At 41.5% G+C, this 262,043-nt stretch overlaps 10 protein-coding genes and 1 pseudogene across 21 annotated transcripts in view; 3 read left to right on the forward strand and 8 right to left on the reverse strand.

Annotated features, from left to right (window-relative positions):
• Positions 1 to 342, reverse strand: part of LOC148101610 (uncharacterized) — an 11,208-nt gene extending 10,866 nt beyond the window's left edge. For both annotated transcript variants that reach the window (XM_087846509.1, XM_087846508.1), the window contains exon 1: positions 64 to 342. The gene's annotated coding sequence lies outside the window, so the exon portion shown is untranslated. The remainder of the gene's footprint in view (positions 1 to 63) is intronic.
• A 4,745-nt stretch (positions 343 to 5,087) lies between these two features.
• On the reverse strand, positions 5,088 to 23,566 carry LOC102798894 (uncharacterized). 3 transcript variants are annotated; one of them, XM_087846518.1, is made up of 5 exons: positions 23,301 to 23,566; positions 19,145 to 19,909; positions 17,873 to 18,340; positions 7,485 to 8,273; positions 5,088 to 5,936 (listed from the first exon to the last, which is right to left on the reverse strand). In XM_087846518.1, the coding sequence occupies exons 1-5, from the start codon at positions 23,316 to 23,318 to the stop codon at positions 5,271 to 5,273; spliced, it is 2,706 nt and encodes a 901-aa protein (XP_087702644.1). In that variant the 5' UTR covers positions 23,319 to 23,566; the 3' UTR covers positions 5,088 to 5,270. The 3 variants fall into 3 exon arrangements, with proteins under 3 accessions (XP_087702644.1, XP_087702642.1, XP_087702643.1); XM_087846516.1 differs by lacking the exons at positions 17,873 to 18,340; positions 19,145 to 19,909; positions 23,301 to 23,566 and adding exons at positions 9,206 to 9,311; positions 12,213 to 12,460 and having other exon boundaries at positions 7,485 to 8,333; XM_087846517.1 differs by lacking the exons at positions 5,088 to 5,936; positions 17,873 to 18,340; positions 19,145 to 19,909; positions 23,301 to 23,566 and adding exons at positions 6,820 to 7,113; positions 9,206 to 9,311; positions 12,213 to 12,460 and having other exon boundaries at positions 7,485 to 8,333.
• A 2,505-nt stretch (positions 23,567 to 26,071) lies between these two features.
• Positions 26,072 to 35,116, forward strand: LOC102778281 (uncharacterized). The gene is made up of 3 exons (XM_087846523.1): positions 26,072 to 26,224; positions 26,515 to 26,700; positions 32,754 to 35,116. The coding sequence occupies exon 3, from the start codon at positions 32,789 to 32,791 to the stop codon at positions 34,262 to 34,264; it is 1,476 nt and encodes a 491-aa protein (XP_087702649.1). The 5' UTR covers positions 26,072 to 26,224; positions 26,515 to 26,700; positions 32,754 to 32,788; the 3' UTR covers positions 34,265 to 35,116.
• Positions 35,117 to 38,786: 3,670 nt separating this feature from the next.
• On the forward strand, positions 38,787 to 42,032 carry LOC148101611 (uncharacterized). Its single transcript, XM_087846536.1, has 3 exons — positions 38,787 to 39,018; positions 39,312 to 39,497; positions 40,657 to 42,032. Exon 3 carries the CDS (start codon positions 40,692 to 40,694, stop codon positions 41,970 to 41,972), a length of 1,281 nt encoding a protein of 426 aa, XP_087702662.1. The 5' UTR covers positions 38,787 to 39,018; positions 39,312 to 39,497; positions 40,657 to 40,691; the 3' UTR covers positions 41,973 to 42,032.
• Positions 42,033 to 56,681: 14,649 nt separating this feature from the next.
• On the forward strand, positions 56,682 to 83,979 carry LOC148101612 (uncharacterized). 3 transcript variants are annotated; one of them, XR_015719668.1, is made up of 3 exons: positions 58,489 to 58,574; positions 58,865 to 59,039; positions 83,937 to 83,979. XR_015719668.1 is itself a non-coding variant. In XM_087846511.1 (3 exons), exons 2-3 carry the CDS (start codon positions 59,033 to 59,035, stop codon positions 68,393 to 68,395), a joined length of 1,728 nt encoding a protein of 575 aa, XP_087702637.1. In that variant the 5' UTR covers positions 58,489 to 58,574; positions 58,865 to 59,032; the 3' UTR covers positions 68,396 to 69,406. The 3 variants fall into 3 exon arrangements, 2 of the variants coding, with proteins under 2 accessions (XP_087702638.1, XP_087702637.1); XM_087846511.1 differs by lacking the exon at positions 83,937 to 83,979 and adding an exon at positions 66,675 to 69,406; XM_087846512.1 differs by lacking the exons at positions 58,489 to 58,574; positions 58,865 to 59,039; positions 83,937 to 83,979 and adding exons at positions 56,682 to 56,722; positions 66,675 to 69,406.
• Positions 78,594 to 91,361, reverse strand: LOC102799385 (uncharacterized). Its single transcript, XM_087846519.1, has 3 exons — positions 91,260 to 91,361; positions 86,960 to 87,018; positions 78,594 to 80,187 (listed from the first exon to the last, which is right to left on the reverse strand). Exon 3 carries the CDS (start codon positions 80,180 to 80,182, stop codon positions 78,680 to 78,682), a length of 1,503 nt encoding a protein of 500 aa, XP_087702645.1. The 5' UTR covers positions 80,183 to 80,187; positions 86,960 to 87,018; positions 91,260 to 91,361; the 3' UTR covers positions 78,594 to 78,679.
• A 2,417-nt stretch (positions 91,362 to 93,778) lies between these two features.
• On the reverse strand, positions 93,779 to 103,419 carry ssr1 (signal sequence receptor, alpha). The gene is made up of 9 exons (XM_087846548.1): positions 103,268 to 103,419; positions 100,891 to 101,018; positions 100,671 to 100,767; positions 100,468 to 100,571; positions 100,231 to 100,389; positions 99,987 to 100,063; positions 99,812 to 99,890; positions 99,251 to 99,344; positions 93,779 to 96,543 (listed from the first exon to the last, which is right to left on the reverse strand). Exons 1-9 carry the CDS (start codon positions 103,335 to 103,337, stop codon positions 96,476 to 96,478), a joined length of 876 nt encoding a protein of 291 aa, XP_087702674.1. The 5' UTR covers positions 103,338 to 103,419; the 3' UTR covers positions 93,779 to 96,475.
• A 2,104-nt stretch (positions 103,420 to 105,523) lies between these two features.
• LOC102778859 (uncharacterized) lies at positions 105,524 to 184,953 on the reverse strand. 7 transcript variants are annotated; one of them, XM_087846549.1, is made up of 77 exons: positions 184,382 to 184,951; positions 181,843 to 182,138; positions 179,086 to 179,157; positions 174,597 to 174,698; positions 174,312 to 174,422; positions 174,118 to 174,228; positions 173,888 to 173,998; positions 173,589 to 173,699; positions 172,316 to 172,429; positions 171,917 to 172,027; positions 170,153 to 170,263; positions 169,853 to 169,963; positions 169,627 to 169,737; positions 167,899 to 168,009; positions 167,694 to 167,804; positions 164,961 to 165,071; positions 164,312 to 164,419; positions 163,897 to 164,007; positions 163,707 to 163,817; positions 163,250 to 163,360; positions 162,478 to 162,588; positions 162,287 to 162,397; positions 160,075 to 160,185; positions 159,665 to 159,775; positions 158,292 to 158,399; positions 157,929 to 158,036; positions 157,004 to 157,114; positions 156,722 to 156,832; positions 154,751 to 154,858; positions 154,401 to 154,511; positions 152,664 to 152,774; positions 151,907 to 152,017; positions 151,697 to 151,804; positions 150,721 to 150,831; positions 147,417 to 147,527; positions 146,589 to 146,699; positions 146,390 to 146,500; positions 146,194 to 146,304; positions 145,987 to 146,094; positions 145,700 to 145,807; positions 144,446 to 144,556; positions 142,623 to 142,733; positions 141,907 to 142,017; positions 141,708 to 141,818; positions 141,512 to 141,622; positions 141,302 to 141,412; positions 141,038 to 141,145; positions 140,362 to 140,472; positions 137,243 to 137,353; positions 136,994 to 137,104; positions 135,809 to 135,919; positions 133,867 to 133,974; positions 133,609 to 133,719; positions 133,298 to 133,405; positions 132,779 to 132,889; positions 131,909 to 132,019; positions 128,217 to 128,327; positions 125,136 to 125,237; positions 123,372 to 123,476; positions 123,136 to 123,240; positions 119,530 to 119,634; positions 117,932 to 118,036; positions 117,674 to 117,781; positions 116,797 to 116,907; positions 116,240 to 116,356; positions 116,049 to 116,159; positions 115,852 to 115,956; positions 115,669 to 115,773; positions 114,031 to 114,135; positions 113,836 to 113,928; positions 113,470 to 113,562; positions 112,988 to 113,092; positions 112,428 to 112,605; positions 111,754 to 111,846; positions 109,678 to 109,797; positions 109,283 to 109,410; positions 105,524 to 109,198 (listed from the first exon to the last, which is right to left on the reverse strand). In XM_087846549.1, the coding sequence occupies exons 1-77, from the start codon at positions 184,404 to 184,406 to the stop codon at positions 109,022 to 109,024; spliced, it is 8,622 nt and encodes a 2,873-aa protein (XP_087702675.1). In that variant the 5' UTR covers positions 184,407 to 184,951; the 3' UTR covers positions 105,524 to 109,021. The 7 variants fall into 7 exon arrangements, with proteins under 7 accessions (XP_087702675.1, XP_087702676.1, XP_087702677.1 ...); XM_087846550.1 differs by lacking the exon at positions 169,853 to 169,963; XM_087846551.1 differs by lacking the exons at positions 109,678 to 109,797; positions 111,754 to 111,846.
• Positions 182,037 to 241,848, reverse strand: LOC102779135 (LIM zinc-binding domain-containing Nebulette-like). The gene is made up of 5 exons (XM_087846557.1): positions 241,545 to 241,848; positions 236,483 to 236,577; positions 207,239 to 207,323; positions 194,458 to 195,330; positions 182,037 to 182,138 (listed from the first exon to the last, which is right to left on the reverse strand). Exons 1-4 carry the CDS (start codon positions 241,611 to 241,613, stop codon positions 195,217 to 195,219), a joined length of 363 nt encoding a protein of 120 aa, XP_087702683.1. The 5' UTR covers positions 241,614 to 241,848; the 3' UTR covers positions 182,037 to 182,138; positions 194,458 to 195,216.
• Positions 241,849 to 246,671: 4,823 nt separating this feature from the next.
• LOC148101613 (caspase recruitment domain-containing protein 8-like) lies at positions 246,672 to 247,629 on the reverse strand (annotated as a pseudogene).
• A 12,743-nt stretch (positions 247,630 to 260,372) lies between these two features.
• Positions 260,373 to 262,043, reverse strand: part of LOC102799844 (NACHT, LRR and PYD domains-containing protein 1b allele 3-like) — a 6,577-nt gene continuing 4,906 nt past the window's right edge. Inside the window, exon 2 of the mRNA XM_006807442.3 lies at positions 260,373 to 262,043. This exon is cut by the window's right edge and continues 356 nt beyond it. Coding sequence (XP_006807505.2) covers positions 260,549 to 262,043 — 1,495 coding nt within the window. The 3' untranslated portion in view covers positions 260,373 to 260,548.

Genomic DNA, 262,043 nt, shown 5'->3' on the forward strand with positions numbered 1-262,043 from the left:
ACCTCATTCAGGAGCTAAACTCAACATGAACTGAACTCACAATAAAGTTAGCTCGGTGCTTACCTTTAGATGAGCCCACAAACCGAGAGAAACTCCGTGATGAAGCTGGAACTCTTTCCAAACACAGGAAACAGATCAGGGAGCAGAGACCCACGTGGTTCACGCTGATCTCAGCTACGATCCAGGAGACAAGGGTGGGCAGATCGATGCAGATATCGATCCAAACGTTGGTAGTGGTTTATGATCGATACTTTGTTTGTTTCTCTTCTCTGGGTTCACTATTTTACTCGCTGCGGATGAAGAAGCAGCTCTGTCTGTGCGAACACCTCTTCTTATGCAGCAGACTCACTTTGCTCCGCCCCCTTCTTCTGCCCTGCTGGGATTTGATACTGTGCCGTCACGTGACTCGGCTACACACGGAAAACACATTTGGACTGAAGAGAGAGAGAGATACAGGAGCAACATGTGGAGATATTTTACGGCTGTAAATGAAAATGCTGGAGAACAGAAGGAAAGCTTGTCAGCACCTAAAGCCACAGGGCACCACACAAGCTGTAGAGTTCAGCTTATTTTTTCACACCCCAGTTAAATGCTTTGACTGAATTCTCACTGCACACACTCAAACTTAGTGTTTGTGTACACTGTGGACATTATAACCTGACACTGATCAGTGCTGCTCTGACAATCACAATCACATCCATGTAATCATTTAACTGGGATGATCTGGATTTACTGCACAATGCTGAATGTGTCCTTACAGTACAGGGAATAACTCTGTCTGTGTTCCTGTAGAGAAACTCTGGGTTTGTGTGCTGACGAGCATCACTCACAGTACGTTACGAAAGCTCACTCATACCTTTCCAGATGTGACAAATTCAAAAAGATGCTGAAACCTTTGGAACATCATAAACTACACATTGTTGTACTCTTTTAGGATGGACAGGTTTCACATTTATTTACTCTTAAAAGAATAAAAGATCTTTTTAAGAAATTTGCATTCAAGAGGAGAATGTTTAAATAAGTCATGTAAATGAGAATTACAAAGTTGGTGGCTGCAGTATAAACAAATTGGTGTATCTTAAAAATAAAACTATGAAGACACTCAAAATGAATTTCGTCTGGTTGGAAACTGTTTTATGCAACTTTTTTACATTTACAATTTTGAGGGATGAACCTCTGAAATGTCTTTAACTAGAAATGTGTGTAAAAATACCACTTTTGCAATTCATGTAGTTACTGTTGACTTAATGCATACATATGATTAAAATTTGGGATATAATGGTTGTATTGATGTATAGCAACTTGAAATGCTCCCAAAAATGGAAGTACAACATGTAAAAATATAAAGATAAGCTCAGGCAGACTTGGTTCTGTGGTAGGTCTAAAGGGTTAAACTGCTTCCTCACATCTGCTTCATGAATATGAAGGGTTGTAGTGGAAGATGGTGGTGTGAAATCCTCATAGCTGTGGAGTGAGGAGGGGGCTCCTGTGGCTCTGTGCTGGTGGGAGTGGGGGGGGATGATGGACTAAAGTGTCTCTATTGTTGGGGAAGGTGGAGATGTCAAGGCTGCTTGATGGCTCATCAAACCGGCAGTAAAAGTCGTTGAGGGTGTTGGCCAACAGCAAGTCGTCAGTGGAGTGGGGCTGTGTGCTTATATACTTACTCTCATTTCCCTTATCGTATCTGTAACATGCAACTTCTGTCGGTGCTGTGCTACTGGAAACTGAATTTCCCGGAGGAACCAACCCGAGGGATTAATAAAGTTCCATCCATCCATCGGACATTTGCACACGTGCTTAAGAATTGCATTGACCCCATTTCCTCCAAAGTAAAATTCTAGCTGCACATGCCCATGAAAATTTCTCCCACTGAAATCAGAGCCAGCACTGTTTTGCAGTATGTTTTAAATTACATTGTTTTGAGTTTGTCATACATATTTACTGCACAGTTTAAAGCATTTCTGAATATTGAGTCTTTTTGTGGTGAATTGTTTGTACCAAAATAATTGATTCTGTTTATCTGGACGTGGCGTTTTCAACAGCCACGTCCAGATAAACAGCCCACTGAATGAACAATGAGCTGTAAGATAAGTTTCTTCATCATTAATATGCAAATCATGACCATTGATCAACAGCCACTGATCAAATTCCATGAGTACCATTCACAGAGAGTTGGGGAATGGCTGCAATCCCAGCTTTGTAAGATGGTGAAAGATGTACCCTTAGGGTTAGTGGCTCCAGATTGGATCATGGACGTAGTGGACCCCCTGCCCTGCAATAATACATACAAAACCCAACAATCCCTTTGGTGACAGTGGGAAGGAAAAACTCCCTTTTAATAGGAAGAAACCTCCAGCAGAACCAGGCTCAGGGAGGGGCGGCCATCCGCCACAGGCGGTTGGGGTGAGAGAAGGAAAACAGGAGAGACATGCTGTGGAAGACAGACAGAGATTAATAACAAGTATGATTCAATGCAGAGAGCTCTATTAACACATAGTGAGTGAGAAAGCTGACTGAGGAAGAAATACTCAATACATCATGGGAATCCCCCAGCAGCCTACACCCATTGCAGCATAAATAAGGGAGAATTCAGGGTCACCTGATCCAGCCCTAACTATATATTTTAGTAAAAGGGAAAGTTTGAAGCCTAATCTTAAAAGTAGAGATAGTGTCTGCCTCACCAATCCCAACTGGAAGCTGGTTCCACAGAAGAGGGACCTGAAAACTCAAGGCTCTGCCTCTCACTCTACTTTTAAACAACAAGTAAGCCCTGTCAGTACTCTTGCTGCAGCATTTTGGATTACCTGCAGGCTTCTCTGGGAGTTTTTAGGACATCCTGATAATAGCAAATTACAGTAGTCCAGTCTAGAAATAATAAATGCATGGAGTAGTTTTTGAGTGTCACTCTGACAGGATGCAGGACAGTATCTGGTTAGATACCATATTTCTAGGTATTGTAGGGCCAAGTATAATCAGCAGCAGAAAGTTAGAGGTCACCCAGGTCTTTATATGTGTGTTATCTGGCTTCATTCTATTATTGTAAATTTAAACGTTATTAGCAAAAGATCAGACCAGAGAGGGTTTACAGGAAACACTGTTAAATGTTCAGTTTCTATGTCATATGTTAAAACAAGTTCTAGAGTGTGATTAACGTGATGGGTGGGTTACTTTACATTCGAGATCAACAAAAGTGGACAAGAAAAGATTGAAAAATGTTGACTGGACTGATGGGTCTCAATCTCTGCAACTTTCAGATTGTAGGGGCAGAATTTGTCTTAAACAACATAAAGCATGGATCCATCCTGCTGCTGGTGTAATAGCGTGGAGATGTTTGGTTGGCACAATTTGGGTCCCTTAGTACCAACTGACATCATTTACAGACCACAGCCTACCTGAGTCTCAGTCCAATAGAGCACCTTTGGGATGTGGTGAAATAAGATTCACATCATGGACGTCCAGCTGAAAAATGTCAATATAGACCAACAACTTCTGAAGAGAGGCAGTGCCAACAAAGGAAACTCTGATAAACTGAGCAAATCAAACCACAACGTTAAAAGATCATTTTCCAAAATTTATCTTTTTTTATATCTCAAACAAAAGTCAGAATTTTTAGTACCTACAGTAACTTTGTTAAAATATAAAAGATTTTAAAGATCTTTTTTTTTTTTTTTTTTTTTTTTTTTAAATAAATTTCAGGTCAGAATTTTCAGTAAGCTGCAGGAACCCTGTTCAGTGTCAGAACAGCCAAGTCTCCTCTGATAAACCTCCATCTGTGTCACTGAGAACATTTGTCACATCAGTTTTTGGTTTGATATACAGGAAATGACATCATGGATCAAACTTTTTGTCATTAAACTATTTCTTTATTTAACATTTCAAATTTCGGTTTAACTGTTGACAAGGTTATTGTCGTTAACAAAATAACGAAAACTAGAAGTGAAAAAACATTTTCGTTAACGGAAATAAAAATAAAAACAAAAACAAAAAAAGGAAAACTAACTAAAACTATAATGAGTGTTCACAAAACTAACTAAAATTAACTGAATTTATAGCAAAAATGTGTTTAGTTTTCATTGATGTGTGCGTGTCATACAATAGTCAAGGGTGAAAATGAAGTTTAGTTTCCAGGTTTTTTTCTTGCTGTGTCTCATTATGCCAGCAGGTGGCAGTACGTTAGTCGAGTCGTCTGTGTCGCTGCTCCGTCCACGCGCAGAATCATGTCAGGAAAAGTCGGAAGAAAGCGCCAGAGTCCAATTTGGGATTACTTTGAATATGACTGTGTTTTGGATAAAGCAAGTGTCTTGTAGTGGAAACAGACAAATTATGAGGGACATTTCTAAAGGGAAAAAAATCCCACAAACCTTAAAGTGCACTTGAAAAGCTCACACAAGAAGGCTAACCTAGCTTAGCTTGAGAAGGTAAGGGAGCACACTCAACCCTCATCCCCAGAAAACAAAAGCTAACCCCAGGCAAGGCAGCGTGATGCATCCCGAGACAACAGGATGGGGATATCTACACAACTGTGTGAGTCAATTACCTTCAAAAAGTTTATCAATTCACTTGAACCAAAATTACGAACACCCGGTGCTGCGAGAGTTAATAGTCTCATTGGGGCCAAGATATACATTTTATAGTTGCCTGGTATCAATGGTTGTTCATCTGCCTTTATTTATTTATTTAAAGAACCCATAGGTGGGAATGTGAGTTGTCCGTCTCTGCGTGTTAGCCCTGCGACAGACAGGCGACCAGTCCAGGGTGCAGGGTATGGTAGGTGGAATAGCAACATGCCCAAGGATAAGCAGAATGACTGATATGATGAAACTGGGATTTTGTTACACTTAATTATTGCAAACACAACTAAAACTATAACTGAAACTAATCAAAACTAAACTGAAACTAAGGATTTTCAAAAAAATAAAAACTAAACTAAACTAGCAAACAATTGGTAAAAACTAATTAAAACTGATATAAAATTGAAAATCTGAAGTCAAAACTAAATAAAAATAAAAACTAATGAAAATTGTGAAACTATTAAAACCCTGACTGTTGAACACAAACACAAACAACACAAACAACCTGACAAAAAAAAAAAAAAAAAAAAAAAAAAAACTGCAGAACACATGGATCAAAATAATTTCAATAAAAACATAAGAGGAAACAGATTTTTTGATTCAACTGCTGGAACAAAGCTAACCACTGAACACCAACACTACAGTAGAACAGTTTAGAAAGCTTAAAATGTAACAAGAGGCACATTCATAGCTGCCTCATCAGATCTTTATAGGAGATTCACTCTGAACTCTGTGGAGCCTGATCTCAAGGGTTTTAAGTCTGACCCTGAAACCAGACGAGGATCTTTCTGTCTCTGCAGTTTCACAGAGATGGGAGTGATCACGCTGATGTTTGCATAGAGCAGACAATGAGGTGAATATTTTGACACATTGGTAACAGTGAAAGAGCTTATTAGTAACATGGGATCGTTTGTGTTTGGAGTATGAAGTGAAATTCCTGAAGCTCTTGTCACACTGATCACAGCTGTAGTTTCCTTCCATGTGTGTACGTTCATGGCAGTTACGACTACCTGAATGTGAGAAGCTTTTGTCACAGTGTCTGCACTTGTATGGTTTCTCTCCTGTGTGGACACATTTGTGTCTTTTAAACTGACCTGCAGTGGTGAAGGATGACCCACACTGATCACAGAGATGCTTTTTGACCCCACTGTGAAAGAGTTCATGTTGTTTTAAGTCACGTTTTGTGGGGAAGCCTTTCCCACATTCTTTGCAGTAGTTCATTTTGTCTCCAGTGTGTCTACGTTGATGTCTTTTTAGGGTGATTTGATGTCTGAAACTTTTCCCACAAAGGTCACAGCGAAAGTCTTTCCCACCACCACAGTGATGACAGGGTTGAGAACTGGATCCATCTGTGTCGCTCTGCTTCTAAACAAAGACACAAAGACAGTGCAAGTCAGTCCTTCAACATTTTCATCCTGAACGTCGCCTGAAATAAAGAGAATCTCTGCAGACGTCCCATTACATTTTACTCCTTCAGTTAACAGTTTACTGGGCTATACAAACACACACTGTGGTACCACACCCTTGTGAGCATCAGTTGAACAGTATTGTATCTAAGCAGATTCTTACTCTCGGTGGCATTACCATGGCCTCCAGTAACACTGTGAGGAACTTTGGACTCATTTTGGACCAGGACAAATTCTGTCGCCTCTTTGGTGACATCTGCTGTTCAAAATATGTAGAGCAGCTTGAATCTACAAATTATGAAGTGCTTCCTTGTAATTACCCACGCTACAGAGCTCAGTCCCGTCGACTGAGTTTTATAGAGTGGGTAATTATAAGGAAACACTTCAGTAACCTCGAGTAACGCTGTGAACGAACCTTGGAGTGATTTGGACCAGGATATGTCCTTCAATGCACATTAAACAATTCATTATTATCAGGAAGTCCTAAAAACTCGCTGAAAAGCCTTCAGCTAATCTGAAATGCTGCAGCAAGAGTCCTGACAGGGACTAGAAAGAGAGAGCAGATTTCTCCTATATTGGCTTCCCTTCATTGGCTTCCTGTTAAATCCAGAATTGGAATTCAAAATCCCGGTCTTGAATAATCAGGCCCAATCTTATTTTAAGGACCTCGTAGTACCATATCACCCTATTAGAGCACCGCAGCCTTACTTGTTGTTCCTAGAGTATTTAAAAGTAGAATGGGAGGCAGAGCCTTCAGTTTTCAGGCCCCTCTTCTGTGTAACCAGCTTCCAGTTTGGATTCAGGAGACAGACACTATCTCTACTTTTAAGATTAGGCTTAAAACTTTCCTTTTTGCTAAAGCATATAGTTAGGGCTGGACCAGGTGACCCTGAATCCTCCCTTAGTTATGCTGCAATAGATGTAGGCTGCCGGGGGATTCCCATGATGCATTGAGTTTTTCCTTTCCAGTCACCTTTCTCACTCACTATGTGTTAACAGACCTCTCTGTATTGAATCATATCTGTCATTAATCTCTGTCTCTCTTCCACAGCATGTCTTTATCCTTCTCTAACACCAACTGGTCGCAGCAGATGGCTCCGCCCCTCCCTGAGCCTGGTTCTGCCGGAGGTTTCTTCCTGTTAAAAGCAGTGGTGGGCAAGTTACTTTGAAAAAGTAATTAATTATAGTTACTAGTTACTTATTCAAAATGTAACTGAGTTAGTAACTGAGTTACAATATTCTAAAAGTAATTAACTACTTGAAAAGTAACTATTGTGTTACTTTAAAAAAACGTTTAACCCTCTGGGGTCCAGGGTATAATTGGCCATTTGTAACTACATTTGATTTTCCCACCACATTTCACCTTTAAAAACTACACAACACCGTCTCTCCATTCTGTAGAACTCTGCTTATTAAATTGTGATAGCAACATGCTAACACAATTTAATAAGCAGAGTTGTTCCAAACAGTCAGGCTAAAATGACAAGATAAAAATATAAATACATACCTCACAGTAACTGCACTTGGAGAGTCTCTTTCTGGTGTGGATCTTTTGGTGTCGTCTCAGGTCATGTGGAGATTTAAAAGTCTTCTCACACAGGTCACATTTATAAGGTCTCTCCTCAGAGTGGGAAAACATGTGATGTCGCAGATCTACATCTCTAGCAAAGTGTTTACCACACTGACCACAGCTGTACACATCATGTCTGGTGTGAATGCGTAGGTGTGTATTTCGGCTGTCTATCCGGCTGAAAGATTTTCCACAAATGTCACAGCTGTATGCTTTAATTCCAGAGTGGGTAACTAGATGATTCTGTAAGATGCTACTTTGAGTAAAAGCTCTGCCACACTGATCACAGCTGTACGCTTTTACTCCACTGTGGATGAGTTGGTGTTTTTTTAAGCTTCCAGACCGGGTAAAAGACTTTCCACAGTCTCCACAGCTGAACGGTCTCTCTCCAGTGTGGATGAGTTGGTGTGTTTTTAAGCTTCCAGACTGGGTAAAAGACTTTCCACAGTCGTCACAGCTGAACGGTCTCTCTCCAGTGTGGATGAGTTGGTGTGTTTTTAAGCTTCCAGACTGGGTAAAAGACTTTCCACACTCATCACAGCTGTACGCTTTAACTCCACTTTGGACGAGTTGGTGGTTTTTTAGACCACCCTTCCAGGAAAAACTCTGTCCACACTTGTCACAGCTGAACGGTCTCTCTCCAGTGTGGATGACCTGATGGATTTGTAGTGAAGCCTTCCTAGTAAAATCTTTCCCACACTCATCACAGGTGTATTTCTTCTCTCCCTTTCTTCTGTGAGGTTTGTCGGCCTCCTGAGAGCGCTGACTTCTCGCTCTATGTTGGTCCTGAAGTGACAGAGATACAAACACAGGCAGTGAGTGAAATGTAGGGCTGGGCATCATCACTGATTTCGATTCGGGGAAATTTTGCCTCAGACAGTCAGAAATATTAGAATTCTGATCACTATGTACTTATCAGTACATATCCGTATTTTATATTTCTAAAATGAAAAAAACACAAAGAGCGGACTGGCGAACGCATCAGAATCAGTGAGATGTCGGCTTTCTCACAAGACGTCGAGTCCATGTCATGTACCTGCTCTCATTTACAGTTTTAGCTGTTTGGTGAAATTTTCTGAGGTTTAACCTGAGATTCTAGCATTTTGGGCAAATTTTATTTATATTTAAAAATCAATTCAGGATTTTAATGAATTGATATCATGATATCATGATATCATCCAAGCTACAATCAATTTTAATTGATAATCAAAACCCTCCCCCAGTGAAATGCAGTCGTGAAACAAACTTTCATTACTTGAAGCTTTTCAACACAGTCCTCTTTGGTGACATCTGCTGGTCAAAATATGAAGAGCAGCTTGAATCTACAAATTATAATGAAGCGCTTCATTATGTTTAGTATCATGTGACAGTTCTGTGTGATATCAGGCTACTGTTGTGTTGCTTTGCACATGTATTTTTTGTGTGATTAAAAAGGTTTTGAAATTTGATTAATAAATAATTTTGATAAATATCCTTATTTAAACATGTGCTGTGGTGTGGTTTCTCTTTGCTTGTGACTTCTTGATGTTTGTAAACATAATAGATATAAAATAAAAACATAATATATAATAAAATACAACACAGTCATATAACAGGTTGGGAGGATGAGAGTTTTAGACGTGACTGATTATTTGGTGAAACTGTGATATTTTCCTCACCTTCTGTGTTGAGCTCATTGTTTCCTCTGTAGTGACTCAGCTGAGTCCAGATGGCTGAAAATGTTCCTCTGCTGCTCCGTCAGACTCTTCTCCTCCTGCTGATCAGCTGGGACACAAAACAGATCTTTGTTAGGCTCCACACTGCACTGAAGAGTCAAAGTGTCTCATATGTTCATCTGACAACACAAAGTACAAATTTCACTCTGATTGCTTGTAGAAATCTTGTGAGACGTGTTGTGCTGCAAAGTGAGGAAACTCTCTCACTCACTTATACTTCAGGAGGAACTTTGTGACATTGGCTCTAATATTCTAAGCAGCCCTTTACTATGACAGGGCCAGAAAGTCCTATTTGAAGGTTTGGGAGAAGGACCATGTTAAAGGTGGATTGGGGTTTATACACTTTGTTATGATACAGGTAAGGCTGTAAGAGCCTGAGAAGGTGTCCTGAATGAACCTCTAAAACCAGTTTTCAGCTAACGACTCTGCTTCAGTCTGGAAAACAGCAACTACAAGTTTAAAGACTCCATCAACAATTCACACCCAGCAACAGCCTGAACAGCTCCTCCTGTGGTTTCCACAAACAGGGACAGACCTGTTACTCCCCCACGCCACACTTTTAACTCCTTCAGGCCCCCACTCCCACCACCTCCACTATGTAAACAGACTCTTTAACATACAGATCTCAACAAAGCAGCTGAACCAGACTCAGTGTCTCCATCATAAACCATACAGTGGATCACAATATGAAGCAGTTTAAGATGACTGTTGCTGTGAACTTTCACTATGGAAAAACTTGTCTATGCATTCATCTTCAGTAGGCTTGATTGCTATAAAAGCATTTTTACAGGTCTACCTAAAAGAATAATAATAATAATAATTAAAATAAATAATCAGAAAACTACAGCTCATTTTAAGACCATCAGAGGATAGACTTTAAAGTTCTTTTGCTGGTCTATAAAGCTCTCAATGGTTTAGCACCAAAATACATCAGTGACCTCCTGACCCAGTATGAATCTTCCAGATCTCTAAGGTCATCTGGATCCGGTCTTTTATCAGTTCCCAGAGTCAGAACTAGACATGGAGAAGCTGCATTCAGCTTTTATGCTCCTTATATCTGGAACAAACTCCCAGAAAGCCTCAGACCAGCTGAAACACTCAGTTTATTTAAATCCAGGTTGCAGACTCACCTGTTCTCAGCTGCATTTGAATAAAACACCAAATCTGCACTGTTTTACTTTTGAGCTTAAATTTAAAAACCTACATTTTAACTACTGATTTTATCTACGGTTCCCCCCCCCCCCTTTTTTTTTTTAAAATCATGCTTTTTATTTATTTCTTTGTTTTTTAATGTCTCTGAAAACCACTTTGAATGAACTTGCTGTTGAATTGTGCTATATAAATAAACTTGCCTTGCCTATAGAAAGAACACTGAACAGAACATCTGAATTCACTTGATGCTAAACATTCATGTCATAGACTAGTTTTTGTTAACATCTTCCTGTGCATCACTTTACAGCAGCCAGACTCATTAAAATGAGACTTTGTAGGAGTTCACTTCCTCTCATGTGTTCATCCACAGCAGCTGGACAATAAAGTTTATTGTGACCCTGATACTGCAGCAGATCGCTCTCATCCATTTCCTGTTATCACTTCAAATAGAAATGAGGCTGTAGAGCATAGGTGTCAAACTCTGGCCCGCGCGCCAAATTTGGCCCGCAAAGCCATAGGCTTTGGAGCGTGATGTCATGGGAGGGGGCGTGACCATGATTTTTGGTCGAGCCGCCATCTTAGTAGGCGAAACAAACGGCTACAGGAGTGAAAGCACACGGAAACATCAGCTATGGCTCACACTTGCTGTGTTGTCAGTTGCAATGTTAGATCCCAAGATCGGGAAGGGAATAACCTGGAAAATGGGCCCCTCCTGGAAGCAACGTGAGGGATCTCATGTATCTGATGTAACCAAACGAAGACATCAAGCTTGGATAGCAGCGGTGAGACGAGCTGATATCGGGTTCTCTGCCATCGTTTTTTGTTGGTGTGCTCTCGACATTTTCATTCCGGTAAGTTCTAAAGAAATTCATATTGCTTTTCGAGGCCCGAACACGGAGGAGCTTAGCGATTCTGATGTGTCGACTCCGCTCTGTGTTTACGTCTTTTTTGCGCCGATTCTGAACTGCAAGTTTTGTCTCTCTCCAACCAAGATTCCCCGAGCCAGCAGCAAAAGAAGCAGCAAACTGCGCTTCACATTTGATCAATGTCATCATGAACTCCCTCTGACTTTTGCTGTTTTGCTTCCACCACGATAAAAATCACACTTCCTGCACAGCTCTCTCTCTGATGAAGTCTCACATGTATCAGTACTGATAAATGATCAGAATTATAATATTTCTGACTGTCTGAGGCTAAATTGAATTGAATCAGGACTTTGAGAACCAGAATCGAATGGATTATAGAAATCAGTGATGATACCCAGCCCTACTGAGCAGCCTAGGCCTGAGAGAAGTGGATGTAGCTGTGAGTAATAAGAAAAGATGAAAAGAACTATTGATAACTTTTTTGTTAAGTTAAGGCCTGATCCTTCTGAAATTCATAGCCAGTGCTCTGACACGGAAAAAGCACAGTGTATCCAGGAAACACATTATATGCTGCAATAAATGCACTGCCCAAGTGTCCCCTCTCCCCACTGCCTTTCAGCAGCAGACAGCAGCAAACAGGTCGTCAGAGGAGCCGAAATGATGATTAAGTTTAACATTTTCTACAATATTGACAAAGCACTTTAAGCACAAGTTTGTTAGTTAATAATTTAGAAATGAATATTGTCTGTATGGACTCTCCCCCCCAAAGAAAGTGCACATGTAAAACTGCGGTGTTAAGCGATGCGGTTGAAAAATTTGAGTGTGCCTAACTTTTGTGCCGGTAAGCCTAAATTTTTAAAGTTAGGCGTACCGATGCACCCATGTCAGAAAGTTAGTCTAGAGCCCTGCAGTAAAGTTAGCTCGGTGCTTACCTTTAGATGAGCCCACAAACCGAGAGAAATTCCGTGATGAAGCTGTGGCTATGTCCACACGTACACGGGTATTTTGAAAACGGAGATTTTCCGTTTTCGTTGAAAAAAAAATCCTGTCCACACTTAAACGCAAAATTAAAGGAAAACGCTGCTAGGAACATGCCAAAGCAACAGGTGGCCATATATTCCTAACCGTGTAGAAATGTTGGCCAATCAGAGTTCTAGAAGCCTGGGTGGGAAAGAGTAACCAAACGCTCCGGTGCGTGTGTCAAAAAAAATTCAACACACTGCTTCAGAAGCACTGTGTCGAAGCTTGATTCGTTTGGCCAGAGTCACGTGATCAGTGACGTCCGAAGCTAAATTTAGAACGTGACTGCTTCGGAGTCTGATTCGATGGTTTATAAGGAAGTGAGTCATTCGCAGGATTTGTGGAATGTTTTGATGGTGACAGATAGCAAACCACTGATATTTCTACTGAGAGACATGGAGCCAGCGAGGAAGAGAGGAGGTTCTGTTGTGTGGGAGTATTTTGAGTAGATTTTGGTCATTCGGGTGGGTTTTCCAGCTTTGTGTTCTGGCTGTTTGCTTTTGTTTTGTGCGTGTTTATTTTATATGAAAACGGGAAAAACTCAAAATGTCAAAAATCTGTTTTTCATAATATAAATATCATCAAATATCTTTAGAAAAACTTCCATTTGACTCGTTACATTTAATGTTAAAATATATATTTTTTATTTTTCAATTAATCTTAAAATGTTAGTCTGCCAAATGTGCAGCAATTTAATGTATTTATTCTCTTTAGCTGATAGTTTGTGGGGCCCAGGTAGACTGTATAGCTGCATCTCTACCAGTTTCTCTGCACTCCAGCCTCCTCTGTTCCACGTGAAGGGATTTTCCTTAATGCAGGAGAAATTATCTCCACGAAAAGGAACAGGTTCGGCCATCGCACAGTGGAACAAATTCTCCTCTTAAATAAAAATGAAAAAGGGTTACCTTAAATGCATCATGTTTTTAATTTGCAAGTTCATAAGCATTTTCCATTTCACAATCAATTCTACCCCCAGGTCAGAAATATTTATAGGAAAATTTCCCCAATATAATATTATTGATAAATACACCCATCTTGTGATTAATTTCACAAGTGCATGGAGGCAGGACCTCACAGCAGAAGCATACTTCATAATGTGTTGTACATTATTATATGTATATTATATGTAACGTGGTGTTTTCCAATTACTGTATTTACCAACATCAAGAAGTGAAAAGCAAAGAAAGACCACACAATGGTGCATGTTTAAACAAGGAAAATTTGCTGGTCGAAATTATTTATTAAACAAATAAACCACATTTTTTAACCCCAAAAAATACACGTTCAAAGCAACACAACAGTGGCCCAATATCAGACAAAATTCCAATCATAATGAAGCAGTTGGTTTTATTTTGTAGATTCAAGCTGCTCTTCGTATTTTTGGCCACCAGATGTCACCAGAGAGGACTGTGTTGAAAAGCTTAGAGTAATGAACCGTTTTTCAATACAAGCTTCAGAAAGCTTCATTTGGCCATCACTAATAGTTTGTTTCGCTCCTCTGAGTTCACTACTTTACTCGCTGTGGATGAAAAATTGATATGATTATTAGTGTTAGTAGGACAGAGATTAAGATTAGAATACGGCATAAAATGAAGGAACGCTGGCAAAAGCAATGGGAGGAAGAGAGGAAAGGGTGATGGTTTTACAAAATCCAAAGGAAAGTGGGAGACAACTTCTCCATCATCAAAGTAGATGGAGCTTGGAAAGAAAGCGAATGGACTTCTTTAGGTTTCATGAAGATGTTTCATCTCTCACCCCACTGTTGGCAGTCACCCATCTCCAATGCAGTTTTGAGATGGGTGACTTTGAAAGCTCAGAGCAGGTGGCAGACCAGCATGCACAAGCGCAAACAATGTGCGGTAAATGCGGGAAGCTTGCACCAGCCTGTAGGCTGTACGGAAAGTCAAAGAGGGACATCATTCTTCTTCTGCTCTTCTGCGGCGGTTGCCAGCTTAAATTTTGGTGTTTTGTCACCACCTGCTTGGAAGGAGTGTCTTCACAGCTCACAGAGTATTTGAGCGCTCACAGTTTATTTTTCTTCATATCTATTCAAAAAAGGCTGAAAGTGGAGTCCTGGCACTGCAGAAATCCCCCTGCACGAAAATATTGAAACACACACTACACACTCTTTTACTTCTGTATTTTTAACTAGGGTTTCTCCTGCTTGTGCATCACCTTCCTCCCTCAAAATGCATCACTGCATTTAATCCTGCTTGTTCCGTCTTTAACTTTGAAACCACTTCCCTTTTATGTTCACAAGCCATATGATACATGGAAATCCAAACAGTTATTATGACTGACATGAGTTTTTAATAACTGCATATTGTATGCCAAAAACATTAAAGTAATCAGTTCATTAGTGATTCTATTATATATATACTGTAGGGTATTTACCTCATTATAAAAGCTTTGATGTTGTAATTAAAATTAAATTGAGCACTTGATAAGAACCATATTTGACATTTATAAGATACTGAGCAGTAAGTACCAGAGTCAAAACTGCATGTAAGCTAACTTCGTGTATATTTTATTATTTACAGGATCAATAAAAACCTTTTTTTGTATTTTTTTCTCCTCATGCAGCAAAACAAACTCAAATTTTAAAACAACAAAGACATTTATAGGACATTTCACATGAGTAAACTAGAACAGAAATGGCGCAGCACCAACTCCACTGACAAGAATCAGGAGGTTCTGACTGAATTCTGCTGCTTTTTATTGCACAGTTTAAGTAAAATCAGAAGACCTAATAAATAAATAAATAACAACAATTCAAGGGAAGTCTCTGCAAATGCTGGCTGCCAGCTTCAGACAGGTGTGTTTTTTCACCTCCATTATTCAATGGGAGACATGGATATTTCAAAATCTGTTAAGTTCTGACAGGCAGTTAGCAAACACATACAACTTCAGCTCATTACAAAGATAAAAGGTTCCACCTAGTGGAGAAAATACACATTGCTGTAACAATAAAGCTTTAGCACTTTTTCTAATTGTTACACTTCATATCCTTTATTACAAACAACTGTTTTTAGAATACTTACAGAATTAAGCACTGCTATATGAACATGTACATGCTGCTAAAAGGTTTTGTTAAAGCAACATTTAGACAAGCCGCAAGATAAGTGTTCATACACAGCTAGCAAAGCTTAACTGGTTGTGCTTTTGCCAAAACCAGAGACAACAAAAATGCATGCAGTCAATTAAATGCATGAAAGGAAATAAAAAGTATGTACTAGGTTAACCAACTACATCTGCTGAGGTTCTGGAATCTCAAAGGCTTTAAGCACAAATATTTAAAATTAGGTACACTAGAATAAAGTTTCTTGCAGGAAAAAAGTTTCTTGTTGTTAATTTTAAGTAATGTGTAAGTAAATTCAGAGAATGCATGAGTGACTTTAAGTATTGCATAATTTTAGGTATTTTATCGGGATGGAGACAAATTATACTCTGAGTAATTTTGATTTCTTGGTATGTAGCTTATAAATGTATAAGGTGACTATAAACATCTGATTATGTAAAACAAAGCCTCAGATTAGCATACAGTCTACGTATTCATTTCTTTGAAGCATCCAGTACAACACGGTGTAAATGCAGCTGTTATCAGAAAGTAACTAGTTTATGGGGTAAATTTTATTGTCTGTACTTGTCTGTACTCAAAGCAAACATCACATCTGTAGTCTTTTTATTTACTTGATAATCCTAACAGTCCCGGTACTTTTCTGATACTTAGTTTAATACTTTAAAAGTTTACCAATACTTGCTTGCACCAGACAGCACGTCTAAGGTCATAACTGATCTGATGGACTTTCTCGCAGTAACACTAAACAGGAGATTAAAGCTTACATCACAATAATACTTACATCTGCAGTTTGCATTATTATTATTCAGTTCATGTGCGGTTATAGTGTTAACGTCATTTTAACGAGATTAACGCTAACAGCACTATTTTTTTACATGATAAAAACTACCAAAGAACTTTCCACTCTGAGCACAACTTAAAGGTTTAATTCCAGCTTAAATAAGCTTATGCAAATTTAAGATGCTAATCTGACCAAAGGACTTGCAATATTGATGGCAGTTGAAAGGTTTCACTCCAGCGTGGATGATCTGATGTTCTCCTCACTCGGCACAGCTACATCTTTCACCACGGCTGTCTTCCTCTGCTAACGGCTGTCTTCCACCTGGATGACCTAATCATCCAGGTGGGTCTCTTTACATTGCTCTCACGTCCTTTTACGTCAACACCTTGCAGTCTAGTGGTCATAGCCACAGTGCCAACACTTCTTATTAGCCTGCACCCACGTGCACTTCTGACCTGTAGTCAGTTGACTGAAGTAGGTGCACTGAAACAGATAGTGCTCAGAGTTGGAGCGGTACGAACAATACACCTGTCACTCCTCTGACTTGCTGCTTGACGGTGAAGGGAACTCTGGTGCGGTGTCATGTTCTGGCGCATCAGAAACTGCTTGTCAAATAGAATTTACTACAGCACAGAGTAGGAGCGTCAAAGCCAGAATGTGGTGTGAAGAAAACGGGAGGCATAGATGCTCTGTATGTTTTGTTGTTCCCTGCATGTTTGATGAAAAAAGATGTCAAAGTAACTCCAACTCCATCTGATGTCCCTTGATTTCCTCACTGTTTACAATCCAGTACAGTACAGTGAGCTTAGTAGAAAAGTCTTACAGATCAATTTCTTGGATGGCATTTGTTTGGTGATGGTTAATCCTCTTGCACTCTGCTTTATAATCCAACTACAAATCCTTAGTATAATCCCATCTTCCAGGTGTGTCTGCTCCGCACAGAGTTCGGAGGAAGTACGATTGAATCGTCTCGAAACATTGATTATTGGACTATCTCCATGGATCCCTATCACTCACCCTCCCTCTATGAGCAAGTCTGAACATGCCAGTATACATGCTGTGAGACTTACACTTCCTTTTAGTATTCACCACATGTTGAATATTTAAAATCAATGCAGAATTAGTTCTCAGTCATACAATGTATCTATTACAACTTAACCCCATTTCTTCAAGTGGCTTTTCCTTCTGCAAGCCACCAATGCAAATAAGAATGTGTTCTTCAGTCTAATTAAATAATGGCTACATAGGCACGCTCACTGACTCACAAGAGGTATTTCTGCAACTTTATAACACAAGTACTACTACCACCAAATACTACTGTTTTGAAGGGAAGAGACTAAAATGTAACTGGGACATTTTGGAGCATGAAGAGCTTCTAGGAAAAATACTTGTTATATATATGCTGTATATGCAGATTCTTACATTTGAACTCTATTACTCACTGCAAACCCAGAAACACTACCTCATCAGATCTAACTGTGATATTAGCTGACACCCTTTACAGGAGATTTCATCTGAACTCTGTGGAGCCTGATCTCAAGGCTTTTAAGTCTGTCCCTGCAACCAGAAGAGGAGATTTTCATCTCTTCGGATTCACTGTGACCAAATGATGGGAGTGATTTCAGCCCTGTATGATCATGTTGATGTTTGCACAGAGCAGATAATGAAGTGAATGTTTTTGCACATTGGTCACACTGAAACTGTTTATTTACAGCGTGGGATCGTTTGTGTCTGGAGTATGAACTGAGATTCTTGAAGCTTTTGTCACACTGGTCACAGCTGTAGTTTCCTTCAGTGTGTGTACGTTCATGAAGTATACGGCTATTTGAATGAGAGAAGCTTTTGTCACAGTATGTGCACTTGTATGGTTTCTCTCCTGTGTGGACTCGTTTATGTGCTTTAAGCTGACCTGCAGTGGTGAAGGATGACCCACACTGGTCACAGACGTGCTTTTTAACCCCACTGTGAATGAGTTCATGGCGTTTTAATGCACTAGGTGTGGGGAAGCCTCTTCCACATTCTTTGCAGTAGTTCAACTTTTGTCCAGTATGTCCACGTTGATGTATTTTTAGATTTCTTTGATGATAGAAAGTTTTTCCACAAAGGTCACAGTGAAATACTTTCCCACCACCACAGTGATGACAGGGTTGAGAACTGGATCCATCTGTGTCGCTCTGCTTCTAAACAAAGACACAAAGACAGTGTAAGTCAGTCCTTCACCATTTTTATCCTGAACGTCACTTAAAAAAAAAAAAGAAAAAGAAAGAAAAAGAAAGAAAGAAAAGAGTACCTACATAATTTTTATGGTTTCAATTATAACATAGGTTATGTTACAGATCACTACCAAAACTGGAGACTCCTCAACTTCCTGGCACTGGTACCCTCATTCACTGGTGACGCCACCAGGGTCAACAGAACGACTGAACGTTCAAGCAAATTGCCCAATCCTATACCATGATAATAACAATGTAATAATACAGTGGTACCACAATAAGTAACAGTAATTCCACAATAATATCACTCTAATACTGACACAATTCTGCAGCAATACAGCAATAAGGCCACTGTAATGAAAAGTTTAAAGTAAATCTGAGTGCAAAAGTACATCTGACAAGAAGGATGGGAATATGGTACTGTTGGAATCCTACTACACACACAGACACATAAATTCCATCCATTGCATCCTTAAACAACAGTCTATATTACCGGCAACAAGTCAGACTCGCTCCCGGTGGGTGTTGGACTCACTGCCCTTTGTCACAAATTCTACCAGTAGTAATAGTAGACATAACGATGACCAGGACAACAAAATGCAATTTTTATTTTGATAATGTAAGCAAATTCACAACTGAAACTAAATTGGATGACTCAACCAGTGTCCCATTTAAATGCAGTAGAATTGCTAACATGCAAACACAATGTAATGAGCAGAGTTGTTCCAAACAGTCAGGCTAAAATGACAAGATACAAATAAAAATACATACCTCACAGTAACTGCACTTGTAGAGTCTCTTTCTGGTGTGGATCTGTTGGTGTTCTTTCAGGGAATGTGGATATTTAAAAGCCTTCTCACACAGGTCACATTTATAGGATCTCTCTTCGGTGTGGGTAATTTTGTGGATTTGTAAGTGTGCATATGTTGTAAACCATTTGTCACACTGATCACAGCAGTACACATCCTCTCCAGTGTGAATGCGTTGGTGTTTATTTCGGCGTCCAAGGTTGTTAAAGGTTTTCCCACAAAAGTCACAGCTGTACGCCTTAATTCCAGAGTGGGAAACTTGATGAGTCTGTAAGGCATCATTGCGAGTATAAGATTTACCGCACTGATCACACTTGTAAGCCTTAACTCCACTGTGGATGAGTTGGTGATTTTTTAGCCCACTCTTCTGTCTAAAATGTTTTCCACACAAGTCACAGCTGAATGGTTTCTCTCCAGTGTGGATGAGCGTATGACTATTTAGGTTATTCTTTAGAGTAAAACACTTTCCACACAGGTTACACTTGAATGGTTTAACTCCACTGTGAATGCGTTTGTGTGTCTTTAAGGTATTCCTCAAACTAAAAGATTTTCCACACAAGTCACAGCTGAACGGTTTCTCTCCTGTGTGGATCACTTGATGTCTTCTTAGGTTAGACTTTACAGTAAAATCCTTCCCACACTCCTCACAGCTGTATGTTTTCTCTCTCTTTCTTCTGTGAGGTTTGTCGGCCTCCTGAGAGCGCTGACTTCTCTGTCCATGTTGGTCCTGCAGTGACAGAGATACAAACAGATGCAGTGAGTGAAATGCAGTCGTGGAACAAACTGAAACTTCAAACTCCTTCAAACTAGTTTTAAACCTGAAGGTTGAAACAAAATCAAGGCTGTCAAAAACAATGTTTACAGTAAGGCGAGGTTCAGTACAGATGAGAATTCAAGCAGAAATTCTGTGAACTATTTGAATATCTTTCAGAGATCGTCCTGGTTATATATCAAATCAAATCAAATCACTTTTATTGTCACATCACATGTGCAGGTACACTGGTACAGGACATGTGAGTGAAATTCTTGTGTGCGAGCTTCACAAGCAACAGAGGTGTGCAAAGTACAATAACATAAGAACAAGCATAATATAAGAATGGCTAAATCTGAGAATTATATGAATAAATATATGTACAATATATGAGTGTATGCATATTACTGAATGTGTATACTAAATATGTATGTCTACGTGTGTGTATATGTGTCTGTGTGTATACATATTTAGTAAAACAATAAAATAAATATATAAAATATACAGAGGTTGGTAGTTGGATATTGTGTAAAACAAGTGGCATTAATGTACAGTATGTAGTGCATAATGTTGAAGTTCCAGTAGTAAGGGTGAGGTGTCTATGAAGTGTTCAGCAGTCTGATGGCCTGGTGGAAAAAGCTGTCTCTCAGTCTGCTGGTTCGGGACCGGATGCTGCAGAACCTCCTTCCTGATGGAAGTAGTCTGAACAGTTCATGGCTGGGGTGACTGGAGTCCTTGATGATGCTCCCCGCTTTCCTCAGGCACCGCTTCCTGCAGATGTCCTGGAGGGAGGGAAGCTCACGTCCAATTATCCGTTCAGAGCACCGCACTACTCTCTGGAGAGCTTTGTGGTTGTAGGCGGTGCTGTTGTCATACCAGGTGATGATGCATCCAGTGAGGATGCTCTCAATGGCACAGTGATAGAAGGTCCTGAGGATGCGGGGGCTCATGCCAAATCTTTTCAGTCTCCTGAGAAAGAAGAGGCGCTGCTGCGCCTTCTTCACTGTTTTGTTTGTGTGTCCTGACCACGTAAGATCCTCAGCCAGATGTACACCAAGGAAGCGGAAGCTGCTCACTCTCTCCACAGCAGCGCCGTTGATGGTGTACTTCTCTGCACCTCCGGAAGTCCACTATCAACTCCTTTGTCTTTGCGACGTTGAGGGTGAGATGGTTGTCTTGACACCAGTGGGTCAGGGCGCTGACCTCCTCCCTGTAAGCCGTCTCATCACCGTTGGTGATAAGACCCACCACTGTAGTGTCGTCCGCAAACTTCACAATGATGTTGGAGTTGTTAGTGGCCGTGCAGTCGTAGGTGTAGAGTGAGTACAGGAGAGGGCTCAGTACACACCCCTGTGGAGCGCCAGTGTTCAGTGTGATGGGGGATGAGGTTATGCTGCCCAGTCTGACCACTTGGCGTCTGTCAGACAGGAAGTTAAGGATCCAGCTGCAGAGGGAGCTGCTCAGTCCTAGATCCTGCAGTTTCCTGTCCAGCTTCGAGGGAACGATGGTATATCAGGATTGTGAAGTATTAGATGAGCCCAGTGAAATATAGAGCATTCCCAGCGTATTTTAATTTAACAAAACACCAGCACTTGGTGTCCCTGTATCAGTTTACTCACGCAGATTTGACTGCAGGTGCCATGTAGCTACAGCAACAACTGTGACTGGCCTCTCTAGTACAGTTAATTCACGGTCTCAATATAAGAAATGTTAATCTCGGCATCAATAAAAGGACACATTCATTGAGAAAAGTACTGAACACACGGGAATGTCCAAAGAAGACAAATATCGTTTCTCCTAAAAAAAAAAATGGCCACAACAAACAGGATACAGGAGGGGGATAAAACACCAGGACACCCACAAACATAAATGCTGGCAACGACGTAGACTGCTTATGTAGAGCTTATAATTTAACATACGAAGATTGACCACATAAGTCTAAGTCAGCCAACACTCTGTCATGTTGGAAATAACTCTTTATTTTTCAGTATTTTCCATATTTTATAATTACAATAAATAATCATAACAAGAGAACAACATCAACTGAGTCCTTCCTGTGACTCAGAGGAAGTTCAGCTTCACCATTTACTTTACTTTGTTATTGAGCTGCTGATTGTTCGTCTATACTAAAAAAATATTTAGAGATCATCTCACTTCCAAACATCACTGATGCTCTGTTATAAATTCATTTGTTAGAAAAAGGTTTGTCTTTCAAAATATGTTAATTTATACCGAATTTAGCACAATGACTTGTTTACCATGTAGAATAGTCTAAAGCAGCGGTCCCCAACCCCCGGGCCGCGAGAGTTGAGGCTCAGGTGTGAAATGTATAGTTTTCAGGGTTTTTAGCAGTTTTCAGCGTTATTTTGTTATCGTTTTTATCGTTAACTCTGTTTTCCTTGGTCTTTTCACGTGTGTTATGAATAAATCTTCTTTTTTTCTGTACCGCTACTAGTTTTATTTTGTTGTATTTATCCGCGACACCTTAAAGGCCGGTCCGGAAAAAAATTGTCGGGCATAAACCGGTCCGTGGCGCAAAAAAGGTTGGGGACCACTGGTCTAAAGGTTTTTGTTTGTTTCTGTTTGTGCATCATAGGTTTTAAATAAGCAGATAGTGACAAACATGCATGCTGCGCCCAAACTTTAAAGAGCCACTTTACATCATTTCTGCCAATAAACAACAAAGCAGTCTCTCCATGGTATTTCTCATTCAACGGACAGAGAGCACAAAGACGACTGCCGCCAGCTGCAGTGAGTCTGTTGACCCACAGAAAAGTGAGATACTTTCCATGTGAAGGGGCGTGGCCTGCAGTGCCGTGCAGGTGCGTCTGCCTTCCCTACACGGCATCCGTAATCACGCCCGCCGACTTAAATATTGTACTGTGGGCCTGTGGTTGTGGTAATGTTGAGCTGGCAGCGGAAGAGCTGCAGCTCTGTGTGCATTGTGAACATCAACCATGTGTGTGCTAATAAAGAATGCTGCAAAGCACGGCAGACCCAGGACTGGGCCAGCAGAGGGAGGGGCCGATGCAAATGGTGGCCGACCTGGTGTCACCAGTGTGACTTCAACATGATCTCCTTTTATCTAAATTACATATGAGCAGAAATGCAGGACAAGAGAGCCATACTTAAAAAATGCTTTAAAAATTATTGTTTAATTGATTGATGTTTTTGTTCCCGTGTATTATCAAAGTCTGATCGTTTTTCTTGTTTTAATTTCAGAGATTCTCTATGTGTGAATATACTGAGGTTGAGAAAGAATAACAACACTAAGCCTGATGTTACCTGAGACCGTAATAAAACCAACAGCAGCCAATAAAGTGCACATAGTTATATCACTATAGCTTAGCAGTGATATTGTGCTGACCTTTTGTGTTGAGCTCATTGTTTCCTCTGTAGTGGCTGACCTGAGTACAGGTGGGTGAAAATGTTCCTCTGCTGCTCCGTCAGACTCTTCTCCTCCTGCTGAACAGCTGGGACACAAAACAGATCTTTGTTAGGCAACCATTTTGATCCTTGAAAAAAAAAAGAACCTACACAAATTAACATTAAGAAGATTAATAATAATGGATTGCATTTATATAGCGCTTTTCAAGGCACCCAAAGCGCTTTACAATTCCACTATTCATTCACTCTCACATTCACACACTGGTGGAAGCAAGCAGGTTGTAGCTACAGCTGCCCTGGGGCAGACTGACAGAAGCGAGGCTGCCATATCGCGCCATCGGCCCCTCTGGCCAACACCAGTAGGCGGTAGGGTAAAGTGTCTTGCCCAAGGACACAACGACCAGGACAGAGAGCCCGGGGATCGAACCAGCGACCTTCCTATTACAGATGCTTCCCAACCCCCTGAGCCACGGTCGCCCAAAGATTGACTTGTTCCAGCAGCTGCAGGATGGTTTCTGCAGGCCGAAGAACAGCAGTCACTGCAGGAATAAACATCTGCACATTGATTGTCTATTAGAGGAACAAAGTGAATGCAGACACACACAGACTCTCTCCAAACCCGCAGAATAAAAGCTGTCCAGCTCTGTGTGTCCATCAAAATGTTTTTTTACAAATCCTGCTGGAATCAATGTTGTTACAGCTGCAGTCAAAGCAAGATGGAAATATTTGAGAAGGAAATGTTTAATCCAATCAAACCAAAAGTCTTAACAGGCATACACAGAATAACTGCAGTTTGGTTCCCCATTATAGCTTCAGAATTGACGTTTGTGACAGCTGGTGCACAAACAAGGTGATCAGTTTATCCCTACCAAGTCAAAACAAACTATTCTAAAATAATTAAAGAGTGAGGAAGTCAAAGTTATTAAGAGAAAATCAATTTCTCTTCCCCTTCCTCTTTAAGTAAAAGAAGAAAACTTCAAAAGTCATATATGAGATCTGCCCAACTGATCACACAACTGAAGTGTAATCTGGATGTGCTGTGTATTTTGTGAAAACAAACCTGAAAGCCTGAATCACTCCTGGCTGCAGTCCAGTGGGATTCAGTTACCACGCTTAATAACCTCCTGAAAACCAGCCTATTATTTTATGTGTTTAGTAGCCATATACATGTAGAAACGTGTCTGTACAGCAATACCACATAACCTGTGCTATATTTTATAATCTAAGCATCGAAGTCTTTAAAAGGAATAAAAAAAGAGATGAGAGTGTTTATGATAACACATTTCTCCTACTTGCCTCCACACAATGAGCCGTACATAACGATGTAGATGCGCAGACCTTTTTAGAGAGTCGGCCTTTAAAAAGAGCTGCAGTGATCGCGGTCAGCGCTCCTTTCGTCTCCTCTGCTCCTCAGTTTGTTCTCCTTCAGCGTGTAAACCATAAACGGCAGGAGACCTGCAGCAGTGAGCAGCGTCCAGCTTCCGAAGCGTGGATCGCGACACCCAGGTCACGTGACCAGGACTTAAACCTTTGACGTAATCAAGTCAAAATGATATAAATATATTTGAATGGCTACTGTCACATGACAGAAAGCGAGAGACAAAGAGCGCACGGTGAGCTCCATTGACTCCCATCAGCAGAGAGAGGGAGAGAGAGCCACACACTGCGCTGTAAATTCATTCAAATCTCTCAATAAACGCGCCTCTGCTTTCAAACAACACAGGATGAAATCTTCAGCTTGGCCTCCATCCGCTCTTTTTTCTACTTTCACCTGAAAAGAAATTGCCGAATCGTTTGACGTCATTGTCACGCTAACCCGTTACTCACGCGCTGCGCAGCCGTGACGAATATGCGCTTCCGGTGTGGATATCTCATAAACAAAAGGACACAGATTCACTGTGGAAGATCCACAGCAGTGTGAAGTACAGGTACGTGTTCAGAGGCTGCTGAGCAGAGGAGGATTTAAAGATGTGCGTGAAATTGACGATCTGTCGGAATTATCTAGGCCAGCGTCTGGCTTTTATTGGCAGCGTGTAGAACAAACCCGATGACACAAACTGACAGAAAGCTAAAAGTCAACCAAACACATGCAACGTTGCAAAACCAGCTCTAAACCTGTGTGCTTATTACAGTAAACACAGCAGTCCTTTCTCTGTGTTTCGCATCATAAACTGACTTCTAAATAGATTTATTCTGAGCAACACAAACGATAAAAGATGGAATATTTTGCTGAAGCACAAAGTTTACTGTCTTTAACCGTCTCAGTATTTTTCTTTCTTGCGCGGCATCTAATAACCAACTCGCAAAATAAAAACAAACCAACAAACACGAAAACACCAGACATCATGATACAGACATAATTTGCACCAATGTTTTTTCGAAATTCTATACACGTTAAGTGAGCGCGAGAGCCCTCGGTGCACCTGCTTGCTGCTGAAGTCAAAGTAAACTTCCGCTACATACAGACCAGCATAGAGAGAAACGAGACGACGAGGCTCCAGTTACAACTGTGCAAGCTATAAAAACTATGGTTGTGTGTAAAAAAAAAATGAAGGTCCTTCAATCACTTTACTCTTTGCTTTAATCAGTTAAACTTTTCCCCCTGTAGGTTCTGAATAATGTTTATTTGTTTGTTTATTGTATACATTTTTTGTAAGCATAACACCTATAATATGGTACTGTTTAATTCTAGTTTGTATTGTACTGATGTTTAAATAAAGGTTTGTAAAAAAAAAAAGAAGAAGAAGAAGAAGCAGGGGGAGGAGACGAAGAAGGGGTGTGCGTACTGTGCTCTTTGCTGTGTCTTGCCGCCGTTTTAAAAATGGGCACTTTTTGAAGAACTCGTATCAAAGTATTGTGGCGAAGCGTCGTGTTAAATCTAATCGATGAACGGCTTTTTGTGAGGTATGTATTGCAGCTGCGAAGACGAACGTACGTTCTCCTGTTAGGTTACAGCTGGTAGGAAGGTGCGTTCAGTGTGTCTTTGTAATTTTAACTTTCCATGTCAAACGAGATAAAACAGTTATTTCTGGATGCGCAATTGTTTGCTGAGTTTGGTAACAATGTGTTTTTGTAAACCACGTGATGATTTAAGTCATTTAATCTTTACAGAATATGTGAGCGAGGCTAAAAGAGCAATATTTTTATGTTTAGTAAACTGACGTTTCTAAATGTAACTGCTTTTATTTTATTAGTTCTGACGAGGACAGCTGAGTGATGTTGTTGGTGAGCTTGGATTAAATCATCTCTAAACAAAGAACTTGTCCTCGTGGTGACTGACTTGGGGAGTGGAGGTCAGTGAGCCCATTGTCTCTGCTGGTCCGACTCCAACTACAAAGCCGGCCCGCTCGCCCCCTCCTGAGTCTGAGAGGAGATCCAGAGTAAGTCAATTATAACTACATTGTTTGCTTAACTTTATCATTTTCTACAGGGTCTCTCTCTCTCTTAGCTCATTTTGGTTTGATTTCTGCCTTCTGTTTAGCCTCTCTGTTTGTCTGCCTCAGTACCTTAATGTTTTATCATTTGAGTTAAACTCTTTGTTTCCCTTCATATGAAGGTGATGTCTGTGGAGATTGTGGGAAATATACATGTAGCAGTATTTCAGTAAGTGTCAGTCAGTAAAGAAGCAAAAGAATATTTAAACTTAAACACATTAAAAGAAGCGTTTTGCTTGTAACTGCATACGTTCCTGCACAGGGGCGGTTAGAACAGGATGTACTCAGGATGTGGCATACACGATCACGAGCCTCATAACGAACAACAGGAAACAGCTGGGGGTGAAAGGGTCTCGAAACTGCATTCTAAGTGTTGTAAAAAGGAGTTGCAGCTAACTGTTGCTGATGCATGATATGTAACTTGCTCATGCATCTTGGGTGTGTACAACCCTTTAAATAAAGAAGTTCTCGTGCTTCCTCTTTTTCTCAGGGTTCCTGGGCCGTTGACCTGGTATTTTCAGTTCGTGTTCATTGTTTATCCTCTGCATGTTCTACTTCCTGTTTTATTGTGTTAGCCTCACTCTGTGCATTATGTTCTAGCTCCCTTCCCATTTGTCATTAGTTCATTATGCTCAGCTGTTCTCTCACCTGTCTCTAATCACTCATTTTTCAGCCTGTGTATTTATGTTCCTCAGTTCCACCCGTCCAGTGTCGTGTCATTGATGTTATGTTGTCGTTCCCGTCTGTGTTCAGTTATTCAGCCAGCCACTCAGTCTTTCAGTCAGCTAGTCAGTCTTGCCGTTGCTGCTTTGTCCATTCACTCGTTTCAATAAATCCTCTTTGTTCTGCACCGTCACCATCTTCTTTCATATTCTTTCTGACGTCTTTTCTTGTGTAAGCTGCTAACTCTTGTGATGGACATTTCTTTATTTTATGTGTTGATTATATGTTTTGACAATATGACTTTAGTAATATCTATAGTACATTTTTGTGATTTGTTCTACATATAGGAAAACATCAAATATGTATTTCACAGGTTATTCCACACACGCAGATGGGTATTGTGAGTGAGTTGGACTGACACTCCCAGGCACCATGAGACATTAGGCAGATAGTGAGACTCCTTCTCGTTATCTCCAGGAAGGAGGTGTTGAGATGAAAATATTTGAAGTGCCTCAATTCTATGCTTTATATTAACTAAAATGCCATATAACCGTATAGTGTAGTATTAAGTGGACATGAAAAATAAAGACATTAGACTACGTGTCCTTGGGGGGTAGAATGCTGTAGACCAGCGGTCCCCAACCTTTTTTGCACCACGGACCGGGTTATGCCCGACAATATTTTCACGGACCGGCCTTTAAGGTGTTGCAGATAAATACAACACAGTACTATTTAGATACAGAAAAGTTTATATAATTATTTAGCCTTGTTGCGCAAACAAGCCTGCATAACTTAATAAATATAGAATTTGAAAAGTAACAAATGGTATCTAAAAAGATACACTAGCTACTAGATACATGTTCTGAAGAGTTTCGGCAAACAACCATTTGACAAGAGTGTCTCACCTGCTCTTGTTCCATCTCTCTCTCTGTTCCTCTCTCTCCCTCTTTGTGCTGACAATCAAGCCAAACACTAACATCATCAAATATACAGTAGAAACCAGATATTTACATACCCCTCAGATAAAAAAATATACTTTTTTAATTGTAACATCAAATCAGACTAAATGTTTATTTTTATAGATCGATAAATATAAAAAATGTAAGAGTAAAGAGAGTAATTGTCTGTTTTTCTTAATTGCAAATGGCATCTAAATTGTATTCAAAATTGAGCCACACTAATGGAGCTCCACAATTCTTTTCCTGGTGTTTTGGTTGACATCGCTTGATTTTCCCATGTCAAAGAAACAGGCTCTGTGTTTTGCCTTATATGCATCCACAGGTGTGCCACCAATTTTCTCACATGGACTCTACTAACTTATCAGAAGCTTCTTAAGCTCAGAATGGAATCGTCTGGAGTTTTCTTATTAATTAACAATAAACTTAGTGTATATGTACTCCTAAATTTGATGTCTGTGAAGGTTCTCGGTCATCCAGGTCATCGTAGTCAAAGGAGCTTGCAAAGAAAAGCGTCTGGACTTCTTTAAGTTACTTGAAGACGTTTCACCTCTCATCCGAGAAGCTTCTTCAGTTCTAAGGTCAAATGGTGGAGAGTCCCAGATATAACCCTAGTGGGAGTTTCCCCCCCACAGAGGGACAAAAGGACCCCCTGATGATCCTCTAATCGCCTGAGCTAAGGTGTGAAACTGGGTGTAGGTCCCAATCAGCCAGAGTTTCGGGTGAGTTCATTGTGAAACCTGGCCCCACCTTATCATGCGAATTCCTGAGGTCAGATGGCCCAGGATGTGAGTGGGCGTTAAGGCGTCTGGGAAGGGATCTCAAAACTGGATTATAGATGGCAGAGAGTTGGTGTCGTAAACCACCGCCTCTGTTCAAAGATGGTCGCTCACAGTGGACATAGATGGCTTCTTTCACTCCTCTTTCAAACCATCTGTCCTCTCTGTCCAAAATGTGAACATTGGCATGGAGGACAGGACCAACTTTACACCCGATCAGATTTGCACACTGTTAGACCTCTGCCTCACCACTACATATTTCAAATACAACGAAGGCTATTACAGACAAAAACATGGCTGTGCCATGGGCTCCCCCGTGTCACCTATTGTAGCCAACCTTTACATGGAGGAAGTGGAAAGGAAGGCTCTTGGCTCTTTCAAAGGAAGAGTACCCAGCCACTGGTACAGATATGTAGACGACACCTGGGTCAAAATCAAGACACAAGAAGTGGAATCCTTCACTGCGCACATCAACGCTGTGGATAAAAACATCAAGTTCACCAGGGAAGACACAAAGGACGACTGTTTGCCTTTCCTGGACTGCGCTGTGCACATTGAAGAGAATGGCAACCTCAACATCGAAGTTTACCGGAAGCCCCCACACACGGACCAGTACCTCCTGTTTGACTCCCATCACCCTCTGGAACACAAACTTGGAGTAATTAGGACCCTACACCACCAGGCAGAACATGTTCCCTCTAAGCCTGAAGGGAAAAAGAAGGAACACACACATGTAAAGGTCATGTCAAAACGTGCGGCTATCCTAAATGGGCATTCTTAAAGTCAGCAAAGAGGCACAGAAAAGAAGATCAGACACCAGCGAGGGAGGATAAGAAGGACAGACGCAACAACATTGTCATCCCCTATGTAGCCGGTGTATCAGAGAAACTCAGGAGGGTTTTCTTCAAGCATGACATCCCGGTGTACTTCAGACCCAGCAACACACTCAGACAAAAACTGGTTCACCCGAAAGACAAAACGCCAAAACACAGACTTAACAATGTGGTGTATGCCGTACAGTGCAGCGAGGAATGCCCAGACCTCTACATTGGAGAGACCAAACAGCCACTTCACAAGCGCATGGCACAACACAGAAGAGCCACCTCCACAGGACAAGACTCAGCTGTCCATCTGCATCTTAAGGATAAAGGTCACTCTTTCGAGGATGCCAATGTTCACATTTTGGACAGAGAGGACAGATGGTTTGAAAGAGGAGTGAAAGAAGCCATCTATGTCCACTGTGAGCGACCATCTTTGAACAGAGGCGGTGGTTTACGACACCAACTCTCTGCCATCTATAATCCAGTTTTGAGATCCCTTCCCAGACGCCTTAACGCCCACTCACACCCTGGGCCATCTGACCTCAGGAATTCGCATGATAAGGTGGGGCCAGGTTTCACAATGAACTCACCCGAAACTCTGGCTGATTGGGACCCACACCCAGTTCCACACCTTAGCTCAGGTGATTAGAGGATCATCAGGGGGTCCTTTTGTCCCTCTGTGGGGGACTCTCCACCATTTGACCTTAGAACTGAAGAAGCTTCTCGGATGAGAGGTGAAACGTCTTCAAGTAACTTAAAGAAGTCCAGACGCTTTTCTTTGCAAGCTCCTTTGACTCCTAAATTTGATGAAAGTGATAAAAAAACAGACAGCGCTCTCTCTCTCTCTCTCTCTCTCTCTCTCTCTCTCTCTCTCTCTCTCTCTCTCTCTCTCTCTCTCTCTCTCTCTCTCTCTCTCTCTCTCTCTCTCTCTCTCTCTCTCTCTCTCTCTCTCTCTCTCTCTCTCTCTCTCTATTCTGACATTTAACTAATTTAAAAGATATTACAACATTTATTTATCTAAAAGAAAACAAGTTTACTCTAAATTGATTTTTAACAGTAAAAAAATGTTTTTATGTTTTCTCCCTAAAGTGTATGTAAATATCTGGTTTAAACTGTGAATATACTGCTGTGTATTGAAATTCCTCTTGTTTGGCATAGAAATATATTGAATGACATACAAAGCATAATCAATAAAATAACATCTACCTGAGTTTTTTTCTTTGAAAGACGCCCCTTATGTCCATTGTTGTGTTCATCTGTACATAACTGAAAACGATTTAGAGTTATTTATTTAGCCGTGGAGGGTAACAACTAAAAATATGGAATAAACACACATGAAAGCTAAGACTATCTAAAAAGAAAAACAGCATAGTTGTTGTTCTGCTTTTCATTTTGCCATTTGTTAATTCACTTGAAGAGCGAGTAGCGTAATATGGGCCAAGTAATCATTTTGATATCAATCTTTGGTGATACACCGTCATATTTACATTATTTGTACAATACGAGCGATTTGCTTTGGTACCTGGTCAAACTTAAACTTTGCTCTGTCTGCAGCAAACTTGGAGGCAGCAGCTTCTCCCCCCTCGCTCACATGCGTAACTGCTGTGCTCAGTCGCCTAGTGCCTGAGCTCGGATCGTACCAAAATTAGGGGGAATTTACGACGGTGCGCAATGTGCTTCGAATATTGTGTGTTGTTTTTGACAAGACCAATAAAAAAAAAGTCAGTCGAGACCAAGACGAGACCAGGACCACGTAAAAGTCGTCTCGAGACATCCAACTCTACTGGTACCTAAAATAATAATAATAATGGATTGGATTTATATGGCGCTTTTCAAGGCACCCAAAGCGCTTTACAATGCCATTATTCATTCACTCTCACACACTGGTGGAGGCAAGCTACGGTTGCAGACTGACAGAAGCGAGGCTGCCATATCGCGCCATCGGCCCCTCTGGCCAACACCAGTAGGCGGTAGGGTAAAGTCTCTTGCCCAAGGACACAACAACCAGGACAGACAGCCCGGGGATCGAACCGGCGACCTTCCGATTACAGATACGCTTCCCAACCCCCTGAGCCACGGTCGCCCCGAAAAGATTTATTCATGACACACGTGAAAAGACCTAGGAAAACCGAGTTGGCAATAAAAACGATAACAAAATGATGCTGAAAACCGATAAAAAACCCTGAAACCCATGCATTTCACACCCGAGCATCAACTCTCGCGACCCGGTACCAAACAACTCACGGACCAGTACTGGTCCGGGGGTTGGGGACCGCTGCTGTAGACTCTCGCCCACGCTTGCCTGTGAAAAAGTAGATAACAGGGGACCATCTTCTAGTGGAGATGCATTATAACTCACCTGTGCATTATAATAAAAGGTGTTGATTGCAGCTGACAGTGTCTGCAGACTTTGATAACTGTGTGACACCCTCGTGGTTAATCAGAGGGAAATCTGAGTCAGTGTGGATTTGGTTGTACAGCTCTCACACTTACAACCTGAACTGCACATTGTAAGTGTGATGTTCTTCAAATTTGAACAAAGTAAAAACTAAAAAACTTTGAAGTCACACAAGCCAAAATTTTATTCTCAAGTTTAACTTTTACTACTTTTATCTCCAAAATGAACTCACTTCGAATGTTTACCACAGCATAGCGTCCCCAGGCACCTGAGACATTTGGCAGATGGTGAAACTGTTTATCTTTGTGAGGTAAGACGGGCACTTGTGGATGAGCTGAAGGTATAGAGTTGATGTCACTGTTTGGGTTCTTTGTCATTACAGGAGAAAGAAGTGAAAGCAGGCCGAAACCTCAGAACATGGATGATATCAACCAAAAACATCCAGCACCAGCAAGTAAAGATGAGCCAGCGGCGATCCCTGTGGAAAAGAAAACGCCCAGAAAACGCAAGCGCGCCAACAGGGAGGACAGAAGCTTGAGCTGTGATCAGTGTGGAAAGACCTTTACTCAGATTGGTAGCTTAAAATCACATCAGCTGATCCACACCGGTGGGAAACCATTCAGCTGTGATCAGTGTGGAAGGTCTTTTACTCAGATTGGTCACTTGAAATCACATCAATTGATCCACACCGGTGTGAAACCGTTCAACTGTGATCAGTGTGGGAAGTCTTTTACTCAAATTGGTAGCTTGAAATCACATCAGCTAATCCACACCGGTGTGAAACCATTCAGCTGTGATCAGTGTGAAAAGTCTTTTACTCAGATTGGTAGCTTGAAATCACATCTGCGGATCCACACCGGTGTGAAACCATTCAGCTGTGATCAGTGTGGAAAGTCTTTTACTCAGATTGGTAACTTGAAATCACATCAGCGGATCCACACCAGTGTGAAACCATTCAGCTGTGATCAGTGTGGAAAGACCTTTACTCAGATTTGTAACATGAAATCACATCAGCTGATCCACACTGGTGTGAAACCATTCAGCTGTGATCAGTGTGGAAAGACCTTTACTCATAGATCCAGCTTAAAAGAACATCAGGTTGTCCACAGCAAAGTTAAACCATTCAGCTGTGATCAGTGTGGGAAGACCTTTGCTCTGAGATGCACCTTAAAACAACATCAGGTTGTCCACACTGAATTTAAAGCTTTCAACTGTGATCAGTGTGGGAAGTCTTTTACTCAGATTGGTAGCTTGAAATCACATCAGCTGATCCACACCGGTGTGAAACCATTCAGCTGTGATCAGTGTGGAAAGACCTTTACTCATATGTGTAACTTGAAATCACATCAGCTGATCCATACCGGTGTGAAACCATTCAGCTGTGATCAGTGTGGAAAGTCTTTTACTCAGATTAGTAGCTTGAAATCACATCAGCTGATCCATACCGGTGTGAAACCATTCAGCTGTGATCAGTGTGGAAAGTCTTTTACTCAGAATGGTAACTTGAAATCTCATCAGCTGATCCACACCGGTGTGAAACCATTCAGCTGTGATCAGTGTGGAAAGTCTTTTACTCAGATTGGTAGCTTGAAATCACATCAGCTGATCCACACTGGTGTGAAACCATTCAGCTGTGATCAGTGTGGAAAGACCTTTACTCATAGATCCAGCTTAAAAACACATCAGGTCGTCCACACTGAATTTAAAGGTTTCAACTGTGATCAGTGTGGAAAGTCTTTTACTCAAAAAGGTCACTTAGAGAGACATTATATGATCCATGTTGGAGTTAAATCATTTATCTGTGATCAGTGTGGAAAGTCTTTTACTGGGATTGATAGGTTAAAAATGCACCAGCGCATCCACAATGGAGAGAAACCTTTCAGCTGTGAGTAGTGCGGGAAATCTTTTACTGACATTTGTCACTTAAAATCACATCAACTCATCCACTCTGGTACTAAACAGTTTGTATGTGGTCACCGTGGAAAGGCTTAAACTCAAAAGAAGGGCTTAAAATCACATCGGCTCATCCAGTATGGAGTTAAATCATTTGTATGTGGTCAGTGTGGAAAGTCTTTCATCCATAACAAAAGTCTATTGAGGCATCAAAAGACCCACAAAGTGTCCTTCTGTGCGAAAAGGGGCAGACCAATGGGACATTACCCTTACAGGGTTCATTTGAACACAGTGGGAGAAACAGGAGTTTGAACAAAAGCTCTTCTGGATGCTGCGTCAAACTTAAAAAGCTTGAGATCAGGCTTCACAGTATCGCAGCTTGTGTTCCATTTTGTTTCATGCATTTAATTGACTGGTGCATCTTTGTTGTCTTATATTTTGGCAAAAGTTTAGCAAGTTAAACTTCACTGGCTGTGTCCACAAACAGCATACAGACTTAACATTATTCCCATCTTCTGATAACAAGAAAAGGCAAAATGTCAGAACAGTTCACCTTCTGGGTCAAACTATCAGACCCATTACTGTTTATTTGGCCGTTCATCGTGAGGTAATTATCAGTGTCACTGCTGTGCCACTTCTGTTGCAGCTTACCAATGTGCAATGTGTTTTCAATGGTCCCTGTTGTCTTACAGGATGTGAGTCTGTTTTGCTTCATGAAGAGTCAAACCTTGTTTTTTTTTTTTATGTTGCACTGAAAATATTATTACTGTAAGTCGTAAATGTGTGTCATTTAACCAGGCAATATGTAAACACATTTACTTTATCCTATGAATAAAATGTATTAAAATGTAACGCATCTTTCTTATTGTCTGAAAAATTGCAGACTGCGGTCCCAGCTGACTGTAACTAAGGTTTGGTGCCACCTTCTGGCGAAAAGAGGAAGTTTAGTGCAGAGCTGCACTGGAAATCTGACACAAAGAAAGAGGAACTGAGTAAACTGAGGGTGTGTGTGTGTGTGGCGTAGCCGAACTAGACACATACAGATTCATCTTATGATTTTTTTCAGAGCTGTGGTTGCATGATAGCGCCTAACAGCTCCCCATTCCCGGGAATGCAAAATAAAGATAATTTTTTGAGTTAGACCACTTTGAGCCCACCAAAAGAATGCAAGGAACCGAAATTAATACAGCCTTGCTGCCCTTTTATTGTTGGACCTGTCAGCAGCTTTTGACATGGTCAACCATGACATCCTGTAATCACAGCTAGAATTTCATCCTGGACTAACAGGATGTGCCCTCCAGTGGTTTCTGCCCTACTTGTCAGGAAGGTCTTTTTACATTAATATTGGCCTGGGGGAGATATAGGAGAGGTGGAGGAAGATCTCAGCCTTGGTGTCTATTGTCTTGTGTAGTCTGGAAGATGAGTGGATGACAGGTTGGGTGCAGTTTTCTCTGTGGTGGGGTCGGGTGGGCTGTCCCGGGCTCTGTGGGGCTGGGCGGTGCTGCTGAACTTGGCCCCGGTCCAGATGGGCCTGGGCCCCCTTGTCCTGGTGGGTTGCAGAGTATGGATACCATACACTGCAACCCACCAGGGGGGTGCCTACTGTGTTCAGTGGGGGTGCTGGCCCCAGGGAGGGGCCACTTGCCCCTTCCTTCCCTCCCCATCTCCAGCTGCCTCCCTGTTCTCGCTCCACCACAATCACCCACACATGCCGGGCCTTGGGGTAAAGTTGTGTCACCAGGGTGCAGGGGAGGCATCCCCCCCTCTGTCCCTTTCTGGCTGCCTGTGCCTCAATTTTATCCCACAACTTAATAATAATAATAATAATGGATTGGATTGAACTTACACTCTCATAACACATACATATAGGAGATTGGGGGTGGGCACGCTATACGGCATCCAGAACACCATCAGGGTGTACAACCTCACCCCTGGCGCCATTGCCCACCTGTCAACTTTAAATACACGTAGACATTGAGGGCTATCAGGAGGGGCTGTGCACTTACCTGCTGCTTTCTGACAGGTAGCTCAATGCCCTCTTGGGTTTTAAATGCACCTTAGTTCTCTGTTGCCTGTTGGGGCGGGCTGGCTGGGAGGATGAGTGCTGCTTCACCAAAGGGAAGAGGGTGACACCACCTGGGTCTGCGTGCAGTTTCCACCTCCAAGGCAAGGGTACCTAGACCTGGGGTATAGAGTACGCTTGGGGAGTGTGATTGTGTGTACAGTGTCTATTTATGTCTGTCTTCTGTATGGGGAACCGGAGTTGGAGAAAGAAGATGTGCGCTCAAAGACGACTGACATATGCCAAACGATTCTGCCAGCAGAAAAGGAAAAGCTTCCCAAGAGCTTAGACATTGCTCATCGAGTGGGGAAACCTAAACAAAATTACCGGAAACCCTTAGGGATCATCATCCAGTTCATGGATTGAAAGCTGCCAAGAACAATCCTTTCCTTCAAAATAATCATCTGCGGTTCACTGAAAACCTGACGAGAGAGGACAAAGAAAACAGACTGAAGCTGTGGCCCATTATAAAGAAAGCACGTGAAGAAGGGAAATCTGCTTACTTTGTTCAAGCAATGTAAAAGGTATATCGCTAATTGGCAAAGATTTACTCATAACACAGGTAGCGGATGACACTACATTATTCCTAAAAGATGAGTATCGAATTTCTATTGCTATTGAAACAATCTCCACATGTCTTAAAGTTTCTGGATTGTACTTGAATATTCCTAAATGTGAACTTATGGCGATAAAAGAATGTTTGAAAACAGCTTTGTGTAACCTTCTAATAAAACAAGAAGTTCGTTATTTAGGTATTTGAATAACCAAAAACCAGGAAAGAAGAATTGATCAAAATTTCTATCTTATTCTAGAGAAACTCAAACACAGATTTAATCAGTGGCTCTCAAGAGATTTATTGTTAAAAGGCAGAGTATTAATAACTAAAGCAGATGGCATCTCTCGTCTTATTATGCTGCATTGGCATTGCACCTTGATAATAAAATCATAAAAGAGGTTGATAAGTTACTTTTCAACTTTATTTGGAAAAATAGGACACACTACTTTAAAAAAAACTGTTCTTATGAACTCCTGTGTCAATGGAGGACTTACTGTGTTAGATCCTGACACTTGTGGGATTATAATATTACCTTAAGCCATGTTAGACTCCTAATTAAAGATTGTGAATTATTATGTAGCTTTAGTTTGCATTATTCTCCTGAATTAGAAGAAGGTGAAAACTATTACATTTGGTAAACTGATTTGCATTACACTAGACTGTTGATTTATTGTGAATGAATGATATTGTTTTATGACGCATTATACTGCTGAGTTATAAGAAATACTGTTCGCAGAAAGTCATCGCCTTATTTGTCTGGTTAGAAGAGAACAGAGCATACTGCCCCATCTCAACAGGAGCAGATAAACAGGGAGCCAAGGTCGTAGCTTAGGCGCCATGTGAGAGAAAGAATGTGAATGTTTAGGCTTTATGATTAGGTGGGGGCCACTAGAGGCTATAACAGTTTGATCAATGCTCCACCATTTTGAGATCTGATGTTGTCTGCTGTATGGTGTCCATCTCCCACGCGTGTGTTCATTAAAATCATCGTTTGACTCAACCCGGCCGGACCAGTGTTGTTATTTTGGTTTTCCTCTTGTATCCATCTCCAATACTTTGAACCCGTAACACACTCTAAATAACACATTCAAAAAAAATTGATTAAAAAATCTAATTACTAATTCTACATCCATTTGGAATACTAGATATACCTATGTACATGTTTTCTAAGTTAGGTGGCATTGATTTTTTCCTTACTTGTAATTTTAATATTCATAAAATCCCCATAAAAACCTCTGTTTTTCATCGCCAAGCTTTTTTTTTTTTTTTAGCAGGGACTCTTATTTAGAAGCAGAACTTTAGTCCACACAGTTATTATATGTAGAATAACAAGGATATCTTATATAAAAGAAAATCTCTCTTCTTAGGGAGTTGGTTTAGGAATAATATTGTTTTAGTCAACCAATTATTCAATTCCAATGGTATGCTTTTTTCCTATGAAACATTTTGTCTATATTTAATAATTTAGCTGTAAATCGTGATGATTATACAAAAATATTTTACTCATGTTTTTATCTCAGAAAATGTATTTAAAGGATTTGTACTGTTTTGGAACTATGTATTATTTGGTCTACAAAAACACCAAAGACATTTCAACATTGACAACAGATGTGTGATTAACTTGTTAATCTTAATGGCTAAATGTCATATTCACAAATCCAAACGTTTTGGAAGACATCCGTCTTTTTACGTATGTTCCTATGAGCTTGTGCAGTATCTTAATTCAATTAAGAACTCTACTAACCCAAAGCTATAAAAACTATGGTTGTGTGTAAAAAAAAGAAGATCCTTCAATCACTTTACTCTTTGCTTTAATCAGTTAAACTTTTCCCCCTAGCAGGTTCTGTATAATGTTTATTTGTTTGTTTATTATATCCAATGTTTTGTAAGCATAACACCTTTAGTATAGTACTGTTTAATTCTAGTTTGTATTGTACTGATGTTTGAATAAAGGTTTGTTAATAAAAAAAGAAGAAGAAGAAGCAGGGGAGGAGACGAAGAAGAAGGGGTGTGCGTACTGTGCTCTTTGCTGTGTCTTGCCGCAGTTTTAAAAATGGGCACTTTTTGAAGAACTGGTATCAAAGTATTGTGGAGAAGCGTCGTGTTAAATCTAATTGATGAACGGCTTTTTGTGAGGTATGTATTGCAGCTGCGAAGACAAACGTACGTTCTCCTGTTAGGTTACAGCTGGTAGGAAGGTGCGTTCAGTGTGTCTTTGTAATTTTAAGTCTGCTTGTCAAACGAGATAAAACAGTTATTTCTGGATGCGCAATTGTTTGCTGAGTTTGGTAAAAATGTGTTTTTAAAAATAAAAATGTGATAATTTAAGTGATTTAATCTTTACCGAATATGTGAGCGAGGCTAAAAGAGCAATATTTTTATGTTTAGTAAACTGACGTTTCTAAATGTAACTGCTTTTATTTTATCAGTTCTGACGAGGACAGCTGAGTGATGTTGTTGGTGAGCTTGGATTAAATCATCTCTAAACAAAGAACTTGTCCTCGTGGTGACTGACTTGGGGAGTGGAGGTCAGTGAGCCCATTGTCTCTGCTGGTCCGACTCCAACTACAAAGCCGGCCCGCTCGCCCCCTCCTGAGTCTGAGAGGAGATCCAGAGTAAGTCAGTTATAACTACATTGTTTGCTTAACTTTATCATTTTCTACAGGGTCTCTCTCTCTTAGCTCATTTTGGTTTGATTTCTGCCTTCTGTTTAGCCTCTCTGTTTGTCTGCCTCGGTACCTTAATGTTTTATCATTTGAGTTAAACTCTCTGTTTCCATTCATATGAAGGTGATGTCTGTGGAGTGATCATGACCTCATTAAAAATGCTCTGTTTTCCTTTTCCACTTCTCTTTCATATTCTTTCTTTTCATGTGTAAGCTGCTAACTCTTGTGATGGACATTTCTTTATTTTATGTGTTGATCATATGTTTTGACAATATGACTTTAGTAATATCTATAGTACATTTTTGTGATTTGTTCTACATATAGGAAAACATCCAATATGTATTTCACAGGTTATTCCACACACACAGATGGGTATTGTGAGTGAGTTGGACTGACACTCCCAGGCACCATGAGACATTAGGCAGATAGTGAGACTCCTTCTCCTTATCTCCAGGAAGGAGGTGTTGAGATGAAAATATTTGAAGTGCCTCAATTCTATGCTTTATATTAACTAAAATGCCATATAACCGTATATTGTAGTATTAAGTGGACATGGCCCTGAAAAATAAAGACATTAGACTACGTGTCCTTGGGGGATAGAATGCTGTAGACTCTCGCCCACGCTTGCCTGTGAAAAAGTAGATAACAGGGGACCATCTTCTAGTGGAGATGCATTATAACTCACCTGTGCATTATAATAAAAGGTGTTGATTGCAGCTGACAGTGTCTGCAGACTTTAATAACTGTGTGACACCCTCGTGGTTAATCAGAGGGAAATCTGAGTCAGTGTGGATTTGGTTGTACAGCTCTCACACATACAACCTGAACTGCACATTGTAAGTGTGATGTTCTTCAAATTTGAACAAAGTATAAACTAAAAAACTTTGAAGTCACACAAGCCAAAATTTTATTCACAATGTTGAACTTTTACTACTTTTATCTCCAAAATGAACCCACTTCAAATATTTACCACAGCATAGCGTCCCCAGGCACCTGAGACATTTGGCAGATGGTGAAACTGTTTATCTTTGTGAGGTAAGAGGGGGCACTTGGGGATGAGCTGAAGGTATAGACCTGATGTCACTGTTTGGGTTCTTTGTCATTACAGGAGAAAGAAGTGAAAGCAGGCCGAAACCTCAGCACATGGATGATATCAACCAAAAACATCCAGCACCAGCAAGTAAAGATGAGCCAGCGGCGATCCCTGTGGAAAAGACTTTTCCTGCTATGAAGCAGCCCAGAAGAAGCAAGCGCGCCAACAGTGAGGACAGAAGCTTGAGCTGTGATCAGTGTGGGAAGACCTTTACTCAGATTGGTAGCTTGAAATCACATCAGCTGATCCACACCGGTGTGAAACCATTCAGCTGTGATCAGTGTGGAAAGACCTTTACTCAGAGATCCAGCTTAAAAGCACATCAGGTCATCCACACCGGTGTGAAACCATTCAGCTGTGATCAGTGTGGGAAGACCTTTGCTCTGAGTTGGAGCTTAAAATTACATCAGGTCGTCCACACTGGACTTAAAGCTTTCAACTGTGATCAGTGTGAAAAGTCTTTTACTCGAAAAGGTCACTTAAACAGACATTATATGATCCATGTTGGAGGTAAATCATTTTTCTGTGATCAGTGTGGAAAGGCTTTTATGGATAGAGATCACTTAAAGAAACATCAGGGCATCCACACTGGACTTAAACCTTTCACCTGTGATCAGTGTGGAAATTCTTTTACTGGGATTGATAGATTAAAAACACATCAGCTCATCCACAGTGGAGAGAAACCATTCAGTTGTGATCAGTGTGGAAAGTCTTTTACTCAGATGGGCCATTTAAAAGCACATCAGCTCATCCACTCTGGTGCTAAACAATTTGTATGTGGTCAGTGTGGAAAGTCTTTTACTCAGATGGGCAATTTAAAAGCACATCAGCTCATCCACAGTGGAGATAAACCTTTCAGCTGTGATCAGTGTGGAAAGGCTTTTGCTTACGTTAGTAACTTAAAAAGACATCAGCTCATCCACAGTGGAGATACACCTTTCAGCTGTGAGCAGTGTGAACAGTCTTTTACTCACATTGCTGCCTTAAAATCACATCAGCTCATTCACTCTGGTACTAAACAATTTGTATGTGGTGACTGTGGAAAGGCTTTTATTGAGATTGAAAGGTTAAAATCACATCAGCTCATCCACTTTGGTGCTAAACAATTTGTATGTGGTCAGTGTGGAAAGGCTTTTACTCACATGACTGGCTTAAAATCACATCAGCTCACCCACTCTGGAGTTAAATCATTTTTATGTGGTCACTGTGGAAAGTCTTTCATCCATAAAAGAAATCTATTGAGGCATCAGAAAACCCACAAAGTGTCCTCCTCTGAGAAAAGTGGCAGACCAATGGGACATTACTACGGCTGCCACAAACGATTATTTTGATAGTCGACTAGTCACTGATTATTTTTGCGATTAGTCAAATAATCAGATCATGCATCCATTGGACGTAAAATATACAGCATGCATGTACTCTTATATAACTATCATGAGCTTACAGCTGTAAGTGTTTAAGGTATGTGCTAACTAAAAATAAAGACAAGGTGTTAGTTTATTAAATTTTAATGAAATTTGCAGATTGTTTCGGTGAAGTTTAATAAACTCCTTGCTATCTAAAATATAACAGGACACCGGAGTATATTCTCGAGCATCTCACACTTCTGATAATCAGCTGTCTGTTTGATGTTTATTCAGCTGTGTAAAAACTATAACTTTAATCTCAGCCAAATCGATTTACTCAGGAACAAATAAAATACTGAAAAAAGCCGAACAATAACATTTTTACGTTATCTAAGTGACTTCTATATCATGTTTAACCTGAGTAGCGAAAGACAGCGGCAAATCGGTTTGAAAACGATTTGCCGGGAGTCCGGTGTTCTCACCGGCTCCAGTGAGCTTTGCCCCCGGCTAGCTATCGAAGTCTCCGAAAACGTCGGAGCGCTTTTGAAAATATGTGGTGTCTTGATAAACTGAGCAGATATTTGAAGTTTACACAGCTACATTCTCGCCTGAAAATATGTTAAACGTTTATTTTGTGACCCAGAAAGAATGATAAGAATAAAACTGACTAGCTGTCGCCATTGTTGGAAACTGAGCTGGGCCGCGCTATGAATTCTGGGACACAGCTTCTTCATCTTCAGGGTTTAATGGCAGCTGTCATCCCTCTTCATGCAGTGCTGCCATCTTCTGTTTCAGTCCGTTATTACACTCTTAAATCCTACTACTTATTCCTGCGTCTTTTGGGATCTTACAAAGCTTCAAACGTCGCGCCGACTATTAAATTAGTCATTGACGGTTTTGGTAGTCGACGTAATCGTGACTAGTCAACTAATCGTGGCAGCCCTAGATATTACCCTGACAGGGTTCATTTGAACACAGTGGGAGAAACAGGGGTCTGAACAAAAGTTCTTCTGGATGCTGCGTCAAACTTAAAAAGCTTGAGATCAGGCTTCACAGAATTCAGCTTGTGTTCCAAGTTTAGCAAGTTAAACTTCACTGGCTGTGTCCACAAACAGCATACAGAGCAAACATTACTCCCGTCATCTGATCACAAGAAAAGCAAAATGTCAGAAGAGTGCACCTTCTGGGTCAAACTGTCAGACCTGTTACTGTTTATTTCAGGAGTCCCCAATCCCAGTCCACGAGGGCCGGTGTCCCTGCAGGTTTTAGATCTCACTCTGGGTCAACACACCTGAATCACATGATTACTTCATTACCAGGCCTCTGGACAACATCAAGACATTTTGAAGCGGATAATTTAACATTTCTAAATCATCTATGATGGATCAAGGACACATCAAAACCCTGGTTTATTTGGCTGTTCATCGTGAGGTAATTTTCAGTTGGGTGCTGGTGCCACTTCTATTGTAACTCACATGAAATGTGTTTTAAATGGGCTCTATTGTCTTACAATATTGTGTGAGTCTGTTTTGCTCCACAAAGACACAACCCCTCCTGCAATTTTTAATGTTACAGTAAAGAAAAAAGGTAAATTGATAAATTTGTGCCATTTTTAAACAGGCAGTACGTGGAAAATTAAATATTTTCTTACCCATGTGTAAAGTTTTCAGTGGTCTGTGTTTTCTTACAGGATGTGAGTGTGTTTTGCTCCATGAAGAGACAGACCTACATTTCTTCTACATTGCAGTAAAAATATTTTTATTTTAAGTTATAAATCTTAATCTTTTACATACTGCCTGGATAAAATGACTGACTGAATCCTATGAAAAATAAAATGTAGAAAGATGTGATGTGTCTTTCCGGGTTTTTTTCTGAATAATTACACACTGCTTAAAATTAATTGCAGTATAATTATTTATTTTTTTCTTCCTCTGTAAGAAACTGACTTGCTGTCCCTTTGTTCTCGTGTACCTAAGTAATTGTGGGTAATATCTTGATGCATGCTCAATCATCCAGGTAAGGAAATCCCAGAAGTTGATTCTGTTCATCTGGACGTAGCGTTTTCAGTGGGACAAACGTTTCATCACCCATCCCAGAGACTTCTTCAGTCTCAGCTGACTGCATGTTTCTCCAATCTTATAAACACTACATTTGCATAATAAATGAACCCCCCCCCCCCCCCCCCCCCCCCCCAGCAGGCACCTTCAGGCCTGCTGGGGGGCGGGTTTTCCAGGACGAAGGACTCAAAACAATATCAAAGGCAAAAAGAGCCTTAGTCCAAACAATTAAAAAACCCAGCAGGGCACACAGTCCAACAAGCCAAGTTCTTGTGGCCAACTTGGTTGGTGGCAACACCGGCAACACCGTTTAGGCGGCCTCCCATGGGTCCAGTGGCACCAAAACAGTCTAGGCGGCCTGCCATGAGACCAGTGGCGGCAGCATTGCGGCTCAGGCAGCCTGCCCCGGGTCCAGTGACATTTGGTGTTACAGATCAACCGGCCTGCCCTGGGTCCTGTGGCAGTGATGACATAACGGCTCCTGTGGCTCTCAACAGCTCCTTAGCTGTTGGCCTGGAAAGTGGCCAGTGATTATTGGTCTTGGCTGATGGCTGGTGTTTCGCTGCTGGACTTGGAAGCAGCGGTGCAGTCGGTGCTGGATGAGGAAGTGGGCGTGCAGGTGTGGCAGGTATGGACAGCTCGCAGACCCCCGGTGCTCAAATCTCCGACTCAGGCAGAGCGGGACCATCCGATGCGCAGATCCTCTGCGCTCAAACTTCCACCTCAGGTTGAGCGGGCACCTCTAGTGTGCAGAACCATGTAGCTCAAACCCCCAGCTTGAGCTGAATGACCCCCTCTGGTGCACAGACCCTCGGCCCTTAAACCTCTAGCCTGGGCTAAGCAGCCCATCCGGCACGCAGACCCCCGGAGCTCAAACCTTTAAGCTCGACACTTAAACCTCCAACTTAGGCTGAGCGCTAATGCTAAGCTCCATTCCCAATCTGGATAGTTATCATCTGGTTATGTCTGGGGATTACAACCTGGTAATGGATTCTGTTTGGGATCGCTCTTCCCAATCTTTGCTAAGACCATCTAAATCTGTGCAAACAATTCAGTCGTTCGTAGAGTCACATAAACTTGTAGACCCTTGGAGATTTAAGTATCCCACTAGAAGGGAGTATTCATTTTACTCCAATGTGCACAAGTCATTTTCTAGGATAATTTTTTTCTGGTTGGCCCCTACTTACTGAGTGCTATTACAGACTGTAAATATGATCCAATCGTTATTTCTGATCATGCCCCGGTTACAGAGGTGGGTCGAGTATCCAAAAATTGTACTCAAGTAAGAGTAGCATTACTTTGAAATATTATTACTCAAGTAAAAGTGAAAAGTAGTCTTCAAAAAAGTTACTCGAGTAAGAGTAAAGTACTTGGTGAAAAGACTACTCAAGTAGCGAGTAACTGTTTGAAATGTCAGATTTTAGAAATGCTACCAGACAAACAAAAATAAATTAATATACAAATTTTAGTATTCTCAAAAGGAATATATGTAAAAACATCAACAAAATAAGGCACAACAATTCTAATTTCAAGATTTTCACAACATTTTTCAAACAAGCTTTTTTCACCAATACCTACAGTAAATAATATAAATATATAAACAGTGCAAACAATTTCCAGTGACAAAATATGCTGTAAACTTTATATTCATTTTTGCTCCAAATGGCACAGCAACCTCAAATAAAACAGAACAAGGCATCTTCAACGTATGTACATATAAGGCAGCTCAGTTTACCATAAATTGTATGGGTGTGCATCTATTTCTGCATATTTAGCAAAAATGTGCCATTTCTTCACTCAGTGAGGTGATGATTAAGCTTCAGCAGCAGTTTGCTCTCAAGGTTCTTTCTGTGAAGCTGTAACTGTTTAGCAGTGAACAGGAGTCCTGCATGACTAAGAAGTCCTTCACAAGCTCCTGATGCAGGAAGAGTAGTATTGACTTTGATCGACAGCTTCTTGATGTGAGGAACGCCATGCAATAGATCCACACCTCCAGTCAATGGACATGACAGGTACCTCTCCAGCCCTGCTTCTGGCTTTCCTGACCCCATGGATCCATCATCTTAGTCGGTTAGGCTGCTGTTTGCGCTGGCATCATCCAGCTTTGTGTCTAGGTGATGTCTGATGAAGTTGAGGAAGCTGTGGAAAGATGTATGGTTTTCAAAAGAATTAGGTCTGGTCATTATAGTGCTGTATACACTGCAAAGCTGCGGTTGTTTGGCAAGAAGATTTGATCACACTGGAGATGTTTTTTACTAACTCTTGTAGAAAAACAAAATCTTGTCATTCATATCCCACACAAACAGTTTGCAATGAATTCCAGATTAAGTTTAAAATAAGAATGCATGCAAGGCTAAGCAGTGCTAGCCAATAGATCCTCTTGTTTGGCTGTTACTCTGGGAAAAGACGAGAAAGACGGTGATGGAAGCGTGACTGGAGCGGCAATGTAGCCTATATAATATTTATATTGTACGATCTGATAATTCTGTATATTGTAATAACGTGATGTTATATTGTTCAAACGTGAAAAGTATATTGTTAGAACAATATACTTTTCACTTTTCTTTTGCCTGGGTAGCAGCTCTACGCTTCCATATCCGAGGCTTTTCAATGTGGCCTCACAAAATTATCACGACTACAACAACCATGAAAAGAGTTGGATGGACATTGCTGCTCAATCACAGCTGCCTGGTCAGTGTTTTTCATCAGTAATTTAGCAAAGTTGACGGTGGTAGTGTCTGTTCTTCTGTTTTAACAGTTAAAGCAGTAGAGACGAGCTGTTTACATGTGCGTGGAACTCTAGCATCATTAACCATGCTAGCTGTTAGCTTATAGCTCATGCTAGCTAACCAGCGAGCAGTTAAAAGGACAGCCGAAGCTGCACAAAACACCCACAAACATGTGGCAGGACAAGGCGAGGCAGGACCAGGCGAGGCAGGACAAGGCGAGGCATCGTCCTCAGGCTGAGGCGTGGCAGGAACAGGCACGGAAGCAGCAGGCGGTGGCGCTGCAGGCGGTGGCGCTGCAGGCGGTGGCGCTGCAGGCGGTGGCGCTGCAGGCGGTGGCGCTGCAGGCGGTGGCGCTGCAGGCGGTGGCGCTGCAGGCGGTGGCGCTGCAGGCGGTGGCGCTGCAGGCGGTGGCGCTGCAGGCGGTGGCGCAGGCTCCGCAGGTGGAGAAGCAGAAGGTGGTGCTGCAGGAGACAGCGCAGGAGCTGCAGGTGCTCACCAGAACCCCCAGCTGACGTGGCATGAGGCTGGACGGGCTCCTCGGGCCCTCCAGCAATGCAAGAAAACGGCTCCGGTGCTCGGAATCGCTGACGGCGTGAACGCTGTTTTCTCTGGGAAGGAAGAGGAGATGTGCCAGCTCGCGAATCCTCCAGCGGACCAGGCTGAACCTCCTCCGACTCTTCATACTGGAGAGGCAGATCCGGGCGGACGTGTACGGTGGAAACGAGGAAGTCCTGGATGAGAGGGTTTAGCGCGCTAAATAGCCAGGGAAGTCCAGAAAGCATTCTCTGCAGATGGATGGCTAACTCCTCTTGGTATTCTTCAAATGGCAGTGCAAACCACTCCTGGCATAGAAACTCCACCGCATAGATCATGTCCTCCCGGAGCTCAGCGGAGGGATTATGAGTTGCTGGGTCCATTGTCTGGTTGCGTCCTTCTGTCACAATACGGCTGTGTGCAAGCAAGAGTAGGACCCAAACGCAAACTTGCAGAGACAAAAAGTAAACTCAAAAAACACAGCTTTATTGCTGGCATGGAAGGGAAACAAAGAATAAAACTAAACTGGGAAAACTAATACTAAATCATACATGGAAACACAGGGAGAATCACACAGCTATGATGGAGGACGCAACACTGACAAAGAGAAACATGGGGCTTAAATACACTGAGGGATAACGAGGGGGAATGAGCCACAGGAGGCGAGCACAGCTGGGAGTAATTAGGCAGGACGAGACAAGGGAAGCAAAACTAGAAACATTAACATACGACATAGACTGTGAAAGTAAAACAGGAAACACACTGACTGAACACAAGACATGTAAACTTAACAGACTGGGGAGACAGAACATAGGCTACGTTCACACTGCAGGCGAAAGCGCATCAAATCCGATTTTCTTGACCCTATGCGACCCATATCCGATCATGGTATGACAGTGTGAACGGCACGAATCCGATATTTTCAAATCCGATCTGGGTCACTTTCGTATGTGGTACTGAATCCGATACATACATACATATCTGATGTTTTAGAAAGCGACTGCTGTTTGAACGGTCATGTCGCATTAAATCCATCTTTTACGTCACTGACACAAGACAGACGCCAATTATCAGCGCCGGAGAAGCGCCCGACAAGACATCGCGAACGCTTCCTGGCCATCCAGTGTAGATGTCAGTCAACTGTTGGGAAGACAACGTTGGAGAAACATGAACATTTTATTTGTACTGTATAATCTGCAGATTCTTACAGAAATCTGCAACTATCCTTTTAAGCACCGCTCCTCTAAAACAGCAATAAGGATCATTATTAGGTTATTTACATTATTATGTAAATAACAAAATAACTTAAAGCAAAAATTGGGAAACATAAAGTCCGAAGTCTTTATATTAAGGGCCATCAGTCAAACAATACTGTTGCTCTGGGTCTAAACAGAGCGCGTTGTGAGTGACGTCTTCTTTTGCGCGTGCGGGCCGCTTTGAGCATTCACACTAGAGCACGTTTGCTGTCGCATTTTATTTGTAGTGTGAACGAGCAGACAAAAAAATCGGATTTGATCAAAAAATCGGAATTGAGCATCAAGACCTGCAGTGTGAAAGTAGCCATAGGGAACTGAAACAAGGGACAGAAAGGGACAGTAGACACAACATGAACATAGCAACGCCACAGGGGAAGAGTAAAACAAAATGCAGGAACACAGGACCTCTTTCAAAATAAAATGAGAAATATAATGAAACGCAAACATGACAACATAAGAAACACAGATATGAAACACATGAAGGACAAGAGAGACTTAACAGGGGTTGGATACACAAGGGGAATCTAATAAACAAATGAACTTAGATTACCTAATGAACAAAATAAACTGAAACTTAAAATGCTGGGTAAAAAGACCCAGGATTGTGACAGCCACTTTCACTCCCAGCTTTACTCTGCGCACCCCTACCACCTCTAGTTAATAATGTTAAAGATAACATAATAGTTACTCAATCGCTACGCATTGTAAATCAGTTTAAAAAACATCTGGGTAGTCAGAGTATTTCTATTCACTCTCCAATAATACATAACCATCTTTTTCAACCATGTTTAATGGACAATGGCTTCAAAATATGGCACGACAGGGGCATTCACAGTATTGAGGATTTGTTTATTAATGATGCATTTGCTAGCTTTGAACAACTATCTTGAAAATTTGTTCTGACTAATAACCATTTTTTGCGATACTTGCCAATCAGAGATTTTATACGTAAAAAGGTTGCTAATTTTCCGACTCTCCCCCTCCTTCCTGTTTGGATTCTATACTAAGGGTCAATGAGAGGAAAAAAGGCAGAATATTGTTTATTTACTCACATATCATAGACAGTTATAACCTGTCTATTTCATACATTCGAGAACAGTGGGAGAATGATTTGGGTGCTGTAGAGGCAGATTTCTTTTCTCATGTATTAATCACATATTTAATCATATCACATTAGTTGTAGTAATATCGCTTTCTCACTTTACAATAGTAAGAGCACTCCTGTCACTAGTTTACATGCATGTGGAATGTTGACACAGTGAGGCCATTGTAATGGGAGACGTTAAACAGATAGTGGGACTCCTTCTGCTTATCAGGGATGTAAATCTTTAGGTGACGGCCAAGCAGAAAACAAGGTCATAATTCTCTCTGTGAGGGAGGAGGTATAGCCCCCCTGTGAGAGGGGCCAACATGTAAGAGTTTGAAGAATGTTCTTTGTCTGTGTGTCTGCATATAAGATGTAAGGGCGGTGGCCACAATTCAGAGATGCTCCTGGTGTTTCACTGGGATGTTCTCTCCACATTGCAATGTGTTTATTAAACCCACTTCAAATCAAGCTTGCTGGGTGTGTTGCAGGTTATTGTTAAATTTTCCACGACAATTTGGCGTTGTCGAGCAGGATTCCTCAGGTGAATTTCGCTGAATCACGGGCACGTGGTGACTGGCCATCCTAAGGTAAAATTGCCTCAGTCCCACCGTTGTTTTCAAAAAGGGGGAACTGCGAAGTGTGCTTCAGCGACTCACACATGCAGGAGTTTTTAAAAGAATCAAGAGAGGCACTGAAAAGGATCTGCAACGGTGAGCTGTTTTGATTTGGAAGGATTTTCAATCGGACCAACAGGGAAAGCCTCGCTTCCTTACTACTGCAATTGTTGGGTGCAGGTTCCTAGAAACTCAGTTTGGGTATTCTAGTGGGTATTCTTCTTCGTCTAAAGGCGTAAATATGATGTGGGGAACATGAATAGAAGCAGTGACTGCAGCACTGCATGGCAGGTTCTAATCCCTACAGCATGTTGTTTCACCAGAAAGCAAAACTTTTCCTGTGATTTCTGGTAGATTTGGTTTTTTTGTTTGTTTGTTTGTTTTAGTACCAGGCTGATTTTGCCAGATAGGTTAGGGTAGTTTTCTTTTTGTAAGAGAAACACAGGTTTATTTTTTATATATATTTAGACATGTCCTGAACGAGGCCTAATATGTTTATTTTGTAACGGTGCACTTAGGGGGAAAAAACCTGCCAGGTATGATCATTCTGGGGGTGGTATTTTGTGTGTTGATGATTTAAAAGCAGGCCTGCAAGATCGGGAGTAAAAGTGTTATAAAATACTTTAATTGAGAGCAAATATAAGGTGAGCTTCTCTAGATTACAATGGGCTTCTGAGAAAATTCACCTACATCGGACGCTGACCATATTAGATGGTAAGTCCTCTGTTTTAAAAGGATTGTAGCGATTCAATCCATTTCAAAAGCAATAAGAATTGTTTTTATTTTTGGAATGATGAAATATTGCTGTCAGTGGATATTTAAATTCATGCGCGGTTTTCCACTATCAGCAATGATTGGTACGATTGCATGTGACTGGATGAATGCACGTGATTGGACTGTGGCTGGACTGATGATGTGGACTAAGTGTGACTGACTTGAAATTGAGAAGACGTTAACTATTTTAGCATTAGTCACTGCTAATGCCTAACCCACCCAAACAGTGAAAAAAGCTGCTGCTTGTTGGTTACAGTAACACACTGTATTGTTGGAAAATGTTAAATGCTACAGGAGGAAAATGTGTATTCAATGTGAAACACATACTGTGTTAAAATCAGTATCACTCCTTTCACCGACAAGGAGGGTTGACCACATGATTTACAGCAACACCTCTGGAATCTGTTGATCCAGGCCCGACCTGCGAGGAAACACCACTGGCTAATGTTTTTTTTCCTCTCTAAGGGTTCTGGCGTCACACAGTCAGACATGAGTGAAATGAAGCAGGTTGTGCAGTGATTACTCATTATCATATCGTTATTCATTTTAAGGTGTTGAGCTCAAAGTGTGAAAACAAGTGAGTGACATTACTGAAGATAAAACTACTGTAACCAGTAACTTAATTAAACACATGGGATGATCCATGGTTTGGGCAAATTATGGTAACAGTAGTGTTCAATAGTGTTTTAATGATTTGTGGAAATAAACTGCATATGACACACTTTTGTCTGTGGTGTTGGATGCCTTATTACTCTTATAACCTACAGTTGTTCGTAAGTGTGAAGTTTGTATTTACTCACCGATTTTGGTTTCTAGGTAATTGTGGTGTGGATGCAGGCTCCAGGCAGAGCCAAGAGTTAGACCCACTTGACATGACATTAATGCTGATTTTAGTCTTAAACACAGGGTTTACAGGGCTGAAGCAAAATTACTCCAGAGGAGAAGCCCTGATGTTGTCTGAGAATTTGTGTAACTAACCTTTTCCTTTTTGTTATTCTCCTAGTTCTGATGAGTTGACTCATGGGAGAGACCATGTGTCAAAAGGAGGGATTCTAGGTTTAACATGAAACAATGTTTTCTATGTTTTCCATGAGTTTTTTCATGATGTTTTTGTCCATGGCTTTTTACTGTGGTTTGTGGTATTAACAGTTCATGTACAGGTATTAAACCTCTACAGGGGGGTTAAGTCCATGTTCAGATAAGGTTTTGATGATCTATAAGTAAACTTCACTGAACTGAAAGGAAAATGTGGTTTGAAGCCTCGCTTCTGTCAGTCTGCCCCAGGGCAGCTGTGGCTACGACTGTAGCCTCCACCAGTGTGTGAATGTGAGAGTGAATGAATAGTGGAATTGTAAAGCGCTTTGAGGGTTGTGAGATTATGATTCTAAACGTATGTTATCTTATACCTATAGTCAAGGTAGTTGAATTATGTTAACAGCTGTAGAACATAAATATATCCCTTAGTCTAGATTGTGTGCAAAGTATGTAGCTTAGTTTCCCTTATATTTTTAGGTTAAAAGAACATGACCATTTTTGTAGTTTGTTAGACAAATGTTCCAGTATATTTTTGGGGTTGAAAGAATGTGACCATCTTTGGATTCTGTTAGACATGCCATTTATCTGCTGTGAATGTATTACACTGTTTTCTTGACATGTCAGACTGCTAAATCACGAAGAGAATGTTGTGTGCAGAGGACCTTGTGCCGATAATAGGAGAAACAGACCACATTCCATGCCCCCACCTTTGTAGGGGGCAGAAAGACAGGGAACCGAGGTCATAACTTAGGCGCCTTGACAGAGAGAGAATGTGAATGTTTAGGCTTTACGACGAGGTGGGGACCAGTAGAGAGAGTATAAGAAGCTGTGTAATTCATCACCATTTTGAGATTTGCTGTGACCCTCTTCAGGCATGTCTCCCCATCCGGATGGCTTATGCTCATTGTGTGGAAATTGTATGGAAATAAAGGATTGTTGATTGAGCATTTATACACCGAGTATTGTCCTTCCTTCAGCCCGAAGATTCAAAGAATTGGGAGATTTCAACAGGGTCTCGAAAAGTGCTATATAATTGCAATCCATTATTATTATTATTATGGTTGACGTGTTTTCTAAATGGTTAGAAGTTTTTCCTCCTAGTAAAGAGATACAGGTGCAGGAGCCAGAGTATTGCTGGAAGAAATCATCCCAAGGGTGGAATCTCCTGACTGAGACTGGGTGCTGATCAGAAGTCTTCAGAGACCCAGCATGAAGCAGGGACCATTCATAGCAGAGCTGAAAGCCCAGGCAGTGGTTAAGGTCAAAGGTCATGCGGTTCGGGGCCCTACTAGTCATCATGAGAAGATTCCAGAACCACAGCAATAACCATAAAGCTGCGTTGGAACGAGAGGGTGAGGGCTGAAAAGAGCGCCCTCCTCCAACAAGGGCGTGCCAAGCTCCAACTCAGCGACTGCAGAGTGAGACTCTGTGCCACCCAAGAGGGATCAGCGAATGAATGCAGATCACACCATGCTTAAAACAGCCAATCACTTTCCCTGGAAAGCTTCGTATGTTTTTAAGTTACGGAGGTCGTTGTTGTGACGTTAATAATCATTTTATAAATGATATGCATTTACATGATTCTCCGAACATCACAAACTCTGTTAGAGTCCTGAGCATGAGTAAAAGTGATTGGAGTAATTATAGCATGCAAGTTTTACAGCAACTTGTGTGCATTTTGTAGGGTAGGTAGTCTGATTATCTAGCATGTCAGTTCCTGATGCGTAAGTGAATTAGGCCCTTATTGTCTGAGTAAACATAGTGTGGGATTATAATATTATCTTATGCCATGTTATACCCCTAATTAAAGATTGTGAAATCATTATGTAGTTTTAGTTTGTAGTATTCTCCTGAATTAGAAAAAGGTGACAACTATTACATTAGACTGCTGATTCAGTGTGAATGAATGATATTGTTTATGATGCATTATACTGCTGAGTTATAAGAAATACTGTTTTCAGAGAGTCAGGACTTTGCTTTTTCTGATAGTAGAGGAGACAGAGAGCACATTCCACGGGAGACTACACCCCCACTGTTGTTGAAGGCAGACAAAATAGGGAGCCAAGGCCATAAGTCAGGCTCGCTAGGAGTTAGAAAGAATGTGAATGTTTATGTTTTTACGACTAGGTGGGGGCCACTAGAGGCTATAAGAGTTTGAGTAACCCTCCACCAGTTTGAGATTTGCTGTGACCCTCTTTATGCATGTCTCCCCATCCGGATGGTTTATGCTCATAAAGTGTTGAATTGTATGGAATAAAAGATTGTTGATTGAGCATTTATACACCGAGTATTGTCCTTCCTTCAGCCCAAAGATCAAAAGAATTGGAAGAATTTAACAAAAGTAACAACAGTTGTGAGTTCTTTTGACATGTGTACTCAATTTTGACACATTTGACACCGTAAAGATTGGATTTTTGGTTTATCCCATTTCATTGAGGGATTTTGATCGGCCTCAAACATGCTGGAAGCACCTAAAGAAGGAAGTCGTTCTTCCAGAGTTGTGGTTGTTTTGGTTTCCCCAATCACTGATGTGGGCACAGTAAAGATAATTGCAAATGTGTTGGAGAGGGTTCACACCTTTTAAACGGGCTGATGGCCCTACAATAGTAAAGAGTACAGTACACTGCAAAGACAGAGAGGAAAGATCTATAATTCTGTTGCAAAATGTAGCTGAGAAGTGTTGGCTGTGTGGAAATTCATGGCTACTTTTGGGTTTTACTTAGTATATGTTTGTGCTATTAATTTACCTGCAGGTTGGGACATTCACTGTCCTTGATGGCAAACATCTGGACAGGGCAAAGCAAATGGCACAAAGGAGTGTGTGATGTTTGGTGAGGCATGTGTGCCTCAATCTCTAATAACACTGGGGATGGGGGTCTTTTACAGAAACAGTTAATAAATTGGGAGATTTAATGATAAAGTGGGAAATATTTAAAACACACCTAAAAACTTCGTTATCTTAACAACGGGTTCTTATGAGAGAGCAGCTTGATGTAACTAAGGTTGAAGTTTTCTTTGCAGATGAAAAATGAATGCAGTTTCATTTTGTATATGATCTCATATTGTGTTTTTTTTAATTATATAACTGCCATCTTTCAAACAAAGGATGGAGACTCAGATGGAGAGAAGATGACCATAAAATGTGAATTTGTATTTTCCGCCTGATTCTAGGGAAGATGTACGTTGTGAATTCTTTGAGTACACAATGGTGCTGTTGTTCAGTTGTTAGAAAATAGATCTTCATGTGTTTTTATGTGATTCTTAATTAATAATTCTTAATTATTAACTGTGGTATCACAAAGGGTGGGAATGTGGTGGCAGATTTCTTTTCTCATGTATTTATCACATATTTAATCATATCACATTAGTTGTAGTAATATCACTTTCTCACTTTACTGTAGTAAGAGCACTCCTGTCACTAGTTTACATGCATGTGGAAAGTTAACACAGTGAGGCTGTTGTAATGGGAGACGTTAAACAGATGGTGAGACTCCTTCTGCTTATCAGGGATGTAAATCTTTAGGTGACGGCCAAGCAGAAAACAAGGTCATAATTCTCTCTGTGAGGGAGGAGGTATAGCCCCCCTGTGAGAGGGGCCAACATGTGAGAGTTTGTGGAATGTTCTTTGTCTGTGTGTCTGTATATAAGATGTAAGGGCGGTGGCCACAATTCAGAGATGGTCCTGGTGTTTCACTGGGATGCTCTCTCCACATCGCAATGTGTTTATTAAACCCACTTCAAATCAAGCTCGCTGGGTGTGTTGCAGGTTATTGTTAAATTTTCCACGACAGTGCCCAGCTGTCTGACAAAGAGTGGGATATGGCTCTTACCAGGGTCCATTCGTCTTCTATATGCAATTCAAAGTGTTACACAGGTTACATTTTTCAAAAGTTAAACTAGCAAAAATATTTCCAAACATAGACATAGACCCATCGTGTGATAGATGCAAACAGACTCCAGCTACTTCCCTTCATATGTTTTGGTCCTGTCTGAAAATTGTTCCTTTCTGGTCATCATTTTTTGAAGTCATCTCTAAAGCCTATGCCTATAACATCTCGCCTTCCCCCTTGGTGGCAATTTTTGGTTGTTTCTCTGGTATCGTGACTTCTGTTCCCCCTGCCCGTTTACAGAGGGTCATTGCCTTTTTGTCATTATTAGCGTGACGCCTGATTTTATTTAAATGGAAGTCTACTACTGCTCCATCACACCACCGCTGGATAAGGGATGTTATGCAAAATGTCAAACTGGAAAAAATCAGATGTACTCTGAACGGATCCATCGGCAAATTCCACACAACATGGGACCCTCTGTTAACACACGTCAACAATTTACCCGGTCTGGAACTGGAATCTTCAGTGTTTTTGTTTGCCCTAGAACAGTCCTGTAAAAACAATAGCGAGGTGCACCGCCCCCTTTTTTTTTTCTTTATTTTTTTTTGCTGTTGTTGCTGTGTTTTTTTGTTTGTTTGTTTGTTTTTTTGTTTTGTTTTTTGTTTCCCTTTTCCTGTCTTGGTATTATCTGTCTTTATGATCTGTGTGATTGTTGTTTTGTGGTTTTCTGTAAAATAATAAGAATGCTATGTATGATATAGCATACATAGCATTCGCTCGCCCCGCTCGCCCCCTCCTGAGTCTGAGAGGAGATCCAGAGTCAGTCAGTTATAACTACATTGGTTGCTTAACTTTATCATTTTCTACAGGGTCTCTCTCTCTTAGCTCATTTTGGTTTGATTTCTGCCTTCTGTTTTGAAGTGTTTTGCTTGTAAATAAATAACTGAAAAGTGGGATGTGTGTAATTATTCAGCCCCACTGTTCGCTTGAACAGTGCTCCGTGGGATGCTCAAGGCTTGGGAAATCTTTTTGTAGCCTAAGCCTGCTTTAAATTTTCAATAACTTTATCCCTGACCTGTCTGGTGTCTAAATCCAATCGAGAATCTGTGGCAAGATCTGAAAACTGCTGTTCACAAACCCTGTCTATGTAATCTGACTGAGATGGCGCTGTTTTGCAAAGAAGAATGGGCAGGGATTTCATTCTCTAGATGTGCAAAGCTGGTAGAAACATTCCCTAAAAGACTGGCAGCTGTAATTGCAGCAAAAGGTGGTTCTACAAAGGTGGGGCGACCATGGCTCAGGGGTTGGGAAGCGCATCTGTAACCGGAAGGTCGCCGGTTCGATCTCTCTTTCCTGGTCGATGTGTGGGCAAGACACTTTACCCTACTGGCCAGAGGGCCTACCAGCCAGAGGGGCCGATGGCGCGGTATAGCAGCCTCACTTCTGTCAGTCTGCCCCAGGGCAGCTGTGGCTACAACCTGCTTGCCTCCACCAGTGTGTGAATGTGAGAGTGAATGATTAGTGGAATTGTAAAGCGCTTCGGGTGCCTTGAAAAGCGCTATATAAATGCAATCCATTATTATCATTACAAAGTATTGACTCGGGGGCTGAATAATTATGCACTCCCCACTTTTCAGTTATTTATTTGTAAAAAAAAATGATTGGAATCATGTATGATTTTCATTACACTTCTTACGTGTACACTACTTTATATTCGTCTTTCACGTGGAATTCCAATAAAACTGATTCATGTTTGTGGCTGTAATGTGACAAAATGTGGGAAAGTTCAAGGGGGCGTGTACAACCCTTTAAATAAAGAAGTTCTCGTGCTTCCTCTTTGAGATCTACCCGACTACACTGAGGGTGGTATCGTGCACGTCTCCCACATATGTGCTTAATACATAATTGTTGTGTACTGGACCTGATCTGAGTATTGGTTGTTTGTTCTCAGCTCAACATAAAACAATCGGGACAAGAGGCTCAGCATGACCTCATTTAAAATGCTCTGTTTTCCTTTTCCACTTTTCTTCTTTCGTATTCTTTCAGACGTCTTTTCTTGTGTAAGCTGCTAACTCTTGTGATGGACATTTCTTTATTTTATGTGTTGATCATATGTTTTGACAATATCACATTTTGTGCGACTTTGTTCTACATGTAGGAAAACATCAAATATGTATTTCACAGGTTATTCCACACACGCAGATGGGTATTGTGAGTGAGTTGGACTGACACTCCCAGGCACCATGAGACATTAGGCAGATAGTGACACTCCTTCTCCTTATCTCCAGGAAGGAGGTGTTGAAATGAAAATATTTGAAGTGCCTCAATTCTATGCTTTTACTCAGAGATGGAGCTTAAAATTACATCAGCTGATCCACACCGGTGTGAAACCATTCAGCTGTGATCAGTGTGGACAGTCTTTTGCTCACGTCAGTAGCTTAAAAGAGAGTAAACATTTGGGGAGGGCTTGAGGGTCAACACTCCATACCAGTTGGTGGCGGTAACGCACTATTTTATTGTTTGCAAACCGCCAATAAAACTTAAGAAGAAGAAGAAGGAGAACAAGCAGGGGAGGAGACGAAGAAGGGGTGTGCGTACTGTGCTCTTTGCTGTGTTTTGTATTGTGGAGAAGCGTCGTGTTAAATCTAATTGATGAACGGCTTTTTGTGAGGTATGTATTGCAGCTGCGAAGACAAACGTACGTTCTCCTGTTAGGTTACAGCTGGTAGGAAGGTGCGTTCAGTGTGTCTTTGTAATTTTAAATTTCCATGTCAAACGAGATAAAACAGTTATTTCTGGATGCGCAATTGTTTGCTGAGTTTGGTAACAATGTGTTTTTGTAAACCACGTGATGATTTAAGTCATTTAATCTTTGCAGAACATGTGAGCGAGGCTAAAAGAGCAATATTTTTATGTTTAGTAAACTGACGTTTCTAAATGTAACTGCTTTTATTTTATCAGTTCTGATGAGGACAGCTGAGTGATGTTGTTGGTGAGCTTGGATTAAATCATCTCTAAACAAAGAACTTGTCCTCGTGGTGACTGATTGGGGAGTGGAGGTCAGTGAGCCCATTGTCTCTGCTGGTCCGACTCCAACTACAAAGCCCCCCCCCCCGAATCTGAGAGGAGATGCAGAGTAAGTCAGTTATAACTACATTGGTTGCTTAACTTTATCATTTTCTACAGGGTCTCTCTCTCGTAGCTCATTTTGGTTTGATTTCTGCCTTCTGTTTAGCCTCTCTGTTTGTCTGCCTCAGTACCTTAATGTTTTATCATTTGAGATAAACTCTTTGTTTCCCTTCATATGAAGGTGATGTCTGTGGAGTGATCATGACATCATTAAAAATCCACTTTTCTTCTTTCATATTCTTTCTGACGTCTTTTCTTGTGTAAGCTGCTAACTCTTGTGATGGACATTTCTTTATTTTATGTGTTGATCATATGTTTTGACAATATGACTTTAGTAATATCTATAGTACATTTTTTGTGATTTGTTCTACATATAGGAAAACATCAAATATGTATTTCACAGGTTATTCCACACACACAGATGGGTATTGTGAGTGAGTTGGACTGACACTCCCAGGCACCATGAGACATTAGGCAGATAGTGAGACTCCTTCTCCTTATCTCGAGGAAGGAGGTGTTGAGATGAAATTATTTGAAGTTCCTCAATTCTATGCTTTATATTAACTAAAATGCCATATAACCATATATGCTGTAGACCAGTGGTCCCCAACCTTTTTTGGACCACGGACCGGTTTATGCCCGACAATATTTTCACGGACCGGCCTTTAAGGTGTTGCAGATAAATACAACACAGTACTATTTATATACAGAAATGTTTATATAATTATTTAGCCTTGTTGCGCAAACAAGCCTGCATAACTTAATAAATATAGAATTTGAAAAGTAACAAATGGTATCTAAAAAGATACACTAGCTACTAGATACATGTTCTGAAGAGTTTCGGCAAACAACCATTTGACATGTGCGTCTCACCTGCTCTTGTTCCATCTCTGTTCTGTCCTCATTCTCCTCTCCATCTCTCTCTCTGTTCCTCTCTCTCCCTCTTTGTGCTGACAATCAAGCCAAACACCAACATCATCAAATATACAGTTGAAACCAGATATTTACATACCCTTCAGATAAAAAAATATACTTTTTTAATTGTAACATCAAATCAGACTAAATGTTTATTTTTATAGATCGATAAATATAAAAAATGTAAGAGTAAAGAGAGTAATTGTCTGTTTTTCTTAATTGCAAATAGCATCTAAATTGTATTCAAAATTGAGCCACACTAATGGAGCTCCACAATTCTTTTCCTGGTGTTTTGGTTGACATCGCTTGATTTTCCCATGTCAAAGAAACAGGCTCTGTGTTTTGCCTTATATGCATCCACAGGTGTGCCTCCAATTTTCTCACATGGACTCTACTAACCTATCAGAAGCTTCTTAAGCTCAGAATGGAATCGTCTGGCTTCAGCACTTTGGGATACTCCCATGCTATGCTTCAAAGAGAAAGTGTTAACTCTTATACTGTCACACTTGGGAGAGACATTGAAATGCTTCCTTTATTTCATGCCTCCACACATCTGGTCGGTCTGATCTTGTAAAATGTTCTTAGAATTTCTGTTTTTAGGATTAAGAAATTTTAATTAAGAAACTGTTTTTCTCCACAGCTAGTTAAAGCCCCGTTACTCCACACTGCCCGTCGCGAATGCTCCCCCGTGCACAGTTACCGTGTGTTAAAGGAACAGTACGTAAAAATTAAATAAGACAAGAAAAAATACAATTTAACTGTAAATCTCACGCTAAACAAATTATAAAGTAAAAACTGAAATTCCCCATTATCTTACACTTATCCTTATCCAAAATGATTCAAATTATTAAACTCAGTAAACTTAGTAAACTAAGAGATGATTAGACCTTTATCCTATACATTCCCGGCCCCTAATTGTTCTATAAACTTATAAACAATTATTAACAATTTGGCACAATGATGAAGTTCAACAACATAGGCATTCAGTCCTTAGAACATAATTTCTTCTTTCTTCTGATGTCAGAGGTCACCAGTACATGACATACCGTGGGAGTCCAGCCTTTACCACTGACTCATACTGCTTCTAGGAGCAGACAGACCTTAGGTTCAACGTTCATGGTTCTTTATTTGTCACATGCATAGTTATACAAGTATAACACACAGTGAAATGTAGCCTGACACGCTCCTCAACATGTGCAAAAATGGGGGGGAGAACATTATATGTGTGTGTATGTATGTATGTATGTATGTATGTATGTATGTATGTATGTATGTGAGAGAGAGAGAGAGAGAGAGAGAGAGAGAGAGAGAGAGAGAGAGAGAGAGAGAGAGAGAGAGAGAGAGAGAGAGAGAGAGAGAGAGAGAGAGAGAGAGAGAGAGAGAGAGAGAGAGAGAGAGAGAGAGAGAGAGAGAGAGAGAGAGAGAGAGAGAGAGAGAGAGAGAGAGAGAGAGAGAGAGAGAGAGAGAGAGAGAGAGAGAGAGAGAGAGAGAGAGAGAGAGAGAGAGAGAGAGAGAGAGAGAGAGAGAGAGAGAGAGAGAGAGAGAGAGAGAGAGAGAGAGAGAGAGAGAGAGAGAGAGAGAGAGAGAGAGAGAACATTAGTGATCGGTCTATCCAGTTCACTGGTCTTGGTCTTCACACGAACCCTGCGAACAAGGCCATGTTCATCCGGCATGGCTTCAGTGACTCTACCAATGAGCCAAGACTTTCTCGGTGCTGTTTCGTCCACGAGCAAAACGATGTCTCCAGGCACAAAGTTCCTAGACACCCGTGTCCACTTCTGCCGTGTCTGAAGCTGAGGCAAATACTCTCTCACCCAGCGCTTCCAGAAAAGATCTGCCATATATTGAACTTGCCTCCATCTTCGTCATACATGTCCTCCTTTTGGAACAGTCCTGGGGGAAGAGATGGCCTTGCTTTTAAGAGCAGGAGATGATTTGGAGTGAGTGCTTCCAAGTCATTAGGGTCATTGGAGGGTGTAGTAATAGGCCGACTGTTGAGGATCGCTTCGGTTTTACAAAGAAATGTCTGAAGGCTCTCCTCATCCAGACTCTGAGTTTTAAGGGTGGCACTAAGGATTTTTCTGACTGATTTAATCAAACATTCCCATACCCCTCCATGCATTCACAGGTGTGCCACCAATTTACTCACATGGACTCTACTAACCTATCAGAAGCTTCTTCAGCTCAGAATGGAATTGTCTGGAGTTTTCTTATTAATTAACAATAAACTTAGTGTATATGTACTCCTAAATTTGATGAAAGTGATAAAAAAAAATAGACAGCTCTGTCTCTCTTTATTCTGACATTTAACTAATTCAAAAGCTATTTCAATATTTATTTATCCAAAACAAAACAAGTTTACTCTAAATTGATGTTGTACAGTAAAAAAATGTTCTTGTGTTTTACATAAAGTGTACGTAAATATCTTGTTTAAATTGTGAATATACTGCTGTGTATTGAAGTTCCTCTTGTTTTGCATAGAAATATACTGAACAACATACAAAGCATAATATATAAAATACTACCAGAGTTTTTTCTTTGAAAGAAGCCCCTTATGTCCATTGTTGTATATCAGTGCATTACTGAAACCGATTTATTTAGCCGTGGAGGGTAACAACTGAAAATATGAAATAAACACACATGTAAGCTAAGACTCTCTAAAGAAACAGCATTGTTGTTGTTCTGCTTTTCATTTAGCCATTTGTTGATTCACTTGAAGAGCAAGCAACGTAATATGGGTCAAGTGATCAGTTTGATATCAATCTTTCGTGATACACTGTCATATTTACATTATTTGTACAGTACGAATGATTTGCTTTGGTACCTGGTCAAACTTCAGTTCTCCTCTGTCTGCCTAGCTCCATTTCTCCAACAGCGCACTCGTAGGCAGCAGCTGCCCCGCCCCGCTTAGTGCCTGAGCTCGGATCATACCAATATTAGGGGGGATTTACGCACAGTCGTAAATTCCCACAGTGTGCACTATGTGCTTCGAATATTGTGTGTAGTTTTTTGGTTTCAATAGCTGTACTGTCAAACTGGTCCCTGTTGTCCTCAGCACACCGTCTCAGAGCATAGCTGGCACAGCTTGGTGATGACGTTGCGCCAAATAGGTGCACAACCATCCTGTATGCCACCAGAGCTTGGTTAATGTCTCCATTTGGCCACCATAAGAACCTTAATAGGTCTGTGTCTTCTGGTGGAACCTTTACCTGGTGGAACATGGCTTCCACATCGGCCATAACAGCTACAGGTTCTTGGCGAGATCTTGTGAGAACTCCAATCAGAGTACTGGTAAGGTTCGGCCCTTGAAGAAGTTGCCCATTCAACGTGAACCCCTGATAGGCAGCTCCACAGTCGAATACAACACGCATTTTGTGCTTTTTGGGATGGTGCACTCCATGGTGTGGGATGTACCAAACCTTTCCATCACTGCGCTTGAGGTCGTTGTCAAGGACCTTCGCGGCATAGCCCTTGGAGATCAGATCCTTCATGAAAGCAATATAGTCCTCACGAAATGTGGGGTTTTTCAGAAGCTTCTTCAAATTTAAGGCTCCCTGTTCTGCTAGCACACAGTTGTTAGGCATTTGAATCCTTTTGTTCTTGAGAGGTAGACCAATGCAGTAATGTCTGTTAACCAGCCTGGCAGAATGCGTTACACTGTCCATGAATTGGAGATCTTCCCTAGACATTTCCAGTTGCTTTTCCTGGTTGCATTCAGGAAAGTCATATTTGAGCTGCTGTTTCCACAGGTCATCCAGTTTGGCCACAGATATTCGATTTGATGTGATAGTTACTGTTTTGCTCCGTGCAGCTCTGCGATTGCCATCCCGCAGCGATCCATTCACTGTCCAGCCAAGGCTTGTTTTTACTGCATAGGGTCCGTCATCATTGCTGTGAATGACTTCCTCCGGCTCCATAGCCCTTGGTACATTAGTTCCGATTAGCAGACCTATTTCTGCATTGATGTAGGGTATTTGCACCCGCTTTAGATAAGGCCATTTGTCCACGTCTGCCTGCAGTGGAATGTTCCTTTTGTCGGCTGGGATTGCCTTCTGAGAAAACACCTCCTGCAGCTCAATGAGGTTGCAATTTTCTAGGCTGCTAACCTCTAGGCCTGTAACAAGATGACTGCTGCCCGTTTTCTGTTGGCCCATGGTTGTCAACAGTATGTCCATTTTCTTTCCACTGAGATTGAGCTCATTCATTAGCCTTTCAGTACAAAACGTTGCAGTACTGCCTGGGTCTAAGAAAACATATGTGATAGCCGCCTTGTTGCCTTTCTTTGCCTTAACTTGGACTGGAACAATAGCAAGGGTGCTATCTGTGTCTCCGGCCTCAGTACCAGAGCATAGTGTATTAGCTGTCTCTACAAACCCACTGCTCACAGACTGCTTCTCATCATGTTCTGGTGACTCCTCCTTTGGTGCAGGCTTATCCTTGCTTCTGATGTGCAACACAGTTGGATGAGTCAGTGAACAGAGCTCACAGTTAGAGTTCTCCTCACAAGACCTACTCATATGGCCCTGTTTTAAGCAGCTGAAGCAAAGTCCCTTGCCTCAAAGAAATTCTAGTTTCTCTTTGTGTAGAGATTTCCTCAGTCTCTTGCATTGTGCCATGGTATGTTCACTGTGGCAAAACAAACATGGTGTTTTGAATGCGGAGGTAGGATTAGTGAGTCCCTTTTTGCCTCCCTTTGCCTCTGCATCGATGCTGCCCGAGTGGTTCACAGGTGTGGCTGTTGTTGTAAAAATGGTCTTGCCACTCTTCCTCCCTAAAGTGACATTTGGTGGAGACTTGGTTGGTGCCTTATTGCTGTCTTGTATATCTCCAAACACTGGGTGTAATGCTACTTTAGCCTGCGTGTTAATAAACTTGACAAGGTCCATAAACTTAGGCCGCCGAGCTTCTGTCTCCTCTATTTCAAAGGCAACACTCCTCCACCTTCCCCTGAGGTTGTACGGTAGCTTATTCACAATGGCACGCATGTTGGCAACGTTATCCAACTCCTCCATGTACTCCATGTCTGACGTTGCATTCCCACAGCTGGTGAGGAATAGTGCCAATGCGCTGAGGGCTTCACCATCTTCTGCCTTTATTTGAGGCCAGCCTAGAGCCTTGTTTATGTATGCCACAGAAATCCTGTATTCGTTGCCAAAGTGCTCTTTCAGGAGACTTTTTGCTTCACAGTAGCCCTTTTCTGGATCCATGTGCAGACAACTGCGTATTAGCTCCCTGGGCTGTCCAGAAGTGTATTGCTCCAAGAAGCAAAGACGATCCTTTCTGCTTTCTGTTTTACACTCCACTCCATGCTCAAAGGCTCTGATAAACAGTCTATATTCCAATGGATCCCCACTAAAGATGGAAATGTTCTGAGGAGGTAGAAAGTCTTTGTTGCGTTGCAAGGACTTCTGCAATGTCGTTCTGTCTTTGCATGACAGCTAACAACGTCTGTGAAGCTTCTACGCCCGCTGAGTGAGAAGAACTGTTGCCTGAAAATCAATAGCTGTTCTTTCTGATGATTGGCTGATTGACCTGTACAGTGTTAGCTGATTGAGGCTGGATGATGGGCATCCTGTTTTGCTCACCACCACAATCCTCAATAGTCACTCTGTGATGATCAGTCTGTATCCCAGCTGACTGCATTTGGACGAAAGATAATTTGTCATCCCTATGTGACACATCTGATCCCTCAAACCTCTGCAAAATCTTAAGTTTAGCATCAGTTGCTGCTAAAGCAGTTCGCAATTCAAGCTCTTCCTTCTCAGCCTTAAGTTTAGCTTCTTGCTCCTCCAAAGCTCGCCGTTCCTTTAAAGCTGCTGCCTGTGCCAAGAGTGCAGCCTTCTCCAATTCTGCCTTCAAACGAGCTGAAGATGCTGAAGATTGGCCAGTGCTGCTTTTGGACATTCTAGACTTCCTAGATGCTGCTACGGATATGCTGTCAGTGGGCTGAACACTCTCATCAGCCATTTTTGCTTCCTTCGTATGTTGATGGACTTCCTTTATCCAAGCATCCACGTTGTCAACAAAGCTTCTCATTGCATCTGCTTTGGGCTCGAACCAATGCTGCTGATCATTATCCATGTCATCTCTTGACACAGCTTGCTGAAATAGCCAGTACAATAGCCAATACAGATGTGCTCAGTTCACACCCGAGCATCAACTCTCGTGACCCGGTACCAAACAACTCACGGACCAGTACCGGTCCGGGGGTTGGGGACCGCTGCTGTAGATTCTCGCCCACGCTTGCCTGTGAAAAAGTAGATAACAGGGGACCATCTTCTAGTGGAGATGCATTATAACTCACCTGTGCATTATAATAAAAGGTGTTGATTGCAGCTGACAGTGTCTACAGACTTTGATAACTGTGTGACACCCTTGTGGTTAATCAGAGAGAAATCTGAGTCAGTGTGGATTTGGTTGTACAGCTCTCACACATACAACCTGAACTGCACATTGTAAGTGTGATGTTCTTCAAATTTGAACAAAGTATAAACTAAAAAACTTTGAAGTTACACAAGCCAAAATTTTATTCACAATGTTGAACTTTTACTACTTTTATCTCCAAAATGAACTCACTTCAAATATTTACCACAGCATAGCGTCCCCAGGCACCTGAGACGTTTGGCAGATGGTGAAACTGTTTATCTTTGTGAGGTAAGAGGGGGCACATGTGGATGAGCTGAAGGTATAGACCTGATGTCACTGTTTGGGTTCTTTGTCATTACAGGAGAAAGAAGTGAAAGCAGGCCGAAACCTCAGCACATGGATGATATCAACCAAAAACATCCAGCACCAGCAAGTAAAGATGAGCCAGCGGCGATCCCTGTGGAAAAGACTTTTCCTGCTATGAAGCAGCCCAGAAGACGCAAGCGCGCCAACAGGGAGGACAGAAGCTTGAGCTGTGATCAGTGTGGAAAGACCTTTACTCATATGTGTAACTTGAAATCACATCAGCTGATCCACACCGGTGTGAAACCATTCAGCTGTGATCAGTGTGGAAAGACCTTTACTCAGAGATGCAGCTTAAAAGCACATCAGCGCCTCCACACTGAATGTAAAGCTTTCAGCTGTGATCAGTGTGGAAAGTCTTTTACTCACAAAGGTCAGTTAAAGAGACATTATGTGATCCATGTTAAATCATTTGTCTGTGATCAGTGTGGAAAATCTTTTCAGGATAGAGGTCACTTAGAGAGACATCAGGGCGTCCACAGTGAAGTTAAACCTTTCATCTGTGATCAGTGTGGAAAGGCTTTTACTGGGATTGATAGATTAAAAACACATCAGCTCATCCACAGTGGAGAGAAACCATTCAGCTGTGATCAGTGTGGAAAGTCTTTTACTCAGATGGGCAATTTAAAAGCACATCAACTCATCCACAGTGGAGATAAACCTTTCAGCTGTGATCAGTGTGGAAAGGCTTTTGCTTACGTTTGTAACTTAAAAAGACATCAGCTCATCCACTCTGGTGCTAAACAATTTGTATGTGGTCAGTGTGGAAAGGCTTTTACTCACATGACTAGCTTAAAATCACATCAGCTCATGCACAGTGGAGATAAACCTTTCAGCTGTGAGCAGTGTGGAGAGTCTTTTACTCGCATGACTTGCTTAAAATCACATCAGCTCATCCACTCTGGTGCTAAACAATTTGTATGTGGTCAGTGTGGAAAGGCTTTTACTCACAGGACTGGCTTAAAATCACATCAGCTCATGCACAGTGGAGATAAACCTTTCAGCTGTGAGCAGTGTGGAGAGTCTTTTACTCACATTTCTGCCTTAAAATCACATCAGCTCACCCACTCTGGAGTTAAATCATTTTTATGTGGTCAGTGTGGAAAGTCTTTTACTCAGATGGGCAATTTAAAAGCACATCAACTCATCCACAGTGGAGATAAACCTTTCAGCTGTGATCAGTGTGGAAAGGCTTTTGCTTACGTTTGTAACTTAAAAGCACATCAACTCATCCACAGTGGAGATAAACCTTTCAGCTGTGATCAGTGTGGAAAGGCTTTTGCTTACGTTTGTAACTTAAAAAGACATCAGCTCATCCACAGTGGAGAGAAACCATTCAGGTGTGATCTGTGTGGAAAGTCTTTTACTCAGATGGGCCATTTAAAATCACATCAGCTCATCCACTCTGGTGCTAAACAATTTGTATGTGGTCAGTGTGGAAAGGCTTTTACTCACATGACTGGCTTAAAATCACATCAGCTCATGCACAGTGGAGATAAACCTTTCAGCTGTGAGCAGTGTGGAGAGTCTTTTACTCACATTGCTGCCTTAAAATCACATCAGCTCACCCACTCTGGAGTTAAATCATTTTTATGTGCTCACTGTGGAAAGTCTTTCATCCATAAAAGAAATCTATTGAGGCATCAGAAAACCCACAAAGTGTCCTCCTCTGAGAAAAGTGGCAGACCAATGGGACATTACTACGGCTGCCACAAATGATTATTTTGATAGTCGACTAGTCACCGATTATTTTTGCGATTAGTCGAATAATCAGATCATGCATCCATTGGACGTAAAATGTACAGCATGCATCTGCTTTTATATAACTATCATTAACTTACAGCTTTAAGTGTTTAAGGTATGTGCTAACTAAGAATAGAGACAAGGTGATAGTTTAATAAATTTTAATGAAATTTGCAGATTGTTTCGGTGAAGTTTAATAAACTCAGCCGTCTGCTCCTTGCTATCTAAAATATAACAGGACACCGGAGTAAATTCTTGAGCATCTCACACTTCTGAAAATCAGTTCACCTTCTGGGTTAAACTGTCAGACCTGTTACTGTTTATTTCAGGAGTCCCCAATCCCAGTCCACGAGGGCCGGTGTCCCTGCAGGTTTTAGATCTCACTCTGGGTCAACACACCTGAATCACATGATTACTTCATTACCAGGCCTCTGGACAACGTCAAGACATGTTGAAGGGGATCATTTAATATTTTTAAATAATCTATGACAGATCAAGGACACCTCTAAAACCTGCAGGGACACCGGCCCTCGTGGACTGGGATTGGGGACCCCTCGTTTATTTGGCTATTCATCGTGAGGTAATTATCAGTGTGGGTGCTGTGCCACTTCTATTGTAACTCACATGAAATGTGTTTTAAATGGGCTCTATTGTCTTACAATATTGTGTGAGTCTGTTTTGCTCCACAAAGACACAACCCCTCCTGCAATTTTTAATGTTACAGTAAAAAAAAAAGGTAAATTGATAAATTTGTCATTTTTAAACAGGCAGTACGTGGAAAATTAAATATTTTCTTACCCATGTGTAAAGTTTTCAGTGGTCTGTGTTTTCTTACAGGATGTGAGTGTGTTTTGCTCCATGAAGACACAAACCTACATTTTTTTATGTTGCAGTAAAAATATTTTTATTTTAAGTCATACATTGTAGTCATTTTATCCAGGCAGTATGTAAAAGATTAACTGAATCCTATGAAAAATAAAATGTAGAAAGATGTGATGTATCTTTCCGGTTTTTTTTTTCTGAATAATTACACACTGCTTAAAATTAATTGCAGTATAATTATTTATTTTTTTCTTCCTCTGTAAGAAACTGACTTGCTGTCCCTTTGTTCTCGTGTACCTAAGTAATTGTGGGTAATATCTTGATGCATGCTCAATCATCCAGGTAAGGAAATCCCAGAAGTTGATTCCGTTCATCTGGATGTAGCGTTTTCAGTGGGACAAACGTTTCGTCACTCATCCCAGAGACTTCTTCAGTCTCAGCTGACTGCAGGTTTCTCCAATCTTATAAACACTACATTTGCATAATGAATAATGAAGGCTGTATGCAAAGTGTCATGAACACTGATCACTAAATCCACTATTGGAGTGTACATTGTCCGCTCCATTTCTAGCTGAGTGCATCACATTTACTTCTTCACATTTTGTACCAGAAGATTTACCAGCCTTTAGAAGACACCAGAAATGAACCAGAAATGGTAAAGTCGCTGTGTATAAAAGCAAGGATGCAAGGATATGTTATAGGGTCTGTCTGACAATATAAATGGTACTTCCCATGATTAAATATTAACAGCAGTAGTAGGTAGCAGTCTGACCATTGATTCAGATTGAATACATAATTTTCTCTGGGAGCAGGCCCGTCGTCTGGAACATGCTTTATATTTACAGCATGGAGGGCATCCAGGTGGGTCCTTATAAATTGCTTGCAAGTAGTCTTAAGATGACACTTTGCAGATCCCAGTGCCAACACTTCTCATAAGCCTTCACCCTTGTGTACTTCTGCTCTGTGCTCACTTGACTGAAGTTGTTTCAGATATCAGAATACTTTATTAATCCTGAAGGAAATTAGTTCCAGCCAACCCAGGTGGCCTTGCATGGAATGGGGGGAACAGTCTAAACACAGTCATTATCAGGATGTTTTGTTCATCTCCAGCCTCGAGGCCGCAGCTGGCGCCAAAGGGGTCTCCGCATGAAGTGATGATGGTTTTTACTTTAGTGCGAACAACTCATATGAATTTCAAAGCTGTTCTAACAGTCCAACACTGGTCTCTCAATCTCCCGTTGGAGAGCCGTGAGCTTTCTATGATGTTATCCAAACTTACGTTCCGTGATGTTGTCATTCTTTTTGCTTAAAGAGCAGGTTCTGAGAACTCACGACCGCAGTGCACTTCCCCAAGATGTGATCGAATTTGCACTCAAAGGTGTTATTTGAGCTAGTCCCTCCAGATGTAATCCAATTTTTCACTCAGAGGTCTTTGTCACGGATTCAAATATTGGGGATGGATACAAGAGGAAAAACCAAAATAACAACACTGGTCCGGCCGGGTTGAGTCAAACGATGATTTAATGAACACACGCGTGGGAGATGGACACCATACAGCAGACAGCATCAGATCTCAAAATGGTGGAGCCTTGATCAAACTCTTATAGCCTCTAGTGGCCCCCACCTAATCATAAAAGCCTAAACATTCACATTCTTTCTCTCACACAGCGCCTAAGCTACGACCTTGGCTCCCTGTTTATCTGCTCCTGCTGAGATGGGGCAGTATGCTCTGTTCTCTTCTAACCAGACAAATAAGGCGATGACTTTCTGCGAACAGTATTTTCTTATAACTCAGCAGTATAATGCATTAAAACAATATCATTCATTCACAATAAATCAGCAGTCTAATGTAATGCAGATCAGTTTAACAAATGTAATAGTTATCACCTTCTTCTAATTCAGGAGCATAATGCAAACTAAAGCTACATAATAATTCACAATCTTTAATTAGGAGTCTAACATGGCATAAAATAATATTATAATCCAACATCTTGTTCTGAGTATTCACAGCAGCCGTGCGTTCTCCAAGATCTTCTCTGTGCTGCACTCAATGAGCCCATTTTGAGAAACTCACGCCTCGTCCCATCATTTCAATCCCAGCGGGCAGCCTTGTGGGGGTTTGAACAGCCGGTTCCGCTTCCTTAATTCTTCGATAAGCCAGGGCCAAGCCAGCTCCGATCAGCAAGAACCCTGTTACCATGGTTCTGAATAGGTAGATATCTTCAGCAGTCAGGCTCACCTGAGCCCAGACTTCTCGTTGAGAAGGGGTGTCAATTGCATTCAGAGACCAGTTGATCAAATCCATAATTCCTCTTTTAGGTTTTAGAGAACAGACTGTGAGAGAGTGTTCCAGGGAAAAGTAAGTAAAAACACAAGACAAGACAAGGACATAAGAAGCTAAGGAGGGAAGCTAAGGGCAGGAGAGGAGAAAAGTGCGACCGCCTTCGCTCAGAGCCAAAAGAGAAAAAAAAAAAAGATAGTTGTCAGTCTTTGAGCAGTACAGACAATACACCTGTCGCTCCTCTGGCATGATGCTTGATGGTGAAGGTAACTCAGGTGTGGTGCCACTTCCTAGCAAACCAGCACCATGGAGAATGTTTGTGGACCATTTTGACCTTTTATTCTTGCGTCCCTTCTTTCTGTGGGTCCCTGTTCGCTTTAACACCATCTCCAAGGATTTCAAACACAGATTCCTGCATCTTGTGGGCATGTAAGGGGAGACATGCATGCAGAGGGAGACAGCAAATCTCCAAATGGTGGAGGGTGACTCAACCTCTTATAGCCTCTGTTGGCCCCCACCTAGTCGTAAAAACCTAAACATTCACATTCTTTCTAACTCCTAGTGAGCCAGACTTATGGCCTTGGCTTCATCACCCCCACCGGTGATGTGCTCTCTTCTCCACTATCAGAAAAAGTAAGGTCCTGACTCTCTGAAAACAGTGTTTCTTATAACTCAGCAGTATAATGCATCATAAACAATATCATTCATTCACAAGAATCAGCAGTCTAATTTAATACAAATCAGTTTAATAAATCTAATAGTTATCACCTTCTAATTCAGTAGAATAATGCAAACTAAAACCACATAATGATTTCACAATCTTTAATTAGGGGTTTAACATAGCACAAGATAATATTATAATCCCACAATGTATACATTGAAAGTCTTATAAATCAGTCTCATCCCCCCACTTTATCACAAGGTCTGTTAACCCTACTTTCCACATCTCTTCCCGTAATAGGGCTTTGGAGTTGACGTCACGCCGCAATGTATTGTGGGAGCGTGGCGCCATTTTCCGGGTCCACCAATCAAAACAAACACACTGTGTTGGAACGACGACTACAAGAAAGATGCTTAAAAGCCCCTCAAAAGAGAATGGCCTGTATAGAGACCGATTGCGTCCAGAGGCGAAGCGGCGGTACTTGCAGAAATAGCGTGCATTGGAAATGGGGACCCATATGAAATACGGCCGTGGAGTAGAAACCCTGAAGACCTACCGCTATTGACGTAGCCTGACATATTTTCGTACATTGTCTGTGGAGTCGAGTACAAGTTGTCATTCAAACAAAGGTAAGGTAATGGTAATGGCGAAAGATGTACCCTTAGGCCCCCTCCTCGATTCAGAGATGGTTTTTCCCTTTTCACGTAAATGGCCTCCTTGACTCCACGCTCAAACCAGCGTTCCTCCCTGTCCAAGATGTGTACATCCTCATCATTGAAAGAGTGTCCACTGGCTGGCTTGACTGCAGTTCTCAAACTGGAGGTTGGCTTGACACTAGTGCGTACTGGGCAGGGAGAGCGGACCCAGTTGACTCCACCTCCATTCCAACCAAATACACATAGAAGTAGAGATGTTTTACTTTTGTGAAAGATGAGTGTCAGTACATTACGTTCAGTTTGTGGGTTACAACGGAAAATGATACATTAATTGTTCTCACGTGGTATCATACAGGCTTATTTCAACAAACCCATGACGTTTCACCTGATAACAGGATAAGAACGTCTGTTAAAACTCAATTCATACACATTTCAACTCTCAACATAAAACGTTCTCAAACCACGTTTGACCATGATTTAGACAGGAGAACAAATTGCGGCAGGGTCAGTCTGATTTTATTTGCTCCGTCTGGAGCGCAGGGGAAACATTTCAACATGAAAACTTTGTCCCGTAACCTACTAAAAGAGGAATCACATTATTTTGTCTGCAGATGAAAGTGAAATTAATTTTACTGACTGATAAATGCCCGAATCAGTGTTCTCACCGCAAAGCAGCAGATCAGAATCAGGTATAAATGAATGAACTAAATGAATGAATGCCCATTTATATCAGTGACAGTGGGACGCACAGTTTGATGTTACAGCTGGGTTCGATTCCGTGGTTTCAGTTATTTGTGGTTTGCACCAATCAAATGTGTCCCTAAAAATACACATGCACTTCCAACATGCTGTGAATATATATAAGTTAGAAAACACTTCCTGTTTCATGTTCAGTGCATCAGGCTCAACCTCTGCAACTGGCGTCATGTAATGATCCCTTCCAAAAAATGAAACTTTCAGTTTATAGTACTATTATACTATTTTCACAAAACAAAATGCATTTTAATCTCTTATCTCTGATTATTATTTTTGCTGTGGAGTGTGAAGAGAAATGTAGACTATCCGTTCACTTAAACACAAACATCCATTTGTGTAATTAAATAAACATTGGTTTGTTTGATAATTACTGTCAAATATGTTTATTTCATGCCGTCCTCATTCCTGCTGCTTCACACTCGGCTGCAAACCGTTCCAAAGCGAGCTGGAGGCCATCACTCGATGAATGGTAAAGTGTAGATGGCCTCTATTTGTATAGCACTTTACTAGTCCCTAAGGACCAAAAAGCACTTTACACATCCAGTCATCCACCCATTCACACACTGGTGATGGCAAACTACATTGTAGCCACAGCCACCCTGGGGCGCACTGACAGAGGCGAGGCTGCCGGACACTGGCGCCACCGGCCCTCTGACCAGCACCAGTAGGCAACGGGCGAAGTGTCTTGCCCAAGGACACAACAATCAAGATTGTCGGAGCCGGGGCTCAAACCGGCAACCTTCCGATTACAAGGCCAACTCTTGAGCCACGATCGCCTCCAGAACCACATATGAGGCCAACAGAACCACATCATCCACGAAAAGCAGAGATGAGATTCTGAAGTGAAAGCCCTCCGCCACTTGGCTGCACCTAGAAATCCTGACCATTTAAATTATGAACAGAATTGGTGACAAAGGGCAGCCCTGGCAGAGCCCATCACCCACCGGGAATGAGTCTGACTTATTGCCGGCAATGCGAACCAAGCCCTTGCAACGGTTGTATAGGGATCAAATGGCCTGTAGCAATGGGCCAGACACCCCATTCTCCCGTAGCACCTCCCATAGGACACCCCGAGGGACACAGTCGAATGCCTTCTCCAAGTCCACGAAACACATATAGACTGGTTGGGCAAACTCCCATGCGCCCTCAAGTATCCTTGAGAGGATAAAGAGCTGGTCCAGTGTTCCACAACCAGGACAAAAACCGCACTGTTCCTCCTGAATCTGAGGTTTGACTTGTGGATGAACTCTCCTTTCCAGCACCCTGGCTAAGACTTTCCCAGGAAGGCTGAGGAATGTGATCCCCCTGTAGTTGGAACACACCCTCCGGTTCCCCTTCTTAAAAATGAGGACCACCACCCCGGTCTGTCAGTCCAGGGGTACTGCCCCTGATCTCCACGCAACATTGTAGAGGTGTGTCAGCCAGGACAGCCCTACAACATCCAGAGCCTTGAGAAACTCGGGGCAGACCTCATCCACACCAGGGGCTCTGCAACCAAGGATTTGTTTAACTGCCTCAGTGACATCGGCCCTGGTAATTGGCGGGTCATTCCCCTCATCCCCAGACTCTGTTTCCTCCTCGGAAGACATGTCAATGGGATTAAGGATGTCCTCGAAGTACTCCTTCTACCGCCCGATAATTTTCTCAGTCGAAGTCAGCAGCGCTCCACCAACACTATACACAGTACAGGTAGAGCACCGCTTTCCCCTCCTGAGAAGCCTGACAGTTGCCGGAATCTCTTAGAGTCAGTCCAAAAGTCTTTTTCCATGGCCTGGCCGAACTCCTCCCACACCCGACAGTCACTGTCCGAGCCACATTCCGCCTGTCGGTACCTGTCAGCTGCATCCAAGTCCTACAGGCTAAACAAGCCCGATAGTAGTTCTTCTTCAGCCTGGTGGCTCCCTTCACCTCTGGTGTCCACCATTTGATTCAGGGGTTACCACCACAACAGGCACCAACCACCTTGCGGCCGCAGCTCAATGCAGCAGCTTCGGCAATGGAGATGCTGAATATGGTCCATTCGGACTCAATGTCCCCAGTCTCGCTCGGAATGGTGTTGAAGCTCTAACGGAGGTGTGCGTTGAAGATCTCACAGACTGGGGCCTCTGGTAGGCATTCCCAGCACACCCTCACTACACATTTAGGTGCACCGGGTCTGTCCAGCGTCCTCCCCCGCCACCTGATCCAACTCACCACCAGGTAGTGATCAGTTGACAGCTCAGCCCCTCTCTTTACTCGAGTGTCCAGAACATATGGTCGCAGGTCTGGTGATACGATTACAAAATCGATCATCGACCTGCGGCCTAGAGCATCCTGGTGCCATGTGCCCTTATGGACACTCCTATGTTCGAACAAGGTGTTCGTTATGACCAAACTGTGATTTTCACAGAAGTCCAATAACAAAACACCGCTTGGGTTCAGATCAGGGAGGCCCCTCCTCCCAATCATGCTCCTCCAGGTCTCGCTGTCGTTACCCACGTGAGCATTGAAGTCTCCCAGCAGGACAACAGAGTCTCCAGGTGGAGCACCTTCCAGCACCCCACCCAGGGACTCTAAGAATGCTGGATACTATGAACTGCCACTCGGCGCATAAGCGCAGATGACAGTCAGGACCCGATCCCCAACCCTAAGGTGCAGAGAACAAACCCTCTCATCCAGCGGGAAGAACCCCAACGTACAGGCAGCAAGCCGAGGGGATATTAGAATACCCACTCCAGCCCGCTGCCTTTCACCAGGGGCTACTTCAGACTGAGACTGAGTCCAGTCCCTCTCCAGGAGACTGGTTCTAGAGCCCAAGCCATCCGTAGAGGTGAGAAAAACTATATCTAGCTGGTACCTCTCAACCTCATGCACGAAATCAGGCTCCTTCCCCATGTCCCAATTGCCAGTCTTGGTGGCCAGGGATCGGTCTCCGAGGGCATCCGCTCAGGAGCGGATGCTTCTTGTAACGGATATCAATGTTGAAGTAAATACCAGCTCATGAGGCGTTGGTTGCTGTTCTGCATCTGGGGGGGTTGGGGGTTGGCAGAGGATTGGACCCAAGGTACACTTCGAAATCCTGCAAGGCTAAAGCCTCCTTTTCAATCGTGCTGTAATGTAGCTGGTGTTTTATACATTTTTTGAAAAGAAACAGACGGGATGGTCAAGGTCATCTTCATCCTAATTGGCCAAAATTAGCATTATCACACAAAAGAAAATCCCTTTAACAATTTGGCAGTACAAGTTATTGACGGACTTCTATCTGTCAATAACTTGTACTGCCTGAGATATTCATTAGAAACTTTTACTCAAGCAAACTTCCCTTTATTTCTACTGCTCTCCATAACTGATAATCTTTGGCAAATTCTCAAATAGTTCCATACAGAAATGTAATCAGTTTTTGCCAAAGGATACAAAATTCAATCTTAATTAAGCATTCATGTGTATGAGCAGTGCATGTAGAGTGATCAAATTAATATGTTGCATACCAGCATTCACTGATATATGTAACACTGTCTACTGGACAGTTAGTTACAATTAGTATTGCTTTCCCTCAAATCCCTCGTCAGCCAGAAGCGACTGGTCACAAAACATGAGCTACAGCTGATTCCAAAAGGGAGGACATGAAACTCCTAGACACTCTGGGCTGGCTGTGTCTGCAGGTCTCGCCGCAGGAAACTGATAAGAGATTCGAAAGCTCAACATTATTCCCAACATACTGGATGTCAGTGTGGGCGTTGGGAGATGCAGGTCATTCAGATTGGTGCTGCTGAATAAGCATTTGCCATTGTGGTATACCATATGGTGAGGCATGTACCAAAACTCACCATCAGTGCGAACAGGTGTTTCAGTTTGACCAGAAGGTGATCTGTTCTGACATTCTGCTTCTCTCTGTGATCAGATGATGGGAATAATGTTTAGTTTTTAAGATTACACAGATGTTTGCACAGAACAGATAACACCATTCACATAGTCAACATATTTTACATAATATTAACATGACAATATTAACATCCACTTTGTTATGCGTGCATAGATTTTAACCCATGTTGCACCAGTGGCCTTTTAATTATGAGTTTTATTTAGACTTTTAGTAAATAGCCATGCAATTCATGAAACAAGAATCAGGAAGTTCTGGTAGAATTCTGTTGCTTTTTATTGGACGGTTTGACTAAAATTAGAAAACATACATAATTAATAACAGTTCAAAGGAAATCTTTCTACATGCTGGCTGCCAGCTTCAGACAGGCGTGTTTTTCCATGTCTTTTGTGAACATTTCAAAATCTGTGTAGCTCTAACAGGCGGTTGGCTAACACATACAGCGCCACCTCATTACAACAATGAGAGGTTCCAGTGGAAAGAATACATACTGCAGTAACAATAAAGCAACAGCACTTTTTCCAGTTGTTACACTTCATATCTTTCATTACAAGCAATTCATGTTAGAATACTTACAGAATTAAGCACTGCTACTTTTAACAATTTTTGAATTGAATTAAATATGCAACACTTATGAGGTCATAACTGATCTAATGGACTTCCACACAGTAACACTGAACAGGAGATTAAAGCTGAATTCTGTAAAGCCTGATTAAGATTGACCCAGCAGAAGAGCTTTGGTTCAGATCCCTCGTGTTTCTAGCTGTGTTCAAATTAACTTTGTCAGGATAATGTCCCATTAGTCTGCCACTTTTGTCACAGCAGGACACTTTGTGGGTTTGCTGATGCCTCAATAGGTTTGTGTTACGGATGAAAGACTTCACACTGCTCATATTTCAGTGGATTAACTTTAGTGTGGATGAGCTGATGATTTTTTAGATGATGAAACCTAGCAAAAGACTTTCCACACTGAGCACAGTTGAAAGGTTTAACTCCAGTATGAATGAGCTGATGTCGTTTTAAGATGCAACTCTGAGTAAAAGATTTTCCACATTGATTACAGATAAATGATTTAACTCCACTGTGGATGAGTTGATGTCTTTTAAAGTGACCAATAAGAGTAAAAGACTTTCCACACTGATCACAGTCGAATGCCTTGACACCAGTATGAATGACCTGATGTGCTTTTAAGTAACCAAGCCGTGCAAACGACTTCCCACAGTGGTCACAGCTGAAATGTTTTAGCTCCTGGGTGGATGAGCTCATGGACTTTTAAGCTGTAACTGTGAGCAAAAGCCTTTCCACACTGACCACAAACAAATGGTTTAACTCCACTGTGGATGAGTTGATGTCTTTTTAAGTGAGCAATCCGAGTAAAAGACTTTCCACACTGATCACAGCTGAATGCTTTGACCCCAGCATGGATGAGCTGATGCATTTTTAAGTGACCAATCAGAGTAAATGACTTTCCACACTGATCACAACTGAAAGGTTTAACTCCACTGTGGGTGAGCAGATGTACTTTTAACCTGTAACTGCGAGCAAAAGCTTTTCCACACTGACCACAAACAAATGCTTTAACTCCACTGTGGATGACTTGATGTCTTTTTAAGTGACCAATCTGAGTAAAAGACTTTCCACACTGATCACAGCTGAATGCTTTGACCCCAGCATGGATGAGCTGATGTGTTTTTATGTGGCCAATCTGAGTAAAACCCTTTCCACACTGACCACAAAAAAATGATTTAACTCCAGCATGGATGACTTGATGTCTTTTTAAGTGACCAATCTGAGTAAAAGCTTTTCCACACTGACCACAAACAAATGATTTAACACCAGTATGCGTGACTTCATGTCTTTTTAAGTTACTAATCTGAGTAAAAGCTTTTCCACACTGACTACAAACAAATGCTTTAACTCCACTATGGATGACCTGATGTGTTTTTAAGTATCTTTTCTGAGTAAAAGACTTTCCACACTGATTACAGCTGAATTCTTTAACTCCACTGTGGATGAGCTGATGTGTTTTTAAGTCGCTTTTCTGAGTAAAAGACTTTCCACATTGATCACAGCTGAATGCCTTGGCACCAGTATGAATGACCTGATGCGCTTTTAAGTGATCAAGGCGATTAAAAGACTTTCCACACTGATCACACCTGAATGCTTTGACTCCAGCATGGATGAGCTGATGTACTTTTAAGTTGCTACTCAGCGTAAAAGACTTTCCACACTGATCACAGCGGAACGCCTTGACACCAGCATGAATGACCTGATGTCTTTTTAAGTTGCTACTCAGAGTAAAAGACTTTCCACATTGATCACAGCTGAATGCCTTAATACCAGTATGAATGAGCTGATGAGTTTTTAAGGGACCAAGTCGATTAAAAGACTTTCCACACTGATCACAGCTGAATGCTTTGACTCCAGCATGGATGAGCTGATGTACTTTTAAGCTGCTACTCCGAGTGAAAGACTTTCCACACTGATCACAGCTGAATGCTTTGACTCCAGTATGGATGAGCTGATGTACTTTTAAGCTGCTACTCCGAGTGAAAGACTTTCCACACTGATCACAGGTAAAGCTTCTGTTCCCACTATCGATGCGCTGGCGTCTTCTGGGCTGCTTCATAGTGGTCAAAGGGACAACAACTGGATATGTGCTTGCCGGCGTTGGCTGTTTTTTGCTGATGTCCTCAATGTGTTGAGGTTTTGGCCTGCTTTCCAACATCTCTCCTATAATGACAAAGAAATAAAACAGAAAACCAAATGCCGTTATGGTAAGAAGTAACCCATAAACTGTACAGATGTACACATGGCATTCTTAGAACCTTATTCAGATCAAAAAGCATCCTCATAAAGTAAAATATCAATTTCAGAATTTTTTTTTAATTTTTGTACTTCGCATTGCTTCTTAATACTTCTCATTTATTGGTTTTTGTCTATTTCTACTACTATTTACATTGTAGATATATAGTGAAAATTAAAGACTCAAAGGGTTTATTGTCATATGTACAAGAAGAAAAAGCATTTCTCTGTGCAATGAAATTCTTTCTTTGCTGCCACACACACATGCCGGTTAAGTTAAGGGTTGAAAGAAAGTATGTATATATACACAAATGACACCAGATAAAATATAAATAATACAAATAAATAAGTGAAGATAAAATTTAAATGTGAGGTAGAAAATAAACCCCCACGTATAAACTTAAAAACACTACAAAAGACCAAGGATAAAGGAGGATTAGAACTACCTTTCAGCACTACTTCTTAGCCAACAGGCTTCAGTTTATCTCAGGATGGCTAAAACATACCCTCTTAGATGAACCTTGGCTAGATGTAGAACAAGCACTTTGCAATAATCTAGAGATTTCAGATCTCCATTTATCAGCTCAAACATCCAATGACATGAATGCTTCAAAAGCGTCAGCATCAGCTCTTCTCTGACAGCATGGTGGGAGTTTCTAAAATTGACGGAGTCTTCATTAATCCCATGCAAACATACACCTATCTGGAACAACCCTGACATATTACAAAACAATAATATGATAAACATTTCAGCTTGGAGTGGTAAAGGAATCAAATATTTAGAACATATAGTGGAAGGAACAGAATTTATTTCATTTGACAGACTAGTTACACAATATGGGATCAACAAGAAAAGATTTTTAGAATATCAACAAATTAAATCCATAGTAAAAAAGAAATTTAAACCGGGTCAAGTTGAACTACAAACACCACCAAGTGTGGTTCAATTTTTTACTCTTAAAACCCCCAAATTACTATCCAAAATATACAGAATGCTTTCTAAAACAGATGAATCAATATCACTTCCTATTGCAAAATGGGAAGCAGATTTATCAGTTAACTTAGACCAAAACTTCTGGTCTCAGATTTGCTTAAAAACCTTTCATCTAATTAGAAATCCCAGTCTTCAATTAATTCAATACAAAATACTACAAAGAGTGCACTATACAGGTCATCGGATGTTCAAGATGGGCTTTACGTCTACCAACAACTGCTCACACTGTCAAACCAAAACACCGGACAATTATATCCACGCTCTTTGGTTCTGTCTACCAGTTCAAAAGTTTTGGCACGAGATATGTGAAGACTTATCAAAGTGTCTGAAATGTAAAATTCCAACCTCCCCTTTAGTATGCTTGTTGGGAAATTTGGATGATGTCACTACAGAAACTAATACAGTCCACATGGTTTTTACTGCCCTATGCATCGCCAAGAAAATGGTCCTCATGAACTGGAAAAATAAAAATAATCTTAATTCTAGCCAATATAGAAACTATCTAATAGATCACATTAGTCTCGATATAGCCTCTGCCACCACATTAGATCAATCCCTCTGGGCTCCTTTGATCATCTCCATCACCTAGCGGGGGTAGGTGGTCGTGGTTTGGTCCCGCCTTAGCTATTGTGGTTGATGTGGAGGTTGGGACGGGCTTAGGGCACCTGGAGGACCCCTAGAGACGTTATCCCTGGAGGGCTTAACCCGGGGGTTGTGTTCATAACCTGGTTAGTGGCTCTGGTCGCTCTTAGAGGTTGTTCTCCTCGTGGCTGCGTGCAGCGGGGCTGGAGGATGGTCTGTGCTGGCGGACGTAGGTTACTGGCCTGGTGGCCTGGCTGCCCCTGAGTGTATCCGGGGCAGGCGTGGGGGTTTGGGGTTCGGGGGTGCTTCGCCTCCGTGCTGGGGCTCTGGCTGGGCCTTGGGGGCTTCGGTCCTCGTCAGTGTGTCGCCGAGGTTGTGGGCGGGTGGGTGCACGGGGGCTCAGCCCTGGCGCAGGGGGCCTCTTGTGCATCGGCCTAACTGAGGGGCTCTTCAACTGGCAGGGAGGTTGTTCCATCCTTGCAGGAGTCCACTCTGCAGGTGGGGGAGAGACATAGGAGAGGTGGAGAATAAACTTATCCTGGGTGTCTGTTGTCTGGTGTAGTCTGGGAGATGATTGAATGTTGGGGTGGGTACAGTTTCCTCTGCGGTGGGGTAGGGTGGGCTGCCCCGGGTCCTGTGGGGCTTGGCGGTGCTGCTGCTGTAGGCCCCCGGTCTGGATGGGCCTGGGCTCCCTTGCCTTGGTAGATACCAGAGGACGGGGGTGCCTACTGGGGTCAGCGGGGGAGCTGGCCCTAGGGAGGGGCATTCTCCCCTCCCTTCTTTTCCTCCCCATCCCTGGCTGCCTCCCTCTTCCCGCTCCACCACACCCACCCACACAGGTAGGTACCTGGACCCGGGGTATAGAGTATGTTTGGGGAGTGTGATTGTGTGTACATGTCCATTTATGTTTATTCCTACGTTGGGTGAGTGCTGAGTGTTTGTATATGTGTGCATGAGGGTGGGAATGCATGTCTGTGTCTGTGTGTGCCTGTTTGTCTGTGTCTATATGTCAGGTCGGGTCTTAGACTCCACCTCTCTGGGAACTCCCAGGCCCTCCAAGTGTGGAGGCCTATCTCCCCTCACCACACTCCCTGCCGGTGACTGATGCCCTCAGGGGTCGGTGCATTGGTGGTTCTTGGGCTGGGCGCTCAGGTATGTACCAGCTCACTCCCGGTGGCTACTTGGCGGGGCCTGGTGCCTGTTGCTCGGTCAGGCCTCTTCCGGGGCGCGGGGGGCCCTTGGGCCTCCGGCCTCTGTGCCTGCGGCTCGGTTCACTCTGGCACAGCTGGCTGCCGGCACAGCTGGCTGCCGGCAGAGCAGGCGGGTACGCCGGTGCAGCCCCCTCTAGCTTCTGCCTGGTGGCTACTGGGTGACCCCTCGTCTGGGGATCCTCAGCCCTTCCCATGAAGGTGGCACGGATGCCCCTCCAGTGGTCCTCCTTGGGCTCTTGCACTCTGGGGCCTCTGGATGTCTGGGGCCTGGATCTCCTCCATGCCTGCTTCATGCCCTGGGGGACAGGGCTATGGCTCTCTACATCCTCTTGCAGACCATTACATGGGGAAACCATTTGAATACAAGCGCGCCGATCCACACAGGTGTGCACACAGGTGTTCGCTGTTCGTAGACTTGAATCACACCTTTCTTGGCTGCTACTCTCTCTCTCTCTCATCCGGGACACGGGATTCCGGAGACCATTTATAGTAGTAATGGTCCACAATTTGTAAATGAAGTGATTGGATTAATGGCACAGCATCTAGGGATAACACTAAAACATCATTGTTCATATCACCCACAAAGTGCAGGGTTGGTAGAGAGAACTAATGGCACAGTAAAGCTAAGACTTAGGAAAACAATGGAAGAGACAGGCAGGACATGGTTAGACTGTATAGAATTAGTTAAGATGTACATGAGGATTACTCCAACAGAGAACGGTCTGACGCTTTGGGATTATATATGGTAGACCATTTAGAGGTTTAGTCTTCTGTAGTGATGATAAAAAAGCAGAAGAGAGAACACATTAGCAGATTGAATGCTTAAAATGTTTAAAAGTAAAGAAGTCATGAGAACAAATCATCTGCCAGATGATTCTGTTTCTTTGCAGGAGCAGAGTCTGAAGTCTGGAGATTAGATGCTCATAAAGGCCATCATGGAGAGGAAGTGCTGGCCCAGTCCACGGCGGGAAGGTCCCTATCAGGTGCTGCTGACGACGCCCACAGCAGTGAAGATTGCTGAGAGAAACACTTGGATACATCAAGCGCACAGCAAGAAGGTAACACACTTCCTGGCCGACTCTGGGTAATGGTGAAAAGGCCAGCGGTACAAAGGGGGGAGTATATCTCTAGGACCTCTCGTCTTAATCCTGGTGAAGAAACCAATGGATCCAGGACCCAACTTAGAATGGCTAAGGAATGTGCTGTGCACCTTCTTGAGCCTGTTAGCCCTGAGTGGGTTGACTGGAGCGCACTGGGACAGAGCAAACCACACCCAGTACCCGCATGGGTTTTCAACCAACTGCTGGTGGCAGTTGAACACAACCGCTCACATAAACAACGAGACCAATGGTTATGCTTGTGATGCCACTGTCTACACATTCTTCTGGACTGTGGCCATGTAGCCACAGAGAGCGAGACAGTTTGTTTGATTGCCTTAGCAACACATCCAGGAGTAAACGTACTTGGAACACTGCCAAATTTTCAACTCCTCTGAACCTGAATGGAAGGTTGATTCACCAGTAGCCAGGAAGGTGAACTGCTCTGGTAAGACAGACCTGCTAGCCTGACTCCAAGTATCTGACTCACTGCAGGACATTGAACAGCTAAACAAACTGGAAGCAGGCCAGTTACCCATGTGTATGAAGGGCAATGGATTAGTCCAAGTTGGAGATTACCATGGAATTTGTGCAACGTCACCTATTCTTTTTGTCCTCTGCAAGAAGGGATGTAAACAGAGAAGCCTTTTGTCTACATTTACATCATGAACACTTCTCTAAGCTGGTTGAGGTTTTTAACCCAAGAAGATCAAAACAGCTTGATCTAATTTCCTTCTAAAAATCTTTTTCTGCAGAGACAACAGGAAAGGAAAAGCGTTGTAAATGCAGATAATTCACCAGTTGACTCTAACCCCCACAGGATGCCTACAGTGAGAAGATTTGGGGGGTTGATAGGACTCACAAAAAGGAGTGTTGACCAGGCTACAGCTTTGAAGTTAGCTAAAAGCCACATGGACCAAACAATAAAATCAACTGATGTGTGTGAGTGCCTATGTCTGTATACAGTTGGATTGTAGTGACATATGATTTTTGAGAATGTTGATTCTTCTTGTTTGATTGCTGACATCCAGTTGTTTACTTGCAAGTTGTAGTTTACTGTGTATGAGATCAATGAGAAGCAGGTTAACTGCTTAAAAGAATTAAGTGTGAAGTTTTGCTGCAATAGGAGGTGAATGACATGACAGAAGCCTGTGTATAAATGACGCCTGCGCTGAAAATGTCAAGCAAGTGGTGCATGGCTGAGAATATACTACACAGGAATAATTTGGAGCATACAAATAACAAAACAGGAGGGAAATGTTAAAGTGAATTGTTAAATGTTGTCATTTTTATGCTTACCATCTCTACATTGTTTCAACTCTGTGATGAAGGGAATTCCTTTGTCCCCCTCCCCAGCCTCTCGAGGTTCGGGGGGGGGGGGGGGGGGGGGGGTGCTGTAGTGTTTTATCACAAGCACATCCTTCTGAAGGGTTGTTTGATGTTTGGTAAGCTTCCTGCCCTTTTTATGGCTTCACTGTGTTGTGCATGGTGGACCAATACAGGAATTGAACCATATACTAGGTGTGGGGGAGATTGCCATTTTATGACTAAGGATGTTGTTAGAAACAGTTGGTGCTTTTGCTGTGATGTGTATTGTGTGAACTGTTTTCCCAATAAAAGGTAGCAAGCGGAGGCCTTTGGTTCCTGTATTGAACCAAAGACAGCAAGCGGAGGCCGGATTTGGGGTCATTTTGTGGTAGACACCGACGAGGCCTCCCTTGCAAGTAAATCGATCGATCGCTGACTGTCTTGTTTTCTTCATGATGAATAAGTCTCTAAACTAGCGGGGCTTGTGGAAACACAGACCCAACAACAGAAACGGTGGTCTTATATGTATAGTATATAAACTGAAAACACACAGTTTAGTTCAAAATTTAGATGAGGCAATGTCAACAAATCAACTCGTTAGAGATTCATCTCCTGTTAAAAAAACAAAACAATTCCACAAAACAAGAAAACTGCACCAAACACCATAAAATAACAGTATGGCCAAATAAAAAAGTCTTCTCAGATACTGATGCTTCTTTCCTTTATGACACAAAAAATAGGAGACTGATTTTTTTTAAGTTAATTCCCAATTAAACTAACTGTAAGACGTTTAACTACATTGGTGTCTGTATTAATGTTCAAGTCCTAAATTATTACCTTTAAAGTGTTTGTGTTAATGACATCATGTACAGTAAGACAGGCATGGAGAATAGCACTGACTGGGAGAGGCTTTAAACAGATCACATACTCAGTTCAATTCAACATATAAGACTTTAAGAATGCACAAGCATCTATCGAAAATCTATTTATTTAAACTGTCATCTGTGTTATTATTATGTACAATTATAATGTATTGTTTATCTCCCTTAAATAAACAGGCAGCCTTAAAGTATGAAATATCCATATACAAAACCACAAATAAATGTGTCTATTGTCTCAGTGGCTGACAGTGGCCCACAGGCCTTAATGTGAGCTTGAAGCCATTTATATTGTTTAAGTTGTTTAATGTGTAGGTGCTCATGATAAACACATTTTGAATGAAAGCCAGGGAACTTTGGTAGCACAAGTTCCCTGAAGTTCACACATTGAAACAGACTGACATGCACCCGTCTGGGCAGCCAGAGAAATTTTGCTTTTAGACTTTGCAATTCGTTTTATTTCTATATCTGATAAGAAAACTATTCAATCAGTTATTTGTGGTAAATAAAATACAGTTATAGTTTAAAGCTGTTTTAAGCACCACATCTGAAATTCAAGCATTTGTCAAATCTTGACAAGACAACATTACAATTCAAGCACCTTCAAGGATTTAAAGCACCCATACGAACCCTGTAACTGCAGTGGTGAGCTGTTCCTCCGCCCGACTCTTCTCCCAATGCCAGTCCCCCTGTGACATCAAACAGATCTTTATTTTGCAATTCAGTTAGATTTAATGTAGGGCATTACTTTGATGTTTTACTTTTGTGAAACAGTGAAAGATGAGTGTCGGTACATTACGTTCAGTTTGTGGGTTACAACAGAAAATGTTACATTAATGTTCTCACATGGTATCGGACAGGCTAATTTCAACAAACCGAGGACGCTTTGCCCGATAACAGGAAAAAGACATCTTTTAAAACTCGATTCATATTAACGCTCAACATAAAACGTTCTCAAACCACGTTTGACCATGATTTAGACAGGAGAACAAATTGCGGCAGCGTCAGTCTGATTTTATTTGTTCCGTCTGGAGAGTAGGGCTGGGCGATATGGCCTAAAATTCATATCGCGATATAATTTGAAGCATGTGCAGTAACGATTTATATCACGATATATTCTTTTCTTCTGTATAACGTATTTTCCACACTAAAAATCCTTTAATTTTCACAAAAATCGAGAGTGTGCCTTACGTATGAATTCTGGTTGTGCTTACTGACCTCGAACCAATTTTGGTGTGCAGAAATCTGTTAAAAATGTTTTAGTACAACTTTGGTAAGCTGCACTGCTTGATGGATTGTCAGAGCATTACGGCTGCCGTAGTGAGGAGATTCGCGGAGTAATCTGGGTCCAAAACTCCGTCCGCGTCAGGTCCCAAAGTCAAACGAACACTAAGAGTTAAAAACGGTCTAAATTCTTTCATCTTTAATTAAACCATCAGCGTTGCTGCTTTATCGGGTGTAACAATTACGTTTTACATCCATGCATCCATGAAAACAGAATTTATTACATTTAACGGAGTTAGAAGTTAACAGAAAGTTAGCTCACTAGTTTCCACCTAAACATTTCATACCATGTTCTGACTGAGAGATTTTTGAAACTAATTCAAACGTACAGCTCTGCTACCACTTCCAACATAAATGAAGACAGAAAAATAAACAGCAGTGGCGTTTGCAGGGTTACTGAAGTTGGACTACCTGGTATATGTTGTTGTGCTACGTGATTGCTAGCGACACAGCTATGTTAGCATAACATTAGCACAGTGAAGCTGGAGGATGAACGCCAACTTTTTCTCCACTCGATAAAAGTTAACGTGAGGGATTCTGGTGGTCAGGGACAAATGCAGTCGCATAGCAGGATGCTATACACGGGCCAAACTTCAGTCAGGAGAACAACTGAGATCATTCATCCACAATATGAGGTTAGTGATTAATATACTGCAACAACATGGGAACAGAGCAGCTGCGAGAGAATTCAACATTAATGAATCAATGTTACGGAAGTGGAGGAAGCGCAGTTTTTGGCTTTCCCCATATTTCAAAAGTGCTTCATCTCTTTGCTATGACTGTCGCCCGCCATAATTTGCAGATGATAATGGTTTTAGCTGCTGCGATGCTTTTGACCAAAACAGGCGCAGCTTGATGACATCATCAACATGCGCTATCACGATAGAGATTTTGACTATATCGCTCTATCATTAGCCAAATTTATATCGTTTCTATCATATATCGTTTATATCGCCCACCCCTAGCTCAGTGATTAAATCATTAATTAAAAATGTTTTCCCAGCTAAAGATCTAACGTTTAATAAAGCCAACTTAAGTGTTTTAGAGGTATTATTTGCCCCCTCGTGTTTGGGAGCAGTCTGTGGCACACAAGGTATGTTTACTATATTTAAAGATCTTTTAGAGTGCCGCTCTCTGTGTTTTGACCAGGCCACATGTCTCCTTCTGTCACCTAAAAGTACAGAAATTTTAAAACCTCCTAGTAAACAGGGTCCCAGCTTCTCCTGGGAAAAATCACCACTGCCATAATCCTTGCAGCTTTGACCCTCTACACATCACACATCAGACTGCGGAGACAGAGCATGAAGGTGGTAAGGAGGAACTAAGGGGGGGGGGGGGGGCTCGGCAATGTAACTTCGATAGAGATTGACAGACCACGTGTCCTTTGCGCATTGCTTTGTGGGTACCCGTGGCAACAAAATCAAAACACTGCATCAAGCGCTAGTATTTCCAGCACCAGTAATCATTAATTCTGCAGTTTTAATCCCTACTTGCCCCAAAAACAGTTGTGTACAAAACGACGAAGAACACGGCAGGTCCGTACAAAGACAGACTCGACAAAAGGGCAAAAAAAACAACAACAAAAAAAAGGACGAGGAAAAAATTCAAAGGAGTGAAAGGGTCAGACCCATACGAGCATACAGAGTGGAGTAAGGACGTTAGCGTGCTGCCCAACTTTCATCACACACATATTTATTATTATATGGTCCCAAGTGTGAGTTCATACACTCACAAAATGTTTAGTAACTTCAGATCCTGCAACAAGCCCAGGTCCAGTTTACTTTGGTGATTTGGACTATTCCATTTCACAGCTGTTGTTTTTTTCCCTTTATCTCCTGTACAGGCCAACACAATCTACTTGTTGTATCAGGTTGTAGTGTTACACAACATTTTCAGATCTAATAGAAATAAAATGAGTGTTTCATAATTCATTCAATTTATTGTCTTTATTTGTAACTGGCATTATTGTTTCATTCTATTATACAATCTTACAAGAAAGAAGCAAAATTGTATTCAATTATGCTTTATTAGCTGGTTCTGTAAAAAAATAAATAAAAAAAATCCACAATACAAAAAATAAAAACATTGCAAAACAACAACTGTAAAACAGTCATTCATCACTTGATTGCTTCAATACAACCCTTTGGCATATATATGCGGGACATTGACAAAAACATATACTTGTATTCACAGGATAAAACAGTTTTTTTTGTATCACTAATTGCCCAGTACGATTACAGCATACAATATTATTGTCACTGCTACATTTCTGTAATGCGAACCAGAAATTATTTCCACTACTAATTAATTACCGTTGAGCTTAAAGGTCCTATTAATAAACGGTTAACGAATGTGTATTTATGAAGACGATTTGTGAGACTAGTAAACTGATGATACGTACGATGGTCTTTCGTTCTACACGGTGCATTTCATGGTCCTGTACCCATCCGTCGGTAAACTGTACCTGGGCTTGTTGCAGTGACCTGAAGTTACTAAACTTCATGAGTGTATGCACTCACTCCAAGAACCGTATAATTATAAATATGAGCGTGGTGAAAGTTGGGCAGCACGCTAACGTATTTTGTCCCTCTGTGTGCTCGTACGGGTCTGACCCTTTTACTCCTTTGATTTTTTTCCTCGTATCTTTTCTTTGACTTTTCATCAAGTCTGTCTTTGTACAGACCGGCATTGTTCTCCTTTGTTTTGTACATTCCTTTTTGGGGGGGGCAAAGAAAAAGCAAGAAGGTATTGGAACCGGAGAATCAATGTTTTGCGGTGATGCAAATGCTTGCGTTTGATGCGGTACTTGGATTGTTTTGCCACAAGTTCCCAGCATGAAATGCGCGAAAGTCACGTGGTCTGTCAATCTCTGTACCTATTTTTCTCTAAACAATTTGAAATTTAGACCCTGAAATACTCTGCAAGAAACCAAGAAGGTCTCCCACTCAGCAGGCATTATTCTCCATTTCACCGAGTTAAAACAAATATGTCGTGGGCATAATTAGAAGAAACAGTAATAGTCTCCAAAAGTTGATTCTGTTCATCTGGACGTAGCGTTTTCTGGGAGAAACGTTTCGTCACTCATCCAAGTGACTTCTTCAGTCTCAGCTGACTGCAGGTTTCCCCAATCTTATAAACAGTAATTTGCATAATGACTGAAACCAGACCATTGAAGGAACAATGGGCTGTGAGGTCAGTTCCTTAATCATATGATTGAGAATGCATCAAAACAGTAATAGTGTTTCACCCAGAATTTTGGGCTTTCACAGCAAAACCTCACAGATGTCAGTGTTGTAGTTCACTCCGACTGGAGGTCCAAATGATTTCAGTGAATCCAAACTAAGAAATAAAATCAGAACAACCACATGTGGACACCATCCACCTTTAACCCACTATGAGCCTTCATATGAGACTAAATCACCAAGGACTACACATAAACCACCTCTGAAAAATCATTGGATCTATTTGTACACATGTCGTATGGAGTCGTATTCCCCTCGTGTTATCACACAGCAACTAAAGCAGCTAGCAGCATGCTAACATAACTAGCTAAAGGCTAGCGCCAGCTTAATCACGTGTTCGGTCACATATGCTGTACCTGTAATGTGATGTACCCATAAAAGTGATTTGATTTGAGATTGGTTACCTGTGCAGGAGAAAAGACCAAAGACTAGTGATGTGTCCTGTGTCTCGAAGCTCCGATACCTGTGTCGGGTAATCTCGGGGGAGTTTTTGTGAAGCGCGTATCGAGGCTCGCTTTGATTACGTATGTAGTGACGTTCGAGGCCTCGCGGGCAGTCCGTACCATGTGACTGATTCAGGAAGTGGCTCGCCGGTTCGCGCCAGATTCCAAATAAAATGGGCAGCAAAACACAGCTGATTTCCCCATCAGTGTTGTTGAACTGTACGTGCTACATAGTTAATTGAGCATTTCTTGTTCGATGGAACCAGCAAGAAAGAATTTTTTTTAAAATCTCATCTCTTCTAATAAAGTATGCACACAGTAATAAATATCACGAATGATTAGCACCATAATATAAATAAACAACACTGCAGATCCTATAATCTGATTTCTGTCTTTTAGTTTTTTAAAAAGTGAAGCGCCACACACTAGTTTGTGTCATTATCCAGATGTACATAAGCATGATTACACAGTTACTAGGGGTGGGTTTTGATTATCGATTAAAATCGATTCTTGGATAACGTCATGTCGATTCATTAAAATCCTGAATCATTTTTTTAATATAAATTCATTTTGCCGAAAATGCCAGAATCTCAGGTTAAACCTCACAAAATTTCAACAACCACCAAACAGCTAAAACAGTAAATGAGAGCAGGAACACGGATTCTGCACAAAGACGTAAACACAAAGCGCGGAGTCTCCGACGGATCAGAAGCAGTCAGATGTCGCCTTTCTCACCCGACGGCTCGGACACGGTCGGTGCTGAAAGCCGACAGCTCGCTGATTCTTTCGGCGGGTCCGCGCTTTGTGTTTACGCCCTTTTTGCGCTGATTCTGAAGCTGCAGGTTTTTATCTCCAAACAATATTGACTGAACCAGCAGCAGGAAGATCCAAACTACACTCCACATAAACATCGTCATGAATTCCCTCTGACTTTTCCTGTTTTGCTTCCACCACAATAAAATCACACTTCATGCACAGCTCTCTCTCTCTCTCTCTCTCTGTACTTCAAGAACAGTTTCCCATCTAAAAATCTGTTTTCTGCATTATTCGCTTGCTTATTAAGCACAATTCTACCTTTGTTTACAGGCTGTCGGCCGCTGTTTTTTCCTTTTACTTACTTCCGAAAAGAAAACCTAATTTCTGCTGTTCAATACTGAACAAATTTAAAGTTTTTAAAATTATGCAAAATTGCAAAACGCTCAGCTGTGTCTCTAATCAAACCTCTGTAACTTTGCTCTGCTTCACTTCAGCAGCATCAGGTAATGTTCATATGTTGATTAATGGTTTTCTTTTGTTTTTGATCCACTGCAGAATATTTTTTTAAAATCCCAGGCCAGGAAAATTGCCTTCACGTTTTTGTGTGTTTTATCCTCACTTACTTTGACACAAAGGCATCTGCTGATGCTCACACCTTTGATAAAGTCTCCAAAGTGTCAGCTTTCTTTTTATATCTATAAAAATATACAAAATGTACAGATGCATGATCTGAATTATAATATTTCTGACTGTCTGAGGCAAAATTTCCCCGAATTGAATCGAATCGTGGATCAAATCGATTCTAGAAATCAGTGACGACACACAGCTACACAATCATAGCAAAACTCTGTCCTGATAGTTTCCAGTTTCTCTTTTGTATCAGACATACTGAGACAATATTCAGGATAAATAACCAAGAAAATAATTTGTTTATTCAGTTTAGAGGTTTACACATCACTATAATCACAGAGCCTGTTTCACTTGAATCGTCCACATGATGGCGCAGTAGAGCAAATGAATCATCACAATGCTTGGATGGAAAGCTTCAGTTCATCACTAGGCTTCATCTCACCATCACTACCAAAGACTGAAGGGGAAGTCCGTGAAAAAGCTGGAGTCAGGCTGGCGAGGCCATGATGAGCTGGGAACACTATTTAGCAAAGCCTACCAGCTGCAGGAGAGTGAGTTTTCAAAATAAAAGTTGCTTTCTTCTTCTCTGAGGTTTATGTCTTCGTGCCATCGTGCCTCAGCGCCACCCACTGGAGCCATGTCGCCGTGTGATTGAACAGGTGTGCCTAATGAAGTGGCCAGCCAGTGCACAGTCAGCGGGGGCCTTTCAGTCAGTTAATGACATCACCAAGGACCACGCACATTTACACTGTGGTGCGCATATGTTTCATTCTGCTTGCAGTGCGCTCATGCAACCTCAGTAGCTTTAACGTTCATACTCCAACTGTAACTGACAAACTTTGTTCTAAATATACTCAAATTAAACACGTGAATTGCTTTGCATTAATCTGTAGTATTTTTTACTGTTGCCTGCACTCATCTGTAAGATTTTTTCCTGCTTGTTTCATCTACCCAGTTTTGTTTTGACCGTTACCAAACCTCATTTCTGCTTCCTTTGAACTCTGTAAAAACCTCATTCTTCACTTTTCTGCACTAATGGAGAAAAATCTTACACTTTATTCTTTTTTGTTAATAAAGACGACAGAAGCAGCAGCTCTACAGCAAATCCTCAGTTTATTTCCTGCACATTTAAAAGCAAATAAAAGAAAAGCTCAGATCTCTGAATTACAGCCCCCATCATTTTAGAAAAACAGAAACATAACAAAAACCTGTCAGCTTGGCTCCTTGTGGATGTGGGAGCCTCAGTGAACAGCTGTCAACTTCCATATCCACAAAAAGCTTTACAGGAAATGACATCTCTGCAGACCAGGAGCCTCATCTGACGCTCAAGCCCTGCAGAATCTGATGCCCCCTAGTGGTACAGTATACAAACCCCACCCCCCTCCCCTTTAATCCCAATCTTCGTCTTGAATAAATTAGCTCGGTAAATTTGCTCTGAAATCAGCATAAGTCAGCCAGTATTTACACCAGTGCTTCAACATTTTTCTGATCTGCACAGGCTGCTTGAGGAGAAAGGAGAAGTGAATAAAAACGTACAAACGGAAAAGGTAGAAAACAGGCACACGTGGAGAGGACCCGAACCGTTCAGTTTGTTAGATTCTTATGAGGAGTCTTTATCTTCTGAGCCTGAAAGCGAGCGCAACAGTGCTGATGAGTCCACCTGACGAGACACTCGGGGCTCCACTCGCATGTCTGACGTAACATCACGATGCAGATATTTCACAGGGCGAGCCGGGAGATCCGTAACATCTGATTTCACAAAACCTCATGAGTTGCGTCTCATATGTTAAAATACTCATGTGAGAGAAAAGAAAGTCGCTTTCATGCATTTCAATGCTTAAGGCTGTAACTAGATTATTCTTGCTATCGATGAACCTGCTGGATGATGGTTACTCCCCTCAGAGGCTCCCAGAGACCAAGTTAACCTTTTCACATGATTTAAAGAAGGATAAGCAAAACGTTTTCTGTCTAATGAACTCTTTCAGATTCCTAAATGAAAACTGTTCTAAAAACAGGACTTGGACGATTTTTGTTGATTTGACGCTTCACAGCACAGAAAACTCAGAAGCCTTGTCGAGAAAGAATCATGGCCAAAACTTTAAGTGGCATAAATTTTGTGTTTCGCACATTTTCTTTATGATATGGTGAAGAAAAATCATAAGAACTAAATGAGTTTAACTCAATCAAATTCATGCAGACTCTGTGTTTACAGCGTAAACAACATAACGTGCTGGATATCAGCTTCTGAGCCAAATGCTGATTGATGGCGATCCGTTCCTGCCTCAGAGTTCCATATTGATCCGTTTCTCAGCTTCGTGTCACCGTTTCCAGCCCATGACGCTCTCCCGGCATCATGGGCTGGAAACTCTCTGGATTTTAATGCAATTGAAAATCTCAAAAAGTAGAAGGACAAGCAAAAAACTCAAACGGATCAACTTCACGCACAAAGTCAGCAGCACATCGTCTGCAAAAATGATTTGGCTCAGAAGCTCAAAAGTCCAGCACACCACAGAACTGCAGGAGGAGGTTCGTCACTGTAAAACTGAAGCTTTGCAGAAATTTGATTTAGTTGCCAAAAACCCCGTGGAACATGATCATGACTGCTCTTCACTATATCACAGCAAAGTCAAACGCGCTGAGGCAGCACACTGTATGAACGTTTGCGTCACAGTGACTGTGATGATGGCGGGCAGCCTGTCACAGCCTCTGTAGCACAAGAAACTCAGCAGCTGCTGGATGTCATGTCGTCCATCTGTCTTATCAGGCAGATAATCAATATCTCCATATTCTCTCTCAATAATTAGCTGCCTGCTGAAATACACGGTTAATCAATTATATAAGGAGAAACTAGAGATTAATGCCTGGTGAGTTTCTGGAGATCTACTCGTACCACCTCCTACTGGCCACACTGCATTACTGCGGCCTGTTTCTTTTCTGTGCCGAATCAAAACAATATTTCATCATTGTTAGACAAAGATTTGGGCCTTTTCCCCCTAAATATCACATGAGCATTGAAACGTTGGCTCAAAACATCAGTTACAGTTTAAGAAGGACGGCACTGATAGCTGACCGACGGGATCAGACCACAAAAAAAAAAAAACCCTCTGAGTATCTGCAGAAGAGAAACTGAGTGACTGTGACTAAAGGGTGAAACACAGAGAGACAGCAGACAGAAGGGAAGCAGATTAAACCTTCAAAATCCCAACAAAACCAAAAATTATGTGCAGACAAAATCAACAAACAGAAAAAAATATACAAAAAAGTCAAAAACAACAAAAAAAACTGCATCTGTTACTGTAGCTCCTCCACACACCAGAGCAGGGCTGCAACTAACCAGTGTTTCTACTCTGAACCACTAACTTGAAAGAAGAGTCGAATTAGACAAAAATGATGGTGATGGTTTCAGCCCTGCGTCAGTGTGCGAGGCCAACAACACAATCAATACTGTCTCACAATGATAATGTCAGCAGTTGTTTTACCAAGGCTTAAAAAAAATCTGATCTTTGAAGAAAACCCATCAACCTTCAGAGAAAACAAACGCCCAACATGCCTGTTAGAGGATGAGCCTTCCCACATCTCTCTGTGACAGCGTCAGAAAAAGTAATCGTTAAACAAAAGGGGCTGCAGTGTGTGTGTGTGTTCAACAGTTTTTAAGCTGAGCCAGCCATCGCTGTGCTTGGCACTGGTTAAAGTTCCTCAGCAGAGGGTGCTCACGGTGGAGCTCTCAGCCCGCCTCCTCCTCTTCCTCCACGGGTGGATGACATTTTTGTTGAAGTGACGTTTGTCAGCCGTCACTCGTCTGAGCCGGCCGAGCGTTTCTGGTTCCTCTTGCGAGGAGATCTTTTGGGAGATGCTTTGTCTGAAGGAGGAGAAGAAGTTAAGAAGGTGAATTTTAGATTTTTTTTTTTAATGTTTTTTAAACTACCTCTGAAAACAGAGTGGTGAAGACACACGCCTTCAGGTTTTATGTTCTCAGAATCAGGCCAAACATGCTTTAAAAAAACAAAAAACAAAAAACAAAAGTGTCTTCCAAAAACATTTCACTGAAGCTTGGAGCTTTCTCACACACGTATTATTTACAGTGGAGACTCCATTAACAGGTTTGAGGTTTTTATTACATCTGACAAGTAAACTAAGGAATAGGGATGGGTATCGGTTCTGACATAAACGGTGGTAACCAGACCGAAAAGCAGCGCACATTTCGGTGCTTTTTTCCCTGAGATGTCACACACTTTGAAATCTAGCCAATCTTTTTACCTTTGCAAGCGCAGTAGGCGGGTCCAGGTACGTACGTTCTTTTAGAGCAGAGCTACAGATTAAAAACGCCCAAGGTGAAGCGGTCAAAGTCTGGCTGTACTTCACAGCAAAAGATGCAAACTCAGCAGCTGCAACAAGTGCTTTAAGCTGATACTGTGATACTGTCAAAGGAGGAAACACCTCAAATCTGATGAAACACCTGGCGACGCATAGCGTTTTTTTAAAAGCCGAGAAATGCGCCGTATTTGATAGCTTGCTGCGAGACCTCACACCGAGCACATCTACTGCGGGTGTGGTGCCTGTTATCGGACCCGGAGTTAGCAACATCCCCCAAAAACCCGAAGAGGAGAGTCCTGGCCCCTAGCCCTGCCAGTGTAGCAGAAATGATGAGGATGATGATGCAGCAGCAGCCGTTCTTCTCTGAGTGAGTCGCTTAATGTTGTTCGTGTGTAATTTACGTTGAGTAGGCTAACCACGTTATTACATTAATGCATGTAAGGTGAACTAGCAAACATCATCATAGCTACATGCGGCTGTCTTCTTGTTTGATGGCAGATACTCCCTTCACCCTGGACAAAAAGGCTAAAATGACCAAAGAAAGAGTGGGAAACAGCTAAACATGAGAGGTTTTTGGACAAAGTTTGTGTTCTCCATTATTTAAGCACCGGCACCGTTTCAAAAGTACCGGTTTGGTACTGTTATCGGATAAAACCTAAACGATACCCATCCCTACTAAGGAATTTTGAAAGAATTACATGATTCCAAAGAAACTGCCTTGAAGTTGTTGTTTAAGGTCCAAAGAAAACTTCAAGCAAAAAAAAAAAAAAAAAAAAAAAGAGCTCCTGCTCAATTACTTTGTTATTTCTGCTACCATCAGGCAGCGACACTTGGTTTTGACTCTCTTCCTACAAGCAGTGTGTAGGGGGAAAATTACCACACATGTAATGTGTAACTAAAATTATTTTACACCTGCAGCTCGACTGACAGATGACTTGGGTTGACTGCCTTTTGTATAAAAATGATTGAAAGTTGTAACTGAAGACTTTAGAGGATTTTATAACATCTGTAACAGTAATGAAAATATCACAGGTATGACAAAAACAAGCAACGGGATCACTAACATCTCCACATGTTTTCCAGACACTGGAGGAGTTTGCTGGGTTAAGTAAAAATGAAAGAAGGAAAATCATTTTTATAGCCAACATCCAACCAAGCAGCTGCACCACAACCCCGCTTACTGTGACCATCACGCTCTAACAAGACCAACTTTCACACAGAAGGAAGAATCCCAAGAACCAGATGGTCTGATCACAAAACAGGTGAATGTATGCCAATAATGTGACGTGATGTCAATGGGAAACTAACTGTGTTTAGTTTAACTTTCTGCAGTTTCTCACTAACAGATCAGAACATCTGGAGCACCAGGAGTGAGAGAAGAACACAAAACACTCCAACATCAGGACCAAAGTTTTGTTACAGACACACAAACACACGACATGCAGCAGACCTCACCTCTGCGACTCTGCACTGAAGACGCAGGAAAACATGAGAGCAAGGAAAGCAGAGAGAGGAGGAGAAAGAAGGTGAGTGATCCTCGCGCTCAGTCGAGGATTAAGACCATTCTGAAACAGCAGGTGAAGCAGGAAGAAAGAACAGAGCAGCAACAGCAGCAAACATCCTGAACCTGTTCATATAACAAACTGGAAAATGTTTGGGTGCGGAGAGAAACAGCAGCTCCACAGACGTCTGCCAACCTCAAGAGCTGCACAGGAAGCAGAGAGGTAATGAAAGCTAAGATGTTTAACCTGGAGAAATCTATGAACCTAAAAGTAACTGCCTAAACTAAGCATGTACTAAGAAATGTGCAAGCACTGTTTCAAACCTGAAATTTCCTCATTCTATGATCAGGTTGTATTTTAAATATCACTGAAATTGTGGCTCACTGCAAACACATGATGTCCACGTGGTCCAGTGCTCGTGTGTTACTCTAAAACAGCCAACATGCTTCTGCAGAGTCACTTCCATATTTAAATGGTTAAAGCTCGTGTAGTCTTTTGTTTAATTAAAGGAATTAAATGTAACTTTGGTGAATGTTTTCAATGTTACAAAAGATACACCTGCACGCGTGAATCAGCTGATTCTGTGAGGAGGAAAAGCTTAAAAGGTGCTCTGAGAAGCTGACAACAATCTCATCTGAGACTTGTGGTGTATAAACAGTTGGATTTCTGTGTCTGCAGATAACAAAGTACATAAAAAAGAAAGCTTGTGTGCGAGCTGATGAGGTCACAGGATGTGTGAGGAGTACGTACTGATCTGGTTCAGTGTTTCTGGGGGGATCCAGCTCAGGTCGACGTCGTTGTGGCTCGAAGTTCCTGTTTCTACCTTTGGAGCTGGACGCCTCCTCTACAAACACAAACACAGAATGAGCTGTCTGCTTTTTTTGTTGCTAATGACACCAACTCAACCTCATGTAGCTCATGCTTTGGCCAAAAGCTCCAAAGAGTTTAAGTCTGTGACAAACACCTGCAGATCCTGATGTAAAAAACAAACAAACAAAACACTAAACCACAGGTGTCGAACTCCAGGCCTCGAGGGCCGCTGCCCTGCATGTTTTAGATGTGTCCTTGATCCAACACAGCTGATTTAAATGGCTAAATGACCTCTCAGCATGTCTTGAAGTTCTCCAGAAGCCTGGTAATGAACTAATCATTTCATTCAGGTGTGTTGACCCACGGTGATATCTAAAACCTGCAGGACACCGGCCCTCGAGGCCTGGAGTTCGACACCCCTGAGCTAAACCATCAAAGGGTTTATTTTTCCCCTCAACTACCCATTTCTTTAAAAACAGTTTCATCTGATGGTATCTGCACCTTTCTGGACTCCAGCAGCTGGTGAAGGCCTACAACCACGAGCAGCCCAAGACCTGACAGGAAGACATACATGAAGATCCTGGCAGAGAGAGAGAGAGGTTGGGTTTATGGACAAATGCAGGCAAAGGGGGAGGGAAAAAAAAGCCAGACTGGGTGTATATATATGCATGCTTACGTCTCTCCATCAAGCCCATCCTCTCTCTCAGTGATGGTGACAGTCTGATTAAACACAGCATCCTGGAAAACGTTTCCCTGTAGGTGGGAAAAGAATGGATGAGAAATGTAAATAAAGAAACAAACGCAATGGTGGAAAATAATGGCTACACATGACCTTTTCCTACTTATTGTCCCAAATTTCCACACAGAATCCGATTCGTTACATCGTTGACGTTAGAAGAGTTTAAACCAGTCATGCTTACACTGCTGTCCTTGTAGTTGAGGTTGATGACGAGTCCGAATGGCCGCCCACCCATTGGCTCTGCGGGGATGAAGGAGTACTCAAAGGTGGCCTGTCTGCTGGGAGGAACCACGGTGCCGAGCTGGAGAGCGGTGAAGTTCTGGATGTAGAACTGGTAATCCTGAAAGGGGAGAACGGGACAAATTTAGAGAGAGATGAAGCTGCAGCTATGAATATTTGTTACAGCTCATTTTCTTACCTGTGGGTAACGGAAAGAAGCATCCAGAGACTCTACGATGAAGTTCTCCGACCCTTTGTTAGTGAAGCCAAGAAGGAACTTAACGATGTCGTTGGCTGGGAAGTCTAGAGGAAGGACGACATGAATCAAACGGGGGTTTCAATACAGGAAAATCTAGAAACTGCTGAATGAAAACAAGAGGGCGGATACACAAAGAGATTCACCTTCTCCTTTGACAAACAGGATGGTTGTGTCAGCGTTGGGGGAAGCCTTCACCTCTCCAACCAACGCTTCCTCCTCTTCATCTTCTTTTTCTTCCGTCTAGATAAGCGCACAGGTTTAGGTAACAGGACGAAGAACAGGTTCACGTTCATCGTGGTACAGTGAACAGCGAGAACTTGCATCATCTATGAACACATTTCTACAGCTAATTTAATCACTTACCAGTTCTGTGTTATCATCATCTTCCACTTCTGCCTCATCATCCTCTTCGTTCACGTCGTCCACCACGTCTTCATCCACAGCCTCAGCCTCCTCATCCTCAGTCAAATCCTGGGCATTTGCCACTGGTCCTGACAGAAAGTATGGGAATTTTTACCAAGCCTATAAACACAATCTTTATTTCATGCAATGGTTCAAAGCCCCCGGAGCAGCTACAGAGGTCGGATATTTAAACACATCTTCAGTTCACCAATGAGCTCCATGATGGTTGGAAAAATGGATGCAAGCCTAAAATTGACCACAACACAGATATGACTTTGTACTCAATCAATGTTCTTCTGGTACCTAAGACTACATGGTTCTCAAACTTGAGAAGAATCCAAGCATAGCCTGGAGAACAGATCCAGACCGAGCTAAACACTGAGCTGCAGCATTCACTACAACCTAAAAACTTGGAAATTACAAAGTCTACTTTTGGTGGTTTAAAGCTTGGGATGATAGATTGTGTTAAGGTAACATCACACAATCTTTCAAAGGTAGATACAAACATCAAAGTCTCCATGTTTGTCTCTCTGAAGCCATCCATGTAAATATATTATAAACAAACAAAAACAGTTCTACATTTTCCAAGACGGCCATCATCTCAGATCTAAGTCAAGTGAAGAAGGCAACTGGACTTCACTTCTCACCCAAGAGCCATCTTTAGTTCTAGAACTAAACGGTAGCGAGTCACATGTATTTAAACCTTACTGGCATTTATGGTCACCACACTGGTTCACTGGTTGTATCAAGCGCAAACTGTAACATCACCAGATCCCAGTCATCGTTTACATGGAACTTGAAGGCATCAGTGCTGGTGTAAGTGTAGAAGTTTCTGCTGTTTCAACATCTGCTGTAATCAGGGAACCTTTGAACTGTGGTATTGATATACAACTAAAAACTTAGTTTACAAAAACAAAAAAAAACCCAAGTTGATCAAACAGTTTTCTCTTCCACCCAGCTGGCTGCACATGGCACATGGCCACACCGTTCGCCCCATGACAGCTGGAACAGTTGTCTGTTGTCCAGTTCAGTGTGGATGGAGCCCGCGCTGAACTGGATAGAGTTAAGAAAATTGACGAATAACACTAGCATGCAAACATTTTTGAACATTTAACATTCAGTTCTGCGTGAAAGCAAATATCTTTGTTCAGCTCATCAGTGCAGTCACACCCTGTCAATTAGGGTGCAGCTATCCACTTGTTTAAATGCTTATCCAAATGAAGGCAGCATACCCCAGCTAACAGAGTCAGACACTGACACACAAGATCATTTCAGAGTCACCCATTTGCCTGACATGCATCTATTTGGGCTGCAGACTTCTCCATCCAGGATGCTCCAACTCAGAACCTTCTTGCTGTTTTGCAACCATGATAACCAATGCAGCACCATGCTGCCTAGTTTTATGACTCATGACAGCGACCCAATAACAGTCAGGTTAGTCCAACTACTTCCGCTCACTCTGTCTGCATATACACAAGGCCAGGGATTAACCAACACATTAAAATGAAACTTATTACAACATTATTAACCGTGATAATAATGATATGCATAATATCCACACAATACCAAGTTCTTGGTTAGACTTTATGATTACAAATATCAATACCCTAACATAAAATTGCTATTGTTAAACTCTCTAAAAGCGTATCCCCACAGGCGTGTGATGTGAAAACAGTGTTGCTTAAAAGAAACAGGAAGCCAACACGTCCGTTTCGTCATGTAAACGCCGAACTAACTCACAGCTTACAATCACAGCCAACAGGATACAATCCAGATAACTTAATCGGCTCCAAACACCCGTTCAGCTGCACAGTGTGCAGACCAATTGAGTAAATAAGCCATACTCTTACAGACTTAATGATCTACTTACATTAATTAAGCGGGCATTTGAAGTAACAGTCACTCTGTGATTCAGTTCTGCGGGGTTTTGTTGATTACATCATATTATGTGTGGCAACTCCGAGGCTCCGTTTACACAGAGAGGAAATAAAGGAGCTGAAATAAAGCAGCACGTTAACTGAGCCTCTTAGCTTCCCTGCTAACAGTAAGGACACGTCAGTCTAACCAGGCGTTTAAAGTACCTTCACGTGAGCTACCTTACGCTAAATTACACGAAACAACAAGAGGCATTTGCGAAAACGAAATCCACCGTGGGGATATCCCTCTAATAGCCCCACATTTACGACGAATCCCTTCATTTTTATATACACGCTTCACTTTAACCAGCACGCTTAACGGAGAGCGGCCTTCCCCTTTCCCCACAGCAGCTACTTAGCTCGACAGCTAACACTTCTTTTTTCCCCGCTTTTCTTCGTATCTTGAGCCGTTACAGACTTACCTTTGATAAGGAGAGTCGCCGGAAAGGCTAACAACACCAGTAGCAGAAGTTTCGGCAGAAATTTCATCATTTTGAAGTCGAAATCAGTGCGTTCTCATTCAGCGTCGGTCAGACAGTCAGGCTGTCTATGAGCGTCGGTGTACTGCTTCCGTTACTCTATGACGCATGCGCAGAAGTCACGGTGGAGTTTGTGGTGTGGCGTCAGCCCCCTTCCAGGTCGCTGTTGTGTTGGTATAAAAATGGTTGGACACGGTTGAGATTGTTAAGAATAATGTAACTTTTACAGAAAACAGCTGAGCCGAGTTGTGGACTTTCTGCTCAAGTTGGGGAAGTTTAGGAAGCACAAATGGAAAGGAAACAAAACCGGAAGTGAACACTGCCGAGGAAAAAAACAGAATAAAAACTAACTTTAATTGATCAAGTGCTGAAAGAATGACCTTTCTTCATAACTTACATTTCATATTTAATTCTAAGAATGAATAATAGTACTGTTTCTTGTTGCAGATATAAACAAACTGGGCGTTTCTACGAAATGTCAGAATAAATTAGCAGATGCAGCTAGAACGAAAACTTGTTTCTGATGCTTTAAAATGAATGTCTAATCTTTTTAAACTGTTTTCTATTAATAATACTAATTTTTTATTTAAAAGGGACAGTGCAGTTTAACGTAGTCTAAGTATAAAACTGATGTTCTGCGCATATTGCTAATTTCCAACTATTATTATTATTATTATTGTTATTATTGTTACTGTTGTTGTTGTTGTTGCTATTGTAGCCACAAATTGCGTTCAAACACAATTCAGTCACGTACACATCCAAATCACAATATGCAATATATACAAATGTTTTTTTCTTTGTTTTTTCTGTCAGTACGCACTTTTCTCCTGTTGTATGTTCAGCGTTATGTTCCACAATAGATATGGAAAAAGAATGATAACAGTAAAGAAAATATTTTTTCTTTATGAATTAGCTATATTAATTAAAAAAAAGAACTGCAAATTATTTTTATTCATCATATTTTTAATGGCAAACTCTTAATCTGACTGTTTATAAGATTTATTACGTTTTAATGTCACTTATAAAAAATAATTTTATTTTTATTACAATTTATTTGAAAGTCCTTGTCACTGCATGTTGTTTTGCTACTTTAGACTTTCCTCTGTTTTATTATCAGACCGTCAGTCATCTGTGCAGCACTTTGAACTTCACTAACCAGGATGAAAGGTGCTGAACAGTAAGTAAGTAAAATTTTGTTTTATTTATTTCTAGATAAAAGATCACAAAGTGCTTCACACAGAGATAAAGTATAAAACAAAAACAGATAAAAGTTAAAAAACGAAAACAATACCACTACTAATACCCTGTATGCATGTATATTCTGTAACCATTTCAAAATTTCCGCATCATCTCCTGGTACTTTAACCAGAAGTGAAACTCTTGACGTCAAGATTTATTTATTTTGATTTTTTTTAAGAGTGTCCTTGCATTCAACTACCTCACACATTCAATGGCAAGATAAACCAGAGCTCGTGGAAAAAGGCTGCAGAGGCACGCTGTCAGGGTTTCTGGATCTTTGACCTCGTGTTTTGAGTTTTTCACAATTTATTGTTGGGTTTATCAGGTAGCTTACATTCAAGTGTTATATTATTTAGTCTTTTGGGTAAAGCATTTCCAGTGCTTCTGACTTAGGTATTTATGTTTCTTAGCTCCTTGTTTGATGTCTCCTAGTCTCGTTTCTGTGCATCTTCTGACCCTTTTTTTGTGTTAGTCTTGTGTTCTGTTACTTCCTGTCTTACTTTCCTTCATGTCACATGCTTTAAGTTCATTGTCCCCTTGTATAGTTAGATTCTGCTCACCTGTGCTTCTTTTCCCCAGGTGTGTCCTCTGTCACTAATGACCTTATGTGTGTATTTAAACCCTCAGTTTGCTTCTTTGTCGTGGTTTTCAAACATGCTGTATGTCCTAGTGTTTCACACCTTTGATGGCTCAGCTTTATGCTGTATTTGCTGCACTTGTGTCCACACATTTAAAGTAATTATTCGGCTGAGCTGATGTCTTATTTTATTTATTCTTGCTTTCCCCCCCAGATTAGATGTAACACATCTAATACATTTTAAAAATCATCATTGCACATTTTTAGAAATATTTTTGTCCCATGAAAGGTGATGTGACACAACAGCTAAATATCTGCTGTTGGCATCAGTAAACGTCTCACTTTCAGAGATGCATTAACAGGATCTGAGTCATATTTCTAAATAAGATGAACTTTTCTGTTGATTGTTTATTTGTTTTTTATTTCTCCCATATGGAACACACTGCAATTATCACATGGCAAAACATAGCCGAGATTGAATGATCCATAATTTCAAATAATATGTAAATAAATTTAGTAAAATCTGTGATGATATACTGAGTAAATAAGAAAAAAAAACTGTGACATTAGAAGCAAAAAAAATCATCAAAGCGTGAACCAAAACCAAAAGAAACAGCGTCTCTTCAAAACTTAACACAATCAACACATGAATATTCAGTAAATTATATTCTATTGCATCTATTTTTATGAAATAAAACATACAAAATGCAAAAATGGTTTCCAGCTAGAATGACAAATCATGGCTGAGTGAAGATTTATTCAGTACATGACCGGGATGCAATCCACACAGCAAGACAAGAAACCCCAAAAACACGACTTACTGGATACACACAAGAGTAAAATAGAACTTTCCCAAACGTGGACAGGAGCCCGTGTATCAAAATAGTCTGCAACGTCCAGAAATCTCCGGTCCGACGTACTTAAACAGTCTCTTCAGATTTCAGTAAATATAAACTTTTACTGTGTGCAGAGATATTCAGACAGCATGACACGAGAAACAGAAAGACACAGTGTGTTAGTGAAGTCCTTTACAAACACAGAGGTTACTGCTGCTGTTTAAAACCGATGATCTGTCGGTGGCTTGTCGACAGGTTACTGTACACCAGAAGTCAGAAACAAAACCACACTCACCTGAACAAGAATTAAACCCGGGATAAATAAATGCTCAAACTCCAGAGGTTTCTAAACCTCGTTCCTGTTCGCCTGCCTCACTCCTTCCTTTTGGTTGCATCACTGCTAAGAAAAAAGTATTTTCTGACTTTTCATTCTTTCCTTTTCCTTCTCAGGCTCACGTCTAAAGAGAAGACAGATCTAATTATTTTCATTCCCTGCTCCTCTTCTTCTGTTTCTGCATCCTTTCAAATGAAAGTCTGCTGACAATCTGTCGTTTTCTTAATGCCAACAAAACCCATAAAAAGACCAAAAACCATCAGTGTCTCAATTCATCTCTCTGTGCTTCCTGGATTCCCTTCAGATCACATAAACGTGTCAGCGTGTGACCATATTTGTTTCATTAGTGGCATTGATGGCTGACAGAGCAGTATTTGGGCTCGTCCAGGTAACTTTGTTTAATCCTGGCTTTTCCATGTTCGACATTAGAGATCAAGAGACATCTGGAATGTGGGAAATAGTGTCAGCATTCCTGGGAGGTCCCTCAGACCTCAGATAGTAGGGGGTCTGTTTCATGTGTGTCTCTCCCTGATGAGCACCTGCTGACTGTAAGAGGTCTTACAGCACTTATTCTTCTATGCATCTTAATAATGGTCTTAAAACAGGACAACTCGTTGTACTTGTTGACATCATATCAAATTTGCATTATGCCAACATTTGAATTCAGTTTTCATTTGTATTCTTTATTCTGGTGGTGCCAGAGTGAAGCAGTTACAAAGATCCCCAGTTCAACTCCAGCCACAGACACAAAACCAGGAACAAACAAACCTGCTGCCTGCTGTGGGGACCCGTCTGAATAAGGGGGAAGCTGTAGGCAGCATTTTCCTTTTATTTTAAAGAATAAAAACTAAAACTGTCTTTCTCACATCTGCACACGAATTTAACAGGAAATCCATCAGATCCACTCTGTAGTGAGTGAGTTTGACGAGAGGACATTTGGTTGAGGGTGGAGAAACCTGCCGATGGAGCAGCGACTGTTGGTTTTTTATTGATCTGTTTTTGTTCATCTGGGATTTTGTCTTGTGAGGGTGGAATAATCAACGTAATCTTTATTTGGTTTGTTCTGTTATTTAAGGTCTTTTGAACTTAAAACATTTTGGAAACAAATGCAAACTGTATAACGGAAACATTTCATAGCAGGTAAAAGCCACAAATATAATCTGAATATTTAAAAAATGAGCCGAGTAAGAACCTTTCTCAGATTTGGTTGCCTTTATGTTTCAGGAGCATCTCCTCTGCAGCGTGTCGATGTGAGCTGACTGCAGAGCCTGTTTGTTTGCCAAGCAGTGACTTATATCATGAGTTATGAGTCTAATTAGCAGTTTTCAGTGAATTTGTTGTGGATTAATCGACATGTGGAGCTGAAACGAGGTTTTGTGGTCTTTTCCTGGGCGTTGTTGGCAGTATTAAAAACACGACCACAGCCAGAGCTGCAGTTTAGGAGTCTTGTCTGAATTCCTGTTGTATTATAAATGAGATGAATCCTGCTCATTCCTTCTTCATTTCCTCTTTTAGTTTGTCACAGGTGATTAAAAAGTTACACTTTACTTGTTTCTAGTCTCTCTCACCGCTTTTCTTCATGCATCCTTCTGTCGTTCGCTCCTCTACGTCTATATTCTCATAAAACATGACAGCATGCTAGATTGATCCCTCCATCTGCTTTTTCCTCTTTGTCCACTGCTCATCAAAAGAAAATTCCCCTTCAGGTCAATTATTACCTGACATCACCGACTCATGATGTTCAGTGCATTGCAGCGCTTAGTGTGAAATTACAAAGGTTTATCTATCTTTTATCTATTAATTGTTTTACACCAGACAGTTCTGCCCAATAGATTCTTAAACTTTTAATGCCTAAATTAAAAAATATATATTTCAGTGCCACCTAAAGAAGAACCATGAAGCTGCTTGTGGTTCATTTCCAGCTCAGATCCCAAACTTTCCTTCTGCACTTTCACTCTGTTTCAAACCACATACAGTAGCTTTGACACGTGACCAGAGCCTCGAGGTTACTGCTGATGCTGATTCTGCAGCTGCTGTCGGACTGACATGGATGAAACTGCAGGAGTTTACAGATTTGAGTTCAATGTAATTATTTAAGAGCTGTGCCAAAAAAAGGGAAATTGATTTCCATGACTTTGCACATATTTCTGGACAGTGCTTCATTATATTTTGTGTTGTTTTTTATACATAAATGCTAATTTTACATAACAAGAAGAATAATTTTGGAGATACTGTAGAAAAGGCCTGAATGGAGCTGAAATAGATGTATTTTCCAATAAGCGATGGACCTGATAGACGATCTGATCAGTGTCCATCAGATACAGGAAAGGCCTTCCCCAAGCATTCAGACAGCCCTCTTTAATCATAGCCCACCCTACTCTGCTGCACTGCATCCTGGTCAGTTTCCTCCACCTTTAAGTGCAGAAACTGCTCTTTGATTGGCTGTTGAGCAGATGTGTTTACTCTCAAAGAAGCTGCAGCTTTGCAATCCATCACGTCTAATTAAAACCCATTAAACGTATTTTTTTAATCATAATTTCCTGTTTTTAAACTTGACCAGAACAGCTTAACGATCACCCGTCCTTCCTGTTTCCCATAACACTGAAAATAGAAAGGAGCCCTGAAATGCAAAGAACATCACCCGCTGCTTTTATAACGCTGAAGGTGGATGTAACTGTGAATTTCAGCCCCGTCTCACTTCATCTTCTCCTCTAGTTGCAACACTCCACGTAGTTTGCCGGCAGCATGCCGGACTTGCCGGTTCTCTGCACGGTGCCGTACATCCAGCCCTCGTCGATGGGCTGAGCGTTGATGATGACGTCGCCGTCCCTGAATGAGACCTCATCGTGATCTTGAGCCGCGTAGTCATACAGCGCACGGTAAACACGCTGCAAAAAGACCGAGACACACATTTCAGGGAAAAAAAATCTTTAAATTTAGACCAAAAAAAACTTTGTTGCAGAAGAGCGTACCATGGTGCCTGAGTGTGGAGGAGAGGTGACAGATCTGACAGATGACATGCTGGTCTGATGCATGTAGCCGTGATACTGCTGCTGCTGCATCTGGACGCCCTGATGGTACGCTCCAGGGAGCACAGGAGCTGGGTGAGAGACACAGAAACACAGAGAGAGAGAGAGGCGTGAGAGCAAATAAGAACTCTGTTCTGCTTCTGCTTTCTTGGAAAACCTCTGTTGCTGTGAAACTCTTTGTGAAATGTTAACAATAAAAACCTCACAGTGACCTTCATGCACAATCCTGTGAGGAGACAGTGAGTTAGTTTCATCTGTGGATCAGAGACGGGAAACATACGTCGGCCCATGCGTTCACCCTGCTGTGAGGAGGAAACAAAACCGAGGAGGAAAGATACCCGGAGTTTCAGCGCTGCCGCGGTCCCAGAGGTCAGAGGTCAGCGAGCTGACAGACTGAGCCTGGCTGTGGGTGAGCGACTGCTGGGAGTGCTGCCTGCTCAGCCTGCGGTCAGCTCGCTCTAACAGCCGGCCACCACCGGAGGGCAGCGTGGGACAGAAGTAACAACAGAGGAAAAACACAGAAAACATCTCTAATAAGAACAAACACAGTAACAGTGTGAGCATATCAGCTGTTTCAAATGATAACTTATGGTTCTGTTAGTTTTCTTTGTTTGCTATTTTTAATTCAGTTTAGTTTCAGTTAGTTTCTGGGGGGGGGTGTTACTTATTTCAGCATACAGTGTCAACACTCTGTCACATATGATTCTAGTAATAAAACACTGCATGCAAAAAATGTTTCCTTATGTTTGTTGCACACATTATTGTTCCATTTAGCTGCTTTTTAGACACGTTTTTATTTCAGTAAACTGAAATGTTTTAACGCTCATTTTGGGTGTTAGTTGCATTTCCATCAACTATATTTACTTGGATTTTATCCAATGCATTTTGCACAACATGGCAACGGCAAAGCTTCAGTCAGGATGTTGGCTAACAGGATCAAAGTGCTGGTGCTAACTATAACCAGACTCTTGCTTAAATGTATTTTTTGTTTAAACTCTGGAAAGCTTGAGTTGAAGGCAGCTGGACTTATTTTTAGGTGCTTCTGTCGGGGACATGGATCAGGGTGGCTGTGGCTACAATGTAGCTGCCATCACCAGTGTGTGAGTGTGTGTGTGAATGGGTGGATGACTGCATGTGTAAAGGCCATTTTACTATTTTAAATAATTTTGTGTTGCTGAAGATGACTTCAAACTAATTTAATGTAATGTTTAGGTCTTCAGGCTACTAAAAATTATGGTAAATGGAATGATATATATATATACACATATTATATTGAGTACTACAAAGGCTGAATGCGCCATCTTGTGTTTCAGATTGGTATTACACAAGAGCATATTTCCAGTTAATATCTCTAAATCTTGGACTTACAGTGTGACTGTTGACAGTTTTAGTATTTTATTTTTTTATTTTAACGTCACAAACAAAGACATCTGAGGAAATACATGTAAAAGTAATATTCAGACTATAATCATAATGCAGAAAAGGGCCATTAGACTGATAAATCAGGAGGGGTATAGGGCTCACACAAACACACTCTTTATTAAGACGCAAGCTATAAAATTCCAGGATCTGGTGAAGTTTAAAACAGTGCAAATAATATGTAAGGCGAGGAAAGGGATGCTCCCAATCGAAATAAGTAAATGGTTCTTAGAAAGAGAAGGGAGGTATAATTTTAGAGGGAAGTGGAATTTAAAATCACAAAGAGTAAGAACAACTTTGAAAAGGATGTCTATTTCAATAGCAGGAGTTAAATTCTGGAATGAGTTAAAAGAAGAAATAAAGGTCAGTAGTGAAATAAACCAGTTTAAAATAAAACTCAAAAAAGAAATTTAAAAGAAGTATAAGAATGAAGAAAATGCAATTAACCCAAGACAGCAGTCAAAGTGATGTTTATTTTCTTCTGCAAATTAGCAAATCTAAATATCGTTTTAGTTGAATATGAGAAAATATTTTTTTGTGATGTTATGTTCTAAGTTGAAGGCGTTGTAACGTTTTTGTTGTTCAAATTTAGATGATGAGGATGTAAACCTGAGGGGGCTAAATAAGTCTATACTTCTGCCTCCTTTTCAAACAACTGCATGGAAAGATTTTATGAAACGTTGGTGAATGTATATGTTTGAAATAAGAAAGAACTCAACTGAACATCTAAAAAAAGACCTTTATGATAAAAAGGATTTTTTTTTAAGTAAAAGCAGAACTTTCAACTTGATCAATGCAAGAGTGTGAACTGGGGATCAAACTTGCACACAGCAGGCTGGAAAATAATTTGTGAACATGTTTGTTAGTGTGTAAAAGGATAATGTGACTTTAAAAATCATTAATAGTAAAACCAGGGTCATCAGGGGTCATGGGAGATGTATGCAAATATGCAAAATATTTTAGTTTGAAAACATTTCTTGAGGATCCAGAGCTACCAGACATCCTGCGGAGGCTTTTGGACTGAATGTTGTCCTCAAGAGGGTCAAAGTCAAAGATGGAGCCTGGGTCTGCCCTCCACACCTTCAGGTCTTCAGACAGGAGGGAACAAGATTTGGACAGAAGCAGTGACTGAAACAATCCAACATTATTAAGTTGATAAATATTCCATCACTTCATTTGAACTGACGTTTCTCTGACTTTGTTCTTGACCTTAACAGATATAAACTCAGAGGGCCGAAGGTCCAAATCACAGCTCATCTGTTCACTTAAAAAACAAACTATGAAAAGAAAGTAACAAAGTGGAAAGTGGCTCCACTTTACCATAAAATAATACTTAAACCAGACTCAGCACGTCAACCACCTGGTCCAGACCTAAACCTTGCTGTCATTTCAGGGTCTTTGGCTTCATGTGGAGGCTTTTATTGTGAAACACTATATGAATAACACATAACAGAAACTACAGGAGACAAAGGTTATTGATGAAGCATCACCTTCTTTGTAGGTCCAAAGTTCACAGTTAGAGCTAAAAAAGAATTCAACAACTAAACAACATCAGATGATTGTGTCATGTGACTCTGCTGGTCAATCCCTTACTTGGTGCAACACCACACAGCAGCCAGCAGACACACAAACCGCTGAATCCCTAACACACACAGGCTCTGTCACTAACCTACGATGATGCCTCCTGGTCGTCTGTCCATCTCTGTCACCTGGTGGTGCATGCCTTTGTTGTAGCCCGCCTCTCCCATCATCTGATTGGCTCTCTGGTAGCGCTCCATGCTGGGATCGTCCAACCCCGGCGTGAAGCCTCGACCGCGCGCCCGCTCAAAGTCCTCGTGGTACTTTGCCTGTGAAGAGCCGAGGAGTCAGTATCAGTGACCGAGACACAGTTTAAACACAGTGTAGTGTTAGACAACACAACACACACACACACACACACACACACACACACACACAGGTCAGGATGCATGTAGTCAGTGAGCAAATAAACAAACACACACAGGGAGTGTTTTTAAATCTTTATTTGTTAACACACACCACACTCATTAAGGTCACTTGTGCGCGCACACACACACACACACACACACACACACGCTGCTCTGTCCTCCGTGCGTTGGTTGGTGTTTGTTAGTATCCGTGCTGCGGTCCCACGCTCGGTGCCACATCACTCATCACTTGTGTTAGCTCCTCCCACTGCACAGGTGGGAACCACAGCAACCAGGCTGCTACCATGGAGACCGAGTCCTGTGTCTTCCTGACACGTCTGTACTCAGGTGTGTCCAGCTCATTGCAGCTCCGCCCCCTCACCTCCTGCAGCCCGCGCTGGTACTTCACCTATTTAACACACACACACACACACACACGTACATTACAGATACAGATAATACCCTGAGAGGTTACTTGTGTGTCTCTACTTCTCTCCCTGCACACTTTGGACCGGTCATCATTTCTGCTCTTCTTTCATCCATCAGCTGTCCTGTGATTGGAGTGCGTCCTGTCAAAAACCTCTGACCTCAGCGAGCAGTTGAGGAGACAATTTGAGTGTAAATAAAACGTTTGTGTGATTCAGATCGATCACGAACACACTGTCTGCCTCCTCCCCACTACAACCAGGACGCTTCAGATAATCTACACCTTGGAGGAACTGACTGAGGGTTTGTTTTGGTTTGTGTGTGTGTGTGTGTGTTTGTGTGTGTGTGTGTGTGTCTTGCCGAGCTGATGTTCTCCTGGTTTTGCTTGACTCTCTCCAGCTCTGGAGTCACTCCAACACTGGTGGCCTTCACTGCACTCTGCTTGTATTTGACCTGGTGGCAACATCAGAAATGTCAGGTCAGGTGGTGCTAAACTATTCCTGTTATTAGCTTATTTAACTGGACAAGCTGTCAGTATCCAACCAGCACCGACTCCAACATGTAGTTAGTGTGTTTGAGACACTCGGGCTTCCTGCTCCACCACTTCCCCAGAGCCACACTCGGTCCTCACGCTCCTCATCCCCACATCACGACCGTGTAAACAAACCTCACCACTCGCTGACTGCTGCCCCGTTCACTTTGTGAGGCCGCCGTCTGCGTACTCACTGAGCTGATGTTCTCCTGGTTACGTCGGACTCGCTCCATCTCAGGTGTGTCCATGACGGCGGTGCCACAACCCACCTCCTCCCTGTACCGCACCTGAACAGAGCTGGAGGTGAGTCATCTGCTGCTATGAAGGCTGCTTGTTGGTGGCGGTTACTTAAACTCCACTCCCACTCAAAAACACAACCGTAAACGTACGTCACTGATCTTCTTGGCGTTCTCTCTGGCGAGGACGATCTCTGGCGTCTCTGTGACCGATGACGTCAGGTTTCTCATCATCTTTGAGTCCCAGCAGTATCGCAGCTAAAAGGAAAGAAAACGCTGCTGTAACAAGTGTGTTAACAACACTTTAGACTTATGTCGTATAACCCAGCGGTCTCCAACCTTTTTTGCGCCACGGACCGGTTTATGCCCGACACAGACCGGCCTTTAAGGTGTCGCGGATAAATACAACAAAATAAAACTAGTACCGGTACCGAAAAAAAGAAGATCTATTCATAACACACGTGAAAAGACCCAGGAAAACAGAGTAAACGATACAAACGATAACAAAATAACGCTGAAAACTGATAAAAACCCTGAAAACTATACATTTCACACCTGAGCCTCAACTCTCGTGGCCCGGTACCAAACGACTCACGGACCGGTCCGAGGCCCGGGGGTTGGGGACCGCTGGTATAACCTTTTAGACATATCACCGCCTGTGACTGCTGACTACAATGACCAACCTGACTGATCCAGAAAACTTTGCTAATAAACTTCATCCCAGTCCTGAAAATGAAGAATTGTTTTATCTCTGAAATAGCAGCATTACAATCAATGCAGACTGAAAATGTCTGTTCCTACGTTTGCACACTTTGTTCTTGATGTTTGTGGCAGTAGTGTAAGATTTTTATAGAAAAATACCGAAGAAGAGACTTTACTGTGTACGTGCCCAAAGCCTGCAGTCTGGGATCTAAATTTTTGTGCTTATTTCATTTTATTTATTTATTTCACACTTGGTACAAAAAAAAAATCAAACAAACCAACCACACTTTCTATCAAAAACACTACAACCATGTGTGAAAAGGAGCAGGAAGAAGAAAATATTCTTATTAAACCCTGCCCAATACAATCCAATTTATATTACAAGTGGGCACCAAAGATCAGGGAACAAACCAACATTAACATTTATCTCCGGTCCTAACCCAAACCAAACAACACATTTACAATCAGAATATACCGCTCCACATAGTAACAAGGAGAAAAATAAAAATAAAAATAAATAAAAGAAAAATTATAATGGATCCTTTTTCAATGAACTCCAATTTCATTCACATTCTTCATATTGAGTTATTGTTTTAAGCATGTAACACTTTTTAAAACAATGTAAATTTATACAATTCTTTAAATTATAATGAAGTGAGTTCCACAGTTGTATACCCCTAACCGTTGGACTCATTAATCTTTGTGTAGTCACAGCTAACTGCTTAAAATAACATTTCCTTCCACTATCTTCTCCCCCTGAACACAATAAAAATACTCTTTGTAACTTAAAGGGCAAAATATTATTTTTAGCCTTAAACATAATTAATAGTGTCCGTAATTTCACTAAATCTCCTAATTTTAATAATTTCAATTTTATAAATAATTTATTTGTTTATGACTCATGAATTTCATTTTTAGAGAATAACATGCGCTCACCAAGTCATCATTCCTAAAATGAGAAGAAAACGTTACTATGAACAACAATAAAAATAATAAAAAGTTGTTTCATTGTTCTGAAGTTACATGAAAATCACAGGAACTAAAACTTTTAACGATCATAATGAACAGATGGTGGGGACACCGACTCACAGAGCTGATGTGTCTCTGGTTGGCTTTGACCCTCTCCATCTCGGGGGTTTCAGAAACCAGACTGTAGCGTCCCTTCAGTCGCTCCGCCTCGTCTTTATACTTCTTCTACAGAGAGGGGGGCGGGGTTTAGATTGGAGGGATGAACTCGTCATTTCACTTGAAGCATCTTGTTTTAACACAGACCTGGCTGTAGACGTCTTTGAGGTAGGAGGCGTGCAGCAGCTCAGGCGTGTCTGTAACCGACCCGTATGAGTGTTCTCTCAGCTGCTCCGTCTGCTTGTACGACTTCTGCATCAGGCAGACAGAAACCATCAGCTCAGTGTTCGCAGGCTGCATGTCCGAGAAAGAACTTCCATTTCCTTTAATCCAGTGACACAAACCTGGCTCTGGATCTGCGAGGCTCTCTTGGCTCTTTGCATGTCCAGCACATCAGCACTCAGCTCCATGCCTTTCCCCACAATCTCCCTCTCCAGATCTTTGCGGTACTCCTTCTGTGAACGCCACAGTTGGAACTCCAGTTCACATCAGGCCACTTACACCTTTTAGAGATCTGTGTGTGTGTTTAGTTCACCTGGTTCAGTATCTGATTGGCTTTTCTGACCCTCAGCAGCTCAGGTGTCTCTTCAAGACCAACACCAGATAAGCCCCGCCCCTTCACCTCCTGCTCCAGGTCCCTCCTGTACTCTTTCTGCAAGGAAAGAGCGAAAAAAAGCAAAAACAGCGAAACTAAAAATGAAAATTGATTGATTAAAGCCAAACGTTTGTTCTTTTTCTTTGTGAAGTGCTTCATTTCACATAAATAGATTAAAAATGTGTTGATTTCTTTGCTTCTCTCCTTAGAATCTGCCAAATGTTGTTTAAATAAGCAAAATAGTCGATACATTTAGCTCCTCCTCTTATTAAAACTCTTTAAAACAAATATACGTGGATACTGTTCACTGATTTTGTCTTTCAATCTTTCAGATAATAAAAGACATGAAAACCAAAATCTACATCGCAAGTGCTTCACAAGCCAAAAGATGCTGGAAATCAGAGGATTATGGATTATCTGCACTTCCAGGTTTGAGCACAGCTTGATCAAACCTCTAACGTGGCTTTAAATAGCTCGTCCCTCTGAGGCTACCTCACCTCGCTCAGCAGGCTGCTAGCATGGCGCGCAGTCAGGTATCCAGGCGTCTGGTCGACGTCCACCAAGGCTTTGCCCTTCATCTGCTCCTCATAGTCCTTCCGATATTCCTTCTGTAAGAGACACACAGATAGATGTGATCAGCATTAATATTTGTAGCTTTTTAAGGCGCAGGTGCACGATAACCCTCAGACTTGCACAACTAATAATTGTAAACCCCACAAAAGTATGATTGCTTCATCGTGCCGGAGCTTCACTGGTGTTTCCTTCAGAGGCTGATTTGGAGTCTAACTGGTCAAACTGTGGCACAGATCCACAGCAGGTGGCACGCACTGATCTCAGTTTCTCTAAAATACAACAGATTTGTTTTCATGTTGTTAACGACTGACAGAAAAAGAAGTGACACCGCTCTGCAGCATCGTTCATGATGCGAGCAGAGCGTTAATAACCTGTGGCTGTGCTGTGAACGCTCTCTCTGTACGACACTCAAACACTTTAAACTCGTTTTAAACAATATGATAGCTTTGCTTGATTTAAGCTCCTTCTGGAGTCGTGTTATTATATGACTTATGATTTATTTTAGGTTTAGATTTTCTCAGCTGTGAAATCAGTGTTCAAAGTTCTATAATAGGCAGTAAAGATGCTCGTTGTGTTCTGTGCAAATAAAAAGACTCATTCACTCCAGTCTGCAGGCCAAAATATTGTTTGGATTATTTGCTACATGTCACGTAAAAAGTTTCAAAGTCAGAACAAAAGACGCACAACACGCCAAACCTGAAGTCTTCCTCTGCTGGATCCAAAAGCTCAGAGTGAAGCTTCTGATTGTAAAGATAAAGAAACACAAAGTCTGTTTCTGTCAGAGCTGCAGAGACGTTTCACCTCGCTTTGCATCTTCTGTGCTTCCTTGGACACTTTGTAGGTCTGAGTGTCTCCGAACTCCATCAGGGAGCGACCTTTGTTCTTCTCATACTCCTCTCTGTACTTGACCTGAAAACAACAAAGCACACAAACCCATCAGACGCACTTACACAATGTAAAGTTTAGAAATGATCAGACAATGAAAGCCTTTGTTTGTGTGTGTGTGTGTGTGTGTGTGTGTGTGTGTGTGTGTGTGTGTGTGTGTGTGTGTGCGTGTACCTGGCTGTGCAGCACTGCGTTCTCTTTGTGGTGGAGCTGTTCAGCCGTGTGCAGAGCTGTGTGGTAATGAGCCTTGGTCTGCTCGTACTTCTTCTTATACTCTACCTGATCACACAAACACACACTATTATACAAGATTACTATTTATAGAAGCTCAGGCTTATTCAACAAGCAGAAGGCTGAATAAGCCTGAGTCCAGTCCAACAATGTCCTCACTCAACAAACTAAAATAAATAAAGACACATGAGCACAATGCAGGACTGTTATTGTAATCGTGTGTCAGTAGCAGATGTTAAACTCTTTAATAACTCCTGCAACATCCGCATGGGCATTGCAGAGACTTTTATTTTGAAGGCTGCATCGTAGCACTTTAATAAAAATAACTGACTATGTGCACGTTAGCATATGCTACTTCCGGTGCGGAAACTCCTGTGGGGAGCTTTGTTTCCGGTGTCCTATTCACGCCCTGTTTACGGTCCAAAACAAGTTAAGCAAATGAATGAATCAAGCTGTGATTTACATTTCTATAGATGTCTCGGGCATTTACCCAATATATCTGTAAATAATGTTCATCGACTTGTCGATATTTTTCCCCCGCGCCTCTGAGCAAAAGAGAAAAGGGATTCAAATGTTATATTTCTCAGCTGTCCCTCGTTTATCGCGGGTGTTATGTTCTAAAAATAACCAGCGATAGGTGAAATCAAGTAGCCAATTTTATTTTTTGACGGTGCAAAACGTTTCGTGGACATACAGCACTGCACTTCAGAGTCACAATGCTAGCATCGATGCAGCGATTCTGTACAGGAGAGACGTCACGGAGGAGATCGTCTGCAGCGATCAGGACGCAGGACACGATGTGACATAAAAAAAAAAGCATGCAAACTTGCACTAAAAAATCTGCGAAGCGGCGAGGTGAAAGGTGAACCGCGTTATTAGCGAGGGACCGCTGTAATTTTGAAGGTAAGTCACAACATACCCTTCGTAAATACTAATGTGTAGAAACCCTTACCAGCAATCGTTCATTTTTTGTGTGGCTTTTTTTCACGGTTTGTTAACATGCTGTGTAGGTGTGTACTTGACTAACTGATATCAACATAACGGGAAACATCTGGTTTGACTATTGTTCACCTGTAGTTTGAATGTTGAACATTTGCCTGTTTAAATCATGAGACCAGTCACTACACAGAGATGTGCTTCTGAATGTGGACGATGTGTCTTCTGCATGCAGTGATGCAGTTCTGCTTGTGTTGAGTGATGTAAACAACTGATCGATCTAAACTCTTTAAACGTCAAAATTGATCATTAGATTTTTTATGACACAACAGTGGTGAGTGTTCCCACCTTCTGCTCTTTGTAACTTAACGCGATCTTTCCGTTTTCGAGTTTTGGACATGATTTTGGAGGATATCTTCGCAGTAGCGATTGACCGCAAAGTAAAGCTACCGGAAATGTACAACCCCACATCCTGTCTCAAACCAGGAAGTTAGCATTTTCTCGTGCACAGGGTCAATAATCTTTGTTATTATTCTATGAAACAAAGCTAGTTTTTCTCTGACAGTCTAACACATTGAATTATTGTCTAACAGCATGTGGCTTACATTGCTCTGAAGCTTGGTGGCGTGCAGGGCGTGCTCCAGCTGCAGGAGGTTCGGGAGGTCGGAAGAACCATCTGGTTTCTGGTTCTGGTTGGTTTTATATTTCACCTGGAAGACAGGAAAAATGCACATCAGCACTCAAGGTTTTCCAGGGATTTTCAAATGATTTCAGGGCACATGTGATTTCTTTAAGGTTTGCCAGCACAAAGCAAAGAGATTTATTTGTTCCCGTTCACTCTGGTTTTACTCACTTATCTGTGCAGCTTTAAGTGATGCTCTGCCAGAGGTGGCAGGAGTACAGATACTTGTGTTAAAAACACTCTAGTAAAAGTTGAAGTACAGATGCAACGTCTCTACTCAAGTACAACTGACAAAGTGCTCTGAAATGTCAAATACAAATCTCAAAGAAAGTAAGAAGTAGCTCTTTTGAGGATATTTCTACCAGCTACTTTTTTCACAAAGCTAACTGAACCTCGCGCTATAGAAATGTTTACGTCTAAGGTCTGGCTAAACATGGACGAGGTTCTTTCTGGAGAAGCAGATTAATCATTCAGAGGGCCACCATCACAGTGAGCAGGGCGTGAAAGGCCAGGCCTCATTTACAGCTGGTTAGCTGTAGCTCAACTATCAAAATAAGAGTAAGGGGACTGTTGTTAGTCATACATCTGCAGAAGGTGGGATAAAGATGTTTTATTGTGTAAAGGTCTCAATCCACACCTCTTTTTTTTTCTTTGAGGAGCCAGACCTTCTTGTAATGAGCTCTCCAAACGTTCAAAACAGTTTTTTTTCACTCATTTTCAGTCTTTGTATCTGACCATTTTCAGATATTTATTTTTTAAACACTGACCTTTGAAACTCCACATTATTGAAGTAGCGAGGGAACAAAATTCAGAAATATCCAAAGAAGACAGAAAGGTGCCTCAGGCTGCCGAGGTGGTTTGTTAGGTGAGTACAAACTCTGGTTACACCTTATATACCATGTTTCCATGTTTGCATATGTTTAACCCTCTCAAGGCAGGCGTTGCCGATTTGCAACAGTTAAAACTAACAACCTGATTACCCCACATACATATTTTATGATTTTCTTTCCCTCAGAAGTACCACTGCAGGACTTGGTTGTGCATTAGCAACAAAAAGTTTCATTTGAGCCTGAGAGGGTTAAAAAAAAAATCACTGGGCCATTTTGCTCGAGAACTACTGGGGTCTTTGGTATCCAACACGGATCCAGCATCACAGTGATTCAGTGTGACGTGTGGTGATTATGTTTCCTGGTTAAAGGTCAAAGATGACATTTTACAGACATTAATGTCCATCAGGGTCAGTCATTGCAAAGCTCTCTTCTTTCTCTGCCGAGTAAAGATGTTCTGGCTTCAGTTCATCACAGAGATAATGGGTCAGAACATCACACGAGCCACATTTTCTACCGTCTGCAGAAACAGCAAAGTGTGAGAAGTATTAAAAAAAACAGAAGTTTCCCTTTGAGTTCCACATATAACACTTTACTTTGATGTTTTCTTCAGTTGTGTTGCCAAAATCGGTTCCAGTTTCAGCCCCCTTTTCAACAAGCTCTTCTGCTAAAAACCTGCATTCAGAGATCCACCTGTATCGTGATGCTGAGCGTCTCAAAGGGAGGCTTTTCTAAAAATGCAGCACTGTGTGAACGTGCAGCATTCCTGAACACCGGGCAGCGTTCAACACAACAAGCTGTTATGTAACGTGTTGAAGTGGGGAGGCTCTTTTCTGCAGCTGTGTGGGCAGTGAGTGGACTCAAACGGCTGCCTGTGTGTGTCTGTTTGTGCTTCTTTTCACTGTTCAGCTCTTATTTTCTCTTTTTGTTTGGAGTGAAATTTATGGTGACTTTGTAAAGACATCTGAACTCCAGGGGGCTGCCCGAGGTTCAGATGTTTTAGGTTTCCTGTTAGAGCTGGGCTCATATTTGGCTTAGATTTGTTTAATATTTAATCGTGATGATGGTGTTCAGAGCGAGAGAAAGACGAATGCTTATATCAATAAATGTCCTCACAACTGCAGATAGACCAGCATGTGTGTGTAACCTCTTCAACTTCTCCAGCTTTCATCCCACAATCCCTCTCCATTTGCCTTAGAAAGGTTGCCATGGTTACGCCCACACAACAGACTGAATTTTTCGTGAGAGTGTGTGTGAAAGACACACACAGCTTTTTCCCTCTTCGACTCGATTATCTCAGTGACTAAAAGAAAAAAAATGTCTCCAGGTGATCTACGGGAAAAAATCAGATTATTCTCTAAAATATAAAAAACGAATGAGTCATCCATCTTCATCTGCTTTATCCGAGGCCGGGTCGCGGGGGCAGCAGCCTAAGCAAAGAAGCCCAGACCTCCCTCTCCCCAGCCACCTCCTCCAGCTTATCCGGGGGAACACCAAGGCGTTCCCAGGCCAGCCGAGAGATATAATCTCTCCAGCGTGTCCTGGGTCTGCCCCGGGGCCTCCTCCCGGTGGGACATGCCCAGAACACCTCACCCAGGAGGCGTCCAGGGGGCATCCTTGTCAGATGCCCGAACCACCTCAGCTGGCTCCTTTCGATGTGGAGCAGCAGCGGCTCTACTCTGAGCCCCTCCCGGATGGCCGAACTTCTCACCCTATCTCTAAGGGAGAGGTCAGCCACCCTTCTGAGGAAGCTCATTTCTGCCGCTTGTATCCGCGATCTCGTTCTTTCGGTCACTACCCACAGCTCGTGGCCACAGGTGAGGGTAGGGACGTAGATCGACCGGTAAATTGAGAGCTTCGCTTTTACGCTCAGCTCCCTCTTCACCACGACGGACCGGTGCAGCGTCTGCATCACTGCAGCTGCAGCCCCAATCCGTCTGTCGATCTCCGGCTCCCTTCTCCCATCACTCGCGAACAAGACCCCGAGATACTTGAACTCCTCCAGTTGGGGCAGGAACTCATCCCTGACCCGGAGTGGGCACTCCCCCCTTCTCCGGCTGAGAACCATGGCCTCAGATTTGGAGGTGCTGATCCTCATTCCCGCTGCTTCACACTCGGCTGCGAACCGCTCCAGTGCGAGCTGGAGGCCCTCACCCGATGAAGCCAACAGAACCACATCATCCGCAAAATCAGAGACGAGATTCTGAGGCCACCAAAGTGACGAATGAGTCACAAATACTCAAATACTCAAAAAAGTAACTAAAATGATTACATTAAAGCATAATGCTTTAATGTAATCCATAAAACTATCTAGTTGTTTTTTATTCCCTTTTTCAAACAGAGTGGGACGACTTCCGACTGAAGGGGAAACCACACTGTTGCTTCACCAGCCGAACAACCACATCTGAACAACACCCAACTTTAATATAACGAAGCCCACAGACGTCAAAGAGTAAAATATTGTTCCCACTCTGCACTGCTTTCCCATTAGGCATAAAATAAAAACAAGGAATTTTATAGAAAACTATGGACACACTAAACTATACAGCACACACATGCAGGCATTTTCACAGCTTTCCTTTGTGGTGCACTTTCATACTCACCCAGTTAGACTAGGCTGACCTACATTCAGAAAGATCATCACATGCTTTATTTGAACTTCAACCTGTGTGTGACTGATCATGTGACCACGGTTCACTCACCTGACTGGCCAGAGCAGCAGCAGCCTGCGTTTGTTTGAAGGAAACACACTCCAGCGGGTTGTACTGAGGTTTTAACTGCCTGTCAAAGCTCTCCTTATACTTCACCTGCAGGAGAGCGATAAACACAGACATCAGCTGTTAAATGTGAGTGTATCTTTCCCAAGTCTTTTAACCACACATTATAGTGCTCACTTGCAAAGTGGCTACTAGTGCATGCTGGGAAGGCTACGTGTTACCTGGCTGGCCAGTTTTGAGACCTCTTTGGCGTGCTGGATGTCGGTTCTGGCCAGAAGAGACTCGTCACTGTAGACGGGCTGCTTAGTATTACTCTTATAGGTCACCTGTAGATGTCACAAACACACAAGAAAGACGAAATAAAACAAATACAAAAAGATTAAAACAGCTGTGAAAAGACATTTTAGTTAAACGTGGTTATTTTACTTTCAGCTTTTAGGTAATTTGATAAATCTGTGAACTTTAGCATCAGGAGGCGCCGGAGCAGATATTTGTTGAGACTGAGACGTCTGAGTGGGAGTGAAGAGATTCAACTGTAATATCTGTTCCAAAATCCTTACATTTGGTAAAAATCATCCACATAATATATATTAACAGCATCTAATACTAACAAAACCAGGTAAAAAAATAAGTAAACCCAACTGAAAACAATCAGAGACAAAGCCCCTCAATACAAACTAAAAACTGCTGCAGTGTATTAGGGCCACACAATGAATGAATGAATGAATGAATAAATAAATAAATAATTATTGATAATTTGAGAATAAAGTCAAAATTCTATTTTGTTAAAAAAGTTGAAATGTTGACATTATCGTACAACGTCTGCTGTATTCTCCACAAACCCTCTTGTTAGTGAACCTGCTGCATCGTTGTTTGTGGATGTTATTACAGCCGAACACATACTTTCTACTTTTAAGTCTTTATCTAAATTGGATCCCTGAAACTTAGGCTACGTTCACACTGCAGGCGAAAGCGCATCAAATCCGATTTTCTTGACCCTATGCGACCCATATCCGATCATGGTGTGACAGTGTGAACGGCACAAATCCGATATTTTCAAATCCGATCTGGGTCACTTTCGTATGTGGTACTGAATCCGATACATATCCGATGTTTCAGAAAGCGACTGCTGTTTGATGGTCATGTCGCATTAAATCCGTCTTTTACGTCACTGACACAAGACAGACGCCAATTATCAGCGCCGGAGAAGACATCGTGAACGCTTCCTGACCATCCAGTGAAACTGTTGAGAAGACAACGTTGGAGAAACGTGAACATTTTCTTTGTTCTGTATAATCTGCAGATTCTGACAGAAATCTGCAACTATCCTTTGAAGCACCGCTCCTCTAAAACAGCAATAAGGATCATTATTAGGTTATTTACATTATTATGTAAAGAACAAAATAACTTAAAGCAAAAATTGAGAAACGTGAAGTCCGAAGTCTTTATATTAAGACCATCAGTCAAACAATATTGTTGCTCTGGGTCTAAACAGAGCGCGTTGTGTGTGACGTCTTCTTTTGCGCATGCGGCCGCTTTGAGCGTTCACACTAGAGCGCGTTTGCTGTCACATTTTATTTGTAGTGTGAACGAGCAGACAAAAAAATCGGATTTGATCAAAAAATCGGAATTGAGCATCAAGACCTGCAGAGTGAACGTAGCCTAAGTCCAAACCCTCAAAGAGACCCCTGAAGGTCTGTCCCAAAGAGAGGACCAGGTCAAAATGTCCCCACTTTCCAAAACAAGTCCTCACAAAGACAGAAACACAAACACACACACGTCACACTTTCCCATAAAGCTACAAAACACTCACATAACGACAGTTCAGTGTTAGGAGCAGAACATTTTCTATAATTAATCAGCATTTCCACTCAGAGAGAAGCAGCTGAACAGGAACGTTGTCATGGAAATGAGTGTTGGATGGAACGTGGTTACATGTTCACACACACACACACACACACACACACACACACACACACGCTTACATCGCTGGCCAGTTTAGCTGCGTTGGTGGCGTTCACGATGTCAGGTCTGTCTGGGATGGCGTTGTAGTGATGGAGCTCCTCTTTACCTTTCCTGTAGCTGAGCTGAGAGCAGCAGAGGAGGTTAAGGAGAAAAGGAGGAGTTACTCTGATAAAACCAACATAAACAAAAGTGCAGTGAAGTTCAAAATTAAAAACATAAATAAAACGCAGGTGTTAAACACACTGGTCGTAAAAACAGAAAAAAACAGCTGAATTCACTGAAAACTGCTATCGGGAAACAGAAGGTCTACGTTATGAGCAAAGCCACTAAGCTAGCATGATGATCACATGCACAGCTCCACTGTGTTCACTTTTATCACAAAAATCATAATTAAGTCCTTTCCCAGTCGCTCCTGTGTTGTGTGTCTCAGATCTCAGTGGGCTTTTCCCACTTGCACTCTTACTTTGATGACAACTATCTCTGTTTGTCTCTGGAAGCTTCGATTCTTTTTCCTCCACCTTTTATTCCAGTTTATTATTAGCTCTGACATAATCGTGGACTATAAATGGAAACAGAAAGCTTCTGGTACCACAAATCATGTCTCTTGCCAACATAAATATTCATGCAATCTATTTTACATATTAAACAGGTGAATATAATAATATTTTACAGTATTAACCGTTAGAGGACACTGCGGTAGAAAGACTGAAATAACAGCTAATGGTCTGATATCATAGACTGTGCATAGACTGCATTCTTTCTAATGGCCAGCAGGTGGAGCCTCCTCTGGTTGTGAAAATACTTCCAGTATCTAGAAGTTTGTTAGAAGTTTGTTGTTTCCTTGATGTACCTTACTGAACGTTTTCCTGATGACTTCTTGGGATTTCATACACTTGCTCTGGAAAAGCACAAATATTCGCCTCTAAAACTGACGGCAGCATCGTTTCAGAATTCAGAATAAAAAGATTTCATTCCGTTTTCTCCAAGCGTTGTCCTTCCTCGCTTTAATAAGCTGATTGTCGGTGGTGTTTGGAGAATCTCAGCTGAGGTTTTTTGTGATGCAGCGTGAAGCCGAGTAAATTTGGCTTGTGCAAATGCTAGGGGTGGGGTAAAAATGGATACTGTGTAGTATGGTGATATTTTGTTTGCTAATAATGTATCGATACAGGGACAGCAGAAATCGATATTTTGTTACAAAAAAGGTTTTTGTGCTCTGACTTCAGAGCATGTTGATCCTTTTTCTGAGCAAGAATCCTGACATTCCTTCACTGTCCAAATGTGTTTAACTTGTTTTTGGCAGCAATAAACATGACAGTTTACTTATTTTAATTTAAGACATGTTTTATTTTAATTAAGTTTAAAACTTTTTTATTTAATGTAAAATTATATTTTGTTTTAATTTACTTTCAAATTCTTCAGTTGCTGAAGGGGCTGCATAGTTTTCATAAACTGCATAGTTCAGAATAGCTATAATTGTACCAGATGGTTGATTCAGTTAAGTTGGACTAGACTGTAATACAAACCGTTCAGTTTGTCAACAATAAAACTGAAATGAGAGAAAGACTGAGTGTGAGACTTTGTTATTAGATAAAATGAATATTGATAAAGTTTACCTTTATGTACAGAATCTGAATATCGCAAAATATTTTAAAAAATTGCAATAATATCGTGTCGTGGGATGTATGGTGATTCCCACCTCTAGCAAACGCTGACTCGCCTCTTTTCCCAACACAATGTCGGAGTTGATAGAAGGATGAACCAGGTTACACATTCACTGGTTAACAACTCATTAATCAAACGTTGTGCTCTCAGTCGTCAGATCCAGTTTCAACACACAAATATGCCACGAGTAAAATCAGTCAGCTCAGAGCTTCAGTATCAGACTTTCCTAACCAATCACAGACAGCGCAATGTTATGCAGCAGTAGGGCTGCCACGATTAGTCGACTAGTCACGATTACGTCGACTATCAAAATCATCGATGACTGATTTAATAGTCGACGCGTCGTTTGAAGCTTTCTAAGATCACAAAAGACGCAGGAATAAGTAGTAGGATTTAAGAGTGTAATAACGGACTGAAACAGAAGATGGCAGCACTGCATGTACAAGGATGCCAGCTGCCGTTAAACCCCGAAGAAGAAGTAGCGGCCCAGCTCAGTTTCCAACAATGGCGGCAGCTAGTAAGTTTTAATATTACTCTTATTATTCTTTCTGGGTCACAAAATAAACGTTTAACATATTTTCAGGCGAGAATGTAGCTGTGTAAACCTCAAATATCTGCTCAGTTTATCAAGACACCACATATTTTCAAAAGCGCTCCGACGTTTTCGGAGACGTCTGTTACCCACTAGCTCGATAGCTAGCCGGGGGCTAGGCTAACTAGAGCCGTGACAACACCGGACTCCCGGCAAATTGTTTTCAAACCCACCGCTGTCTTTCACTACTCAGGTTAAACATGATATATAAGTCACTTAGATAACTTAAAATGTTATTGTTAGGCTTTTTTTAGTATTTTATTTGTTCCTGAGTAAATCGGTTTGGCTGAGATTAAAGTTAGTTTTTACACAGCTGAATAAATGTCAAGCAGACAGCTGATTATCAGAAGTGTGAGATGCTCGAGAATATACTCCTGTGTCCTGTTATATTTTAGATAGCAAGGAGTTTATTAAACTTCACCGAAACAATCTGTAAATTTCATTAACATTTAATAAACTATCACCTTGTCTTTATTTTTAGTTAGCACAGACCTTAAACACTTACAGCTGTAAGCTCATGATAGTTATATAAGAGCACATGCATGCTGTATATTTTACGTCCAATGGATGATGATCTGATTATTCGACTAATCGCAAAAATAATCGGTGACTAGTCGACTATCAAAATAATCGTTTGTGGCAGCCCTATGCAGCAGAGTACAGTAAAACATGTTAACAGTGGTTTGGCAGATGCGCTGCAAAATAACTGTTATTTGTTGTGTTTTACTGTCATTTAATAGAGAAACTGTTACGTTCTGCTGATGAGCTGCTGTCGGCACAGTTACACGAACAAACGTTACATAACAGCTGTTGTATCACTGATTCAGACGGACGGGTAAATATTTACTTCACTCTGCTTCTTGTTGACCTCCATGGCGTGCTCCACCTCAGGAAGCGTCTTCATGTTGGTGTAGCTGGACTTCCCCTTCTCCCGATTATATTTCTCCTTGTAGAGCTTCTACAGACAGAAGAGAGAGGAGGAAGAAAAAAATGATTAAATAAGTGAAGAAAAGGAGATGTGCAGGATTTGAAAAGAGAGACGCAGAAAAACAGAAGCCTGATCAATTTAGGGAGGAAAACATCAGATGACTAATTCATCCTGGTGCTGGGTTGCGTCTGAAAGCGCACTTGTTCATTCGTCTAAAAATAAGACGAGCTGACTTCCAACTGCGAAAATGAGGAATTCACAGCGTGATGCACAAATGAATACAAAAACTGACTGAAGTTAGAAGGCCTGCAGAATAAACCGGCCGCCTTCTGTTTGCATTTCGCTTTAATCGTGTTTCAAAAACCAACTGATTGCTAATGTGTCGTTCTACATTTAAAAAAATGCTTAAGGTCTATGAATCTGTGAAGAAAATAATAATTACTGTAATAATAATAATTACTGCAGACTGTCAAACATTAGATATATTGCATATAAACATAAAACAGCTGCATATCTGTAAACTTGTAATATAATATCAGGAGTACAAGGACAAACTAATGAGTGATGTATGAGCTTTAACTAGTACGGATAAAACTGGTATTTAATTGCTTGTAATGTTGTTGTTGTTGTTGTTAAATGAGGTGAATTTTTTTAGCTTCTTCTTTTCATTTTATTGTTATTTATGTGGCGCAGCGTGATTTGACTTGAGTCAGAGCTGGTGACACAGACAGACTGAAGAAACTGATCTTTGAGTAGGAAGGTTAATAAACTGGTTTAAATGGAAAGAGCTGATACTGGAACCAGCAGACTGGACGGTATTGTGCTGGTTTGTTCCTTCAGGGTTTTACAGACACTGGGATTGTCTGGGCTGCTGATGTGAAGGCGGTCTGCGTTTCGCGCTCCAGTTAGCGTTGCATTGCTCGGTCAGCAGACATGAAACCAGAGGAGGATCAGGCCCGCGTCCCACATTTCCCAAAGCTTTGATTTTCTGCCCTCGGGGCTGAATGTCACCAAACAATTCCCCTCATGTGGAACATCTGTACAATAAACAGAGAATTTCATGTTCTGCACCTCAGACAGTTTGAGCAGAATCAGGTCACATGTAGCACACAGCTGAAGACTGTCCACTTCACACATACTGGGAAAAGACAAACAAACAGACAGTCCAGGAGGTGGAGCACATGACGCCCACTCTGCAGTAGTAAATGCACCGGACCGTCACCTGCTCCACTCACACTGACGCCACGCCAACGATGTGTCACGCTTCACGCCCGTTTTGATTGATTTAACTCTTCTAGACAATCAAAATTTCACTTTTTTTGGCTAAAGTCAACAGATTTTCCTCCTCTGACTATTTCCATACGGCTGTTTCAAGTGCAAGATGCAGCAACAGTTTGCGTACGATACGATAACAATTTAAAGTCTTTGCTCAGCTTAATGTAGAAAATAGCAAAAGCAGGTCTCTGTACAATCACGAGCAATTACACGTTTCCTGCTACCCTGCTGGTGGAGCTGTCTGCGAGCATGTGCAAATCAGTTGGAGCAGACGGGCTGTAAACACACAGGAGAGCAGGCTGCGTCATGCATGTTGTGCCAAATGTCTTTAGACAGCTACATCACAGCTCTCACTAAGATCACGATTGTGCATCACATCAGTCACATCCTGGAGAGAATTTGAGTTTTGTACAGCTGTCAGTGATTGCTGAAGACCTTTCTCTGCTGCAGTTTATTCAAATCTTCCACTGAAATAAAACCTACTTTTTAATTGTTGAGGCTCTGAGTCTTTAACTCCACCTACACTGGTGACGAGGCAGGAGTCTGTTGTCCTGGGAGGTGTTCCCAAGCTTACAGAGACACAACTTTTCCAGTGTCCGGAATCTGCCCTGAGGCCTCCACCCACCAGGACCAGCCTGACACACCTCAGCTGGGACATGGACGCGCCTTTAACCAAATCAAATCAATTTATTTATATAGCACTTTTCACAGGATAAAAACCACAAAGTGCTTCACAGTAATATAAAACATATAAAATACATTAATAATAAAACACAGCACAAATCTAATTAAAAGCCAATCTAAATAAATGAGTCTTAAGCTGCTTTTTAAAAGAATAAATACAATCAAGGCAACGTAATGATGGAGGGAGAGACTTCCACAACCTGGGGGCCGCCGCTCTAAAAGATCTCTCGCCTCTGGTTTTAAAACGAGTTCGTGGGACTACCAACAGCCTTTGATTAGAAGATCTCAGGCTGCGTGAGGGAGCGTGGGGTTCTAAAAGATCAGAAATGTAAGCAGGGGCATCACAATTCAAAGCTTTAAAAGTCAGTACCAAGATTTTAAAATGAATTCTGAAATGTACTGGAAGCCAGTGTAATGAACGTAACACTGGTGTAACGTGCTCTCTTTTTTGTGTCTTAGTTAAAAGCCTTGTAGCAGCATTCTGGACTAACTGGAGACGCTCAAGATTCCTTTTGCTCAAACAAAGAAAAAGGCTGTTACAATAATCTAAGCGAGATGAAGTAAAAGCATGAATAACCATTTCTAACTCAGACAGCAAAGTTCGCAGTTTGGAGATGTTTCTTAGCTGAAAGAGGCAGTTCCTAATCAGCTGGTGAGTGTTGTTGTAGGGACATGGCAGAATCAAAAACAACACCAAGGTACCTGAGGCTCAGGTGAACAGATGAGCCAAGAGAACCAAGATGCTGTTTGATTAGAGATATCTGGTTGTCGGGGCAATAATTAATGTTTCTGACTTCTCAGAGTTCAACTGTAAGTAGTTGTCACCGAGCCACTGATCAATGGAAGCTAAACATCAGCTGCCTCCTTCTGTTTTTAATCCTGACTGTCTTTATACTTCCTCGAGCATCTTATCCATCTTGTCCTAACAGCTTCATCTCTCATCCAAAGCACTCTTCTGTGAACTGTTGAAAAGTGTGAAACACAGTCATCCTTTCTCTCTCCAGATTCACCGTCACATGCTCATCAACATCAGCAGAGTCCAGCTCGTGGACAGTTTGTAAAATCTCTGTCGCAGGCGTCAGTTTCCAGCACTGAGTCTGAGACGTGTGTGTCTGTCCCAGTTTATCAGCTTCAATCTGCCACTAGTGTGTGTGTGTGTGTGTGTGTGTGTGTGTGTGTGTGTGTGTGTGTGTGTGTGGTAGACAGTAGGTCAGTGTCTGTGTCCTCAGGCTCTGGAGCACCACACAGCTGCTCCCTGTTTTCACGCTTCTACAGACAAAATGATACCAACTCACAAAACACTTCCCATGAGTGCGTCTGTGTGTGTGTGTGTGTGTGTGTGTGTGTGTGTGTGTGTGTGTGTGTGACACAGGACCGCGGGACGTTGCTGTTTAAATGCCTCCATCTGCTCTTTAGTTAGAAATGTGATCTCCGAGTGGATTATAATTCCAGAGGTGTCACATCTGTCTAACCACGTTCACGTTTCATCACTTTGCTGCTTACAAACATGCAGAAGTTCAATATTTTCTGTTGTTGCTCTTTCAAAAGCTCAGCTTTCACATCTCACGTTTGCTCCGTTTGCTCGTTAAACTGAGCGCCAATATCGATCTGGTGTCTCTGACTTGATGCTGTGAAGGCGGCGTCACACTCACGTCGCTCTGTGTCTTGCTCAGCTCTTTGGCGAACACGGTCTCGATGGTTTGGGGCATCTGGGCATAGAGACTGCAGCCGGCTTCTTTCTTGCTCTCCTCCCTGTAAGCTTTCTGCGACACAAACACGTGAACCACATCAGGACGTCTTTTAAAAAAGCAGTGCAGCATTTTGCTGTCTCACCAGCATTTATTTTAAAGTTCTGCATAATTAGAGATTTTCATAATTAAATATTTATTATAATGAGGCTGATGCATTAGAAATCTGCTCAAACAATATGATCACGGTCTAACAGAATGTAATGATGCCTGACTTACACAGTTAAGCTGATTTTAATGATTTTCAACACGCACCGAGCTATAGACTGATTAAAAAACAACATAAAGTGCAGCAGCACATGTGTACAGGTAAACAAATGGAAATGCCCTGTTGGTTTGCTGAACAGCAGTCGTTCCCAAAGGGTGTCCCGTGATCCCACGAGGCAAAAATAAAGCAAATCCTGCCTGAAAACTCACAAACATCCTTTTTATAAGAAACAACTCTGCTATCATAGCAAAAAACCTTCATGCCAATGATACTGTGATGCACAGAAGATCTGAAAAGCAGGTAAATCTCACTGTTAACTTGTTGTTCTGCATCAGTCTCCAACTAGAGCTGTACAAACATTCACAAAATAATTAAATGTGTGTTATAAATACAACATCAGCACTTCTGTGTCAACACACCGGTACTTCAAAGGAAGTGTGTCGTGATATTTGGCCCCGCCTCGTTCAAAAACAGCAAACGGGAACAATCCCGCCTGTGAAGCGAACCTGCTGCTGACTCACAACGTGCTCGTGAAAGCTCAGAGAGCAGTGACTGTTTAAACGTACCTCGCTGTGCAGCTGGCTCTGCTCCTTGGCATGCTGAGTTTCTTTGGTCTCGGGCAGCAGAGAGTACAGACACTTCACCATCTCCTTCTTACCCGCCTCTTTGTATTTATTCTGAAAACAAGACAGGAGATCAATAACTGCTCAGTGACACTGAACACACGCCTGCGCCTCACACTGCATCTGATTTCATCTGTGTTTGAATAGATTTGGAGCTTGCACCGACATCTTTATAACAGAAGTATGCAGCATGCAGAATATACAGCTGTTTGCAGATGACACTCAATTCTAACACTGAAAAACCTGAAAGAAAATCAGCCTAAATCCAAATTAAAGACCTCCATATTTATGATTTTTAGGCTATTGGAGCCTCTGTGATAAAGTTTGCAGTAAGTTCATGAAGCAAAAACAGCAAACACAAAGCTTTTTTATTCCCCACATTCACAGAGTTGTATTTGTTTTGTTTTTATACATGTTTAATTTTTAATGTGCAATCAAACTGTAAACACACACAGTTCCCACCTCGCTGTGCGTCTCAGCCATCTCTTTAACAAACTGAGTCTGCAGAGTTTCAGGCAGCAGCGAGTACAAAGTGTTGGGCAGATCCTCTTTGTCCTTCTTGTAGTTTGACTAGACGAGCCAGACGCACAGAGGAAAAACACACTGAGAGATATATTTTCTATATTTCTGAGAGAAGCAGTAAATTTACGTACCATGAACAGAGAAGTACTTGACATAAACATAGCTGTTAGTTTCTAAACACTCCACAGTTTTGGAGCATATTTGACCTAAACAGGTGTAAATGAGTAAACCTGGTGCATGCTGCAGCTCACCTCGCTCTGAAACTCTGAGATGTGCTTAACAAACTCCGTCTCTTTGGTCTCCGGCATCTGATGGAAAACGCTGCTGCTGATCTCCTGTCTGCCTTTCTGCTTGTATTTGTTCTGCAGCACAAACATGCAGAGTGAGATGATGAAAAAATGAAAAAGGAGAACAGTAAATTAGGATGTTGTAACAACAATTTTATGACACAGATCAAGCTGCAGTGAAACTATTGGACCAACATGTTTTTACACGTTGCGTCCGCCCACCTCACTCTGCAGCTCCATCACTGCTTTAGCAAACTTGATCTCCTCTGTCTCAGGCAGCAGTGAGTACAGGTTGGTGCTCAGCTCCTTCTTACCGTCCTTGTATTTCACCTGGAGAGCAGAGACGTACTCGGTTAATCATGCACCGTAACAGAAAAATAATCTACATAAAAAAGTCAGAATTTGTTCGGAAGAATAATCAAAGTCAAGCTCAATGAAAAAATAATCGACGCAGAAAAAAGTGGTAGACACAGACAGAACGACTCAAACTCAGCCGAACAAACGAAATCAAAAAACACCAAACTTGCTAAAAAACAAACAAACAAACAAACACCTGACAATTTAAACCCGATACCAAAACTTCAAACACTAAATTATCAATTAAAAGTGAAATTAATTAAATAAAATTGTAAACAGATAAATACTGTATTAAATGTTTTAAACAATATTATTCTACATTTAATTCATTATTTAATATTTAATGAATTAATTCTGATTTGAAATAATAATCGACACATTTATTTGCATTGATGTGTTTATTTAATTGCACTCGTGGAGTTTTGAGGTTTTATTTTGTGTGTGTGTGTGTGTGGAGGGGGTTCAACTTAACTCTTGTGCCCTCCTGAAATTTTGCACCCTTTTGACACAAACAAAATCTGCCATAAAATCCTGACACAACAACATTATTTTTTAATTTTATTTCTTTTTTTCAGAAATCATTTCTCCAACTTGAGGCTTTTTCAAAACGTTTAAACATGAAATTATTTTCAGGACTTTTCCTTTAAATGTCCGTTTAAACATCATAACTACTGCAAAATAAACCACAATAATTATTTTCACATGAGAAACAGAACGGTGGTGACGGGAACAAAACTGATCTGACTGCATTCACGTTTTTGGTGTACAGTGATGCCAAACTTGTGCGTGAACATGAACGTGTACAAAAATGGACGTATTGATTTTCTTGCTTCAGTCTTTTCCTCCTTTTTACTCTGGAAATTTTTGTTGCCTCCTGTGGATTTTATTCCAGTCTTTTTGTTTTTCAAACTAAGTTTTCTGTTGTTTTCTTTAATAACTGTTTTCCTGCTGTTGTAACAAACTTTCCTCACGTGTCATTGATTGTTTTAACCTGCATCTCTGTGTAAGCAGTAGACGGTCTGATTCTTATACAGTGCTTTTCTACACTCCCGAGTACTCAAAGTGCACATTCATCCAATCACACAAGCACTTCCTTCTTTGCTTTTCAGTGCTTACTAACTACATTCACACACATTCACACGCTATGGATGCATCGACAGCAACTTGAGGTTAATATCTTGCCCGAAGATGTTTGACATGCAGACTACAGGGAGCCAAGGATCAAACCACCGACCTCCTGATCAGTAGATGACCTCGTCTCCCTCCTGAGCTACAGCCACCCCTCAAAGAAGCCGTGCACCACACTATCTACATTCTTGTTGTTCGTCTTTATGTGCAGCCCTGTTCGTTGCTGTTATTCGCTCCGTGTTTCTTCATGTTTACTTCTTGGATGTCTGTGTTACTTCACCTTCTGGACTTTGATAATTTTGGAACTTTTTTCTATAAACTGAAATAAAAGCCTGACTTCTGTCACTTCCATCTGCTTTGGTGTCTGTATTTGGCTCCTCACTCCAGTCCTCTCAAAACAGATGGATTATCATTTGGCAGAAACTGCAGTTTTTAAACATATAAAAACATCAAGCCTGGAAAGGTGGATAAAATCCACAGATAAATGAGAATAACAGCACTGATACTGGTATGGAAAATATGTACTTTATAATACGTGTCAGCCTGTTGTATTCATATACAGGTATTTATCATGTGCCATGTGAGGGAGGTGCTATGATTTAATGATGCTTGCACAAAGTCAATAAAGAGTCACAAATCTCCCTCATTAACTGATCTGACTGACAGTCACATCTCGTACCTGACTTTGTAGCTCCGTAGCCTCTTTAGCATGCTGAGTCTCCAGTGTTTCGGGCAGCTGATGGTACAGACAGCTGGTCGCCTCCTTTCTGCTCGCCTCCTTGTACTTGGCCTAAAGAAAACATCAGTCATATTTGCTCGCAGGTTCAAAACGACATGAAAGTTACATCCTCTGTGTTTATTGTGCAGCTAATAATAAAACACTTGGATGGATTTATGACTAAATCACTTTTAGTTTAACCCTTCAAAGCCGGTCAGAGCAGCACGCTCCGTTTTGCGTAACTATTTTTAAATCCCGGTAGCTCTGCAACCACGTGAGCTAGCGCAATAATTTTTTTTGCATATGAAACCGGAGGAGTTGTACTTACATCTTAAACCATCAGCTTGTCCTCGGTCACAGTTTCCTTCCACATATAGCTTTGCAAAAACTGCATAAAAAGCACTTGTAGCAACAAAAACATAATATTCCAGAAACACGCTTTGCCGATCCGATCAGCTGTTCGTAACACTTCCTACGTCCATCAGTGCGAACTATCGCATGTCCGCCATGACCTGCCCGAAACCGGAAGTGACGTCATTTTTGCGGAAATGTAGTTTTTTACCATCAGGGCCTCAAGTTATGTTTGACTTCATGACTTTCTGTGTGGTTTCTGGGATGCTTAGGACTCATATTGCACTGCTGGAAATAGTTTATTTTGATGCATATGCTGCTTTTTTGCAAATTTGCATTATAATATTTATTTTTGTTTTTCCTGCAGTATATAAAAATTGGTGTATTTCAAAAATAAAACTATGAAGACACTCAAAATAAATTTCCTGTGGTGGGAAACTATTTTGTGCAACTTTTTTGTATTTACAGTTTTGAGGGATAAGCCTCTTAAATTTCTCTAACTAGAAATATATGTTAAAAAAGCAAAAACAATTTTCAATTTTTTTGTAGTTTATTGCACTTTTTTGCTTTTATGTAGTTAATATGGACTTAATGCAGACATATTATTAAAATCTGGGCTATAATGGTTTTATTGATGTATAGCAACTTGAAATGCTCCCAAAAATGGCTCCACAGCATGTAAACATATAATATAAGCTCTGGAGGACTTGGTTCTATGGTAGGTCTTACAGGGTTAACAGTCAAGAACAGACACAACAACTCGATTATCCTGTTAACTAAAGATGAAATGCTCACCTCGCTCTGCAGCTCAGACACAGTTCGTGCTAACTGAGTCTCGGCTGTTTCTGGTAGATGCGAGTAGAGACTCTGAGAGAGGCTCTTGATGCCGTTCTCCTTGTATTTACACTGCAGAGGGAAAAACAAAGACCTAAGACCCGGTGAGCCTCAATCCTGAACTCATTCAGACACGAGGAGGAACCAGGAACGAAGAAGAAACCGAGGGAACAGCAGCTGAAATCTTTTGAGGTATTTGTGTGACCTTACTTCACTCTGCATGTCGGACATCTTGGCGGCGAGCTGCGTTTGGGCCGTCTGCGGCAGCTGAGAGTACAAACTGGACGACATTGCCTTCTTCCCGCTCTGCTTGTACTTGTTCTAGGAAGCAGGGAGAGCAAAACTAAATATCAAGTAAATATTTGAGATCTTGACTTTTCCTCAAACAGAACAAGAACTCTGAAGAAATAAAGTTTACATAAAAACATCGTAATAAAGAAATATTTCAGTCTCAGTTTGGTGGTTGTTGTTGTTTTAACTCTTATTGTGAAACTGAAACTCTGAACGAGCTGAAAGTGAATGAATGACCGATGTCCATGAAGAGTCCAAACCACTGATGGACGACAACGTTGAGAACTTCATTTCTTTTTATTGTTCAGTTTTCTGTGACACTCGCTGCTCTCAGACTGAACAGATGAGTAACAGCAGCAGCAGCTGGTGTCTCAGTTTTATGAAAATGCTTCATTTACACAGACCTGACCTCTGCGCTGTTCGTAAAGTTTGTAAAGACTGTTTCACTTCAGGTCCTGCAGAGCTGCTGATGTTGGCTCCTGCCTGCATCACAAACAGCTTTATCATCCAGAGATAATAAAACAAAGGCCTTTAATTTAAGGACGACAGCTTTATCGCTGCACAGCTCCAAACGTTACAGCGTGACTCAGGAAACTGAACTCGACTAAAATAAAATGCAACCTGTTCATTTGTTGGAAACAAAAGAAGCAGCTGTGCAGTATTCAGAATCTAAAGAAAACAAATTAAATGCAGCACCAGAGGAGGCACACTGAGTGAGAGGATTCATAATGATAATATTACAGTGTGTGCAATAAGATAAAGATTAAAGTGAGTTTCCTGTATTGGTTATGCCCATGCAGCTCTATTCACTGCAGAAAGTACATGTAGGTAAGCATCCACCTCTTTTCTCTTTCTCGTCACGCCCACTCACAGGATCTTTCCCTTCAAATGGACTTTTTCTGTCCCACAATCACAACGTGCTCACAGGGGTTCTCTCTCTTTACCTTTCAGAATAAAGTGCCCCGAGGCCAACGTTGTCGTGACTTGTTGCTGATTAAAAACACCTCAATTAAATTATAGAAACTACTATAAAGAAAGTTTCAAACTAGTGACAAATAGACAGAAAACTCCAATAACAGAAAGACAACAACACAACATGAACTCATTGCCAAAAACCTGCAGTTCCTCTAGTGACCAGCTCATCTTGTAACCGGAAGGTTGCCGGTTTGATCCTCAGCTCTGTCTATTTTGTTCGTTGTGTCCTTGGGCAAGACACTTCACCTACGACCTGCTGGTGTTGGCCAGAGGGGCCGATGGCGCGATATGGCAGCCTCGCTTCTGTCAGTCTGCTCCAGGGCAGCTGTGGCTACAACTGTAGCTGCCTGAACCAGTGTGTGAATGAATAGTGGAATTGTAAAGCGCTTTGAGGGTCTCAAAAAGCGCTATATAAATGCAACCCATCATTATTATTATTATTACTTGAAGCTGGCTCTATAAACGAGTCAGTCATAAGAAATGTTCATTTTACAGCAGAAACAGACGCAGCTGTAGACGGTTTTTATAATTCCCTCGAAGCACAGGCAGACGCAAGTGGTTTCCTGTCACTGGTTTATTTGAAGACTTCTCTCCAAAGCCACCGTGAAAACTATACAGCATTAACAAAATGAAACTCAGCGTAAGGCACAGCAGTAAAAACACTGTACAACAAACACGATAAATCAATAAATACGTCGTTGGCTGCAAAAGGGAATTAGCCGCCGTTCTTCTGAGGTTTCCTTTAACGTTTAACCGTGTGTAGTTAAAGTCCACTTAACACGTCTTTCAATAAAAACCATCCTTTCTGCGCGCTTACAGGTGTTTTTCTTCTTTCTACCCAAAGAGGAAACTAGCACAACTTGTAAGCGAACTTGACTTTCAAAATAAAAGCACCAAAACGTTGACTACAAAAAACAGTTTTTAACTGCCTTGTTTTAACTTTATGAATGCTGAAAGTTACAGGATGCTCTGGCTGACAGATGCGTAGCTGCGAGCCGTCTACGAGTCCTCACCTCGGCTGTGTGGAATCACTGAACTGCAGCCTTTTGGGGCTTTTTCATGCAATTATCTGATAAATTAGCAGTTAGCAGTAACTAGCAGGTATCTCTATCTGTGCAATGCACCTGTACGACTAGCTTGCTAACTTTGTAGCGTCAGTTAATTACTTAGCAGCCCATCCTGCTGTTTCGATATAAGCACCAGAAAATAACACAGTGGGAGCCAAAACACTGATGCTGAGGCTTCAGTCACTGGGTGACATCATAGTGGCTATGTCCATCTTTTATATACAGTCCATGATCTCATCCCAGTATGTTCTCCACTTCTATCTCAACAACCCCGGAAAAAGGGAATATCTTCTGGAAGAATCTCCTCCCTCTGTTTGAGTACAAACTCTGCTCTGGCTGCAATGACACCTTCCTCTTGTTATTCCCCTTCATCAGTCACTGTCCTGCAGGACTGCAGCACACCTGCACCACAGCAGTTCAAAGATTCACTCTAAAGGTTTGAAGATGGGCTTTGGCTGAACTTACTCGCTCTACTATGAAATTAAAACAAGTTCAGCAGTGATTACAGAGATCTAACCTCCGAACCAGAGAATTAATCATAAACTCTGTTTACAGACTCTCAGTTGTTGTTTTTCTGCTGAATATCTGAGTTTCTTTACAAAGACGTCTGTTCCTCAGTGACATCATGCAGACAAGGTCTCACTGTTACAAACAGCATTGGAAATATCCCCAACGTTCAGCTGAGCGTCTTCAAAGTGCAAAATATGACTCATTTATTAAATATTTGAGGAGTAACGCTGCACTCAGCGTCTCAGCTTAAAAAATGCAAGACAGCAGCGAAGACACGACGATCTCACAGACCTGACTTTACAGGAAAACGTTCACGCACGCGTCCTTAAACACAAACAGACGACGCTCACACCGGCCAGCTCTGACAAACTCAAACTAAATATTAGATTTTACACGGAAAGAAGGGAAGAGCTCTCTAATGTTTTGGTGCTCTAATATTCCACTTCATGAAAAGTGGATAAGTGAATGTGAATAATGGATGTGTACCTCGCTCTGCAGCTCAGTAACCTCTTTAGCGCGCTGCGTCTCCAGAGTCTCGGGGAGCTGGTGATACAGAGAGCTGCTGGCCTCTTTCTTCACTGCTTCTTTGTATTTAACCTGCAGGAAAACGTTACGTTCATTATCACAGTTTTTACATTCTGTCTCGGAGCATCATGGGAGAAGATGTGCTGTTGGAAAAAGCTTTTAGTATCAACTTTCCAGACTAATATTGTGCTTATATATGGACTAACACCAGGTAAACAGGAAGAACTGGATGTTTCTTGTGTTCTTCAAAGAGAATAAAATCAGTCTGAATGTGTTGCAGCACAGGAGGAGGACAGAAAGGCACCCAGTAGCTCTGAATGTGATAACACTGATAACAAGACCAGAATAGACAACAGCAGCCAGTTTATCTGCCCTGTGTTAACCTGATGGAGTGTCTGAGACGGGCACACACATATATTAGACTCTAAGGACGTTGCACTGACAGCCGTACGCTCCCTGCAGGCTGATAATGTCTCAGATACAGCCACGCCTCTCTATCCTTCTGTGGGAGAATATTCAAACTCTGCAGGAACTCTCCACCACCATGCTGCACCACAATTTTCTTTACCTAATGTTACTTTGACTGTTTGTTTAAAACCCAGAATATTGTCTGAAGCAACATTAAAACAGCTCCCACCTCGCTGTGTGTCTCAGCCATCTCTTTAACAAACTGAGTCTGCAGAGTTTCAGGCAGCAGTGAGAACAAAGTGTTGGGCAGATCCTCTTTGTCCTTCTTGTAGTTTGCCTTCAAACAAAAGAATGAAAAATGTTTGAATCCCACATGAAAAACTTAAAAACAGTTATTTATTTACTGTAATACTAATAATAGAATCAGTGCTGCAAACTGTCGATTTCTCACACAGACACAGATACACCTGTGTGGTGCGTTCAGGGTCCTCACCTCACTCTGTATTTCTGACATCTGTTTGGCGAACTGAGTCTCTGCCGTCTCTGGGAGCAGCGAGTACAAGTTCTTACTGATCTCCTTCTTACCCTCCTCTTTGTACTTCACCTACACACACACACACACACACACACACACACACACTTTAAACAGCTGACACACAGCAGGGACACTTTCACATTCAGACTGTGTCTCTGTGTTTCTCACCTCACTGCAGAGATCTCTCAGCTCTTTGGCCAGCTGTGTCTCTGTGGTTGCAGGTAGCTGATGATACAGAGAGCTGCTCGCCTCCTTCTTGCCGTCCTGTTTATACGTCACCTACAAAGACACCAAACAGCAGCCAGAGTTCAAACTGCACAGGAACATGTGTTTGTATTTTCTCTCTTGTGTGTGATACGAGTACCTGACTCTGCAGCTGTGCCGCCTCTTTGGCGTGCTGAGTTTCCAGAGTCTCGGGCAGCTTCGAGTACAGCGAGCTGGACGCTTCCTTCTTCCCTGCTTCTTTATATTTGCTCTGACAAACAAAGAGAGGAAAAGAAGAAATAAAGGCGTCGAATGTAAACGACTCCTAAACAGATCTTAAACACGTGATGTTCCCGTACCTCACTCTGTAGTTCAGATACAGCTTTGGCAAACTGGATTTCGTTGGTCTGTGGCAGCTGGGAATACACGCTGACAGTCTGGCTCTTCTTCCCACTTTCCTTATATTTGTTCTAGACATGAAGACAAAGACGTGGCATCAGACGCTGGTCTCCTGTCTCTCAGCAGATATTACACCAACCAACACAAAGCAAACGTGCAGATGAGTGGAATCAGAGGGATTTCCTACAGGATCCACTACAAAACTCATCTGAACTCTTTTCATCCTTCTGTGAGAGGAGCTCAGTAATTGGAGGCAGGAAATGATATAAGGATCACTTCTTCTTCTCTTCCAGCTAACGCTCACAGCTGCACTCAGACACAATCCTTCAGTCCTTTATTACATATTCTGTATATGACATGTTACATACAGACAGACTCAGAGGTCTTACGGCTCTTCAGCCTTAAAATGTCGGAGTTGCTCACAGGCAAGAACCCAAACTGCCAACGTCCCTGTAATTGTCTCCAAGCACCTTGGAAGTAGGTGCAGTTATGCCAGAGATCTCTGGCATAACTGAACACCTATCTGGGGATCTACACAATATCAGGCAGGTGGTTTGATGCTGTTGCTCTCTATTCTTTCTAATGCTTAATGGATTTTGTAGAAACAACAAAAGTCTCTAAACAACACATTAAGAAGTCTTGTACAGAAGATGAAAGATCTGCAGCAGAACTGTACCTCGCTCAGGATTTCACTCATCTCCCGGGCAAAGTGGGTCTCTGTGGTTTCAGGCAGCTGAGCGTACAGAGGCGACATCATCTCCTTCCTGCCTTCATCTTTGTACTTTTTCTGTTGGAAACAAAGAATTCAAGTAAAGAAAAAGAAACAAAAACGTTTCATCTCTGCGAACAAGAATAAACTCCACTGAGTCCCAGCAGATAACAGCTGTTTACAGCTGTTCCAGAAATGATTGGAAAGAAAAAAAACACTATCTTGACCTGCATTTAAAAGAAGCTCGTCGGGTCACCTGCTGAGTTTCTTTAGCTCGCTGTACTAACATAAAGCCAACACTTCACAGTAATAGCAGAAACACAGAAACACTTTGGACAGTGGTGATTCGCCTCCATGCGGGACTTGATTCACTAAACTGAAACCAGCTTTGTGAAAGAAGTGTTGGATGAGGTGTCGCCTGTGTGCAGAGAAGCCCCACAGACAGGTCCAACACCTGGTGGATTTAAACCACGGATACTTTGTGCAGAGGCGTTGCACCACTGTGCAGCTAATTGTTCTCTTCTTCATTCGCAGTTTTCATTTTAATTATGTTTTTAACATCTGTGTAACTCTTCTACACGCTGTGTGTTTACGTGAATCTGGTCCTTTGTGTTTAGATTTCCTGTACTTGATGGTATCTAACAGGGCTGCCACAAACGATTATTTTGATAGTCGACTAATCAGATCATCATCCATTGGATGTAAAACGTACAGCTTATTGCACCAGCAGCATCTGCTCTTATATAACTATCATTAGCTTACAGCTTTAAGTGTTTAAGGTCTGTGCTAACTAAAAATAAAGACAAGATGATAGTTTATTAAATTTTAATGAAATTTGCAGATTGTTTCGGTGAAGTTTAATAAACTCCTTGCTATCTAAAATATAACAGGACACCGGAGTAAATTCTCGAGCATCTCACACTTCTGATAATCAGCTGTCTGCTTGATGTTTATTCAGCTGTGTAAAAACTATAACTTTAATCTCAGCCAAACCGATTTACTCAGGAACATATAAAATAATGAAAAAAAGCTAAACAATAACATTTTTAAGTTATCTAAGTGACTTATATATCATGTTTAACCTGAGTAGCGAAAGATAGCGGTGGGTTTGAAAACGATTTGCCGGGAGTCCGGTGTTCTCACGGCTCTAGTTAGCCTAGCCCCCGGCTAGCTATCGAGCTAGTGGCTAACAGACGTCTCCGAAAACGTCGGAGCGCTTTTGAAAATATGTGGTGTCTTGATAAACTGAGCAGATATTTGAGGTTTACACAGCTACATTCTCGCCTGAAAATATGTTAAACGTTTATTTTGTGACCCAGAAAGAATAATAAGAGTAATATTAAAACTAACTACCTGCCGCCATTGTTGGAAACTGAGCTGGGCTGCGCTATGGACAGCTTCTTCTTCTTCGGGGTTTAACGGCAGCTGGCATCCTTGTACATGCAGTGCTGCCATCTTCTGTTTCAGTCCGTTATTACACTCTTAAATCCTACTACTTATTCCTGCGTCTTTTGGGATCTTACAAAGCTTCAAACGACGCGTCGACTATTAAATCAGTCGTTGACGATTTTGATAGTCGACTAATCGTGACTAGTCGACTAATCGTGGCAGCCCTAGTATCTAATCAACTGGAGGCACTGTAGGTCAGCTCCTGCTGCTTAGTGTTAAACACTGTACATGCACTGTTCTGTGTGTAATCATACAGTCTCACATCTCCAACCCTGAATAAATAAAAGCCAAATGAAGCCTGAGGAGCAGGAAACAGGAAACACACAGCAGGCTTCACTCACTTCACTCTGCAGTTCAGTCACTTCTTTGACGCGTTTGGTCTCCAGAGTTTCGGGCAGTTTTGAGTAAAGAGACGACGCCGTGTGCTGCTTACCTGCCTGCTTGTACTTCACCTGTCAAACAAACACACACTTTAAATCAGAATCACACTCTCACAACTTCATCCTGCCTCAAACTGTTTCCCAGCTACTCATGACTGGAAATATCTCATCCTTCACTGAGCAGTGTTATCAGCTCTGCAGGCCACTGGGAGTTAATTTAGTAACCACTCTGTGACATCACCAGCTGCATCTATCCAATAGGATTTCAGCTCCGTGCCCTGTTTGACCCTGTGCAGCTAAGACATGACATGATTGTGGGGAATCGGAAAGAACTGATTGAATTCTGTTGGAGTTTATTTCCTGTTTTAAGTTTATTTGCACTCGTGTGCTGCAGCTGGAGCTTATTAACATAAAGCTGTTTAACAGGTTTAAGGTCAGAGTATCTGAGGCGTCCAACACGCTGCAGGACTGCATCCACAGCACCGTATCAGTCTCTGATGTGTTTTCTGACATGCTAAAAATGTTTATTGGTCTTCTGTTGTTAATGTTTTGTGTCCAAAATGTCCAGTTTGACTTAATAAACCCAGAACAGGACGTGTTGATGTGACCTTAGAAACACAGCAGAGTGCTGGAAGCATCTAAACGTAGATGTGACATAACTCCAAACTCTCGGACACGGACGCATTTATCAAGACTTGTGAGCTACTTTTTGGATAGCACCCGTATATAGACGTTCACTGACGACGACTGAATTAACCGTCAGGTTCTTATGTGCTGAGTGACATGTGAGCTGTGACAGACTGGAAATGCAGAACTGATCCAAAGTGCCAGGATGCACGGACAACAGAGCTGGAAAAACAGGAGCTCCGTGTTATCAGAGCTGACAAAAGCAGCCTCGTTTCATCAATGCTTAGATCAGACCAGCTTCACATATAAAACAATAAACACAGTCCATTCAGTATTTATGCGTTTGGGAATTTTCATTGTTTTGGGAATTTTGAATTATTTGAGAATATCTGAATTTGGACTTGATTCTTACTCCAAGTTTCAGAATTCTCTCACAGCTGTTTATTCTGGGCTCTTCGAGTCTCCCTGCTTTATAAGCTCTCTGCACAATGCAGTGCTACTTCAGTACTTGACAGTCGGACACGCTCAGTCTGGAACAACGCTTTGTCCAAAAATGGCAGGAGAGTGATGATCACAAACAGTTCCCACCTCGCTGTGCGTCTCAGCCATCTCTTTAACAAACTGAGTCTGCAGAGTTTCAGGCAGCAGTGAGAACAAAGTGTTGGGCAGATCCTCTTTGTCCTTCTTGTAGTTTGCCTTCAAACAAAAGAATGAAAAATGTTTGAATCCCACATGAAAAACTTAAAAACAGTTATTTATTTACTGTAATACTAATAATAGAATCAGTGCTGCAAACTGTAGATTTCTCACACAGACACAGATATTCTGAGATCTGATGAAACTGTACACCTGTGTGGTGCGTTCAGGGTCCTCACCTCACTCTGTATTTCTGACATCTGTTTGGCGAACTGAGTCTCTGCCGTCTCTGGGAGCAGCGAGTACAAGTTCTTACTGATCTCCTTCTTACCCTCTTTGTACTTCACCTACACACACACACACACACACACACACACACACACTTTAAACAGCTGACACACAGCAGGGACACTTTCACATTCAGACTGTGTCTCTGTGTTTCTCACCTCACTGCAGAGATCTCTCAGCTCTTTGGCCAGCTGTGTCTCTGTGGTTGCAGGTAGCTGATGATACAGAGAGCTGCTCGCCTCCTTCTTGCCGTCCTGTTTATACGTCACCTACAAAGACACCAAACAGCAGCCAGAGTTCAAACTGCACAGGAACATGTGTTTGTATTTTCTCTCTTGTGTGTGATACGAGTACCTGACTCTGCAGCTGTGCCGCCTCTTTGGCGTGCTGAGTTTCCAGAGTCTCGGGCAGCTTCGAGTACAGCGAGCTGGACGCTTCCTTCTTCCCTGCTTCTTTATATTTGCTCTGACAAACAAAGAGAGGAAAAGAAGAAATAAAGGCGTCGAATGTAAACGACTCCTAAACAGATCTTAAACACGTGATGTTCCCGTACCTCACTCTGTAGTTCAGATACAGCTTTGGCAAACTGGATTTCGTTGGTCTGTGGCAGCTGGGAATACACGCTGACAGTCTGGCTCTTCTTCCCACTTTCCTTATATTTGTTCTAGACATGAAGACAAAGACGTGGCATCAGACGCTGGTCTCCTGTCTCTCAGCAGATATTACACCAACCAACACAAAGCAAACGTGCAGATGAGTGGAATCAGAGGGATTTCCTACAGGATCCACTACAAAACTCATCTGAACTCTTTTCATCCTTCTGTGAGAGGAGCTCAGTAATTGGAGGCAGAGATGGAAATGATATAAGGATCACTTCTTCTTCACTTCCAGCTAACGCTCACAGCTGCACTCAGACACAATCCTTCAGTCCTTTATTACATATTCTGTATATGACATGTTACATACAGACAGTCTCAGAGATCTTACGGCTCTTCAGCTTTGAAATGTCGGAGTTGCCCAACCAGCGGTTGCCTTATTGCAAACAGAAATCACACCAAACAGCTGGCATCAGTGTGACTGATTCCCTGGCATTCATGCAGATGTTACTTTGACGTGAACGTGACAAACGCAAAGTGTAAACCTGGCCTCTAAATCCTGCAGATACAAATCCAATCCAACATCGTTAGGAACAGTAACGGGAAAATGTAATGTGTTTTCCTCTAAGCACCTTAAGAACAGGTGAAATCACCACACTGGAGGTCCCACATCCAAGCCCTGAACAGTGAAAGTTTCATCAGGCAGCTGCTTTAATGCTGTGGCCTTACTTACTACACTTTCTGCTCTGTGTAATCCTTAATGCATCATAGCAGCAGAACTGTACCTCGCTCAGGATTTCACTCATCTCCCGGGCAAAGTGGGTCTCTGTGGTTTCAGGCAGCTGAGCGTACAGAGGCGACATCATCTCCTTCCTCCCTTCATCTTTGTACTTTTTCTGTTGGAAACGAAGAATTCAAGTAAACAAGAGACACGCTGAGGTGAGCAATCGCAGGCAGCTCAGTCTGCGCAGGATTTACTTTTAAGGGAGTCGTTTTGTACTTTTTATATATTCATACAAATATATTTTCTTTATTCTCTTTAAATGTAAGTTGTAAAGCAGTAAAAATTAGATTAGGGCAACATAACAGAAGTTTACTTTGATTACACAAACATTATGTAGGTGTGGGTGATAACAAGTATGGAGAACCCAGAGCACTTTATACAACATGCCTCATTCATATAAACACTTAACTGCTTTCTATCAAACATTCACACACATTCATAATCCGATGGATGCATCGGAGAGCAACTTGGGGTTAGTATCTTGCCCAAGGATGTTTGGCGTGCAGTCAAGGATCGACTCACCGACCTTCCTATTAGTAGTAGGGGTGCAACGATACACAAAATTCACGGTTCAATATTTTTTCGATACAAAAAAATGTTCATGCCTTTTTAATTTGTCATTTATTAAAATTATAAATATATATTTTAACTCAAAAGTACAGTTTTTAAATTTAAGTAATAAAAAAATCTATCTGATTGAGGAATCACTCATCTTTGGAAAAGAGAGTTTATTACAGAGAAATGGCTCTTTCCAAAATAAAAGCTATACTATACGCTTCTTCTGGGCTATATTCTCAGCAGCATATTAAACATATCAGGTCCCCATAAGGAGAATCATGTGCTAACGGCTGTCTAAATGACTCGGCTAAAGTTTGTAGCATGCGTGCTTGTTGTTTTTGTCTGCTTCCACTTGTCTTCGCACTAGGATGATGTCGGAGTAAATGTGCAGTCATATTCGTTGTGTTCCCACTAGTGCTGTCAGCGTTAATCTGAAATAACGTTAACGCCACAACACGGCAAATCTCCGTTAACAAGCTACCGCGGATCGCCCCGTGCGTGGGGCTGGACGGCCGAGACGTTAACGAGCAAACTGCGCTAACGCAGTAGTTCACACCAATGTAATTGAGCATTGCTGGCACATCCAACATACTGTTTTACTTTAGTCCATGACGCGCTTACCTTCAGGGTCATACGTCACATGAAAACCAAAATAGTTCCAAACGCCAGATCTGAATGAGGGTGGGGGAGGTTCAATTTGCCATGTTGCAACGAGCTTAGCTTCTGTCTGCTAGCTTGCCCTGCGCTCAGTGAATCTGCGTTCGACTACTCCGCCTAGGCTGCACTGTCGAGCGCAGATCCACTGAGCTCTCAACACAGACAAGTTGATAAAATAAATTTAAAAAAATATCAATTTGACCTTCAGATAAATCTATCGAGCTTGAGGGAGAGGTCAGAGGTCAAATGTGACATGATATTGTAAAACGGTGCTTTCTGTATGTTGGCACATACAGCACATTTGTAACAATCCCAGTTTAAAAAAAAGTCTAAAGCTTTTTGCTCCTCAGTTTTCTACCAATAAATCCTTCAGCTGAGCTTGAAGACATCGGTGGATTTAAGTCAAATGTTAACATGACGCAGACAAAGTTTCCAGGAGTTCAGAAGGTTTTGTGTTTACAGCAGATGTAATATAAACAAACACCAAAACATTGCGAGAAATCTTCATCTCAGGCAACAGCTGAACTCCTCACTGACTCCCAGCAGATAACAGCTGTTTACAGCTGTGCCAGAAATGATTGGAAAGAAAAAGCATCGTGATTTGCATTTAAAAAGGGGCTCGCTGGGTTACCTGCCAACTTTCCTGTTTTACAACTGGCACAAACAGATCACTTCACAGCTGTTTCTGTGCTGCTTTTAAAATTCCTCTGAAAAGTCATAAAGCATCAGTTCAGCTGCATTTTACTCTGCTGCTTACTGGAAACAAAACTTCTGATGCAGATAATAACAGAGACACATCATGATGATTTCTTTCACAAAGCTGGTTTTCAGTTTCAGTTCATCTATTATAAATGTTTTAGGTTCTTTCTTCTACACATCAACCAAAAACACCATATTCACCGTTATGCTGACGACACTCAGTTTTATCTACTTGTCACCTGTGACCTTCTACATTTGGGTGAAAACCCAACGTATCTGAATTAAATTATAGTGGGAATGGCAGCTTTGGACCCTGAGCTCAAACAACATCAGCTCTGCTAAGTGTGAATCCAGTTTGAACGATAAATGAAAACCTCACAGTTCTTGCATAAGGAGGGCAGCTTTTACCAGACAAACCACTGATATATTAAAACAGCTTTTACATCTTAAGCAAACAGTAAGTGATGCTGCTGTGACTTCCAGCCTGGAGTACGTTTGGTTTGTCCGACTCTTTGGTTCAAATAGCAGCTACTTTGCTTTTAATCGGTACAGAGAAAAGACGACACATCACTTCAGTTTTAGCTCAGCTGCACTGGTTAGCTGTGGAATCAGGATTTGTTTACATTTTATTTTTAAAGCTCTTCATGGATCAGCTCAGCTGTATGTTGCAGTAACTCCACATTTTGCTGCCAGTTCACTGGAGTCATCCTCACCAGTTTCCCTCAGTGCCCCCCCTAACCTAAAAACTGACAGGTCTTCTCTGTTCTTGCCTCCTGGCTCTGATTAATCTGTCATCCCACATAAAGTCAAACAGCTGACAACTTTAAATCAGTTCCTGCTTCCAGTCGAGCCTGAGGTGCCTCACGGTTTGTATCAAGTGTATTTTTTTACTTGTAGATTTGTTTAACGTAATAATTTTCCAACCATATTTATTCAGTATTTTTCCTTAGCTTCACTTCCACCCATCTATCCTGGAGCCAATCCCAGGTGTCACAGGCTGAGACTGGGATACACAGAGAGACAGAATCACCAACTAACCTCGGACACGTCTTTGTCTTTGTGAGGAACCTGGAGCACCTGATGACATCGCACGCAGCTACAGCAAGAGCATGTAAAGGCCTCAGTTGGTCTGTGGATATGAATCATGTGTATGTGGCTTTTTTATTTTGTGCTTATAATTTCTGGTGATATATTCTCCCCTAACTGGAACACACTTTGGGTTGCTGCCTGTTATATATGGAACTGCACTTGATGCAATAAAATGAATAAGTGTTTTTCACCCAAACTACCTCTGCAACACTTAGAACCAACGCTTTCTCCAACCTAAACTTGAAAAGTGTGAAATAATGGAAAAGCAGACTGAGGCGCCACACACAGCAGGCTTCACTCACTTCACTCTGCAGTTCAGTCACTTCTTTGACGCGTTTGGTCTCCAGAGTTTCGGGCAGTTTGGAGTAAAGAGACGCCGCCGTGTGCTGCTTACCTGCCTGCTTGTACTTCACCTGTCAAACAAACACACACTTTAAATCAGAATCACACTCTCACAACTTCATCCTGCCTCAAACTGTTTCCCAGCTACTCATGACTGGAAATATCTCATCCTTCACTGAGCAGTGTTATCAGCTCTGCAGGCCACTGGGAGTTAATTTAGTAACCACTCTGTGACATCACCAGCTGCATCCAATAGGATGAACTGTTTGACCCTGTGCAGCTAAGACATGAATGTGGGAAAACGGACAGAGCTGACTGAATTCTGTTGGACTTCATTTACTGTTTTCTAGTTTATTTCTACTGGATGCTGATGATTGTTATTACCTGATAAACACAAAAGTTTAATGGGTTTAAACTGAGACTTTGTCCTCATCGCTGAGCTGTCCAACACGCTGCAGGACGCCTCAGCTCAGCTCTGATTGCACACATACTACACTAGTCTTTGATATGTTTTTCGTACATGCTTAAAAAACGTTTCTATTTTCAAACCTTTGTGTCATAAATTTCTACAATGACTTAATAAATACAGCCATTAGAAAAAGATCTGCTGCTGATATTTCCTTTTTTAGTTTGATTGTAACCATCTGTGTCTCATTTTATAACTTCCCTGATTCCTCTTTGTGTATAAATAGTCCTGTCTTCTCTTTGTGTATAAATAGTCCTGTCTTCCCTTCGGTCTTTGTCTCCTATACTTCCCTGTTTGTACTCCTGCAGTTTGATGGCTTGAGCCCAAATAAAGATGCATTTAGTTCATCTCGTCAGCTTTGGTCTCCTGCTTTTAGACTCCAGTCGGTCGCAGCAAGGTGTGCAAATCTCATCCTGATATTTCAGACATTCGAGAGGATTCACTCTGAGGAGAAAAACCAGAGCTCCCACCTCGCTGTGCGTCTCAGCCATCTCTTTAACAAACTGAGTCTCCAGAGTTTCGGGCAGCAGCGAGTACAAAGTGTTGGGCAGATCCTCTTTGTCCTGTTTGTACTTTGCCTTCAAAGAGGAATAAACACAAATCAATGAACAGAAATAAGAGAACACTGAAGTGCACAGGAGAATGAAAGATATCAGTGATGAGAGAGAGCGGAGCCGCACCACGCTCTGGATCTCCGACATCTGCTTGGCAAACTGCATCTCTGGTGTTTCAGGCATGAGGTGGAAGAGCGAGGAGGACGTTTCCTTCTTACAGGCCTCCTTGTATTTCACCTGCACCACAAACCAAACAAACACATCTCTGTTAATGTGCAATAAAACACTCATAACTCCACTTTAAGTTCAGACATTTCTGTCTTCAGTTATTTTCACTACAGCAAACGTTTTCTTAACTTTGAGCAGTGATTAGAGGAAGTCTAGCTGAGTCAGCCTGACTAACGTCTTATTTTTGGCAAACCTTCCTCCTCCTCAGATAACAGAAGCTGCAGCAGAAACACTTCGTGACAGCTCGACAGGCACAGCATGAACTCGTTCACAGCAGGAAACCTTAAAGGTCACCAGGAACAACTGGACATGCACTTCTATTCAGTCACATCATCAACAAGCACTGCAGGAAAATATGGACTGTATCATCTTAACGTTCACTGAGACTTTGAACTCGTCTGTTACCCAGTGAGAAAGATTTGCTTTCATGTCATGTTAAGTAAAATATCATTGAAATAGTTTCCCAGACTTTTTGTGCTTTTGCAGCAGCTTCAAACAAAACAGTGTTTGATTCAGAGGAACTTCAGAATGAGTGTTCACACAGATCAGATTAAAGAAAAGGCTGATTGGGAAGGTTTCAGACTCCAGAAAAGTGTCCTGCTGAATCAAACCCTTTGTGTTGAGGCACAGCAGTGGCTGGATGAGTGTTTGTCACCTGACTCTGCAGCTCCGTCACGTCTCTGGCCCGCTCAGTCTGCAGGGTTTGAGGAAGGCTGGAGAACAAAGTGGACGACAGCTCCTTCTGCCCGTCCTCTTTGTACTTCACCTGCAGGGTCAACACAACTGTTTTTATGTTCTTTTATTTTCTTTTTACTTTGATTGAAAACTTAAACTGAGTAGTGAAAAGGCGTTCAGGGTTTGAGTCAGGAGAGAGCATGTTTCTGAAGAGAAAGGACTGTGTCTGGCAGCAGGAGAGCACCGAGCTGCCACCATTCACATCCAGTGATGAAGGACGTGGTTTGCATTAAATTAAAGAAATACTTTAATTTCTTTGCACTGAATAACTGTGGCCTGACTCTTTTGTTCTAGTTTTAGCTGAAAAATTGTTTCAAAATAAAAGCGATGCCAAAGTTGGAGACTTCACTGCACCATCTGCCAGCTTTGCCTCTCTTTCCATGAGGTTTGACAACTCATGGAAGGAGACGGAGACTAAAACTGGTGACCTTTAACTCCTGAAACCTCCCATTTTTAAAATCCCACTAAGCTAACTGATCCAAACACTGACTGCGTAGCAGGGTATAATAATAATAATGATAGCAGGAGGCGATGGATGTGACAGTTTAGAAAATAGAGTTCACCGTGCAGCACACAGTGAGACAGTTTGTGTGCAGATACGAGTAAATTACACAAAGATTTTTTTTGTATTTAAAAGAACAACTTGCCAGTAACTAGTCTGCATGTAAAGAAGACGTGTGGCTGCTCAAAACCACTTAGAAACCAAATAAACTGTCAGTCAAATGTTTGGTACTTCAATGAAAGACGTTTGAGTTCTTAATTGCATTCAATAATTCTCACTTTGTAAGACACAGAGTGAACTTCTATTGTACATGGACACAACTACCACAAGCATAACATATAAGACACAGATTTCCCTCATTCTTCTGTCCCTTTTCTCTTTTTTATTATTTTTTAAAGCTATTTTAACCTCCTAGGACCTGCATCCACATATGTGGACGTCACATTTTGGGTTATTTAGACCAAAATACTCAATTTTGCTTTACAAGGGCCTGATATCCACTTACAAGGACATTATGCTGTTCTATCTAAATTTAAACAAATATCCTCATATGTGGAGCTCATTTTTCTTAGAAACAAAAATTAGGTAAAAAAAAAAAAAAATCTGGTAATTCTTTGTTTTTACATTCTTCAGTATCAGCCCAAATATCAAGGAGATATAAAAATTGCATGCAGTGGAAGAGTTTGGGTCTTAGGAGGTTAAGGGTTTAAAATTGCAAAGAGTCTTGTAGGATTATAAACCTGTTGATTGGTTAGATTAGTGGGATATAAAATGGACGAGGAGAGCAGGAGGTCCAGAGTTTGAGTCACCGTGGGTTACTTTTTGCTTGTTTTACTCATTTCATTGAAGAAAGAGCAGAAGGATTCCCAGCTGCTATTCTGCAAATGGTCTCCAACATCAGCACAGCTTTAATTTTTGAACTATTTTCACTATGTTGATATAAATTCACCATCAAAATGTTTACAGTTTAAGACTTTTTTATGTGAAAACATGAACACCAGGCTTTTACAACAGTTAACTTAAAGTGTGTTGATTAGAAACTTGATCCTCCGTTAGGCTTGGCAAGCCGCTGGACTTTAATAAACTGAAGGAATCTCCGGTGTGTCTTACCTCCTGACAATATGTTTCTTATCTCGTAAAAGCAGCAAACAGTACCTGGCTCTGTATCTGTGAGGCCTGCTTGGCGTGTTGAGTTTGCAGAGTTTCGGGCATCACAGAGAACAAACTGCTGCCGGTCTCCTGCCTCCCTGACTTCTTATACTTTGTCTGAAGATCACATAAAGAATAAGATCAGTTTCTTTATTGTTTTATTGGTTTGAGCTGTCGAACATCTGAATCTGCAGCATAAACGTTCACATTCTCAGTCCCAACGTTACTAAATTAGCTTCATCATGTTTGTCCAAATTAATTTAGAGCAGCTTTATGTAAAACTTACAGCTTCTTTCTATCTTTCATGAACACATTTAAGTGTTTTTGATCATCCTCTCAAGTTTCCTTCACCTCACCTCGCTCTGCAGCTCAGACACCGCTTTAGCAAACTTCGTCTCAGCTTTTTCAGGCAGCTGAGAGTAGAAACTCTGAGACATGCTCTTCATCCCCTCCTTGTACTTTTTCTACAATCAAAACAGAAAACAGGATCTGTAACATGGGATTAAGAAAAACAGCTTTAGAAATGTATCTAAAGAAATTATTAGACATCAACTTCTGACCAATCAGAGCCTTCTTTCAGACTTCATTGCCATTTTATTCACAATCATTTGCTTCACACTGTCAGTATTTAACTGTGCTGCGTCTGTTCTGTCCTCCTGATCACACACTGAGGACTTGGCTGTAAAGCACGATGCGTGAACAGCACCCCTCTAAATGCCACACAGTGAATCCAACACTCCCACAGGTCTGCAGTGGGCCCAGTTGGCTTTCCTTGATTAAAAGAAATAAAGGCTGAAGTCATACCAGTACCACACTGGGATTAGTCAGAGTTATGCTGGGGAAGCCAATCATCACTCCACTCAAATCACAGTGTGAACGTCACTGAATAGCTGTTAGTCATTTCATCCTGCAAAGCTACCAACTGAAGTGTGGATGGGGAAGTTTGTTGTTTATTAAATAGTTAACTAACTAAACTAATTACTTATTTTACCATCTACTGAGCTCATCACGTCAGCAGTGCTTAGCTGGATTTGTCTTCACTTGAGTAATAGTTTCGTCATGATCACACACAGCAGTCACAGGGTTTGTAGCTCGTGTTTAATACATGCAGGTTATTGATACTTCATGATGTCTGATCATGTTTTGAATTAATGCTTCTTTCAGTCGTTATTAGAGTTAACAAGAGATGCACCAGACCTGCATGTGTACGGCATCATTTTATGTATTATGACAGCTTTAAGATTTGAATCTGCAGGTTGGTCTAAAGCAGGGGTCTCAAACTCAAATGAGCCGTGGGCCACTTCAGTGTCCAAGTAGTACAAAAAACCAAACACGAAAACACCCACTAATATTTCCTAAAATGTAGTGTTTTGTTTGTTTTATTTAATTCCAAATATTGTGTAACAAGACAAAATTGCAAACGTGAACACAATTTTTTTCTCACTCTTAACTATCTGAAGCCTTTCAGTTTCAGTTGTCATATGCAAGTTAGCACAGTGTCAACACTGCAAGGAAATGTATTTGACGAGCAGCAGACAGTCACTCAGCAGTGTAGTGCAGTCGTTTCACTGAACTACCAAATAAACAGCTCTTTCTGGCCAGACACGTGCTGCAACAATTTTGTTTGTATTTAACAAAATAAAAATGCAGACATTAGCGTAAACATTAGTTTTCGACTGCAAGTGAAAATTGTTTTCTTTCTAAATAAATCTCTCACTGAACTAACACAGCCCTCATGTTTGCACGCTCTTGGGTCCGCAGCTCCGAAACGTGGTAAGGAGACTCTGGCTAATAGTTTGGGTTCCTGTCGGGCTCGTGGAACGAGCTTTACTGTCTGGATCAACTTTGCTAGCGAGAGACAGAGAGAGGCGTTGAAAGGCTGCTCCAGCAGAACTTTATTGTTTCGGAGGAAAACACGAACACGGTGTACAGTCGAGTCTTAATAGCTTACTTACAACTGGGCTCGTCAGGCTCTCTTCTTGGCTGCAGTGGTTATTTTTATATTTACATGCTTCCAGCTCCCGTTTCTGCTCAGTAGCGCCTCCTACTTTTCGACTTTCTTTTTTCCTCCCTCCCACACGCTCTCCCTGCAGCAAGGACTACACCGCCCATGAGGCTACCGTCTTAAAGGGCCATGCCGGTAACACTCTGTCATGTATTAAATCATTTTTCGTAATAATTTTAAAAACAAATTCTTGACATCAGTATGCGGGGCGCAAGTAGAGGTGACGTGGGCCGCGAATGGCACGTGGGCCGCAAATGGCCCGCGGGCCGCAAGTTTGAGACCCCTGGTCTAAAGCATCCCTGCCGTGTTTCTCTGCACCTACTTGGCTTTGCAGGTCGGCGACTTCTCGGGCAAACTGGGTCTCCAGAGTATCAGGGAGCAGGTGGTAAACTGGACATGACATGTACTTCTTCACAGCCTCTTTATATGAGACCTACATGACACAGAGGAGACAAAATATAGACTTTCACAAATAAACATTTTTAAAGTAAGCTTTACCACCACATGCTTCTTCTCAGTTTGGTAGCTTGGATCGAGCTTCACGGTTAAAAGTTCATCTTAACAAACGTTTTTGTTAACAGTTTTTAGTCATATTCCTGCATACCTGACTCTGTAGCTGGGAAGCCTCTTTAGCGTGCTGCGTCTCCAGAGTTTCAGGTAGTCGGTGGTACAGAGATGTCGATGTGTCCTTCTTACTGGCCTTTTTGTATTTTGCCTGAAAGACACAATTTGCACTGGAGATTTAAGTGCAGTTAACTCTACACCGAGGTTCCTACCTACCACAGAAACATAAAGACTATGAAAATACAAATTATGTCTTGCTCTTCCACTTTCTTGAAGGTAGTGTTAGCCTAAATTAGAGGGCAACAGGCTGATATGGGGAGAAATTATGTGGGCGTTTGAACCTAAAAAAATCTCGTGACAGTTGGGGGCTTGTCCGGGATATGTTTGTAGAATTAGTTGTGTCACTGTTAATAACCAGTTTGTTAACCTGGTTTGTTAAGCAAATAATAAATATAGATAAATATCTATATTTATTATCTGCTTAGCATTTGTTTAAAGCTACAAATATAGCTTTTTATTTGGATACAGGCTGAGATGGTTGCCAGTTTTAGACTGATTATAATAAATTCCTGTAAATTACACTGACTATTTTAATTCTCAAGATAATACCTCCTTAGTGCCTTAATGAAATGACTTCTTATATTATTATCTATAAATGTAAGAAATGCTGAAATAGGTCCCTAACATTTTTAATTGTAGTATATAAAACCAGACACTCGTGGTCTGACGTGCATTTACTTTAAAGTTGATCTATGGCTTATTTGGCCTATTTTATAGGAGCCAGACGTCATGACATCATGCATCTCGACTGAACTCAGTATTTAATTCAGCTAGAAATTGCAAATATAAAAGAAATTGTAAATATCACCACAATCTACAAAGATAATAATAAACAGCGGTTCAGTGAATCATCTCCGGGTTATTCTACGAGACCTGACTGCACTTCGAATATTCAGAGCGCTCACCTCGCTCTGCATCGCCGTCAGCTCTTTAGCATGCTGGGTGTCGAGGGTGTCGGGGAGCAGAGAGTACAAGTTGAAACTCATCTCTTTCATATCTTCTTTGTACTTGACCTTGTAATGAAGCAAAGCAGAGCCAGCAGGATGAGAACAAAGAGTTCCTCATTCACACAGATATGTTTTATTATTACAGCAGGATCACATCATACAGACTTCTTGTCTATACAGGTCACGTTTTGTGTGAAAGCTTACTGAACTTATCACATAATCAATCTGGAGACTGAATTCTCCAGACAGACCAGAGCTGATCGAGGTTTGTTCATTTGATGATGACAAACATTTCTACCTAAGAGCAGGTAGAAATCGTACCTCACTCAGCATCTCTGTCTGCTGACGAACAAACTGTGTGTCGTTGGTTTCTGGCATCAGGTGGTAAAGGCTGGGCCCATCTTTCTTTAAAGGCTGCTTGTACTTCAGCTAGAACAGATGTAGAAGAACATTATTTACAATGTCTTTAATCACTTTAATAAGAACATCCGTATCCTTTTCTGCACAGGAATCCATTCAAGACAGTTGCAAGTGTAACACTTAACACATGGCTGAACTTAATACCAACTACTAAGTAATAGTTACTACTTAATAGTACAAGTTCCTCAAAGTTTGCACCATGTGGGAAAAGCAATACCTTGATACCTCTGAGTAGAGCTGCACGATTAATTGTTAGAAAATCGCGATTTCGATTCATACTTATGTGCGATCTCATTTCCAAATGACAACGATTTAAAAAAAAAAAAAAAAACGATTGTACCGCATTTTGATCCGGGACGTAATCTGCATGAAAACAAGCGCTCACTCTTCCTGCTCAACAAATGACGAGGGCGGAGCCTTATACCACGTGATACAGCAGCCATCTGGCAGGGAAAAAACAACGGCGAGCACGTGAAACTGCCCGAGGGGAGAAAACACAATGAGCGCAGAGGAAACGTTTCCTGATGGCGGTGAGAATGACAACCCCACTGTAAAATTACTTCCAAGAAAAGGTTCTCATTCCTCCGTGTGGAAGTTTTTTGCCTTCAAAGAAGACGATGAGAGTCAAAAAAATATCATTTGCAAGCTGTGTTTTGCCATAGTAGCAGCACCGCAAGCTAACACTACAAATCTGTATAACCACCTCAAACGTCACCATAAAGTGCAAGATGACGAAGCTGTAAAGGCCGAAAGTGACAGGAGAAAATCCGTCCCGGTCAACCACCCAAACATCAATAACGGGAACCTTATACAGCGCTTCCCTATACCCGTCGAACTCCCGCAGGCACAAAGAAATTACGGAGGCTATTATTTATCACCTGACCAAAGATATGGCTCCATCAACACTGTGCAAAACGAGGGATTTAGGAAAATGATCAACACCCTAGACAAACGCTACACAGTGCCGTCCCGCAACTATTTTAAAAATGTTGCACTACCTGCTCTATACACGCAGTGTCGAGCAACAGTGGAGACGCAATTTCCAGCAGTACAACATTTTGCGGCAACGACAAAACGTGAGACATTTGTTGTTTTTATGTTTATTTATTGTTTTTATGTTCAGTCTCAACTGTTACGAAGTTGATGTGCAGTTAATAAGTGCAATAAATATTTATACTGGAAAAGAAAATCGTGAGAGAATCGTGATTCTCATTTTATGCTAAATCGTGCAGCCCTACCTCTGAGACATTTGTCTGATGAGTGTATTGAGGTACCTGACTCTGCAGCTCAGAAGCCTCTTTAGCGTGCTGTGTCTCCAGAGTCTCAGGTAGAGTTGAATAGAGGGCGCTTGACACGCCCTTCTTTCCTGCTTCTTTGTACTTCATCTTAACACAAAAGAAAAATAAATAAACAAAATGTAGGGCATATTTCTCCAAACATACATATCTCAATTTCCAAAAAAGCTCCGTCTCCATCTCTGTCCTCTGCAACTACATTTATTTTGTCATTTTAACCACTGAACAAAATGTGAATCAAATAAAAGAGTGAGTGAAACATAGAGTTTTGTTCCATCTGCATAGATGTAATACATTATTATCATTTAAACCACACATTTAAACATTTGGACATAATTTGCAAGGACCTCTGGGAAGATGATGCAGATCATGTTTGTAGAGACGTTTACCTCGCTCTGCAGCCCAGAAACTGTTTTTGCGAACTGAGTCTCAATGGTTTCTGGGAGCTGTGAGTAAAAACTTTGAGAGAGGTTTCTCTTCATAGCCTCCTTGTACTTGTTCTGGAAAAGATGGACAAGTAATGTAAAATATCCTGAAGGGTTTTAAAGGCCTGAATGCTGCACAACCAGCCTTCCAGGTCATCATGTAAACAGCAAATCCTACTGTGATATTCTGTCATAGATCTAAGACACGTAGAATATTCTGACACTGATAAAGCTTTGTAAGCATGTATGCAGCACATTTAGAAGATGTGTCTCAGCTGGAGGTTTTACATGGATTTGCAGCACATACGTGAAAATCCACATACTGTCTACAGTCTACAGCTGCTCACAAACCAACCAGTCTGTTGTTTGCAAGAAAAGGTATTAAAAACACGTCCCACAGTCCTCTGACACCCACATATACGGTCAAGATTTTTCAGAAGGTGGTTGAAGGAATAATAAACAGGCTGTTTTTGTCTGCCAACAGTAAAAAGCAGAGAAAATGGCCCAAACACCGACACTTTTTCACATTTAAACGCGATAATGTACATGTTAGAGGATCGTTAATGGTGAAAAACTCAGTTTTATTAGCTGTGTAACTAATTAGTGGACATAATGACTTTTTTGAAACTGTAATAAGTGAGAGGCAATAATGTCACTTTATCTGAATCCTTAAAAACAAATGTTTCCCATCTTTCGTTGATTAAGATCAGATATTGTTATTAACTCCTCTCCAGCACATGCTGAACAGCCTGCTTTGATCCTGTTTGTGATGCTAATCTGCCCTCTGATGAGCGTCTGAGGTAGCAGCATCAGAGAGCGGTAAATCATCTGGGTAGTGATTATTTATAACTAATCAAAGGGCATTCTTACTGCAGCTCTCTCTGCATTTCCCTATTTCTGCTCTCAGATCTCAGTTGAAGCACAGCCTGCATGTTGAAGCTCTGGTGTTTATTCGATCTCTCTCCAAAATGACAAACAAATGACGAGACAGCATATTTGACCTAATCTCACACAAGACTTTAAGATTGGGACGTCGTTTCGGACGATGACTTTCATGTAATGATAACCTGGAAACCAGCGAACAGGCTGACTATGATGTTTAAATCTGCGCATCGAGCATATTAAAACCAGATAACCATAGCAACAGTACTGATGTGTCACGTTTCCATCCGTTATCCAAATCCATCATTGTTTTTTTAGTAAAAAGTGCATTTTCCAGTGTGGAGACATCAGCATCTTGTGCTCTACAGTGAGTATTTGTGGCATGTTGAGTCACACTAAACGCTCTGACGTGTAACAGGAAACACGTCAGCCTGTGCAGCAGCATGCGTCACTCTCTGTTTTTAAAAGCGTTTGGTGGGGAAGCACAAACACAAAGAACATCTTCTACTCTAATTTAGTGTCCTGGTCCCCGTGCCTGCCCAGCCGGCCTCACAAGGCTACACTTGTGTTTTCTCTCTCTCTCTCCTACCTCTCTGCCTGGGCGGAGCTCACTGCTGGCCCCGCCCTTGGCTCACACACCTGTTGGCGATCAGCTGATTTCCCGACTACTATTTGAGGCGGGGCCACAGATCTTCTCATCGCTGGATGATTGTGCTACTAACGTCTCTTCCCAGCTCCCGTGGTCTTGTACCTTCCTGCAACCTTCATGACTTGTGAAGGATTTTTCACTTTCTTGTTCCAGTTTACCTTCCCGGACCTGTGACCTCCCAGCTGTACAAACGTGTGTGAGTTGGATGTGAGGACGTGAGCGAGCGTGAGAGAGAGAGCCTTCCCCTAATCCCTTGCAACCTTGGATTTCTCCCCGTCACTGTATATATTATCGCACTGGTGTGTAAATAAACGGTGCTCTGAGACGTCCACCTGTTCTGCTTTCAGATTGTGACATTTAGTTTGTTCTCTTATTTTCAGGAAAACAGAAAAATCCTTTTTATACAAACTAACTGAGCAGTTTTGAAGTCTCGCAGCTTCTTTTTAGCCAAAATGCACACAAACTCTGTCGTCAGCTCTGGGCGATAAAATGTTTGCTCTATTGCTGGTGCTCAGCTGCAACACAAACGTTTTTATCTTGTTTCCTGTGTTGATGACTTTCCGTCATGTTTCTCCTCTGAAGTGGTTTTAGATTCTGCTCTGGTCGTCGTCACGTGACTGTGGGATACTTTGATGTTTTATTTACCTCGCTCAGCACGTCGCTCATCTCTCTGGCGAAGCTGGTTTCTGAAGTGTCGGGTAGAGTGGCGTACAGCGAGCTGGACATCTCCTTCTTCCCGCTCTCTTTGTATTTTACCTGTGGAGCCAAAAATGTTTATCATGCTACGTACTTTTTGACTAGTCGTCAGGTAATACAACAAGAAAACGACACATTACCTCACTCAGCAGCTCTGCAGCTTCTTTCGCGTGCTGCGTGTCCATGGTGTGAGGCAGGAGGGAGTACAGGCAGGCGTTCGCCTCCTTTTTACCAGCCTCCTTGTACTTGCTCTGCAATTTCAAACGAACCGTCAGCATCAGTGGTGGCTTGTGCAGCACTCTGCAGCCTGTAGTTACTGCTTTACCCCACATGGAGCTAATCTTAGCCATTCATATGCTACACTTCTGCCTGAAGGTTGAGTAGTTATCTTGGTGCACGTCACACACGAAGCACAACAGTTGTACATGGAAACAACAGAATTAGTTTTAATGCCGCCTGCTGTTCACCGGTGTTTTAAGACATTTGCACATTAGGAGTCGATTTTGAACAAATTGTTATTTATGGATTTTGTTGGGTTTCCCCAAAGTTTGATTCTGTTCATCTGGACGTTTCGTCACTCATCTAAGTGTCTGTGAAGGTTCATCGTAGTCAAAGGAGCTTGCACAGAAAAGCGTCTGGACTTCTTTAAGTTGCTTGAAGACGTTTCAGAACTGAAGAAGCTTCTCGGATGAGAGGTGAAACGTCTTCAAGTAACTTAAAGAAGTCCAGACGCTTTTCTTTGCAAGCTCCTTTGACTACTCATCTAAGTGACTTCTTCAGTCTCAGCTGACTGCAGGTTGCAAAAGGTCAACACTGGCCTAAGGGAGGGGTTTAAACACTGGATAATAAAATAATAACTTATTCTATAACAAACAGGCACAAATTTCAACCCTTTCCTGTTTGAGTGCCGACCTCACTCTGCAGCTCCGACAGCTGTTTGGCCAGCTGTGTCTCTGTGGTCTCTGGGAGCTGATGGTACAAACTGCTCTGAATCTTCTGCTTCAGACCTTCTTTATATTTCACCTGCAGGAGACGAAGAAGAAACACATTTTTTCATTTTTTGTCCAGATTTCAATGGATTAGCTTTTTTTGTATTATTTAACAAACTGAGGCCAGACGTCTGTTTCGTGGTCGACTCCACACTTCAACTCACTGGACTTCAGATCACACAAAGATCTGCAGTCTTCTATGTTTGTAACACTTTGTAATATTGATCCTGATAAATAAAATTGCACCTTTACTTTCTTATTCCTACTTTTCTGTCTCACTCTTTTTAAATTCGGAGCACTGCACACACAGGTTGTTTATCTCGACTGACGTTCGAGCCAGCGGATGGAAAGAAAAAGCCATTAAAATGGGATTAAAGTACCTCACTCTGCAGGTCTGACACCTCTCTGGCGTGCTGTGTGTCGATGGTCTCGGGCAGCAGAGAGTACAGGCTGATGTTCATCTCCTTCTTACCGTCTTCTTTATATTTCACCTGGAAAAACATTTGATTTAATCGGCAGCTTCTGCCCTTTAAACTAATTCTTGTTTTTTTCCTCTTCTGTTCGCGTTACCTCGCTGAGCAGCTCGGAGACTTCTTTGGCGTGAGCCGTCTCCAACGTCTCTGGCAGGAGGTGGAAGAGGCTGCAGGAAAGAGTTTTCTTCTGGTCGGCCTTGTAGTTCAGCTGAGCACAAACAGGATCAAACTGTCAGTGATGGTGAGCAAACGTCTAACATCGAACGTTGTTCCACATCTGTCTGCCCGACTGAACTATTCACACCAGCTAACTGAACTCCTGCAACCTTCAGGATCAGACAAACACACAATTGAACGACTATTTTATTCATTTTATTTCATTTGAACTCATAAATGTGTTTGAATGAATCAGCTGTTGTATGTATCGTGTACGCCTGCTCTGCCTCTGCTATTTACTGTAAATCCAAATATCTGTGTGTACTGATAGGTGTGTGTGTAGTCTACAGTTTTACCTCGCTCCGCACTTCAGAGGCTTCTTTGGCGTGCAGCGTCTCCAGAGTCTGCGGCAGCGTGGAGTACAGAGAGCTCGACGCGTCTTTCTTCCCCTTTTTGTACTTCATCTGAAAATAATTTGATGAAATGACACTTTTGATTTTATAACAGTTCAAGGACCAGACTTTGACAGTAATTCATTAAACATGAACATGAAGTTTCACAGTTTGCATCTTCTACAGTTAAACTGACTTTTTGAATCTCTGTAATCTGCATCAGTGGGTTAGTTCAATATCAAATAAACACTCTGTATATCTGTGTTTCCTGTAGTGGTTTCTAGGCTCATGCTGTCACTTCTAATGCAACAGTTCATCCTGCTGTTGTTTCACATTAAAAGACTTCAAATGGAAAAATATAAGATGGCTTTTATTTTGAAAAATCCATGAGGTGGACAGACAAAAATAATACTGATATTGACAGTTGAACTTTTTCTTTACTGTGTTGTCTGTTAGTGTGATTAACACAGACTGTGACGCTGCTTTGGGAGGAAGAATAATTGTATTTCTAACTGTGACAAAACTGAAATGTTAAAAATGTTTCATTTCTGCTACTTCAAGAGGAAGAAGTCGTTTTCAGCTGAAAACAAACCCATAAACACCCGTTCCTCACCTCGCTCTGCAGCGCAGCAACATTTTTGGCAAACTGCGTCTCGTTGGTCTCTGGTAGCTGACTGTAGGCGCTCTTAGACAGGCTCTTCATCCCGCTCTCTTTGTATTTAATCTGTTAAAAGACAGCACATCAAAAACAGGAAGAGTTACTTCCTTCTGATGGACATTATGAACAAAGCCGGGCATCCTCTGCACACGGTCGTAAACAATCAGAGGAGCCTATTCAGCGACAGGCTGCTTCTCCCAAAGTTTTTGTTTTGTTTTTTTTCTGATATTCGACTGTGCAATAATCACTGTGCAATAATCACTGTGCAATAGACTCACTCAAATGAGCAAACCTATTTATCCATATTGTATATTCTGTATCTATATATGTGTATATATGGAGTATTTATGCTTATATCCTTACTCTCATTCCCCTTAATGTATCTGTAACATGCAAACTTCTTTCGGTGCTTTGCTACTGAAAACTGAATTTCCCGGAGGAACCGACCCGAGGGATTAATAAAGTTTCATCTAATCTTCTATTCAGTGATGAACTCTTCAGATCTGTTAGATATAAAGGACTCAAGTATGTGTAAGGCATTAGCCACACTTCTCTCTGTATTTATTTCTCTTTGTTGTCGTTCGCTTTTTCATCATTTGTGTTAAATAAACGCATATTTGTGTTTTCACAGATCGACAGTGACAGCGAGCCGAGCCTCGGCAGTGCAGATAAACTAATTCATGACACAAACATCAGTAACGATGAGCTGACACGAGTTTCTACGCAGGAGCAGGAGACCCGATGCTCCTGTTTACATGCCGTCCTGTTTATTTTACGATTCACTGGCTGCTGCTGAGGTAAGTCTTTGATTGACCTTTGACCTGCGCCCGCCGTAACGTGATCAGCTACGTCGGCCCCGTGCTTTTATCAGAGCTGATGTTACTGTGAATTTGCCTTTTAGATGCTTCTTTAACTTTTCCTGCATTAAATCCTTTACGTCAGTTTTTCTCAGTCGTTTTTCAACCTGATGGTTTTTATAAGATTTGCTTTAATTTCCTGCCCCGTCAGGCTCATTGTCATTAATAACTGTGATAATAACTGTGATTACTGAAGTTAAAAACACAGCATGTTTGATTAAAAACTAATTAAACTTTTAGTCTGATTTGGTAAAAACATGAGTTTTAGCTTCTTAATTATCACTCAGACTTGATTTCCTTCAGTTTTATTTCTGTGAAATATTGTTGTGTTCTTCACTTTTACTCTCACTGTCGGTGTTTTCTGCAGGTACCTCCGGTCAGCTGCCTGTGACGTCTTCATTTTCTGTGTTTCTAAACGATCGGCTTTCCTCTCTCTGCTGTTTTCCTTCCATCACTCTCACTGTAGTGCAGAGTGATGAGCTTCTACACTAAATGCTTTAAAGGTGTGGTCTTATTATTTAAATCATGCTGACATGTGCACTTTTATAAATAAATCTGTATTGATGCTTCTTATTTCTATGATTCACATCAAAATAATCCTTTTTTCTCTGATACTGGACTTTTTGTGGGAGGCAAACCTCCCTCTGATTGGCTGCCCTTTGTAAACAGAGGGTTTGCACAGCAGGTGGGCGGGGCTTCTGTGCTCACAGCTGACGACACATGGGCCGAAAGATGAAGAAAAAAAAAAAACAGCCTGAAACTGGGTGTTTAGAACTTTCTGAACTTTGACCTTTGATTACTATGTATGTATGTACTATGTAATGTACACACACTGACAAGTTTTTGTGTTTGCTGTACAGTGCAGCGAGGAATGCCCAGACCTCTACATCGGAGAGACCAAACAGCCACTTCACAAGCGCATGGCACAACACAGAAGAGCCACCTCCACAGGACAAGACTCAGCTGTCCATCTGCATCTAAAGGTCAAAGGTCACTCTTCTGAGGATGCCAATGTTCACATTTTGGACAGAGAGGACAGATGGTTTGAAAGAGGAGTGAAAGAAGCATCTATGTCCACTGTGAGCGACCATCTTTGAACAGAGGCGGTGGTTTACGACACCAACTCTCTGCCATCTATAATCCAGTTTTGAGATCCCTCCCCAGACGCCTTAACGCCCACTCACATCCTGGGCCATCTGACCTCAGGAATTCACATGATAAGGTGGGGCCAGGTTTCACAATGAGCTCACCCGAAACCCTGGCTGATTGGGACCCACACCCAGTTCCACACCTTGGCTCAGACGATTAGAGGATCATCAGGGGGTCCTTTTGTCCCTCTGTGGGGGGAAACTCCCACTAGGTTTATATCTGGGACTCTCCACCATTTGACCTTAGAACTGAAGAAGCTTCTCGGATGAAGGTGAAACGTCTTCAAGTAACTTAAAGAAGTCCAGACGCTTTTCTTTGCAAGCTCCTTTGACTACGATGACCTGGATGACTGAGAACCTTCACAGACATGAACATCCACCACTGTACGTGTGACAGAAATTCACATGAAAGCATGAAAAGTCCACGTGAACAAATCAAGCAGTTTCTGAGATTCTGCAGACAAACTGTTTGTTTTGTTTTATTCCTCAGAAGCCACAGAGACGGTGCAGACAGCCTCCATTTGTCTGTGTGGCACATTTTAGGATATTTTTCAGTGTGATGAGACTCAGGTTCATAATCAGAGTTTGTTAAAAAAGAAAAGAAGAAGAAAAACTACTAAAGCTTTATCATAACTGATGGGAGACTGCAGCAGAGGTCATGACATCACATTTTATCGCAGTACCTCGCTCAGCACGTCGCTCATCTCTCTGGCGAAGCTGGTTTCTGACGTGTCGGGCAGAGTGGAGTACAGCGAGCTGGACATCTCCTTCTTCCCGCCCTCCTTATATTTAATCTGGTTAAATCCACAACAGGAAACACAAATAATCTTCACTGGTTGGATCTATTTTCTCACGTCAGAGCAACACAAACACAAAGGCTGCGCTCACCTCACTGAGCAGCTCTGCGGCCTCTTTAGCGTGTTGCGTCTCCAGAGTTTCAGGCAGCAGAGAATACAGGCATCCGCTCGCCTTCCTCCTTCCATCTTCTTTATATTTCACCTGCAGACGTCAACGAAAACTAATAAACATCACTTCTCAGTAAACTACTGCCATCACTGTTACACTCCTCGGGATCGATGTGAAGCAATCAAAGTGTTTCTGTGAAAAAGGCGACGGAGAAGAAAAAGTGGGATCAAATTTTTTAATGAAACGAGAATGAGACAGTCACATAACCACAGCATGTTTTTATCCTGTCTTCCTTCTCTCACCCCAACCAATCACAGCAGATGGCCCCGCCCCTCCCTGAGCCTGGTTCTGCTGGAGGTTTCTTCCTGTTAAAAGGGAGTTTTTCCTTCCCACTGTCGCCAAAGTGCTGCTCATAGGGGGTCACATGATTGTTGGGTTTTTCTCTGTATCTATGAAGCGCCTTGAGGCGACTTTTGTTGTGATTTGGCGCTATATAAATAAAACTGAATTGAATTGAATTAACCGAACCCATATGCAACATATTATTAGACAATGCCTCTCTTCTTCGCACCTCCAACAGTTGACGAGAACAGCGCTGATGGATGACTGCAGCTGATCCCGTCAGCACCGTGCGTCCTGCCGTACCACAAAACTTGCGGGAAAAGCTCCAAAGATATAAACGAGCACCTTCAGGTGCATCTGCTGGATGCATCAGAAAGCACGGGACCCATCCAGTGCCAGCGTCCCATGTCAGACACCACACGACACCCCAGAGATCCCGTCATCGCGCTCCGGTGGGTCAGAGCTGCTTGAGCAGCACTAAACACAGAAAGCAAGAACAGTCGAGACGTCCCGTATTTACTCCTTTGGGCTTTGACCAACACATTTGATCTGCTGCCTCACATGTGGCCCACAAAGTCCAGCCAAGTCGGAGTTTTTGAGCAGACACGTCACTCAAACCCAGACGTGTCTGCAGGACAGGAGCTGATACTGAGAGTCTGAATGACTTCAACAAACGAGAGATGAACTAGAATCATCAGGCCGTCGGTGATCGTGTTAATAGAAACTACAGCTCGCACTCTGCAAGCTTCAAACGATTGAGGAGTGAAGCTTCGGGGAGTTAAAGTGAGAGCAGCTCACTCTCACAATGCAGCGGTATATTTAGCACAAGCCTCTTCATTTTTAATGAAAATTTGACTTCACGCTGCTGCGCGGCTGCTGCTCACTCGCTGTTACTGCGACATCTAAAAAACAGATTCTTTTCAGCTCGAATTCACTCAGAGCTCACAGGTTTACACGTCAGCATCACGTCTAAGTTGCTTTTCCATTTTTCAGCTTTGATTCTCTGTCACTGAGGCAATATTGATTTAACTGAGAAATGAGATTTGAAATGATTTATTCAGTCTGTCAGGGATGGGAAAGGTTTTTTCCTGCCACAGTTCAAGGAAAGACCCGAAGACTGAGAGCACAGGATGAGAGGATGGTTTTCATATCAAGAAAACAGAAGTAGCAGGAAAACCAGAGTCGTCCAAATGTGAGGAGCCAGAACGAACACAGGAGCGCGTCACCGAAAGCGACCCCGGCAGTGACCACGCTCATTTGGAAGTCAAGCTCAAATATCTGACAGCCTTATTTTTGCTTCAAATCTTCTTTCTTACCTCAAACATCTTTCTTAGTCACACTTTAACAACAGTAAACACGTCATCGTACCTCACTCTGCAGCTCAGACAGCTGTTTGGCCAGCTGTGTCTCTGTGGTCTCTGGGAGCTGATGGTACAAACTGCTCTGAATCTTCTGCTTCAGACCTTCTTTATATTTCACCTGCAGGAGACGAGGATGAGTTCAACATTAAAGCGAACACAGTTTAAAGACGGCTGAAGAACAACACAATGATCCTTTAAAAATCGTATGATGATCATATAAATGTCTTATTTACCTCACTCTGCAGGTCTGACAGCTGCTTGGCGTGCTGTGTGTCGATGGTCTCGGGCAGCAGAGAGTACAGGCTGATGTTCATCTCCTTCTTACCGTCTTCTTTATACCTCACCTGTGATCACAGCAAAGTTCATCCACACAGAAAAGACTTCTACAAAAATCTGCACGTTTCTCCTGAAATGATCCCAAATGTTACTGAAATAACTCGAACTTCAAAATATTATTTAATTAAATAACTCCAAAGATCTCCACCTACAGATGTCATTCATTTATTTCTCTGGCTTTGTGACACTTCCTGTACCTCGCTGCACAGCTCCGACACCTCCCTGGCGCGAGCCGTCTCCAGCGTTTCCGGGAGCAGAGAGTACAGAGACGAGTTCACGCCCTTCTTCCCCGACTCTTTGTAGCGCCGCTGCAAACAAAGACAAAAGTTAATCCAGCATCGGCTCATAAAAGCCTTCAAACACGAACGAGCATGAAATATAAACGTGCAGTAAAAGTCCACGTCTGTGCTCACAGGCACACAAGCAAACTCCAGGTATCTATGTGCAGCTTTCAAAGGTCTAAAGACAAATACATGTTTCTGAGTGATTAAAAAGAGAAATCCAAGAGCAAAAGGTGCAAAATTATGTGCAGAGGTCCAGATAAATAAATGACCCCCCCTCCTCACAGCTGACCTGAATTAACACTGTTGGTAATTACCAAAATCATTTTTTTTAAACATTATGTTTATTGAGTTTTATATTACAGAACAAGCAAAGAATAACAGTACAGTTAACAGGAGATTTATATTAAAGAGCATAGTCCCCAAAATAAACAAATATAAATGAAAAGAAACAATAATAATAATAAAAAATAAAAAAAATAATAAAATAAAACAAAACCGATGCACAGCATGGGTAAAACAAACAAAGCAAGACGCAAACGAAAAATGAAAACAACAAAAACAAAGAAACAAAGAAAACAACAACAAAGAAAACAACAACAACAACAAAAAAAACGCACACACACAAAACCCCCCAAAACTCAGCACCAAGTATCACTTTCTAAATTAATTCCCTTCATAATGTCTCAGAAACGCAGTTAAAGGTAACCATACCAAAATCATTTTAATGTTTCTGTAATTGTTAGTCCATCAGCATTCACAAACACTTTAATTAAAATCATATTTTTATTATTATTGTTGTTTCCAGGAAGTAAAGCAAGTTAGTTTAACCTCCTTGGACCTGGCGTCCACGTCACATTTTGGGTTATTTAGACCAAAATACTCAATTTTGCTCTACAAGGGCCTGATATTCACTTACGAGGACATCACACTGCTACTGTTCTATCAAAGTTTAAAGAATATCCTCATATGTGGCTCTGATTTCTCATAAAAACAAAAATAAGGTAAATTCTTTGTGTTTACATTCATTGGGCCCCAATCAGCCCAAATATCAAAGAGAAATTAAAAATGCTGCCGTGGCAGAGTTCAGGTCTTAAGATGAAGCGAGAGTAACTCTGTATTTACTGAACAGTTTGTTTCAGCGGTCGATTGTTATGCTTGATTCTGACACACAGAGGTCCAGTGTGAAGACCAAACTGAGACTTCAGTTTATTACATGTGTCATAAACAACAACATCGTTTTCAGTTTTAAACAACTTTGCGACTGATTCCTAAAATATTTGTGTTTCCTCATTTTAATGACAGGTGGGCTAATAAATGGTTCATCTCTGCACCAACTGATTTATGTGAAACGTTCAAATAATCTGCACCAAGAAAAAGCTGAAAGAGGAAAGTGTGCGACAGCGTGGACCTTCCCACTGGTGTTTATTCCACCCATATAGACAGACACAGACACTTTAAAGGGTGCATTGAGCAGCGTTACAGGAATAAAACTTTGCCCACAGCTTTAATGCTGGTTTCTGTAAAACCACCTCAGGGGACAAACTCCACCCATGATCATACAATGAGGCGCTTTATTTTCCCACAGCGTGCACGTGAAACAACTAATTTTCCCTTTTTATAACTAATTACACACGAGTTGTGATTGTATCTGCACACGAGGCTACGAGGCTGGCTCACCTCGCTCTGCAGCTCAGCAACTGCTTTAGCAAACTGGGTGTCGGCGGTTTCTGGGAGCTGAGAGTAGAAACTCTGGGAGAGGCTCCTCCTGCCGCCCTCTTTGTACTTACTCTGAGGGGAGACAACACAAAACAATCCATCAGATGTTCATGGTGGACGTGTGAGTCACTAATGTAAAAACACAGAACAACTTGTTGTTTTCAACCATCTCTGAGTTTTTAATGTTTATATGATTCTATAAAAGGAAACTTCTTCTTCTGCTCCTCATTCAACGCTGTGAAAACAAACGGGAACTTTCAGGTCTCGAGAATATTTCTGACACTTTGCTGCCGACAGCACGAGCGCTTGTGGAGAGTTTCAGCCTGTTTGCACACAGTGTGTTGTAAAGGTGTGTCGTACCTCGCTGTGCATCTCAGTCATCTCTCTGGCAAACTGGATCTCTGTGGTGTCGGGCAGCTGCGAGTAGAGAGAGGCGGGAGCTCCTCTGACCATCGTCTTAGGGCGATAATTCACCTGGGAGAGAGCGATGATGAGAGGCGGAGCTCAGGGACAAAACAGAGACGACGACAGCAAAGAACAGAACGATTTCAGAAAAGAGCATCTGCTCGAACTCTGAGCTGCTCGTTCAGGAACGCCCAGGATGGCTGCGAGTCCTTCCTTCCTTCTGTCCTTCTTTCCTTCCTTCCTTCCTTCTTTCCATCCTTCCTTCCTTCCGTCCTTCCTTCCTCTCTCCTTTCCTTACTGTTCCTTCTTTTGTTGCTCTGCTTTCTTTCCTCGTCTTTCCCATTCTCCTTTCCTTTCCTTTCATTCTTCTACTCGCCGTTTCCTTTCTTATGCCCTTCCTTCCTTCTGTCTTTCCATCCTTCCTTCCTTCTGTCCTTCCATCCTTCCTTCCTTCTGTCCTTCCTTCCTTCCTTCTGTCCTTCCATCCTTCCTTCCTTCTTTCCTCTCTCCTTTCCTTACTGTTCCTTCTTTTGTTGCTCTGCTTTCTTTCCTCGTCTTTCCCATTCTCCTTTCCTTTCCATCTTCTCCTCGCCGTTTCCTTTCCTATGCCCTTCCTTCCTTCTTTCTGTCTTTTTCATCCTTCCTTCCTCATCTATCTTTTTCTTCCTCTCTTAATTTATTTCTATCTTTATTTTACTTTCTCACTTCCTTTCTTCTTCTCTTACTTCCTTTCTTCTTTCCTCTCACCTGTTTCCTTCCTGTCTTTATTTCTTTTCCTTTTCTCTCTCTTTTTTCCTTTCTTCCTCTCACCCTTCCTCTTTCATTCTTCCTTCTATCTCTTTCTTCCTCTTTAGTTTCAGTCCCGTCTTTATTATTTTCTTCCACTTCCTTTCTTCTTCTCTCCCCTCCTCTTTTTTCTCTCTTGTCCTTTCCGTTCTTCCTTCTTTCCTTCCCTCTATCTCTCCTTCATGCCTCTCTGTCAACTTTGGTGTAATTTTGCTTTTTCTTTGCTGTTTCTAAAAATGTATCTCACATATTTTGTTACATTTGCATTCACTCAAATCTGAAAGACTGAAGGTGGAAATGAGTCTCGAGCAGGTGCATTTAATCTTGTAGTGACAGATGTGTGTGTGTGTGTGTGTGTGTGTGTGTGTGTGTGTGTGTGTGTGTGTGTGTGTGTGTGTGTGTGTGTGTGTGTGTGTGTGTAGGTGTGTGTGTGTGTGTGTACCTCGCTCTGCAGCTGCGACACCTCCAGAGCGTGCTGTATTTCTGGAGTATCAGCGAGCTGCGAGTAGATGGAGATGGAGGCCTTCCTCTTCCCGTCTTCTTTGTACTTTTTCTGAAACAGAACGACATCAGAACCAATCAGAATAGACCAGGAAGTAACAAGACACAAACTAGCAGCTCTTTACAAATGAACTTTAAAGTCCGTGTGGCGGACGTCTTCCGAGCTCTACGGCTGCATGAATCAGCGTGAGCAGCTGTGAGACGGGCTCAGCTGAAACATGTCGACACAGAGACGAGTACCTCGCTCTGGAACTCGTGGACGGTCTTGGCGAGCTGCATCTCGGTGGTTTCTGGAAGCTGAGAGTACAAACTGCTGCTCATCTCCTTCTTTCCCTCCTCCTTGTACTTGTTCTGAGGAGCAGAGAGAGTTTCAGAGGGACGAGTGGTGCTGACACAACACTTCATTCACTCGTCTTCATTTATTTTCCACTTTAACATTCAGTCTCAACGATCCCTCCGTCGGCTCTGACCTCGCTCAGTATCTCAGACAGCTCTTTGACAAACTGGGTCTCTGTGGTTTCTGGCAGCAGAGAATAAAGGGACGAGGAAATCTTCGTCTTCACGTTTCCTTTGTATTTAATCTGAAAAACAATGATTTATTTTTTGACACATATTCTCGTGTGGAGAAACTGACTAAAATCTGGCTGTACTGAAGTTGAACTACCTCGCTCTGCAGCTCTGAAGCCTCTCTGGCATGTTGCGTCTCCGGAGTCTCCGGCAGGATGGAGTACAGAGAAACAGCCGCCTCCTTCTTCCCCTCCTCCTTATACTTAGACTGAAACAGTCACATTTCAGCACAATGAGCAGACAACTCGATCAATGTTTAAAAGCGAGAGAACGAGTCATCGTAGGGCCGATTTTAGACCCCAGAGACGAGGAAATATTAGACAAAGACAGCAGATCTGGCCTGGTCCTCACTTAACAAGCACAAGTACGATGTGTGTCAGACCTCAGAGATCACAGCGCTGATGTTCTTGGCGTGGATGAGTTCGGCTCCGGGAACAAACAGACTCTGTCCCTTCATCTTCTCGAAGTCTTCTTTATATCTGACCTGGAGGACGAGACACGAGCGTTAACGTGTTTCTGAGCCGAACTTCTCGTGAACTTGAGCTGCGTCCCCGCGAGGACCGTGTGATGTGTTTTCCTTTTCCTCCCTTCAGGTTGTGAGTTTCAGAGTCTCTCTCTGCTGCCTACCTTTTAATTAGCATCAGAGGATTGAAATACATTAACTGCATTATGTAACTTACACTGGGGAGCAGTGACGGCACAAGCCGACCCCGTTACATGACCTCCAGGTGAAGTATCACTGCTACGCCTTCTCCTGATTGGCTCCTGCCTGCCTGAGCTCTCCTCTCTTCTGTTTGGCATTAGCTTTTATCGAGTGGGCGGGGCTTGTGTGTCTCCAGAAAGCTGATTAATTGCTTGTACGTTTGGGGAATTTTGTGGGCTTTCATCACAGTTCACCATATATTTTCACAACGTGCAGTTTGGTGTTTGTCTGAATCTGATTGGATGTTCGGTCCAATAACAGCCTGGCAGATTTTCTGTAGAGAAAAATGGAATTAATCCACAGACGGCAATCTGTCACCGCCAATCTGTGACAGGAAGTCAGTGTGGGCAAAAAGCGATAGGTGCTTAAAGTACTAAATACAGCTTCAATGGCTTCTAACCAGGAACACACACGTTTGTACACAGGTTAATGGGACCCATTAATCCTGTTTCAGTTTATTTACACCTCATTTTATGGTTTTAAAACTCGTCCTTTTGCTGTTGTTCGATCAGGTTTAGCCATTACTTAGTTAGAGTTGGGGTTACAATACACTCCTACACAATGCTCTCGCTCTGCAGGCCTACTTGTTGACGTAGGCTGCTGGGGGATTCCCATGATGCATTGAGTTTTTCCTTTCCAGTCACCTTTCTCACTCACTATGTGTTAACAGACCTCTCTGTATTGAATCATATCTGTTATTAATCTCTGTCTCTCTTCCACAGCATGTCTTTATCCTGTCTTCCTTCTCTCACCCCAACCAATCACAGCAGATGGCCCCGCCCCTCCCTGAGCCTGGTTGTGCTGGAGGTTTCTTCCTGTTAAAAGGGAGTTTTTCCTTCCCACTGTTGCCAAAGTGCTTGCTCATAGGGGGTCATATGATTGTTGGGTTTTTCTCTGTATCTATGAAGCGCCTTGAGGCGACTTTTGTTGTGATTTGGCGCTATATAAATAAAATTGAATTGAATTGAATGTTAAGCTTCTCAGACACGTCCTTGGTTACCGAGGTTAACCAAAGCCCCATTGGCTACCTGAGGCTTGCTATAAAAGTGAGCCAGTCTCCATATGGGGTGGCTGTGGCTCAGGAGGTACAGCAGGCTATCTACCAACTGGAAGGTTAATGGTTTGAGCCCCACCTCCTCTAGTTTTGCCCCTGATGCGTTCACTGAAGTACAAAAGTGTGAATGTTAGTTTAAAAGTGTTTAGATGTAGAAGTTGAAGAGTAGAAAAGCATTATTAGTTCTTAAACTGTAAAGCAGAACATTTTGTGCTTTCTTGGCACGTTTAACCTTTCATAACATCTGCAGAGAAACGTCTTCTATTCTTAGGGCTCAGTGCGAGCGGCTGGACGTAGCAGCGCTAGCTACATCTATGTTTTAGAAATGGTCTGATAAATGTAGCTGTCTTCATTCAAGTTGTCACAAACACAACTCTAAATTGGTCTTTTGGTGGATGGTGGATGGATTGGTGATGTCGGCTTTGCCATTTATAGAATCAACCAAAGAAAAGAAAATCTGATTTTTTCCACCATCTGTTGTGTTCATTAAGATTCTGCTGAAGGATGGCAAAGTCACTCTTAAAAGGATGTTTGAGGGCAGGTTGTCCCATGTAGAGAGTGGCTGGAGGAATAAAAGTGAAAATGATTTCATCAGGTGGGTTGAGTTGCTTCTAGCTGATGACTCATTCTGCTGTTGCTAACAGCCAAGCTGCCAAGTTTGTCTCACACTAGGGGATCAATATCTCACCCTCCCACATCCAACAGCAACATTCAGCCTCATTCAGCGTTTTACTCCAAAAGGCTGTTTTAGGAGGCAGAAAGCATTTTTTCTCCTTTGAGTGTATTTTCTCTGCGTGTTGAATAAAGGGCAGCGCAGCACTTTGGTTACCAATGGCAACGCTCTTCGTGCTGGAAGAGAGGATGACACATTTCTGTCTTACGCCTCGAGAAGTTCATATTTTATTCATGAGTTACAAATCAGGCGACGCAAACAGCGGCAGGTGTTACGCACCACGTCGGACTTCACCGTGATGACGTTTCAGCTGAGCTAGCAGCACGACATCAGCAGAGCCAACTGGGACGCCAGTAGCTATTCTGCTGGTGTGGCCTCTCAGGCCTCTGCTGTGGGTGGTGCATATACGAGCCGAAGTTTCCACTTTTGCTTTTCTGTGACGGGAACATTTACAATTGCAGAGACATTTAATCTTAATCACACGATAATCATTGTCTGCATTTCTAAGCAGTCTGCTCAGAGAGATGGGAACATGATGACAACACTTTGTGTCATTATGTTCCCAACTGTCACACTGACAGCCATGAAACATTTTACAGATATTCACACGATCCTCTCTCAGAACTGAATCAATGATTTCAGAGAGCTGAAAACTGGAACATTCAGGAGCTCCCTCACTCCAGTGAACCTCATTAGTTCTGCTGAAATTAGCAGAATGATGTTGAATTAGATTTGAATATTTTGGCAACTAGTGCATGATTCTTTCTGCAAAAACAGAGCAACAGCAATGGCCTCCATCTCCCCCGAAGATATTAAAAAAAACTGAATAAACAGATGAGGCTCAGTTGTGCTGTTGGTAATACAAAGAGTTCATGTGAGCAACAAAGTATTTCAAGGAAAGATCCTGTTGATTCGTAAACTTCTCAATGTCACAGGTAGGGATGGGTACCGGTATCGGTTCTGACATAAACGGTAGTAACCAGACTGAAAAGCAGCGCACATTTCGGTGCTTTTTTTCCCTGAGCTGTGATACACTTTAGATTCTAGCCAATCATTTTACGTTTCCGAGGATAGTAGGCGGGTCCAGGTACGTACGTTCTTTTAGAGCAGAGCTACAGATTAAAAATGCCCAAGGCGAAGCGGTCAAAGTCTGGCTGTACTTCACAGCAAAAGATGCAAACTCAGCAGCTGCAACAAGTGCTTTAAGCTGATACTGTGATACTGTCAAAGGAGGTAACACCTCGAATCTGATGAAACACCTGGCGATGCATAGCGTTTTTTTAAAAGCCGAGAAATGCGCCGTATTTGATAGCTTGCTGCGAGACCTCACACCGAGCACATCTACTGCGGGTGTGGTGCCTGTTATCGACCCGGAGTTAGCAACATCCCCCAAAAACCCGAAGAGGAGAGTCCTGGCCCCTAGCCCTGCCAGTGTAGCAGAAATGATGAGGATGATGATGCAGCAGCAGCCGTTCTTCTCTGCGTGAGTAGCTTAATGTTGTTCGTGTGTAATTTACGTTGAGTAGGCTAACCATGTTATTACATTAATGCATGTAAGGTGAACTAGCAAACACCATCATAGCTACATGCGGCTGTCTTCTTGTTTGATGGCAGATACTCCCTTCACCCTGGCCAAAAAGGCTAAAATGACCAAAGAAAAAGTGGAAAACAGTTAAACATGAGAGGTTTTTGGACAAAGTTTGTGTTTTTTCCATTGTTTAAGCTGCTTCCAGCCAAGAGTGATACCATATATGCCCCATAGCTGCAGAAAAGGCTAACATTGTTATCTTTTTACAAAAAACAGCTGAACATGAGAGGTTTTTGGAACAATTTTGTGTTCTCCATTCTTTAAGCACCGGCACCGTTTCAAAAGTACCGGTTTGGCACCGGTATCGGATAAAACCTAAACGATACCCATCCCTAGTCACTGGACAGGAGCATCAATCGGATCAACGGGGAAATGTCACCTGGTTTACTCAAGTACAGTTTTATTGTTCGTGAAATGTATTTGAGCGTCTTTATATTCTGCTGATTTTATTTCTAAAGCAAGTATTTGAAACTTGAAAAAAAACTGACCCTTGAACTATATTTTAATGCAAACATTGTGCTTTCTAATCCAAAACATTAGTTTGAAAGGTTTACTTACGTTTTACATTTGAAAATATAGAGCTACTATTGTGATTATGAATTACAGATCAAACCACCAGGCAGTTTATAAGTTCATAAAATCCTCTCCAGCTGCCTAAGAAGGAGAAAATGACGACATTATAGCTGCTGCACGCCGTTAGCGTGTTAGCGCACACGTGTGTGTTTGTGCATGCTGCTCAAACTAACTTGCAGTGCTTACACTAAGTGCAGCCTCACAGAGTTGTACACACAACTGTAGACAACAAGCATGAGCGGTGACATTAAAATAATGAGGTGACACTGAATGAACTCACGTCACTAGCGAGCAGGCTGCACCTCCTGTTAAACGCCGGGTCTGGCAGCGCAGGCTTCGCGTCAGACGAGGCCTGAAAAACACGAGACGATATATAAGAATGATTCTGACATTATATAGACAGAAACCAGGAAAAAACATTATTGTCCTTGGATGAAGGAAAATGCCAACATTTACATGAGTGGCCATTAACCCTTTAAGACCTACCATAGAACCAAGTCCGCCAGAGCTTATGTTATATGTTTACATGCTGTGGAGCCATTTTTGGGAACATTTCAAGTTGCTATACATCAATACAACCATTGCAGCCCAAATTTTAATAATATGTCTGCATTAAGTCCATATTAACTACATAAAAGCAAAAAAGTGCAATAAACTACAAAAAAATTGAAAATTGTTTTTGCTTTTTTAACATATATTTCTAGTTAGAGAAATTTAAGAGGCTTATCCCTCAAAACTGTAAATACAAAAAAGTTGCACAAAATAGTTTCCCACCACAGGAAATTTATTTTGAGTGTCTTCATAGTTTTATTTTTGAAATACACCAATTTTTATACACTGCAGGAAAAACGAAAATAAATCCTATGATGCAAATTTGCAAAAAAAACAGCATATGCATCAAAATAAACGATTTAAAGCAGTGCAATATGAGTTCTAAGCATCCCAGAAACGACACAGAAAAGCATGAAGTCAAACATGACTTTTAAAAACACCAGTATAGGCTTATAAGGCCTATAAGTCAAATTATGTCACTTCCAGTTTCGGACAGGTCATGGCGGACATGCGATCGTTCGCACTGACGTCTATTCCAACGTAGGAAGTGTTATGAACAGCTGATCGGATCGGCAAAGCGTGTTTCTGGAATATTATGTTTTTGTTGCTGCAAGTGCTTTTTATGCAGTTTTTACGTGGTTCCAGTTCTACAGGGATTTAAAAATAGTTACACAAAATGGAGCGTGCTGCTCTGAACGGCTTTAAAGGGTTAATGCTAAAACTAACAGGAAAATGCAGGTTTGATGGTTTTATTTTTAGATGAAATCAGTTTTGCATCCATTGTTTGGGAAAGATTTTAAAAGCAGACAAGCCTGAGTGAAGACCATTAAACACAGTATCCAACCTTTCATTTGCTTCTCACTCACCTACATGATAACATGGAAACGCTTATAAACAACATGTGGTTTCAGGACATTCGGCTGTCATGCCTTTGCTTTATTTCACTTTTTCAGATGTGACTTTATGATGTCACATGGCACGAAAAATGGTCAGAGTCAGACACACGGGTCAGCTGTCCTCATGCTAAACCTCACAGCACAAATGAGAGCAACATTAGGTAGAAGTCTAGTGTCCTTCATGACACCTCTGCATGTTACCAGGCTGCAGACAACATGTTGAGCATGGCGTTTATTCATGCAGGTCAAAGAGTCAAGATCAGCCACAATCATCCCAAATTAGCTGATCTCTACAATTCTAATTACTAATGTTTTGCTGCAAGCCTCTTTGCAACCCCACCATCCACTCCATGGGTAGAAAACAGCAATGGAAGTCCAATGAAAAGAGCAATAAAGTCTTCCTGGCTGAAGTAGAAACTGATGGACAAACTGACTTCACTAACAACAGAAAGCTTTGAGTCAACCAGTGGAAACTTCCCTAATTCATGCACTGTTAATCCTTTGACTTTCTTAACAGGCTGTATTCAGCCCCCCAAAATCCCACTATCCAAGGCTAATAATGGCACATTTTCATTTGTAGTTTCACTAATCCTCTCTAAGCCTTTATAAAAACATGCAGTGCCAGACAAAGGCCCGCGCCAAGGTCAACAGAAACTCAGAAACGAGAGCCTGCTTCCCTATCTCACATGTTCTGGGCATGTCCAAAACTGGGTAGCTTTTGGAAAAGCATATTTGAAACCATGTCCAACATATTTGGTGTTCCAATTGCACCCTGCCCGTTTATAGCTATTTTTGGGGTGACGCCTTGTGATGCCAGTCTTTCCAAATCACACGCTGATCTTCTGGCCTTTTGCACTCTTTTGGCCCGTAGAATGATGTTATTGAAATGGAAAGAGCCACTTCCACCTGTATATGGGCAATGGGTTAAGGATGTCATGCACTATACTCAGCTGGAAAAGATCCGCTACACTGTAAAAAGTTTGGTTCGGAGGTTTTATGACACATGGCAACCTTTTCTTACTTAATTTGAAAGATTAAGTCCGGATACTATCGCTTAATGTGCGTGTGAGTGTTTTGTATCTGTAATTTTATTTTATTTTATCTCTTCTTTCCTCTCTGGCTGGGTTTTAGTTACACTGTTCTGGATGGGTGGGTGGGGGGTGGGGGGTGGGGGCACGACTGTTTGTTAATATTGCCGTAATTGTTGTTGGTAGCAATTCTTTGTTCAATAAAAAGACCTTGATCAAAAAAAAAGATAGTGGGAAACTTTATTTATTTTCTTACCCAGTTAAATACGAATGAGTTCTAGGAACTGAGATGAGGATCTTTTATGTTTGATGAGATGAGAGCTGCACAAATGTAACTCAGGGCAGCAGAATTTAGCCCTTTTCCTGAAAAGCCTTGAAACTATTTTAAGATCCTCTTTGGTGTGAGCAGCAGGCTTCGTGTTCTCCCAAACGTTTCTGTGCTGTGATGAATTTCCTTCTTTTTTGAGTATAATTAAAACATAAATCCAGGTTTGTAAAAATTTCATCTCCTCATTTTGTGTTTGATGAGTTTATAAATCAGTCAAATTTCGAGGTTCTCACCTCTGACTCCCACGACGCCAGCAACCTCTTTGCTTTTGTATCCTCATCTTCATCCTTTTCCTTTCCACCTGCCTCCACCTTTGCATCATCATCTTCCTCCTCCACGTCCTCTGCTGTATTGGGACTTTCAGCCTCTTCATGCAGACCTTCAGTAGTTGTATAAGCAACCGTGCCCACAGTGGTCGCTGATGTTACCGTGGACTCCTCTTCATTTTCCTCCACTGTCACCACCTTTTTTGTCTCTTCAACCAACAGTGGAGCAGCTGAAGCCTCCTCATTCTCCACCTCGGCCAGCTCTGAGGGAAAAAAGACTTCATGTTGAACTCCAGAAGAAATAAACTTGAAATTATATTTATTTGTAAACACACAACAAAGGGACAAAAGGTAAAAAATGACAAAAGAAACACAAACATGACACCAAAGGTGGGGAACGACACTAAGTGACACACAAGACAGACAGAAATAATAAACTCAATCTGTAACTCACACTGGATAAAAACCAAGTATTCAGAAAGTGAAAGTGTAAAACATCAGAGTAAGTCAAACATCTCAACAACTCCATCGTCTTCTTCTCTTGGCTGCTCCCTTTAGTAGCCACCACCGTGATCTGTCCACCGCCCTCTGCACGTCTTCCATCAGTCTCCTCCGTCTGAGCTCCTCCTCTTTCACTCCTGCCTGGCAGCTCCATCCAAACATGCTTTGCTCAGTATTTCCACCATCCTTCCTCTACACATGTCCAAACATCTCAGCTTTGTCCTTGGACGTTGTCTCCAAACCGTTCGACCTGAGATGTCCGTCTGACATTTCTACTTGTCTCTGATCTTTTCCATTCTGGTCACTTAACATCTTCAGCTCAGCCTGCTGCCTTTTTATTAATGCTACTGTCTCCAAACCACACATCACCTTGTAAACCTTTTACTCATCTCCACCCGCTCAGCCCTGCCTGCACTCTCTTCTTCAATACCTCAGCTCCAGCCTCCCTTTCATTCACACACATATCCTGTCTTGCTTCTACTGACTTTCATTCCCCTTATTTCCAGTGTGTACCTCCACCTCTCTAGGCTCTCATCCACCTGCTCCCTGAGAAACCAAGACTTAAATAATAAGTCAAAAAATAAACCTTGACATCACTAAAATCACCCTCAAAACAAACGAATCCAAAACTAATAATAATCCAAAAACTTCAAGCACTGCGACGACAATCACAACCAAACAGAAATTTAAACTCAAACACAACACAAAACCCTGAAAGCACGACAACTTCTGTGCAACATAAAACTGTAATAACAGTAATAGTTACCACAGAAATAAATAACAACTCTGCTGAAAAACACTAGATATAACTCAGCAGTCAATGTAGCCTCAACCCAAAGATTAGAAAGTAAGTAAAGCAAAAGTATTTGATTGGATTTTATTCATCATGAACTGGCTCAAAGTAGATGACAGGCAGCGAGTTCACACAGGAAGTTTATTTAAACTAGAAAAATTTGCATTTCCTGCGAAAATGCTGTGTGGATGCCTTAACGCTGAAGATGTCTGCTGAAAAAAGCTGAAAAAGTTGAAAAGTTGCAAAAAGCTGTATGGCGGTGAAGAAACTGAAAATTCTGCTGAAAATAGGTGAAGAAGCAGAAATATTTGCTGAAAAGTGGTGAAATTTTTTTTTTTGCCGTGAGCAGGATCCGAACCTGGCCCTCCTGGTCTCAAGGCGGCCACTCATCTCACTAAGCCAAACTCATTCTCACAAAGAATAGGTGGAGAGACTGACAATTCTGCTGAAATGAGCAGAAGCTGCTGAGAATTGTTCCGATAAGAGGTGAAAAGGCTGAAAATTTTCAGTTTTTTCTGAAAACAGCAGAAAAAACTGAAAATTTTGCTGAAAAGTGGTGAAAAAGATGAAATTTGTGTTGAAAAGAGTTAAATAAGTTGAATTGGTAACTGAAAGAAATGTTGCCATAAGCGGGATTTGAACCCGCGCCTCCCAGTCTGAGAACGGCTGCTCATCTCACTGAGCTAAAACACAGCTCAGCCTGGTAAGCAAAATCAGTGACGCCCTTTGAGGGCATCCACACAATAAAAGATAATTTAATTAACAAAATACAACCATCACAACTGGTCTGACTCCAGGTGGAGTGGAAGAAAAACACGAGCAGTTGATCTGGGTTTGCTTTTATAGCCAGGATGACACATCCGAGCTGCGTTGGGTCAGTCTTCCCATGTCAGCTGATAACAGGCGTCCAGCAAAGACGAGCCTGCTCATTGGCTGATCGCAGCCTCCTGTCACAGTCCTCCATGTTCCAGTCGCCCTTGATCAGCTAACAGCTTCCTCAAAGTCATCCTCACCCTGTGATCAAGGTCGTCTTTTGTGCTCACTGGACAACAGGTTGAATTTTGGCTTTTCAGAATAAGATTACAGTCACATTACATTATAAGTCATCTCTAATGCTGCAGGTTACTGTGTGCGGTTACTTTCATTTTGACACCAAAGATCTCCAACTTTACGTCCTCAGACCTTCACCTCGCTCGCTCGTTTTTCTCTCACCTTCAACCTGTGGCTGATCTTCCATGCTGTGCTCTCGGCTTCCTCTGCGTATGTCGGTCTTTCAGGTTTTACTCGCTGCCTCTTATTAACCTTCTCCGATGTAGTGATCACTCAGTTTTGTCACTTTGTTCCAGCGCTTCACTCCTCCACTCCAGCTCCTTTAAACCTTCTTTGCTGTCAAACTTTGAGCTTCTTCCACTCAGTCTCTGTAATGTCGTGTTCGCTTCTCCTTTCTCTATATTCAGTAAAACCTGTGAGCGTCTGCACTGCCTCGTCTGGTCTCCTGCGATGGCTGAATGTCTTCTCTGACTCATGTTGATCGAGTGCCTCTTATCATTTTTAGCTTCTACATTTAGCCCGCTACTCAGAATCTTATCACCGCCATGCCCCTCATCCCAGCCAGCTGTGGTACAGTGTGTGCTGCCCAGAAACAAAGACAGAGGCACCGGAGCTGTGTGGCTGTGGTCTGTGTGTGTTCAGGGATGAAGGTGTCGTATGCTGGAAGGAATTCACCACTTACAAACAGACAAATATTAATCAGATGCTTTGGTCCCTGCAGTAACTGATTAACTACAAGCATAGCGTTGACATATTCATTTTAAAATTTCTATATATGTTAAAGTTATTATTATTATTACCATTTATGTTTAATGTTTTATTGAAGAGTCCAAGTTCATTGCTTCGTTTAGCTTTGCCTTCAGTGCCCTGAGACAAAGATCCAACAGTGTTGCTGCTGAAAAGATCAAACATCCTCAACATCTCATCTCCAGCTGAGTTTTTTATTGTTCTGCTGAGCAGATGTGCAGCTTTCTGTGTGCAAACCAAAAGTAAACTCACGCAGGGTCAGGTAAAGACCAAAAAGATCTGAGAGTAGCTACACCATCAGTTTATAAATCGCTTGATTGAAAAAAATCAATATAAATCCACGATAGTGAAAATATCCATCTATCCATTCGCTTCTCCTTTTCAGGGTCGCGGGGGCGCTGGAGCCTATCCCAGCTGTCATAGGGCGAGAGGCGGGGTACACCCTGGGCAGGTCGCCAGTCTGTCGCAGGGCCAACACACAGGACAGACAACCATTCGTGCTCACATTCACACCTAGTGGCAATTTGGATTATCCAATTAACCTATCCCCACAAGCTGCATGTCTTTGGACGGTAGGAGGAAGCCGCAGTACCCGGAGGGAACCCACGCAAACACGGGGAGAACATGCAAAGACCCCGGCCTGATGGTGGAATTATATATCATGGAAAATATAATAATGTTATATATCACTGATTCCCAAAGCGTGGACCGCGGCGAACACCAAACTCTGCTGGAACATTTAAATAAGGCCCGCGTGGCCGCAGAAGTGAACAGCTGGACAACAAGAAGTCATTTCTGATAAATGAACACCAGAAGTGAGAGCCCACGTGTTTCCGCCTCACCTGGTATTTAATGTCAAACAACTAAATGTCTTTAATTATTCAGATCTGCTGCTTCAATAGACCTTTGACCTGTCCAGGGTGTATCCGTCTACACCTGTCAAACAGACTTTGGCTCACTGCAATGCTAAACTGGAAAGTAATTAAGATATTAAGCTCATAGATTAATATATTTGGAAATAAAGAAAATTAATTAAAGGTATGAAATTTTAAAAAAAGCATATTATTCTTAATTTTTTGCCCTATTTTTGATCAACTCCATCAAGCAGCTGTTCAGAGTGAATCAGTGAAAACATAAACAAATCGTTTATTTGTGGTGTTTAGGTGATGTTGGTGATCTGAAGGTCACAGGATTAAGTTTGGTGTTGACTGTTATGTTATATTTACATATAATTACTCTTTTCAAAATAAAACAATCACTTACTCCCTAAAACGTATTACTGAACTATCATCTGATGTTACACACTGATGAATTTAAATACTTCATCTGTTTATGTTTAAGTGTACACAGGTGCAGAATTCAACTGTGTAACATTTCCTTTAAATATTCCAGCGTCGTTTGGTATGAATGATTTTCCGATATGAAGCCAGAGTCTGCAGGTGATCTGGCTCTGGGATACGAGTGTCAGATGGCTGTCCGTGTAAACAGGACGTCGACCTTATAAAGACCGACCACAGCAGATCCGACCGCGTAGGCGCCGAGTGACCATCTGCTCCCAGACTGCACAAAGACTAATCACAGCTCGACACAACAACAAAGGGTTCATTTATCACCAGTGACACCGAATCATCCTCATATAACAGCGAACTGACTCTGAATTAAGAAAATACGCATATCAAGCAAAAAATAATAAAATGTGGATAAATGATTCTGATCGTGGATAATTCTGTTGTTGTTGATGATATGAAAAAATAAGCTTCAATAATCAACTGAAAGCTCATTTTTCTTGTTTCGGGCACTTTGGAAATGTACATTGTTCTGGTTGCACAACAAATCTTACAAACTGTGACATATTTAAAAAAGTTAATTAATGAAAAAGATTTTTCCAGTACCTGTTACATCCCAAACTAGTAAAAACATCTGGAATGTGCACGGCTCAAAACTGGAAGGCTCCACAACGAGCAAAACCCAGCTCAGCCTGTAAACTATACGACAGTTGACGGTAGCCACACACACACCAGCCACGGCTTGTGCTCTCTGCTTTCTGAGGCTTTTACAGCGGTGAGCGTAAACTGGTTGCTGCATGTTAGGATTTAAGGACCGTGACGCGACACACTTCCCTTTGTGCTTCATTGTTTTAATGACTTTGCACATAAACACTGTTTCCCAGGTTCGGCACAACCTGGGAAACAGTAATTATTATTTTCAAAAGTAATTACTTAGTTACTTAGTTACTTTTTAAAAACAGGATTTACAACCTGAATAGGTGATAAAGTGATAGATCTTTCAGCCCAATTCTACTTTTTCTGCATAATCATCATACAAAATGTAATCAAATGGAAAAGTCTCTTTTTAAAACTTGTTTTATTAGTTTTAATCTTTTAACTTTATGCATCAAGCAAAAATTAATTATATGCAACATTCTCTGACTGGAAGAAATTAGTTTAACATTTAAACCTATTTTCTGCACATTCCAGCACATAAAATAAAATATTTTTTGTGTTTACACTCAGTCTTTCAAATAGATGCAAGTAAAACACAGCAGAAAATAAATAAAGTCAAAGACTAGCGGTCCTGTTGCTCTATTTTCACCTGTAAAGCAGGAGTGGGGTAGGCGGAGGGTTACCCTGGTGCAGGTGTGCAGCGGTCAGTGGAAGAATCCACGAGTTTCTCTGTGAGTTTCCCATTACGTCGTAGCTACTCGGAGCTTGTTTGGAAGTTTAGGGGTTTTTTTCGCTGTAAAAAGAAGTTTTCTTCCCACGCACAACGGACACTAATGTTTTTGTCACTTTTTATGGACTCAAACTCAAAGTAAGGTCAGTACTTCCACGCTTTAAACGCTGCACGCTCATACTCTCTCTGCACTCGATATATGATCCATTGTTGATCTGCACACAGCTGTTGTCACAAACGTCGCACTCGCTTACGTCACTGTCATGAGACATTCTCGCAAAAAATCACGGTTTTAGTAACGCAGTAACGCAGCATTCCTACGGGAAAGTAACGTAATCTAATTACTGTTTTTGCAATAGTAATCCCTTACTTTACTCGTTACTTTAAAAAAGTAATCGAATTACAGTAACGCGTTACTGCCCCTCTCTGATCATGTCAACCTGTCCCTCTAACCTCGCTGGCCCTTGAGCTCACCGCACCGCCCCTCCCCTGCAGCTGTGCCACACCTCCACCACGATTTTAAAGACAAAAGTGACCAAATTTACACGAAAGGGTGAGGAAATAAGCTTTTTGCTAACATGAGCAAGCCTGTTAGGAAGCCAAAGACACACATATCTGCTAATTGATTACCATTGATTATCATCCACTTATTAAGAGATTTCCTCTAAGTCATACAATTGATTTCCATGTATAAATGCATTAAAAACAGTAAGACAAAGACAGCTGAGAAGCCGGTGCAGAGGTGAGGGTGAAAACACACTGTCAGTCAGTGCAGTCTCCAAATCATTGAGCTGTAGCAGAATTCACGCACCTTACTGTAGTTATGATGTTGCATCAATAGAAACCAAAATCTTCTTTGAAGCAGGCAAACTAGTTTATTTCTGCTGCAAAGATTTTAACATTAAATGTCTATGAGGACTCGCTGATGGAGCCAGCCTCTTGTGGCCGCTAGAGGAACTGCAGCCTTTGGTACTTCAGCTTCTTTTTCACCTTTGGAGGTGTCTATTTATTTATTTTGAGCAATCACATTAAAAAAATGTATATTTTAAGTTTTTTTTGTGATCACTGAGAAGAAAATACAACTGCAAAACTTTACTATCGTTAGAAATCAGGATCAGTTCCACGGACGGATTTGTTCCAAGAACAGCATTTTCCTCCCACAGTTAATTGTAAATGTAAAAAAAAGAGAAAAGAAATATATATAGATGCATCAGTTACCATGACAACTGAATAATGTTGGCAAGAAGATGCACTGCTGACCAGCATGCTTTCATAACTGGTGATACCATCGTCTTGGGGCACTTTCTCATTAATACTCATAATATTTATCCTTCTACTTGATATTCCTGAGCTTACCACAGAGACCCAAACCCATCAGGGCCAAACAGTAAATCAGTGGTTCAGTGGCCTGAGAAACAGCTGAGTCCTGGCTGACTTTGGGCCTGCAGCCATCACAGCCTCACCCAGAATCACAGCAAACACGACTCTCTGGAGCTGCTTTGCTCTTCTTGAAGCTGAATTTGGAGTTTTCATAGGTGGTAAAAAAAGAAAAGAAAGCCTCCTCACTGACCAGCTCTCTCTCTCTCTCGTGTCTTTCCTCAGATCTTGTTAATGAATTCTGAAACACAAAGCTTTTCCTGGGAGAGGCCCTGTGATCTCGTCCTGATGTGAACCAGTGCTGCTGCCAGCCACAGCTCAGCAGAAACAACACATTTCTCTTCAGGTTTTCAACAGTTTATTTTTTAATGGAATAGTGTACTGCACTACAGATAAACTCAGATCCTGCTGCTGTTACTCACAGCAGAAACGATGCCATACCAGCGCTTTGAAGCTGAAGCGCGTCTCGTCTGCAGCTTTTTGCAGATGATGTTTTTCCTTCTAATGAGCCTGCACTGTGATGTGTGGATGACATCGCTCTTTCTCAATTAAACAAACAGAAAACAGCTGTGTTATTTCCACATGCTCTGACCTCGACTCTGTTGTTTGCAAAGAAGCTGGGAGTGATCGCTGACAACACAGTGTTTAAAATGACTTTCGTGCACATTAAAGCACTGATGGAGGGGAAGCTTCATTCAGCATGCCTTGAATTCGTCCCAGCTCTCCCATTGTACTATTGCAGGAGTAGGCAACTCCAGGCCTCGAGTGCTGGTGTCCTGGAGGTTTTAGATGTGTCCTTGATCCATCACAGCTGATTTAAAGGGCTAAATGACTCCTCAGCATTTCTTAAAGTTCTCCAGAGGCTGGTAATGAACTAATCATTTGATTCAGGTGTGTTGACCCAGGGTGAGATCTAAAACCTGCAGGACACTCGAGGCCTGGAGTTGCCCACCCCTGTACTATTGTAATGGTCTTCATTCAGGTGCCAGTCTGCTGTCGCTCAGTTTTTTTGAAGCTGCACTGAACTCTGCTGGGACACACAAGCACGGCCAGATGGTGGCGTCTGACAGTTTCCAATGATTTCAGACTTTATAGGTGTTTCTTTGTTCCCACTACACTACAGAGCTGAGCTGATGCACCACAGATGTTGGGACGGACGTCCCCTTTATGAACACTCTTAAATCCTTTAAAAAACTATTTTCATTCTTTGGCTTTTAAACCAAACTGAGCTCTGATTTTGACATTTAGAGTTTTTAACACCACTGGACTCACTTTACAGCACGATGTTGAAGATTAAACTGAGCAATAATCAGGCTTTTTCTATCCTTCTGTATAAATAGCTGCAGATTATTAATATCACCTGTTATGTTGAACATAATAACGGCACGGAGGACAGCAGGTCGGGGTTAATCTCTGTTCGTTACATCACTTCCGCTCTCCCACGTATGTCAGTGCTGAGTACAGTCACACTACTTTCGTCTAATCATCTTCTTTTACCCAGTCAGCCTCTGCTCTGCGCACTAAATCTCACTTCCTTCATTTCAGATGAAATGCGACCCCCCCTCCTCCCCGTCTCCGCCTCTCTCAGCGCTCCATCCAAGCCTCCATCTTTACCACCACCAGCATCGCCTCTGTTGTCAGCCATTATTTCACCACTATATGAAATACAGCACATTTACTTTAATAAAGTCAGTAAAGCAAGTCAAACCTGATGGTTCTTACATGTAAAAGTCATTTATTCATTTAACACAGGTCTCAGAGGTGAAACCTGGAGCCAAGGGGTGGCAGTCGGGGCTGAGACGTGAACCCTGAGTGGAACATGCTGGAAGTGGGAGGTGTGACGACCTGTGTGACAAACCTATGGAGCTTCTCTAAAAATGGCCGGGTGGTGATTAGAGGCTGTCAGCTGGGTGCTGGAGGGGTGTGATGAAGCAAGTGATACGCAGCAGGTCCAACTTTTAGAAATGATGATTTCCTGCTAACGCGCTGGTGCCCGATCCCACAAGGGGGCGCTGTGTTTAAGCTACAGGGTGGACGAAAGGCAGGGTCGTAAAGTTTCAGCTCAGAACTCCAGGAGTGACAGGATCTCCATCAGGGAATGAATTCCAAAACAGACGCTCGCGCCGCCTTCAATGACAATTCCTCTTCGTTAGGCGACAGCAGCATCAGAGCGGGTAATAAAAACTGAGGGAAACCTCAGCCATACGACAGACACACTTCTAAGAGCAGATTGAAGCCTGAGGTGAGGAACATAAAAGTTCTCATCGTTAACATCATCTGGATTCCCGGAGCATAGCAACGAGACTCAAGGACAGACGACGAGCTACCCGTCAGCGTGTCCGAGCGTGAAACATCTTTCCTAATAAAACACGAGCTGCTGATCATATTCAGCTCAAATCAAACGGAACTGCTTCTCTCCGTCTTCGTCCACCTCCTCTTCCTCACACTTATCCCCCTCATCTTTCCTTCGCCAAGTCAACCTCGAAAAGAGCTGAGTAATAAAATAAAAAGTGTGGGCTGTTAAAGGTCACAGCGATTGAGCGAGAGAGCCAATGTGTGTGTCCTAATTAAAGCGGAGCCAGTGAGGAGGGAGAGTTTGTGCTAACGGAGCGGAATAACACGATCACTCGGTCAGGTAAACAGAGGCGAAGATCGACAGGCTGGAAATGAAGAACGCAGAAGAGACGAGGGAAAAGAGACAGTTAAATATGTCAGCGTGTCATTTTTATACAACTGAACTGTTTCCCAAGTTTCTCACGTGTGCAGGATGATGTGAGGGACACACTGCTCACATGTGTGTCCTGTGATGGGCCGAGGGCGGGCATACCTCACCTTTACACTTCCAACACACAAACAAATCAACTATGTTTTTCTTTTCTAATAAAGTCATTTTTTCCTTTCTCCAAATTGTTTAAAACCAGTTTTGGACCTAAACTACATGCCAGGATTCATACATGTTTAACCCTTTAAGACCTACCATAGAACCAAGTCCGCCAGAGCTTATATTATATTTTTACATGCTGTAGTGACATCAATACAACCATTATAGCCTAGATTTTAATAATATGTCTGCATTAAGTGCATAGTAATTACATAAATTGCAAAAAAGTGCAATAAACTACAAAAAAATGTAAAATCGTTTTTGTTTTTTTAACATATATTTCTAGTTAGAGAAATTTAAGAGGCTTATCCCTCAAAACTGTAAATACAAAAAAGTTGCACAAAATAGTTTCCCACCACAGGAAATTTATTTTGAGTGTCTTCATAGTTTTATTTTTGAAATACACCAATTTTTATACACTGCAGGAAAAACGAAAATAAACATTATAATGAAAATTTGCAAAAAAGCAGCATATGCATCAAAATAAACTATTTCCAGCAGTGCAATATGAGTCCTAAGCATCCCAGAAACAACACAGAAAGTCATAAAGTCAAAGATAACTTTTAAAAACACCAGTATAGGCTCATGAGGCCCTGATGGTAAAAAACTACATTTCCGCGAAAATGACGTCACTTCCGGTTTTGGGTGGGTAATGGCGGACATGCAAAAGTTCGTGCTGACATCTATTCCAACCTAGGAAGTGTTACGAACAGCTGATCGGATCGGCAAAGTTTTGGAGTTTCTGGAATATTATGTTTTTGTTGCTGCAAATGCTTTTTATGCAGTTTTTGCAAAGCTATATGTGGAAGGAAACTGTGACCGAGGACAAGCTGATGGCATAAGATGTAAGTACAACTCCTCCGGTTTCATATGCAGAAAAAATTATTGCGCTAGCTTATGTGGTTGCAGAGCTACCGGGATTTAAAAATAGTTACGCAAAACAGAGCGTGCTGCTCTGACCGGCTTTAAAGGGTTAAACTGGCCCGGGCAGATTCTACATCAGGGAATCTGTGGGGTTTCCCTCTGCACAGTGAGCAGGTTTCCCAACAGACGACACGTCTGATAAGTTTTTGCACACATGTCAGTTTTTACTGAATGCTGTTTAACCTCTTAACACCTAGCAGGTCACTGGTAGCCTGCATTGAGTAAAGTTGGGTTTTGTTTTAGCCATGAGCTCCATGCAAATGTTTCATGTTACATTTCAAATGATTGTTTTTGGTTTTTAGTGAGAGTTTTTCCTTCACATGTTTCAAACAGAGCAAATCTGCACAAAACGATGGACCCAAAAGACTCAGACTCCACAAAGGATTCAGTAATTAAGTAATCCCACAACCCCCGATTACTGTCATGGTCCTGGGTCATTTTGACCCAGCGTTTTGTGTTTCCTTGAAGTTCATTTTGTGCCTTGTGTTTATTCTGATTTTGTATTAGTTTATGGTTGAACCTGAAGTTTAGTGTTTTATCAGCCCTACCTGTGTCTGTCCTCGGTGCTCTGTTCATGTCCCCGTGTTGTAAATCAGTCTGTGGGTTTCCTGTTTTACTTTGAAGGCTCGTGTTCTGGATTTCCTGTTCTATTCTGAAGGTCTGTGTCTGTTGTCATTGTGTTCAGCTTGTGTCGTCCAGTCGTCGTGTGTATTAGGATCAGCTGTTCTCCCCTCCTGTGTGTGTTACCTGGTGTGTGTGTATTTAGTGGGTGTCGGTCTGCGTTCGTTGTCGGCTCGTCTGCGTTTTTGGTATCCTCCGTCAGTCTGCGTCTCTCTGCCTTTCACCCCGTGTCCTGAGGATTTCTAGTTGCTCTTTAGTTTTCCCAGTTTAGGTTTCCGTTAGCAGGTCTCATGATTCGTTGTCTGCCACTGTCACCTGTAAATAAACTCTCACTCATATCATCAGCCGGCTGCCTGCATTTTGGCTCCTCCTTTCATTCCACAACACGACTGCTGCCCCAGCCGTGACAATTACCAGGATAAAACATGGAAAAAATACAATGTTCCAATAAACCGACCATACAAACCATCCAAGATCTAATAATATATAAACCACAATCACAAAGGTCAGCTCTGCAAATAGAAAGTAGAGAGTAATCCACATTTTCCCAATTCCTAGTTTGCTCCACTTACATGAAACCAAACAAACTCCACACTGACTTTTCCCAGTGATCCACAAAAGCACAACAAGTTTACTTCACTCCCCACTAACGACAAAACTCAAGAAAACGTCTAGAACAACATAACGGCAAAGAGTCCACCAGTCTCCAAAGACTAAATATAATTTATATGCTGACATATATTTGAACTGATAAAGAGAGATGTAAAGTCAGAGTATAAAACATGTTTAAGCTCATATTTGAATTGTTTGAATGGTTTTGAATATTTTGAATCGGTGGAGGAGATCCAGCGTGATAAACTGTAGATGCACAATGATTTTTGCTTTTTAGGAGCAGAAGTGCACGATCCTAACTTCATGACCAATTTCTAAAATTTCTCCAAGACTGTTGGTTTTACATGTTTCATAAAAGCAGAAATACAAACGTAAAACGTAAAAAGGAAAGAAACAAACAGACCTCAGCATCATCCACTGAGCCTCGTCTGGTCATCAGGACACATCTGTAGAACATCTGTGCGCACAAACACACACACACACACACACACACACACACACACTCACACACACACACACACACACTCTCACACCACAAAAAGAAAACAATCACAAAAAATAAAGTTCGTTAAATGTTGATTTTAAATGATTCAACATCACAATTGCAGCACATCAACTTCTGCATTTCTGACAAACTACTTTCTGGACTGAAATCATTCATTTAGTGTAAAAACACTCAACAGTTTTTAATCTTTATTGGTAATAAATTCAAACTTCATTCAATTGATTCTACAACATTCAAACATCCACAAACTTCTCGCAGTAACTCCGTCTTCCCTGTTTTCTCGCTCGTCTTGTTACTCGAGTATTATCGTTCTCCTCTTGATCTACACTCTGACCTTTGCCTCTGTTCTTTCCCAGAAACCTTCTTCTTCTTCTTCTGTTGCCTTTCAGAAACATTCATAATGTGACCTACTTTGCCTACATTCAGTAAAGAGGAAGTCGTGATCACTTACACTAATGGTTGTAGAAGATGCTCCTCTTCAAACAGCTGCAGGGCTCGATGATGAAGACACTTTGTGTTTGTGTGTGTGCGTGTAAGAGACTGTGCTCACCGACCAGAGTGCATCCTCACACATATACACACATCCTCACACATACACACACACACTCTCATATACAGAGCGACAAACAGTAGCTTGGTGTGCATCAGTGTGTGTGTTCATACGTTGCTGATCTGCTCCTGAGTCCTTCTGAGTCTTTGCATCTCCGGAGTGTCGGACACGATGCTGAACCCTCGACCTTTGCTCTCCTCAAAGTCCTTCTTATACTTCACCTGCAGGAAGAGGGAACGAGACACTTCACATCCAAAGGGACGGTCACCCTGTGAAAGCGTCTCTGTGGCGGTTTGAGTGACAGAACTCGATCTATATTTGATGTGCTGCCATATTTAGCTCGTCCACGTCTGTCACGCTGTTGCACAAAGACAAACACCGGCTCGGCGTCTCCAGTCGAGCACTTCCACGCTTACACTTGCTATTTTCAGTGCACAAGCGTGTTCACGCTGACAAGGCTACATGACGAGCACAGCGAGGATGAACATGAAACGCTGGAGCTACACTTCTCAGCCTCAATCGCACCGAAGAATCGTGGAAACCACTAAACTATTTTCAGCGGTGCAACATTTAACTTATTTTATTCTGTGGGACAAGTTATCCCCACTCAGCTTTAAAATGTAACTTCTGTGTTTCACATTTCAAAGAACAAAACATGAAAAATATCTTAAGTTTGTGCTTTAAGGCTTTATTTAGTTAGACAAGACAGGAGAGGTGGGAGAAAGACTTGCAGGAAACCGCCTCGGGGCAGATTCAAGCCTCTGCAGCCGTACAGCGTGAGACTCACCTGCTGAGCCTCATGAGCTTTAATCAGCAGCCTGAGAGAAAGTTTCAACAACAGACCTTATTTTACGCATCCAAGCAAAAGTCTGTTCAGGAAACTGACACAAGGGAGTCACAACTCAGAACGTATTCCAACGGTCCTTTCCAATACCTGCACACTTTGCCTCAAAGAGAGTACAAAGAGCACTGAAGTGTACTAACAGAAGTATCCAAACTCAGAGACAGTGTATAACATTATGCAGTAAGGCTTTAAGAAGAGCAGTGGTTCGGTTTCCTCTGCGTGAAAAGACGGATGAGGAGGGCTGGTTATCGGATAATTTCTTGCTCCTAAATAAAACAGAGTTGGGTCATTGGGCCACACAAATTTCAGCACTTGTCCCAAAATTTCATCTTGAGAATTGATGACAGTGTCATAAATTGTAGGGACAAGGTAAAAAACTTGGGCGTGTGGTTTGACATGGTGCTCTCTTTTGAGTCTCATGTAAAAGAGATAACAAAGACCGCCTTTTATCATTAGAGGAACATCAGCCAGACACTGCAGAGGTTCTTGTCCATGCATTTGTGTCCTCACGTATTGATTATTGCAATGCTCTTCTTTCTGGGCTACCAAAAGAAAAGTTTCAGAGGTCTACAGATGGTGCAAAATGCAGCTGCTCGCATTTTAACAAGAACTGGGAAATTTGAGCACATTAGCCTGTACTGAACTCTCTGCATTGGCTACCTTGTCAGGTTCGAGCAGATTTTAAGGTCCTGCTGCTCACCTACAAGGCTTTAAACGGACTGGCACCTTCATACCTCTCCGACCTTTTACATCTTTATGTTCCATCTCGTGCTCTCCGATCTCAGGACTCTGGCCTTCTAAAGGTTCCTAGAGCCAGAAAAAAGACAGTTGGAGAGCTTTTTGTTTTCGTGCCCCGTTTCTGTGGAACAACCTCAAGATGTTAGGCAGGCTGCTCTGTGGAGGTTTTTAAAACTAAGCTGAAGACACATTTATTCACCTTATCTTACAAGTCTTAATTTTATGGCTTTTAGTTTATAAATGTTTACTGTTTTTAACTTGTATTGTGTCTTTTATCTGTATCGCTTTTATTTTTTTATTTTTTTTATCTTTTTAGTTTCAAATAGTTGTACAGCACTTTGTTTGAAAGCGCTTTATAAATAAAGTTATTATTATTATCCGCAGACGGCTGCGATCACGATGTGGTTCAGGAACTAATTAACGACATAATTCAGCTACGGTCTCATGAAAGCAACAAAACCGTGATGACGTGTAATGATATCTGAAGGTGGATTTCACCTTTAAGTGAGCCCACACAGCGAGAAATAATTACACCACTCGGCGCTCACATACGCCGCGGCAGCAATCAACTTCACACGGTGTGAAAAGGACTTTAAATATGCTGTAATCGCCCTGCGCACGTTTGGATCTGCAGGATATGAAAAGAAGTTTTTATTTCTGGCTTTAGAAGCTGATCTTCACTGCTCGACTGTTCTCGCTCCTCACAGAGTCCAACAGAGACAGTTTGGTTAATGATCTGGAAAAGTTATTTCAAGCCCACACCTATAATAACGTGATTGATGGTTATTTATTGACTGAAAGCGGAGCTGCTACTTAGTAAACTTGCTGAGATAAAGCTGCGGATGACACAATAGTGACGATTAGGACATTATGGCTCCAAACAAGTCGAGATGACAAGATTATGATCCAGAGTGGCTTCGTCACTTCATGGATCTCTTCTAAAGCCACAGCTTCCACTGAGAGGTTGATAAACAACTCATGAATGAAAGTCAGACTAATAGAGCCCGGTCTGCAAAAAAGTGAGAGCGAGACGCTGTGAGCGGTGTAAATAAAAACAGAATGCAATGATTTTTGGGAAAAGCGTGCCGACACTGATGGTGTTGATTAGTAAAATAACAAAAAAGAGACTGAGACTATCAGAAGGGACGATGGGGAGGAGTTCACCTCTCTGTGACAGACAGCAATCAAGCTTCTCAATGTAAGATTTCATCATCTGTTATCATCAAAGATCCAGAGAAGTGATGTTCAGGCCCTCAGAACTCAAACACACCTGACTCTGTGCTGGAAATCACTGCATGGGCTCAGAAACACTCCTAAAAACCACTGTCAGCGAACTCATCGCTGCATCTACACAAAGTTTGAACTCGACTGTGCAAAGATCCAAATCCAGCAACACTGTTGCCTCTTGACTCCAGTCTGACCAATCACAACGAGCCGTGGAATAAAGAGAGGTGGGACTCGATCTTGAGCCTGTACGACAGAATGAGGGGGCGTCGGCATCTGTGGAGGCCTCATTAATGCTGAGCGTTTGGAGAAACATGTGCTGCCATCCAGACAACTTCATCTTTTTCAGAAAAGGACTTGCTTATTCCACACTGACACGTTTTCCACACTTTCCAACAGCACAGCTGTTAAACTGGTCCGCCTGTCGTCTGCCTGCCACCCAGCAGCTGAAATCGAGCAAAAGGAATAAAAAATCTGGGAACTCGGGAGACCAATGCTGTAGTTTTAAAAGGCAAACACTCGCAGGGTCTTGTTAAAAGAAGAGGTGATGCAACTCAGCGGTAAACATGCTCTTAACTCAGCGTTTTTGAAGCGCACTGCTGTCGTTTAAATGAGCGGACATGTTTTAAAAGAACGATTTCTTGTGGTGTTTCTGTTTTATCCTCAGATACAGACTCTAAACGGCTCAAGTCCAACAATTTCAATATCTGGGGTCCCTCGTCGAGGAGAAGAAAGTGGCATCATCAGTGGAGATACGCTCCAGAATTGGGCAGGCGGCGGCAGCATTCACTTCCCTGCGCTGGTGCGTCTGGAAGAAGAAGAACATCTCATTGGCGACAAAGATCCGCCTTTACCGAACCCTGATCCTGCCCATTCTACTTTACGGCGCAGAGACGTGGACAATGCTCAAACACGACCTGAGCAAGCTCGAAGTTTTCCAAATGCGTTGCCTTAGATGCATTCTCGGCGTTCCCTTCGCGACCGTCATTCGAATGACACCATCCTCACCAGCTGCGGCAGCCAACCGACGATCGGCGACCTAATCCAGCACCGCCGACTCCCCATGGCCTACTCTGGTTGACCCGCCCCACCGATTGGAGGGTGCATCGAAATGCACCAAAAAAGACATGGATGAAACAAATCCAGGATGATTTGAAGGCCCTTTGACTTGACCTCGAGCAGGCAAGAACCATCGCCTTAGATCAAAAAGCGTGGAAGATAATCGTTGGTCAAGCGAGAGAACCTGCGGCACCTACAGCAGCGTACTGGTTGCGCGGCAGACCACCGCTGCTGGTCGCCCGCTAAGGACAAGAAGAAGAAACGGCTCTTTTACATTTCAGTTTAGAATCATGTCGTGGACCTGTTCAGGATTCTCCACACGTTTAACACATTCACTTTGCAGGACACTATTTCTCTATGAGGGCAGACTGATTCCTATCACAGATCTGTAAATGAGTCAGGGTCAGCCAAACCAATACTGTGTCCCTGCCAAGCAGCAGGCCGAGTGGATGATTTAGAGCCCACAGACAACAAGGATAACAAGCAGGCGGTCATTTTTACTCCGGTCCCGCCCGCACTTCAGCTCGACCTTCAGAGGAAACACTCTGCAGCTCGTTTGGACCTAATGTCATCCTGCTGGTGCCCATCAGTCATCAGTAACGGTCCATTAGCCCTCAGAACAGCGTTGCATAAGGCTATAAAAGCAGGAATATGACTCATAGCGTTGGTGTGTGTGTTCTGTTATTCTGCTCTCACTGTGATTGCCCCCATTCTCATTACAAAGCAGATTAAATCCCCATTCATCAGTCCGAGGCTCCCTGCAGAGCTAATATCACAAGCTAATGAGCTAAACTACACACACCCTCGCTCTCACACACACTCGAGAAACGTGGACTGTGGGGGTGGGGTTTGCATGGCTGACCATTTTTGATTGGTTGAGTGCATTGGCTCATTTTTTTTACATTCAATTAATTAAAATTATTTGTTGATGAATTTGGTAAGACTGCCTACGTCTTCTCCACAGTTATGACTGTAGACTGTATGTAATAAAACTAATGTGGTGAAGTCACCGTGAAACTAACGATGAACAAAGGACGATTTGTTTGGTTTCAAAGCAAAGTGTGACTGAATAGAAATCTAAGAACAACCATCAGTTGTCCTCATCAATCTGTGGACTCTGAATACTTTCCTGATGAGTTTACAGTCTCGATCGCTGGTTTCACTTTGGATAAAAAAGTCTCTGTGAGTCTGTCACCTGCGCTCTGATGTCTGACGTGAAAACACGGAGATGGAGACGGCGCAAAAGCATCAATCTTTTACAGAGTTTGTGGATACGACTCAGCAATCTCATCTGCAAAGCACTAAATCACAACTGACAGCAGCACAGCTTCATGCACTGTCGATTGTCCTTTGCTGTATGTGGAGACTCTTTTTGTAGTCTTCAACATCACCTCCTCTTAGACTGGAGTGGAACAGTTTTATAGTTTTATATGGTTGTGGTTGCTTCATCTGCTTCGCTGGTTTCAGGAAGTTACGTGGTTGAACACAGCTCTCTGTGTCCTGTATGGGTCCGGTTTGAGGGGACAAGGTTTCAACTATTACTTAACTATTATAAGGAGAACTCCAATGAAATGAAGGAAAACAACTTTTCTTGACAGGAAGAGAAGTCCAGGCTCAGGGAGGGGCAGCCATCTGCTTCGACTGTCAGGGCGATGAAAGGAAGACGAGAGAGAAATGGAGCATGGAGAGACCACGAACAACAAACTGGACAAAACAAACTCCAACAGAGAGAAGATCAAAGCTGAAAACAGGAAGTGAAGATGCATCAGGGTTTGTCCCATAGCAGCCTGAACCAAAGCAGCATAACTAGATCAGGGTCACCTGATCCAGCCCTCAAAATTAGCTTTAATCAATACTGGATGTTTTAAGGCTAATCCTTGAAGTACACAAACTGGGAGCTGGTTCCACTCATCTCAGTCGACTGTTAGAAAGTCTAACAACCACATGGAGGTGGCTGCAGCTCTGGAAGCAGAACAGCTCGTGATAGGAAGCACTTACACAGAAAGAACTTAGACAGAAGTGCTTGTGTCAATGGGTGAATGAGGCATGTTGTACAAAGCACTTTGAGTGGTCGAGTAGAAAAATGCGATATAAGAACCATAAGCTCTATAAGTGCTCTATTAGGTTAAAAAGAAACTATGAGGTGTTTAAAATGTGCTGATCAGGACTGTGTGAGATGGTCTGTGAGGCTGTTTAGGTTTCGATGAACGATCAGCTGAAGGATGAAAAACTGCAGTTTCAGATGGAGCAAATAAAATAAGAGCTGTTGATTTGATCTCACAGTGACTTTTAAATAAAACCGAATGATTTTAGTTTGCAATGAAAAATCGTTGTTTGGTGATTTTATGCAATTTTCAAGGGAAAAAAACATGAAGATTTTTATATTGTGACTTCTCTATATGTAATCCACATGCTTGAGACAGACAGCGCCAACCATAACCAGGTCACACGATCATGTCTCATCCTCTGTGCCTTACACAACGAGGTCAGTGCTGAACATACAGTGGGGCAAAAAAGTATTTAGTCAGCCACCGATTGTGCAAGTTCCCCCACTTAAAATGATGACAGAGGTCAGTAATTTGCACCAGAGGTACACTTCAACTGTGAGAGACAGAATGTGAAAAAAAAATCCATGAATTCACATGGTAGGATTTGTAAAGAATTTATTCGTAAATCAGGGTGGAAAATAAGTATTTGGTCACCTCAAACAAGGAAAATCCCTGGCTCTCACAGACCTGTAACGTCTTCTGTAAGAAGCTTTTCTGTCCCCCGCTCGTTACCTGTATGAATGGCACCTGTTTGACCTCATCATCTGTATAAAAGACACCTGTCCACAGCCTCAACCAGTCAGACTCCAAACTCCGCCATGGCCAAGACCAAAGAGCTTTCGAAGGACACCAGGAAAAGAATTGTAGACCTGCACCAGACTGGGAAGAGTGAATCTACAATAGGCAAGCAGCTTGGTGTGAAAAAATCAACTGTGGGAGCAATCATCAGAAAATGGAAGACATACAAGACCACTGATAAGCTCCCTCGATCTGGGGCTCCACGCAAGATCTCATCCCGTGGGGTCAAAATGATGAGAACGGTGAGCAAAGATCCCAGAACCACACGGGGGGACCTGGTGAATGACCTGCAGAGAGCTGGGACCAAAGTAACAAAGGTCACCATCAGTAACACACTACAACGGCAGGGAATCAAATCCCGCAGTGCCAGACGTGTTCCGCTGCTGAAGCCAGTGCATGTCCAGGCCCGTCTGAAGTTTGCCAGAGAGCACATGGATGATACAGCAGAGGATTGGGAGAATGTCATGTGGTCAGATGAAACCAAAGTAGAACTTTTTGGTATAAACTCAACTCGTCGTGTTTGGAGGAAGAAGAATACTGAGTTGCATCCCAAGAACACCATACCTACTGTGAAGCATGGGGGTGGAAACATCATGCTATGGGGCTGTTTTTCTGCCAAGGGGACAGGACGACTGATCCGTGTTAAGGACAGAATGAATGGGGCCAAGTATCGTGAGATTTTGAGCCAAAACCTCCTTCCATCAGTGAGAACTTTGAAGATGAAACGAGGCTGGGTCTTCCAACATGACAATGATCCAAAACACACCGCCCGGGCAACAAAGGAGTGGCTCCGTAAGAAGCATTTGAAAGTCCTGGAGTGGCCTAGCCAGTCTCCAGACCTCAACCCCATAGAAAATCTGTGGCGGGAGTTGAAAGTCCGTGTTGCTCGGCGACAGCCCCAAAACATCACTGCTCTTGAGAAGATCTGCATGGAGGAATGGGCCAAAATACCAGCTACTGTGTGTGCAAACCTGGTAAAGACCTATAGTAAACGTTTGACCTCTGTTATTGCCAACAAAGGTTATGTTACAAAGTATTGAGTTGTATTTTTGTTTTTGACCAAATACTTATTTTCCACCCTGATTTACGAATAAATTCTTTACAAATCCTACCATGTGAATTCATGGATTTTTTTTTCACATTCTGTCTCTCACAGTTGAAGTGTACCTCTGGTGCAAATTACTGACCTCTGTCATCATTTTAAGTGGGGGAACTTGCACAATCGGTGGCTGACTAAATACTTTTTTGCCCCACTGTATGTGGGGTTACCCAGTGTGTGTAATGTAAGCACACTAATGCTACACAGAGTCGCTGTCTGTTACAATCAGCTTCCTGAAGGAGAACCTGTGATCTTCAGAGCTAATATAAACAGACTTAAACATTAGGGGTGCAACGATACACAAAATTCACGGTTCGGTTGGGTTTGATACTTTGGTGTCACGGTTCGATATTTTTTCGATACAAAAAAAAATGTTCATGCCTTTTTAATTTGTCATTTATTAAAATTATAAATATATATTTTAACTCAAAAGTACAGTTTTTAAATTTAATGTTGCTGAAACAACAAAGTAATAAAAATAAATCTATCTGATGGAGAAATCACTCATCTTTGGAAAAGAGAGTTTATTACAGAGAAATGTCTCTTTCAAAATAAAAGCTATACTATACGCTTCTTCTGGGCTATATTCTCAGCAGCATATTAAACATATCAGGTCCCCATAAGGAGAATCATGTGCTAACGGCTGTCTAAATGACTCGGGTAAAGTTTGTAGCATGCTGCTTGTTGTTTTTGTCTGCTTCCACTTGTCTTTGCACGAGGATGATGTCGGAGTAAATGTGCAGTCATATTCGTTGTGTTCCCACTAGTGCTGTCAGCGTTAATCTGAAATGACGTTAACGCCACAACACGGCAAATCTCCGTTAACGAGCTACCGCGGATCGCCCCGTGCGTGGGGCTGGACGGCCAACACGTTAACGAGCTAACTGCACTAACACACTAGTTCCCACCCATGTAATTGAGCACTGCGTGGCACATCCAACATACTGTTTTACTTTAGTCCATGACGCGCTTACCTTCAGGGTCATACGTCACATGAAGACCAAAATAGTTCCAAACGCCAGATCTGAATGAGGGTGGGGGAGGTTCAATTTGCCATGTTGCAAGGAGAGCTAAACTTCTGTCTCGCTAGCTTGCGCTGCGCTCAGTGAATCTGCGTTCGACTACTCCGCCTAGGCTGCACTGTCGAGTGCAGATCCACTGAGCGCTCAACACAGACAGCACCGTCAGAAGGAAAGTTGATAAAATAAATTAAAAATTTTGTATTGTTCAATACATATGCGTACCGAACCGAAAGCACTGTATCGAACGATTCAATATCGATACGAGTATTGTTGCACCCCTAATAAACATGACCTAAAGCGAGAGCAGGCGAGTGCACGGCACAAGGGAAGAGGGCAGGACTTTTAAAAAGCCTCTTTTTACAAAGACAATGCTAAAATTGACACATTAGTCATTTGACATCTTTATTGATGCTGATTTAAGTCTATTCCAGTTCGATTTCAGCTAACCTCCACACCCAAAAAGGAGAAGATACAAACGCACCACTGTTGAAACTTTAGGGATGCACCTTCTTTATTTGAGTGGTTCCCACTCCACACCTGCCTGCTATGTAGATGTATGATATGCTAGTGGATCTTTAACCCATTTCTGCTGATATGAATCCAGTGTACAAACCATGAAGACTATAGTACAGCTACACAGAGCTGTGGGGTCTGTAAAGCTGTAGAAAATAAAACGTTTATTTTCCCCTCAGTCGATGTGGATCTATGTCTTTGGTCTGTTGTGTATGTAAAAGGCCAACCAGTGCCGAGAGATGGAAAAGTGTTGATTTTGGTTTGGATGATTTGGTTTCACATATTCTGAAGCATGCTGTTCATGTGAAAGTGTTTAGACCTGAATAATAATGATGATAAATAATAATAATAATTTAGTATTCTTATGGAAAGTGCTCACAGGATGTGCTTTATTTTGAAATACAAGGAAGTGCCCTACTCTGTCTCTAGCTTTAGTGATGCCTGCTGCTTGCAGCTGTGTGGTGTCATCCTGGATGAACAGCTGTACTTCCTGTGCAGCAGCTTCATGCTCTGGACTGAACCCAAACAGCATCTATTATAATTTTGACATAATGATTACTTTTTAAAAATGTCGTTATTATTATTAAAATCAGAAGAAATAAGTTAATCTTTCGTTTTCATAACTTTAGGAAACAAAGAGATTTTTTTATTTGAATCATAGTTTCCTAATCCTCTGATATTGCTGAGCCTTTTGTCTTTATTTATGTTTTTGAAGTGCTGAATTTGTCCTGTGTTTGGTTTCATGTCCTTGTGCTCTTTGTAGTAGTTTTACTTCCCCGTTGTTCCTCCCTCATCTCTGAGCTCGTCTCTGCTGTCGTGTCTGTGAGGCTCGTCTCTGTTTTACTTTGAAGTTTAGCGTCATGTTTTTTATTTCTAGGTTGTTGGTTTACTTTCTGTCTTCTTCCCTCTACATGTCTCAGCCCACCCCTGACTGTTTCTACCTGTGTCAGTTACACTCAGCTGTACCTCCTTCCTCACCCTCCGCGTGTACATCCACCAGCCACTGTATTAAGTAAACCCTGCTGATACTGGCTTGGACACTCGTCTGCTTTCAGAACTTCTTTAACTGGCACAGATTAAACAAACGTCCTTTGTGTTGCGTGTTCAGAGATGCTCTGTTACCGCGCTTGTAACGAGTGATCATTTGAGTAGCTGCCTGGTCTCTCCTCTGGCCTCTGCCATCAACAAGCCATTTCAGCCAGATTATGTCTACATGCCTCAACACGCCGAGATGCTGCCATGTGATTGGCTGATTAGATATTTGTGTGAACAATTGAGCAGGTATTCCTAATAAAGTGTCTTTTGTCAGTTTCCCTGTGCTACCCTGTGTGTTCACCTGTGTTTCTTGATTAGCTTAACATTTTCCACTTTGCTTACTGCCTAAATAAACATTCATCTTTGACTGGATGTCAGCCAGTGTATACTTCAAAGACTCTTATTGTGAAAGGCAGAGTAGGAAGAAGCCTTTCTCACACGTGTAGGAGAGTTTGGATCTCCTCATCAAAACAACATTGCAACAGTGATGATGTCAGCAGTCTGCACTAACAGGGCATTAAAATCCAAAAGATCATCGATGTAAAATATTTGGTTTTTACACTTTCGGAGGAAAATGAGTGGAAAGAATAAACGGCAGCAGGAGACGGGACAGAATCCACGAGTGTGTGAAACTGTGGTCTGTAAATGACAAATATTTGATGGAGGGGTCGTTACTGGCACAGAGCGGGACACAGACACACATAAGCATGCCAAACAGCATGCCCCCTCCAGCAGACTGCTGAGTGGACATCTGTCCTTTTGTACTGCAGTCTGCTGGGCTGACACACACACACACACACACACACACACACACACACACACACACACACACACACACACACACACACACACTGGATGAGGACATATGGCACAGATAGCTGGCTGATTCTCTCACATGTCCATTGCATCAGTTAGTGTCAGTAAATCAGTGCAGTGACTCATCTCGCCTTCGGGAAGCAGAGCTGCCAGCACAGCGTCTCCCGGCTCACCTGAGCGTTGGTTTTCTTCTCTGTGCCGTGCCACAGGGGAGGAGATATGAAGCTAGGAAGGTTTCAACCACATCAGGGCATCAAACAGTGTGACCTGATCTACGAGGATCTGTCGTTTTAAACAAAAGATGTACTTTTATTCAAGACCAAGCTACACAGCAGCCGTTTGTAGAGTACCAGCTGCCTCTGCTGAAGGAATCATTATGTTTCTTGACTTGATGACTGAAGTGGATCTGGGCAAACAGGCAGATCTGCGGGGTTTCAATCCAAATGTAGCATAAATTTTAACCCATTTCCAGAAAATAGGTAAAGAAAATGTGGACCATAGGGTTTGGGCGTTTTTCACGGAGAAAAGAAAAACTGAAGAAGTTAAAGGGGAAAAAGCTCCAGTGAAAACCTAAACTGCCTGAAAGGTCGCGGTATGTTGGTGAAACCTTCTTAGCTTCATGTCTCCTCCCCTTTGGCACAGAGATGAAAACTAACGCTCAGGTGCACAGCTCTGCTTCCTGGAGGCGAAATGAGGAGAATGTGATGGAAGTTTGTCTATTTATACTCTGCATCTGGCTTTTACATACATTTGTTTTATCGCAGTCAAAGTACACCAGAGCTGTGGGGAAAACAAGGAGGCAGCCTGGCATCATTCAAAGGGAAAAACCAACCAGACGAACACTACAGGCATCATCATCATCAAAGCAGGTCAGAGATGATGGCGGCGCTCCTGCATCGTACACACATCTGAGGTGTGTGTGTGTGTGTTTACCTGGCTTTGCAGCTCGCTCTGCTGTCTCAGTCTCAGGTTCTCTGGAGTGTCGGCCACGATGGTGAAGGACGTCTTGGGGTAATGTCTGAAATGAGACAGAGAGCGTGGTCATGCATGAAAGGTGAAAGTTCATGACAGGACAACTATGGTTTGTTTGAAATGGTTCCCAGGAGAAAGCCGCTTCTCTCTGAAAAGGATACTGAAGCACATCGTAGGTTTGCAAAGTTGCATGTGAACAAAACAGAACAAAAGAAACCAAACACACGATATCAGCAAACACCAGCTGTCTGAGGTGATGTTGGGGTGAGGATTGGAGCACCTTGCAGTCACTGGGTTGACCGAGAACTCCTCTGTATAACAAAGTTTTCTAGAGTCTAGTGTGAGTCTGTCTGACAGATGAAGCTGAAACTGAGTCATGCAACAGGACAATGATCCTAAGCACAGCAGGAAATCTACAACAGGATGTCTGACAAAGGAAAGAATCGGAAAGTGACGCATGCACGTTTTAGAAATCCTTAAAAAGTTTTGAGATTGACTATAATATCTGAAGTTCTCTGACAAAACTCTGACATTGCTAATATATATTGTAATATATCTATATCACTGAAAAGCACTTCTGGATGGATGCAAACTGCATTTCGTTGCCCTGTGCATGTGCATGTGCAATGACAATAAAGTTGAATTCTATTCTATTCTATTCAAAAGCCAGAACTACACGGCATTTAAACGTCTCGTTAAAGGTTTGTAACCTGCATCAACAAACAGTCATGAGGCTAATACAGAAAATTCACAATAATAAATATTTGAGTGCTTAGAAGCAGCAGGAATGCTGTAAACTCACCACTGACAATTTGTTAATGATCCATTTCTACTAAAGGTGCTCGAAGCTGTTTGTTTATCACCTGTAGCTGTAACCACTCACATCTTTGTTTCTCTCACTGCGAAGAACATTTTAATACAAATGTCGGAGCCCTTTGTGTCCTGTGAGTCACCTCATTGAGTTAATGACCCACCAGGACGGTGACATTAGCAGAAACAATGACCCATTAAGAGGACGTAAAATTAAAAAGCAGCACTGTGCTATTACTCTACTTATCTCACTTGACCTTTCCATCTCTTACTAAGAGCCTTTGGTGCTTTCATTTCTCTGCATCTAAGAACAGAGTTTGAATTTTAGCTTTTGTCTGCAGGAGCCCACGGCGTGTAGGACAATGGGTTTCAGTAACTACCGTATGAGGAGAGTGGATGGGAGACGGAGGTGGAAAACACTCCCACACACCACCTCCAACAACCTTTGAGGATATATTTTTAGTAAAACTGGCGTTTAGCCCACAAAGAGAAACCCTCTGTGAGCTTTTAAGGATAGTTTTGCAAAGGAAGGACCAGTGAGCAGAAATGTAGAGCTTTAAAATCTCAAATCGCCCTCAAAACCTCGAGCCTTCTCTCATCTATGGACAGAATATGTAATTTTTATTGGAAAAACTCACCAAACCCCCACAAAACAGAGATTTTACCCTCCTACACTTGATATCAAAAGTTTCGTGTGACAGCTTTTTCCTCAAACGAATCCTTGGACATTTTCAACCAGCACGTTTCTCTGTAAAGGTCATCGATCATCGTTCTCTGATTTGAAGCAATTCATGCTTTGGCTTGACTTGATTTTTAACATTTTCTTTGCTGCCGTTTCCTCATTTTGCATCTTTCATGATGAATGCACTTCTAAAAACAGGATGTTATTTTTCTATGAAACACTGAATATGTTTGTTGCTTCTGGATTCAAAGTGTGATCCAATGTCTGAGAAGGAAAACTAACAAATCCAAAAGCAACAAAATGGGAGAGACTGGTGCCCAAAGTCAGCTGGGATAGGCTCCGGGTCCCCAAAACCTAGTTGGACAAGTTGTTGCCCTCACTTCTATAACATTGGTGCTCTTTGGTGTCTGTGTTGTTCTACTTTTAGTGACATGTACAGTTCAATTTAACCCTTTAAGAGCTACCACAGAACCAAGTCCGCCAGAGCTTATATTATATGTTTACATGCTGTGGAGCCATTTTTGGGAGCATTTCAAGTTGCTATACATCAATACAACCATTATAGCCCAGATTTTAATAATATGTCTGCATTAAGTGCATAGTAATTACATAAATTGCAAAAAAGTGCAATAAACTACAAAAAAATTGAAAATCTTTTTTGTTTTTTTAACATATATTTCTAGTTAGAGAAATTTAAGAGGCTTATCCCTCAAAACTGTAAATACAAAAAAGTTGCACAAAATAGTTTCCCACCACAGGAAATTTATTTTGAGTGTCTTCATAGTTTTATTTTTGAAATACACCAATTTTTATATACTGCAGGAAAAACGAAAATAAATATTATAATGCAAATTTGCAAAAAAGCAGCATATGCATCAAAATAAACTATTTCCAGCAGTGCAATATGAGTCCTAAGCATCCCAGAAACCACACAGAAAGTCATAAAGTCAAACATAACTTTTAAAAACACCAGTATAGGCTCATGAGGCCCTGATGGTAAAAAACTACATTTCTGCGAAAATGACGTCACTTCCGGTTTCGGGCAGGTCATGGCGGACATGCGATAGTTCGCGCTGATGGACGTAGGAAGTGTTACAAACAGCTGATCAGATCAGCAAAGCGTGTTTCTGTAATATTATGTTTTTGTTGCTGCAAGTGCTTTTTATGCAGTTTTTGCAAAGCTATATGTGGAAGGAAACTGTGACCGAGCACAAGCTGATGGCATAAGATGTAAGTACAACTCCTCAGGTTTCATGTGCAAAAAAAATTATTGCGCTAGCTTACGTGGTTGCAGAGCTACCGGGATTTAAAAGTAGTTGCACAAAACGGAGCTCCAACCGGTTTTAAAGGGTTAAGAGGCTGGAGGGGAGATGGTGTCAGAATCTTTACAATGTCCTGCTTCATGTCCTATTTCGTCCTTTAAGTTCTTGCTGATTCACTTAGTTTGCTGGTGTAGGCACTAAAATCTTTTTCGTCATGGACCTTGAAATGTTAGTTTTTTGTTCTCATTTGTATTTCTAGTTCTCATCTCTCTATGCCTCATTGCATTTGTACTTGCCTTTACTTCCTTTCCACATTATCAGCTCATTTTTCAGTCCGCGTGTACCTATGTGTATAAATAACCTGGTCTGATAGGTTTTTCCCTACAGCTTCCATCATATGTAAGGTTTTTGTTGTTGTTTGTGTTTGTGGCTTTGTCCTATCATGGTTTCGGTTAAAATATGCCCCTCCCCCTCCATGTTGTGGAGCACTGATAAAACTGCGCATCCATATTTCAGAGAGGAAATGCTCTCTCAATCAAGTTTTGTTTGATTACTACGGTACTGTTTCCAGAGAAATGGATCAATCACAGGTTGTAGTTTGTGGCTTGTTTGAACTTCACTGAGTGACCTCGTGCCACCTAAAAGAAACTGTCACAGCTGTCTCATGCTGATAGCTGCTGCTCAGCTCGGAGGCTCAGTGGAGCTGCTTTTGTAACGGTGGCGCGCAGTGGGTGGAAGAAACCGAAACACGGCATGAAAACGACACTCAGCACACAGAGAACTGAGTCACGGACACGAAGGTCACTGGACCTAAAAACATGGAAGAAATAATATTTCTATTAGAGTGGTGCGGTTTTGTTAACAGTAGAAAAGTTGATAATCGGGACTCAAGATGCAGCTGTATGGGGGGCTTACGCTTTGCACTGAGAACAGGAGCGATTTAAAAAGAAAGTGCTATGAGGCTAAGTGTTGGCAAAATTAACTGTTGTTGTAAACATGTACACTGTCTATGTTTTTAGAGTGTATACAAAAAATGAACATATTTCTGGGTGAAGTGCCACGGCCTGCATTCTTTATAACAGTCAACAGAGGGCGAACAGTTGAGGGGGGGCTTTAAGGTGTGGCTGCTCTAAAATGTCCAGTTTTCTCAGTCCGATCATATACAACTGGTGTCCATGTTTATATGCAGTCTGTGGTAGAGCAATAACAACATAACGGTCGTCTCTACATTCAGTCCAGGTTCAGGTGATGTCTCTGCCGTTGACTACAGCTCCCTGCGAGCAGGCTGGAAACCCCGGAGGAGCCCAGCAACCAGTCGATCTGCTGATTCAGAGAGAAGCCTCGTAACTCTCTTCGAGCGAGAGTGAATCATCGTTGCCACCAGCGTATTCAGCAGCAGAGTTTGACCACTTCAGCGAACTGTCCTTCACTCCTCTCTTCCTCCTACTTCACCTCGTTCTTCCTCCCACTCTCATTTTCTCACTCCTCTCCCACACACACTCTCTCATATCCAGATAGAGAGCCGGCTCCTGTTTTACACTCTTCACAGTTAGAACAAATGTCATTTTTAATGAGTCCATCAGTTATTGAAGCACAGATAAAGTCGTGTGAATACTTTAATGCATGTTTGCTGTTTGTTTGATAGAAATTTAGTAGTTATACTAAACTGTTCAGTGATACACACACGATATGCTTATTTGTGTTTCTGCGCTGTAGCTGAACAACATGAGAAGCATGTTGTTGAGTACTGAACAGCATCACTTTGTTTCTGTGTCTCAGTTTAACCTTGTAATTACAGCATAACTGTGCTGTGGTCTGAACAGGGACATAAACAGTCATCATCTTCTTTACTCAGTGGGCTTTCTCACTGTGTTTTCTTCACACTCAGAAGTGTAGCACCTCTATGAATCTAGAAGCATTATTTCGAACTTGTCACTGCTTCTGATTCTTTCCTGTCATTTCATTTTCTTTGTCTTACTTTCTGTTTTGTCTCTTTCCTCTTAAACGTCTGTGACATTTGAAGTCTTTGGCTCCATGACGGCACCGCACAGGGTTGTTGTTCATTTTCTTTTTGTTCGATTGTGTGTACGCTTCAGAGCAACACCTCAACTGTTTCAAGAATGCATTTAGTCCCCACATTGGTCCTCACATTGGTCTACCAGATCCTTGGACTGGTGATTGTTTCTTTTTCAACATTTTCTCCCAATTTGTCCCAGTCCCAGTCTCTGAAGCCATTGGCTACTCTGCTGACTTATGGGGGGCCACACAGGAAGCAATTTACTCGTTACGCATCACTTTGTTGCTTACAGTCCGTCGCTAGTAGACATTCCAGGTTCTGGTTGCCTAGGTAACCCTATAATTTATTTACCACCGCCTCACAAATGAATCAGTGGTTCTTCATTGTAACAAAGTTACAAAATTTAGTTTGGGAACCGCCCACTTCGTGTTACAAAGACGCTAACTACGTTCGACCGTTCGGCTTCTGTGGTTTCTGTTCACTAGACAGGAAGTAAGAGGTTTTAAGTAATGGCTTAGTTACCTCCACGTTAAAAGCCTGTGGTATGTAACCTGTTAATGAAGAGACTGATCAAAATTAAAACTGAAGAATTACTTAACTGTGAGGTGTCTTTGAGTGGTTTTGTAGGAGTGGGGTCTAAAAGGTATGTTGATGGTTTAGAGGAACATTATTGAAGTTAAATTGAGCTCAGAAAGATGTACAAGAGAGAAAAGAGTTAATAAAGTTAATGTACTTAATGATATATCTACAGAACTGCTTGATTTTTTTCTCTAATGACTTCAGAAATTCATAAAGTTGTTGTTATTTAAGATTAAATGAATACTTGGCTGAACAGAGTTTTCACCCTTTTTGAAAACAAACCTGGGCATGTTCCTGTGGCTCCTGTTAGTGAGCAATATTGAGATGTCTTAGCTTAAAGAAGGGCAAGTATCAAAGTATTTTTTCAGGTCAGTGCATGTTTTTCTTATATAGATCTATTTGGATGGATATATTTCTTATATAGAGAGAAACATGCTTTTTTTAGGGCTTAGTTTGCGACAATATACAATAAAAACTTTGGTTTTTGTTTTAAGCTCTGTGTGAAGGTGAAGAACGGGATTAGAAAAGTAGCTGTAAAGATGTCCGGTAAGGCTCCAGGACATCACTGTAAGGCAAACGAATGATGCCTGAACATGGTTGTGTGTTTCACTTCTGCGTCTTTATCAATAACACACACACACACACACACACTTATTAAGTTTCACTTCACCTGCTCCCGTATCTACTGGCAACCATGAATGCTTTGTTCATTTGGCGCAACCCAATCCTTTGAGACAAAGACTGGCTCTGTGGGATATCTTACACACACACACACACACACACACACACACACACACACAGCTTCTGGCTGGACAAGCAGCTCAGGACAAAAACTCGGTTTGTGTGAAGTCATTAACAGCCAGCGGACATCCAGACGCCTGCAGCAGACAAGCAGTCTGCTCTGTTCTACACATGAGCTCTGCTTTTCAGTAAAAAGCAAAAAAACAAAACAACTAAAGATACTAATAAATAAACTTCCTCTTCAGTAAAAATGTGTTCATGTTTAGAATACTAACCAGTTACTACACTCTACACCAGGGGTGTCAAACATAAGGCCCGGGGGCCAGAGTCAGCCTGACAAAGAGTCCTATCCTTAATTATATATTTAAATGTTTTACAGCTACTCTTAAAGACCGTTCATACACAACATAACGATGTGTGACCCACTATCTGAAATGACTTTGACATTACAGCTTTAATCACCCCTCACCGCACAGCTTCAAGATCACCTGTGAGGTTTTGGGACCTACATCAGCTGCAGATGATTTGCGATATTTACAAAGTCCAGATAAGAGAATTAGAAGATAAATAAATGTGGATGCAAAACTCAGATTTTTATTTGATTGCACTACTCACTGTTTAAAATCCTTCTTTATCTGATACTGGGGCATGATGCATTAGCTCCGCCCCTTTAAACTAACTTCCTGATTGGCTGTTCCTCACAAACTGCATTTATTAGCAAGCAGGTGGGTGGAGCTTCTGAGGCTGGCTGTATCAGGGATATCCCCTTTTTTTCTCCGCAGAACTCAGTTGCAGTGATTTAGTGAAGTTTGGCAAGAACGGCCATGAGACAAAGGTGGAGATGCTGAATGAGTGGATTTCTCTTATTCACAGATACACAATTTTCAGGATAACAACAAACTACACGCAGTGCTAAACAAACAGGGAGGTGTTTGTGTCGCTCTCGTCTACGTGAGGACTAAAAATAATCTCTGCCACATAAGGAAACACACACACACACACACACACACACACACACACACAAACACACACACACACACACACACACACACACACACACACACACACACACAGTGTCCTTTAAACTGTTTCCAAAATTCCCTCAGACACATCCTGCCTTTCTGTTACTGCTCAGTTAAGACACCACATTTACAGTACACTGGAGTGTGTGTGTGTGTGTGTGTGTGTGTCTGAGAGATGCAGTGGGTGTGTTGTGGGTACAGATTTAGATTTACCATTGTCTATGATGTTGCAGTGGCATTTGCCAGACGACAGTCTCCTCACTCTCCCAGCAGCAGTGACGCACACGACTCGAACTCAGCATTCAGACACAGTGTGTGTGTGTGTGTGTGTGTGTGTGTGTGTGTGTGTGTGTGTGTGTGTGTGTGTGTGTGTTTGAGCCCCAGAAAGAAACGCTACATCATGTTCTCACATTTAAACACAAGGACTGGGGGTTTATTTATTGCACACACTTTTTTTTGAAGTGTGATAGTTTCACAAGAATCATTATTTGACGTCATCACACCGACATCGACACAAAAAGGTTTATCTTCATTTACATGTAAATCTGGGGCCTTGTGCACCATTACATAAAACTAAATGAGTACAGTCTGTGCTCTCAGAACGATGCCCCACTTTTCCTTGAATAATCTACAGACTGAGCTGAAGTGTCAGCGATCGTTATCACAGATTAGGTTGATTTCTTTTTTAACTCTTGATAAGTGTGATCACTCTTGAAACATGAGATCTACTATTCTTTACTTGGACTTTCATCTGTGCAACGTTGCAAAAATGAGGAACATCCTGTGAAAGAGTGAGTCTATTGTAATTCTTTTAAATCAGGTGGTTGATGGTACCACAGCCAGGACAACGTAAAACAGCAACGTTCTCTCGGATGATCTGATATCCTCGTGTTGGTGTTGTCCCCAGATCATCATGAAAATGTTGTTCCAGGTTCAACATTGCAAGTGACCAATCACATTATTGTGACGTTATTCTTTTGCGCACCAACCCATTCGTGCATTTATAAAATTCCAATGTTGCAAGGACAATATCAATTCTGCTTAGCGTTTATTAAAGGGTCAGGGTTAGGGTCAGGGTTAGGGTCCGTTGATCGGCGGACAAAGGCGGTTTCTCGCAGCTTAAGTACAGTTTTTTGTTTTACGCCGGTTTTTCCCGAAGTCGCAAAAGTATGACATCACAACATTCTGATTGGTCACTTGCAATGTTGATCCTGGAACAACCTTTAGTATGATGATCTGGGAACAACACCAACACGAGGATATCAGATCGTGCAAGTTCTCTCTCTGGACAAAACTGCTCCCTGTAGCTCCTCTCGTCTGGCTCTCGTTTTAATCCAGAATTTAAAATCCTTCTCTTCACATACAAAGTCCTGAATAATCAGGAATTATTCTTAAATAATATCTTAAAGACTTCACAGCATCATCTTATCCCAACAGCACAGAACTGCAGGCTTAGTCGAGGAGACGCCTCGACCTCTGAGATTAGAGATCTCAGGATGCACTGAGCACTTCTGCTGCACTCATCTTTTTCAATCCTGATAATTTATTTTATTACACGATTACATTTTGCCGTCCGTCTCCTGTAGTTTGTGTTTTTGTCCTGTTTCTCTCCTCCTAATCCCCTCTACCATCCAAATGGTTACAGCAGATGGCCGCCTCTCCATGAACCTGGTTCTGCAGGAGATCTCTTCCTGTTGAAAGAGCGTTCTGCCTCCCTACCGTCACCAACTGCCTGCTTACAGTTTATTATCTAATTATTGAGGTTTTCTCTCTAATATTGTCAAGTCTTTACAAACAGTGAAAAGAGAGCAGAGGACAGAGCTGTTATCAAGCCTGCTGTCACTGTAGCTCGTCCAGGCTTTCTGCGTGATGAGGGTGAGGCAGGCTCCACAGTCCTCAGCTCCCCCCGTCAACATCAACAACACAAACAACAAATGGACAGGTGGGCGGAGCCACGTGATCACATACTGACAGGTTAGAAAAGAGAAACTGAAGTTTCTGTCAGAGCACTCTGGAAGCGAGACAGATGAAGAGGACGACGACGGGGCAGGGTTGACGGCTGAATGTGTGTGCGCGCTCGCCGGTCAGCCTGGCCTCGGTCCACCTTCCTGCTTAGGTGTTGATGAAACTCTCAGTGTGGGCTCAGGACAGACTTGGCTGCTGCAAACCTCGCTCAGTGTCCAGCAGCATAAAATATGCAATGCAGGGAAAATACTGCGCCTGCTGTACGGAGAGTTACTGACTGCACAAAGTGGCACAGACGGGAAAGGGAGAAGGTTTGGGTTCAAAGTCAACGTTGCAGACAACTTGTTTCTAAGGATGCAACTTTTACTTTGAAGGCAAACTGCCTTCAAAGTAAAAGTCCCTTTCCAGTTTGTGCCACACTCGAGGTTTACAAGTGATCAGCTCCTTTGCAAACGACTTAACCCAGCGAGAGCCACCAACCTCCACAAACCACTGCCAACCAGTCGGTGACTACTTACGTTTCCCTAGCAACCAGCAGTTGCATCACATCCAACACCGTGGACAGCTCTGAGTAATGTGCGTATGATGTCACACGAGAAACATCAAGACACAAAATATGATAGCCGGAGTACAGAGCTTCAAACGCTTCAGCTTGACAAACATTAAAGCAAGATAAAGATGTTATAAATGTATTTTCAATAAATAAAAACATTAAATCAGTAAAACAAAACCCATCAATATAAACATACGATACATGTTACTGTCCTGGAAAATCTTAAGTCAACATCAAAGTAAATGAATGAAAATACTTTGAAACATGCAAAACTTGGAGAGGAGGAAGCTCTCTCACACACACACACACACACACACACACACACACACACACACTCCTCGTGCCTATGGTACGACAGCTTTTCTCCGTGCCCCTGGTACACTGCACACAAACACCTTGCCCCACACACACAACTCCTCGTCATTACATCCCAGGTCACAGACAGTTCACAGTCTGAGGTGCTGCAGCGTCATCCTCCATAAACAGCTCCTCTCTGAGCTGGCTCGGCTCGGCTCGGCTCAGGTCTGAACGCCACAGCTCGTCTCGTGTTGGGAAAACCAGCAACAGACCTACTAAAGGACGATTCCACCGATTTCAAACTCAGATATCCACGTCCATGAAGCTATGGAGGAGCGTCACCTGACTGATATTTAAATGAATACTGAATATAATGAATGTTAAATTAATATTAACCAATGTTAAGTTGGTATTAGACTTTTAAAAGACACCCTGCACTACAAACCTGCAGTGAAGCACTAGGACATCTTAACGTTTTTATAAAATTTCACCCTTTTCAATTAAAACCTCTGAATAAACTTGGAAATATCCAGCAGACATGTTTCTGCCACATTATGTGCTTTGTACAAATGTGATGCCACCAACCAGTAATGGCGGTCTCTGGTGGTCTCTGGGGTCAAGTACACGAGAAAGTGGGCTAAAATCAACTTGAACTAATAAATGATCACAAGCAAAAGGCAGTTTTCCAAAGCTTCCCAGTTTCAGGCTGAAACAGACATGCTTTTTACTAAAGTGATGAAAAACGTTGCAACATTGTTCTGCTGTTAGAGCACGTTTGAAAGCATCAGCGTCACTGACTCACTGCTGCAGTTATTCACTGTAGAAAGTGGAAGTAAGAATAAAGATGGGGCATGGAGAGTTGCTGGAGACGAGGCTGTTTTTATTTATCTGGTTTTTTTTGGCCTCAAAATTGTGAAACTCAAAAGTGTCAATATCAGGATGCATAAACAATAAAATTCATAGGAGCGTGGGGGTACAGCGGTTAGCACTGTTGCCTCACAGCAAGAAGGAACTCGGGACCTTCTTGATGTGGGGCAACCCCACCAACAGGCCGGGGTCTTTCTGTGTGGATCCCACAATCGTTTATATCTTTGTAGATCTAACAGTTAAACTGAGCACCGAACTGAATGTCAGATTATGATCGTTGTCACAATAAGATGTATCACCCACTTCAGACATTTGAGGGATATAGGCTGAAACTGACGCCTGGATGAAATAAGATCCGAAAATGCAATTTAAGACTTTTGTTCTGTGTTGAGTGTTGATTAAATGAGACAATATTCATTTAGTTAAGTATGGAGACTAAACAGCTGATATAACAGCTGATTTTGGCTCTGAGTTGGACTTTTGGGGTGTTATGATCACTAGAATGATACAAATATCCTTTATGGTTGTGTAAATGAACCACAAAGTAAAAACCTTTAAATGCATCCTGGGCAGACATGTCTTTGGCTCTGAATAAAATCACTTTCAGGTTCCACAATTCTTTTATTCAGTAAAAATCTGCATAAATAAGATAATAAATTGCATAAATATGAAATTCAACTTCAAGAATATTTGGAGGATGTTTAAATGTCAGCGATGTTGGTTGGCTTTTGGGAACCAAAGGAGCATTAGGACCCAGAAACAGATAATGTTGTCACGACCCGATGGACACATCGTGTGTAAAGGTGACGGGCCAGCAGCTTTGACAAACTACCATTACTTCAACAGGCTGGCTTCATAAAGTTCCCCCATTGTGTCACTATTTAAGTAGAGTTAACCTGAATCCTCGCCCACAGCGGAGTGATAAAGCTGCTGAACCGTAGCTTCTGCCGACTTCAGTTTAATTAGTTCACCTTCATTGCCACCATTTAACCACCCCTCATGGCTTTGTGTTGGTGGCAGGCCCAGATAAAAGGCCATGAGAAATGAGGGGAATTTATTCAGGCTGTGCTTATTTAAGTAAGAGATACTATCAGTCCGAAGATTTAATAGCAGCCTGCCGGGAAGATCCACAGCTGAGATGAGAAGAAGTCTGAGTTTAACTCTGAGGGCTACAGAGAAAGATGTAAAAAAGAACTAATGATGGAGGATTTTAGCTTTTTCTTTCTAGGAGAAATCACATATCAACACACCAACACCACACACACTCCCACCAACACCACACACACTCCCACCACCAACAAAATCACCACCACCAACATCACACACACTCCCACCACCAACATCACACACACTCCCACCACCAATAAAATCACCACCACCAACATCACACACACTCCCACCACCAACAAAATCACCACCACCAACATCACACACACTCCCACCACCAACAAAATCACCACCACCAACATCAAACACACTCCCACCACCAACAAAATCACCACCACCAACATCACACACACTCCCACCACCAACAAAATCACCACCACCAACATCACACACACTCCCACCACCAACACCACACACACTCCCACCACCAACAAAATCACCACCAACAACACCACACACTCCCCCACCACCAACAAAATCACCACCACCAACATCACACACACTCCCACCACCAACACCACACACACTCCCACCACCAACAAAATCACCACCAACAACACCACACACACTCCCACCACCAACAACACCACACACTCCCACCACCAACAAAATCACCACCAACAACACCACACACTCCCCCACCACCAACAAAATCACCACCAACAACACCACACACACTCCCACCACCAACAACACCACACACTCCCACCACCAACAAAATCACCACCAACAACACCACACACTCCCCCACCACCAACAAAATCACCACCACCAGCATCATCACATACACTGTCATCACCAATAACATCAATGCTACCACCATCAACAAGACACACACTGCCACCACTAACAGCATTATTACCATCACATCAACACTACCGCCATTAGCAGCAACAGCAACACCACATACACTACCTCCACCACTAACATCACCAGCAACATCATCATACTAGCACCATCAATATTAATATCATCACCAACACAGACACCAGCAGCATCAACACCAAGATCAGGACCCACTGCGCTCCACAACACTCTAAATGTCTCCTTTATTGTGTGACAGTAACCTTTAATGTTTAACGTTTTACCCTTTTGAAAGCTGATGACGAATAACTCGTGAACGGTTTTTGTCACATTTCAGAACAAAATGACTGGGTTTGCAACAGAAGTCAGTGAGGGTGATCTCTTTTGACTGTATGCAGCTACCCTTGGAAAAACCTGGAAACTATCTGAATGGTCTTCACACCACGTCTCTATTGATGCTGAAACACCAAAACTCACCATTAAAGGGGAAAAGAGTTAAATCCTTCCAGAGTTCATGACAGAAATAACTTTATTTTACTGTTTTATATGCAGTGTTACATTTTTCTGTAAGTTTTAAAATGTTTTTTTTTATCATCAGCATTTAATAGAGTCTCTGATTGGACAAGGTTGCAGTCACCAGGTGTCCTGCAATGTGTGAAACATCCGTTTTTATGTGCATGAACGTTCAGCCGGTTGTGTTACCTGTCGTCTGCAGCTAACACAAAGAAAGTCTTGCTGTGTTGAACGTTCTTTGTAGTGCATCCCTCTGGTTGTTGTAGTTCACTAAAAACAAGTTAAAGCTTTATTGAAACTAAAAGAAGTCTCAACTTTCTTTATGGTCGACCTAATGACACCTTAGAGAATCTTTTTGTAATTCACAACAAAACTCTGTCTGACTCGGGTACAACAAGGACTAAGAATAAATGCATTGGTGAGAACCTGTACCAGCTTCCTGATCGTTCATCCCTCCACCAATAAATATCAGAATCTTCCAGATTAAACTACCAACTCTATTTTCCAGGAACATAACTCCTGCTTCTGCCTTCACCCACAGAGGAGCGATCTGTGCCACAAATTTTGGTTTAAAAGTTGCAGACGATGGCAGAAACTTAAAAAACGTCCGGCGTCATTAAGCGATGCTGCTGTGTAGACAGGACCTTTGTCTCTGGTTCATGGAGATGAGTCTCAGTCAGCAAATGGTGGTGTTTTATATCTTTATTAAGAAGCTGACAAAAGACCACGCTGTCCTCAGTGGCTTTAACACTACATCTTTATTACGCTGAAGGAAAAGAGGAGCGAGGGAATAAAAGAAACAGGAAGAAAGAGTAAAACGAATGAAAAACAAAAGAACAAATCTGGGAAGATGAAGATAAATCAAAAGGAGATGGGATAAAATGAAGAGGAAAAACACAAAGCAAAGAGTGAAGACAAAACATGTAGGTGAGGGAGGACAGGGAAAAGAAACATAAGATAATAAAAACGTAAAAAAAAATAAGATATTTACGATTTTAAAAGAGCAGAAAAAGAACGCACAGTGAGTCTAACTCAGCCTCCTGAGAGCTTTTTACTCTCTTTGTATCGTGACACAGCTTCTGATGAAAGCACAACAACAACATAAACTGCAATGAATTCAGAGCTCCATCTCATCACAAGGCTGTGTATAGAGCCGGAGCACTTCTAGCACCCGGACACTGTCTCTAGTCATCTCTCTTCACTGTCCCTCGTCTTTCTGTTCACTCGTTCATGCGTGACGTTCTCAGCCGGCCTTCAATAGAGCCGCTGCTCATCCCTCTGTCTTCTCTTCCTCTAATTTTATTTCATGGCGATCGCCGAGCCTCCCAGTCGCCCCCAGTAATCCTTCACATTTCTATTGATTTATTTTCTTAAAACTGTCTCTAACTCGGTCTTTGTCTCTCTTCTCCTCCTCGTCCCGTCTCGGCAGACTCTCGGGTCGAACCATGAAAGATCAGACGGAGGGTTACATAAGTTTTGTTATATCTTTTCAACAGCTTCGTCTCTCAATGAACTGCACTGACGTCTCTGTTTCTCACAGTCGGATTTATTCTCCCCACTCTCTTCTGCTTCTCTCTCTGAGCGACTGACTCATTAGTTTGTGTCACAACACTGAGCTCTCTGCCCTGTTTTCATGTGTATTGTGAATTTGTGCAGAAACCCCCAAAGAGAAGCACAGAAATTGAGAAAAATATTCTAAAAATACTGTAAAAAGAAAAAAAAAAGTATGTCCATCCTGTGTTTCGTGAGGCTGGAAAAGTTTGTGTAATGATGGAGCAAACAGGAAACACATGAACTTTCTTCCAACATCAGTGACTCCAAAGGTTCTTTGTCCAAGCTTTTACAGTGTGGATGCCCTCAAAGGCATCCACACTATTGAGTTCCTGTTTCTCTTTATTCTTTATACTTTATTCTTCAAGTTGCTCCGTTTTTTGCCGCTTAACTACTTGCACAATTTTTGTGCAATTTTCACCATTCAAATTTCACAAGATTCTGCTATTTCTGCTCATTCCTGCTATATCTTTTTGTACTTTTAACTATTACACTTTTTAAAATATTAAGCTTTTTATACAATATTTTTGCCCATTGAAATGAATGGAACACATCAATGTGGTCACTTGTTTCTGCTTGCTGGGCTGAGCTGTGTTTTAGCTCAGTGAGATGAGCAACCGTTCTCAGACTGGGAGGCCCGGGTTCAAATCCCGCTTATGGCAACATTTCTTTCAGTTAACAGTTAAACGTTTTTAACTCCTTTCAACACAAATTTCAGCTTTTTAACCCCTTTTCAGCAAAATTTTCAGTTTTTTCTGCTGTTTTCAGAAAAAAAAAACTCTTTTCTGCAAAATTTTCAGCCTTTTCACCTCTTATCAGCACAAATCTCAGCTGTTTTCAGAAAAAAACTCTTTTCAGCAGAAATTTTGCTCATTCACCTCTTTTCAGCAGAACTTTCAGAATTTTCATCTCATTTCAGCCCAAATTCTGCAGATTCACCTCTTGTCAGAACAATTCTCTGCTGTTTTCAGAAAACAACTCTTTTCAGCAGAAATTCTGCAGATTCACCTCTTATCAGCACAAATCTCTGCTGTTTTCAGAAAACAACTCTTTTCAGCAGAAATTCTGCAGATTCATCTCTTATCAGAACAATTCTCAGCAGCTTCTGCTCATTTCAGCAGAATTGTCAGTCTCTTCACCTCTTCTTTGTGAGAATGGGTTTGGCTCAGTGAGATGAGTAATCGCCTTGAGACCTGGAGGGCCAGGTTTGAGTCATGCTCACGGCAACATTTTTTTTCACCACTTTTCAGCAAAAATTTCTCCGTCTTTACCCCTTTCAGTAGAATTTTTTGCTTTTCACCACTTTTCAGCAAAAATCTCTGCTTCTTCACCTGTTTTCAGCAGAATTTTCAGTTTCTTCACCACCATACAAGTTTTTACAACTTTTCATCTTTTTCAGCTATTTTCAGCAGACAACTTCAGCGTTACGGCATCCACACAGCATTTTAGCAGGAAATGCAAATTTTTCTAGTTGTGAATATAGTTCCACTAAAACCCCATTCAAGGACTTTAATATGTTAACATAACCGAATACCAAGTGAGAAAGAAACTTATAAAGTGGTTCAGTAGGTTTGAAGCCACATGCTTTCATGACTCCACCACCTCCACCTGGATTGTAAAGTGGGCCTCATCACTGTGGGAGCTGGAAGCACTTCAGGAACACTTACATGGGTCATTTTAAAAAGCGCCTACCACCTGCTCACGTTGGTGACTGCACACCATGTGTCATCCAGAGAGTGAGGCATGCATCTTCACTGTTTGATCTCAAATCCGTGGTCATCTAGAGATCTACAAAACTAAAAGGTGATAACAAATATTGTATTTTTCAAATATGGAGCCCAAGGGTAGCATATACAAAGAGAATAATAAAGGGCCCAATACAGACCCCTGGGGCACACCACAACAGAGAGGGGCAACAGAGGAAGAGTATCCTCCCATCACAACAGAGAAGGATCTATCTGTGAGGTAAGAATTAAACCAGTTAAGGGCAGAACCCTTGATGCCTACAACATGCTCTAGCCTCCTAAAGAGTATATTATGATCAACCATGTCAAAGGCTGAAGACAGATCCAATAAAACTAAAACGGCAGGGCGACCAGAGTCTTCACTGTTTGATCTCAAATCCGTGGTGGTCTAGAGATCTACAAAACTACAAACAACTGTCATTGTCCAAATACCAAAGGACCAGACTGCACATGTAGCATCATGGATGACATTAGCTCGTAAAGCAATTTGTATGAAAACGTAACCATCCAGGTGTAAGTTGACTACACTGCATGAATCGGAAAATGATTCGTTCATAAAATGAGCTGCTAAAGTAAATGTGCTTAACTTTATCCACTGAGTACAGTTTACTGCATGAGACAGCTTCATGCAGTTTGTCCACATTAGAAGGAAATAACCAGACAATAGACAACTTTTCATTATGTTCCATAAAATGACACGATGCCTCCACGAGATGAACGTCCTGCTGATTAGTTTTCACGTACTGATGCACACAAATTACTCGATACTCAACTAAACTGCTGCAGTTTTTTTTAACCTTATGTATAATTTTATTTTGCTTTGTTTTAATATATTGCTACTGTTATTGTACTATTGTAAGGTGACCTTGAGGGTTTTAAAGGCGCCTATAAATAAAATGTATTATCATTATTTTTATTAGTAGCAGTATTATTATGAGTAAAATCAGCTTGCTTGTTCACAACAATCTGTTCAGGCATAGTCAGTTAAAAATCTTAAATATTTGATTAAAAAACATAAAATCTTCAGCCCGTGTTCAGTGAGTCAGTGCGAAGCTTTTGCACAAATAACATTATTAGATGTCAGTCGTTATTTGCCCCATTCATGTGTTCACGCCGTTCACTCTTTTGAACCCCCCCCCACTTATAACAGTTATTTAACTCTTGTAATCTGTGGTGCACGTCTCTGCTCCTGCACTCAAATTCAAAATGAATAATGCACAAACATCTAAAAACAGAGCAGCGAAGCTTTTAATAGATCTTAAAGGAAGCATTTCCTTCTGTGACTGATTTCTGCACAAACACCTGGAGGAGATGCTCAGCATCTACCTGCTTACTATGTGAACTCGGCTGTGCTGAATAAGATGCATGAATTAAACAGAAATCGTCTCCGTTTTACTTTCATTTGCATCGCCTCGGTGAAGAAGCAGAGACAGAAACGAGCAGTGTTTTCTCTCCGCGCTGTGAGGAGCACAATCAGACTGGAGTATGTGGGTTATGTGGGCAGTTGCATTACATAACCACACAGTCTTAACCACAACTATCTGAGCTGATAAAAGACTGTTAAGATGCACACACGGAGAATAGTTTGACTAATGTTTACATTAAATACATGCACAGATCAGAAACACTGATGAGAGGACGAGAGTGGATGAGAGTCGTTGGGACTTCAGTGTGATCTGCTCCATGTGTCTTCATGTTCAAAGGAGCAGCTGGTGTGCAGTGTTACATAACCAGCTTTGATTAATACTAATTTGCATAAAGGATCATTTAATTAAACAGAAATATCTCATGCAGGAAGATTCCTCCCACAAACACAGTCAGCGGACTGTTTCTGCTGCGATGTGCAGGAAATCCTGGAAGCGTGTCACTAATTTGGTCTTTAATCAACTGCAATATAATCTGAGATTGACTCAAAACACTGAGCAGCATTTGGAGTGAGCGTGTAAAATATCTTCACCTGAATCACTGAATTTTCACATAATAAATGTAGGATATTCTGAGACAACACACACACTGCCCGACCAGAAAGGTAAATGCTGAATATAACTCAGCAAACAGGTGAGAGCCTGCTCACCTGTTCTTTTTTTTCTGAGCCAGAAATGAATATTTGAGGCAAAGTAAAATTCAACATTTTAACATAGAGTCTGCAGTTTTGGAGTTCAAGCCCTATTTTTAAAATGTTCATGTTTATGGCTGCTACAAAAATGTTTTTGGTCTCTGTGGAAAGTTTCCCCTTCACAACAATAGTTCTGAACTACAGCCATTTATACTGACAGCTGGACACCAACACAGGAAGCTACAGCCAATCAAGCTGAGCCCTTATAACTTCCCTGAACTCGACCGCTACATCTTAAAAGGAATATTTGGACAAATAACACAACTGGCTCTGAGGTGCTCCAATTTCAGTAAAAAGAAATTCTGATACTTTACGTAGTAAGTAGTTCATGTATGCGGCACTTTTCAAGAACAAAACATGCAAAATGCTATACAGTATTAATGAAATGAAATTATGTGATTAAAACAGTGATGATTAGAAGGATGCACCGTGAAATTTACACCTCTATTCAGAAAAATAAGATTCATTGAGATTAAAAATAGCAGAGAGGCTTTATAAAAAATGCGAGTGGTAATTACATGATGACCAGTAAGACGATTCAAATCATAAGATTCATTAAAAGAATACATTTGTGTCCTAAGAGGAGAGACGGTCAATACTGAGTCTGAAAATAAGACTGTAAAAGCAATCAGGTCTCATAACAGACTTTTACTTAAACATAACAAATTACTTTGTGTTGAAGTGTTGTGTAGTGCTAATTAGCAGATACCTGAATTTGTGCGTTATGCCGCTACAATTTATGAATGCAACTTGCTACAGTGAGCATCAGCCTATAACTCGACATCCATGTTCTCCATGTTTACATTGTGTCATTTAACATGATCCCAGGTCTGGTTCATGGTGGCTACTAGAGGTGGGACTCACCATACATCCCACGATACGATATTATCACAATACTTAACGCACGATACGATATTATTGCAATTTTTTTTAAATATTTTGCGATATTTAGATTCTGTACATAAAGGTAAACTTTATCAATATTCATTTTATCTAATATCAAAGTCTCACACTCAGTCTTTCTCTCATTTCAGTTTGATTGTTGACAAACTGAATGGTTTGTATTACAGTCTCGTCCAACTTAACTGAATCAACCATCTGGTACAATTATAGCTATTCTGAACTATGCAGTTTATGAAAACTATGCAGCCCCTTCAGCAACTGAAGAATTTGAAAGTAAATTAAAACAAAATATAATTTTACATTAAATAAAAACGTTTTAAACTTAATTAAAATAAAACATGTCTTAAATTAAAATAAGTAAACTGTCATGTTTATTGCTGCCATAAAAAAGTTAAACACATTTGGACAGTGAAGGAATGTCAGGATTCTTGCTCAGAAAAAGGATCAACATGCTCTGAAGTCAGAGCACAAAAACCTTTTTTGTAACAAAATATCAATTTCTGCTGTCCCTGTATCGATACATTATTAGCAAACAAAATATCACGATGCTACACAGTATCGATTTTTCCCCCACCCCTAGTGGCTATGTGGCTACAGTCTCACTGACTGACTCACTCTTGCAGTCTGCCTCTAGTGGCCATTAGAGGAACTGCAGTATTTTTCCTGAAGGTTATTGCCGATACTAATAAACAAAAAAGAGCAAAAAATCTCTCTTATTTCTGTTCAAATGTGGAATGTGTTGTGTTTTAATTGTGCAAAACCCAAAATTTCCCCTTGTGTAATTGCTCGCTAATGTTTTTTTTTTTATATCTAAAGCAAAGACAGCTATTTGAGCCAGAGCAGCAGTCATGCAAATTTAATTACCTTGCATATAAAGCTAATGATCTGTCATGTAGCGCATGTGAGAATTAAAGAGACAATTTAATCTGACAGCGCTGACAAACGATGACTCTCAGGCCCTGCAGACAGTGGTCAAAGTTCGGCGTGTCAGAGCCTCGTTAATGAAACAGCTCAGAGGTCGTACGCTGTCCTGGTTCAGACACAACAGATTAAAACTCAACCCATGACCTGCCGCAGGAATCCATGCGTGTGTGCCTTTGCCTGAAGAAAACACTGAGCCCTGTGTGTGAGAGGCGACAGCTTGAGGTTTCTCTGCAGCATTACTGCTTGTGAAAGCTAGTTTCTGGTTGCATTAGTCCATTAGTGAAGTCAGTAGGCATTGCGTGTTTGAGTTTTGGCTCTCATGTGCCTCTGTAATCCTTGTCCCTACTTGCCCCCCTGTTCTTTTTTTTGTTGTCCCCCTCCCCTTTTGGAGTGTAGATAGGATTTTGGAAAGCACGGGACTATGGTCGTTAGATCCACAGACCTTCAGTTTCACTCCGAAGTGAAAAAGAGGTCAGTTGCGTCTGTCCTCACGTCTAACATAAAGAATCTTTATTTATACTCCAATAATAATTTAATATAAACGTTGTCCATGTTAAAAAGAACATATGTCATGGTCCTGAGATTTCTGTTGAAATTTGGTATTCTTAATTAATATATTTGAAGTTTTGGATTCTGCATTTATATCTTTGTCTTTGTAGACATTCTTTAGATTTGACCTTTGTTTATTTTATCATCAGATGCAAAAAAAAGGCTGACTTATTATTGGATGTTGTGTCCTGCACTTTGGCTCCCAGATAAGTGAACAATCAATGCCAAACAATCCACACCTGACAGTATCCCATGTGTCTGAATTAGACAAGTGAAGCAAGGATGTCAATAAAGCACATAAAAGGACTCTTTTCAATAGTGCATCAATTCAAGGTTGAAGGTTAAAGAATTTTCAGCGGTGGCCACACACATTCACATTATTATCCATTTTTCTGCAAATCTTTTCGCATTAGCCAAACTGTCAATTCAATGATGTGCCTTTTTCATGTTTGTCATGTGTATCATCATATTTGAATACCTGTAGATTTGGAAATCATGCAAAATATTCAACTCATAAAACGCCTCAATAGAATTCCACTAGATGTACATCTAATGTAAGAAACCTGTTAAACCTTTATACGAAGCATCATGACGTTAAAGTTAACTCAGTTCACCCACGAACTGGTGAGTTTTTGCTTGTGTTGGTGCCACTGCCAAAACCTTCAGCCACAACTGTTGTGGATTGCAGCAGTGACGATTCTGAGGAGGTGGTGATCAAAATTGGTATCAATACAGTGATTAAAATCTCAGGATCCTTGGCATTAAAGCCTTATTAGCTCACCGAAGAGTGACCGTAGCACTGCTGACACACATTTCAAGTTAACAGCCTATCTGGGATTGGGTTAGTCTTGCAAAAAAGCTGCAAAACTGCATGTGGATGGAAGCTTCAGTGAGGGTGGGAAGAAAATACTTCTTTAACCTTTAAGGCTATGGAGCTATTGTAGTGTTTTATAGCAATGAAGCTGATATTTAATGGAAGAAACTGTAAAATAAGTGCAAACTCAAAGAGCAGATGGGTGCTTAAAAGAAACTGTCAGGACTCAACACTGACGATAAATACTCTCTGTACCCACTTTAAAGTCTAAAGTTAAGAACTAGCATTTATTCCATTTCCTCCCTTTAAATACTTCAATAAGGAAGTCTGGATTTAACTCATTTTAATGATCAAACCTGCTATTTTGCAAAGAACATCAAGAATAAAATGAGTGATAGAAAAAAGCTAAAAATAAGAAATGAGGCCATCAATTCAGATGTTATTGTTGTCACTATGGTGTTGACTTCAGCCACAGCTCAACAATGGTGAGGGATGACACAAGCAGCCAAGAAAAACATGGCTGCCGGGCTTTTGCACAATAGACAGCAGTTATATACGGCAGCACTAAAAACAAGGCGCGTCAGAGTCGCAGCCTCACAGAGACGCTGTAATTATAGGATGCCGGTTTGTACACTGCGCGCTACATGTAACAGTGAGGTACAAAAGCAAAACTCTCACTGATGAGTAAGAACTCCCTGCAGGAAGTCTGCAGCCACTTTCTGCACATAAACAAACCTGACAGAGTAACAAACAGACAGAGACAGCAGGCCAGGCAGCAGTGGAAGGAACTAATCACACACAGCGATTCAAAAAAACTGGCAAGAAAGGGAAATATGGCTCCTTCATCTTTTTCCACCATTAACCTCCTAGGACCTGCGTCCACATATGTGGACATCAAATTTTGGCTTATTTAGACCAAAATACTAAATTTTGCTCTACAAGGGCCTGATATCCACTTACGAGGACGTTATACTGCTACTGTTCTATCAAAATTTTAAACAAATATCCTCATATGTGGATCTGATTTTTCTTAAAAACAAAAATAAGGTAAAAAAAAAAAAAAAGTCATCAGACCCCAATCAGCCCAAATAGCAAAGCGAAATGAAAGATGCATGCAGTGGAAGAGTTCAGGTCTTAGGAAGTTAAGACTTTTTCTGGAACTCTGTATTTTTTTAGGCTGCAGTTATAAATGTTTGATTTTTCTTGCATTTAAAGACAAAATTAATACAAAAGTTGAAGTTAGCATGTTTTGAGACTTGCTGAGAGACGGAGCTTGTTTTTTGTGCCCCATACACCGCACAGTTACAGAAGCAATGGTTTTATTTACCTTGTAACAACAACCCTGGACCTTACATGCTGACTGGGACTCATTGATCACTACACGAGTCTCTGTCACATGACCTGTTAATACTTAAACCTTTACACAAACAGACACCTGGCTTTTTCTTGTGACTCTCTTTGACTTTTTGCTTTTTCAGAAGACAGTTGATAATAAGTTTATTAGATCTGATCACATTAAATGAAACATTAACAACAATCGTACCATATGTTAATGACAAGCCTCAAAATGAGCAATGATTTAATGCATTTAAAGCAGCTTCTTTAGTGGAACTATCTGTTGGTATCCAACATTGTTAATTTTTATGCATTTTCATTAAAACCTTGGAAACAAATGATGTACATCATTATATATGACATCAACAGAGTAAGGCATTTTGCAAAAAATAAACTTAACTGAATATATCCTGTAAAAAATCATAAATGGCTTTGCTTTGGAAAACAAAAAATGCAAATCATCTCCAAAAAGAAAATATTGTTCATGGTTGTAAATGAAAACAAAATGTTCCTGCTGCTGCAAGAGGGAGGACCGTTGCTTGAAAATGATGCCCACAGCACTCCAAACTCTTCTAGTCATTAATCGTTTATGAAATGACAGCCGTGTGATGGACTGGCAGCGTGTCCTGACTGTCCCACCCTGATGGAGATAGCTATGCCACAGCAATGATTTACATCCTGTCCTTTGGACCTTCAAGTACAAATAAGGGAAAAACAGAATGTATACAGACAGATCCAACAGGTCAGGTAATCAGTCTGCAGGCTGAAACCATTATCCAATTAGAAGCTTAGATTCTACCATCAAATATCACTAAGCACAAGAATGAACAGTTATAAAGATTAAGAGAGATGTATTTGCTCAATAATCAGACTTGGACTTGGGCTACACCCACATGGATGAGTTTGATGTATGGTTGCATGTTGCTTGTAGTCTAAAGTTTCTATTACTAACTGTACATATATGGTAGATCTAAAGATAAACATTTTACAGGTATTATGGTCTGGGTTTCTATGTCATATCAAATGTTTTAACTGGTAAAATTACTAAAAAAATCAACTTTTCTTTCCACTTAGGCCAGAAATCATTCTCGTGTGTTTGTTCCCATAGTCTGAAAGGTCCTTCCAGGCCAGGAGAGGTGAAATGTATGATTGTGAGTTAAGTTCTTTCTAATTAAAGCCAAAAGCACCAAATGTGGAACGATAACATGAAACTTCAGATAAATGTACGACTTTAAAGCTGCCGTGGTAAGTGGACCAATTTAATGACTGACCTGCTGTGACTTTCTTCAGCAGAGAGCAAACACACTCTAATGTGTTTTATGGGAAAAACACACACTAAAGCCATTAGAGTGTGTGAAAGTGGAGTGAGGGCTGACCTAAATTAACACACAATGTTACAGGCAGTGGTTAAACTCTATGCATACAAGTTATATGACACAAAACACAGACAAAGAGACAAAAACAGCTTAAAGGTGCTTGTAGAAAACAAGTGTGAGTCATTCTCATTTAGCAAGTGACACAGCATTTGTAAATCTCATTGCAGTTGATGGTGAGCAGACATGGGGGCTATCATGAGATAATGGTATACCGGGGTATTTAGAAATCCCAAGGCCATCATTTTTAGTACTGTAATAAAATAAAGACAAGGCTCTGAGCTGACATTATTTACTGCGTTTGACTACAGAACAGCCTCAGCTGTGAAAGCAACAACCACTTGACTAACAAGATAAAAACAAAAGTGCTTCTGTCCCTGTTTAAAAGCAGTTTGAGTTTAGTCCCTCTGATGAAGGTGAACCAGCGAACATTTTTCTTTTGATTGGCAGATTTAGTGCCCCACTGATGGACACTATGCTACGTCCTTGATCCCCGAGCCCAAAGGCATCAAACTCCAGGCCTCGAGGGCCGGTGTCCTGCAGGTTTTTAGATGTGTCCTTGATCCAACACGGCTGATTTAAATGGCTAAATGACCTCCTCAACATGTCTGAGGTTCTCCAGAAACCTGGTAATGAACTAAACATTTGATTCAGGTGCAGGGCTCGCAAAATTACTAGCCTGACGTCACAGCAAATCATATTGTTAGTGAGTCCATTAAAATGCTCCAAAAGGCACCAGCAGCACACCCACACATAACTGAGACTGTTTAAAGACCAGAAGCTGGGCAGGGATGCCTGTTAATCAATGCAGCCGTGTCCCTAATCCAGTTATCCAGGAGGCCAGCTGTAAAACATCCACCTGACACAGTTGTTTTGAGGGGAAACAACCCACAGAGGGCAAAACCAGAGTGTCTGTTTGACATTGTAACATGTGAGTCTACATCAGCGGTCCCCAACCCCCGGGCCTCGGACCGGTACCGGTCCGTGAGTCGTTTGGTACCGGGCCGCGAGAGTTGAGGCTCAGGTGTGAAATGTATAGTTTTCAGGGTTTTTATCGGTTTTCAGCGTTATTTTGTTATTGTTTTTATCGTTAACTCGGTTTTCCTGGGTCTTTTCACGTGTGTTATGAATAAATCTTATTTTTTTCAGTACCAGTACTAGTTTTATTTTGTTGTATTTATCCGCGACACCTTAAAGGCCGGTCCATGAAAATATTGTCGGGCATAAACCGGTCCGTGGCGCAAAAAAGAGTGGAGACCGCTGGTCTACATGAACTGATTCATTTTAAGAGTGCACCTCAAGTGGTGCTTGCAGGAACTGCAGTTTTTGACACTTGAATTTTTAGCTCTGGGTGTTTCTCTGTACTCATGGAGTGTTTCGAAGACGTTTGCATGCACAGCTTGCACACAAATGACTTTTCATGGAAGGAAATACTGCCAAACCATGCTGGTTTTACCAGATGTTGTCTGTCACACTCGTTTACAACATGGAGACGTTAGCATAGGCAGAGCCTGGAGCTCCTTGACCATGCTGTTACTCAGTATTGTACATTACTCATACAACAATAATTGGATCAGTCACCTGATATTTCTGTTTATGTAGTTGTCTGACTGCACTACAACGACTTAAGTCCAGAGTATCTAAGCTTTAACGTATTTTTAACACAAATGCTGCGACATAACTGTACCACAGAGGAGTGTCAGGAAGGGATGAGGCCATGAAAAACCGAAGGATACCACCCACCCCAAAGATGAAACACTTTCATAGAGTAAGACGTCTGAGTGAAAAAGCCACCAGTGTTTTCGCTCTGAGTCCCTTTTAAGCTTAAAGTGCTGTTTGTTTACAGGAGGACAAGAAATCTCTGAGAGGAAACACTGACCAGGTCAACACCAGGAAACGTATTTTTAACCACAGTCAAAGGTCGATTTAACGCCTCTGACTTTAAGCCCTGTTGTGAGTTTGTGTTTGCGTGTGAGGCCAGTAAGTCGATGCGGTGGACAAAGTGTACTTGTTCTCTTCACAGCTGGCTACCATTCAAAAGATAACTTTCTGATAAAGCTCCTACAAATGTTCAGCTCAGTTCAGAGACTTTGCTACAAACACACCGATACCTGCTTCCAGTATATAAATGCATCAACCAGGTTCTTGTTGTTTTCTGCTAAAAGCTTTTCTTACTAGTTTAGTAAAGTCTGCAAGGACAGTAACTAATGGTTACACTGTAATACAATACATGAATGACTTGGCAACATCACTCAAAATCTTCTGGACATCGTCCAAATATTTACCTGTTTTTGTACGTTAATAACTCTGAGGGGTTTTCTTGTTTATTCTCCTACTTAGAAACTTTAATTTGACTGTTATTAAATAATCACATGATTACAGAAAGTATTAAAAGGGACAAACCTGTGGAGAGTTTTCTAGTTTTCTGCTTTAATAGATGTTAATTGTTGCAATGTGTAGTTAATGAGAACAATAACATTTAAATATGTCCAGTAAGATTGTATACCAACAGCAGTGGTACCAGCGCACATCTGGCTTATTGGAAGAAAGAGAGACGCCGTGTCATCAGGTCACCACCATGACCCGTTCAAATGTATCAAAGGTCTACGGTGTAGTCTCAGGTAGGGCTGCTCAATTAATCGAATTTTAATCTCGATTACGATCTGGGCTTTCAACGATCATTAAAAATGACTGAGCCGATTATTAGCCCCTCCCTCGTGCTTTACTTTCGCGCTGCTCCGTGTGGCAAATCGAGCGCACCTCTCTGCATTTCGAACACGTGTCACAACAATTAAGAGCAGCGGTCTCCAACCTTTTTTGCGCCACGGACCGGTTTATGCCCGACAATATTTTCATGGACCGGCCTTTAAGGTGTCGCGGATAAATACAACAAAATCAAACTAGTACCGGTACCGAAAAAAAGAAGATTTATTCAAAACACACGTGAAAAGACCCAGGAAAACCGAGTAAACGATAAAAACGATAACAAAATAACACTGAAAACCGATAAAAACCCAGAAAACTATACATTTCACTCCTGAGCCTCAACTCTCGCGGCCCGGTACCAAACGACTCACGGACCGGTACCGGTCCGAGGCCCGGGGGTTGGGGACAGCTGATTAAGAGGACCTGAGGGAAGCTCGGAAAGCTAAGCAGAAGTTATTTGGAGAGGAGAGTGACTGCTGTTGGTTGAAAAGTGAGGTAAAAAAACTTCAGTGGTGTGGAAACATTATGGGTTCAGTCAGACGTGGATCAAGTAGACACAGTGTGTAAACTTTGCTACAGTGTCGTAGCTGCACCACAGAGCAACACTGCAAAGTTCACTAAACATAGATGTTTACATTTTTCATTTATTTCTTATATTGCAAACATTTGCACTGTTTTCAGTATTTGCACTATTTTATATTATTTTTTGACAATCTTTAAAGTCATTATTCAACACATTGTTATTGTTAAATAAATATCGTCAAATAATCGAGATCTCAATTTCAGTGAAAATAATCATGATTATCATTTTTGCCATAATCGAGCAGCCCTAGTCTCAGGTGTGATTACACCGTAAACAACGCTCTCTGCAACAACAAACATAAAACACTTATAACAGCTGATGAGTGTGTCGAGTTTAACAGCCTGGAAGTCGAATTCAAAAAAACCTGCAGCTAACTTCAGCATTTCTGTTGCCAACATATAAGAAGCCGCACAACGTCTCTGAACCCTCGGTATGTAACCAGTAATAGTCCACTACTACTCTTTAATTCAGAAATGTGACATCCTCAGCATTTTCAGTGAAAAGTTGACCTCAGAGCTTCAAACATTAGTCCGTCCTGATCGAGGAAAGTCTCGTCTCCTTGAGCTACTTTGGAATCTGTTAAACTGTCAACAGTTTAAACCAAAAAACACCGAACAGCTGCACATTTAGCAGGAAGCAGTAGACAACAGCTGAGTGAATAAATGGAGTGTTGCATTTTTATGCTGTTTGTCAGAGCAGGCTGCAACAAGGACAGACACTCAGATCATCAAACAACTAACAGTAACAGGGTCAAAGGTCAAAGGCACAACCTCCCAATAAGATACTACAACAAGGTCTGCAGCACACGCTGTAATTTACTCCCATCATCCATCAAACGCAGATCCAAGTCTTGAATCCTTGGAGAGTTTTTAATCTCGTCTGTGAAGGTCTGGCAGCGCGCAGTAAGTATCCTCTACTGGCAACAAACAGCAGTGTTGTGTCTCAAGCTGCACAGATCATAACAAGCAGAACACGCTGACAGAAAAGTGAAACGCTCTGTGGGAGAAGCAACAGTAGTGGAGTGAAGTTGGGCTGGGCTCGCAACCAAAACCACTGAAACCAACCGAAAACTGGAACCATCGCTGCTATAAAAACCTGGAAGCATCACCACACACATATGAGCCGCCTGCAGATAATAACACAGCAGCTACAGCCAGGCGATGCTGTTTATACTCGCACAACGTTCATGGATGTATAATCGTCACGCTTGAGTCAAGGCAAGGTTAGATAAGCACTCTGCAAACCCGTCATTATGCAGTACAACATGCAAAACATTGGAGAGTATTTGAAGTTATTTATAATGTACAGAGAGAGACTCGGGACTCACGCGTTGCAGTAGGGTTTCTTATCATAGCCTTTGTAGTTCTTCATGTTCAGCGTCATCTTGCAAACTTCGCAGTGGAAACATCCTTTGTGCCAGTTCTGAAAACACACAGATTCACACTCGAATCAATAGATTCAAATGCTTCCATAGTTCAGTGATCGTGGAACCATTAATGCCCAGTAAACATGCTACGCTGGTGAAAGATGTCATCTATAGACATGTACAGGAAATTGGTGAACTGGAAGTATATCAGTTACTTTATGATGATGTGGCCTGTTTGTCATTTAGTGTGTTTTCATCCCCTCAGAAGAAAAACTGAGGTTTGAACTGATCTGTGTTTGTGTAGAATTAGTTTGGAGTTTGTGTCTGAAATCTCTGCGACCTTTTCAAGCTTCATTCTGTGGTTTTCCTCATTGAACTTCCTGGTTAGTACAGTAATGGCTATGATGCATTAATGGTACAAATGATGGCTACAGCCATCACCCATTGTTTTATGAAGTCACATGAAACCTCAAACACCACATTTTGCCCGTCTTGGTATTTTGAAACTGGACGTGAAGACGCAGTTGTGGACCATGTTTCTTTCTGAAACTTAAAAATGACTCAATCAACGACATTTTTCAGTCACTGTGACATGAGACGAGCCACCGAACCTGTAAACTCACCTGTAAAGTTGTTACAGAGGTCAGGGCATCGATTTCAGAACCACAGTTTTCACCCTCCCTGTGGGCGTTATGAATGCAGGTCTAAGGCACTTCCACATTGCCTTCCCTTTGTGTTAAATCCGTAAATTAGAGCCCGATTGATGTTGAATTTATAGGACCAGTGCAGATATTTGTGCATTTAAGAATAAGATCTATGTCTTTCAGACACACCAAACATAAAGAGATTTACATAACATTTGTTATGTGAGCTTATTTATGAGTCTTTCTGTCACAGCAAGTCATGGACGCTACTTTCCTGCCAACTCTGTAAGGATCAGCTGGCTGTTGTGTTGGTAGCAGCCCACTCATGCATGTTTCCAGTTGGGATGTTGCACAAGCACATGCAGAAAACTTCTGGTTCTCCCATCTCCTGCTTACTTTTTAATTTTAATGTATGACATATTATAAATGTAGATACCAATATTATTGTCAGATAGGTAACATCGGCCCCACCAGTATCGCTCAGGTTCTACTGATATCTGTGGTTAGTTGCTTGTAGGAAGTTCTGCTCATGTAATAAGACGTGGTTAAAGGCAGATGTTAAGCATGGGTAGGGATGCATTTGCCTATTTATTTGCTTATTTAAATGTGGAAATGCTTAAGTGCCTGAAGTCCTTCTCGCTCACAGGTGAGCATCAGACTTGAGTCACTTTGTTTCTAGATTCAGTCTGTTTCTTTAAAAAAAGTTTCTAATCAACAGGCTTGATCTCGGCTGCTAGCACTGCTCTGTTTGATCACACAGTGAGAGAGCAGTTCGGACCACAGCTATATGTAAAAGACAGATGCAGCTATGATGATGTCACCCAAACATTTGCAGTGTCCAGTTTTTAAAGTCTTAAGTTGAGCATTTTGGTCATCATCAGCTTAGCTTTGTGAAACCAGATCCACCCTAAAGCTCTCCACCCTTCTTTCTTCTGCTTTTGGATTCTGATGAAGTTTAATATACAAACTAAGAATACAATATATTAAATAAAACTGAGTCCTCTGAGAAGTGTTTGCTGTGGTCATGCTGGTCTTTATCATAGACTTCTATAGCCACACTTCCTTGTTGCAGCAGCACTGACCCCATGCTGCTCTGAACAGGTATTTGTTTTTATTTCCTGTATGGTCATTTTGTCAAGTTTTGAAAAAAATCAAACACCTCCAACCTGCTCGCTCTCTCACTTTTGGCTGTTTAATTACTGATGAAGAACCGGAGCCTTCAAACAGTATTCGGTGCCGCCCCGTTCTCAGGCACTCAGGCGAGAGATGCCTCAGGTATGTGAGTGACTCCAGGTCACTGACTCTTGACCCCTGAAAGGTCACTTTTTAGTTTGATGTTTGCATTCAGCTAATTTTGCCTTTGTTTCACCTGTGAAGGTCTCCCCACACTACAAGTCACATCTAAGATCTCACACCTCGTCTGCACAGAGTCCTGTTGCATGTGCCAAAATCTGAGAGTCCCAGTGGGAAGCTCCTGCTTCTTATGCCACCTGTTATCACAAGACTGTCAATGATTGATCACATGATAACAACCACCAGACTACAAACACTCTGACTGAGCAGCTCCACCTTATGTTGCTACAAAAATCAGAAACGTTTCTACACGACGTATGAAGCTGAAAGCAAACTGAGATTTGTTCAGAAGAAAACGTGACAGATATGATCCCGTTTTACTCGTTTTAATATCCAGCACAGATCGTCCTCCATCTTTCCCGCTCTGGGATTAGTCAAAGTCAAATTAGTTAGAAAGCGACTGCATTTTGTGTTCGAGATGTCAACATGGTCATATGACTTCCATATTAATCCTCTACTTAAGTGCAGTCAAAGAGCAGGATGTGTTGAAATGCAAATCCTCAGTGAACCTGTAACAGGTCAAACTTTTCCACTGCACAGAGCACACACTCAGTTTCAGTAAAGGAAGAACTAGAAATGGACTAATACACAGTTAGGCTGATATTTGACTCGACGTCAAGCATTTAAATATTTTATTTGTAAATTTTACCTACAATTTTTGTACTTGAAGAAGATTGTCTAAACAACAGCTGGAGCCATTTTTAAGAGGCTCCCTTTTAGGTTAAAAGCTACAGAAAGTGCACAACAAAAACCTGAATGGCTAAGAAGTTGAATGTCTACACATTTCTCACCTGCATTTATCTCCATCTTGACTAGAAATCACTTCCTGAAGCTGTTTCCAGCTCCAAGACTGACACCAACACCAGCTAGGCGGCTAACAGAGGCAGATATGTACCAGCACATGTTTTTCAGAACATTTTTCTGGTTTTCCGCCTTTATGTTGCAGATTAGCATCCGCATGGACAGTCACACTTTCAATTCACTTCCTGTTTTATTTTGAAAGTCAGTTGACTTCCCTCCTTAAATGGTTCATTCCTTAAAAGTTCACCTGTTCCTGGCTATCCTCCCCCTGGTGTGTATTTATGTTACAACGTCATCTCTCTTCAGTTCTGTTCTTTTGTTAACTTTGTTAACTAATTTTTCTGTACAAAGTATTTTGTTAAAAATCAGATTAAAGTTTTTTGTTTGTTTTTCCTGCTAAGACTGTGAGCTGGGACTGGCGAGATGCAACCATTTGCAGTATGTTCCCTGGGACACAATAGAAAAAAATGTGCAGTAAACAGAGAACTCGAAGAACCAGAGAAGCAAAGCCGCAACAGAGGTGCCTTAAACCTGCTTTCTTTGTAACAGCCAGTAGGGGGCGACTCCTTTGATTTGACTGTAAATGACATTAAAGTACAGAAAAGACTTCCACACTAAGCTTAAATCTTAAATTTACCTTTTTTATTTTGATTTTAGTCCTGTTAATATGCTAATAACAAAACCCAGTTCTGTAAATTTAAATTGTTGGTCACATTTATTTAATTTTTTTAAATAAAGTAAGTAAATCAGTGTTTAACTCTGTGTGTTGCCTCACACTTCATGACCGGTTCCCAGTCTCTTCCTTAGTGAGTAATACAGCTTACCAGTATATTTAACACTGGTACTGGATCAGGATTTGATATTAAAAAATGACCAAAGACGAGGTCTCAGAATCGTACTGGATCTAGAAAAAGCTGCTAACTCTGAAAAACTCTTCATGGCAAGAACTGGAACTGTGCGCTAAAACATTTCTGCTGTTATTTTTAATGCTGATCCTGCAGGAACTTTTAATTAAAACACAAATGATAAACAGAAATCCTGGATTTCTTTTTTTTTTATTTCTTTAGTTTTATTTTCAGACTTTGTGTCAAAAATGTAAAATGAGTGACACCTGTGAAAACGTCTGCTTAAAGGTTATTTTGTAAGGGACAGCAGGGACGTCCTTGAATGGCAAACGTCTTTATGTCCCTCGACCTTACACTCTTTTTCTCACATTCTCCTTAAACGTCTTTCTTTGCCTGCGTCCCTCTCTAAATGACTGCCTCCAACACTGCCTTTAGTTCTATTATAACCCAGACTTTCAGGTAGCATTTGGTCCAGCCTGCTCTCTCTTTCTGAACCAAACTCTCCTCATTGTTGAGCTCTTATAATAAAGTTGGATCCACATATTTTCTTCTTACTTCTACAATCAAAAACTGTTTATCTGCTGCTGATTCCTAAAACAAGAGTCTTTTGTGATGAAAGACGAGGAGCTAATATTATGTGCGCTGCTGCCTACATGCTGTTGTGTCATCTGATCCCTCAGAGGACTGACAGTGAACGCATGAGGCTGCTGAACATATTTTAATAATTTATCACCATTATGCAAGCGATTATTACAGAGGTGTTACCAGCAAATGCACAAATTAACGATGTGGTTTTACGCCGGAATTTAAGAGCAAAGAAGGTCCAAAACATTCCTGTTACAGACATTATTCATCATATCATTGAGCCATTCGAGCACTTATTTAAAAGGAAGTCTGCGCTATGTTAACAGCTGGTTGTCACAATATTTCTGGATCTGTAATTGTGACACTTTAACAATTTTATTTACAAAAATATAGAGAAAAACAACTGAAGTGAGCTGACCGATGACATTAAAAAACTGTAAACTGTGTTTATAGCAAGCTGGGTTTATTCTAAATTAACAGAAATATATTAATTTGTTTGTTTGTTTTAGATAAATTTAAATAACAGAGGAAATAAATTTGGTAAATTAAAGGAACACCCACACATTTGGTCTCTACAACGGTGTATCACAGCTTTTGTCACTAGACCATCTTAAATAACCCACACTAGCGTTGCACTCATTATAAGGTAGTTATATATAATGATCCAGTGTTTTTGGAAGCATGAAGCTTAAAAGGGCTGACCCACCTCCAGTTTACACGCATTTCTCTGTGTTAAACTGAATGTTTTCATCATTTTGTTTAACGTGTCATTTGTCCCCAAAGAAAAGTTCCCACCTTGTCCAGGCAGCTGACTTTCTCCGTCGGGTACACGATCTTGCCACAGCGGGCACACGGGGGGTTCATCTCCAGACCTCCGCTGCGCTCTCCTCCAAAGCTTAAATTCCGCTTGTTTACGCCGGGATGAAATGTTGTAAAACGAAGATCCGAAGCTCCAAAAAGGCCAAAGTTCTGTCTGCGAGGCTGTAAACTCAGTGAAGAAGCTGAACGACAGAGAGCGGCTCTGCTCTTCCTCTCACAGGCGCACCGTCCGGTGTGAAGGCTGGATGCTGAGCTGGGACCGATCACTCAATCTGAGAGCGCAAGCCAGCGGCAGTCAGCGCGCACACAGGAAGTGGGTTTACGATCCTTTCAAAGTCAAAGACACCGTGATAAAAGTGAAGCCAGGGCGGAAGTGCCTAAATTTATATTCAGTTTTTTATATATTGCACTAAATTGCAAAAACAGTCGGCTCGAGGCGCTTTATACTGTAAGATGTAGATTTTATTAATTTGAGAAACTGTTTTCTTCCAGCACATGAATATTAATTTAACCCTTTTTTGAAGCCGGTCTGAGCATAACTATTTTTAAATCCCGGTAGCACTGCAACCACGTAAGCTAGCGCAATAATTGTTTTTGCATATGAAACCGGAGGAGTTGTACTTACATCTTATGCCATCAGCTTGTCCTCGGTCACAGTTTCCTTCCACATATAGCTTTGCAAAAACTGCATAAAAAGCACTTGCAGCAACAAAAACATAATATTCCAGAAACACGCTTTGCCGATCCGATCAGCTGTTCGTAACACTTCCTATGTCCATCAGCGCGAACGATCGCATGTCCGCCATGTCTTACATGAAACCGGAAGTGACGTCAATTCGCGGAAATGTAGTTTGTTTGTTTTTTTAACCATCAGGGCTTTATGAGCCTATACTGGTGTTTATGTCATGTTTGACTTTGTGCTTTTCTGAATAGTTTCTGGGATGCTTAGGACTCATATTGCACTGCTGGAAATAGTTTATTTGGATGCATATGCTGTTTCTTTGCAAATTTGCATTATAATATTTATTTTCGTTTTTCCTGCAGTATATAAAAATTGGTGTATTTCAAAAATAAAACTATGAAGACACTTAAAATACATTTCCTGTGGTGGGAAACTATTTTGTGCAACTTTTTTGTATTTACAGTTTTGAGGGATAAACCTCTTAAATTTCTCTAACTAGAAATATATGTTAAAAAAACATTTAAATTTTTTTGTAGTTTATTGCACTTTTTTTTTTGCAATTTATGTAATTACAATGCACTTAATGCAGACATATTATTAAAATTTGGGCTGATTGATGTATAGCAACTTGAAATGTTCCCAAAAATGGCACTACAGCATGTAAAAATATAATACAAGCTCTGGCGGACTTGGTTCTATGGTAGGTCTTAAAGGGTTAAACACAACAAACGTCAGCACAATGCACAGTATGATGTAAGGTAAGACTGAAATATGTTTAATAAGTCAACAAAGTAGAAGCAGAGCCAAAAATGTCTTTCTAAATGCAGCAAAAATAATAAATAAATCAAGCAAAATAAAGATGACATGACACTGAGCGGTCCACTACAACAGTGCCATCCATTTCCGCTGTTTGTATCCGCGATGTCGTTCTTTCGGTCACTACCCACAGCTCGTGGCCATACAGTGGGGCAAAAAAGTATTTAGTCAGCCACCGATTGTGCAAGTTCCCCCACTTAAAATGATGACAGAGGTCAGTAATTTGCACCAGAGGTACACTTCAACTGTGAGAGACAGAATGTGAAAAAAAAATCCATGAATTCACATGGTAGGATTTGTAAAGAATTTATTCGTAAATCAGGGTGGAAAATAAGTATTTGGTCACCTCAAACAAGGAAAATCCCTGGCTCTCACAGACCTGTAACGTCTTCTGTAAGAAGCTTTTCTGTCCCCCACTCGTTACCTGTATGAATGGCACCTGTTTGACCTCATCATCTGTATAAAAGACACCTGTCCACAGCCTCAACCAGTCAGACTCCAAACTCCGCCATGGCCAAGACCAAAGAGCTTTCGAAGGACACCAGGAAAAGAATTGTAGACCTGCACCAGACTGGGAAGAGTGAATCTACAATAGGCAAGCAGCTTGGTGTGAAAAAATCAACTGTGGGAGCAATCATCAGAAAATGGAAGACATACAAGACCACTGATAATCTCCCTCGATCTGGGGCTCCACGCAAGATCTCATCCCGTGGGGTCAAAATGATCATGAGAACGGTGAGCAAAGATCCCAGAACCACACGGGGGGACCTGGTGAATGACCTGCAGAGAGCTGGGACCAAAGTAACAAAGGTCACCATCAGTAACACACTACAACGGCAGGGAATCAAATCCCGCAGTGCCAGACGTGTTCCGCTGCTGAAGCCAGTGCATGTCCAGGCCCGTCTGAAGTTTGCCAGAGAGCACATGGATGATACAGCAGAGGATTGGGAGAATGTCATGTGGTCAGATGAAACCAAAGTAGAACTTTTTGGTATAAACTCAACTCGTCGTGTTTGGAGGAAGAAGAATACTGAGTTGCATCCCAAGAACACCATACCTACTGTGAAGCATGGGGGTGGAAACATCATGCTATGGGGCTGTTTTTCTGCCAAGGGGACAGGACGACTGATCCGTGTTAAGGACAGAATGAATGGGGCCAAGTATCGTGAGATTTTGAGCCAAAACCTCCTTCCATCAGTGAGAACTTTAAAGATGAAACGAGGCTGGGTCTTCCAACATGACAATGATCCAAAACACACCGCCCGGGCAACAAAGGAGTGGCTCCGTAAGAAGCATTTGAAAGTCCTGGAGTGGTCTAGCCAGTCTCCAGACCTCAACCCCATAGAAAATCTGTGGCGGGAGTTGAAAGTCCGTGTTGCTCGGCGACAGCCCCAAAACATCACTGCTCTTGAGAAGATCTGCATGGAGGAATGGGCCAAAATACCAGCTACTGTGTGTGCAAACCTGGTAAAGACCTATAGTAAACGTTTGACCTCTGTTATTGCCAACAAAGGTTATGTTACAAAGTATTGAGTTGTATTTTTGTTATTGACCAAATACTTATTTTCCACCCTGATTTACGAATAAATTCTTTACAAATCCTACCATGTGAATTCATGGATTTTTTTTTCACATTCTGTCTCTCACAGTTGAAGTGTACCTCTGGTGCAAATTACTGACCTCTGTCATCATTTTAAGTGGGGGAACTTGCACAATCGGTGGCTGACTAAATACTTTTTTGCCCCACTGTAGGTGAGGGTAGGGATGTAGATCAACCGGTAAATTGAGAGTTTCGCTTTTACCCTCAGCTCTCTTTTCACCACCACGGACCAGCGCAGCGTCCGCATCACTGTGGCCACTGCACCAATCCGTCTGTCGATCTCCCGCTCCCTTCTCCTGTCACTTGTGAACAAGACCCTGAGATACTTAAACTCCTCCACCTGGGGCAGGAACTTGTCCCCAACCCGGAGTGGGCAATCCAACCATGGTTGGGAAAAACTCCCATTGTTCTCCTGTATCCGAGGTTCGACTAAGGGACGGACTCTCCTTTCCAGCACCCTGGCATAGACTTTCCCAGGGAGGCTGATTTCCCCTATAGTTAGAACACACCCTCCAACTCCCTTCTTAAAAAAGACCACCACCACGGTCTGCCAGTACAACAATCTGATGATTATTAAAGCCCATGTTGAGTGTTGTGAGCGCAAGTTGAATAAACCGTGTGATGCATCAAACTGCGTGTTTTGAAAGACGTCCTGTAGGCTGTCTGTCCTTGTGGAGATGAATCAGTCTGGTGCACTCTCAGACATCCTGGATTTAACTTATTCAGATTTATGTAATATAAGCTACTCTATAGTGGGCTAACCAGTCAAATGATATACTGAGAGAGAGTGCTTTCACTTTAGGTTACTGTCAAAGTTTCATGTTAAATATTGCTTACCTTATCTCAATAAAATGAGCTAAAACAATACAAACTGCTCACCTGGAAACAATCAGAAGCTTATTTTTAAACCTTTCCTTCTGCATTTGTTTCCAACCTGTAAATACTGAGATCAAATGTTAGTTTGGTTTACTCACAATACAGCATTAATGTGGACACCAGAGTGCAGCTGTAGAATAATTTAGTATTATATTTCACACATACAGACACTAACTTAGGGTGAAATTTAGCTGTCTGTGATTGTCCTGCTCAAACCGTGGCTTCATCAGGTTTCACGTGCACTGAGTTTAAGAGCACTCTTATTGAGCAAATGCCTCCCCCTGCTGGCTGATGAAGGTACAAACAGTTTAAGGGAAATTATCTTGTAAGACACTTTCAAGTAAATTAATTTGATACGTTATTAAAGGCCGTCTTAAAGCAAAACATTGCTTCACTTTACTTTAAGTTAAATAACCATGGAGACAAGTTATTATACTTAATAAAGCAAACTAGAAACTCAAAATCTAAAAATAAAAGTGAGAATATAATGCTGAAAAACACTCTAAAGAGCAGACTAAAAGCTAACTCACATTATTGCATAGTTTCAAAACAAAGCAGGAATTTAAAGGTAAATGTGTTTAGCTGTTTGGTTTCTGTCAGATTTGTAGAAACAGATTAAAGACACTTTAATGTTTGTTTCTCTTTATTTAAACTCAGACTAGGATGTTGAAATCACTGTCATCATTCAGCTGTCTTTACAAAAAGTGCGTTTGTGGATTTTTAAATCAGAAACATACAGAGAACTTTGTGCTTCCTGCCATAAATAACATGTGAGATCTGCAGTAAAAAACAATTTCTAAACATTTTTAATTTTATAGAACTTCTTTGAAACAAATCAAAATTGATTTTAATGCAACTTTTTTTTAAAGAATTATATTCACCTGTCAGATTTGGTTCACACAGTCACAACAACTGAACAGAAGAACTCTAACATCTGTGACAAAGTGCAAAAGTGCAGAATAAAAATAAATGCAGCTGCAATATTTTATGAAAAGTTTAAATTATATGGTTTCAGAATAACATTTTAAAAAAATGTCTTTCTTCACTCACTTCAGTTGTCAAAGAAAGATAAAAATGACTTTGGCGTCATTAAAGAAACACATTATGATCCATAAAATATCCATTCAGTTTAACCTGAGGTGCTGACAGAGGATGTGATCATTCTCATGGAGAAAGTGAACTCACTCCTCACAGTGTCAATAACAAAACGTGTTTTTTCCCCTCTGTTTTTCATTGCATCTGCTGCCTCCCTCTCTGCATCAGTTATCACCATTTTCTCCGGCAGTTTGTCGATCAAGCTGCTGAGAACAGGTCCTGATATCCCTTCAATGAAGCAGCTTCGTGTGTTTAACAGCCTCTGAGAAGGAGGACGCTTCAAAGTTCCCACTGTAGGGGAGAAAAGACATCTCTTTCCCAAACACAGGTGGAGCTGCTCTTATCTTTCAGACTGAGGTCAACATCTGTGAGGATTCTTCTTAAAATCACCTGTAATGTCGTAAAGTAGCTGTCGTGGTACTCATCATCAAAATCAGCTTCTTTTGGTTGAACTTTAATCAGATCATCCTCAGGAACAGTGGACAGAGTGTAAACCTGCTTTGGATGCAGTTTGCAGTGAGGAGGTGTATCTATGTACCTCTCATCTCCATTTAGTTTCCTCCTGGTGCGCTGTACATCACGGATCACGATGTTCCTTGGAAGCAATAACACACTGAAGAAAGATCTGGGGCCAGGATCAACTGGGGGTTTGTACAAGAGCAGAACCAAAGCTTGGACTGTGTCAGGAGGAGAGTCTTCATCCTGAGGTGAGGGTTAATAAACTCGATGCCCTCGTCATTCACATGAGCGACCTGCAAGAACTGACCTCCACCTGTGGAGATGACCTCACAGTGTGGGAGATGAAGCTGACACACAGACTGCTGCTGACATTTGATGTCAAACAGGGGTCCTGCAGGCTTCTTGTGGTGTTGGGTCAGCAGCTTCCTGTTCCAGGGGACAGTCCTGTAAACCACGTCTCCTTCTGCCTTCATTAAAAACACCAGGCTGGTCACACTGCACTGGTACAGGCAGGTTTCATCATTAAAAATCATCATTAACAACAGGTGTAAAGACCTTTAACAGCATATCGGGTGAGCTGTTTACTTGTGTGAAGTTGTTTGCACAGGGTATTTTGCTCAGTGAGACCATCCTGTGAGAACAAGGCAAAAGGCAGGATGTCCTCCAGGGCCCACTGAAATGACTGGAGAAGTGAAAGAGAGGATAAGCTGAGAGTGGAGCAGATTTTCATTAAAGTTTATTTAATCATCCTCCAACACAGTTTCAGACTCCATATTAATGCGTGTCATGACTTGTTCATAGTCAGAACTGCTACCTGCTGCTGATTCGTCAACAAAAGGTGAACAAGTGTCATTAAGACCATCTCGTGTTGCCTGAAGAGGCTGACGGATATCTAGTCTTGACCCAAGGGCATCTTGTGTTGCCTGAAGGGCATGTTCTGTTGCCCGAAGGGCATCTCGCGCTGCCTGAAGGGCATCTTGTGTTGCCCGAAGGGCACCTTTTTTTGCCTGAAGGGCGTCTTGTGTTGCCTGAAGAGAATCTTGTTTCGCCTGAAGGGCATCTTGTGTTGCCCGAAGGGCTTCTTGTTTTGCCTGAAGGACCTGAGAGGCATGTTGTTTTGCCTCGAGGGCCCGAAGTGCATCTTGCTTTGCATGAATGGCATTTTGTTTTGCCTGAAGGGCATCTTGTTTTGCCTGAAGGGCATCTTGTTTTACCTGAAGGACCCGAAGGGCGTCTTGTTTTGCCCGAAAGTCATCTTGTGTTACCTGAAGGAGCCGAAGGTTATCTTGTGTTGCCTGAAGGACCCGAAGGTCATCTCGTTTTGCCCGAAAGGTATCTCGCGTTGCCCGAAGGGCGTCTTGCGTTGCCCGAAGGGCGTCTTGCGTTGCCCGAAGGGCGTCTTGTTTTACCTGAAGGGCGTCTTGTGTTGTTTGAAGGTACCGAACGGCATCTTGTCTTGGCTGAAAAGCCCTAACGGCATCTTGTGTTGGTCGAAGGGGCTGAACAGCATCTTGTGTTGGCCGAAAGAACTGTACGGCATCTTGTGTTGGCCGAGGGGGCTGAACAGCATCTTGTGTTGGTCGAAGGAACCGAACGGCATCTTGTGTTGGCCGAAAGAACTGTACGGCATCTTGTGTTGGCCGAAAGAACTGTACGGCATCTTGTGTTGGCCGAAAGAACTGTACGGCATCTTGTGTTGGCCGAAAGAACTGTACGGCATCTTGCGTTGGTCGAAGGGCCTGAACGGCATCTTGCGTTGGTCGAAAGAACTGTACGGCATCTTGCGTTGGTTGAAGGGCCTGAACGGCATCTTGTGTTGGTCGAAGGGCCTGAACGGCATCTTGTGTTGGTCGAAGGGCATCTTGTGCTGCCTGAACTGAAGTTAGTTCAGCTCTTGCTGTTCTATTCCGTGTTGGACTGTACATCGTGTTCTAGTGGCTGTTATGCACCCAGGTATGAACATCCAATGATATACAAGAGTTGAAAAACAAGCTTACTGAGAATTTAGGGATGAACTTCTAAAACACTGGTTTAGAGGCTGAGACACGGGTTTATTCTGGATCATTAGGTTACGATCTAACTTCTGCGTCTTCTTTTTCTCCTGTGCTTTCACTTCCACTCGAAGTTTCACTTCTTGATTTTTTTTGTTATGCGGTATATCCAAATTCCTCCATCAAGGGAAATTGAGCTCGCCTTTGTTTTCAATGACCACTGAAAATGTTATGAACTATTCAAAACATTTTACAGCAACTTTGGCTGTTGGAGTTTTCCCCTGGTGGAAAACACAGAATAAAATTCATTAACTAATTAAAACTCTTATAAACACAGTGCCTCACAGTGTTTATTTTAATGCTACAATGGTAAATGATTTACTAACTGTGTAACCTTAAAAAAAAACCCCAAAAACTTTCAATCAACAGTATAGACCAGGGGTGTCCAACTCCGTGGTATAGACAATATAAATATGACACAGCCCATAGAAAATACTACAAATACTCGACAGTTACAGGTGAAAATGTAAATGGCATGTGCCATCTTAATACTGTTTAAACTCTGCAAGCCATGTATGCATTTTTCAAAGAAAAATATGCAGCTTTAGCTGGTTCTTGCATTTCCATGGCACAAGTCAGATGTCCGTTTTTATGCAGATTTTCTCTGGGGATGAGCCGTTTATGTGAATGAGGAACAGTTTTACTTTGATTTGCTTTTTGTATTTGTATATTAGTTTCAGGCTTTTTTATTTAGCATAAAATATATATTGTTGAATAAAGTAACATCATGTCATTTGTAGGTGCATGTTTTGTCTAACAAATATGTCCCATAGCCAATGAAATGCATTTTATTTCTTATATTTACCTGCTGTGCTCCAGTGCAATTCCTTTCCAGCCCCCTGTTTGGAAAATCCCGGACCGCAGTAAAACTCGCTCCATCCATCACTTCTCTCAGCTGAAGTCATTTGAAGGCAATAATAATACAAATTGATTATACAGAATGTTAAACACACTTTGATAAGTTATTAGAACTCCTTGTATTTAATTAAGCATTTGTATTCTATTTTTACCCTATTGTATATTTTATTCTATTTATTCTACTGTATATAGTATTTTATTATGTACAGTTGTGTACAGTATTGTGTTCTTATTGTATTCTAATTTTTGCTATATAACTTTTGCACTGTTCACTTCCTGCTGTGACAAAACAAATTTCCCACGTGTGGGACTAATAAAGGTTATCTTATCTTATCTTATCTTTATGTTATTCATGCAAGGCAAGTTTATTTATATAGCACAATTCAACAACAAGGTGATTCAAAGTGCTTTACAGAGACATTAAAAAACAAAAACAATAAAAAAGCATTATTTAAAATTCATTTAAAAAAAACAGTCGATAAAATCAGAACAGTAGATAAAATCAGTAGTTAAAATGTAAGTTTTGAAATTTAAGCTTAAAAGTGCGGATTTGGTGCTTTATTCAAATGCAGCTGAGAACAGGTGAGTCTTCAACCTGGATTTAAATAAACTGAGTGTTTCAGCTGATCTGAGGCTTTCTGGGAGTTTGTTCCAGATATAAGGAGCATAAAAGTTGAATGCAGCTTCTCCGTGTCTGGTTCTGACTCTGGGAACTGATAAAAAAACGGATCCAGATGACCTGAGGGATCTGGAAGGTTCATACTGGGTCAGGAGGTCACTGATGTATTTTGGTCCTAAACCATTCAGAGCTTTATAGACCAGCATCAGAACTTTAAAGTCTATCCTCTGATGGACAGGCAGCCAGAGTGAAGACCTCAGAGCTGGACTGATGTGGTCCACTTTTTTGGTCTTAGTGAGGACTCGAGCAGCAGAGCTCTGAATGAGCTGTAGTTGTCTGACTGATTTTTTAGGTAGACCTGTAAAGATGCTGTTACAGTAATCAAGCCTACTAAAGATGAATGCATGGACTAGTTTTTCCAGGTCCTGTTGAGACATCAGATCTTTTATCCTTGAAATATTCTTGAGGTGATAGTAAGCTGATTTTGTTATTGTCTTAATGTGTTTTTCTAAGTTTAGGTCTACACCCAAATTTCTCGCCTGGTTTGTGGTTTTTAGGTGTATAGATTGAAGTTCTCTGGTGACCTGTGATCGTTTTTCTTTGGCGCCAAAGACTATTACCTCAGTTTTGTTTTTGTTTAGCTGGAGAAAATTGTGGCACAACCAGTCATTAATTTCCTCAATGCATTTACCAAGAGCCTGTACAGGGCATGCAAAGCAACAACTGAACAAGAAGCAGAAACTAAAGACTAATGCTGTAAATAAAAGAATCAGACGATTTTAAACCGAAACTGAATGACTTACGAGGACATTATACTGCTACTGTTCTATCGAAATTTTAAACGAATGTCCTCATATGTGGCTCTCATTTTCTTAGAAACTAAAATTAGGTAAAAAATAAATAAAAAAAATCTGCTAATTCTTTGTTTTTACATCTATCGGGTCCCAATATGCCCGAATATCAAAGAGAAATGAAAAATGCATGCCATGGAAGAGTTCGGGTCTTAGGAGGTTAACGTTACTTCACACATTTGCTTTACATTTCCTCGCTTTCTGTCTGTCACACCAGATCTGCTCATATTAATCAAGCTCTATGTTTCAAATAATCAGGTCTACAGGTAATCCGTGTAAACAAACCCCATCGAGACCCTTCCTTCAAAACGTTGATACATTTTAAAAGTGTAACGCTTATAGATAAATTTGCTAGAGCTGCTGCTCTCTGTGTCCTTACCTGCTGCTGGAGCTCCCATGTTAAATCCAATCTCGCATTTCCTCCTTTGACTCAAATAAATAAATTAATTAATTAATTAAAAAGTGCGAGTTACTCTGTCGATGTTACTCGGGTAAAGACGTACACGTTTCTAATCTTTTCCAGTTATTCAAAAACTCCGGTAATGAATAGTCCCGCCCACCTTTTTTTCAGGTGCGTCTTCTTCATCTTCTTCTTCTTGATATTATTAATTGACAGTTTGCAAACAGCAAAATAATGCTTTACCGCCACCAACTGGTTGGAGTCTGGACTGAAATGTAAAAATCAATCAATCAAATCCTCCCAAACAGATGCGTCTGCCTTAACGTTTGCTGGATCTCTATCAGGATGTCAGGTCTGCAGTCTGAGTGACTGTCTTATAAACTGGCCAATGATGAACTCGAGTCTGAGTATAACACAGATCTCAGCGGGTTTGCATCTTCACTGGACAGCTAGCAGTGTTGAAACCAGGGGCGATTCTAGGATCAGAGCTTTGGGGGTGCTGAGCACCCAGAGAGCTGCCCATCCAGGCAAGATAAACTTTACTCGTCACGATGAGAGATGAGTCTTCCCCGTCTCTGTCAGTCCCTGCATCCTTAAATGTCTCCAGTTGTCCCGAGTTCCCTCTGACTGTCTCCTTGGTGCATTTAAACCCCTGTTCCTCCCTGTCCTCATCGTCTGCTGACTTCATCTCCATTATCAGTTATCAAAATTTAAGCCTCTCTGTGCAAGTCTGCAAATTTCTTTATTAAATCATAAGATTCTTAAATTCATCAAGTCTCTCTGTGCCTGGTTCCTCGTCACAAAAGATGACATCACTGTTTTGTACATTTTAACACAATTTAATCCCCACATTTGTGAAAGAAAAGCAAAACACTTTTTTGAAAAGTCTGTAACAAAACCATCAAATCTGATCAAGGTTATTTAAATGCTGCAAAAGAAGAATGGATTGGAATAAAAAAAAAAAACCCCATATCCTAACCTTACTTACTGCGGGAGAATAATGAATGATGCTCATAATAATGCTCATAGTGAGTATGCAGTACAGAGAGGCTGCCTCTCTGTACTGCATCCAGTCAGTTAGCTAGTTAGTAACTTGGGTTCAATATCGGCACATGCACATATGACAAAATAACCAGTTTCTCTCATTACATTTCAAACAGGACAGTGGTAACAACAGCAGGCAAGATAATGTTAAGTTTTAGATTTTAAATAGGCTGTATAAATTTCAATGGGAGCAACGGGACGGTCAAATATCACTGATTTTACTACAGAGCAGGACGGATTGTAGGGTAGCAAACATCGTCGGAAAAGACGTTTTCAACACTGCAGGTTACCTGGTGTAATGTTTTTCAGTTAAAAAGAAACATGGTCTGACTCCTACCTAACTATATAAAGAGTAAATGAAGGTTAAATGCAGCTAATATGTCCTGTTTTAAGTCAGGCACTTCCCCCTCCGCTCCGCTGCGTCTCAGCCACTATCGCTCTGGCAGCAACGGCGCTGCAGAGCAAGGGAGAGCCGAGCTGGAACAAACCATTTTGGGAGGGGGGAGGGGTTATCTAAACTTTTGCTGTTAAAATGTTCCGTCTCAATTAAGTACTGTATGCTTTTTATATTTTTAATAGTGTGTCACACAAACAACAAATATTGTCAAAAAAAGTAAGAAATCTTTGGGGGTGCTTTGATTCATTTTGGGGGTGCTGAAGCACCCCCAAAAATGGGCTAAAATCGCCCCTGGTTGAAACCATTTCTCCTGTTTACACTGATAAATCATCACTGATCCTTTTCCTTACTTTGATATTAAACTCATATGCCCTCACTGTATGTGAGTTTATTTTATTCCAGATTCGATTTTTTTTTAAAGTAGACCAAACACTTTATTTAAACATGATCCATTTCCTAATTTAGACAGGAACTCCTGGCTTTAAAGGATGTGTTGATATTTTTCTTTGTTGTTTTTTCAGGTTGTTTATTAAACAAAGGATAAATTAGATTGTTGAATAAAGTAGTACCATAAGACATCTTACGTATTAACGTTTGCAGCCATGTGACCTGGAGAATATGAAACAAAGAAAAAATATGTCTGTTAAGTAATACACAATATATAGAGATATACAGTAATATAAAACAAAAGTTATTTATATTCTGTTTTAAAGAGATTTTATTCATTTTCCCAAAACCACGTAGAACTATCACAGCAGTTGGGAGATCTTTGTGGCGCTTGCCTGATGGGAATTACACCTACATGAAGAGAAATACTGCATCCGAAGTCTGTTTCCCAATCATAATAATTTGACTTCACTGAAATCATTTTGAATTTGTGTTGACCCAGGCTGAGATCTGAAACCTGCAGGACACTGGCCCTCGAGGCCCGGAGTTAGACACCCCTGGTGTGATACATCACACTGCATGTGGTTTGAAAGACTTCCTGTAGGCTGTCTGTCCTTGTGGAGATGAAGCTGAATCAGTCTGTTACATTCTCACACATCCTGGGTTTAACGTATTCAGATTTATGTAATATAAGCTACTCTATAGTGTGCTAATCAGTCAAATGATATACTGACAGAGAGTGCTTTCACTTTAGGTTACTGTCCAACTGTCATGATAAATATTTCTTACATTATCATGTCTCAATAAAACAAGCTCAAAAGATACAAATTGCTCATCTGGAAACAATTATGACCTTATTTTTAAACTTTTCCATCTGCATTTGTTGCGAACCTGTAAATGCTGAGATCAAATGTTCGGTTTACTCACATTACACATCACAGAATTAATGTGGACACCAGAGTGCAGCTGTAGAATCATGTATTATTATATTTCACGCATACAGACACTATCTTAGGGTGAAATTTAGCTGTCCTGTGTGACAGGTAAATGCAAAGATGTGAGCACAGATTCTGTGATTGTCCTGCTTTTGGTTTCCTTTAAGAGCACTCTTATTGAGCAAATGCCTCCCCCTGCTGGCTGATGAAGGTACAAACAGTTTAAATTATTTTGTAGGACGTTTCAAAGCAAATTAATGTACTTTAAGGTACAAAAGAACACCTTAAATTAAATTAAATTAAATTGATACCTTATTAAAGGCTGTCTTAAAACTGAAAAACATTGTTTCACCTTACCATAAACAAGTTAAATAACCATGGGGACAAGTAATTATAGTTAATAAATCAAACTAGAAACTGAAATCCAAAAATTAAAGTGAGAATAAATAATGCTGAAACAATAGCCTAAAGAGTAGAGTAAACGGTAAGTCACAGTACTGTATAGTTTGAAAACAATGCGGGAATTAAAAGGTAAATGTGTTGCGCCTTCAACACGTGTACATTCAAATTTTGGAACAGGCTCAACATTGCTGTTGTTTAATGGTTTTTAGCTGCTCCCAAAAGTCATTTTATGGCTTTAATATTTCCAACTGATAAGGAGACTTACTGCATTCCAAATGCAAGTCCAAAGGCTTTAGACATCCACTTTGTCTGATGACAGTATCAAACTACAGAGCATTGTTTTTACTAAAATTCAACATTTTCAGATGAAAATTTGGCTACAGTTTTTTTTCTTTACTTCACTGTAACATCCCCCAGAAATGCCAGTTTTTAGGATGTTATTCTTGCAGATTCCATTTTTTATATTTATGCTTTTGTAGGGAGTGTATCTAATACACACGTTGCCACTGTGTTTTGTACAATCAGCTTTTCAAAGAGCACATAGAGTGCACAGAAAGCTCTGCTTTTACTTTGAGCAGTCTGTTTTATTTTGTCTCGTGCGTGTAAATCTTTCAAAGAAGGTTTGCATCAGTTTGATTTTGTTACCACAAACTTTGTGTGAAGTTCAGAACAGAGGTAAAGAGATTTAAATAGACCAGTTTAAAGAGGCAGGGGTTGGACCAGCTGCACAGGACAGGTGAAGAAGAGAGTGTCAGGGGAGCATTTTAAAAGATGGTTAATGTCAGATTTAGATGATTAAGGATTTGTCCTTAGCCACCTTTGTCCCCAAAGCCACTCTGCTTTTTAACTCCAGCCGATATTTCCATTTTACATTTCCCACACCCATAAACATAAACTACACTCTTCTTATACTACCGACACTTTATTCACTTTCAGTCACAGTTATTTATTCACCTTTCAGTCACTTTAATTTTAAAACTGTGTAATTTTAAAACTGTATATACTGTATATTCTGTGTATTTATTATTTCACTCTTATTGTCCTTATCTTTAACGTTATGCTGCTATGTTGTTTCTTAATTGTCCCTTGGGGATAAATAAAGTCTTCTGATTCTGATTTTGTTGACATGATTAAATAACACATCCATCAGAGTTTAGCAACATTTCAGTTTCATTAAATTAAAGTTTTAAACTATACAGGGTTTAATTTCTCATCTGACATAGTGATTATATTGAACATGTCAGTGATTGAAGCAACAATACAAGCAAAAAGTGTTACAAACTTGAAGAAACACAGAAAAGATCATCAGACATTAATTTAATCAGTTTCCAGCATTCATTCATATTGAAATGTTGAAATCTTTCCTGCTAGACCTAAGAGCAGCGTTCGATACCGTTGACCATATTTTATTACAGCTGTTATTAAATGGAGAGTCCTCTTCACACACTGAGGTTAATTATGAAGCTCTACAGGGTTTCATGCTGGGACCATTTCTATTTATATTATCCATGCTTCAGAAGGCATATCATACATGTTCACATACTTTTAATGCTCATTATTATGTGCTTCTAAATTCAGATGAAACTGAGGTCATCGTACCGGATGTAAAATTCTTAGTAACACTGTGTCTAACAAGATCCTTACTCTGGATGGCATTGCCTTGAGCCATCAGTTGTAGTTATTTGGCGCATTATAAGTAAAACTGAAGCACACAATCCCATCACACAACATCAACATTTATTTATATACAAAAAGAAAAAATGCTTTTTTAACATACAAAAATTGTTACTTAACAATTCATCACCATACGGGACCAAAAACCAATTACGTGGGTACATAGGGTAACTCATAGTGATTCAAGTGATTTCTCAGGGCCTTGGATGGGAGGCCAGACTAAAACCCAATTCACAATATTGCAATATAGTTTCAAAACAAAGCAGGATTCGCTTTATTTAAACTCAGACTGAGATGTTGATATCACTGTCATCATGTAAGTATTCAGCTGTCTTTACAAAAGGTGCGTTTATGGATTTTTAATCAGAAACGTACAAACGTTCAGAAATGCTTCCTGCCATAAATAACATGTGAGATCTGCAGTAAAACACAATTTATAAACATTTTTAATTTTATAGAACTTGTTTGAATCAAATCAAGTTTAATTTAATGCTTTTTTTTTTCAAAGAATCATATTCACCTGTCAGATTTGGTTCACACAGTCACAACAACTTAACAGAAGAAGTCTAACGTCTGTGACAAAGTGTCAAAGTTTCAAAGCAAAAAGTCACTGAAATGACCAGTTTTACTGTGTGAAGCCTAAAATATTGGTCATGCTATTGTTAGTTATATCATGTTACTGTAAGGTAAAATAACATAAGGAAGCGTACAAAAGCATCAAGCAATTTTAAAACAACAGTCATTATAAAAAAAAAAAACCTGAATAAAAAAATAAATGCAGCTGCAATATTTGATGTGTTTAAATTAGATGGTTTCAGAGTAACATCACTTCAGTTGTCAAAGAAAGATAAGAATGACTTTGGTGTTATTAAAGAAACACATTATACAGACTGAGTGGAAAAGATAAAATATAGTAACTTCTCCCTTTTCATTGTGCTTGTATAGGAAACGTGCTAATGCAATACATAACAGCTGTGATAACTTCATAGATACTTCACTAGATTTATTTCACACTTGTCTGTCTTTACAAAGATTTGGCTCCCAGAAAATATTTTATGATGGAAAATTAATGAGGATAATAATAATAATAATAGATTGCATTTATATATTGCTTTTCGAGAACCTCAAAGCGCTTTACAATGCCACTATTCATTCACACACTGGTGGAGGCAGCTACGGTTGTAGCCACAGCTGCCCTGGGACAGACTGACAGAAGCGAGGCTGCCATATCGCGCCATCGGCCCCTCTGGCCATCACCAGTAGACGGTAGGTGAAGTGTCTTGCCCAAGGACACAACGACCGAGACTGTCCTAGCTGGGGCTCGAACCGGCAACCTTCCAATTACAAGACAAACTGCCAACTCTTGAGCCACGATCGCCCCGAAAGTCCTTAAAACCACACACTCTAAATTCACCCTTATAGGAGAGAGAATGTAAACAATAGAGACTAGATACACCTGTGTCTGTCAGCTTTTGGTCTCTTTACTTCTTTAATCTCGCCAAACCAGCATTTATGTGCTTCAGTTGCCATAGTTACAATTGTAACTTCAACACTAAAGTGCAACATTAAGAGGCTGTTAAGATTATGACGGATGATGCGTTATTTAACTTAATAAGAGCCATAAATAGTCATATTTGCTTGCCTAGAAAAGATGAAAAACTAATTATTTTATATATCTTTTCTTATATGGATTAATTTACAAGTGACAGGGTTAAACTCTTATATTGGTCGCATAATGTGCATTATTTTTTATTTACTTGTCCTATTCATGTTATTATATTCTTAGGAAAAAAAAAACTAAAAAAAATAGATGCATCTCAGAAAGGCATGTTTAAAATTGTAATTGAAGTAATAATCACACATTTCTTCTTAAAATCAAGGTTTATGCACAGTACTGTGTGTTCACTGGTCAAAGTGTTATAGAGTCCTAAAACTTGCACAGCTACACTACCAGTCAAAAGTTCTCACCTTCTGATTTAATGTTTTTTCTTTATTTTCATGACTATTTACATTGTAGATTCTCACTGAAAGCATCAAAACTATGAATGAGCACATATGGAATTACGTAGTAAACAATAAAGAGTGAAATAACAACACACTTTATATTTTAGATTCTTCGAAGTAGCTACTCTTTGCCTTGATTACTGCTTTACACACTCGGCGTTCTCTCAATGAGCTTCATGAGGTCGTCACCTGAAATGCTTTTCAAACAGTCAAGAAGGAAATGTAAGAGATTACTAATGCAAAAAAGTAATTAGATTACTGTTACTGTCCCATAAGCACGTTGTATTACTGCGTTACTAAGCTGTCATGATTTTGCTTGTGAGAGCGACTCATGCCAACGACGTAAGCACATGCAACGTCCGTGGCAGCAACAGACGTTGTAGATCAACAACGGATAATACAGAGTGTGGGAGAGAGTATGACCATGAAGCGTTTAAAGGTACTGAGTTTCATTCCGTAAAAAGTGACCAAAACTTTTTCTGCACATTCCAGCAATTTTAAATGCTGGAATGTGCAGAAAATAGGATTAAATGTCAAACAATTTCTTGAAGTCAAAGACTGTTGTATACGATTTCATTTTTGCTTGATGCAATGTGCATAAAATTAAAAGATTAACACTAATAAAATATTTTTTTAAAAGAGTTTTTTTCATTTGATTGAATTTTATACGATGGATTATGCAGAGAAAATTGAATTGGGCTGACAGGCCTATTGCTTTATTACGTATTCAGGTTGTGCATCATGATTTTAAAAAGTAACCAAGTAACTAATTACTTTTGAAAACAAGTAATCAGTAAAGTAATGGGATTACTTTTGAAGAAGTAATCAGTAATTAGTAACTAATTACTTTTTCAAGTAAAATTGACCAACACTGGTCTCCAAGTACAGTCACAAAGGTTTAGCAATTTTCCAGACTGACTGTTAGTTCGTAAAGTAACGATGGACTGTCGTTTCTCTTTATTTGGCTGATTGGTTCTTGCCATAATATGAATTCTGACAGTTGTCAAATAGGGATGTCAGCTATGTACCAACAAGACTTCTGCACAACACAACTGATGGTCCCAACCTCATAAAGAAGGCAAAAAATTTCACCAATGAACCCTGACAGGCACACCTGTGATGTGAAACCCATTTTAGGTGACTACATCATGAAGCTCTTTGAGAGAAGGCCGAGGGTTTACAGCGCTGTCAACAAAGCAAAGGGCTACTTTGAGGAATCTATAATGTAAGACATATTCAGATATTTTTTTCTTTTCTTTGCTACATGACTCCATATATTTTGCTTAATATATTTGATGTCTTCAGTATGCATCTACAATGTAGAAAGTAGTAAAACTAAAGAAAAACCATTAAATGAGAATGTGTGTGCAAATTTTGACTGGTTGTGTATATTTAAAGTGTGTTATCAAATAATTTTCAGACCAACAAACTGTTTTTTGTTTTTACCTCTTAAAATATTTGCCACCATATGCTGACCCTACACATATGGTCTTGTAATCGGAAGGTTGCCGGTTCGAGCCCCGGCTCCGACAGTCTCGGTCGTTGTGTCCTTGGGCAAGACACTTTACCCGCTGCCTACTGGTGGTGGTCAGAGGGCCCGGTGGCGCCAGTGTCCGGCAGCCTCGCCTCTGTCAGTGCGCCCCAGGGTGGCTGTGGCTACAATGTAGCTGCATCACCAGTGTGTGAATGTGTGGATGACAGGTTGTGTAAAGCGCTTTGGGGTCCTTAGGGACTAGTAAAGCGCTATACAAATACAGGCAATTTTACCATTTACACACATGCAGGTAATTGCTTCACTTTCTCCCCACAAATGCTACAAAAAAAATCTGTTCAGTTTAACCCGAGGTGCTCAAAGAGGATTTTGTCAAGCTCACGGAGAATGTTTATCAACTTTGAACTGGCAGCAGCACCTTTACTCCTCACAGTGTCGATAACAAAACGAGCCTTTTCCCTTTTGTTTTGCTTCGTGTCTGCTTCCTCCCTCTCTGCTTCAGTTATCACCTTTTTCCCCAGCAGTTTGTCGATCAGGCTGTTGAGATTAGGTTCTGATATCCCTTCAATGAAGCAGCTTCGTGTGTTTAACAGCCTCTCAGAAGGAGGAAGATTTATAGTTCCCACTGTAGGGGAGAAAATACATAGATCTCTTTCCCAAACACAGGTGGAGCTGCTCTTTTCTTTCAGACTCAGGCTAATATCTCTGAAGACTATTCTTAAAATCACCTGGAAAGATGTGAAGTAGCTGTCGTGGTACTCATCATCAAAATCAGCTTCTGTTGGTTGAACTTTAATCAGATCATCCTCAGGAACAGCAGACAGAGTGTAAACCTGCTTTGGATGCAGTTTGCAGTGAGGAGGTGTATCTATGTACCTCTCATCTCCAATTAGTTTCCTCCTGGTGCGCTGTACGTCACGGATCACGACGTTCCTTGGAAGCAACAATACATTGAGGAAAGATCTGAGGTCAGGATCAACTGGGGGTTTGTAGAAGAGCAGAACCAAAGCTTGGACTGGGTCAGGAGGAGAGTCTTCATCCTTGACATTACCGTAACCAGAAAACCCTGTGATGTTTATAACAACGTGACTTTCTGTTATCCGCTGAGGGGTGATGAACTTGATGCCCTCATCATTCACATGAGCGACCTGCAAGAACTGACCTCCACCTGTGGAGATGACCTCACAGTGTGGGAGACAAAGCTGACACACAGACTGCTGCTGACATTTGATGTCAAACAGGGGTCCTGCAGGCTTCTTGCGGTGTTGGGCCAGCAGCTTCCTGTTCCAGGGGACAGTCCTGTAAACCACGTCTCCTTCTGCCTTCATTAAAAACACCAGGCCGGTCACACTGCACTGGTACAGGCCTGGACAGGAGCACTGGAACGTGTAGTTTTCATCATCAAAATCATCAGTGATAACTGGTGTAAACTCATTTAACAGCGTATCAGGTGAGCTGTTTACTTGTGTAAAGTTGTTCTTTTCACGAGGTATTTTGCTCAGTGAGACCATGCTGTGAGAACAAGGCAAGAGGCAGGACCTGCTGGACAGCCCACTAGATCCAGATGTTCCTGAAGGTTTATAATCGTATGGCATGGCTTCTAACTTCATAATACTGTGTGTCACGATTTCTTCACTCTCAGGATTTGCAGTGCTGCTACCTGCTGCTGATTCGTCAACAAAAGAAGTCACAGAAAAGGAGCAGGAAGGAGGATATTTAGAGTGACTTGATTTTGGAGCTCTTCTGATATGATCAACATCACCTGGAGATGGATCTGGAGATGGAAATGTTTCACTTATTTCCCATGTAGGCATGTATACGCAATGTTCACGA

Source organism: Neolamprologus brichardi, chromosome 9 (assembly GCF_056152115.1).
Source record: "Neolamprologus brichardi isolate AB-2024 chromosome 9, ASM5615211v1, whole genome shotgun sequence".
NCBI lineage: Eukaryota > Metazoa > Chordata > Actinopteri > Cichliformes > Cichlidae > Neolamprologus > Neolamprologus brichardi.

Coding starts and splice junctions, on each gene's coding strand:
- LOC102798894 (XM_087846518.1), bottom strand. Junction 18,341..19,144: donor ACAAGTGCAGTTACTGTGAG/GTATGTATTTTT, acceptor GTCTTTGTTTAG/AAGCAGAGCGACACAGATGG. Junction 8,274..17,872: donor GACACAAACGATCCCACGCT/GTAAATAAACAG, acceptor CACAGAAGAAAG/GGAGAGAAGAAATACACCTG.
- LOC102799385 (XM_087846519.1), bottom strand. CDS start 80,182: ATGTTGGAAAGCAGGCCAAAACCTCAACACATTGAGGACATCAGCAAA.
- LOC102779135 (XM_087846557.1), bottom strand. CDS start 241,613: ATGAACCCCCCGTGTGCCCGCTGTGGCAAGATCGTGTACCCGACGGAG. Junction 236,578..241,544: donor AAGTCAGCTGCCTGGACAAG/GTGGGAACTTTT, acceptor GTGTGTTTTCAG/AACTGGCACAAAGGATGTTT. Junction 207,324..236,482: donor AAGAAACCCTACTGCAACGC/GTGAGTCCCGAG, acceptor GTCTCATTTCAG/ACATTACCCCAAGACGTCCT.
- LOC102778281 (XM_087846523.1), top strand. CDS start 32,789: ATGGATGATATCAACCAAAAACATCCAGCACCAGCAAGTAAAGATGAG.
- LOC102778859 (XM_087846549.1), bottom strand. CDS start 184,406: ATGGAAGATCAGCCACAGGTTGAAG. Junction 141,413..141,511: donor TGAGAGATCTCTGCAGTGAG/GTGAGAAACACA, acceptor GTGTGTGTGTAG/GTGAAGTACAAAGAGGAGGG. Junction 109,798..111,753: donor AAGCCTCCGCAGGATGTCTG/GTAGCTCTGGAT, acceptor GCCGGCTGTTAG/AGCGAGCTGACCGCAGGCTG.
- ssr1 (XM_087846548.1), bottom strand. CDS start 103,337: ATGATGAAATTTCTGCCGAAACTTCTGCTACTGGTGTTGTTAGCCTTT. Junction 101,019..103,267: donor GGCGACTCTCCTTATCAAAG/GTAAGTCTGTAA, acceptor ACTTTCTGTCAG/GACCAGTGGCAAATGCCCAG. Junction 100,768..100,890: donor ATGATGATAACACAGAACTG/GTAAGTGATTAA, acceptor GCGCTTATCTAG/ACGGAAGAAAAAGAAGATGA.
- LOC148101611 (XM_087846536.1), top strand. CDS start 40,692: ATGGATGATATCAACCAAAAACATCCAGCACCAGCAAGTAAAGATGAG.